We start from the raw sequence: 249,305 nt of genomic DNA on the forward strand, positions 1-249,305 counted from the left end.
CTACCCAAGCATGAGAGGGAGAAAGAGAATTCGGCGAGTATTGTAAGGGTGCGTGTGACTGCCTGTGTCTGGGGGGCACCAATCGATGGGGGAAGAGAAGACCAGGGCATAGCTGCCAAGTTTTCCATTTTCTCACGAGGAAGCCTATTCAGCATAAGGGAAAATCCCTGTAAAAAAGGGATAACTTGGCAGCTATGGACCAGGGAGGTGCCCACATGAGCGCAGACCTGGAATTGGGAGCAGCTGACTGACTCTGCGAGGCTATTGTGGCAAAGGACCTGGGGAAAGCCAGCGAGAGAAAGGCGGGCCTTTCCCTTCAGCAGCACTGTTGAGGCTGCTGTCATTGTATGCCGATGGCCGCACCTGATCCGGAAGGGCGGGGTGAGCGCCTGGAGCCGAGCCCCCTGTCCCAGCGGAGGCTCGCCCAGCAAAGGGAGAGGAGCGGCGCGTCCTGCTGGAAGGGCGCTAAGACCCTGTATTTGACGCGGAGGAAGCGGCGGGGAGGGACTGCGCGATCTGCGGGAGCCGGTTTAAAGGTTGACGTTTGTGTGCCGGAGGAGCCGGGCGCATCCATCTGGCTGGTCCGCGCCTGAGCCGAGCGCGCTCGCCAGGGGGGCGCAGAGCGAGCGTCTTCTCCGCGGAGCGAAACGGGCGCCACGAGAACAGCCGCCTCTCCTTCGCCCATTAATGTCCTGGACCATGGACAGGCTCAGCGGTAAGCAGAACGCCGGGCCAGCGCCCAGGTGGCGGCTGCCTGTATCGATCCGGTCGTTTGGATCTGGAGTGGGGCTGGTATGCTGTGGGGGGACGTCTGATCGGATTGTCGGGGAACGGGGCCCGCTTGCTCCGGATGGGGCGAACACTTGTTGCCGCGTAATTGGGAAGCTGGCGAGAGCAGGGCCCTCGGGGGATCCCCTGGCGGGGCGAGATCTTCGGTTTATTTAGCCCCGTAGCGTCAGCTGCTCCTGATTGCCCTTTCCTAGGGGAGATCTCCTCATGCCAATAATAAGACCTGTTTGCACCCGCTCAGTTCTCTAGAAAGCCTCGCTCGATTGAGCGTGCCATATTTATTCATGCTATCCGTCGCGGCTCGCGCGCTGCTGATTTGTGCCTCGGTCGATATTCTGATCAGAAGATGAAGCGTGCCACGCCCACGCGTGCTCACATTCACGGCACGTTCCGCGTGGGGATGTACCATTGTGTGCTTCAACGTGGGGTGGGGCGGAGAGAGGTTAGAAATCGGTAGGGCGGGGGACGTGATCGCAGTTTTGTTTCCATGGAGTAGTATTTGGAAAACGTGGGTGGTCAAATGGGATTCTGATCTATATATTTTAAAGTAATCGTGTGAGAATAATCGTAGGACAGCTTTAGAAAAGCGCTTTTGCGTGAGATAGACATTTAAAAATATAACAACACAAGCTAGATGTACGCGCCCAAAATGGTTAGTAAATGGCATTGTCTTAATGGGGCTTTGTGTAACTCGGGCGCTTGGGGGTGGGCGCGCGCGGTTGCCAAATTGCGCTGGAAGAATCTGCTTGGCTCCCTCCAGACTTCATTATTTCTTCACTGTTACTCCACCAATAGAGAGGATGACCTAAGACCTAATGTAAGAATGATCTCGGCCAGGAGGGATTGTTGTGTTTACTCCCCATGTGCAAGACACCACCGTGAGCTGTTTAATTGTGAACTGTACACACACATCAGCATGCTCTTGGGCCCCATCCTGTGCATGTCTCATTGGAAGCAAATCCTATGAGTTCAGGGAGACTTACTTCCAAGTCAGCATGCCCTGGGTTGTAGCCTTCTCTGTTATTAGGCAGAATTCTGTTGAGAGAAGCCTCTTCTGTTCGATGTGGTGGGGAGAGGGAAAGCTGATAAATCACTTTAAATAGACTGTATCAGGACATATGTGCTTTTCAAATCTCTGTGCTGTTTTGGAAAGGAGAGGCATTACTCAATTACTCACCTTATAGTGGCTTAGTGGCTAAATTGCTGGACCAGGAGCAAGTTGACACAGGTTCAAATACTTGGCCATGAAGCTCACTGGGTGACTCTGGGTCAGTCTCCCCAGTCTCTCCCTTCTCTCAGCCTAGCCTGCTTGTGAGGATAAAATGGGAGCGGAATACCCTTGCAAGCCACCTTGAGCTTCTAGGAGGAATTATCAAAGTAAAAATGGAATAAATAAAAAGTCAGCAAGTAACTGTTGGGTGCACAAGGGTCTTGTTGGAGATTAGCTTGGTTTTGGTAGCACCAAAAATCACAAGAATCCACTCTTAATTGATCTGTCTAGACTCGATCACGTGGTGGTCACCACACCATGTCAGTTGAGGATGCACAAGATTTGACTTTTGACATGTGTCTCCCGGCTTCAAGCTACTCTCTGAAGATTGGATACGAGACTCTCTTAAGAATACAGTATTAGGAGGGGGAGCAGGGAAAGGACAACACCATGTGAAAAATGAACAACATAGTTTAGCTGCAGTTCATTCATTTTCAGCTTTGTATTCTTGTTATAAAAAAGCATGCCTAGACATTCCGTTGTTTTAAGGTGCCATTTAGCTCCTAGCTTTCATATCTCAGTTTCTAACACTGGCCAGAGTCCCTCTCTCTTCCTCTCTGTCTCTGGGCTGGTTTTTCAATGCTACCTTTGTGGTAGTTGAATAAGGATTGGCATTCGAGCTCTTGGTGCTAAGCAGAGAGGCACTTGTGTGAAGGCCGGTGTGGGAAGAACTCAGCGAGAGTTGACTTCTAAAGCACAGCTCTTGACTTGGAGTGGCTCTTGGAGGGCTCACGGTGTGGCTTTCTAGAAGTCTGTGCTCGTGCCTCCCGTTAGCTTCCACCCAGTGAATACTGCGGCTGTGGTGCTTGCAGTGGCTACTGTCCTGAACGTGCAGATCTTCCCATCTCATGGCCCTTCCTTATTCCTGTGCAGTTCTTGATCTGTTTTCAGTACATGCAGCGAAAGATAAGCAGAGGAAAAAAGCAGGAAAGGAGTCGTGGCAGGAGACACAACACACTCGCTCATGACGAAACTTATTTGCAGGTGCGCTTGCTTTGCAAGCGCTAATGTGTTGTGGCCTGGTTTCCCTTGGAGGAAAAGCTAAAGGTGTCTTGCTTCTGTCCACAGTCAGCAGAATGAAGTGAACTATAACTTTTGCTTTGAAAACTTGGGGGACAGGACAATAATGATAGCAATACGTTTTCTGTGCTGTGTCACAAGTGTGTTGATCTTGGCCCCTCTTTTGGAGAGCATCTGCGGCAATGGCTCTCTGCTTCTCACCTCTCTCTCTCTCACAATGAAGTGGGACACTTATGTAGAGTAGAATCTAAACTGTTTGTGTCTGGAAATGCTATGTATATCTCCTCTATATACAGCGAACACATTCCAGCAGCAGTCTGGGCAGCTGGGGCAGTCTCAGTAAGGTTTTTTTTGCTATGATTTGTGGCTATAAATAAACCCTCTTCTGCACTTGCCCACCATAGGCTTTTGCTGAGGGCTGCAATTTTTTTAGGGTGGAGAAGCCTCGCTAGACAGGAGGGAGAATGCCAGTACCATCCTGCCTGCAGGGCAGGGGGTGGCGCAGAATGGATGGGGAAGCAAGGAGAGTGAACTCCCCATTTCCAGATCTGCCCTACAAAAGAAGTGACATATTGGGACCTGCGATGTTTTAAAGAGTAGTGGAAACTCATCAGCCCATTGCAGATCCTCTGAAGGTCAAGAGTTCTCCTTTTTCCTCCATGTAAGAGGATGGGTGATGCTTCCTCTATGGAAACGAAGTGGTCTCCTCCTCCCCACTTGTAAGTGATTGAGCATTTGGAGGCCAACCCATGCTCTGCTTGGGGCCTGCATCCTGTTACTCAGCCAGCTCTTGAGGCTGGGCAAAAGGCTTGGCACTGCTTCATTCTCGCATCCCTCCTGAAGCAGGAAGCATTTCTGCTGACTGTTGATAAGGGAATGCCTCTTGCAATGTTTTTCTTGGGAATTCTGACTGCCTTGCTTCCCCAGTGGGGGAACTTGTTGAGTGCTGAAAGCCACTTCTGAAATATCGTGAGCCAAGTCTGCAGATAATCATGTGCATACTTTGCTTAGAGGCAACGAGCCTGATGTGCATATATTGTTCATTTTTCAATTTAAAAAAAGGCCTGCTGTTGAAACGCAGCTAAGACATGGTACACTTAGTGCCCTTGCGGAGCGAGTCCCTTCAAGCATGAAGAAAGTGGAGCTAGCCCTCGGAGAAAAATCTTAATCTTGAAATGCATGATCCACTTCATGAAATCTAAACGCCGAAGAACATAAATAGTGGCCTAGGTTTGGTGCTTTCATCTGTAAAATGGGACTGAATATGCCCTTCATAATGGTGAGATGCAGGAGCAATGTTGGGGACTTAAGAGATTTGAGGCATGGGCCCATAGACATAAATTTGCACGTGCTAATTTCTTTTGTTTTTAAACAAAATTTATGTAACACTTGATCCTAAGAAAACTTGTAAGCAGTTTAGGAGAAATACTAAATTTATCAGCAAAAACAGCTTAAAACAAGTTATAAAAGCACTTAAAAGATAATTGAAATTACAGCAGACTAGGGCGGCGCTGTGGGTTAAACCACAGAGCCTAGGGCTTGCTGATCAGAAGGCTGGTGATTCGAATCCCTGTGACGGGGTGAACTCCCTTTGCTTGGTCCCTGCTCCTGCCAACCTAGCAGTTCGAAAGCACGAAGTGCAAGTAGATAAATAGGTACCGCTCCAGCGGAAAGGTAAACGGCGTTTCTGTGTGCTGCTCTGGTTCACCAGAAGCGACTTTGTCATGCTGGCCACATGACCTGGAAGCTATACGCCGGCTCCCTCGGCCAGTAAAGCGAGATGAGTGCCACAACTCCAGAGTCGTCCACGACTGGACCTAATGGTCAGGGGTCCCTTTACCTTTAAGAAGAGATTAAAGCATGTCAATATTCACGTGTCTGGATAGGCTTGCTTAAGCAAAAATGTTTTAAGCAGGCACTGAAAGGAAAACAGTGAAGATGCTTACCTGATGTCAATAGACAGGGAGTTCCAAAGTTTAGGGGCTACCCCACTAAAAGACCCATATCTTACAAGTGTGCAGCAAGTATGTTGGGGCACCTAGAACAGTTCCAGTTCCGGGGGGGGGAGCAGTTGAATGGGCACATGTGGAGTAAAATAAACTGCTCCCAAGCAAACCGTTACCAATTGTAGCACCTTAAACTTGGTGCAATAACAAATCAGCAACCAGTTCAGATCTTTTGATCAGAAGTGTTATATGCTGACAGGGTCTCACAATCCTGGAGCTAGGAGAATGACTAAGGAGTGCAGCTGAGCATTCTCGATTTCTTAATGATTCTCCGAAAGAAAGAAGGGAAAGAAAAGGCTCCAGGACTGTGTTCTTCAGAGTGAGCAGGAAGACTCTCATCCTGCTTCCCTACACTTGCATACACACCACCTTAACCTCCCAAGTGATGGTTGTTAACAGAAGCACAGGGGGTGGGTGGGGGGAGAGGATTGGCTGAGTTTCTTGCCAGTAGCCCAAATGTGATAATTTCGGCCAAAATGCCCTTATTGTCTCCTAGACCAGGCATCCCCAAACTCAGCCCTCCAGCTGTTTTGGGACTACAGCTCCCATCATCCCTAGCTAACAGGACCAGTGGTCAGGGATGATGGGAATTGTAGTCCCAAAACAGCTGGAGGGCCGAGTTTGAATTCCAGAGTGCAGACATGTAGCCTGTGATGCGGTTTATAGCCCCTTAAAATCTATTGTCTTAATACTTTTCAGACTATGCTGTCCCATCTTGTCTGACAGCTATTTAAATATTTACAGGACAGGAAAAAGAGATTCCATACTCTTACCAGAAGAACCCACAAATCTATTGTTCAAAATGGCTGGGGGTGGGAGGGGTAGCTGTGAATTCAAATTCAGATTCATTTATTTTTGGGTCATTATCCCGTCAGTCCTGAGAGATATTCCCCTCCCTCTAAAATATCACAGCTTTTGCTGTCTGTGTACTTAATTGTATCTCCATTTCCATAGAAGCCAGTTGGCATCACTGTGGATGAATGAGCTAAGGATTTGAAACAGGCAGACCTCGCCTTTGAAAGTCATGCATTAAGAAGAAGAGACTGTGGCATCTTTTAATAGTACACCCTGAGGATAAGTCACTGTGGGTGGTTATTCAACTAAGTTTAATTCAGAGTAGATCTGTTAAAATTAATGGACCTCTCTTGGCCAGGCCATTATCATTAGTTTCTGCAGAATGCTGTTGGGTCCCTCTAGACTGGTGGGGATTTGTGTGTATTCTGCAACATGTTGTTGATGCGATGATAGTGGATTTATACTGAGCCATTCCACTTTATTAGTTGTTTTCCAGTGAAGGTTAGCACATTGTCATCCACAGAAGCACTCTTTGCTATAGCACAACAAAAATGGAACAAAAGCAACAACACTCCTGGAACATTTGTGGTATAAAAAGCTACAGGATTTTAGCATGAAACTACCAGTATGGGGAATGCTCCAATTAGAAGCAAATTGTTTGACCTGAAACATTTGCAGGCACACACAGTATTGAAAGCACAATTATGCATAACTGTCCAGGTACCATCATGAGCACAAAACATCATAAATGCACAATAAAAAGTACAACTAGAGCAGCCCATTGTCTTTTACTTGCCTTCAAACAGCCCAAGGTTCCACCACCCCCTAAAAACCCTTCTGTGCCCAGACTTTCATATATATTTTTATTTGATGTTGACAAAGAAGTCGGGGCCCACATATTTTGGGTGGCCTTGGCATCTGGCAAACATGTTGTGGTCACCATTAATCTTGTCCCTCCCTTGAGTCCTCTGGTGTGCACAGAGGATGTGGGGGAAAGGGAGAGTCATGTCTGTGATGCCTCCAAACTGCAGAACAGAATTAAGTTGGTGATGAGACGCTTTCTGTTGCCTAAGCTGCAGGCATGGCATGAGAAGCGAAGTTCCATCTGGGGAGCTATGGTGGGAGTGGGCTATTTCCATCATGCCGTGCTTGTGGGCTTCTAAAGAGGCATGTGGCTGGCCACTGGGGAGCAGAATGCAGGACTAGATGGACCTTGGATTTGATCCTGCTGGATTTCTCTTGTGGGTTTACCTGTCCATTGATCTTTTTAGAAGTTCTGAGTGCATCCAAAGTGCAACAGAAAGTCAGAGGTGAGGGAAGGGATGCTTGTTGAATGGTGGCTATAGTGGATGTGTTTGCAGATCCTTCCTGAGAATGATTGGACATGAATATTGATCCGTCCATTACAGTCCTGGTTCTGCTAGCCAGCTGTCACTCACTTCCTGAGCATACTTATAGATTGTAGCAGAGTGGAGACAACTACCCGCTCCAGTTTGTATGAGTTGAAAGATCGGCCCAGGGGTATAGCTAGCTACTCCGGCACCCGGAGCGGCGGGGGCAGAGCAATCTGTGCACAGGGGCGCCACAATGGTCCAAGCCTCACATTGCCGTTTCGGGCAGTGCAGGGCCCCGAGCCACAGTGTCACTCCCAGGAGAGAGATGTAGCCCGGGTGCACTGCAGGCCAGGCCCCGCGGTAAGTGCCGACCCCCACGGTGTGCCATTTTGTCACCCCCCTCAAGGATGACACCCGGGGTGGACCGCACCCCCTGAACCCCCTTCCTACACCCCTGGGTCAGCCCCAAGCATGTGACTAACAAGACCATAGGTTATGGGAAATCTTCTCTGGTGCAATGGTGCATTTGAACTCCTTGGGTGCTTAAACACCCAACATGTTAGGAAAGAGAGTGACCTGTTTAACATCAAAGCCAGGGCTAGTGTGCTACTCTGGCCAACATTATTCCCAGACTCCCTGCAGGTGCTTGCGATGCTGATTCCAAAGCTTGGCAACCTGTCACTTTAGTTTTGGTACGCAGCCCTTGTGTGAGAGATGTTGTCTAAGGGCCAAAGGGATGAGATCCATGACTAGCCATCTTGATGCAGAGAGTGAAGAGATAACTCGCCCTCCTTCACCACTATTTCCTCAACCTAATTTATCCCTCAAGGTGCTGTGAGTTCCAGTAGAGAACACTCTCTGTGTTAGCAGTGTACCCTCTGGTTCCCCTGGGTGCACGTGATGGAACCCCGACAGTGTGGTGAAGTGCTGTACAACAACAGACTTGTAAAAGTTGTATTCCTGTTCACAGCACCCTTTGCTTGTACAGTCAGACTCTTTAGTATTTCAGTTGCTTTAAAAAATATGTTACATACAAATTTTCTTCCTGTTGCAAAGTCCCGTGTGTGTGTGTTTTAACCCAAGAGCGTAACACAGGGAACCCTTCAGTTCCTTGTGTGTGATCACTTCAGACCAGTATGCAGCCTTGCCACAGAGAAAGGGTGACATTGGATTGGGTGGGCGGAATCCTGAATCATTCTTGATCTTCTGCCTAAAATCCACTTTGGGAATTCCACCCTCTCCTAAAACGCAGCCAAATTCAAGGGTGTGTGTTGTGAAAGAGGGTTGGGGATAGGATCACCGCACCCCCAGCTGCTACGGAGAGCAGCCCTCCCCTACATTGTTGCAATTCTGTCTCTTGGCAACTGAGTCACTGCAATGGAAGGAGAATCAATGCAAGGCCAGCTCTTTATAATACGTGGCAAAGAAGGAGAAGGCAGCCATGCTTCTGAATGTCAGCTGCTGGAAACCGCAGGAGGGGAGACTACACTTGTGCTTGGGCCCTCCTTGCATCAGGCTGGCCACTATAAGAACAGGATTCTGGGATTCTAGACTGGCCTGATCCAGTCTGTTTGGGGTTTTGAGTCAAGGTGCTCACCCAGGTCCTGTAGAGGAAGGTGAGCATTAAATGGAGACCAGATTCATCAAAGTGTTTGCTTCCCTCCTGCCTTGCATCCTCATGGATGGGCTACCCCTTTCCTCCAAGGAGTTCAGAGTGGTGGACTCTTAATCTCCCCATTTCATTCTCACAACAAACCTGTGGGGCAGGTTGGGTTGAGAGAAGGTGTCTGGCCCAAGGTCATCCAGTAAGCTTCTTCTTCTTTTTTAATTTATTTTTTATTCACTTTTCTTTTTCTATCATTACATACATCTCATAACAATAACATTTATATTAAATCACCTCTTCCCTCCCCTCCCCTCCTGCGCTTCCCCCAACTTCCACTGGTTTGTTTCCCCCTTATTACATACTGCTGTTTCCTAAAGGGTTCACTATATTTTTTCTTTATCATTTTAAATGTTCTTTTTTAATAAAGATGTGAGTGTATTTAAATCCTGCCATCAAGTCAATATTCTTCCTTTGTTTCTGCAGGTATATTATAAATGGTTCCCATTCTTTTTCAAAGTCACTGTTGACTTTTTCTCGAAGTTAGTTGGCATTTCTTCAGTCTTCCACTTTTGTGCTATCAAAATTTTTGCCACCGTAGTAGCATACATGAATAGTGACCTCTTCCCTTTCGGCAGATCTTGACCTAAAATGCCTAACAGGAAGGCCTCTGGTTGTTTAACAAATGTTATTTTCAACATTTTCTTCAATTCATTATATATCATTTCCCAATACAATTTTACATTTTTACAATCCCACCACATATGATAAAAAGTACCTTCAACCTCACACCTCCAACACTCTTTTCATTTTTATACATTTTTGCCAATTTGACTGGTGATACGTACCATCTATACATCATCTTCATGTAATTCTCTCTCAACAATATACAATCCGTAAATTTCAAATTTACTTTCCACAATGTTATCCAATCTTCAAATTGTATATTGTGACCTATATCTTGTGCCCATTTAATCATTACCGATTTTACTTCTTCATCTTTAGTTTCCCACTCCAAAAGGATATTATATGCCTTTTTTTAATAGTTTTGAATTCTCTTCTATCATTTCCTTTTAGAATTTGGAAACCGAATATGAAAAACCTTTCTTATTGTCCTCTTTGAAGATATCCTTTAACTGTCAATGGTGCGACTAACTTTGAAGATGTTCCTTTATTTCTTCATATTCTTTCAATTTTAGGTTTCCCTCTTGTTCTACCAATAAGTCTCTGTATGTTGGCAATTCTTTCTTTTTTTCCAATGTTTTAAGTGACAATGCCTCAATAGGTGATAACCACCAAGGTGTCTTAGGTTCTAATAAGTCTTTATATTTTTCCCACACTTTGAACAGTGACTCCTTGTTATATGATTGTGAAACCCTTTGTGTATTTTTGCTTTTCCATACCATAAATAAGCATGCCATCCAAACCTGTTGTCATGTCCTTCCAATTCTGTTATTTCCTCCCTATCTAACTTGATCCAATCCCAGATCCATATTAGGGATGCAGCTTCATAATACAATTCTAAGTCTGGAAATGAGAATCCGCCTCTTTCCTTCACATCTGTTAATATCTTATTTTTTATCCTTGGCTTTTTCCCATTCCAGACAAATATTGAAATCTCTCTTTGCCATTCTTTGAAGCATGCATTCCCCGTTATTACTGGAATAGTTTGGAAGAGAAATAACATTCTTGGAAGTACATTCATTTTTATAGTTGAAATTCTTCCCATTAGAGAGAGATTCATCCTATTCCATGTTTCCAAATTTCTTGATTTCATGCAAAAAAAATTCATAATTATCTTTTAAAATATTTATATTTTTTTGCTGTTATCCATACACCCAAATATTTTAATTTTTTATGTACTTCTATCCCTGTCATTTCTGTCATTTCTTTCCTTTCAGATTCTTTAAGATTTTTTAATAACAATTTACTTTTACTTTTATTTTATTTAAATCCTGCCACTTGACCAAACTCGTATTATATTCATTACTTTTGGGAGATAATTTTTTGGATTTTCCATGGTTATTACCAAATCACCTGCAAATGCTTTCAGCTTGGGCTCATTTTTCTTTACTTTTATTCCTGACACTTCTCTATCTACCCCAGGCATCCCCAGACTTCGGCCCTCCAGATGTTTTGGACTACAATTCCCATCTTCCCCAACCACTGGTCCTGTTAGCTAGGGATCATGGGAGTTGTAGGCCAAAACATCTGGAGGGCCGCAGTTTGGGGGTGTCTGATCTATCCAGTAAGCTTCATGGCTGAGTGGGGATTTGAACTCTTATCTCCCAGGCCCTACCTAGTCCAACCACTGCAGCACACGACATCTCTACTGCCTAGACCAAGCCTGGGGTTTTTGTGGCCCTCTAGTTGTTGCTGTTCCCATCGCCCCTGATCATTGGCTATGCTGGCAGGGTCTGATGGGGATTGTAGTCCAGCAACATGTGGATGGTCACAGGTTCCTCAAGTTTGGCACAGACCCTAGATTTTGTGACGCCCTTCCTTAAAGACCTGCCAGAGAATTCCCATTCAGCTTTTGCCTCTGATACTGTGCCTGCAGACTTCAGGGTATCCAAACTTTCATCACCACTGTGCAGATGACATCACCACGATTCTGCCCCTCCTCTGCCTTTTGCATTCTTCCACCAACGCTTGAGCACAGGGCGTGCATAGTGCAAATTATAGTCATTTATACATGAGAGCAATTTATCTTTGTGATCAGCTGTGCTTAGATAGGAACAAAGGAAATATGGAAATAAGCCCAGACATAATTGAAAATCCAATGTCAAGATATAGGCAGAGGAGGGAGAGAACTTGTGGGCTGCTCAAGCATTGCTTTCTGATTATTGTTGTAGCTGCTCCCTTGTCAAACAGACCAGCCGCCGCTTGAGCTTCCAGTAGCCTAACTTTTTAGCAGTGGAAATCACTAAATTGAAACCAGTCAGCAAAGCTCCAGTCAGGGCCCCCTTTCCATTTCCACACTCAGGCCATTAGTGACTGATTCATTCTCCCTCAGGATGCTGCACAATCTAGTAGGGGGAAAATGGATTTGATCTCTAGAGGTTGTGTAACTTGGAAATAACAGTTTCCAGAGGGAACATGTGGCTTGATGGCAGGGTGCCAGGTGCGTTTTGCACCTAAAGATTCTCAATTTGCAAGCATTTCATTTTTAAAAATATAATTTTTATTAAATTTTCTGTTTTACAATTTAGAACATTCAGCTTTTGAACCTTCTTCTCTTTCCATGGTTCAATTTGCATAACATAAATCCCTGCATATGGTACCAATATTTTTATTATAAACACCAAATTAAACATGTATCAACAGTTTCTGATAAAAATGTGATATTGACAATGTCTTTTATGTGAATTGTGTATTAGTTCATGGACTTGACTGTTGCCCATCTGCAGTAGGTGATGGGGCAGAATTTCTTGTTCATCTCCTGATAACACAGATAAAACAGGATAGCTCAGCTGGATAGAGCATGGTGCTGATAGCACCAAGGCTGTAGGCTCGATCCCCATATGGAACAGCTGCATATTCGTACATTGTAGAGGGGCCGGACTAGATGATCCTCAGGATCCATTCCAGCTCTACAGTTCTATAATTGGCTTACTGAACAGCTGCAATAGGCCATTTTTGGCAACCAAAAATGTCTATTGAATGGGCTTCTTGCATGTTGTGTTCAGTGATGAGTGCCAGGCATAAAACTCCAAGGAAATATGCTGAATGACAATGTGCCAGGAATATCTAGATTGCTGCAGCTGACTTCCCAGGTGTGTTTTGCTCTTCACTTTAATAGATCTGGGACTTATCCTATGAACTGTTGCATGTGCACTGTTGACCTGGAGCAAAAATGGCATGGTTGCCAACCACGCCTTTGGGCTAGCGCTGGGACTCAACCCTTTCTGGATGATACTGCAATATTCGTATGTGGTCTTGTATCATCAGAAGCACCATGATTGAGGAACCGTACAGATTGCATCCCTCTTAAGGCTCAGCTAGCTAGCCTGCCTGCCCACCACCACTGAGCTCCTGCTTTAGAGGAGAAAGTGGGCAAGAAGTTGGTCCATAATGGGATATGCAGGGTAGGTCCTCAACCAGGGTCACTGTTTCTAGGGAACTAGATTTCCATCCAGGGAAAATTCCTATAACCTTGTTCAACAGAGCTGCACACAAGTTTCCAGTGTTACTGCTTGTGGAGAGGTTAGAAGCTAATCTCCCTAGCAAAGGACGGGCTGTATTGACAGGAAGTGCCGTCACAACCCGTGGCCTTGGTGCTGCACCTGAATATCCAGCAGTGGGTGGAAATGGGAGGGCTGGACTTGGCTTAAGATAGAGAGACTGTGTGTGTGCTCTTGTCCTGTTCTCACTCAGCTGAGCCTGGAATTATCAAACGGAGTACAACTGAGGGACTGGAGCACTCCTTCTTTCTGCATACTCCACCACCATATGGTGAGACAGGGGGAAGTCTCTAGTTACTACACAGCTGTTGCAGCCAGCCAGGCTTCTGTGTGGAGAGCCTCTATTAACAGATCACATTACAATGAGCCAGCAGAGCCAGGGGGTAACCATAAGGCAGCTCACACCCTCTTTCCAAGTTGCTATGACAAAAGGACTATGTGGAACGTGTGGTCTCTGTGTGGGATGCCTTGTGTTGCTCAGTCATATACTGTATAGCAGAAAAGAGAGATAAGGAGGTTTCGGACTCCTGGTAGTAATCTGTGCAATGGAAAAGGCAAGGATCAAAATACATTTCCAAAATTACTCCTTCTGGGATTTGGGGGAAATGGAGATTTTGGAGGCAGAGAATGAACTGAAGTCACTTCTGACTTCAGAAAGTTTGTGAGTGTGTTTTAATGGGGGCAAGTGGAAAGAGTAACCCTCAGGCAGATGCTCCCTAAAGCTATGGAATAAAGGATGTGTTTTGAACAGGGGTTCTTGAATTTTGGCTGGCCTGGGTATCCAGCCACTATTTGAGGTTGGAGACTGCCTTGTCCTGAGTCTTCTGTCACACGCAGAAGGGACTTAGGAAGCTACCTTATATTGAGCCAGACCATGAGCTAAAAGAGGCATTGATGCCTTTCACCGACAGAAATCTTAATACCCACCCCACAACTCTTGACATTGCCCAGATACCTTCAAACCCATTTTCACAGCATGAGAACTAGAAACCAACTTTTTTAAAAAGAAGAAAAGAAAGATGGGATACTATTACAGTACTACATCCCGTGAGTCTCCTATGCGGTTATGCTCAGATTCCGGGTATTTGTGTATACATTGCTTCCTACCCCAACAAAAGCATTTAGTTTCTGCTGAGCACTTCATTTCAGTTTTTCCACTATCTCACTATCTTCTGTATGGTCTTCTTATCAGCCTGTGTTGCCACAAAAGAGTTCTGTTTTCTTTAACCTTTTGAAACCTAAGCAATCTCCCCACATTCCTTGGGCTTCATTTACTTGGGGTGGGGATGGGGCTATAATCTAAATGTAAACATGATTCAACTCTGCATGCTTTTTGATCATAGACTCTTCCTACAGCGGTTTGAACCATGCGGTTAAAGTGGTCAGTTTCCAAAGTTAGGCATGTACTTGACTCTTGTCCAGCTGAAATCATTTGAACTTTCAGTGGAATCCTATGCGTGCCCAATCAGAAGTGGGCCCGAATAAATTCAGCGGGAGTTTCTCCCAAATAAGTGAGTACAGTGGTACCTTGGTCCTTGAAAACCAAGATGCAGCTTCCAATTGGCTGCAGGAGCTTCCTGCACTCAAGCGGAAGCTGCGTTGAGCTTCTGAAAAACGTTTGCAAACTGGAAAACTTAGTTCCAGGTTTGCGGTGTTTGGGAGTCGATTTGTTTGAGAAGTAAGCCATTTGAGATACAAGGTACCACTGTATGTATATGTTTGCAGCCCATACTATAGCAGTACTGGAGAGTCAAAGGATAAGACTGCTAGAATGCAGCAAGTCTGTATAATTAGCCAAAGACCGCACAAGTCAAACCTCTAATCCAGGTTTCTGGTGGTACTGGATAACATTTAAGATACCAATTTGGCAACAGCATTTGGGGGGTGGGGTGGGGAGGGGAGGGAGCAGGCTGAACTAAAGTAATCCTGATGAGTTGGGTGGAGCTCTTGTTTTAGATGCTCTGAGGAAGCATCAGCCGGAGCAGGATTTCCTGGTATTGCATCCAGGTTCTTGCAGTTCCTGTAGCGGAAAGATGTTTCACTCATGTCTTGGGAGCTGTTGGGGGGCTTTCTAGCTCTTGCTAACTCTGGGAAGCCGTGGCTCTTTTGCTCTTGCTGTGCCCTTCTCTTTGAAGAGGGCAGCAATGCTTCAAAGCTGGAGGGCTACTGAAAGGGCCAGGCAATACATGGCACCAACTACATCATGTGCTCTTTGTGTGCAGGATTTTTTTCTGGCAGAAATACCTAGCATTTGGGATCCAGAGAGTAGGACTTTAGCTGTTGTTCCCTCCCCCCACCCTTGTTGAGGTCCCAATCTGGATTCCCTCCCCACCCAGTGTCTACAATTTCCATGGATTAAAACAACTCCTATGGGAGATTCTCTCTTCTTGCCCCTTGCATTGCAAATTGCAGATGCAGGGGGCTCAGCTGGGACCACAAGAGGAAGCAAAGGGTTCAAGTCCCTGCCACTTCCTTTCTTCCCATGTCGGGGTCCCACTCTTCACCAGGACATTTCATCGCCTTCTGGTGAGGGTGCTGCAAAAAGTCCCAGTCCCTCCTCTCTAGCTTGGTGCTCTGGAGGGAGCAGGGATCATCCCGTGCTGAGCTTCAGCGATGTGCAAAATGCCTTGCCCTTTTTCCAGCTGTGAGGTAGAGCAGAAGGTTAGGGCTGGCCATTTTGGTGCTGGGACACGGATGTGCTTGGAGCATCTTAGATGATTGACATTAAAACAAGTCCCTGATCCCCTTCCCCAGCTTCCGAATTATGGTACTATGGAGAGGAGCAGAGGATTGTGGTGGAAGTCCTGCAGAGACAATTAGCTAGAAGGACCGTTGCAGAGAATGGCTCTTATTTCAGAATAAACATGCATATCAGTTGCACAGAAGGAGAGAGGCCAGGTTCCCATGATCAAGACCTGCCAAAAATCTGTGGCTACTGGCCACAATAACAGCTATGTTCTATCAACCTCCATTGTCAGAGGCATCATGCTGCCAAATACCAGTTGCTGGAAAACGCAGGAGAGGGTTCTTGTGCTCAGGTCCTGCTTTTCAGGCTTCCGGTGGGCATCTGGTTGGTCATTATGAGCACAGGATGCTGGGTTAGATGGGCCACTGGCCTGATCCTGCAGGTTCCTCTTATGTTCTATGGTCCCCTGTTCCTTGGTATCTCACCTAGGATTCTGCATCATCTGCAGACCTGGATCATGGCTCCCAGGCCCAGAGTCCTTGGCTCTACCTCAGCTGGTGGAAAAAATAATAGAAGAACATATAAAATGATGTACTCACCAGCCAAACAACCCCATTTTGGGAGGCATAAAATATTACCCATACTGAAGGCTGCCTCAGTTTCTCTTTTTCGCTTGGAGGGGGAATCATGATCCTTCCCAGAAAGGGTCTCAAAACTGTCTCCTCCTTCTGTCTTTTTTTTGGGGGTGGGATTGCATCTTCATTTGACCATTCCTGTTTAGCTTGTCTGTCGATATAAATGCCTCTCCTGTCTGATGGCCACAGTTTCCCGGAGGCTCTCCAAAGGCCCTTTCCCCCCTTGTCTGTGGGTTTTATTCATAAGCTATTTACACTGTCCCATTTCCCAAAACCAATCTCAGTTTGGGAAAGAGAGAGTGCCCAAGAGCAGGAAATGCCATTCCCTTGGGCTTGTGAGGGGAACTTCAGCTGGGGGAGCTGGAAAACAACACCACAGAGGGGGAGATTGCATTCTCCCCTTCCATCAGGGGTCTGCCCTTCCGCCTTGGCCCACTGAGCAGCTCTGAGCTTTGCTCTCCAACCTCCCCTGGGCACTCCTGTCTTTGTGTCTCAGTCTCCTGTATCTCTGGGCAGGGCAGGGTGCCAAAGCCCTGCAAAACCTGCTGCTTTTCTCTACTCCACAGTGATTGTTTTGAAGAGGCCCGCACCAGAGCTTGGCTTTGAAAAGCAAGTTTATTCTAGATTGTGAGTAATATTAACATTCTCTCCTTTGGTCTTAAAAGTTTGTTTTCATACATTACTCAGCAGGTCTGGCAGTTTCTTTAAAAGGACATGCCGGCCCTCTCTTCTGCAAGCCCCTTGATGCTCCCTTTGTTATGCAGAAAGTCATGGCATGCGCCAGAAAAGAGCCGTAATATACTCCTAGATTCCTATCTAAATCACCCAGGTTCTGGGTTCTGCTAACATCGAGCATACGCTGCTGGTGTGGCTTGATAACATTTGATCTCAAAGCAGCTGTAGACCCTCCCTCCTTCCCCACCCCCACATATACCTTCAATACAGGGCCATCCCACCTCTGTGACCAAGTGGGCTGCAAGATTACTTTGACCCAGAACCCAGAGGCCACACACCGAATTAAATTTCCATATCACCTGTGTGTACATATGTACATAGTGTGTGTATTACTAAAGCAGCCTGCATTCTGTCTGTATAGAATCTAGATAGCGATCCTTGCTGTCCCCTGGAAAACTCCCTCCTACCCCGCCCCCTCAGAGCACAGACTGTTGAAGGGTGTAATTTAGGAAGCCCCAGGTATCTATGCGCCATCTCTCATTTCCAAATTTATCTTCCTGGTGGTCACAGCTAATAATTCATAAGCCCACCCAACATTCCATTCCTCTCTTCTGTGCCTTGGCTGGCTGTGTGTTGAAGGCAGGGCAGGATATGGCTCCTTCTGAGTTAACTGTGTAAAAATACTGGCTAACCCAGAACAAAGGGAGTCAGGAAAATACAATTGGTTACCCACCTCTCCCAAGTGCTACAGTGAGTTGAAATGGGCTGTGCGGCAGACTCTAGCAAAAGAAGGCTAGCAAAGTATTCGGCAATTCTTCTGTGGCAAAGGGTAGTGAACTCAACCCTAAATTCTGTGTTTTTAGGAATGCATAGCCATTACTTCATATTATCAATGATGATATTTGGAACACAGAAGCAATGCTAGTCCTTGCCTGGAGAGTTTACATGGACGTGAATTCGATGAAGCATATTGAGCCTTCCCTACTGAATGCTCAACCTGTAATAATCGTGGTGGGAGATGATGGTTTAGAGAGGACATTACAGGCTTTGAGGAAAGGATAGAAGGTGGAATAAGGGAATAGGGGTGGTGGTGGGCTGTTCAGGTGTAACATGACAGGCAAATGCAGTGAAAACAAAGGGAAACAGATGAGCTTCTGGACCCTTTTATGATGCTGAGACCTCAACCAGGAGATGATTGGCCTGATTAAATTGCTTAATCTCTCAACCTTTCACACAGCCCATTATTAGTAAAGATACACAACAGGCATCTTACATAGTGCGGCATGTTTTAATCCCCCCCCAATACCTAGTTCAAAAGCCCTGGGGCTGTTAGTATGCTAAACAGCTGGAAAGCTTTCAGTTCTATTTGCTCCTTCTTTCTGGTTAGCCGACCACAAAAATGTTTTCAGAGATTCTTTTAAGGAACCCAATAATATTTTCTTTCCCTGTTGCTTCCTCATTATTGCAGTTCAAGGCTTCTTTCAGCACTGAAGCAACAATTAAAACCATTAAAACAGTCAATGATAAGTGGTTGCCACTGATATCCAGCTGTGTGGCTCGGTGGTGTGAATCTAACTTATTTTGTATACATCTCACTGCTGGGGGTAGGGCTGTGTCCTCCTGGGTAAATGTTTTGTTTAAATAACCAGATGGATCCCTTGTGTCGGATTTTCTGAACACTCTTTTATGTGGCATCCATTGCACATTAGGATAATTATATGTAGAAGGTTACAGACTGATCCCCAGTTGCCCATTTCCAGGCAGGCCCATCTTAGCCATAGAGGCTAGTGGCGCGGGGCGCCAAGTTCTGGAGGGCACCAGGTGACAATCCAGGGAACACCAAACGAGCGCGCTGAGTGAGCGAGGGTGCATGTGTCGCTCCCGCCGAGCGCCGGCTCGGTTTTTTCCTTTTAGCCTGCAGGCACCGAATTCTGTGGGGCGCCAGAAGGCTAAAAGGGGAAAAACCAAGCCGATGCTCAGTGGGAGAGGCACACGCACCCTCACCCGCAGCACGAAGCGCCCAGTTGAGTCGGGAGGCGCAGCGCCCAGCCTCCGCCTCTTCCCCACCTCCAGTCGCTGCCCACCTCCTCCAGCCCTAAAAAAAGGTCGGCAACTCTGGGAAAAGGGGGGCGCCGGAGGGATCTTTGCACCACAGTGCCAGATATGCTTAATAAAAAAATTCCTTCAGTAGCACCTTAAAGGCCAACTAAGTTTATATTTTGGTATGAGCTTTCGTGTGCATGCACACTTCTTCAGATACGAAGAAGTATTCTTCAGGTATCTGAAGAAGTGTGCATGCACACGAAAGCTCATACCAAAATATAAACTTAGTTGGTCTTTAAGGTGCTACTGAAGGAATTTTTTTATTTTGCTTCGACTCAGACCAACACAGCTACCTACCTGTAACTAGAACTATGGAAGGCACCACATTGAGCCGCATGAAATGGAAGTCCATCAACAGGTATCTGAAGAAGTGTGCATGCACACGAAAGCTCATACCAAAATATAAACTTAGTTGGTCTTTAAGGTGCTACTGAAGGAATTTTTTTATTTTGCTTAGACTCAGACCAACACGGCTACCTACCTGTAACTAGATATGCTTAAGACGGCCCTGTTTCCAGGTGTGTTGATTGTTGCTGAATTCATACAGTGTTGTTGTTTTTTAAACTGCTTTTCAAAGCACATTAGAACTTGTCTAATTAAAAACATGATTTACTAAGAATATACAGTTGCCATTTGTTTACTTTCAGCTCCGGTCCTTGCCTTTGTTTGCATCTTCGCATTATCAAAGCTTAGATTATAAGCTTTTCTCTCATTCATTCATTCATTCATTCTTGTGTCACTCAGTAAAGCACCACTGATGACATCAATATGTAGTGCAGGGGTGGTGAACCTGTGACCCTTCAGATATTGTTGAGACATCATATTATGAATATGGTAAACATATTTATATCATGACTTACAGTATGGATCAATCTTTCTGCATAATGATGATCTTCTTCTTCTTCGATCACTCATAGCCAAGTAAGATTGGCTTCCATGAACACAGTGGAGATATAGGTTTCCGGGTGGGAGTTGATCACAGTGAGGGTTTGCCAAATGTGTCTTCCTCTGAGCTCTTCAAAGTCCATGACACCTTTGGTAAAGGGTGTTCTCCTATTGGAGCACTCTCAGGCCAGTGTTTCCCAATTGTCAGTGTTTATATTACATTATTTTTAGGTTTGCCTTGAGATTTGCCTTTAAACCGCTTTTGTTGACCACCAGCATTATGCTTTCCATTTTTAAGTTCGGAATAGAGTAGTTGCTTTGGAAGATGATAATCAAGCATCCCAACAACATGGTCGGCCAGTCCAACGAAACTGATGCTGAAGAATCCTTGCTTTGATTGACACTGGTGATCTTTGCTTCTTCCAGTACACTGACATTAGTTCGCTTGTCTTCCCAAGTGATATGTAATAATTTTCGGGGACATTGTTGATGAAATCTTTCGAGGAGTTGGAAATGGCGTTTATAAGTGGTCCATGTTTCACATGCATACAGTAAGATTGGTAATACAATGGCTTTGTAAACAAGCATTTTGGTTTCCCTGCAAATGTCCTGGTCCTCAAACATTCTGCATTTTTATCAGGAGAAAGCTGCATTTGCAGAGCTCAGGTGATGCTGGATTTTGGCATCAATGTCAGCCCTTATGGAAAGATAACTGCCCAGATAGGAAAAGTGAACATTTCCCAATGTTATACCAAGAACTTCCAAGAAGTCCTCAATGGCAGAACAGGCGGAAGATAATAAGCGGTATGTTACAATGGCTGTGAAGGTGGATGAAGGCTGCAGCAGATAAGAAACTACCAGTCGTTGTGATAATCATGCCATCAGAATAGAGCCTTACTGCTAGGACTGTGCGTTGGTCAGCGTGCACTGATATCCACACATAAAACAAATTCACACACGGGCATCTTCCAAAAACCCATCCCAAACCCACATAATGATATGGGGCATAGTTGATAATGGATAATCTTCAGTGGCGACTTTAGCAGCTCTTTTCTAACTTGGAAGGGGTAAAATCAATAAAAAAGGGAAAAATAATAAGCTACATCTGTTTTGATGTTTCAAAACATGTTTTTCACCCTTCAACAGAACTAACTTTTATTATCCCAGAATGCTGTAAGCATTGCAACACAGTCTTCAAAAGAAGCTATTATCTTGATGTTGCAGTTTATACACAGGAACTGAAGCAGGGTTTACAAATTTTTGCTATAAATCTATGCTGTCTACTTGGGCTCTGCTACATGCTTTCATACTCACCAATTATCCCTAGCTTCACAGATGGCCCTTGTTTTAAGATGCCACAGTGTTCCTGTTCCATCTTTTGCTGAGATTTTTCTTGGTGGGGGGGGGGAGTATCTTGCTAGAGTGTATTCCCTATTCATGCATTTAGTATCTGTAGATACTGAATGCCCAGCCTAGACTCATTCATTCGAGTGAAGCCAACACAAATGCGCAATAGTCTTCTTTCAGATGGATGCCAATGTGAGAGCAGGTGTATATGTGTAAGGCTCCCTCCATGGGAATGGGAACTCCCCGCCATCAAGGAGAGTCCCAGCTGTGCACATAAGGTTCCCTTCCGACTGATGCAGATCACCTGCTACCAGGGGTGCGTGATCAGTATCTGGGGATGGGGCTAGCCTGCACATTCTGGAGACCCCCTTTGCCCCTTCAGGACCCATGGGTACTGAATGCATGCCTGTGCACTCGGGTTCAGTGCCATGCTGTTGGGGCCTTTAGAATTATCTCTGAGTAGGGGAGATGCATCTCTGCTGCAGCACACATGTGTGTGAATGTACACAACAATGCACATGGACACAAAAATGCCGGCAACCTACTTCTCTTCCTTCCATCCACCCACCCACCCCCTGAACTTCCTATCCCTGCAGTAAATGTTGCAAAATACGTTTGAGTGGTGGCTATTATCTAATAAATCCAGCCAGGTCCACTGTGCTATTAAACAGTTTTAATGTGTGTGTCAAAGAGATAAGGTTATGGTCAGTTTACTACTAACACACCCTTCTCCGGAATCTGCTGCTGGACCGACTTCCTTATGAAATCAGCGAATGTTATCTTGTGAAGTAAGTAAATGTTATGTGCAGTGAGCAGAAATGACTAGTGGCTGGGCCGGTAATGGAGGTGCTGGGGAGTTAGGAGAACAATCCTTGGTGTGAGAATAGGGGTGTTACAAGCCTTCAGGTCCCCCCTTCCATTTGTCATCTGTGAATGCTTTGGGAATGGGGTGCAAAGAAGAGCAACTTACGGACCAAGATGAGTGTGTATGTGTAGGATATATATTTCCATGCATATTCCACCGTTCTCCATATGGCACATGCCTTACAACAGTAGTAAAAAGTGCAATGCATATAATAATAATAAAAACCACAAACATGTGACCGCAGTTTTTGCCTTCCCCACCTTGCATCCATGTACATGGTCTGCTTTTAAGACTTGTTCTCCTTCCCTATCTTTAAAGAAGCCAGGGATGGTGAACCCGTGGGTCTCCAAATGTTGTTGGGCTCTGACTCCCATCAGCATGTCCAGCATGGCCAATCTTCAGGGATGATGAGATTTGGAGTCCACCAGCCTCTAGAGGGCCACAGGTTCCCCACCCCTGGGGAATAAACATCACCCTAGCCACAGGCAGCTGTTTATCCATGAGCAGCTTCTAAAGAGCTGGTCAACCAACCATGAGCACTTATCGCTCAGTTTCTGGCCATGGGCATGTGTGGAGCTGTAGCTCAGTGGCAAAGCATCTGCTTTTCAGGCAGAAGGCCCTTGGTTGAATCCCCAGCATCCCCAGGTAGGGCTGGGTAGGTTCCCTGCTTGAAACTCTGGAGAGCTACTGACAGTCCATGTCGACAGTACTGAGCTAGTTGGACTAATGATCTGAACTCACTGAAGGGCAGATTCTTATATTTCCATGACATCCTATGGTAGCATTTAAAGGACCCATATTCTGTTTGGTAGAGCTGTACGCCCACCCTCCCGCGTTTAGGGCTGATCACACTTCTATTAGGTTTTAAATCTACCGGCTTTGTTTTTGTGTTGAGCAGTTGGGCCCAACATGCTGCTAAGCATTTGGTTCCTTGATTGAGCTTTCCTGTGCAATGTTGTTGGCAATTAAATGCTACTTTTATCTAGCAATCGCAGTTCATGCATGCCCCGCAGCCAGACCTCAGTTCCTTTCCAAGCTTATTTATCTAAGCCTTGCAAAATCCGAACTGGTAGACCAAATCGGAGCTCCTTGCACCTTCGCCAGTAAGAAATGTGTAGAATGGAATTTACCAACGGAACAGAATAACAAAGACTTAAAACGGGCTCATGTTTTACCGCAGAACACTTGGAAATGTGATATCCAAGAATGCAAATAGAAGCACATCTAGTCTGGTTTTCTTGGCTTTGTTTTTATCATCCTCATGGATATGGGGACGTCACAAAAATGAACTTCATTTTTTTTTCTTCTTCTAAATTTTGGCAGGGACGCCATTTAAATTTCCCTGGGAGACAAGTTTGTGTACATAGGACATCAGTGTCCTATATTCCAGTGGGTGTGCAGCAGAACATTGAATAATATCCAGCAAAGCTTACTTCCAGTGTTCACTGCTCTGATCAATACAATACCTTTAAAGCATCGGACACAAACCCAAAAGAATCCTGTGAACTTCAGTTTATCCCCTCACAGTTATAATCCCAAGCACCTTTAACAAACCACAGTTTCCATGATTCTTGGGTGGGGCATCATGTGCTTTAAACGTATGGTATGTGTGCTGTTTAACTCTTCCTTTCCAAAGCAGCTATTTATGCACTTTAAAAACAATCATAATCAGTCACACTTGCTGAAAGCTAGGGTTCTACAGACTGATCAGAGCAGCAAACACTAGAGGCAACCTTTACTGGATATTATCCAAAGTTCTGCAACACTCTGTATACTTTAAATATATGGTGTGCATGCAGCCTTACCGTCTGACCTCTTAGCCAGTGAGTGGAGCTGTAGCTCAGTGGTAAAGTGCATACTTTGCATGCCAAAATCCCAGGTTCAGCCTCCATCATTACCAGGTGGGTCTGAGAAAGAAGTCTCTTTGCTGGAATCTTAGAGAGTTGCCGACAGTGTAGTGACAAAACTGAGCGGTGTGGCCCAGTATATTGATCTGAGGTAGCTTCCTGTGTTTTAGTTCATTGGTGCTTCTTTATGGTTTGCATATATTTCCCATATTCAGACAATGTGGTGTGTAATAGTGGAGTTAGCACCAGTAGGACCCTTCCCTATCTTAAAAACAAGATAGTTGCTTCTCCAGGGGAATTTCCTGTTGTAAACTTTAAAGTGTTCTAGGGAGTTACATAATCCTGCTATTTTCCTCTTCCCCTCCCCAGAGCACACAATTCCTCCATTTTTTCTAAAATTTGCATTGAATTTAGCTCTGTGCTAAAGCATAAATAATAATTTAAAAAGGCAGATAAATATATGCTTAACATTGAGAAGTACACCAAATGTTTTATTGGTCACAGTGAGTTGGAGCCAAGTAGACAGTATCAGCCTATGCTTAGGTATTGACTCAATGCAGTTACAGTGGAACCTCAGTTTATGAACACCTCGGTTTACGAATTTTCAGTTTACGAACGCCGCGGACCCATCTGGAACGGATTAATTCACTTTCCATTACTTTCAATGGGAAAGTTCGCTTCAGTTTATGAATGCTTCAGTTTATGAACAGACTTCTGGAACCAATTGTGTTCATAAACCGAGGTACCACTGTAGTCTCAATAATGCTTTGTAGTGCATAAGACATACAATATGTTTCCTTCAAATCTTTGCACAGGCTCTTGCCTAATTCTTTGAGGAAATTCAAAGAACTGGCGTTTTCCTTGTATACTTGAGAATATGTTCATTCAGAAGTTTGTTTCTAGTTTCAACTCCCTCCCCACCCCCCAACAACTTTTAAAACAACCTGTTATTGTATCCTCAAAATGTGCACAGAATATGAAACGTCAAATTAGGCGCATCTACAAAGTAGCCAGAGAGCAAACAAACAAAGATCAGAAATAGCAATGTCTGTAAAAACACTCTGTCTCTGTTTATATGATTTGGTAGCACTGTCATTGTATGCAGGAGGCAATTAGGGAGAAGCTGGCCCCTCCCTTCTCTTGGCCTTCAGCCTTAAACGAGGAAAATTAAGACCCATGTTGGGGTTCTTCCCCGATGTCTTCAGCATTGGGGAAAGCATGATTTGCCCCTAGGCTGCTGTAGGCAGGAAAGATAGACCTAAAGCCTCCATTCTTTATAATAAACTGACTGCATCATGCTAGTGCTGTCTCTGTATAATAGGAATGGCCACTTCATAGGACTGAAAGGCAAAACTCCTGTGAATCGATATATGAACATTAGAGTCAGGCCATTGGTTCCTCTAGTTCAGTATCATTGACAAGGACTGGGAGTTGCCCCCCCCCCTCCAGACCACCTGTCGAAGGAGCACAAAGAAGGGCGTCAGGTGATGATCGCAGATTTGGTGCATATGGGGAGAGGCAGACCTTCTGGTATTGCAATCCTGAACCCATTCAAAAATCTTCACTGCAAATGCTGGCAAATTGGGAATTGCATGCAGTGTGTCACGTGCAGAGTTTATTTAAATGGAATAGAAGAGAGGCTAGTGTTGAGGCATGTAGAAGATGAATGAGATAAGGTGGTTCCTTTGTCTTAATAAGGACACTCCTTCCTAGATGGGAATGTGTGGGGTGTTGCAGGCGGCTTCAGGGACGCCCAAAGGAGCTGATCATACTTCTGGTTGTCATATTTGACAGCCATGCTACAGTACGGAATTTGAGTACGGAATTTGAATTCTCAACCTTCGGTCTCTCCATGGTCCTATGCATAGCTGCCAAGTTATCCCTTTTTTAAAGGGATTTTCCCTTATGCTGAATAGGCTTCCTCGTGAGAAAAGGGAAAACTTGGCAGCTATGGTCCTATGCATTTGGCCGAGGAATGATTCCCTTGGATGGAGACATTTTAAATGTAGGCAGGCATGAGATGCCATTCTGTCACATGAGATCACGTTGATGATGCTGTAGAAGTTATGCTGGCCTGACGGGCTGATAGATGGTTTAGGACAAACACCAGCTTTAATATTTATCATTTGGTGGTGCTGGAACAAATTGTTCTTAGTACACACACATGTTCTTTATTTCTTCAGTTGATGCCGAATGCTCATCTTGAGCTGTGGAAATTGGAGAGACTTCTGAACTTCAGAGAGCCACACCAGAATAATTTCATGTAAGCAAGGAGGACTGCGAGGCTTTATTGCCCCAAACTGGGTTGAGGGTGTGTCAAAAGACAACACCACTTTTATAGGAAGAGCATCCTAAAGCAACTCCTGCTTTGAGGGATTTTTTTGTTTCTTGTTTCCTCCCCCTTTTAAGTTAAGCCTTTTCCACTTAGGGGTCTGGCCAAGAACAGTGTCAGAATAATAAGCTGGGGATCAAACAGTTAGTAGGTGTTCTGCTTTCTAAAGGAATGTTTACTTTCTTTGTGATAGTAGGCCGTCTTATGAGCTGTTCCCACTCCATTCCTTGGTCTTTTGCATTCTTGAAACCACTTCAGATGATTGCTTTTGCTGCACAGAAGAAAGCCTGGTCAGTGGTCTTACCTTTCCCCTGCATAGCAGGGCTGGGGGACTCAAATTTGGCCCTTCAAGTCACTTTCTGATCTGGCTCCCAGGTCTCTCTGTAGGCTGCCACGTCCTCCCCAACACCTCCTGCTTTTCCCTGCTTTGAGTGTTTTTCGCTTTGCTGCAATGTGTCCTTGAACTCTGGCAATGCTCCCCTGGATGGAGGGACAGGGAGTGCTGTGTGAGCATGCATCAAAACTAGCAAAATGTACAAACTTCAAATTCACATATATTGATTGCTCTGGCCCCACCTACCACTTGTAGGTGGCCCCCAGAAGGGAATGTGGCCCTTGGGATGGAGAAGATCCCCGTCCTTCCCTTGCTGGTCGTCTCATTTTTCTTCCCCCTCCCTCATTTCACCAGCAGCCAAGCTGTCACCCTCAGTCCATTACCTATAACAAGGGTAGCCCATGCGGTGCACTACAGAGCATATACACCAATGCCCACCAACCCCAACCAGCATAGCATCCCTATCCTATGGAAAACACTTCCTGGACTGTGGCTAACATAAGAAGTCTGGCTTTTTGTTTTTACTCTACAGGTTATCCAGATTTATTTTAAGAAACTGTAAATGAAACCAGCCAGCTAGACAATGGAAACACAAGACCATCACCACCATCCCCAGCTGCATTTTAATTCCATTCTTTGAAATTACTGGATTTTATGTTCATCTTTCAAGGCTGATTTTGTAGGGTTATCAGATAGAGAACATTAATCATCCCGATCTTATAGTGATAAAAGCCCCAGGAGGCATAGATCTTTTCTTGTTTTACAGTGAGTTCACCATGATGGGAATTCTTTCCTCTCTTCTGCTAATCTGGACTGAAAAATGAGGCGTGCTGGTCTTTGATCTCTGAGATTGATGCATGGATGGAGCAGGTTAATGCTTCCTTGTGGTAATACTAAGGGGTCAGCAGGTCTGGTTAATTTGTTATGAACTCTTAGTTGGTTTTGTGTGTGTTTGTTAAAGGAGTGGAGCACTTATGTGGCTGGGTTGTGGAGTGGAACTGCCATGCCTATCAGGACAAAGGGTTTGTAAGCCCATTGTGAACTCTTACCAGCATCTATCGCTCTTAATAATTCTCATCTGATGGCACAACTGCTATGGGAGTATAGGTGTTCAACTGAGTTATACTCAATGGAATTAATGGACATTATTACATGGGGCGGCTTTTCCTATGAAGGAAACAAGTGTGTAGCTTGAGAGCATTCGTTGATTCAAAGTTCTCATTGGAGGCTCACCTGCCTTCAGTGGAAAGGAGTGCTTGTGCTAAGCTACGGTGAGTGCCAGCAGTGGCCATTCCTAGACTGGCATATCCTGGCCTCAGTCCATGCTTCAATAACCACTTTATGTGCTGTACATGGGGCTACCCTTGAAGATGGTCTGATAGCTGCTGCTAGTGCCAGGCTATAACTTGTGATAGTTACACCCACTGGCAGAGGAAGATGGGGTGGGGGGAACACATTGCCCCTGGCACCATGATCCTGGTGGGGTGCCATTGTGCCCCCCTGCGCCCCCTTCCACGCCCCCACAGGCGGTGCGCCATACATACCCCAGGACGCGCGCCATGCCCCCAGGATGCATGCCACACCCCCAGGATGCGCGCCAGCCACGCCCCTGCCTGCTCTCCACCCCCGGTGCCAGAGCATGAAGCTCCGCCACTGGTTACACCAAACCTTAAAACTTTGTAAAGCCTGCCTGTTAACCACTGGACCAAATTCAATACCCTCCAACATGATGCAGCCCAAAATCTGGGACACCATCTTCCAGGTCTGAAATCCTGCACAAGCCATGTGACCCATGTGAGATCGTGGACCTGGAGAAAGTGCTTTTATCTGGAACAGCACCTGGAAACGCATGTTTTGGGGCACTGCACAAGATTGTGGACCAAAAAAAAAAATGCTGCCCAAAAGCACCTGACATCAAGGTGCCAAAAATGACTGCCGTGCTCTCATGGGGGAGAGGGGAGAGGATGTCCCAGTTTCTCCAGGGCAGTTGTTGGGTATGGTGTTGGTGTACAAAGCCCAGTATGACGAGGCCCACGTACTTAAGAGGACATACCTTCCCCAATACCTGCAGGCAGGTATGTTTTACCTATGAAAAATAGTGCTGAGCATCTTGGTCATTGCTTTCTTGCTTTTGCTTTCTAGATGGTTAAGCCTATTTTTCCTGTGGTGACCAGTATGTGGGCAACTCAAGAAGATGCATGAATTAAGAACAATCACGCACTTACAATTTCTATAGAGCTTTCAGTGTATGTTACGAGACAATGAACCGGTAGACGGGGGTGTAGAGAGGGAGGTATATCTCTAGCTGGAATTCCTGTCAACCTGAAAACTGCAGGCACAAAGGAACAATTATGAGAGAGTTGTGTTTCCCCTCAGAAATGATGGCCTAGACTTCAGACTCCTCACTTCCATTGAAAATAAGTTATGAATGGAACTTGTAAAAAGCTTTTTGGTACAGTTGCAGTGGTGTTGAAAAGGGACAATGAATGCCTGTGGTCCTTGAACTCTGGCTTGTAAGAGAGAAAACTGGTCAGCATCCATAGGAGTTACCAAGGCCGAAGCACTGAGTGGCCAGGAAAGTAGCTGAGATGCTGGCATAAGATGATGGCAAAGTTAAGGTGTAAGAGATCATTTTGAAAGGAAGGAAATGGAAGACTGACCACCTCCTGCTATCCTATGTTTAGATTGTTGAGTCCTTAGCATGCTTGTAAAAATTAGGGTAAGTCGATGCATGCATTGCATGCATAAAATTGCCGGATCCTGGTGTCTCCAGAGGGAAGGAATGAGATAGCAGGTAGAGGGACCAGGTGAAAAAGAGGACAAGGGCTCCTGCAAGTTTGGTAGGTGGGTAGAAGAGGAAATTTGGCCCATATTTTAACTTGCTCTAAGGTAGCGGGTGGTGCTGTGGGTTAAACCACAGATCCTAGGGCTTGCCGATCAGAAGGTCAGCGGTTCGAATCCCCGCAATGGGGTGAGCTCCCGTTGCTCAGTCCCAGCTCCTGCAAGTCAAAGTGCAAGTAGATAAATAGGTAGCGCTCCAGTGGGAAGGTAAACGGCGTTTCCGTGTGCTGCTCTGGTTCGCCAGAAGCGGCTTAGTCATGCTGGCCACATGACCCAGAAGCTGTATGCTAGCTCCCTCGGCCAGTAAAGCGAGATGAGCGCCGCAACCCCAGACTCAGTCACGACTGGACCTAATGGTCAGGTGTCCCTTTACCTTTAAGGTAGCTTCACATGCTGTGTAGAATAGATAGGCACTGTTTTCTCCATACATATGGCCGATTTTGACATCTTGTAAGGTTGTGTATCTTTCTACATCCTTCATTCTAATAATCTGCCAGGAAAACAGTAGGTGTTGAATTGGTTGTGCTGTAGCCAGTGCATACAAATCTCCTGGAGTACATTTTGTACCTTCAGCATACTATCCCTTAATCAAGTCCTCTCAAGATTCACTTCCTTTTCTGTTTTTGGATATGTCCATCTATTTATGAGTTTCAAGATGGGGTAGGGAAAAGTGCTCTCTGAAGGGTTGCTTTGTTTACTTCCTCAATAAGTCCTCTACTTTCAGGCAGCTGATTGTCTTGGGGTCTGAGCAACAGGAAGTGCTTTGTATTAAGCTACAAACAATGGTTATTCTCTGCCCCCCACCGCCTTTTGGCCTTCACCTGGAACTGGAAGGAAATGCTTGTAATGAGGAAGGAAGACAGGGCGTCAGAGGCTCCCACACTTGCAAGTTTCTATATCCAGAAGCCTGCAAATAGAGATGCTAGCTAGATGAAGGCACTATGGATACATGGTTGGGGATGATTACGTACAGTACTAGGCCTTTTCCAAACTAATCTTCTGTACTTCCTTCCTCAGATCTGAATTTAGATATGAGAGATCCAAGCCCTCATTATTTTAGGAAATAAAGAATTTAGGCTGCAATCCTCTATTCACTTACCTGGGACAAAGCCCCATTAAATGTTACGGAGTACCGTACTTCTTAGTAGACATGTACATAGGGATGCACAGTTCCTCAGCAGATTTTCCTGTGCCATGTTTAACAACTTGAAGGGAAGGTTGGTATCTGGTCAGCCAGGTGCCGTCCAGATGTTTTGGACTACAACTCTCACCAGACTCAGTTAGCTCATTTGTGCTGACTAGGGTTGACTGGAGTTGTCGTCCAAAACATCTGGAGGGCACCAGGCTAGCAAAGTCTGGCTGCTCTAGATAAGATTCCATGCTCAAGCACTGAAACAAGTCCTGTAAAAGCAAAGTGACAAAACTTCTTGTACCTCTGTGTTTTCCTTGGGTCTTGTGTTATTTGTTGGGTTTTGGACAGGATAGCATTTGAGCATGGAACAAGAAGCATGCTGCATCTGACTTCTGGGCAAACTACAGCAGGGTCTGCTTTCTGATCTCAAAGTAGGCAAGAGGTAAAGGAGGTACACGCCATTTAACTGGGTACTAAGTGTAGATTTTCAGTACCATGGGCTAGAACTGTTTCCCGAATGTTTGTCATCTCTGCAGAGTTCAAGATAAAAATGGCCCTAATACTTCCTGTACCCAAACATTAAAAAATACTCACAAATTTAGAGAAATGATAAGCTAAAAGGCTAGCATTAGAAAACCAAACGTCCCTTACGGTTAGGCTATGCCTCGTGTGTGAACGCTTAAAAATAAACACCATATGGCAACCCTAGCAAGTGAGAAATGGTCACTAATACTATAAGTACAGTATATTCCTGCGTATAAGACTACTTTTTAACCCAGGAAAATCTTTTCAAAAGTCAGGAGTCGTCTTATACGCCGGGTCGTTTTATTAATACGGCAAGTATATCCCAAACTCTCTATTTTAGCTGGAAAAGTTGTGGGTCGTCTTATACGCCCAGTCGTCTTATAGGCCGGAATATACGGTAGGTGAGGGAGTCCACATAACCTGCTCAGTGAACTAAGAAGCTGGGAGGGGGGTCCTTGCATTCACCTGTTCAGACTCCCCCATCTCCTCAATCCACTTTGATGTGGATTTTTCACTTCCTCTAAAAGAATACATCAAAGATGCCTTTTGATGTTTGTTTGCTTTCCCCTTTTGAGGGTTTTGTGGCTTCACAGCCACAGCTGATTAAGCTGCTATGGCTAATATTGTTTATTGACATACAATCTTCTTGCATCCTTCACGGAGAGCTTGAGCTGGCTGGGTTCCTGGAACCTTAACTCTTCCTCCGACATAGGACCATGGGGTGATCCCTTTAACATTACTTCCCTACCCTCCAGCCAATGCTCTTTCAGTTCTTCAGCCTAAGGGGGCGGGAGAGAAATCCTCAAAGAGAAGCTTAAGGCGTTACTCATTAGGGAAGTACAGTGGTACCTCGGGTTACAAACGCTTCAGGTTACAGACTCCGCTAACCCAGAAAGAGTACCTTGGGTTAAGAACTTTGCTTCAGGGTGAGAACAGAAATCGTGCACTGGCGACGCGGCAGCAGCAGGAGGCCCCATTAGCTAAAGTGTTGTCTCAGGTTAAGAACAGTTTCAGGTTAAGAAAAGACCTCCAGAACGAATTAAGTTCTTAACCAGAGGTACCACTGTATAGTCTAAGGGCCACTGTACACAAAATTACTTAGTACACAGACATGCCAAGTATGTAAGAAAGTTGTGGGAAAATAGAATTCAGCTAAGACACATTAGAGGCTGTTTCCCTTTCACTCTTAGTTCTTTGAATCCCACCTGACGTACCTATTCAGGTGTACAAAATAGTTCCACTGAGTCTGCTTTTCAGGAATACCATGGGTTTGTTTTTGTTTAGAAGAATTTATGAACTATTTAATTAAGGAATCAGTGATGTACATAGAATAGTTTAAAGCAAATTATCAATATACAAATAAATTAGCCAAGTTTATATGTAACTTGTTCACATATATATAACTTGGTGTTTATATATTTTTATTCTGCTTATTTATTAAATTTGTATACTACCCTTCATTTGTAGATCTCAGCCAAAGTTCAAAACATCAGTGCACATTCATTTGTCTCAGTAATCCTCACAACTACTAAGTAAAGTAGGTCAGTATTATCATCCCCGCATTGTGAGTTGGGGTACCCTTGGAGAAAGCTATGATATCTGTTGAATTCTTGATAAATGTGAGATTTGAACTAAGCACTTCATAGTTCATAGCTCAGAATCTAAGGCAGTTCACAGACACAAGCATGGAGACTGTGCTTAAAGTGGGCCACGGTCAAGGTGCTGCTGTTGATAGTTATTCAGTGTGCCCAAGATGGAGACAGGATTCCTCATTTTCTTTCTTTCCTTCCTTGGGCTTATCCACATTGCTTCTTGTCTCACTGCTTTCCCCCAAGGAAAACCACTCTCTGGTGCTCAATAGGAGCAAAGGGCAATTCAGTCTTTCTTTGGATTCACATTCGCTCCAATTTACCCCTAAAGATTGGGTTTTCCCTGGGAAAGGAGCGGGGCAAGCAGAAAATTGCTCAAACCAATATTTTCTAGGCATAGGGCAAGCAGAAGTATAGATGAGCCCTTCCTTCCTTCCTTCCTTCCTTCCTTCCTTCCTTCCTTCCTTCCTTCCTTCCTTCCTTCCTTCTATCCAAAAGACCTCTGGACACTAGGTAGGAGGGGAGCAATCATTATGCACAACAGATGCATTATCAGTGCAACAGATGTTAGGAAATGATGTTTCTGCCAAAGAGACAAGACCAGCATGGGGGCCCCCACCCCACACTTCAGTGATAGAGGGACAAGAGGGGAATGGTGTTCCAGTCTAATAAGCCAAAAAGTTGGAGGAAGGATGTTCCAGTTGACACATTGCCCAAAGAAACAGCATGTGTTACCATATTTGGGCATATCATTGGCAGCAATTATTTAAGTGTGTGTATTTGCAGTAAGCTAGCACAAGTGACATTCAATATCCCTGGTGTAGCTGACATTGTGTATATTGCCTTAAGTTGCAGTTGTCATGAGCTGCACCCTAATGGCATAATGGAATTGCTTCAAAATATATAGTTGGGAAACCGTTTCTGAATTTCACCCTTCTTTTGAAAGGGGTTGAAACAGGAATAAACCACACAACTGTTTGTCAGTGTGGTTTTCAGCTAGATGGATTTACATTATACATATTTCACTTTAGAAAACGCCTTGGAGATTGATGGGTTGGAAAGACCCGCTGCTATTAGCGATGGGTGTTTCTCAATGGGATCGTATAGTTATACCCCTTAGAGGTCTAGGAGAGACCAGACCATGTCGCTTCCATCCCAGTACCACACCTCTTGCTGCATGACCCAGCTGACCTAGGCAGGATACAAATTCAGATATGTTTAGGAGCCTCAGCAGTGAAGAAACGTTTGGGGAACCTAAGATGCTGGAAGAAAGGGGCCTTAAGGTACCTAGTTAGCTTGCTCCTTGAAGCTGACACATTGGGACTGAAAGCTGAACGAGTTCAAACATTAAGACTTCCCTGTTCTCCTCTCTCTTGGGTGGCCTCTACTCAGCAACCGGGTGCCCCATGTCGGATCACAGGCCTCTTTGATTAGTGGTTCTTTCTGCTCTTTAATTTTTGCATATGCATTTAATGAGGCAGACAGAAAGGAGGAAGGTAAAACAAAGGCGCTTTTAGACTGTTGATACCCTAGCTGCTCGCATCCCAACTCTCAGAGCTCTCCATCGATACGGCACTGCATGAGCTCACCGGCTTGCAATTTTTGGTCACAACAAGCCGGCCTTATCAGCCCAAAGACTGGCAGACTGTTTGGGGATATTTTTGTCTCTTTGCCCACTCTGTTGCCTGCTTTATGGCCATCACTTGATGAGCTTGCAGATGACTCTTCCCAGTCTGCTGGGACTCTGAAGCTGATGAGCAAATCTGCCCCATTAAGATGCTTGGTAATCTGCGTATTCAGGAATGAGAATATCTCACATGCCTGGGTCTCTGTGCATCTACAAACTGGGCATTGTGCGGTGCTTGATCCAAAACATTTGTTTCCGACACCTAGGGATTTAAAGAGCTACCGTAGCTAAGAATAGCACTTCTAGTTTTTAGCACTTCTAGTTTAGCATCATGTTGTGGCTAAGAAGAGACTGGCACATGAACCAGATCTCTGATTCAAATGTCCCCTCTGGTATGAACTCTTTACGTGGCATTGGTGAAGCCATTATTATGTACCCCCCTACTCAGCCACAACTGCCAATATGGAGATGATTTACATTGCAAAATTGATGCAGCTGTAATAAACCATAGTTTAGCATTACAGAAAAGAGCATGTTTGAGCCTTGGGTGCAAGCACTTTCCTCCTCTCCTTCTGACATGGCTGTGAAGAGATTGGAAGCATCTGTTTCCTCGTTTAAACTAACCACTGCTACGCTCAAACCAGGCCAACATATGGTTAGTTTAAAGTATGGGCTGCTGAAACAAGGTAAGATCAAATTGTGGTTTCTGACCCTGGCCTACATTCAGTAAACAGGCTGAAGTTCCCAGTTTGGAAGTAGCAACGCTTACAACCTTTTTCTCATGGCTTCACCAGAGTACTGTGTCCAAGACTGAAGCAGGCCCATTCCTGGTGAGCTACAACGGTAGCCAACATTGCGCTCTTCCTTGTCATGGGCAGCATACAGAATGGGAATGGATGATGGGAACTGTCATCCAACAATCTTTGGAGGGCACCTTGTTGGCTGTGCCAGGTGTAGCATTGCATTCAGTCTGGGCCAGAAAGTTGTAAGCATAGCTGCCAAGTACCCCGTATTTCCCGGGAAACCCCTGTTTTTACTTACTGTTTCCCGGAGGTCTCCCGTTCCAGCTCCTCTCCCGTTAATTTCCTTTTCTTTTTTCCTGTCGGCGGCCATTTTTCTGGTGCCGCTTTGCCCATCTATGGGCACCAGAAAATGGCGGCGCCGGAAGTCACGTCTACGCATGTCCAGAAGTGCGTAGACACAACTTCCGGTGTTGCTTTGCCCATCTATGGGCACCAAAGATGGCCGATGCTGACACCGGAAGTTGCGTCTACGCACTTCCGGACATGTGTAGACACGACTTCCGGCTCCAGCGCTGGCCATTTTCAGTGCCCATAGACAGGCAAAGCGACACCGGAAGTTGCTGCCAATCCCAGATTTCTCCGCCGGGTACTTGGCAGCTATGGTTGTAAGGAATATTGAGGGCGAGGATGTTCATCTTCACAGCAGGATGGCTGTTTCAAAAGTGACCTCCCTGCATTCAGTCCAAACACAGCTTTCTTCTCCAGGATCTCTTTTCTGGGGAGAAAAGTGTTCTGCAAGTATGCAGCACAAACCAGGTGTGTGTGTGTGTGTGTGTGTGTGTGTGTGTGTGTGTGTGTGTGTGTACTGGCTGCCTGACTGGCCACCCATGATGTCACACTGAAACCTTCCCCCAATTAAATACCAAGGAAGCAGAAAAGACTACAGCTGTGCAGATGTTATTGGCCCAGAGATGGAAAGAAGATACCAGAGAAGAATGGCAGACCAAGTTGATGGATTATGCCGAAATGGCTAAAATGACCGGAAGAATCAGAAATCAGGAAGACCAAATTTTTTAATAAGGAATGGGGAAATTTTATAACTTATCTTAAAAACCATTGTAAATAGTTTTATATATACAGTTAGTAGGATTGGAATATCGCTTGTAGATTAATGGTGAATTTTGGGCACAATGGAGAGGTAAAAGATTTGGATTATCATAAAAGATGCAGGAGGAAATGATTAACAATAGAACCCACAAAGTGGAGGATGGAAGTCCAAGAGATTCCTTCGAACCTGGTTTTTGTGTTGTATGTTGGATACGGGACTGTAAAATTTTAATCTGAAAAACCAAATAAATATATTTTTAAAAAAGCAACCTTCCCCCAATTCCCAGGTGAGTTTTTCCATTTCATTCCCCCCCCCTTTTTACAGTAAGTAGGAGGCAAATGAATGAATGAATATACATGTAGCTATTTAAAAAAAAAAAGACCAGGCAACTTGCTTAGAAGCATGAGGTGAGGGGCAAGGCGAATGGCTGAAACATTGTTCAGTTTGTTGGTATGTACAGCTGTCATATCAGTTGCAAAGTCAGGAGGAAGCTCTGCTCACATTACGGCCCAGGGAACCACTGTAATAATAATAATAATAATAATAATAATTTATTATTTATACCCCGCCCATCTGGCCGGGTTCCCCCAGCCACTCTGGGCGGCTTCCAACAAAACAGAAATTCTAAAATACAGAGATCCATCAAACATTAAAATTCAGAAATCCATCAAACATTAAAAGCTTCCCTAAACAGGGCTGCCTTGAGATGCCTTCTAAAGGTCTGGTAATTGTTGTTCTCTTTGACCTCTAGTGGGAGGGCATTCCACAGGGTGGGTGCCACTACCGAGAAGGCCCTCTGCCTGGTTCCCTGTAACTTGGCTTCTCGTAGTGAGGGAACCGCCAGAAGGCCCTCGGAGCTGGACCTCAGTGTCCGGGCAGAACGATGGGGGTGGAGACGCTCCTTCAGGTATACCGGACCGAGGCCGTTTAGGGCTTTAAAGGTCAACACCAACACTTTGAATTGTGCTCGGAAACGTACTGGGAGCCAATGTAGGTCTTTCAGGACCGGTGTTATGTGGTCTCGGCGGCCGCTCCCAGTCACCAGTCTAGCTGCCGCATTCTGGATTAGTTGTAGTTTCCGGGTCACCTTCAAAGGTAGCCCCACGTAGAGCGCATTGCAGTAGTCCAAGCGAGAGATAACTAGAGCATGCACCACTCTGGAGAGACAGTCAGTGGGCAGGTAGGGACTCAGCCTGCGTACCAGATGGAGCTGATAAACAGCTGTCTTGGACACAGAGTTGACCTGTGCCTCCATGGACAGCTGTGAGTCTAAGATGACTCCCAGGCTGCGCACCTGGTCTTTCAGGGGCACAGTTACCCCATTCAGGACCAGGGAGTCCTCCACACCCGCCCGCCTCCTGTCCCCCACAAACAGTACTTCTGTCTTGTCAGGATTCAATCTCAATCTGTTAGCCGCCATCCATCCTCCAACCGCCTCCAAGCACTCACACAGGACCTTCACTGCCTTCACTGGTTCTGATTTAAAAGAGAGGTAGAGCTGGGTATCATCAGCATACTGATGGACACCCAGCCCAAACCCCCTGATGATCTCTCCCAGCGGCTGCATATAGATGTTAAAAAGCATGGGGGAGAGGACAGAACCCTGAGGCACCCCACAAGTGAGAGCCCAGGGGTCTGAACACTCATCCCCCACCACCACTTTCTGAACACGGCCCAGGAGGAAGGAGCGGAACCACTGCATGACAGTGCCCCCAGCTCCCAAACCCTCTAGACGATCCAGAAGGATGTTATGGTCGATGGTGTCAAAAGCCGCTGAGAGATCCAGCAGAACAAGGAAACAGCTCTTACCTTTGTCCCTAGCCCGCCGGAGATCATCGACCAGTGCGACCAAGGCAGTTTCAGTCCCATGATGAGGCCTGAATCCTGACTGGAAGGGATCCAAATGGTCCGCTTCTTCCAGGCGTGCCTGAAGTTGTTCAGCAACCACTCGCTCAACCACCTTGCCCAAGAATGGAAGATTTGAGACTGGGCGATAGTTGGCCATATTGGCCGGATCTAAAGATGGTTTTTTAAGAAGCGGTTTAATAACCGCCTCTTTCAGCGGGTCTGGGAAGGCTCCTTCATGGAGAGAGCATTTACCAACCCGCGAAGCCCATCGCCCAGCCCTTCCTGGCTAGCTTTTATAAGCCAGGATGGGCAAGGATCAAGGAGACAGGCGGTTGGTTTCACTCGTCGAAGCAGCCTGTCCACATCCTCGGAGGTAACAGATTGAAATTGATCCCACAAAACTTGACTAGACAGGACTCTAGCACTCCCCTGCCCCGGCCCTGCCCCCACGGTGGAGTCTACCTCTTTCCGAATCTGAGCGACTTTATCTGCAAAAAACTTTGCAAAATCATTGCAGGAGATCATGTGGCCCGTACTGGGCCCGGATGGAGCAGGTGGTTCCGCTAAATTGCGAACCACCTGGAAGAGTCTCCTGCTGCTGTTTTCTGCAGATGCGATGGAGACGGTGAAGAAGGTCCTCTTCGCCGTCGCCATTGCCACTTGGTAGGCTCGAAGTTGAGCTCTAGCCCGTGTCCGGTCTGATTCAAAATGAGTTTTCCGCCACCGGCGCTCTAGCCGTCTCAACGACTGTTTCATCGCCCTCAGCGCCGGGGAAAACCACGGGGCTGTCCGGGCTCCATGCAATCTGAGAGGGCGCTTCGGAGCCAGACAGTCAATAGCGCTGGTTAACTCCGCATTCCAGCGGGCCACCAGGGAATCAGCTGAAAGGCCATCGACATGGGATAAAACATCCCCTACCACTCTCTGGAAGCCAATTGGATCCATTAAGTAGCGGGGGCGGACCATCCGAATCGGTCCCACCTCCCTGCAGAGGGGAAGGGTTGCGGAGAAGTCCAGTTGCACCAGAAAGTGATCTGACCATGGCACTTCTTTTGTTTCGCTTTTACTTAATGTCAGATCACCAACATCCATAGAGGTGAACACCAAGTCCAAGGCATGTCCGCGGCTATGAGTTGGGCCAGACTTATTCAGGGACAGCCCCATGGTGGCCATGCTTTCCACGAAGTCCCGAGCGGCTCCTTGTAAGGTCGTGTCGGCATGGATGTTAAAATCCCCTAAGACAACCAAGCTAGGTGTCTCCAGGAGCACATCCGACACGACCTGAAGCAGCTCGGGCAGGGAATCCTTGGTGCAGCGGGGAGGTCGGTACACCAAAAGGAATCCTGTACTGCCCCTATTGCCCAACTTCCAGAACATGCACTCAGAAAACTCCGTCTTACCAATAGGACGCCTGGTGCAAACTAATGACTTCCTAAAAATCACTGCAACCCCCCCTCCCCGCCCAGATGGCCTGGGTTGCTGTGCATAAGAGAAACCTGGTGGACAAGCAGCGCCAAGAACGGGCCCATCGGCTTCATCCAACCAGGTCTCTGTCACACATGCCAGGTCAAATCTTCCATCCACAATCAGGTCGTGAATGGCAGTGGTCTTATTCATCATCGACCTGGCATTGCACAGCAGCACCTTCAGGTCATGTGGGTATCCCTTGCTGATTCCAATATCCGTCCGGTCAGGACCAGACCCGGAGGCAGGGATAGTCCTCAGACAACGACTAAGTCTGCCTCCTCGGTAATGACATGGTCTGGTCTTAGCGTAACTCCTCCTCCTACCCGTGACCACTGAGATCGGTTGTCCCAGTGCATCACCCCCTGTGGAATCTGCCCCAGCCATTTTGCTTGCTGGGACCCCCTCCCGAGCAGCCCTGACCCCTCCCCTTAAAAACAAAATAAAACCTCTGTAAAAACAGCAAAGAACAGAACAAAAGAAAAACACAAAAAACACAATAAAACAATAAAACCAAAAACAATAAAAATTACAAATACACTAAAATTTAACAGATTCCCACACCCGACTAAAAATCCCTCGCTAAAACCTATGTAAATCAAAAAATACAGTAAAACAATACAAAGACAGAAAATTACAAACTAAAATTGACCCCTCCCCTTAAAATCAAATTTAAAACCAATACAGAAAACAAACTAATGCAATAAAACAATACAAACAAAGACAGAAAATTACAAACTAAAATTAACCCCTCCCCTTAAAATCGAATTTAAAACCAATACAGAAAACAAACTAACAGACTAAACGATAAACAAAAACCAAAAACAATAAAAGTTACAAACACATCAGAATTACAAGAAAAGCAGCAGCGGCACTGTTTCAGGCCTCCTAGGAGCCTTAAAGCTGTGGTAGAGTATGGGTCCCGCCCCCGGGCCCAAGGTGGAAGTGGGCCTCAGGGGGAGCAGTCCTTCCAGTACTCACAGCAGCACTGATGTTCCAGGCCTCCCAGGAGCCTTAAAAGCTGTGGTGGAGTGGGGGACCCGCCCCAAGCCCCAGGTGGAAGTGGGCTTCAGGGGGAGCAGTCCTCCCAAACACTCCCTGGCAGAGCAGCAGCAGCAGCAATGTTCCAGGCCTCCCAGGAGCCTTAAAAGCTGTGGTGGAGTGGGGGACCCGCCCCAAGCCCCAGGTGGAAGTGGGCTTCAGGGGGAGCAGTCCTCCCAAACACTCCCTGGCAGAGCAGCAGCAGCAGCAATGTTCCCGGCCTCCCAGGAGCCTTAAAAGCTGTGGTGGAGTGGGGGACCCGCCCCAAGCCCAAGGTGGAAGTGGGCTTCAGGGGGAGCAGTCCTTCCAGTACTCACAGCAGCACTGATGTTCCAGGCCTCCCAGGAGCCTTAAAAGCTGTGGTGGAGTGGGGGACCCGCCCCAAGCCCCAGGTGGAAGTGGGATTCAGGGGGAGCAGTCCTCCCAAACACTCCCTGGCAGAGCAGCAGCAGCAGCAATGTTCCAGGCCTCCCAGGAGCCTTAAAAGCTGTGGTGGAGTGGGGGACCCGCCCCAAGCCCCAGGTGGAAGTGGGCTTCAGGGGGAGCAGTCCTCCCAAACACTCCCTGGCAGAGCAGCAGCAGCAGCAATGTTCCAGGCCTCCCAGGAGCCTTAAAAGCTGTGGTGGAGTGGGGGACCCGCCCCAAGCCCCAGGTGGAAGTGGGCTTCAGGGGGAGCAGTCCTCCCAAACACTCCCTGGCAGAGCAGCAGCAGCAGCAATGTTCCCGGCCTCCCAGGAGCCTTAAAAGCTGTGGTGGAGTGGGGGACCCGCCCCAAGCCCAAGGTGGAAGTGGGCTTCAGGGGGAGCAGTCCTTCCAGTACTCACAGCAGCACTGATGTTCCAGGCCTCCCAGGAGCCTTAAAAGCTGTGGTGGAGTGGGGGACCCGCCCCAAGCCCCAGGTGGAAGTGGGATTCAGGGGGAGCAGTCCTCCCAAACACTCCCTGGCAGAGCAGCAGCAGCAGCAATGTTCCAGGCCTCCCAGGAGCCTTAAAAGCTGTGGTGGAGTGGGGGACCCGCCCCAAGCCCCAGGTGGAAGTGGGCTTCAGGGGGAGCAGTCCTCCCAAACACTCCCTGGCAGAGCAGCAGCAGCAGCAATGTTCCAGGCCTCCCAGGAGCCTTAAAAGCTGTGGTGGAGTGGGGGACCCGCCCCAAGCCCCAGGTGGAAGTGGGCTTCAGGGGGAGCAGTCCTCCCAAACACTCCCTGGCAGAGCATATACTGTATATATACAGTATATTCCATCTGACTTCCTCTGAATATAGGGCCAGAGTTGTGGCCCTATGTTGAGGGTGAGTCAGTTAAATCACAGCCCACCATTATAAACAAGAAATCGGCCTCAGGTTTCTGAACTTCCATGGGTGCTGGCTTCAATGAGAACTTCTTTGGTGTTCCCGCACACTTTGGCACTCGTCACAGTGTCCCATTGCGTCAGAAGTTTAGTCATGCTGGCCACATGACCCAGAAAGCTGTCTGTGGACAAATGCCGGCTCCCTCAGCCTGAAGCAAGATGAGCGCCGCAACCCCATAGTTGCCTTTGACTGGACTTTACCGTCCAGGGGTCCTTTACCTTTACCTTTCTTTAGCCCAGAAATGGAAGACACTACTGGACTTAAATTTCTCATTGCAATACAAGAATATGTGGACTCTACCTATTGCAGAGAAAATAATTCATCTTGTGGGATTTAATTCCTTATATGTCAAATTCGGATATACCACTCTTTCCCCCATCAAATTGTGAAATTTGGCTTTCATGATGTGCTTTTCTTTTTCTACATTATCTGCTCGCTATTTATTTGAAAAATACAACACCTGTACTGCTCCTGTGTTTTGTAACTTTGATTATTTATTGTTTGTTCGTTCGTATTTTTTATTTTATGTTAATGAAGAATAACAAAAAATGTTATCTTGGGCAGAAAAAGGGTTTGGTGGGTGGAGGAGGGAGTGCAGTACGTTTTGTGGATTACTGTATAGTTAGAAAAAGGTTTAACAAATTGATTTGAAACTTGGCAGTGTAGGAGAGATATGTTTGAGGATGGTTCATATCGAATATGGGTTAGATAGAATAAGAAATGGCTTATTTTGAATGAGTTAAATGCTTGCTTGACAAGTGACTCTTGGAAATTAACAAGTAGTGTTCCATTTTTTCTTCCATTGGCTTTACCGGGTTGATATTTGAAGGAAAATTGCTGTGCTTGTACTGCCTTTTGGGGGAAAATTTGTTGTGTTAGGTCAAGTGGAACACCTAGTAAGTGACATGACCTATGAACTGTTTAAAATGTTTCATTTTTATGAACGGTATTTTTGTAGGCAGTGTTAGGGAATGTGCCCAACACATGCTCATTGTGAACCTGTTCTGAAAAGTCTGAGCAAAAGCGACACATAGAGTGTTGTGAAGTGACATTTTGTGGCACTGTAAGGGGCCAGAAAATAAATTGGGAAGAGGGGGGAGAAGTTTACAGAGGCATAAAAGTTTATTTTACTCCATTTATATCCCTGTTTTCTTCTAAGGATCTCAAGGGTAGCATACATGATTTTCTCCCTCCTTATTTTATCCTCACAACAACCATGTGAGGCAGATTAGACTGAGAGGCGGTGACTGGCTCTTGATCACCCAGTGAGCTTCACAGCTGTGTGACTATTTGAGAGGGTTGCCGCATGACCCAGTTGGGTGTGTTTAAGTATCTAGCATTTACAGAAGCAAATCACTCTGCTCACAACCGCCATCCAGCTGCAGTGTAGTGGTGAACACATTCATATTGCCTAAATAAAATGTCTGTTAAGGGTGACACTGCAATTTATTAGCATTTTGGAACTTCAGTAAACATGGAAAGCCCTTAAAAACATTATTTTTTGTGTTAATTGATATAATGTGTATGAAGTTCTTTGAACATTCTAAAGGCAGGTAAAGGTAAAGGGACCCCTGACAGTTAGGTCCAGTCGCGGACGACTCTGGGGTTGCGGCGCTCATCTTGCTTTACTGGCCGAGGGAGCCGGCGTACAGCTTCCGGGTCATGTGACCAGCATGACAAAGTCGCTTCTGGTGAACCAGAGCGGCACACAGAAACACCATTTACCTTCCTGCCGGAGTGGTGCCTATTTATCTACTTGCATTTTGACGTGCTTTCGAACTGCTGGGTGGGCAGGAGCTGGGACCGAACAACGGGAGCTCACCCCACTGCGGGGATTCGAACCGCCAACCTTCTGATCTGCAAGCCCTAGGCTCTGTGGTTTAACCCACAGCACCACCTGCCAAAGGTGCTAATAATATTGCTGCAGTTAAAGCACATAATTTCTAACCCAGATCAAGGTTGAATAGTTTATGTTGGTGGTTACTTGCAACAACATGGTTGGGAGATGAAAAGGATTAATAAATGATGTCAGCCTTTACTGTGGGTTTATAGTATATGTGTTGAATAGACCTTTGTTCTTATAGACCCTTCAGAAGGAACTATGCATGTGTATGTGCAGGTCACTCTGATGTACAGCTTGTGCTGATCTCATGCACTGATGGTACTGCTTGACAATGAGAGCTTATAGCCATGCACATTACGTGTACTTTTTCTGTTAACCCTGCACCCTGGCCAGCCAGATTCTGGTGTTCTCCACTCATACCCCTTTCCTTCTCCCCACCTGCTACTCATTCCAATATTCCTGAAACCCAGGGTTGGTGACACTAGGTGAAACCCCACACTGGAGCTGCCCAGATCCCTTTGCCTTGTATCCACCTAAGCTGAAAATCTCATATTTAGATTGGCCCCACCGAGGGAGGAGGAAACAGAAGGCTTGTGAAGATAAAAGCGCATCAGCGGAGGTGGCAGGAAAAGGCTTATGATGGTTGCATCCTGAACATGCTGTGAACTGGGATTAGGAACCTGTTCCCAGCAACGGGAGACCTAGAATTTGTGGATACAAATTGTGAGCTGGGGGGCAAGACGAAAGCTGAGGGGTACCTGGATATATACTCAGTTTTCCTATGAGTATAAAGTACTGAGCTGTGGTGCTTCGTCCTTTAAATAACCTTCTAGCTTAGGCCCTCTTCATGCACATGTGCGCATACACATGCACACACAGAGAAAGAGCTACTTCCACACGGTAGAGTCCCATGCTCAAAGGGAGCACATGAGAATGTGGACAGGGCCACTCATGTGGGAAAGGTCATTCAGATGTGCATATGAAGCCAGTGGGGGTTTAGATATAGCCTAGCATAGAGGTAGGGGGGTGGGAATACTGAGTAATAATAAAGGATTCCTTTTAGCATGTAGGGTGAACGTTCCATCAGCACAGGGATTTCTCTTTGCACAATGGAACAGTCTCCTTCTGTCCTCCCCTCCCCCATGTGCCTCCTAAATCTGTTCGAGGGGTTCTCCTATTCCTCTGGAGCACCTTTGGGGAGGGTGCAGGGTGAGGAAGGGGGAACAGTCCCATTGTGGAAGCAGAAATTGTTGCACTGACAGAACTCATTAGTAGAATACCACCCCTAGCATTTAGCAGTTTGCAACCCCCAAATTCCATCAAGGCTTTCTGTTTTAGACCTTGCTCAGGAATGAGATGGGAAAGGCTCTTGACTATTTGGGATTACACAAAAATATGTGCTAAAAATAACGAAGAGGGAGGCAGACCAAAAGAGAGGGAGGTACGTGCATTGTCCTTGAACAAAATGAGTCCACCTGTTTCATAGGGGTTGCTGTTCCCCCAAATGTTTTCCAGGGTCTGTTTTTACCTCCCAAGACAGTCCACACTCTGGGAAATGTTGTTGTTGTTTAGTCGTTTAGTCGTGTCCGACTCTTCGTGACCCCATGGACCATAGCACACTAGGCACTCCTGTCTTTCACTGCCTCCCGCAGTTTGGTCAAACTCATGTTCGTAGCTTCGAGAACACTGTCCAACCATCTCGTCCTCTGTCGTCCCCTTCTCCTATCGTGAGCTCCATTATGAAAAGGCCTGTGTTGTGCCCTCCTTGAGGATAATGGAAAGCTATGCAGCGCAACATGAGTGAATAGTTTTGCAGGGTGTGGGTTCACTTGCAGCTGACAAGACATATATTCACAAGAGGACTGAAGTTCTTTTGTTCTCCTGATGTTTGTATGGAAATGTGCACTGTGTGTCTGAACAACCCACCTTACTCGCCATCCTCATCAGTCAGCACTTTGGAATTCACCTTGCGGCCAGTGCTGCTGATAGCTTGCTCCCTGTGGCAAGAATTTGCCTTATAAAAACCTGGAGCTTTGCGGTGAAGCTACCTGAGTCAGATTGTGACTCACAGCAAAGCTTATGTGGCTCATGCTTGTTACTGATGCAGAATCTCTGCATGCTAACTATAGCGCTGAAATGAAGCACCTCTTCCTCGGCAGATGGCTGCCAGGGTATGGAGTCAACCTCTGTTCAGCTTCTAGCTGCAAACTGACTGGCCACATACCCATTGCAAAAAAAGAGGAAATAAACAAAATCCACCATCCAAAAATTAGGACAAAGGAGGACTCTGATTTGCACAAAAATTGCATTTGCTAACTTATTTCTATAGATGCAAGTGTAGAAATAAATTACTATAACTTAAATAGAAATACAATACATTTCTCCATTGAGGGGAAGGCAGTGACTCATTTGGCTGCTCAATCAGCTGGCCAGCTGCTAACTGTTGATGGCCAACTTCATGGCCCCCCCGATCTCCCTTCTTATAGTTCTTTGTCTTCAAACTGAACTTCAGCAAAGGAATTCAATTAGAGGACTGTCATTTGTGCTACTTACCAAATTCTCACTTGGACGGTCTTGCACATAGGAGCAGTGGTGCATTGCTTAGACCTAAATGACTGGATATCTGGGTAAGGCCAAGGCTTTACATGACAAGCAAAGTTTCCTCATGAAACTGGCTTCTGTATTGCAAAGTGCCCTCAAGTATAAAGAGGGGACTTGTGTATCCAGACAGTTTTTGGGATGTGCCAGGGAGTTCTGTGGCAACTGCTTATCCCTGACTTGTGGCCACAATGTATCCCAGAGTGTTTGGAGATGCTCTCCATCCCATAATACATACTAACCCTGTCCCCCTCCCCCATGGTAGAACAATGGCTTCTGTTGTTCCCTGGGACACTCAGTAGGCCCTTGGTTGCAATTAGGACCGCATCACATCCTCTCTTTATGGCAAATGCATCTTATAAATTATGAATCTTGGCTTACAGGAAGCCTTGGGGCTGTGCACTTCCAGTATCCTCATAATGACACCGAAGAAAGAGATAAAGATAGATTATCAGGATATATCCAACTCCAAAGGGCGTGCTCTGAGCTTAGTGGGCCTTGAGGCTGGAAGATTTTAGAGAAACCTGAGTGAGTGATCTTGCCTAATGGCTTGGTGCCGTTCTCTCTCGTTCTTCTTTTTAACTAAATCCAAGCACCAGGAATGGCTATTGTGAGGGACAAGGGATACAGGGAAGTCCCTCCCATCTTAAGTTCCAGCCCATCCCCAAGCGCTGGAGAGAGTAAGGAGAGCTCTGCCTCCAGCGGAGAGTCAGGAAGTGGTGTCCGAGGCTCAGGCAAGGTTGTGGAGCCCATGCCTCAGGTGGGGCAGGAAGTTGGGCGCACGGGGGGAAGGCCAATCCCCCCAACTCCCGAATTGCGATGCAAACGTAGGGGGAAGAGGTTGGGTCTCCCAAAGCTTTTGTGCTGGAAGAAAACGCGCCAATCGCCATTCGGAGGTTCTGACACCTCACCTTAAGCATGTATATAGATCGTTCTGACCACTGTAAATAATCAGCACTTAATAAAAGCCTAAAAAGACTATGCTGGAGTCGTTACTCTAGAGTAGCCACATCAGGCCCTCTGACAGCAACCTCCGAATCTTTTTTTGGCTACTTTGGAGTGCCGCGATGAGCGCGCAAGAGGCTGAGCATTGGAGGCTGGAGGCCGAAGCGGTGAAGCAGGAGATACGGAACCTGACAGCGCAGGCCCAGCAGCAATTGCATGCCGCTCAGGAGGAAGCGCGCGGGGCGCAGGAGGAGCTGAACAGGCTGGCACTGCCGGAGGACATGAGGGTGCACCCAGTGTTTCATAGATCGCTGCTGTCGCCGTACAGAGAAAGTACCAGGTTCAGGGACAGCGATCAGCCTCCAGAGGGAGGAGGGGAAAGGGGAGAGACCCAGCAACTCAATGAGGCAACTGAGATTTTAGATTCAAGGAGAGGGGTGAGAGGGCTGGAGTACCTCATGGCATGGGAGGACACTCCGCCGTCCCACAATGAGTGGATACCGGCCACGGAAGTACAAGAGGAATTTTTAGTGGAAGAGTTCCATGCCCTTTTCCCCCACAGGCCCAAGCCCTGGCACATGGAAAGGGAGGGAGAGGGGGAGGAAGGGAGGAAGGGATCGCAGGCAGCAGCTCTCCATGGAGATGGGAAGCGGAATTTGAGGATACGGAAGAAGAGGTGTGGGTTTCACCGAGGTCGACTACGTCAGAGGCAGGAGAGGACTGGCAGAACATTTTTACTCCCACCAGTTCTGACGCCACAGACTTTTTGGGATTCCCGTCTTCTCAGGGGGAGGGGGAAAGATCGCAGGATTGGGGAAAATTTTTTACACCCACAGGCTCTGATGCCACAGACTTCTTGGGGTTTCACTCGTCCCCAGCAAGCAGAGAGCCCCTAGGGAGGGGGGGAGAGGAGCCTGGGAGGGGGGTGGATGTGAGGGACAAGGGATACAGGGAAGTCCCTCCCATCTTAAGTTCCAGCCCATCCCCAAGCGCTGGAGAGAGTAAGGAGAGCTCTGCCTCCAGCGGAGAGTCAGGAAGTGGTGTCCGAGGCTCAGGCAAGGTTGTGGAGCCCATGCCTCAGGTGGGGCAGGAAGTTGGGCGCACGGGGGGAAGGCCAATCCCCCCAACTCCCGAATTGCGACGCAAATGTAGGGGGAAGAGGTTGGGTCTCCCAAAGCTTTTGTGCTGGAAGAAAACGCGCCAATCGCCATTCGGAGGTTCTGACACCTCACCTTAAGCATGTATATAGATCGTTCTGACCACTGTAAATAATCAGCACTTAATAAAAGCCTAAAAAGACTATGCTGGAGTCGTTACTCTAGAGTAGCCACATCAGGCCCTCTGACAGCTATCCTGTGCTGGATAGAAATAAAGGTTCGATAGAGTGGTCCAGGGATGAGGAAGGCACAAGAAAGTGTAATGCTCCCACTTCCACTCAGCCTAAATCAAGCACTTCTAAGTCCCATTAAACTCCCCCCATGTTAAGTATGTTTGTGGTTCTCCCATGTTGAAATCAATGGGACTTGAAAGGGTGAAGCGCTTCATTTTCGCTCAATGAGGCCCCAACTTTGTAACAATTCTTGCTTCATAAAATGCATGTCACAATCCCATTAGGTGGGATACGTACCCTGTCTTCTTTTCCTTTTTGTAAAAGCAGTTGCCTGCTTGCGGATCTCTGGTGTGGAATAGTGTGTGATGCTTGAATCTTAAGGCTGCATCAGCCCACCTGTTCTAAGAATACTGAATGTATTATTGCCTTAATGCTTTGGGCAACAAGAACAAAAGAGAGTAGAATTGGGGAAATAAGGCATCTCTTGGGGCCTGTCCACACTTCTGCTTGTGCTGTGCCTAGAATGCGGTTTTCCACTTGCCCTGCTCCTTTCCAAGGGAAAACCCACTCTTTAGCGATAGATCGGAGCAAATGGCAATTGCCCTTGCTCCAAATGAGCACCAAAGACCGGTTTTCCTAGGAGGGAAGCAGCTGGACAAGAGGAAGTGTGGATAAACCATTGATGAAGATGTCTGTGAGAGCATCTTTTTTTTAAATGAAGGTTTTATTTAAGCAGAGAAGGGTCAGCATAACAGCCATGGATTGCTTTTTAAATTAAAATGGCAAAAAGGGATATCAAGATTAGCATCTATTTTCTGCATTAAGAAAATAACAATGGGATGGAATGTGCAAGCTGGAAGTGTGTTACCGTATACATGAGAACAGCTTGCATAAACACAGGCCAGTGTTTGACTGCTGTAAGACTCTCTCCCCTTAGAATAATATAAGAAGTGTCTCTGAAACCAGTACTGTACTGTATCCCTGAGAAATTATGCTGCCTCTCCTGACTCTGGAATTTCTTCCCTTCTGGACTCATTTCGCTTCGTACTTGTCTTCAGCGAGTTTGCTAGGAATCTATTTACCGTAGCTAATTTGTGAAGCATTTGGTATAACAAGCATCTGGACAGTGCATGGTGCTGTTCAAATAATCTCAAAGAAACAGATGAGTATCTTGCTGCCGAGCTATTCAAATATTCAGAAGTGGAGGGCCTCATAATGCATCAAGTTCATTAGGCAATGAGCCAGCTGCTTAGTAGATTGCATTGCAGTAGATAATATATGTAATACCATCCGTCTGAATAGTATTGGGGAAGTGAGGAGACAAAAGCCACTGAGAAGAGCGCCATGTTGGCATGAGGGATTGTGCTCTGGAGAAATTACCCAGCTCCTTCCTCGGTAGCTTCTTCCCTGGGGTAGTGATGCAATGCAGTGGTAAATAGACTTAGCTATGAATCAGGAACTCCCAGGTTTGAATCTCTGCTCTGCACTCACAAGCAAGCAACTTGATCTCAGCTTACTTCCTCACCCCAGCCTTCTGCAACAAGGAATAATAACTTACCTTTCAGGGTTCGTGTAAGGATTACAAATAAATGTTGCAAATGAAGGGTTTCGGTGCTATCCAAATGTCTGTTACCATCTGCTTGCATTCCATGTAGCATTTGGAGCCTTGAGGAGTCGCATATAGGAACCTGCAATGGAAAGGAGAACCCACAATCCTGTTACCGTATTACTCAGTGAATGTGGAATGTGCTCCTGGTGGCAGAGTTCAGCATCCTGGGAATCTTTGTTTTGTTCTTATGTTTAAGTTTATGGCCCTTTGGAATTGCAAAGTTAGGCTTGAGATGCCAAGATTTCCACTGACAAGGGCTTTAGTGGCCTGCAACCCCTTGATTCTTTACGATTGGCAGAAGCAAATAGTCTGCTTCATTGGTACATTTTATGCAAGCCATTGGTTTTCTTGACTCAGGCAGAGTACACTGTACAGTGGAACCTCGGTTTATGAACACCTTGGTTTACGAATTTTCGGTTTACAAATGCCGCAGACCCATCTGGAACGGATTAATTCACTTTCCATTACTTTCAATGGGAAAGTTCGCTTCAGTTTATGAACGCTTCAGTTTATGAACAGACTTCCGGAACCAATTACACCTATGCTTTGGGTTAAGTACGCTTCAGTTTAAGTACTCCACGGACCGTCTGGAACAGATTGATCCACTTTCCATTACTTTCAATGGGAAAGTTCGCTTCAGTTTATGAACGCTTCAGTTTAAGTACTCCACGGACCGTCTGGAACAGATTAATCCACTTTCCATTACTTTCAATGGGAAAGTTTGCTTCAGTTTATGAACACTTCAGTTTATGAACAGACTTCCGGAACCAATTGTGTTCATAAACCGAGGTACCACTGTATACAAAACCCTCCTTTTCATAGCAGTTGCTGTCTGTATTGCAGATGGCGACCGTTTTCTCTTTTGGAATGTTCTTGCCTGAATTCATCAGCAACCTTTCCAAACAAGCCGATTCCCCATCAAAAGGCTGACTTTTAAAAGTGGAAAGGTATTTCTTAACTATGTCGGGAGAGATGCACTTTATACCACTTTCTGAGGGTGAGGTGAATTCTCTTAAACAACACCCTCGTGTGCAGCTGGGTGTCAAGTTAAAACAAGCTGATCTGTTTAAGAAATTTAATTGTAGCCTCGTTTTATTCTTTGTCTGAAACTGCTTCCCTCCCCCGCCACTGCAAAACATTTATAAAACGGTGCTGTTTAATTTTGGGTTAACTATGTTGTGTGCTGTAGTTTGCATGTTGTTCCCATGGGATGTTCTAAAGAGCAAGTGAGCCCTGGCTGAGTGCATAGTCAGTCATCATTGAGCCATGGAACAATATTTGGAAGAGCCTTTTAAAAGGAACACGATAATTAAAGGATGCAAGTTGTCAGAGCAGTGAAGAGGGCAGCACAAGAAAATGTGCCACTGTATGGAGCTTGGCAGTCTTGCAGAATTATCTTTGGGAGATTGCTTCCCCATGTAAATGCGTTCCTCGAGGAGAGCTAGTTTGTACAAAGCATGCAAAAGCAGTGCTCTCAGGCTGTGGTGACTGCTCTGGTGAGGCATTTTACCTCAGTGTGTATGGGAGTGACCCTTCCATGAAAATAGGGAGACCTGAGGCACCTCTTCATATGCCCCTATCTTGAGGTGATAGCCCCATAATTCATCAGAATAAAACTATATCGCTGCCTCACCAAATGGAAGCGTCTTGTGTTGAGATTAAAGTGAGTGTTTACCTCTTTAAAGCACCCTCCACCAGCACAGCAAATACCTTGTGTTGTCGTTGGGAGGTGTTTTGCCCCTAGCATTCCACATCCCAAACAGAATCATTACTACATTAATGGTACTAATGGTAGTAACGGTACTAATACTTGTGGTCACCTAACACAGGCCAGAGTGTTGCCTTACGCTAATATTGGGTGGAGGACCTCTGAAAATCCGGAGAGTTGGAGATCTCTATCAGACCAGTCTTTTGAAACATTTAACTGCTGTGTATGTTCAGTTGCTAATTTTTTTTAAGTCCATTTCTGATCTTGTTTCCCCCGCCCACCATTGTTTATATTTGATATAAGATCATTTTCTGGAGATAGTACCCATATTTTGATACGAGCGGAGTAAGGCTGCAATGGCTGCACCCCATGCTCTGTTCATCCAGCAACCCAGCTACCACTTCCCTGCCTGCCATAGGGCAAAATCAGAATAAGGTTGACTGAAGCAGGTGGAAGAAGATGTGGAAATGCAGTAGGAAGTGCTTTGGTTGTAGCCTCCCTCAGTGTGCTAAAGGGTATAAGCAGGCACCTTCTGCAGGTGAGGAGGCCATGAGGAAATGGCAATTCTCTTCCCAAGTATCATGGAATTTGTCGCTTCTCCCTCTCCCTGCTCGCCTTGGCACACTTGATCTGGTCCATCTTTTATATTCCATACAGTGCTGATGGAAACGACAGGAATCTAACTTGGAGTTCACCAATCCTTGGGGCCATTGGGCACCTTTGGAATTTTGAGAGTGTGCTGCGGTTACTAGTCACAAAATGGTAGCATAACACAAAATGACTGCCATGTCTAAGGGAGCAGAAAAAGAAACAGGAACACAAAACCATGTGAGTGTGCTCTCTGTCAGACCCCCATCAATGGAAAATGAACTTCTACACTACCACACTCACAGAGAGAAGCTTTTTGCCACTGCTCCTCTGTTCATAACAGAAGGGAGGGGAGGGTTGTCCAATTGAATTGTGGGCATGTTTAAGGAGCCATGTTCAGTGTGGGAGAGGCCAAGGCAGTGCAAACAGGAAGAGCAAACTGCCTCTTGTGCTCGGTGGATTTTTTTAGTCGATAATTCCTGAGATCTTTCCCAGGTGCCATAGGTGGAACTGGTGGGCATGCTGGGGCCCATGGGTGCTGAGCTGGTGACCCCTACCCTAATTCGATTTTCTCCTTTTCTGCCCACAGTTTTGGATCAGCTCCTCCCTGAGCTTAACGTACTGCTCAAGCTCTTGGACCATGAATACTTGAGCTCCACTACAATGGAGAAGAAAACAGCCGTCTCAAATATCTTGCAGAAGCTGCAGCCCCCTGCAGGTCAGAAAGCCCTTGCTGCCATCTCTCACCCCTGCCCACCAGGCTGACCCCTTTTCTTCCTTTATTTGTTCTTTGTGTGATTCCTCAGGCTGAGGCAACCTTAAGGTACATTACATGTCTCCGCCTGCTATATTGTGGCACATCCCTGGCTCCTGACATGCCTGTACATGCTTTTGTTTGTGCAGGGCTCCACAAGGGTGGACCACAAAAATTGTCCCGGTTGATTTGACTCCAGTAGCGACAGCCGCAAGTTGTATAGCCAGCAGGGCCTGTTTCTTGCCCTTAAAAAAATGTCCCTGCCATCATGATCTGAAGGGCTTCTAAAGAGGCAAAAAAATTAAGTTAAGGCTGTGTCATCTCGTACTTATTGATGAAAAATGACTTGAAGATTTCCTCTTAGCATGGAAGGAGATGTTGGTTTAGGGTCGATTAAGATCTTCCCCAGCTGCTACTGGACAGCAGTTGCAATAAATACAAAACAAAAGAGCATGTGTGTGTTTTTCCTCATGAAGTAAATAGCAGCGTTGGAGGAATGAGCAGTCTAACTCCAGGGAATCAGCATTGGGATGGGGCAGGAGTCGATTAAACCCTATTCCCCCAGTGCCACAGTTCTGATCCAAATTGCCTCTGCCCACATCAATGAGTAGTTTTTAAAAATAATAACAACAGCCTTTTCATTGATCTCTCACAACTCATTTGGTTTGGCTCTATAACGTGAGCTGAGGATGTGCCAAATGTAGACTCTGCATTTTCACAGGTGGAACCCACATGCCATTGTGCCTCCTTCATATAAACCTGGAGTGGGGATTCTCTGGTCCTCTGGATGTTGTTGGGCTATCACTCCCATCTTCCCTGACCATTGGCCAGTTGGGCTGGGGCTGAGTCCAGTGATACCTGGAGAGCCACAGGTTCCCCACACCTGATATAAGCAAGCAAAGAGAGAAAGAAACTACACTCCCCCATCTCCAAACCAAAGCAGTTTTTCTTTTCTTTTCCCTGCACTTTACTCTTGTTTCATGCTTCCTGCACCTGCTGTCCTCCACAGCAGCTCCTGGGTCACCCGCCTCACGTCTGCTGTGTGTCCCATAGTCATTCTTCATAACGCTGCTGTACTTTGTCCTTTTATTGCTAGAGGTACGTGACTCCCTCTGGTGGAGCATTCCATTGAGAAGGAGTCCTCCAGCTGACCTTGAGGAGCAGAGAAAAATAGGCATTAAACAATAGCTGGCAAGAGCTGACCATCGTGTTCTTTGATTTATTTGAGCCCTATGGATTCACCAGAACTTTCTCAATATTTGTGATAGCAAATAAGGCAGGTGAAATGGCAGGCTTCTGAAGATTGAATTGTCCCCACCTCGACTTTTTAGTGTTCCATATCTTCTAAGGCAGCTGTAGCACATTTGCCTTTAAGGAAGCCACTGAATAAATTCCATAAAACGAATCCCCAGGAGATGGGGTGGGGGTACCTAACAAGTGCCACATGGAGTGGGTGTATGTATGTCAGAGCAGCAGGCACCTGTAGCTCTTAAGCCTGCAGGCAATGTGAATAGTGATATTTGGCCACGCTGTAGCTGGACAGGAATTGCCCTGTGTTTCCTGTGGAAATGTGTGTTTCCAGTAGCCTTCCTGCTGGCTGATTTCTGCTGAGAGATGAGATTTCCATGGGAAGAGCCCAAAGGCTTGTATTCTCTCCTCGGGAAGCCTCTCTATTATCCCCTCTGCAAGACCCAGAACACAATGATTCTGTGGGGTGGTCAGCTCTGAAAGAAGAGGCTAGCTTCTCCATTTTGCCTCTTGGACAACAGTTATTTCCTCTTTTGTTTCTGAATCTTCATGAGCGGGTGGGGAATAATCCCCACCCCTCTTCTCTCTCTCTCTCTCCCTCTCTCTCTCTCTCTCTATATATATAAGCACTACCAATTTAGGTTGGCTAAAGTTCAGGATGTTAATAGCTGCTTTGAGGGGGAGCCAATCACTTTCATTGAGCTGGGAAAAGAAGTGCAAAATTCATGTGGAATTAGATAGTGCTACAGGGTGTGTAAGATGTGGTTGGTAAATTCAGTCGATAAAACCTCTATTTTTTGTTCTCGTGAATTTGGCGTTGAACTAGGGCTGGGTACATACAATGCTTTTTAAAGCATATCTTAATAACATTTTTCTCCTCAAAGAATTCTGGGCACAGTTAAGGGTGGTTGACAATTGTAGCTCTTTGAGGGGTAAACTACAGTGCCCAGAATTCTTTGAGGGAAAGTATGTGCTTTAAAGGTATAGTATGAATGCAGCCCAAAACTACTTTTGTTTTTCATGAGTCAGACCCAGCTTAACAGGAAGGGGTTGAAAACCTGCATTTCTGCATCATTGGCATTTCGCCTCTAAGCCCAGAGCAGTGGTTTTCAAACTGTTCTGGAGTAACTTGGCGTTCCTTGGAAGCTTACTGGGCTTCCTCCATGAGAAGATCTCTACTGAGATGAGAGCTTTCCTAGAAGGTTTCAATCTTGCTGCTTCTGATTGTCTCCCTAAAAAGGTACAGCTGTGAAAGAATGTTGATATGTGCAAAGATCTTTCCAGTTTCATGCAGATCAACGGTGAGACCCAATAGGCACCTTGCATGAACCGAATGTGCCTTAGAACACTTCCCAGAATCCTCTGTGACATGCAAAAATTCCATGCCAAACGTGCTGATCTAGAAACGATTCCTCGAAGCAGGAGATCTCACTGGTTTAGCTCATAGTCTGATGCAATCATTCCTGTTGATGGCAATATCCTTTCTGACTTTGCAGGGAAGGAAATGAGCTACATGTATGTGAATACAGCGACCTTGCATAATGGCACTAGCTTTGTGGAGTCACTCTTTGAAGGCTTCGGTACGTACAGTGAGCTGTTCCAACCTAATGCTGCTTGCCCAGAGCTTCCCTGCCTTTTATGCCTGTTTGGTCCTCATCTGTCTGGATTAGCTGGTTACAAGTCCAGGCCCGGCGCAACAAGTCTGTGGCCCTTGGCAGTGTTCTGTTATTTGCATGATTCCCTAAACTTAAGGTGCTTCCCTCCACCTTTCCTCCTAACAATCCTTGCAGGAGAAATCCATAAAGAACAGAGAAGGACCCATGAGTAAAAAGCTGAACCTTTGCAGTGGAATGGGGCCTACCATCCCTCTCTGGTTATCAGCTGTTCTTGAATTCAAAGATACCTGTGATTCAGTATTACCCTAGTATTCAGCAGCCTGAGGGTTTGTGCAGACGAATTTTGCAATATGTCTATTAAGAAGATATCTGTGAAAATTTCACAAAATATATATAGTGGTTGGCATTAAATCCATCCTTACATTTAACATGCACTTTTTAAAAAAGGGATAGCAGCCATGGGGTGGGTGGGGTCATTTGCAGCAGGCAGGGAATAGTTTTAACCCTTCATAAAATCAATCGCTCATTGGAAGCTAATAATTCCATTGGAAGGAAATCCTCCATTGGCAGCTAGTTTTAGCTCAGTAGGTCTCATCCATTCTAGGACCCTTAAATTATAATTCCCCAAAATGCCTAGATAGACAGAGCATCAGGGTAGAGGGGTCAACTGCACAATTGTATAAACCTCATCCCAGAATGTGGCTGTTCTTCCTGACTTAACACTTTCTCCTTGACTTTGTCCCCTCTTTGGGTCCCTCCCCAAACCTTCTCATTTCCCCCATACCCCATATGGTACAGGAGCAAGGGGCTAAACAATTCCACGGCCCTGTACCACTGTGGGCACAGATGTTAGCAACTGTAATTCCTTCGGGCAGTGGGAGGGAGGGATGTCCATAGGGGCTCTGTAATGCAACAGAGAGATTACATGTGAAGTTTGATGGTGGCATTGCTCAGTGACTGTCTTCCAACTTTCCTACCAGACTGTAACCTGGGCAATCTTCAGGACATGCAAGAGGATGATGGGGAGGTGAAAGAAGGCGTTAACTTAGAACTTTCAAAGAGCCAGCCTGCTAAAACGGTAAGTCCTTGCTGAACCTAGGAAGCTGTCTTATACAGAGTCAGACCATTTGTCCATCTTGTTCAATATATCTGTGGCCCTAACAGGCTGAAGTTCTCTAGGGTCTCAGGTCAGGGAAACTTTTCCAGCCCTGCCTGTAGGTGCTGGAGAGTGAATTTGAAATATTTTGAATGCAAATCATATGCTCTACCGCTAACCTATTCCACTTTAGGCTCTAATGATTCTGTAACTGGTTATGACGGAGCACTTGACATCTGGAGGGAAATTACAAAGAACACCTTGCTAAGGTTCTGCAAAGTACAGCTTTCCATGGAGGAAAGCTGTGTTGACATTCATTTCAGTTTTCTTAATGTTGTTTCCAGTGCTGCGGTTAGCAGGAACAGATCAGTAAGGAAGGGAGACTTACATATTTGTGCCATCTTCTCCTCCCATATGCATTCCATGGATAAAAACCCTAGCTGTGCATTTGATCTTTGCCCATCCCCTTTCAGAAATGCACCTGATCTACATTGAGACCTGGGTGCAGTCACTGGAGGACACAAGGTGAGGCTGGAGACCAACAAGAAGTTTTCTTCTTGTTTTTCTGGAGAGCTGAAGGCATTGCTACTTCATCCCACTCTTGCCTCTGAGGAACAGATTCGTCAGCATCTTGTATTGTTTTAAACAAACCTGTTTGGCCAGAAGCGATAGTGGGGGAAAACAAGTGTGTCTGTGCAACAACTGCACCATGAGAAGGGCAGCCTCTCTCAAACCACTTCTAACTTTTTTAAAAAGGGAATTGTCTGTCTCCAGTCTAAGAGAAGGCTTGGTGGCAATTTTCCATGTCTGGGAGAGAGGAGGTGACGGAAAAACACAGAAGTTGCCCATCCGTTGTCCGAATGGGAGTGGTTCTCTGAAAGCAAGCCATGCAGGAGGGTTGTTTCCAACAAAGTGCTACTTGGAGTAAACCCATTGAAACCAGTGGATTTAGCCATGTCTAGTAATTTCAGTGGGCCTATTACAAATATGTCTAATGTTGGATACAATCCATAATTATATTCCTGTGCTCCCAGTTCAGTGTTCTTAAGTCAGGAATAGGCAGGTGGTAGCACCAGAAACGCCAGGTGATTTTTATTTTACTTATTTATTAAATTTGTATACCTCCCTTCATCTGATGATCTCATGGTGATTCACAAAATAATAACACAAAATATATAATTTCCAATAGATCAGCAAGGATTTCTGGCTTTCAGTTGTTTAACAACAAAAATGACTCCCATTCCCTCAAATTGACTGCTGAAATGAAGTAAGCTCAGGGTAACTGGGAATGGGTGTTTGCGTAGAAGCATGTTGTGCTCAGCTCAGTTTTAATACTAAAAAGAGACACACACACCCCTTCTCAGCAGCTGCTCATTCTAAATCTACATGTCTTCTTTGGCACCTGGCTCAAGTGGGTAGATCTTGGGATTCCAGTAAAATGCAAAGCAGATCGTGCAAGCCTGTCCCTGCTTTGAGTCACAGACAGACCCATCACAATGAGCCACAGTGAAGGCTGTGCTTTTTTGGGGGGGGGAGAAGGCTGTGTTCCACCTTCGCTGTTAGAGGCAGTGTGCCTCGCAAATGCCAGCTGCTAGGAATCACAAAAGAGGAGAGCGCTGCAGCACTTGGGTTCTGCTCATGGGATTCCCTTAGGCATATCCGATTTGTCCGTGTGAGAACAGAATACTGGACTGCATGGGCATACCCAGTTGCCAGATTTATAACAGGGAGCCCAGAAAGAAACAACAGCACAGAACTCTCCAGCTCATCCATGCTACCTCTTCCCTCTCACAGGTATCTGGGGAGCCACCTCCACCATTGCCCACCACTCCTCCTCCGGAAGATTATTATGAGGAAGCCCTGCCACTGGACCCAGGCAAAGCTCCCGAGTACATCACATCCCACAGTAAGTCTAATTGGGAGCTGGAGAGAGAGAGAGAGATAAAGCCAGCCAGCTGTCTGGGTCTTGACATGGCTTTTTGTGCTGGCACTCCCGTATCGACCTAGGAAAACAAAGGCTCCTCCCAGGTGTCTGACAAGTGACAGGCTTATAATTTATAGGCCCCAGGGAGGGAAATGGCACTGGGGAGGGGGGCTGGGCTGTCACACTCCCTTTTCCTGCTTCCCTGCCCTCTCCACCCCCAGACTCTCAGATGTCACAAGCAGTTGTTTGCTCAGACTTGCCTGGAAATGTGTCGCTAAACCCTGAGTGGCAGGAATGTGAAGGGCCTGAGCAATCTCTCTCTCTCTGCCTGATAGGTTAGAGAAAAGCAGAGAAATCAGCTTAGCACCTGCTCTTGTTTCCCTTGCCTCTGATAGAAGACTGAGCCAGAGGCAGATTGACTATGAAACTAATGAAGCTTCAGGATTTCTCATCCTGGAGGGCCCCCAGAAGCGACTTTAGTCCACCTTACTGAAAAGCTTTGGGTCTAGTAGACCCAATTTTTGAGTTGCATGACTCAAATGAATTAATTTTTTGCTGTACTGTATATATTTCAGCAATCCCACTTATGTTGTAAAGGTGTGGAGATCTGTGGTGGAACAACCCCATTAAAGAAGATAGCAGTGGTTGCCCAGACCACTGGTTGCAAAGGAGCCCCCATAACAGTTCAAGCTTCAGGGCCCCCAAAATGTAGACCTGCCACTGCACTGGGCCCTGAATTATGCTCCCAAGGCATGGATAGAAAATTGGGGAGATTTCTTGTGTGCCTCATGGCATCAAAGCCACCAGCGATGTCAGGAATGAGTGAGGCCCCAGGGAGGGAGAGAAAAATCACCCCTGGCAAAGTCCAGAAGAAAACAAGAAGGAGATGTTCTGGAGGGGAGGGGAGGGAAGGGAAGTTCTTTCTTTAGAAGTGTTTTGTGCCCTGGTGGAATGTAAGAAAAACCAGACTGAAGGGACTAGAACTGAATTCTCATTCGCCCTGTGTGTGGATGAGGGATATGTGTTGGAGGGAGTGTCAGGAAGCAGAGCACTTTTTCCAAGCAGAAGCCATTAAATGTATCATTCAGCACCCCGTACATGATGCCCCTTCTTCTGTGGGTGGGGTTCTGGTGTCTGGTGGCCATTTGGGAAATTGCGAAGGAGAGCCATGGACATGGCTTCCAGTTTTCCCTGTCAGAATCCTGTTGCCCCCTAATCCCATTGTCTGCCTTTTTCCTATCTTCATTAGAGGTAAAGGCTGTCCTGTGTAACCTTCTTGAAGTTGATCAGCTTATTTCAGCACTGCCTTCCACAGAGGGAACAGACACAGTGGATGCCCTGTTTCTACGAAAATAAGACATAGCCATAAAATAAGCCATACTGATAGACAGTTTAACCTTGTAGGTTAAACTGTACCATACTTAATAATAACAAAAAGACATCCCCTGAAAATAAGCCATAGTGGGTTTTTTTGAGGAAAAATAAATATAAGTGTCTTGTTTTTGGAGAAACACGGTACCTCTCGGGCTCATCCACACTTGCATTTGTCCCATGATTTCGAGCCACAGGTCGAAGAAGTATTTCTTTTATCCCACCACTTCCCCCATGAAAACCTGCTGTTTAGCACTGAGTCGGAACAAACATCCATCGGGTTTTCTGATTCAGCAGTCAACAGCGGGTTTTCCCAGGGAAAGTGGTGGGAGAAAATAAAACTCTCTTGGACATGTGTCTAGAAATCACAGGGCAAACAGAACAGAATAAAGCACCGGACAAACAGACGTGTGGATGAGCTGTGTGTGTGTGTGTTCATGCAATGGTCTAACGTATCATCTGCTTCTTCTACAGATAGCTCCAGTCCACCCAACTCCATAGAGGATGGGTATTATGAAGATGCAGATAGCAACTATCCCCTCACCAGAATAAATGGAGAACAGAAAAACTCTTGTAAGTAGTGCTGCAAAGATATGTGTTGTATAGCCACAGGTGGATTGGGACACTTGACCTAAGCCCTTGAACCTCTGACTTCAATGTGGGTCCACTCACTTTAGCCTCTGGCCCTGTCCACCATGGGTGTGTGGTCCCCAAAAGGTTGCCCATGAGAGAATGTGGCCCCCGGGATGAAAAAGATCACACTGACCCATGGTATACTACTACTACTATAGACAGTGTTGCAGGTTATATGCATAGGTTTGGTGCATACAACTTTCAATACGGTAAGCCTACAACTTGCGCTTGCTTTACTTACATGATCACAACCTTACATAGATGGGAGGGTGGGGGAGATATGGTAAATAAATTGAGAGCTGGGAAAACTCACCATTCTCCACTCTCCATTTATTGACCCCCCCCCCGTGCACCCAGCAGATTTCCCTTGCTTACTGAGCTATGGGAGAGCCCCAGAGCCCTTCACCACCTTCCCAAAGCCAGGTAAGTAAGGCTTTGGGAAGGAGGCGCAAGGGCTCTGGGATGCTGTTGGAGCCCTCTCACTGCCTTCCCAAAGCTCAGTAAGCATGGCAGCACTGCCTCCTCACTCACTGGGTGCTGTGAAGGTTGCAGGAGGACCCTGGGAAGATTTATGGGACCCCCTGCAACCTTCCCACGTCCTGGTAAGCAGCCCTCTGCCTTGCAGGGGATAATTCGGAGGCTTCCTGACTGTACAATTTTGCCGTTGCACGTGGATCCTGAAACCAAACCTTTGCATAAGTGGTAGGCACACACTATTCCTGTTTAGGAACTGTTGCCTGCAACCTTGTGGTGCAGAAACTTGCTCTTTAAATATTACTGCTGGGATTAGGGTGCCTCAGGGACCATGCTGGACCAATGGATCTCATATTTGCAGCACTTACACTTAAGAGCCTTTGTGAAAAAGCATACCCAATTTTTTAAAAGGTGCTGCTCTCAATGAAGCTCCACCTCACAGAGAGTTTTGGGATTTTCTAGAGTCTGCATAATAGTGAAAGCCTTTCCCACAGCCCGCTAAAATTGCCTCAGTCAGAGTTTATCTTAATTTGCAGGAAATGTAAAGAACAGCTATCACTGCATTGAGCTTTAGATTACAGAAATAATATGAACTGGTATATTTACTGTGACCTGAAACACAATGCATTTATAAGTACCTTCCCCACCACCACCAAAAACAAAGTAGCTTGGAAAATGCAGTGGAAAGCCCAATGTTTAGTAAATTCAGAACATAGCTTGTAAGGAGAGAGAAAATAAACTTCAGAGTATTTGAGGCATGATAGCAAGCATGTGCCTATGTAGTTCATGGGAAACTGGCTCCCGTGGAGGTAGAACATAGGTCTACAAACTGCATATTTGCAATTTAACATGCCTTTTAAGAACTCAGCATAGCTGCCAAGTTCTCCCTTTTTTAAAGGGAAATTCCCTTATGCTGAATAGGCTTCCTCGCGAGAAAAGGGAAAACTTGGCAGCTATGGAACTCAGCAGTGATATGGTTGCCTTGTCGAGATCCATAAATGCTAGCTTGGGAGTTTGAAGAACCTGTCAGTGTCATAGGCAGGCTTGGAAAGAAGCCAAAGGAAATGCAGAACCGTATGTGTTCCAGAAAGCTTCCAACTGAAGGAGCAATGGCATTCACATATAGGATGTTGATGGTGTTGGCAGTGGTACCTTGGGTGATTAAGGGCTCTCTGCTTCCTTGTAGACAATGACTCTGATGCCATGAGCAGCTCCTATGAGTCCTACGATGAGGAGGAAGAGGATGGGAAAGGTCAGAGACTGACACACCAATGGCCGTCTGAGGAAGCTTCCATGAACCTGGTGAAGGACTGCAGGATATGTGCTTTCTTGTTGCGCAAGAAGCGCTTTGGGCAATGGGCCAAGCAGCTGACGGTCATCAAGGACAACAAACTCCTGGTGAGTTGGTGGCTTGTGGAGCACCTGACCACATGTAGGAAAGCAGGGAAAGTTTGGGGGAGAAAAGTTGGAGAGTCCTGCTAATGAGCCAAAGACGCCTGGCAAATCAGTTGACTTTGCATGCACTAGCATGGCTGGGGAAGGCCCATTCTCCTTGGGATCTGGCACTGACTTATAGAGTTGGCAACTTTGATGAAAAAGGAAGGACGAGTCAACAGATCCACATAGCTGCTTAGTTCCCTTTGCTGGCCGAGTCAAAGATATTGTGCACTGTGTATGTCACAGTTTTTGGTTTTTTACACATCCTTTGTCCTTGCAAATAACTGGTCTGTAACTAACAGTATTTGTAAATTTGTCACAGATTTATATGCCAAGCGCAGTGTGGCCCTTCTTTAAGGTGGTGGTGAAACACTCAGGCATGATGCTCCAATTGGTGTTCATTCTCTGAAAGTTTTATTGGGAATTTGAAAAGCACCAGGAGGAAGGGTGCTTTTCAACCCTTTCTTCAGCTGACATTTTCAAATGATTATGTGGCGTGGGGAAAGGGTTAAGCACCCCCATCCCCTGCTGCTGCTCTGATTCCTATCAAACCTTTGAAAAAGGTTTTCCTGATTCCCAGCTCCCTTTAACCCATTAGGGCAACAGGACACATATCTGTATGTAATGACCCAAAATTAAGTGGGGTGGGGGACTGTTTCTTTGAGACCGGAAAGATTTCAGCACTTCTGTTTTTTGTTCCGGTTGTAAAAAAATCTACGATTCTAAGGTATTTGGTTAAGCAATGGGAGTTCCCAAGCATTTCTCTTCTTTCCTCTTGTGCACCTCCTCCTCCCCACAGGAGCTTCCCACTGCTTCTTATCTGTGCTGAGAGGAGCCACGAAAAGTACAAGAAAATGACCCGACTTGGAAAGAGTGGTGAACATTGTGCTTTTTCTTCTTTTTTTTAACATTAGTGTTACAAAAGCTCCAAGCACCGGCAGCCACACCTCGAAGTGGCACTAAGTGTTTGCAACGTTGTCTACGTGCCGAAGGACGGGCGTCGCAAGAAGCACGAGCTGCGCTTCTCCCTGCCGGGCGCTGAGGCCCTGGTGCTGGCCGTGCAGAGCAAAGAGCAGGCCGAGGAGTGGCTGAAGGTACTTCCCTCAACAGCAGGAGAGCTCAATTCCACACACACCCAATTAAAAGAGAAACCCTCTCTGTGGTCCATTGTTGTAAAAAATCAAAACACTAATGCCAACTAATGCCCTTCCATGTGAACAGCCCTCCTGCCCTGACCACTGTAGATCTGGGCAAGTGTGATCAGGATCTGTGGGAAAAGCACTTGTTATCTCTCCGGTGGGGAGGAGGGGGCTTTCTTACTCAGCCTCTTATCACCCCCAGCCTGGCTGCAGGAGAGAAATAGCCAGCCAGCAGGGCAGACCCTGACACCCCCTTCCTATAATCTGGAATTGCAGGGCTGCAGGAAAGGGGCTGTTTTGATTCACACATGCCTACCCACCCCCACTCTTTCCTGCCTTTGTTCTGAAGCACTGCAGATTCGGTAGGAAGCTCTGCGAGATGAAATCACCAATTCTCCCTGACGGCAGGGTCTGAAAAAGGTGGCGTTTTCAGTGCTTCTTGATCAGGCATAGACAATCTCGGCCCTCCAGATGTTTTGGAACTACAACTCCCATGATCCCTAACTAACAGGACTAGTGGTCAGGGATGATGGGAATTGTAGTCTCAAGACATCTGAAGGGCCGAGATTGCCTATGCCTGTTCTTGATGGTAGTTTCTCAGAGAAGCCACTATTCCTGCCTATCCAAAACACAGGGCTTGTGCGTGTGTGGGGGTGCATGCTCATGTATGCTGCATCACTGATACTTGGCTTTCTCAGTTGCTCTCTTCCCTCCCCTTGCCGCCCACCCCCCGCAAACCTGTGGCCTTCCAGTTGACTACAACTCCCATCATCCCTGTCCACTGGCCAGGCTGGCTGGAGCTGATGGGAGCTGGAGTCCATTGACATCTGGACGCAGTGTGGTGGCAATTTCTAGCTAACAGATGCTAGTGGTTTAAAACTACATCACGATAGCCCCATGCTTGTTCATTCTAATGGCTGTCGGCCATGGATACCAGCAGGTGATCTCCATGAAAGACACATAGATTTAACCCCTCCAGCTCAGCTTTGTGGCACAAATGGCGACGCTTTCAATTTGACACGCATCCCTGCCGCCCGCACTTTTCCAGGCTCTCTTTTTGGGATTGAGGCTTGGATTTTGGAGGTTAAACCGAAGGAAGCACAATGCAACACTCAGGCTAGGTAGTTTATTATAATGGCCTTCTGAGTCCAGGGATTGAAAAGGTCTTGTGCATTTTGTGGTTCAATTTATTTTCTGTCTTGGCAGAGCAAGTGTACTTTGGCATGAGTACTGTCAGGAACCTCAGCATTTATTAAAAACCGTCTATTCCTCCCTGTACTGGTTGTTTTTAGAACTTCTCCGTCTTTGCCCTTGCTCCATATCACTCACTGGCTCAAAGCACTTCCACCCCGCTGGCCTGGGATGCGACTCTTCGGGTCCTCCTCCCTTCCTCAGAAATGTGAATACTCTGTTGGCACTGATCCAATAGGCACTCTGGTGTGATGGCTAAACCCCACTTGCAGCTGAGAAACTGCCATCTCTGAAATAAGAATACCTGAGCAGATGGATTTAATTCACCCAGACCTGCTCTGAAGCCTGAAGACAACCTATTGCTGAAGGTGGCAGGGTGGGAAGTGGGTCTGTTGGAAGAAATAAAAGAGAGTCTGCCTACCTGTACCCCCAGTCCTCACTTGGGTTTCCTTGGGGAATCTTGTGTCAACATCCATGGCTGAAATGTTACAGAAACCAGAGATAGGAAGAGCAAAAGTCATTGTGAATTGTCTTGGAAGCTAATGGGCCTGGAGTTAAATTAGGACAAAATACAAAAACTGGCTATATTTAGGTTAGGGATAATAACCTGCTTCTTTATTCTCAGAGGCCACTATATTGCATTAAAAAATCCCAAAGAGAGATGAATAGTTAAGGTTGGCATATAACTCTTCTCTCTCCCAGATTGGACATATTTTCTATCCATTTCCTTATAAGAAGGGCTTTTTTCCAGCCAGAACTCACCAGAACTCAGTTTTGGCACCTTTTTCCCCTAGAAAAATAGCACTGCTTACAAGACACACAATAGGCAAACATTTTCCCATACCCTTGGGCCCAATAGAATAGTTTGCTGGAGTCCAGTTTGGCCCTTTGACTGCTAGTTTTCAGTACTGAAATCTACTGTTTCCCTTCTGCCAGGTAATTGAGACTCGGTGGCACATTTGCTGCTGAGAAGCCATCGCTGGATGTTTTGCAACAAAGTGAGCTTTCAGTTGCAGCCGATGGGCTACCAGTGTTTCCGTTGTTTTGACACCCAACCCTCTCCTCCTGCAGGTGATAAAGGAAGTGAGCAGTCCCAGTGGAGGAGGACTGAGTGGAACAGAAGTTATTACATCTCCTCTGCTTACGTGCAAGGTGGACCACGACAAGGTAGCTTGTCGCTCAGAGCCGAAGTAGCGGTGATGTTAATGAATGAATACAATCCGTGTGCATAGTTCTTCTTTTAGCTGTTATAGGGGGTCTGAGCAGCCAAGGGATTGTGAGTTTAACCCTTTCTCCCCTGCTATGCTCACAACAAAAATCTCCTTTGCCCAGAGGTCATCTCAGGACAAACAGACATCTGACTCGGACAGTGTGGCAACCGCAGAAAACTGCTCTTCCGTGGCTCGGAGAGAGGCCCATGAGCAAGGTGAGTCCCTGGTTACTTTCCCCTTCCCCTAAGAGCCAGGTGTTGCTTTTGGTTGAGGCAGCAACACCTTGGACTAGAGCTCCTGAGAGACCTGGGTTTAAATCCCTGCTCGACCACAATGCACACAGGTCTCTGTATCTCAGCCCAACCTACCTCACAGGGTTGTTGTGAAGTGGGAAAGACCTTAAATGCTGCCATCAGCTCCTTGGAAAACAGGTGGGAGATAAGTGTAATAAATAGATCCTGGGCTTAAAAACAAAAACAAAACCCAGGTTCCATCTTGTGTAACAATAACCCCTTTTGCTGTTCCCATTGGAAGCAGAGTTACCATTGTGCCAGAATTGCCAGATCGGTCACCCTGCACTTTTCTTTGGGACTAGTGAATCATGTTGCACATGGTAGTTCTGTAAAAATTGTATCATGAAGGTTAAAGCACTCTGTTTTTGAATTTGCTCTGTGTTGCCGCTATGGTCAGTCGGCTCTTAATACCCATAAGGGAATATTCTAGCCTGTAGGTTCTAGCTGTATTTCAGACCAGTTAGTGTTTTTCATATTTACCCCTTCACCTGACCTCCCTTATCCTCTTCATGACATTTTACAATCTGTTATGATGTGTGTGTGTGTGTGTGTGTTCTGGAGGTATGAGGTGGGGGAGAACAGACCTTTAGTTATCTCACAGTTTCTTTGTTTTGGTCAGATACACCATGTCTTGTTTTAAGCTCTGCTTCTTCTCCCTGTAGGGAAAGGCAAAAAAAGTGGCTTGGCGGACTTAAAAGGCTCTGTAAGTCGAGCAGCCGGGAGGAAAATCACCAGAATAATCAGCTTCTCCAAGAAGAAGCCATCCCCTGAGGACACCCAGACATCCTCTACGGAGGAAGACATCCCATGCTGTGGTTGGTACTGGATCAGGAGGGCAGTTGAAATGCAAACCGTTCATTAGCTGGTGCCTTAAGAGGGGTCCAGTTGGGCTCCCTTGTCCCAGTTTCCGATTGCACTGTGTCATGTCATACAATACCGCACTGCAGGGGATGCAACAACAGTACTGCAGAATGGAGCGTGAGAGGTGGGGGGTGCCGAATTTTAGCATCGTATAGGGTGGCTCTGAAATTAGAGAGCACAAAGTCCACCACTGCAATTATGTTTCCCAACCCCATATCCGATAGTTAAATCTTAAGTATTTGATCGTACAGCTGTCTTTTCTTACTTACAGGAGTGAATCAGCTACTTTATGGCAAAGACAAGAGCACTAACATTCATAATCTATTTTATGCAAAACAAAAAACAAAACATTCCACTTTTATTTACAGACCTGTAAATAAAACGTTTTAAGTGTGTTTTAAGTACAATATACAATGTGACACTAGATGGAGGTGGTGAGCTTTATGGAAAAATCAATATGTTTTTAAAATCACTTTTTTAAAAAAAGGATTTTCAGAGCGTGTGTCTAGATTTTTTGTGTGTCTAGATTCCACCCAAGTGACTTGGCTGATACTCATTCAGGCAAACATCTCATTGAGCTAAAGTAATGTTTGGCTCTTGGAACTGATCTTCTGATTTGAAATCTGTCATGCCTAAGCTCAGCATTTTCTTGTTTCCTAGGAGACAAGATTTAGGCTCTTATTTATCCCATAAAGGTCACTGCATTGCTGATCAAATGTCTTTGTGCATCTCCTGGCAGGCTACTTGAATGTTCTGGTTAACCAGTGCTGGAAGGAGCGCTGGTGTCGTTTGAAAGGCAACACCCTCTATTTCCACAAGGACCGGACAGACTTAAGGACCCACGTGAATGCCGTCGTCCTCAGGGGCTGTGAGGTGGCACCAGGACTGGGCCCCAAGCACCCATTTGCGTTCCGCATCCTTCGCAACGGCCAAGAAGTCTCTGCCTTGGAGGTGAGCAAGGATTCACTCTGGATGGCTCTGCTGAGGAAGCTGCAGTCCCTTTGGCAGGGCCTTGATTTGGCCGATGACTGGGGTTTAGGGAGACAAGGCTGGGCACCTGGGCATCCTGCAAAACATAGCATTTAAGAGCAATGCCTTGAATGCTGGAAGAACTATTTAGAGCCCTTCATGTGCGGTACAAAGATACATGAAATTCAGTCTGCGGCAAAGGCATTTGTTAAAGCAGTATGGATTGTACACAGTCATACCTTGGATCTTGAACACCTTGGCTCCCAATCAAATTGGCTCCTGAATGATCGAAAGGCAGAAGTTAGTGTTCCGGTTTTTGAATGTTCTTTTGGAAGCCAAACATCCGATGGGGCTTCTGCGGCTTCCGATTGGCTGCAGGAGCTTCCTGCAGCCAATCAGAAACAGCACTTTGGTTTCTGAAAGTTTTGGAAGTTGAACGGGCTTCCAGAATGGATTCCATTCGACTTTCAAGGTACAACTGTATCTCACAGCAGCAGAAAATAATTTCTCTTATTTATTTATTTTATAATTATTTTTATTAAATATTTTCTTGGGTTACAAAGGTAGTACAATGTCTCACCCCCCCATGTATCATTTTTACACATCAATTTTACTTGTTGAGACATTATGAGGGAGGGGGGAAAGAGGTGGGTGGGATGGGGAGTTGGGTGTGGTGTATTGCCGATGTTTCTGTTTTTCTTAACAGAATTAACCTACTTCATGCTGCTTGTTTCATAAAGTATGATGAAAGCTTAAATGTGCCTCAGTTTCACTTAATATGCTATAACTTCACTTGGACCTCATGGGATCTAAGCAGATATTTGGACATCTGAATACATATAAAGATCATATTGAAAACATACATAAAACATGATCTCTAAGCAGACCAAGAGAGAGATTGAGAGCATGCAGTGAAGCAATGGTCTTCTTTGGCCACGTGCCCATCTTGATTTATTCATTTCAAATGTGGGCCAAGGTTCTGTCACGCTTTTGCAAAGGCTTCCCCTTGTAGTGCTATGATAAAAACATCAACCTGTATTGAAGGGGAAGGTGGGAAGATGTATGTGATGCAACAGTAGCCTGGCTATGGCTGCAATCCTAGGTACATTGACTTGGGACTAAGTCCCACTCAATGCAACAGAGCTTATTTCTGAGTAGACATGCCTAGGATTGCAATGTACTCCCCCTCTTTCACCCCCCCCAACTCTGCCTATGCACTGTCAACCCAAATCATAACAACCCATGTGTGACAGCCCCGAACAGCCAGATATTCTGGTGGAATATTGATAATAATAGAAAGCTTCCTTATTCAGAGTCAGACCACTGGTCTCTCTAGCACAGTGATGTCCACACTAACTGGAAGTGGCTCACCAGGATGTTTCCTATCCCTCCTGGAGATGCAGAGGATTAGACCAAGGACCTTTTGTACGCAGAGCAAATGCTCTGTGACTGAGCTGTGGCCCTTTCCAATAATACGCACAATATATTCAGAATTCATGTTCTCCCCAGCTTCTTTAGAGACCTTTCACTTACATAGCAGTGTGAGCCTTGCACACACAGGATGCCTTGCAAATATCTCTATGGTGAACGGCACAGCTGTAAATTTGGGAAATGGGGGCACCTGGTGTAAAGGAACAATGCGCTCTGGAAAGACATGTCCTTGACCATGTTTCCCTGTGGGAAGAGTGTGGCCTTGGCTGTTGCCCAGAGCAATATGTGTTGTGTTTCCTTTCACTTTAAACTATTGTCTTACTCCTCAGGCGAGCAGCTATGAAGACCTGGGGCGCTGGCTTGGGCTCCTGCTGGTTGAAACTGGCTCCCAGACAGCCCCAGAAGCCTTGCATTATGACTATGTGGACGTGGAGAAAATCGCCAACATCATCAATGCTGTGAGACACTCTTACATGTAAGCGTTTCTTCCGCCCCAGCCGGGTGTGGAAACCACCTTGTCCCCATCTGCAGGCGAGAGAGCCTGCCTTATGTTCTCCCTGCCCCCAACAGAGCCTCTGAGGATAAAAACTTTCTGTTAAGACCACCTACGCCAGCAAGAAATCTGCCAAGACAGATTTTTTTGGTGTCTCTAAACCGTGATCCAAATCAAGGTGACAACCTGCTAAATTCATACCTGAAAGGCTAGAACAGAGTAGGCCATTTAGGCTACTATGAATGTGAGGCTGAAACAAGCAAGCCTGCATTTGTGTTTTCTGGTTTATATCATGGGTGTGAATGTGGTGCAAGCCCTAGTTCCACTTTCCAAGATAGGAACCATAGTGAAGAAAACCTCGAACTCTGCACTTCAGGCTTAAATGGCCCTTTTGTGTATCAAGAAAAGATGAGCCCAAACTGAAACACTCTTATGTATGGAGCAGATATATTTAAATATCCGAGCTGTGAGTTTAAAAGTTTGATATGGAGCAAACATTCCTGATTTATATGCTATTATCTTCACAGCACTAAGGAACATTTCACACACCATGCAATGGCATATCCATATTTATCAGGGAGTATATATTTGGCAAGCAACTCTGGCAATCTTGCTTCCTGGATAACTGCAGTCACTCTTAACTTCTTAGATGCACACTTCACCTTTTGACTTGATTTGGTTTAATATATGTGTTCCACATTTACATTTTTCAGGTTTGTACGCAACATGCTATGTGTGAGGCATCTCCACTCCTGTGTTGCCCAAAATACAGGGCTTGGCAGAAGTTTTATGATGCAATAGCATCTACCAACCCAACGTAGGAGGGCCTGTGTTTGGATTCATTTTGTTAGTGCAGAGGGTGGCAGGAAGAGCCCAATCATTCTTTCTTGTGTCAGATTTTGCAATCAGTACTAGAGATGTAGAGCATGTTTTGTCTGTTTCTCTGCCTCTTCAGGTGGGCCAGCTCCTCCCTTGAGAACCAAACAGATGCTTCCCGTGTATTATACGATGAAGTCCCCTATGAGAAGGTGGAGGTATTTGAAAAAAGAAAAGCAGAAATGCCGTAACCCTCTTCTCTCCACTGCTTCCTTTCCCTAACACCATTCTTCTCCCTGCCTGCATGTGCTTCCAAGTGCTTGGCAACTGACAAACCGTTTTGCCCAAGCAGAGGCACTTGGATAAGCCTGCTTCTCAAGCAGCTATGCTGCACGGGAAGAACTGGACTTATTGCTCACACCCATCATTCACTCATTCATTCATTCACTTTTATTTGCATGCCACTTTTCCACACACAAAAAATGCTCAAAGTGGCTTAAAAACAAAGAAATTGGGATGCATCCCAAACAAACACTACAAACACTATTTTCTCATAACATAACAAAAACATAGCTACAATTTCATAGCGTAGCGATACAACAATAACAATTTCTTAATAACATATTAATAATATAACATACCAAAGAAAACCCACATTCCAATACTATAAATATAACACAAGAACTTGAACAACACACAGCATCCAAGAGCAAAAATCATGTTTCACCTTAATCCCAGATATACCCTTCCCATGATGTTGGCCATCATTGTTGGTCCTCCTTGACACCCTCTGAAATGATGGCTTCTTTGTGCTTTTCTGTGTGCAGCTGGAAAAGTCAGGGCGGCCGTCGGGGTCCCAGGTGAAGCGCCACGGCTCCTCTTGCAGCGAGAAATCGCGTCGTGTGGATCCACAAGTGAAAGTCAAGCGCCATGCATCAAGTAGGTTTGGCTCCTGATGTGTGTGTGTGGTGGCTCTCTTATCAGCCAGTTGGAATGGGGAGGGGAAAGACTCAGAGCTGACAATCCCTAAAGAGCCATTTCCAATAGTATAAGCTTATACAACACTCAGTTGCTGCTTGATGGCTCCACTTCTGCCTCAGTTTTTGCTTTCTCATTATTTGTGTCCTGTTTCCTAATGGGACAAGGATTGATAATTTGCAGGCCAGGCCGAAGTCTGGATGGGTTTAATGCACAGTACTACCTAACCGCCTTTACAACTTCTCTCTTAGCTGAGGTTCAGGCATGAAATGGGGAGAACATGGCTGACAGAGGAAGAGCCTCTGTTTGTTGGTAGGATCTGTGCTTTGAATGCAGTAGGTCTCGAGCTCGGTCGAGCTTTGTGTCAAAATAAGGCTTCTCCTTTTGGAGCTGCGTCAAAACTGATTCTGTGATCTCCATCCCTGTTCCCCTTCGCAGGTCAAAATTGTTGTTAACGGGAACTGATCGGAGCTTTACCAGATAGCAATGGCCCTGAACATGTACAATCAGCACTGTGTTACACACACACACACACACACACACACACACACACACACTGCTGGTCTTTCCCAATGCTGCTCAGAGGTTGCTAATAGCCTTGCAAGAACTACCAGCCAAATGGGTGAGGGAAACTGCTTCACACATTTCATCAGCTTTTTGTACTTCTTGGGAGTCCAGGCCCCTGTTTTGGCATGCTGTTCTGACAACCCAAAACAGCTAAGGGAAATAAAACTGTGGGCTTTTGAGTACAGCTGTAGTTGGACCCTTTGCCTCTCCAAGTTGGGTCTGAGGGAAAATAAATCCCTGTCTGAAACCCTGGAGAGCTGCTGTCACACTAGGCAATACTGAGTTAGATGGACCCAATGGCCTGACTCGGTAAACGGCAGCTTTTAAGTCCTAACCTGCCCACATTTCTTAGTGAGAAGGGGGAAATTGCAATAGAAAATTTGGTGTACAGTCATAGCTTGGTTCTCGAACATAATCCGTTCTGAAAGTCAGTTCGACTCCCAAAACCATTCGAAAACCAAGGCACTGCTTCTGATTGGCTGCAGGAGTTCCCTGCACTTAAGCGGAAGCCATGTCAGACATTCGGGTTCTAAAGAACATTTAAAAACTTGCTTCCGGGCTTTTGGCACTTGGGAGCCAAAACATACGAGTACCAAGGCGTTCGAGAACCAAGGTACGACTGTACTGGCAGTGCTTCCCATTTGTAACTGCTGCTTCTGAATACAGTACACGTGTTTAGGATTGCAGAGGTGGGTCTCCTTCCTTCTGTGAAAACTGTTCTCTGCACAGAGCAGGGTTGGGGAACCTCTGGCCCAGGAAGCCAAACTCTAGGCCTCTCTCTCTCTCTCTCACCCCCAGGCCTCTCCTCAGGCCACATCCTTCACTGGCTCTGCATTGTACCCTTTGTGAGTGTTTTTTGTATAGCTGGAGCGTGACCTTGAATTCTTATAGTGATTCTTGTTTTCCTGGATAGTGGATAAAGGTGTTTGTGTGTGTAAAAACTAACATGATGTACAAAGACAACATCCACATTTGTTGTTCTACCCACTTTGCGTCTGCCCCCACCCCACCCCTTGAAGGTTATCCAAAAGGGAACATGGCCCTCAGGCTGAAAAAGGTTCCTTAACCTTGGCAGAGAATCCCAAGTTTCTTTTTAGAATCTCCTATGATGCTCCAGGAACGTTGATCTGAATCCATCTTGGATTCCTTTATGAAAAGTGAGGTTATAAAGAACCAGGCAGAGGGCCTTCTCGGTAGTGGCACCTGCCATCTGGAATGTCCTATCGTCAGATGTCAAAGGGATAAATAATTATATGACCTCCCATAGACATCTGAAAGCAGCCCTGTTTTGGGAAGCTTTTGATGCGTGATGCTCTGTTGTATTTTTGTGTATTCTGTTGGAAGCCACCCAGAGTGGCTGGGGCAATCGAATCAGATGGGCAGGGAACAAATTATTATTATTATTATTATTATTATTATTATTATTATTATTATTATTATTATTATCTCCCTCTGAAGTTTGAGCTACAAGAACACTATGTTCCACTTAATTGTTTTGCACAGGCAGCTCTTCAGTGGCTATAAATTGTAACTGTATCAATACAGTTTAAATCAATTTTACAAGAATGCCAAGCTTTGCTGGAAGTCTTAGCAGCTCTAGTTCATAATTGGATGTGCGCTTGTGCTCCCATAAGCCGCTTCTCCTGTGCCAGCAATATTAATAATCAGCAATCTCTGGGCAGCACTGCAGAGGCTGTGTTGGGAAAGCAAGTGTCTTGGTTCTTGACTGTTGGTTCAGTTTCATTTCAGACTACAATCTGGTGTTGTGCATCTTTGAGCTTGTTCAGCCCTGAGTTTGCATTTAAAATTATCTGCTGCCACGGCAGAGCTAAACAAAAAACCCTCTCACTTCAGCTGCCTAACAGAGGGTCGTGTCTCTTAACTCATCCCCTTCCCCTTGCAGATGCCAATAACTACAAGTATGGCAAGAACCGTGCTGAGGAAGATGCCAGGAGGTTCCTGACTGAGAAGGACAAACTGGAGAAAGAGAAAGCTTCTATCCGGAATGAACTGATGGGCCTGCGGAAGGAAAAGCGGGAGCTCCGAGAGGCTATGAAGGGCAGCTCAGGTATATGCCCCTGCTGGAGAAGAAATTCTCCTGCTGCCCCATCCCTCACCCCTGGCCATTTTGCACAAAAACCTCTCTCCCGAGTTGCATTTACCTCCCACATACAGTCCAGTATACATGGCCAGATTAAGACCTTTAGAGACCCTAAGCACTTAAAATATTTCAGTGCCCCCATATATATCTAATTCGAAATAAAAACAACAATAAACTGTAAAATGAAATTTTTTTTTTGAAATGAACGAAACCTAAAGATGGAAAATAATGTTTATTTTTGCATGCTTCCACTTTGTTGATATTTGAAAATTTTGCCAACTTCTGTTCATTGAATTTGTGGGTAGGGAGGCACCCTCTTGTCCTCCTCCTCCTCCTCCTCCTCCTCCTCCTCCTTCTCCTCCTCAGATGGCAAAATGTGTTGGGCCAGTAGAACGCTGAGCCCACGGTGGCCTTGGCTAAAGCACCTGCCCCTTCATCCTAGGACTTCTTGCAGTTAGGAACAAAAGGTCTCTGTTATTCCTGATGAAAGAGGGTGGCTGCTGATAAAGAAGGCCAACATAGGAGGCATTTGTTGCAAAATATTTGCCTCAATGGCAACATCAAACCGGCTGTGTAGTTTTGCATCTTAACTTCTCAGCCCCCCTGATATTGGGTACTTACAAAACCCGTTTATTTCTGCTCAGCACTGCCAGCTTAGCCATAGCTTCAAATTAGCCACAGAAACAGTTGCAGCTCCTTCCGCAGAGGAAAGCCCAGGCGCGCCATCTACTGGAATAATAATTCTTGTAATGGAAATTGCACAGAGCTACCGTAATTGCCTGAAAGCTGGCAGAATCCAGGTCTTTTCGTCCTTATTGCTTTTGATGCGTTGAAGATAATGTGAAGAACGTGAGCTTCCTTGCCTCTCGTGGACACGTTAAGAAAGAGGCGTCAGCTGCCGAGAACATTGACCTAGTTCCTGTTTCCCATGTCTCCTCGGCGGTGGGATTGGGTGGGGGCAAAATTCCCTTTGCCATTGCCCACCCTCACACTTTCTCTAAGCTCCCTGGCATGTGTCCCCTTCTCCAAGCCTGGAGCCACAGGCTGACCTTGCTCCCATGTGTCTGTTAAACAGGGAAAGACCTGAAAGAGCTGGAGCATCGTGTTGCGGCCCTGGAGGATCAGTGCAAAGCCAACGAGGCCAGGCGTGTGGACCTTGAGCTCAAGCTCACAGAGGTGAAAGACAGGCTGAAGCAGTCGCTGGCGGGAGGGCCGGCTCTGGGACTGACTGTGACCAGCAAAGCTGAAAACAAGGTGAGGAGACAGCTGCTCCCTTTTCGCCTTAGACGGTTAGGGCTGCTTCAGTCGATGATAGTTTCCTACATAAGCGCAGAACAAAAGTGGGTGCACACAGAAGCCTAGGGAGCAAGGATTATTGGAACACAGGAAGCTGTCTTCTGCTGAGTCAGACGACCAGTCTTACTTGGAGATGCCAGGGATTGAACCAAGGATCCTCTGAATGCAAAGGAGCTTGCCCTACCCTTCTCAGTAATTGCTGAATCTAACCTTGATGCCCAGGGGATCATAGAATTGTAGAGCTGGAAGGGATCCTGAGGGTCATCTAGCCCAACCCCCTCAGCCTTGCTCCAAGCCCCAGAGAAAGGGGGTACAATGCATACTTATTTAAGGCATGCATTTGCCACTCCTCCCAGGATGACTCCCAGAATGATAATAAACAATGGGGAAACAAGTGGAGCAGCAGAGCAAAGCGCAATCCGTTTGCAGCAGCGGTAGCCAGTGTGGTGTTCTCCCAATGATGCTGGGCTGCAAATCAGTTCTAGCCAGCATGGACCAGGGTTATGGATGATGGGACTTGCAGTCCAACAACATCTGGAGGGGGCAGACAGTCTTGTGTAAAAAGAAATCCAACAGCTGAAAAGCGCCTCCCCTTCCTTGCTTGCTTTCCACTGAGCCTCGGAAGACTGGGGCCAGCTCCACAAGAGCCTCTAAAGATTGTCTTCATCAACAGGTAGATTGCTGTGAGAGAAGGCAACCCATCCTACTAAGCTTTCCACTCGTTTTCTCTTTCACAGAGACCATTAATGCAGGACAAAATACATTTTAGTGATAGCCACCTGGTTTCTCTAGTCGCCCCCCCCCCCCCGCTTGAATCTCTGAACAGCGTCTCAGTTTCTTGTTACGTTTCTTTGCAGGAGCCTGCACCCCCCCAGTCAAGTGGAAGCCCCCCTGAACACTTGGTCCCCGTTAACTGCGCAGCGGAAATGAGGAAGCGAAGCCCCTCCCTCCTTCCTGCCCACAAGGGGAATGTGCTGCAGAAGGCCAAGGTACAGCAGGCTCGGCTCGGCTCCCCTAGCTGGGCGCCAGCAGTACACCCCCTCCTCCTCACTTGCTCCCAAAATCTTCAGGACTCACACAGGGCAGGGGGCCAAAAGCAGCCCTCTCTTGAGACCCTTCCCAGGCCACACTTGCTTTGCACAGGCTACACCTCTCATAAGCCTTGCTCCTCACTGATCTTGGGTATTTTTCCCTGGCTGGGATGTGTCTCCAAACACTGATCATGCCTCTGGCTTACCTGGATGGAAGGTGAAGAGGCATGTTTGAACAATTTACTGTGCAAAGGTAAAATTCACTTGCACTGCTCTGTCCATTTTTGCCTCTGGCCCGACCCACCACCAGCATATGGCCCCAGAAGGGGATGTGGCCCCCAGTCTGATCCTAGTGGAAGCTAAATTCTTTGACGAGGGTGTTGTGACATATATACTATGTTAGTGTGTACTACAGAGTGTAAACTGTAGTTGGGTGTTGTTGCCCTTGAGCGTAGAATCTTCCTTTCACAATTTCCCAGCACAGAGGCCTGATCCTGGATGGGGGCCTTGGTGGGGGGGGGAATCCTAACCCTTTGCTCACTGCTGCAGTCCTGATCCAGATATTCCCCCTCTCCTGGTCTGCTCCAGCTATTTGTAAAAGTAAAATCCTGCAATTAATGGCCAACCACAAGACTCATTGGAACTGGGCCCCAAATCTCCAGAAATCCCACTTGGGATCCAGAGCTCAGAAGTCTCTTTCTAGCCTTCATATCTCCTTTGCAACCCAGGACTCATCAGCTCCGCTATTTCTCCCTCTTTCTAGGAATGGGAAATGAAGAAATCATAAAAGGGTCACTGGGCCTCCATCTCCGGGAAGAACCCCTCTCGAGCATTGGGACATATTTGGGAAAGGCTAGAGCAGTGCAAGAGCCTCTCATCCCTCAAGGAAACTGCGGAAGGATGCTGGCGGACTTAGTTCTTCAGCAGGGAGAGTACCCACCCTCCCGCAAATGAAGGATTACCAAGCAAAACTGATGTGGGTAAAAGGGGAGGGAAGGGGGAGTTTGGGAAGCAGGGTGGGTAAGGGAAATCCTCTCAAGGATGTTGGGTTTTTTAAGTGTGTCCTCAGAATTCTCCTCTTTGAGTGGCCTGTGAGGAGCATCTCAAATAGATCTGGCATGCAGCTGTCTAGATTTTGCTCTTGGTTAATGAAATTAACGAAGAGCCATTAAACAATTGGAACGTAGATACTTTGGTCTGGTGGGGAGAGATGATGATGAGATGGTTCGGAGATCCTCACTCATTCAAGTCAGCCAAAGACCTTGGGCAAGTCACTTCTTAACTTTTCTTGCTGCAGCTCCTCTCTTGCGTTGGAAACCAGGTGAGCATTCCTCACCACAAGGAAACGAGGCATGACACACAGAAGTGCCTTGCAATCGATTCTGTCGAAAGATGCTATTTGCAGCCCTTGACACTGTCAGCCTGCTTCCCTATCCTGCTCTCTGCCAAACCAGATCAAGGCAACTACTGTTGACTTAGGCCCAGAGGCAAGGGCCCAACAGGGAGAAGACATTGTCCACATGGTGGTTCAATTTAAATCTCAGGGCTTTTCATATTGACCTGTGCCACTCCTGTCAACTTCTGTAGTCTCGCTCAGGCTGCCATTTAAGCTTGGATAAGATCAATAGCTTCAGGAGGGCAAGGAATAATATCTGCCAGCCCCCCCCCCCCCCCCGGACAGACTCTAAAAGTGCCCAAGTGTTGTAACAAATCCATTTGCCCACTCCCTGCCTCCCCCCCCCGCCTTTGCTGCAGCATAGCAGAGCTAGACTTCCACTTGCAAGTGAGAAAGGGGAGTGAATAAATGGACTGTGGATAGAGAAATGGCTTCTGCAACAACAAAAAATCCCTGTTGCAGGACTATTTTTTAAGGGTGCTGTCTCTGGTCAGCAGAACAGTGGCTGAATACTTTTTCCCTTTCTGTGAGTCAGCCACTAGAAGATAGTATGTGCATGGACTAACAGACATTACGCTGCCATTTCTAAAAAGCTGTCTCTCCGATCACGGGTGGGATGGGTGGGAGAGTGTTTTGGGTGGGTCTTGTTTCTGCAGTGTGGGGAGTCCAGCTGCCTTCATGTGTATAAGGAGTCTGGCCAGTTTCAGGCCTGCTTCATTCATTGAATAAAAAAATCTCAAACTTGAGACCTTCAGAAGAGGCCCCAAGGTGAACCCTACAGCAAATGCAGTGATCCTCTTTGCTGTGTCATTCCAACAGACAAGAAGCTGTAGTGACCTACTTTTCTTTTATAGGGGGAGGTGGGTAGGATGCTTATCTCTTTGTGGGTGCATATTGTGGCATACATTTTTACTATTTAAGATTTGTCTGCACTTTAAGATCTGGATCCCCTCCGTCTGCTGTCCCCCCCCCCCAAATAAAATACAATCTTTGTACAGAGCTGTATGTGTTCATTTTTTTCTTCTAAATTTCAAGGCAGTTTTGGGTTGTAAACATAGAAGTTGCAGCAACATGCCTGTTACTTATGGTTCACATAGAAATGTGTATGCATGCATTATCTATCTCCTCGGTTTTGGTAGGAGAGTGGCTGTAATACTTCACAACAACTTTGGCTCCAGCTTGATGCTTCCAAAATGGCGCAAGCTTAAGACAGAATCATGACCTTTTCTGGTTTACAGGGGGATGTTACTATCTATAACTAGAATAGACAAAGTAGAAACTATACCATCTGTATGGGAAGTCTACCCCTTAATCATAAGCACATTGATTTCAACAGAGCAAGGAACCAGGTATAACGCCAGACCCTCCAAGGGTCCCTATTTTCCAAGGATGTCCCTGATTTAGAGAAAGCATCCCAGTCTCTGATTTGATCCCAGAATGTCCCACTTTTCCTTAGGATGTCCCTACAGTGGTACCTCGGGTTACAGATGCTTCAGGTTACAGACGCTTCAGGTTACAGACTCCGCTAACTCAGAAATAGTACCTCTGGTTAAGAACTTTGCTTCAGGATGAGAACAGAAATCCCGCGGCGGCAGCGGGAGGCCCCATTAGCTAAAGTGTTATCTCAGCTTAAGAACAGTTTCAGGCTAAGAATGGACCTCCAGAATGAATTAAGTTCTTTACCCAAGGTACCACTGTATTTTCATTGGAAAAATGCTGGAGGGTATGGAGGTATTTGACTCCCGAGCTGTCTAAAGGCAATTTTGTAAAGTTAGGCCAGGGCATGTGGGGGAGTAAATGAGATGGGTGAGGAAAGAGTAGGAAAGTGACTAAATCAGGACTGAAGTCCTAAAGATTGCAATGTAAGCAGTGTACACATTGCATTTTTTTTCCAGGCTCCCATGTTCTCCCACTGCTGGTGTTGGAAGCAGAGTATAGGCTACCTGCCATTTGCCACATTAGCCACCTGTGTCCTGTAGTTTCTTGAGAAGTAATGCTGTTTGGTGTGCTTTCCCTCAAGCCAGCTTTTCTCTGATTTGGAAACATGAGCCCATGGTTAAACGTGTGAGCATTTGAGACAGCCATCGCACATGCACAGATGAGTTTTTTTGGGGGGAAATGCATGCACAGGAAAACAAATTGGGCAATGCCCACCACGTGAAGACATATCCTATTTAATAATATGCAAGTGTCTCTGCATCCAGATTCCCTGTGTCCCGTTTTCCGCGCTACTGAGCATGTGCCCCAGGGACACAGGGATTGGACGCAGAGACTGCACACACACACACACACACACACACACACACACACTCCCCACCCCTCTGCCCTGCACTGGTTCAATAAGCAGTTAAAACAGAGGCCACCAGGTGGAAGGCAGGAGCAGGCAGCAAGGCTCCTAAGCAGGGCAGGCCCTCTCTCTTTTTTTTTTTAAATATATTTTTATTAATTTTCCAATTAAAACCAATTATATCACATTCATTATTTCAAATTATACACATATATATATCAATCAAACCGAATGTTATGCCAAATCATCTAGAGAATTTTTTTTTTTTGGGTTCCCATGCTTCAAGAAATTGGGGATTCCTCGCAACCGTCCACTGCCGTCTTTTTTCTAAAGTTCAAATCGTCTCTCCAAGTTCATAATAATCCAGATCTTCCCCTTACAGTCACATAGATGTTTTCCACTTTCAACCGATTGTTTCCCAGCTGCTGAGATAAATATCAAACAAGGTTTCACAGATGTTCTTTCTCCTGTGTGGGTTAATCAGTCCAGCCTCCCCATAAATCTTCTTAGTCTGGAGCTCCCTGTTGCGTCGAAGCAGCGCCATCTTAAAAAGCTCAAATCACTTTCGTTTTCTCTCATAGCCATGTAGATTAACGATCTTTATAAAATTTACAGCTTTTCCAGGCAGAAGACCCAAACATCAAACCATAAACTCTTGGTAAATTAATGGATCTCCTTGCCCTATAGCTGAACTTAGCTTCAGGTCGCTGCTCCAATTCAAAGTGCGTCACAGCTCATAAATCCTCCGAACGCGTCTAGGCACTCCTTCCGTCCGACTAGGGGGGGAGGCTTTTCTCATCGGCAACTCCACATCTTTAAAAAATATGCTCAGTAACAACAGTTTATAAAGTTCAACTCACACAGTCTTTTGCTTCTCTTTCACTCCAAACAAGCCAGGACATCGCGTCTGGGAAGGTACGAAGTAACTCATATGAAGAAAAATAAAAAAAACTCACTTCCCTTATCGCTCCGTCCCCATCAATCCTTCTTCCAGATGAAATACAGCCTTTGACTCCTCTCCCTCAGCAGCATAAATTTCTCAGCAGTAAACAGCGCTTCTTCCCCTCCTTCTGAAGTATGTCCATAGATTTAAGCCTAATTATCTTCTTTAACCATGGAAATCCCCGCCATGCAGATTAGCGTCCGGGAGTCCTGGCCCTCGTAAGTGCTTTTCAGCCCAAGCTCCCCCCACTCCATAAACAGTTGGAGTGGGTCTGGGGGCATCGCGGGCCAGCGGCCCCTCTCCGTAACCCCCGGAGAGGGTAGGGGGTTGCCATTTACTCCCCTAGCAACCGCCAAATTCCTTACGAAGGTCAGAGGGATGGAAAACAGGTCCGCCATTCCTGCCGGCAGAAACCGGAACCTCCAGGGCAGGCCCTCTCTCAACGTGCCCAAGGGCCTGAGGAGGAAGCCGGGACGACCAAAAAATCGAGGCCCCGGCTTCTCCTCACTAACAGGCCCGAAATTGAGGCCCAAACAGCACAAGCAACCGGGAGACCCCTGCTGGGCCGGAACGGCCAGTAAAGGCGCGGGGAGGCCACCGAATGCTCAGCGCCAACCGCGGGACCCTCAAAAAGTGCCGGGGCGGGCGCAAGCCCCCTGGACAGCAAAGCTCCCTCCCAGACGCAACAGGTGACTGAAAAACAGCCGCGGAGGCCAACAAAAGTAGCGGGAGCCACCCCCACCCCCCAAAAAACTGGGTGTACACCCTGGAGCAGCCGCCTGGGCCGTCCAGGAGCCAGAATTCGGCCACTGGGCCCTGGCAGCAGCAGCGCTATTGACGGGGGGAAATTAGGAACCAAACGGCAGGCGCAAAAAGTGCGCGAAAACAGGGTGGGGAGGGATCCGCACTCCAAACACAAGCTTCGGAGGGGGTAAAGGAAGAAATACCCCCCCCCGCACCCCCAGCCAAGCCCGGGCTGTAAAGGTAAAAAGGGGGGGGGACTTTGGCTTGGGGTTTGGGAATGGGGGGGAGAAAATTAGGGATAAATTAAAGATCAAAGGGAGGGGGAAGGAACAATCAATTAGACAAGGAATAAAAGCCCCCCACGCGCCGCTGCCACCGAAAAAGGCCGAATGTTCTAGCGCCCGTTTATTAAACGGGCTGAATGGCACTAGTCACAACATAACAATGCAACTTAAAAGGCAGCGAGTGGAAACTACCTTGCTGTGTTTTAGGCTGTTAATGTGTACATAGCCTTAGTTGCCCTTTCTCTTGTTCAAATAACTCCAAAAATCTCTTCTGACTGTGCTTATCTGGAGTTTCACAGGTATACTGTGTGTGGTTCTTGTTAGTAACAGATTTAAGTTGCTAAATGTTGACCTGTTAAAAATAATAATTACGAGTTCAAATATTATCTAATATATTTAATATCTTAGAAAAAATAGGTTACTTCTGTATTTGAGTTCAACAGCATTATTTCATGCATGTATATATAGAAATCTCCCTGCCTTCAATAAGGCTTTATCCCAGTTCCAGGATCTCAAGAAAGGACCATGTCCATCTGTAATTACAGTGGCTAGCAAGAGTTCTCATATAATGTCCTCTCAGTTACATTTTGATCCATATAGTCAATGTAACATGGGGTCATAAAGATTTGAAAATGAGAGGCAGTCTTCTTATGGAAGAAGTGGGTTCTAGTGTGTAATTCTAGTGTGATCTACACATTAGATCACTTAACAAGACCAGATGGAGGATTTTTGCTGTTTTCAATTTTGTAGTCTAAATATTGGTAGTGTTAAATGGCACTATTGCATTGTCAACTACAGCAGTTTTAGAGTCTATTTTGGATCATTAGTTCTGACTGACTCTGCATCTCCTATAGTGCTGGAGGAAATAAATGGATCTTTAATGTTATAAAGTGAATGTCCAGGATGTTAAAGATGAATGGAATATTCAAGTGTGTTCCCGTCAGCTCAATCAATGAAAAGTTGCTTTAGTGTTTATATATAGTCTTTCTTTAGATTTTAAATTGAGACTGAGTAAACAATCCCCCCCAGCCCCCGGGTATATTGGACTCCACAGAGCCTTTATAGGAAGGAACTGGCTAATTCAGTTGTTGATGTAACACAGAAAACACTTCTGTGAGGGATATGATATGGGCATTTGTGAATGATGCTTTCTGGCCAGAAATGATTGGTCATATTAACCTTGCCTTAGATAAATCCTTGATATTTGTGGATATTCACACACACTCAAATTATATGGTGTGGGGGACTGAGGACAAATTCTGCAAGCCCTCATTATGTTTGAGAGACTTATGCTTCAAGACTAGAAGGACGAACACCCACCATCTACTACTCAGTGGTCTGGGAAGAACTTCCAGCCCTTTCTACACCAGTCTTGTTTCAATTCCCATTTGGACAGCCTAGATTAATATACACATCTCAGTGAAGAGTAACAGAATATTCTTATTAATGTCAGCTGCCAGTGCTTTTTTTTAAAAAAAAACATTCAAGAAGGTCTAAGCAGCATATGAATTTGGTTAAGTAAATTCTTTCCTTTTGCTAATTTGAAAATAAAAGTTTTTAAAAATAAAAATATAACGAATTGCAGCCTGGAGAATTGGAAGATGCTCATCTAGATTTGAAACACAGGTACAGAAATAAATAAATCTCCAGGCTGGGAGATGCATGCACACGAAAGCTTATACCCAAAACAAACTTAGTTGGTCTCTAAGCTAAGGTGCTACTGACAGTATCGACTGCGTCAGACCAACACGGCTACCTACCGGAATCTGAAATTTCGCTTGTCACAGCAGAGAAGGCGCCTTGCGCGTGGAGATGCTACAGCCAAGCGCCCTTCTAATACAGGTGTGACCCCGGCAACTCCACTCGCTCACTGGTTCCGTGGGCAAGATTCCTGCATGGCAGAGGGTTGGGCTAGATGACCCTCGAGATCCCTCCCCTGATGATTCTTTGATTCTATGGTTCTGAAAGGCGGGGCCCTTTTTTCGCCGCAAGGAGGGCGGGCGGGAGTGGGAGGTCGCGGTGACTGACGGGAGTTGTAGTCGCCGCCGCCGCCGCCCTTGTCTCCTCCCACCGGCGGCGCCTGGCGGTCCAGCGTTGGCCACGCTTCGTCCGTTGGGACGGCTATGGCAGCAGCAGTCAGGTCGGCGCGGGTGGCGGGGCGCTGCTTCAGCCCCCTGCTCCAGTTTAGCCACCACCACTTGCGCTACGACAGGTACAGGGGGCGGATGGGGGGCTGGCTGAAATGGGCTCTTTCCAATCCTCCTCCTCCTCCACCTTCCCCAGTGCAGCCGTCGCCCTCTTTCCCCCGTAGGTGGCGGACAATGGCGAGCCCCTGCGCAGGCCGCCGGGGTTTGGATGCTCTCCTTTTTCTGGCTCTTCCCCCACTTGCACCTCCGCCGCTGCCGTGTAGTTTTCCCGGGGCGGCGCTCTTTTTTGGCGGGGCTGGGGAGGTTCTGCTTCATTTTGCTTTAAGATCAGTAGTTCCCAACCTTTTTTGGGCCATGCCCCGCCTAAGCATCTCTAAAATCCTGGTGCCACCCCCCCCCATGTGACATACATAGCTGCCAAGTTCTCCCTTTCTTTAAGGGAAATTCCCTTATGCTGAATAGGCTTCCTCGCGAGAAAAGGGAAAACTTGGCAGCTATGGTGACATATAATTCTTATTGTTCAAAAAGTGAACTCCTATTTACGTGGAGGAAGCCTAAAAGGCCATTAACTGTTAACTCATTCTCGAATTTCCCCCCTTAAAAATCAAATTCCCCCTCTGTGGGGCGTGTGCCCCATGTTGGGAACCAAGGCTTAGATCAGTGATGGGCAACCTTTTGAGCTTGGTGTGTCACAATTTGTCAAAAAACTGAGCATAACTTGCGTGGTGTGTCACTTCGAGGAAAAAAAACCAGTTTTGTGATATTTATAGTTTAAATAACAAAAATGTATCATTGTAATATATAACTGTATTTAATATACCAAAAACTAATTATTTAACCAAACCAAACCAAAAAACCCTTATTTATCACAAAGTGCCCAGAGTTGTTGAGCTTTTGGCGGGGAGCTGCTGAGGTTTTTGAAGGTTTTTGGGTGGGGTGCAAACGTTGCTTTGCTTTTGGGGTGGGGGATGCCCCAAAGCTGCTGCGCTTTGGGAAGGGGGAAAGAGAACAGAAATAAATGATGAATAATACCTTCGCTGGAACTAACACGCAGCATCGACATAGTCTGCCAAAGCGCCAGAAAAAACAGCACAGAAAGGGTTAAAAACCAATCTCTGGCTACCAACAACAACAACAACAACAAAAGGATCCGGGTTTTAACAGTGGAGACAAGCTGTAGTGTGAGGAGCGGGAGAACAAATGGGGGGGGGGGACAATAACAACAGCGTGAATGGGCCGCGTGCCAGCAGTGAGGGCTCTGCGTGTCATGTCTGACACGTGTGTCATAGGTTCGCCATCACTGGCTTAGATCCTCTCCCCTTTTTGCCGCCCGCTTCATGCAGCTCTTGGGAATTTGCAAGGTCTCTCCCAGATTCCCTCCCTGGAGGTGTTTTTTCCTCACCTGGAGGTGTGTTAGCACTCAGAAGGTGCCACAGCACCCAGGCGCTCGAAATGGGCTCTCCTGGTGCTTTTTATGTAGTATTTTAGATCAGTGTGTCTCTGAGGATTGCACCCAATTTTGTGCCTTTTTCTCTGGGTGTCTCTTCTTTCTTCTCCACTGAAGGGAGGATGAAGGCATCCTGGTGAAATTTCCTTTCTGTGCAGCTGATAAGAGAGATACTGAGATACTCTCTGTTTCTGAGATGATAAGAAAGCCCTGTGAGGTCGGGTCAAAGGTCCATTTAGTTCAGTGTCCTGTTTCAAACAGGGGTTTCCAAACTGTGGCTTGCGAACCACTTCATTCAGGTGGTCTGCGGCTCGTCTGTGAAAATACAGTAAGAAGTCATACAGCACCTAGCACATTACAATTGCTATAACAGGTGGAGGAATTGTAAAGTGGGCCTCCAAGCCCCTTCCTTAGCCATTTTCAAGTGATCTTTGGGGGTAAAGGTTTAGGAGCCACTGAACTAGATATTTCCAGGATGCCACAAGAAAAAAGTCATCAGACTTTTTCCTTTTGACCCTAAGCAACTGGCTTGTTTGCCTTGCAGTCCTCTTTTAAAGGTGCTGGAGTCTGGCTGTCTGGCAATTATATTGGCAGACTGGCACCTGCATTTTGAATATTTTATTAACGCTTTGATTTTTATTGTTTGTTTTAATATTGTATAGAAGTTTGGAATGTCTATGTATGTTGCCTTGGAATCCCTTGGATGAAGATATGGGTTAGTTAGACATTTTCAAAGGTCATAGTTTGCAGTGGGGATAAGGGGGCGTGGAGTGTACCAGTGTATCAAATCAGAATTTGTGGTTAACACCACAAAACACAGCACTGTTGGATCATCTCCAAATGTAGACATCAGCCCTCTTTTCACATGTACTTCAGATAGTAAAGCGTTAGGGCAACTTTTAAGGAAGCAATTTCTTCTGATTCCGTTTTGTTAACTAAACTGAGTGCTTCAGGACACAATAAATGTTAATGTAAAAGTGTTCTTCTCCATTAGGAACTGAGCAGCAAGTTTCATTCAGAGCTTGGCAACATATTAAAAATTCTGGCAAAGCATTGAGCCCTGTTCACCTAAAGAGAAAAAAGTAGAGTTTTGTTTATACCGTAATAGAAGCATGGGACCTGCGGCCATTCAGACTACTCCAACTCCCATAATCCTTGCTGGCTGGGGCTGATGGGAGCCCAGCTAGATCCCTCTTTTATGATTTAAAGCACCCATATAGTTTGCATATTAGCAACAGCACAGCTCTGAGTTGGCAAAAACAGCTTGCATGTCTACAAAACTGCCCCAGATGCTTTTCAGGTGAGTGTATTCAGATCAGCTGAACAATAGTGTACACAGTCTGTTATGATATGTGGCATGTTGCCAACAACCTGAATGAGGTGATTTCAAAGAGTCTTTGTCCTGCAGAACAGTCTTACATTCTTGCTATAACTAGCATTGATACATAAAACTGACCTGGGTTCCCATGCTGTTGAGCACAAAGTGTAGCAAATGGCTGGTTCACCAAGCTCCCTCTGTAATCATAATCACACACATGCTGTAAATGCTAAAGGGATGTGCACAATATAAGTTCTCTTCTTACTGGCCAACCAGCATTTAATGTCACAGAGAAGTTGCTTTAAAAGGGGGGTGGGGAGCAAGTAGTTTCGCTAGTCAACGACACCCGGATCAAGTTTTCCAACCTACGTGCACAAGGCTGTTGCTTTTCAGTCTTTCTCCTTCACAGGATTGGGAGAGAGATTAATCTTTATCTGCTGGAAGGAGGTGGGAATAAAAATTCCCACCCAATAGCACAAGACTGAGGCCTGTGTTCCCTTGACCTGGACAACTGCTGCCTCCACCCAAGTCCAGTGGGAAAACACAAGGCTGGAGCTAGCTGATTCTTCACTTTTTTAAACAGACACCTTTGAAAGTGCCCTTGCTTCTCTCATTGTTTGCCACTGTATTGTTTCAGAGGCTTGTCCTTTGCCTTCAGCACTGCTGCGCAGCAGAGGAGCACGGGCGATGACTGTGGTCCGGAAGACCCTCCTGATGAGCCTAGACATCTGACCGAGAACAGTTTAGAGCTCAAAGCCACCAAATTGGAAGAACAAGTCCGTGTCTTAACAGTATGTATCGTCCTTAACTTGGCTGTTTTCCCTAACACATTTTTTTAAGGTTTCGGCTTTTGTGTGTCTTAAATACCCAGTCCCAAAGTCTACAGCATGCAGTAGTCAAAAGATCAGATTAGTAGAATTAGATAGCATCCCCTGCTGCCACTCTCTCCCTGGAACCCCCGCAGAATAACTCCTGCCACTGTTGCCAGCCTCCTCCTCCTCCAGGCAGGCTAGCTGGTGGTGAGAGCGGATCAGAACAAGTGTCTGTTTGTTTGGGTCCCTTCCGGCTGATAGAGGAAAAAAGAGGATGGTGACAAAGATATACCAGCAAGATGTCAGTTCCAGGGGGCCCTGCCAGGGTGTGCAGGCCCCAGCATTTGCCTGACCATGCTGAGAGCTGACACTAGGCCTGGTGTACAGCATTGCAGCCGTCATCGTTACGTGCACTGAATTTACTCTTAAGCATTTTATACCCAGGCTATTTATTGTTACTTTTCCAAACGTAGAGCTGTCCTCACAGGATAATAGTCGAAACATTCCAGAACAGCAGATACCCAGCTGGTGACATCTCTAGTGACCATCACTGCTGCCTGCCTGGGCTCTTTAAAGAGGGGCCAGGCAAAAGGAACAACTCTGAACTGTTGTTTTCCACACAGGGGGAAAGCACCGTTCTGTGTAGCAGTGCCTGTCCTTCCTGTCATCCACTAAACGCTCACTGTGATGGGATGCGTTTGTGCACTCGCAGTCCATCAGTATTCAGTAAGCCAGGGGGAAGTCTACATGTATACTCTCTGGATAGCATGAGCAACAGTGTCTAGAGAACGTCACTAGACTTTGTCCCGTGCTCAGCATAAGGAGGGACAATGGCAGCAGACCATTTTGGCTTAGGCAAGCCTATCCAGACAAGCAGATTGTTGATATGTGTGTTTAATCTGGTTCTCAGCTGATTTTAGTTATTAGTATTTTTAAAAAATGTTTTAAGTAGTTGCTTTTAACTGTGCTTTTAACAAAAATCTTAGGGTTTTTGTCTTTTTGTACAATGCTTTGAGGTTTTATTACCCTCAAGCTGTATATACATTTTGCGAAATAAATGTAATAAACAAGGCATTGTTTATGTTAGGAGATGCTGTTTTCACATTTTCCCAATGTCTTTCTGCTACATAAGTATGTATGCATGTACATCTGCTGTAGCTATTTCTTGCCATTGTTTGTTAGTAGAAGAGGGTAGTGAAGTGGGGCAGGGAGATCTTTTTAGGTCTTTTTCAATATGGCCCATTCATTTCAGCAGGAAGCCACACAGGCAATGTGTTTTATCTAAGAGCAGCAACTGAAGGCTGTGTCTGTCAAGCAAAGCTGTGCTCCACCCTCTTGGTCCAGGCTTGCAGCATTCTAGATGGCTCAATTGCCCTGTTGCTTTGGGGGATGTTCTTGTCTGACTCTGCTTCTTACTGTGTGTGCAGGAACGGTACCAAAGAGCCCTGACAGATTCTGAAAATGTTAGGCGGAGGACGCAGAAGTTTGTCGAGGATGCTAAGAAATTTGGTGAGTAAAAAGGGTGCTGGTATTGTGCAGAGCTTGCAACAAGCTCTACCTACCACCCCATGTGCTCTGCTTTATTTGTTTATTTAAGGCATTTATATACAACCCTTCAAAATGTTTATCTCAGGGTCTTTTATGTTGCAAATATAATCAATGAGCAAATAACACAAACGTTAATTAAAACAGCAGTCCATCTATCAGGGATTTTTGTTTTGTTTTTTAAAAAAAGGTTTGACTGCCAGTATCTGCTGGACCTTGATTCTTCTTTTATACAGAGAATGTTATAAGGACTGAGGCATCCGCAAACTTCGGCCCTCCCATCATCCCCGACCACTGGTCCTGTTAGCTAGGGATCATGGGAGTTGTAGGCCAAAACATCTGGAGGGCCGCAGTTTGGGGGTGCCTGCTCTAATGCATTGTGTCTGCCCTTTGAACAGTCACCCTTACCTTTCTGATCTATGCATCTACAGGCATCCAGAGTTTCTGTAGAGACCTGGTAGAAGTAGCCGATATCTTGGAGAAGACCACCAAGAGTACCACAGGTGGCGAACACGACGACCCAACTCTGACTCTCAAGAAGATATGCGAAGGCTTGTCTCTCATAGAGTCCAAACTGCAAAGCATATTTGTGAAGCACGGCCTGCAGAAAATGAACCCCATGGGTGGCAAATATGACCCCTACGATCACGAAATAGTCTGTCATGTGCCAGCAGAGGAACTGCAGCCAGGCACCGTGGCATTAGTGACTCTGGATGGTTATAAACTTCACGGCCGCACTATTAGACATGCACATGTGGGTGTGGCAGTAGAATCACAGGAATGAAGTGGACACGTTTTATTAATACTTGAGACCTTAATGGACTGATTTCTCTGTCCACATGACTGTTGCTGCTATAGCATGGATTTTTTATTTATTAAGCCAAATTTGTTACCTCTGCTGGCCTCTCAGGATGGGGTGCAATGGCCTGATCTTCACTTCCAAGATGTACAGCTAATTTAATATGACTTGCTCTGTGTCATAAATAGTGTTTCTCCCCCCCCCTCTCCCCGGCAGCTGTTTCTCAGTCAGAGGTAGTGCTGTGACTTTTCTGGTTTTGGTTTTCCATTAAATTCTGTTGTGGGTTTTGAAGGGAAGGAGGACTCCTAATAATTCCTAATTAGGAATTATTATAATTCCAAGAAGGGAAGGGAACTAGCTCAGTTGTAGACCAATGTTGTATGCAGAAGGTACCATTTTGCTCCCTGGCATCTCAAGGCAGAATTCAAATATCTGAGACCAGTCAGGGGAGACAAAGGGATAGTCCTCCAGGATGCTGTGGAATACAGCTCCCATCAGCCCCAGTCAACATGAGTAATTATCAGGGATGATGGGAGCTGTAGTTAGGGTTGCCAGACTCAATAGAGGACAGGACTTCTGTGCCTTTAATTGCCCTGCTCTCTTTTGAGTCTGGAAACCTTAAAGAGAAACCAGCAGACCCTTTGCTTGGAAATTAAACAAAGGGTCTGCTGGTTTCTCTTTAAGGTTTCCAGACTCAAAAGAGAGCAGGGCAATTAAAGGCACAGAAGTCCTGTCCTCTATTGAGTCTGGCAACCCTAGCTGTAGTCCAGAATGTAGACTACCCATGGTGTAGATAATACTGACCAGTGGTCTGACTTGGTTTAAGAAGTGATTAAATTAGAACTTCCTGTGTTCTTACAAATGCACTCTGCTTTCCTTGAATTTTGGTTCAGCTGCTGCGACCTCTACTTTTCTATATGTAAAGTGGGAATATGATACTTGCCTACCTCCCAGAAATGATACAATTATTTATCAGCTGAAAAGCATTTTGAAAAGGAGTGCTGAGTAGTGTGAAGGGGCTTTGATACCCAACAGAAGTGTGTCTGGAGTTGTTAATTTGTAAATTCTTTCTGCAGTTGGAGATCTTCCTCATGCTACTTGGCTATTTCAACCCTGTGAAATCCCCACTGTGGTATGTATAAGGATGTGGATGAGTCCTTTCTAATTGCCATTTAAAATACTGGACAAAATGGGCCAGTAGCTCAACAGTTTAAGGGAACGAAATAGACTTTTTGTGAAGATTCAGGTTTATTGGCCTGAAATTCTCCCTTAAATTATGTACCACAGTTTTCAAGCACAATTTGCTATGTTATCGATGCTGGAAGAGATGGAATAGTTTTGTACTCCAAAAGGGAATTGTAGTCTTTCGAGTTTGAGCTCACAAGTAATTGCTATGCAAATTGCACTGTGAAAAATCTGGATTCAGAGACTACTAGATATCAAAATATATGATTTGTTTTTTATTTAGTTTTTTTAAATATATATTTATATATGAAAGTGTCTAAACGAAGTGTACTTCAGCTAATTTCAGTAAAAATAGCAGGGAAATTATCAGATCAGAGTTTCAGCCGAAGTTATGAGGCGACTTCCAGCTAGAGAATAAATTGGTATCATTTGGTAAACAAGTGGGTGCTCGGTTCTGATCAGTTTTGCTTGGTTCTGATCAGTTTTTGTGTGACAGATAAGCTAAACATGCAAGCGTGAAAAATCCTAACTCTATTTAAGAGATGATTGAGGTGACCCAACATGTTGGCTTCATTCTGAATCCTAGGTGAAAGTTCAGAGAAATGAATCTCAGTGGGGGTGGCCTCATTTTAGACTCACACCCACTTTCTTTTTCAGAGGAATTTTGACCTGCCTTGCTATCTTGTCTAGGTTTGGTTAGAATTCATTAGCTGAAAGTTCCAGACTCTGCTGGCTCCCGTGTTATTTGTGTTAGCTTTGTCTGTACTGTCCAGAGAGAGATCTCTTGACTCTGGAATTACAAAAATGAAAGATTCAAGTCGGTATTTATTTCCAGGATTTCCTCCCTACCATATACATTCTTCTCTTGTTAGTTAGTCAGAAAGAAGTGGTGTTTCATATGAGCATATTCAGCAGTGGGCTTTGGGCTCTTAGATTTCAGCAGCAACACTAAAATTCAGTGCCCCCTCCCAGTCCTTGCTGTTCATTCTACAGCATTGGTGTGATGCCCCCTGCAGGGCGGCACCCAATGCAGCCAAACCAGGCACGCTACCCTAAAACCATCTCTGGCATATTCTCAGGCAGATGTACATCAGGCACGTCCAACAGGTAGATCGTGATCTACCAGTAGATCACCGGACATCTGTGGTAGATCACTGGGGGCCCCCAAGAAGCTCAACAAGTTTGGCTCCCCCCAAAAAAGCTCAACATTTTTGCCCTGGACCCCTAAAAAACGTGGCTTTCCCCTCCCTAAAAAAAGTTCAACAATTTCAACCTGAACCCCCCAAAATTGGGCCTTCTTCCTAAAAAAAGCTAATCAACCTTGACCTGAACCCCCCAAAAGGGGGTAGATCACTGGCAGTTTTTAACTCGGTGAGTAGATCGCTGTCTCTTGGAAGTTGGCCACCCCTGATGTACATGAACTGAATTAATCCCCAAAGGGTTATCTGCAGCACCAAATTGGGGGGGGGGGCAACTTTGGGCTACAAGTGAATGATCCTTAGAGTAATATAAGAGATTGTTAGAGCACATTTCTAATTTAAAATAGATTTAAGATTTGTTTTTGTTTTTTCCCCCAAGGCAAAAGAACAAAAAAAATTCCAGCACAGTCATGCATGTTTGCTCAGAAGTTCCATAGGAAATAAGATTTAAATTGCATCTTGAACTGCAATCTTGTGAACGATTACCCTGAGCAAGACCTGCTGAGTACAATTGGCTTATTTCCAAGAAAACACACAGATTACAGTGTTTGTCTTCCAGTTGTTGAATTGCTCAAAAAAGTGGTGCACTATTTATGTGTATAATACAAATCTGTACAGTTGAATGCTGCATTTATTAAACCAACAGTTTTGGCTTTTTCTGGGTGAGGAAGAAAACTCAAGTTGTTCAGAACATAACAATGTCTTGAAATCACTCTGCACCATATTCTTACAAATAAAAGTTAGCTTTACGAGACTGAAACGTGGTACTGACTTTAAATGCCTCCTAAAGAGGACATGCCCAGTCAAAAATTTAGAAATGCTTGATTTCTTGCCATTTTGAAATCAGCCAGAATCTTGGGGGGAAACGTGATTTAATTGTGCGTGCTTTGATTTAGCACACATGCTAGAAGGGTTATATTCCGCGGGCACCATGACAACAGTCACTATCCAATGTTTAATTTCTTCAGTAGTAAATAAAAGAGCACACTAGCCTAAAATGCACTCTGGCTGAATGCTTTGAATTATTTTTAGCTTTTTGCATGTGAAAGATCATGCTATGAGGAGTCCCATTTGTTGCTGATATAATCCCTTATCTGGTTACTGCTGTGGATACATGACCTGAATGACTGCCTCCAGGCACTGTGGTCGTCCTCAAGGGATTCCCACAGGGCGAGGTTGATGTTGCCAGCATTCATGTCACATTTTTAGACACCTTTGTAACACAGAGTTGGTCTGCCGAAGGTCCAGGTGCCTGGAGCCAGCTCTCGCTGCTTCGCCATCAGGTGTAACTGCACCAGCAGCATGTGCTGAACTTGGCAGGGCTGTGCTTTTTACACTTGCAAACCGAATGTCGAAATCCTATATTTATTCAGTGATGCCTGCATGCGGAGCTTCAAAGTGTGTGAAAAGCAAACCAACCCTTCCAAGTTACACCCAAGACAGGGCTGGCAAAAATGGCACCTCGAGGGCCCACTCCTCTTAATGCTGCAGGAGATGCAAAGATGGAGACGGACAGCAGAGTGGGGCCCTTTCCCCTTGCATGCTGAGTTCAAAAGAAGAACCAGCGTCTTTCTAGGAAAGACGCGGATCCACGGCCGACCACAAAAGAAGGCAAGAACTCGTGCTGCGGCTGTACCGTTCCCCGTTTTAAGCTTCGAAAAACAGCAAATGATGAATGGCGAGGGGACTCAGAGCAAGGACTCAGAGCTAAAAGCATCGGGTTTATGCATTTGCGCGAAGCCTAACGCGTGAGCCCGCGAGGCAATTGCGCGCTGCAAGCAAAGGGAACCCGCAGGCTGCCCTCCAGGCTGCCTTCAACTCCCGTCAGCCCTTGCACTTCATGACCGACGGTGGGGGATGACGGGAGTTGTAGTTCGAAAGCCTGCCGGGCCGCGGGTTCCCTGTTGGAGGTTGCATCCTCGGCTCAGAAGGGGCGTCTCTTGAAGGAGGCCGCCTCTCGCCCCTTGCTCTCCGCGAAGAAGGCGGCGCTGCGAGAGGCGCAGCCAATGCAGAAGCCAAGCCCTTGCTCCCTCCTCGCTCCTTCGGGAAGCGCTGCTTGCGAGTGGACGGAGGCGAGAGGCTCCCCCGCCAGCCCCGCAGCCGAGAAGCCGTCGGGCAGGCGAGCGAGCCGGAGCTCGGCTGCGCGGAGATGTAAACTGCGCACGTCGCGCTTTGCGTTTCCGCCTCCCGCCAACATGACGGCAGCCTCGCATCGGCTGCTTTTGTTTCTCACCGTGGTAGCTGTAGGGGTGATGCGGAGGGATCCCCCCATCGCTGCGGCAGGGGATGCCCCGCCCGGCAAAATAGGTAGGCGCTGCTGTCGAAATCACAGGCGCGTAAGCACGGGGTTTTTACGCGTCTAAGCGAGGCCTCCTGGCGGGATCGGAGCGCTTCTGCCGCCCGTCCGGGGTGAGGTTGTCGACGGGGGTGTGAGGGAAGAGAAGTGTTTAAGATACGAAACAAATAGTCACGAGGATGAGGCTGCACGGACCTGTCAGGGCATGCAGGAGGCTAGGGCTGAATAATTGGCATTAAGGATGCTTCTTGTAGTGGCGAAATAGGAAGCTGCCTTCTGCTGAACCAGACTGTTGGTCCATTTAGCTCAGGATTGTCTGCACTGACTGGCAGCAGCTCTTCAGGCTTCCAGACAAGGACACCTCCCAGCCCTACTGGATATGCACAGACCGTGCTTGCCTGCTAGTCACACATTCTCCAGTATGACATTTGTCCCAGGATTCGTCATTAATGCAGTTGTTCATAATAATAGCAACCACCATAACAAAGGCACACAAAGCCTTTGTTGACAAGAATAAGATGGCAAGTTGCTCAAGGGTAGCCAGAGGATGTTGGACTTCAATAGGCATGTGGGGCTGATTTACACAGTAGTTCTTTCTATAGCCACTCATCACCCCTGACTTCTGAACTTGAGTGAGTTTAGATAATGGGAAAGGGGGCTTCAGCTAAATATTAGGAAGGCTCTCCTGGTGGTAGGGGCTGTTTGCCAGTGGAACAGAGCAGAACAGGAAGCCTTGGAAAGTGGTGGCATCTCCTTCAGTAGACGTTTTTAAGCAAATGCTGGCTGCCCATGTATGAGGAATGCTGTGGCAGCAGGTTTCCTGCATGGACCAGGGCTTGGACAAGATGGTTTATCGCTTTATTATTTTAAATAGTATTCTGTTGGGAGCCAGAGTGGCTGGGGAAACCCAGCCAGATGGGCGAGGTATAAATTGTTGTTGTTTTTGTTTTGTTTTGTTGTTGTTATTCCCCTGAGGTGCCTTAACTCTGCAGCTAGGAAATGTGTACCTGACCAATTTGATGAAGATTTCCTGTACTTAATGAGTGCAAGATCATGAGAGCATTGGTTGGTCTTTAAGATGCCACATGACTCGGGTGACTTTGCTAGATGCTTCCATAGCTACCATTTTGGAACCAATCAAAATCTCAAAATCATTCATGGTGGGGTTTTTCTTGCTCTGTAGGGTTTTTTTTATTAAAAGAAAATACTACTACGTTTTTTGAGCATATGAAGACAGCAGCAACTTGCCATGCAAAGTAATTAATGTGAGTGATATTTGGCATAAAGCTACAGCTTGGTACACACACGTCTCTCTCACTCACACACACACACACACACAGAGAGAGAGAGAGAGAGAGGTAACCATGTTGAGAGATTCAGATGAAAGCTTCCAATGGCCTTTTGCAGAACTTTCCATTGCTTCATAGAACAGTTTTCATTTGGCAAAGAACATGGGTAAAATATCAGGCCAAATGACTGGGTTGGAAAACCTTCCTCTTCATCTGCATGACAAGGGATTGTTTCAGGGGCTGTGTGTAAGATGAGCAAGCTGCTGGTCCTCTGGGGAGTGGGACGGGTGGTCGGAGGTGGGCGTGCATCTGCTGTGCCTTACCCTCACCCCTCTGCTTTTGCCTTGGCAGCTGTAGTGGGAGCTGGGATTGGCGGTTCTTCGGTGGCTCACTTTCTGCAGCAGTACTTTGGGCCACAGGTGCAACTGGACGTGTACGAAAAGGACACTGTTGGGGGCCGCCTGGCTACAGTCACTGTCAACAAACAGCAGTATGAAATCGGTGGTGCCTCCATTCACTCCCTCAACCTACACATGCAGGACTTTGTTAAGCTGCTGGGTGAGTGTGGGTACAATCATCACACTGGAAACGATTGCATTCGGGCCAGGTTTTGTAGCCCGTACAGAATCTGCAAAACAGTACTATAAAAGCAGAAGGCTGCATTGCCTGCGCTCCCTGGCTCATGAAGGATAGAAAGTAGACTTACTCTTCTACCTCATTGTCCCCTTATCCTAGGGCTGAAGCACCGTCGAGAATTGGCCGGAAAGAGTGCCATCTTTAGCGGGGAGCAGTTTGCCCTAGAGGAGACAGACTGGTACCTGCTGAACCTCTTCCGACTCTGGTGGCACTATGGCATGAGCTTCCTGCGCCTACAGATGTGGGTGGAGGAGGTTATGGAGAAGTTCATGAGGTATGTGACAGAGGTGGTGGGTATTCAATAACCATGCCACAGTGGGAAAATTTGTGGAAGAATAATTGGAAATTTACAAATTGTTATATTCTAAAAAAAAAAAATTCCTAAAAATGCAACACCGATGATATCTAACACCTTGGAAACTGTCAAAGATGTACAAAAATGTCCTAAGTATTTGCTGGAGGAGATAAATCAGGCACTTTCTACCACATGTGGTGGCTAAGCAATAAAATTCAGGCATTCTGGGAGAGTATCCACTTAGAAATACAAAAAATAATAAAGAGTTCCTTCAAGAGAAAACCAGAAGCTTACCTCCTGGGGATCACAGATCTGGACATCCCACAAGAAATGAAGAGTATGTTTTTATATGCCACGGTGGCAGCAAGAATTCTTATCTCTACAAAGTGGAAGAATGATGAAATCCCTTCTATTCATGAATGGATCCAAAAGTTAACAGATTATGCAGAGTTAGATAGTTTACTAGAAAAAATAAAGAAGAAACCAAAACAGGAATTCATTTCAAAATGGGAAGTCTTTAAAGTTTATTTGAAAAACAATTACAGTAGTTTAAACTCTGTCGCAGCGTTTGAATAACTTTAGTAGTAGATTTAAGAAAGATCTGAAACCTTAGATAAATCAATAATTAGTTAATTAGTTAATTTAAGACAAAAATGTGTATTGGCAACAAATCATAGATAATTGAAATAAGGAATAGATGGGAGGTCTGGTCTATAGTTCAAGGACCGCTTTTTGTTTTATTGATTTGTAATTAATAATGTCCATATTATGGTTTGGTTTGTATTACTTGTCTTGTTTTTTTCTTTTTCTTTTTTGATGTATCAATAAAAAGGCAATGCAAATAATAACAACAACAACAACAACAACAACAATAATAATAATAATAATAAAGACAGAGGTGGTGGGACCCCTGGAGAGGAAAAGAGGGTGGTCTTCCTTCTCCTTTAAACCCAGAAAGTGTTCAGCGAGGCTGAAGAGATGCACTAAACTTTCTTCAGATCTCCTGGCATAAGGATCCAGCTGCTCCAGAATTGTCTCCCTTTCTTTTGTGCCCTGCAGGATCTACAAATACCAGGCCCATGGCTATGCGTTTTCTCGCCTTGAGGAGCTCCTGCATTCGCTGGGTGGGGACACGTTTGTCAACATGACACAGCGCTCTGTGGCAGAGTCCCTGCTGGAGGTGGGCATCACACAGCGCTTCATTGATGAGGTCATTGTGGCCATTCTCCGTGCCAGCTATGGCCAGTCAGTACAGGTGCCTGCGTTTGCAGGTGAGTGCCACCTTTTGCTATCTTGCTGCAGACCGACCAAGCAAGGCCAAAGGTGTCTCTTTCCAGTGGAGCACTGACTGATCTCGATAGACCGGGGCATGTTGCCGGAGGGAGTGGTGTCTTCATTACTTTATTATTATTATGACACATAATTTCTATCTTCAGGGGCAATGTCCCTAGCAGGGGCACAGGGCAACATGTGGTCTGTGGAAGGTGGCAACAACCTGGTGTGTTCAGGCTTGCTGAAGCTGACGAAAGCCAACATAATTGAAGCCACTGTGACAGCCATTTCTCTGCATAACTCAGGTAAGCTGCCCAGAGCTGAAACAGAACCAAGAGATCTCGGGTAACAGGACTGGGCACTACCTTTGCTTGAATCCTTCAAATTAGCTAGATGACGGGTCACCAACCTGGTGCCCTCCAGATGTTGCTGGAGCATAACTCCCATCATCACTGACCATTGGCCATGCTGGCTGGGCAAAGACAGGGTTTGGCAAACAGTGACGAGAAGGAGACCAGCTCAGATCTCCTAAGGAACTAAGACAGGGATCAGCAAACCTTTTCAGCAGGGGGCCGGTCCACTGTCCCTCAGACCTTATGGGGGGCCGGACTATATTTGGGGGGGGGGATGAACGAATTCCTATGCCCCACAAATAACCCAGAGATGCATTTTAAATAAAAGGGCACATTCTACTCATGTAAAAACATGCTGATTCCCGGACTGTCCGCGGGCCGGATTTAGAAGGCGATTGGGCCGAATCCAGCCCCCAGGCCTTAGTTTGCCTACCCATGAACTAAAACTTTCCAATTCAGTTGTACTTCTCTTAAAGGTAAAGGTAAAGGGACCCCTGACCATTAGGTCCAGTCATGACCGACTCTGGGGTTGCGCGCTCATCTCGCATTATTGGCCGAGGGAGCCGCCATATAGCTTCCAGGTCATGTGGCCAGCATGACAAAGCCGCTTCTGGCAAACCAGAGCAGCACATGGAAATGCCGTTTAGCTTCCCGCTGTAGCGGTTCCTATTTATCTACTTGCACTTTGACGTGCTTTCGAATTGCTAGGTTGGCAGGAGCTGGGACCAAGCAATGGGAGCTCACCGCATCGCGGGGATTCGAACCGCCGACCTTCTGATTGGCAAGCCCTAGGCTCAGTGGTTTAACCCACAGCGCCACCTGGGAGACCTTATTATGGACAGCAGCTGGTATACCACCAATGTGCCTTGCATGCCAGGGGCGAAGTTGAGGGATCACTTTAACTTTACATTTCCCAACTTGTGTCTTGAAAATGCTTGCAAAGAAGGAGCCAGAACATGCCTGCAGACAAAGATCTGCAGGAAGTGAGTCTTGGGACCTTCTTTGCTGTTCACTTGTCTCAGTGCCTTTCCAGATGATCAGTTGGTTGCACAAGAAATTATAAACAAGGCATATTTACTGCACAGACTCTGCATTTCTCCGCTGTTCTATTGCAGGGTCGTCATGTTTTCTGAGCACTAAAAAAGTACATTATTTTATACTCGGGAAAATCCAGTGTTCTCTCTCGGTTGTGCGTTCAGTGCCGTTGTGATTGCGTTATGTAGATGTGGCCAGGCAGGTGTGACAAGTTGAATTATTTTGTGATGCAGTCAGTGAGGAGCAACAAAATTCTCCCCTTATGTACCTCGATCATTTAGTACTGGATCATTTTTAAAAAAAAATAAATGAAAAAATTCTTAAGAGACAATGTTTTCTTCACAGTAGGAATCTTTATGAAAATATATTTCTCTTTAAGCACTTACAATCGGCTAACTCCCACCCTTTTCATCTTGTCTACATCCCTTCCTATATTTCATTATTATTTTTAAATTACGGCATATAGGCAGTAGGTAATATCCAGCATTAGCCATACTCAGAGAATATCCATTGACATCAGTGGACAAGTTGTTTAAATCCATTGACATCAGTGGGTATACTCTTGAGTGTGACTTAGTTGGCCTTAGCCCAGTAGAGCTTCCTGAAACACATCATTGTTATATTTATTTTATTTATTAAATTTGAATGCCGCCGTATATCCATAGATCTCAGGATAGTTCGCAACATAACATTACAGTATAAAAAACACAATTGTTCTACTGCTGCTGCATTCACATGCTTTCATTTTCTGCCACTGTGAACCTTACAGTCTCATGCTTGCTATCTCCCAAGCTATTGTGTACCTCCAAATGCTGCTTGACTACAAACTCCCATGATCCTTGACCATTGGCCATGCTGGCTGGGGCTGATGGGAATTGGAGTCCTACAACACCTGAAGAGCTACCACCTTGGCCACTGCTTCCTGCAGCTTATCAGCCAGATCTGGTGTACCTCATAGTTAACAGTGCTCCTTTGGATGGTGTATCCAAGGCTGAGACATCCATAGACATCGCTTTCATATGCTCCAATATTTTGGCTTTGCCTAGTATCACTTGCATCTGTGCACACAGAAGGTGAGAAGATTACTCACCTGCTTACTAGTGGACAGTCAGAAATACAGTCACTCTTATATCTGTCACTTGTGCAAAATGTATATCGTCTCTATGTGTCTGGTCTAGCTCACCAGGCAGGGTCTGGAAGCTTAAGCCAGCAACAACAAGAGAATAATAAGAAACAGAGGGGAGGGGGTTAACTAAGGAACATGGAGAACCACAGAGCCTTAGCAGTTTGTTGGAGAAGCTTTCCAACTTCTAGGTCTTACCCCATTCAGCTCCTTAAAATCTTCAGCAGGATGTGAGGGTAGTTGTTGTGTATTTGAGTTGCTGTTTCGAGCTCTCTCTCTCTCTACTCTTTCCAGAAGGAAAAACCTTCTACCAGGTGCACTATGAGGACGAGGAAGGCCAAGGCTCTAGCTTCTATGACATTGTGGTCATTGCTACTCCACTGCATAATAGCAAGAGCAACATCAGCTTCCAGAACTTCGACCCTCCCATTGCTGAGTCCCCAGGGACCTTCCACACCACGGTCACTTCCGTCATCCATGGCTACCTCAACTCCTCTTATTTTGGCTTCCCAGATCCAAAGCTCTTCCCTTTTGCCAGCATCCTCACCACAGATGCTCCTGTCCTCTTCTTCAGTTCCATGGACAACATTTCCCCCGTCAACATATCCAGTACCTTCAGGCGGAAGCAGCCCCAAGAGGCAGCCATATGGCGAGTCCACTCCCAGCACCCCTTGGGGAAGCAAGAGCTGAAGACTCTGTTCCGTTCCTACTACTCTGTCCAGGTGACGGAATGGCAGGCCTATCCTGACTATGGGTCTTCCAAGAGCCTCCCGCCCATTGTCCTCCACGATAACCTCTACTACCTCAACAGCATGGAGTGGGCAGCCAGCTCAATGGAAATGGCTGCTGTGGCGGCCAAAAACGTGGCCCTCTTAGCCTACAACTTCTGGAATCGTGACCTAGAGAAAATAGACCAGAAGGACTTGATGCACAAAGTGAAGACTGAGCTGTGACTTTATAGCAGTTGCTGCTAGAGAAGACTTTCCAAGACACTTTCCTTTAGTGCATGCAGGGTGGGAATTGGGGTAGGGGTGGGGGGTATTGAAGGATTACACTGGAGGTTTAGCAAGGAGAGAAACAGAAGACTTGGCATACATCCCCATGCGTCTATTGTCTACAATAAGTGTATCCCCCTTCCTGCTATGTTTTGGAGAGTTTGTGAGCCAATATCTACAATTGCCCAGCTAGTAAGGCTTCCTCTTGAGATAACCTTGGAAGGGACCTGAGCTGGTTAATGGGCAGTATCATATACTGATTCCAGCCTCAATGGGCTGGCTTTCTGCTTCAGGCTAAGTGCTCCTTACCTGCTGTCCCAGTCCATGCACTGCCACTGTCCTTGACTGTTCAGGACAAAACTAAACCCTGCCCTAGAATGGATGGGTCGCCTCCTAAGCCACTGCAGTCCTGCCTCCCAAGTTTATTTGTGTTGGCCTTTCTCTTTACGCGTAGGCCTCTATACTCAAGGGAACGGGCAGAGCGCTGCCTCTGATGTGACTCCTTTTTGTGTCTTTGTGTGTGTCTGGTTTGCCATCCAAAACAATGTTGTTCCTTTTACTTTGTTGCCAAGCTTCATGAACTTGCCTCTAATTGTAGTCAGCTAGAGAGCCCTGAGATGGGTCTCCTGGTATTGGCTAACGCTCAGGTTCTAACACCCTTTTGACTCTGACTTCCTGTACATATGTGAAACTGCATAAACCACTGCCCTGATCACCTCAAATCCTTGCAGCTAATGGCTGGTGTTGCCTTGCCCTGCGTTTGATGGGGGGTGGGGGGAGACGGGTATAATCCCCCTAATTGCAAAAAAAAAGATGGTTTCCATTGTTTCCAAACCAGAAGAAATTGCTGTATAAACACCTGGAACCTTTCCTGATTTGGTACTGTATGCTGTTTCCTCGAGCTGATTCTGTAGCTCCCAAAATGGTGGCTAATGTACTCCTTGCCGTGCTGCTGATTTAGAGCCCTGCTCATCCCATATTCCTTTCTACGGCCAAGGGATAACTTGCTGAGTTGTCAAGAGCAAAGCATCCTCTTGAGCAAAATTACAAGTCAGTGAGTTCTGCCATTTCCCAGAAAGGGCAAGGATACTAGGAGCTGATATCATTCTCTAATCAAGTTCTGCAGAGCTGAGCGCCTGCATGCGGCTGCTCTGTGAAATGCTGGGAAACTGAAGCGAACTGAAAGGAAAGCTGCCTGTTTTTTTTCTCCCCGGTGCTGTGGCATTCTGGCACAAAGGCAACCCCGCTCCTAGATTCAGGAGTGGCCTTCAGGTGTTGCTGGACTCACACTCCCATCAGCCCCAGCCAGAAGAGCCGGTGTTCAGGGAGGATGGGAGTTGTAGTCCACCAACCTCTGGAGGGCTGCAGGTTGACCACCCCTGCCTTAGCATGTGGCTCCCTCTCTCTTGCACTGTTTTGCTTAAAGGTCTTGCCTTCCACAAGCCAGAACTGTCTCCACTGCCTCCCTTCCTAATCCTGGACTTCTTAGCCTGTGATGCTGCCTTGCACGAAGGCAGACTACTGGCCCATCAAAACCAGCCTTGTCTGTGTTCACTGACTACACTTTCCCCAAAGTCTTGGACAGGGATCTTTCTGCAGCTCTGCTGCCTGGGAACCATTTTAACGGAGCTGCCTGTGGTTGAACCTGGCACCTTTGAGCATACAAAAAATAATAATGCTGGGTTCTTGTCAGCGAGCTGTGGCTCTGCGCCAAGGGATGCTGCTTCTGATATGTGCAGAAGGGTTGCGGGTTCCCAAAACGGCCATGGTCCTTGTCTCGGGGGTGTCACAAATAAGTTGCCTGAGGATCTCTTGCTGCCTCCTGAGTCTATTCAATCTTTGGCACACGTGCCAAAGCCCAGTGCTTGTTCCTTGGCCAAGCATTTTGCTGATACCTAGGCCCTGTGAACTGGGCTGCCAGCACAGGACTCTTAGAACTGCTTGGTATTCAGATAAGAATCTCCTTGTTAGTTTTGTGTGAGGTGTACAAGAGCCTGCCAAGTAGCCTTGGACTGAAGGCCTCTCCTTCTCCACCAAGCACAGCAAGTACAGACTCTCCTGCTCCCACACAGAAGGCAGCAGGGCACTGTCAAAAGAGCCATGGCCTAGCTTTGGGCCTTCAGTTGACACAGAAGATGTGTCCTATCAAAGCCTCCATTTTGGTAGTGCAACCCAGTAGGAAGGAGGACATGGAAGGGCCTCTCTGCATGGTGACGTCATCCTGACCTAAGCCCTGAGCAACTCCAACAGATGGGCTACAGAGTCAGCTTGCAAACTGAGCAGCCGTCAAGCCAGTGCTAAAGGGCTTTGAGCCCCAGATGGAGGGCAAGATGATTGAAGCCGCTGCACCTTCGTTGGATCTCCTTCCTCCGCAGCAGCAGCAGCAGCCACACAGCAGCTTCCCTTTCTGCTGAACATCTGATTGAGCAGGTGTGCCTGGCAAAGAGTAAAAACTGGCACCAGTGACTGTAGATTCAGAGCTATTAGGGTGAAATGAAGCAATTTGCTCTGGATCTGGGTTGGATACAGTTAATTACCGTTTGTGCGACACAGAAAGCACTCAAGGTTGTGGGTTTGATCCCCAAACGGGTCAGCTGCATATTCCTGCATCGCAGAGAGTTGAACCAGATGGTCCTCGGGGTCCGTTCCAGCTCTACAATTCTACCATTCTAATTTCTTGCTGTGTGCAAGTGGTGCTGTCAACCTCTCTGCGGGTTATGGGAGAGGAGGAGTCCAAAGAAAGCAGCTTTGGCCCCTGGAAGCGCATGGGTCTTCCCTCATCTTGTCAGGAGAAAGAGCACGTTCTGGGAGAACGGAAGAGGGAGATGAGGCTAGGAAGACAAGAGCACAAACAACCCTTAGGGAACCCGAAGCAGGAATAGCAACTCTGCTCTCAGAAGATGCAAGTGCAGCCCACAGCAATGGTCTCCATCACGGTCTTGTACTCCTTGCGGCACCCCCTCTTCTTCCGGCTGGGGTTGCTTGGCTCACACAGCAGTCGGCGCACTGGGATTTTGCTGTGGATGGGGATGCTGACCATGGTGCGGTCTTCCTGCATGGTGAAGGGATTGATGCACCCAGCACACAGGCAGTGTGCCTCTGGGATGTTGGGGGGGATTCGTGCTGCGTCGTGGTTGATCCTGGAGAGGAAACGTGCCGACATCAGAACAAGCGCATTCATTTGGGAGGCAGAGGGGGTGGGGCTACTCAGGATAGGAAGGCAGGTCACATAAGGTACATACCTAGAGGTGCCCCAGAATTTGGGGGTAACAGCAACCATCTACCGTAGCACCTTCCAGTGCATGTGTCAGTTAACTCAGTCAACTGGAAGGTGCAACAGGAGGTGACTTGCTGAATCCTCCCAGAGAGGCCCATCAAATGTAGGAGGACCTACTCGATAGAAGACCTTGGCATCAAGCACCATGGTGCATGCTCACGCTCCAGTTTCTAATGGTCATACAATGGTAGGCATTCATGCCACGACAATAGCAAGAAAGGAATGGTGACTGCGGAGCTAAACATCTGTGAACAGAGAGAAATGGAGGGGGTGTCCTTGCGCCGTATGAGGGGGAAAGTTCAATGCGACACCCACCTTTGAAGTGATGTTTGCAGGCAGGTCCTGAGGAACATTGTGGCCATAGGCTTGCCAAAGACCATTGAGTGCAGCCTCAGAAATAATCAGAATGCCGTGCCCCAGGGATAGATTTCTTGAACTGCCTCTGCTGTGTTGTTTGAGCCAAGCCCCACTCTGCATAGCTTGGAAATGAGGTAGTAGAATCTGTTTCCCACCCAAAAATATACAGAGACAGATGCGATCCTAACTCTGTAATGCATGCTACTGTTTTTAAAGTCCCTGTGCCAGAGGCATAGTCAGAAGAATTTGGAAGTCTTTACTGCTTCAAATGGTTCTGTCTGAATGCAGGCCTCAGACTGGTGCTACCCATTGACACAACATAGCTTTATTCAAGAAAACTGCTCAGTCACTCCATGCAGAGGGCAGTTCATTGAGCTGGTGAAACCAAGTGTCGTCATCGAAACAACAGTGGCTTCATGTGCCAAAGGTCCCAGGTAACCTGATGTGGTAAACTGCATCGGTCCAACTTGTTCCTTCTGTCATGATCAAACTACAGCCACAAGGCCCAAAAAGGAATTGATTTTATGCAGTGCTGAATCCATCAGAGTTATGTGGCCTCTGGTTCTTAAAAAGGTGGGTGAAATGTCTCAGTTGAGCCCTTCAGAAAAGCGACACATGCGTGCACTTTCAAGAGCACCACAAGGCGGGGATAGAGTGCCACAAAATCGGGCCAATGCTACCAAGACTTTCTGCTACCTCACTAGCATTTTCTTGGCTGAGTCTTAGGCTAGGGCAGTATTAAATATGGGAATTAATTAGCATATGCTAATGAGTGACATATGGGAATGCCACAACCCTTGGAAAGGCCACAATAGGGTGGGAAACGGCTGATTAGATAACGTAATTGTTTTTAAACCAATTACAAATAAATCCTAGCATGCTAGTGGAGCTCCTTGATAGGAGGTCCAAGGTGCCTCTTGACCATGTGTGATGGCATCACAAGTGTTGAAGCAGGTTGTCGCCTGCATGGGACGGGTGGGGGGGCACTTGTTGCCAACCCACTTCCTTCTGTCTCCAGCAGAAGGGTCTGAGTTCAAAAGAAGCAAATATACCGCCCCCCCCCCCACAACACCACACAGACTAATAGCATAGAGACCAGTTATCATGCTGTTGCCTCTATGCCAGTAGTTCCCAATTAAGTTTTCAAAAGCCAAGCCATGGACCCCCCTACGTTTGACAATTCTGATATCTCTGTGGTAGTTCTTGTTATATGAATGGTGCCATGGAGGGGGTCCATGGACCACCTACAGCAGGCATCCCCAAACTGCGGCCCTCCAGATGTTTTTGCCTACAACTCCCATGATCCCTCGCTATGAGGACCAGTAGTCAGGGATGATGGGAATTGTAGTCCAAAACATCTGGAGGGCCAAAGTTTGGGGATGCCTGACCTACAGTATTGGGAACCACTGCTCTAGGCTACAGATTGGTGAATACCACATACAGTAGAAAACAAAATGCAGCCAGGACCACCATTTTTTGTCTTGTACAGATAGGCTTGCAAGAAGACCTGTGTGGGACAAGCCCAGTGCCTTGAGACCTGCTGCTCTATCTCACCTGTAGGCCCACGGAGACAGACTCCTCTTGTTGGACATCCAGAGCCTCAGGTTGACTTGGCATTTGCTCTCCAGGGGCTCAGAGCTGTTCCGCAGCTGGCTAACCATCTCATGGATGCTGCGCTCGTAATCCTCCACGAGGGTGTAGTCTGTGGAAGCCTCTGGGTTTACTCTCAGCACCGGGTCAGGTGAGGATTCCTGAGCCTTCAGGTGATGGACCTTGGCTTTTGCTGATCCTCTCTTCTTTCCTTTAGCTCCCTTGCTTTGCTCTTTTATTTCTCTGGAGGCATCAAGTGTGAAGGAAAGGCAGATAGCACAGAAAACCATCTGGAGAGGAAGAAAAGAAAGCACACTGGGTACTTTCGATCATACAACTCAGGGGCACCTTTGGCTCTCCAGAGGTTACTGAACCGCAACTCCCATCATCCCTAGACATTGGCCATGTTTGCTAAGACTTATGGGAGCTGTAGTTTAGCAACATCTGGAAGGGACAAAGGTTCACTATACACTCCTTGTATAGCTAGTCACCAGCACTTGTCCCCTTTCAAGTAATTTAGTCAAAGCTGGGAGAGAGAGGGAGCCCCTAGGCTGTCAGTATTTTGCAGGAGGGATGAAATTGCCTATGAGGAAATTTAGGTTGGCATAGCTAAAGTAGATTAGCACACTCTGTCACTCTAGCGCAGCTGCAATTATTTTGCTATTAGGAAACATTGAAAAGTGATGCATAAATGCCCATCAGCAAATCCGGATGAATGCTTGTTGTCATATAACCTCCCTGGCAACAAATCAGAATGAATGCTCAATGAAGACCAGAGTGGAAGAGCCCAGGGAGAGGATGCTCCCCCATCAAGGTGCAAATTTCTCCTCATAGACACATTTTAATATGCGATCTTGCCTAATAGACATTTTGCAAAGCAATTCCTCCTCCTTCTATTCTATTTCCAAAAAATATGCATTCCTATGGGTGTGTTACCCTATGTAAGCAGCTTTGTGCACATTACTTGCCTGGAGAACTGCACTGCAAAATTCAGAGAAGTCCAAATTTTGTAGGATGGCTGTGTTTCGGTTTGCATATTGTCTTGGGATGTGTGGATTCAGTCGGTTCACCTTTTAACATGCAGTGAACTGAATTTCTCCCCCATGCCTTGCCATAAGCAGAAGAACTTTATATGCCACAAGTCAACCATTCCCACGAAATTCTTAACTGATCTCCATTTTGTCCCCATCTGTGCTTCCTTCTATGGGATCCTTTCTTTCTCCCCCTCTCTCTGTCTGGGAGGTCATTTTTGTCTCCTCAGTGCCAGGCCCTGAAAGCAATAGTTCACCCAGGCAAAGTTTACACTTCCCAAAGCAAACAAGCCCGACAGACCGTTAATAAATAGAAAGTAAAAAAGAAGAAGCACAAAGAAAGCCAAGCACCTACCAGTTTTGAAGCCCACTCCATAGCAGTGTGGGTGGTTGAGCGAGGACTCTGCAGATGACCTCCCTCTGCGTTGAATGAAGGGAGCGAGTTGGGCTGGGTGCTTTTAAAAGAGAAGCAACAGCCCCTAATTGCTTCATCGCCAGGGAGGTGGGCCTGTCTGGCATCAAGAAACTTCCTCAGGGTGCCAGCTAGGTTGTTGACAGCCAGGAGGGACAGCCCTCAACGCTGCCTGCTACTTCCCAGCAGGCATGTAGGTTTCCCCCAGGGACAGCGCAAACCGTGGCCACAGGCTGGCTGGCTTCAAGCACCTGCTTAGAGGACTCCAGGGTGGGTAGCAAAAAGGAGCTTTCTGAAGGCTGGGGGTAGCCCGGTATTACAGTGGTACCTTGGGTTACAGATGCTTCAGGTTACAGATGCTTCAGGTTACAGACTCTGTTAACCCAGAAATAGTACCTCAGGTTAAGAACTTTGCTTCAGGATGAGAGCAGAAATCGCGTGGCGGCGGCGGCGGCGGCAGCAAGAGGCCCCATTAGCTAAAGTGGTACCTCAGGTTAAGAACGGTTTCAGGTTAAGAACGGACCTCCAGAACGAATTAAGTTCTTAACCCGAGGTACCACTGTATTCCATTGTAAAGACTTCCAAATTTCTCAGGCAAGAGGAATGACCATTGAATGTTGATCTTGGAAAGTGGTGAAGAGCGTTTCTCCAGGCTGAGGGAATGAGAGCAGGGCCTTCTGTGCTACCTGGGAGGCCTGGCTTTGAGTGGGTGGGTTGTTGAATGCAGGGCTTGTCCAAGGGCTGGAAGGTATAGATCCCACCCCATCCCCCAAAGTCAAGCAATTAGCATAGCCAGCGTCCCAGAAGGGACTTTGGGGGCAGCGCAAAGGCCACTTAGGGACAAGGACAAAATGGAAAGGTTGCACTCCAGTTTAGAAATGCAGGAGCATGTGGTGTGGTGAAGGAGCAGGAACAGAAAGTCAGGGAAGTCTCCTTTTGCTTGCTTATTTATATACTGTGCACCTAGGATAATGGTTTTCCAGAGGGGCAGCTGTGTTAGTCTGCAATGAAAACTGCAGAGAGTGCTGTGGCACCCCCAAAGGCTAGCAAATTTATTATGGCATAAACTTTCGTGGACTACAGTCTATCTCATCGGATGTGTGAAGTGTTACCCTGAGTTGCAAGTAAAAATGGTGAGTGGTAGGGGATTGTAAACAGTGATATCAGAAAGAAATGAAATGTAGAAAAATTTCACTACTTGCATTTTTTTTGCACTTCATTTCTTTCTGACATCACTGTTTACTATTCTCTCTCTCTCTCTCTCTCTCTCTCTCTCTCTCTGTGTGTGTGTGTGTGAGAGAGAGAGAGAGTGAGTGTGTGTGAGAGTGAGTGTGTGTGTGTGTGTGTGTGTGTGTGTGTGTGTGTAACACCCGTAATGCAGGATAAGACTTCATGCATCTGATGAAGTGCATTGTAATCCATTAAAGATTAAAGTTTATGCCATAATAAATTGACTTGCTGTTGTTTTTCTATAATTAAGTCTCCCTTTTGCTTGCTTATTTATGAATGGAGCACCCAAGTATATAGAATTGTTGGGGGGGGGCAGAATAAATAGAGAAATATGTGTAAGTCTGGGCATTGGATGGACCAAGATAGAAACAAGAAATGACCAGGTTTATAGGACCCATTGCTTGACCTTGAATACAGATCTCCTTTCTTTCTTTCTCCTGCTTATCAAATATTTCTCTGAGGGAGAATCACCATCCCATGAAGCCAGGCTTTAATTTATATTGCGTGGAGTACATATACACTGTCTCCATCCTCAGTCTTTGCTAGTAAATGTCTAATGATTTGATTCTGCACACAAAAAGGCAACAGCAACAAAAGCCAAATGAATGCTAACAATGCCACACCTTTTTTTCACAACAGATTGCATTCAGGCTCTGCTGAATACTTATGCCTTGGTTTCATCAGTTAGTGTATTAGGTTATGAAGTGTGTAATCAAGCAATGTATTAAGCAAGAAAAGCCTCTTGATTAAATACAAGACCCCTCCTCCTTAAATAACTAAAATTTGTGCCTTTTTAAAAAATGCCCAAGTAAGACATTGGGATGGGTTGTGTGTATGACCACATTCCCCAGTGCTGCAGTCTGCATACCAAAAACTCCACAGGTCCCAGAGCCACAAGACACACACAGTCAAATGAAAACAAGTCATAATCTTTCACAAATGTGTTTGCTTTTTTATATAAAATAGCGAGTTATATTTGCCTACACTCACTCTCTTTTCTCTGGAGTGCAGACACAGAGTTCTTCTATCTCTCACACAAGCTAGGCAGCCTTACAGCAACCTGACCAAAAAGTTTGTTTGCTTTCTAAGCTCAGCTTAAATTATACCTAAGGGACGGATTTAACATTTGAATGCTGTAGAATAACTTGAAATGATCCAACGGTGGCTTGCAATTCTTGTTCTTCTCCTTTTTGCCTCTATTTCTGGTTTGACATCAGTGGAAGGAAAAAAACCCAGTTTAACTGTTTATATATGGTGGATGAGTTAGCTCAAGCTTCACCAGCCTGGAGCCATCCAGGTGTTTTAGACTACAATCCCCAGCATAGACTCTCTAGGGCTGATGGGAGTTGTAGTCCAAAACATCTGGAGGGCACCGTTGGCAAAGGCTGAGATAGTTGATGGTCATCTGACCCACTAGCTTTTATTAATAAAGGTGGTGTACTAATGCATTGCACATCAATAAATCAGTGGCTCAGCACATGCAGCCTGGCTAACTAGGAAAGTGATTGGGAATCAGACACATCAGCTGTTGTTGAACTATAGCTCTTCTCTAGTTGCTACTCTCTAATTGTGCTGTATTCTCTGAAGTCTTGTCAACTGTAGGCCTGGTCATTGTTAGCATTTAGAATTGCTGGTGCTTTTAGTAATTTGGTTAAAGAATGAAAGAATAATTTCCTGGATGCCTAGATGCAGGTTTGGGGTAAGTTCTCTTTGGTGAGTGAGACCTAGCAGAGGATTGAACTTTACAGTGCCACCTGCTGTCTAAGTGTTATAATAACACATTTCAAATTATTTTTTGGACTAATGTATCTGAGTCCTAATATTGGAGCATCCAATATAGATGTCCTTATTGGGTTGAGTTCACATGGTGGAAAGTGGGAGAAGTTTGATAGCCCTTCCTTCCAAGGTGAGTGGGTGTGACCTAGCTAAGCCTGGCAGGACAGCTTACTCTATGATATTAACCCCTCCATGCATTAGAGTTAAGCCGGCTATATCCCACAAGAAGTGTGCCTCAAAACAGACCAGTAAGCAGTGGTTGTTGTAGCATAGGAGTCACATGCATCCCATAACCAGCTGCAGTTGATATTCTGGCTGTGGCGTTCTGGACCAGCTGGTTTGAATAGATCCTGACCCTGTATCATGTGATGAACTGCCTGTACCTTATTCATGTAATCATCCTAGCTAATACTTCTGTAGCTGCTATTCCAGGGGGCATTGAAAAATAGCAGGTCTTTTCACATATAAGATTAGAGCCTTGTCAGCTTTTGCTGTTGCTTAAAATGGTTGATAATCTGAACATTAAACCTACATTGGTCACGAAATGTGTCTTAATTTCTGAAGCCTGCTTTCAATTCTACATTAAAAACAACCACACATTCATACAAATAGTACACCCTAGAGGTTCAAAGGTGATTTAAGTCTTGTCTGAAAACATTCTAAATCTGCAACTCTGTGTGATTTTTGGCTTAGCTTGGCCTGACTGGGGTGGGACTGGATCAGTCACACCTGCCTTTCCAGAAAGCTGCCACAGGGTGGTGCTAGAGTAAAGGCAAATGACTGTCACCATTGTGACCCCCACCCCACCCCCTCACACAACACCACCATGGATGGTCCTGGTATTTCAGTCTTCTCAAGCTCTAGAAACTCATTGCAAAACATGTCGTCATTTAAAACTGTTTTAAATCACGACTAGTCAGGCATGGCAGAAAACAAAGGAATGCGTCCAGAAATGCCTCGCCAGGGATAGCAAACACTGTTCTTAAAAGCAGAGGCTCCAGTACTTAACCTTAAAAATTCCTTTCCCGTTCCCTGGGCGGATGAGAGATGAGGCAGCCACCTATAGGAGAGCTTGGAAGGAATGGTTCACAGCACAGCAGCCAACCTTGGCAGGGAAGCCTCAGCTGAGGAGGAAGGAAGACTTGACAAGCTAATTGGCTTACAGAGATAAGCATAAAGCAGATGAGTATGAAATTGCCCCATTCTCTTTCGGCCTGGTCTCATCCATTGCAAAAATGACCATCAGATTGATTGCATATTCTCCAGTCATTCCTATTTTCTGGGAAATCACCGTAGTGACTGTACTGTCCCTAGTTTTTCCTTTTGAGAATGCATTCGTAACATCTCGTTAGTCTTGCTTCCTGGAGTTCGGAGTTCTTACGTCCTTCACTCTCAGGGTCTCTAAAAAGTAACTCTTTGAATGGGATGGAAGTAGATCTCCCTGATCTCTAATATACATCTATATAAATGCAAAGGCATGTAAAAGGCAAAAAGGTAAAGGTAAAGGACCCCTGGGTGGTTAAGTCCAGTCAAAGGCGACTATGGGGTTGTGGCGCTCATCTCGCTTCTGGGCTGAGGGAGCCAGTGTTTGTCCACAGACAGCTTTCCAGGTCATGTGGCCAGCATGACTAAACTGCTTCTGGCACAACAGGACACCGTGGGGGAAACCAGAGTGCATGGAAACGCCGTTTCCCACCACAACAGTACCTATTTATCTACTTGCACTGGTGTGCTTTCGAACTGTTAGGCTGGCAGGAGTTGGGACAGAGCAACAGGAGCTCACCCCATGGTGAGGATTCGAACCACCAGCCTTCTGATCAGCAAGCCCAAGAGGCTTAGTGGTTTAGACCACAGCGCCACCCACATCCCTGTACATTTATATACATTTATACATGTACAGTATATAAATGCACATGCATGTATATGAGGGTACTGTGTGTAGATGCTGCCATTTCACTTGCTGGTGAGGCACATTTTGAACTGTTGGTAACAGATTGTAGAACCTGTGTTTGTGTGTGTTTTCCCCTAGCATATTGTTTAATTAAAAGAACAAATGCCTTCTCGTGTTCTTCAACCTAGTGGAAGTTCACATTGTTCCCCTTTCCCTGAACAGGCATAATCTTGCCTCCCCTCCTCCACTCAACAGGCTCTGGGACATTGGTCCAGTTTGTCCTAGTCTGTATTATAGAAATGTATGGGATTCTCCACAGCAGCCTTTGTTTTGCCAACAGTTGAAAATGTTGTTTACACTTGACTTGAGTCTTCAGCTCTGCTTGAACCTTGGAGTTTTGCTCTTTCGGGGAGAGAGAAATGTGAAATACCTCTTTCATCACAGGTAAATTCTCTGTGCTCAGGACCAGCTTTCTTGAAAGACAGAAATAATGTTCTCATCCATAAACATCAACTTTAGGGAAGGACGTGCAGTTCAGCGAGCAAGTCTGCCTACATACTTGCACGATAGGATCTATTCTGTTTAAAAAACGGATCGCCTTATGGAGTGGCATACAAAGATACAATTTACACCAGGGTCACAATTCCTTGTAATTTGGCTAGAATCTGCAAAAAGTCTCACCAGCCTTTCTGGTGCTTAAAATTTGACTGTAGAAAAACAAAGAAGTTCAGTATTTCCATAGAGAGAAGTTCATCGAGTACTGAATTGTAAGAGCAGAAGTTTTTGCCGATATTTTTGTCAATGTTAAAAAGCACCTCCCTTTCAGCAAATTTCACTGGCTGCTTCAAAGGGGGCAGGGAAACATCACTTGTCCAGGAAGCTTTGCTCTCACTCTGAATGGGCTTTGTTCAGCTTCAGTGGCAACAGCATGCCATATGGAGAAATTGGATTGGCTATGTAGCCAAGGGTGTAGCGTGGGGTGTGTGCCAGAGGGGCCGTGGCCCTGGGCATGGATTTTTAAAGGAGGAACCGATGCTCATGGAGAGGAGCACTGGGCCAGGCCGTGCTGGGGTGCCTGCTTCACTCTCACCAAGTGCTGTGTTGGCTGGCCAGGCTCCCTCCTGGTTGGGTGGGAGGGAAGGCAGCGCAGTGCAGCCCTGCTTGGCTCCGGGGAGGAGGTCATTCCAGGGGTGTGAGCAGCAAGGGCTGTGGTGTTGTGTCTGGCTCCTTCACCCTCTGCACCCCACACCAGCGTGCACACCTGCCCTCTGCTGGCACACGCACCCCCCATGCGCGGCTGCCTGTCATGGGTGCTGGGAACTCACTCTACACCAGTGTATGTAGCCTAGAGATGCACTATGTGATCTCTGTTGGATTAGGGTCCTTTTTAGGAAGGAGGAATAATGGTGTGGGGGCATTTAAGTATTGCATGCTGCGACAGTGTCTGTTTGCTTTATACTGCTTTAACTATCATGGCTTCCCCCCAAAGAACCGTGGGAAGGAACTGTAGTTTGGTGAGGGAGTTGGCAATTCTCAACATGAATGGAGTTGTTTGCCTCATTGAAGATAATAAAGCAGATATAGCTTGAAGCTCAGATCCAGATTTGGAGAGGCACCTAATTTATGCCTGCAGTTCCAGGTTCATCCAAGTGATGTGCCCTTGGATTTCCTTCATTGGATTGGAAGACGTGTCTTTTCCCTGCCCTCATCATAAAGCAGGCTGCTGCTCTCTGTGCCTTCTTAAACTTCTTAACAATCTAATTAAACCAGCTCCATCCATTATGAATTGCAGTAGTTAATTCTTGGGGTTGCAAGAGCACGCACAGAAATTCAGAAAAAATAAAGAGCAAATAGGCAGCTTCATTTCCTCTCAGCCTGGTCCACTTTTGTCCTTATTTGTACCCAGCTCCTTGGAGCAAGACCCCCTGCACACCTGGTTTCAATGCTGTAGAAGCCACCCACCTCCCATGTTTTTGAGGCAAGGAATACTCTCCTCAGGCAAGGTACCAGCATGGATAACTCTTGCTAGTGATGAAAGGAATTCTTTACTTAGCTGTATGGCTATAGCTATATGGCTCTTGCAACCTCAAGAATGTACTACTGCCTACCCTAACTGGCAGTGGTTCTCAGGGGGGGAAGTCTCTCCCAGCCCTACCTGCAGATGCTGGGGATTCTGCCTGGGACCTTCTGCATGTCAGGCAGATTATTGCTAAACTACGGCCCTTCCCTTGGCCTCGTCATTCCCATCCTCTTCAGGTACCTGGCTGGGCTCTACAAGAGAGAGGAAGGAAAGAAACTGGGATCCAGAAAGGGTGACAGCAGGAAGCTTTTCCCAAGCCTAGCATGGCTAGGGCTACCCTTTCTCTTACGACACTTTGTAGCCCATGTGCCTCTAGCCACCAACATTCCCCCCAGGGCTGGCTCCAGACTTCAAGAGACCTTTGGCACAGTGCTGACTATGGGCCCTTCCAACACCCACCCAATCAGAGTGGGACTCATCACTGTTTGTGACAGTGGTGGCTGCCGCATGCTTTCTTCGCTGCCACTGCTGCTTTGATGGCAGTGGCACTATCCCCATCCTCCACTTGGCCCCCAAAACCACTTCAGTGGTGGACGAGCGGTGGTGTTTTTGAATGGGAGCTAAGCTCAGTTGCAGTATGTGGCTGCCACCCACCATTCCAGAATGCAATTCCCCAGCCCCATAGATCTATGAAATCAATACACAATGGAACCTTGGGCATTTCATTTTGGGTAATTTAAAATGGTGGGTGGCCACCATGGATGGGAGCTGAGGTTGCCTCTCGTTCAACAGCGTCACCACTGCCTGCTGCTGAAAAGCATCCAGATTCCTAGCAGAGAGAGTTCTGAATGGTGTGGGGCCAGGCAAGTGAGAAGCCCTTTGAAGCCTTAGCCATTGCCCAACCTGGCTGACTGTTGGAACCAGGACTGATTTTCAACATCATACCAATGTACAAATTAATCTTATGTGGTTCTTCAGGATCGGTCTCAAGAAAAGAAAGGGCGGGGGAGACACTGCCCTGTCCCAGTTATACAGCGGCTAACATACTGTATTCTCGGTACAATTTGACAGTTTTTACTGGGAAATATTACAGTGGTTACAGCTATGGGCCCAACCACTCCTTTTGGGAGGAAATTGCTTGTTAATAGTACAGAATGCCTGGCTGATGGAGAGCTGAGTGGTAGGAGATGATCTTCTGGAACTGGAGATCTCTCTCTCGTGTTTAGAAAAATACAGTCATAACAGCTTGAGGATGATGGCATCCCACCTCAAACTAAAGGAAGGGAATGGTGTGTGTGTGAGAGAGAGGGGGGGAGAGGGAGGGAGAGGGAGGTCTCTGAAGATCTGATGCATGATGGGTAATGGATTTGCTGCCATGTAGGGCAGCCTGCTGTTTGTTCTACTTGAATGATCATAAATCAAACAAATATTACAAATAACACACCTCAATCCATTTCCAAAGGAAACCAAACCCAAGTAGGGCTTACCCTGAATCCTCTCATTATTTGGACTGTGTGGGGAGCCTGCAGCCACATATTTACAAATGAGCTTACAGCCCACTCCTACCGAATTTGGGCACTTTGCTTTTTGTGCATTGTTTCAGTAACTTTCGTAGGAGTGCGAGCCCACCCAGCCTGCTCTATCAGTTGGCCCGCCACCAGCCAGCTTATGCTCTCAACATGCTCCAGCTGTCTTGGTAATTCCATCTAGGGAAAGAAAGTTTAAGCAAACTCTAACCGCATAGTGCACAACTGCACATGGCAACCGCCGAGTGTGTTCAATCGACCAATAGCGGCAAATCCTCAAAAGTGTATAAGACTGGAAAGGACTGTGAAGGATGTCATATGGGGGTTTGGGGGGCAGGGTAGGGGTTGTGATTTTAAGATAATTGCCTCAGAGTGGAAAAGAAGAGGCTTGTTTTCATGGCCGGGGGGGCCGGGGATCCCTTTCCCAGTGTTTAATCACATGCGCATGTACATGTAGCAGTCTTAATCACTCCACATGAAAACATTTGTAAATCTATTTGATTCAGTGAAGAGGATTAGAGACTTGATCGGTATGCCAATAGCCAGCTAAATAAATGGACCACTTTGAAGTCAGCTGCACACGCCCCATCCATTGAGCACACATTTAAATACCAATGGCCCCTTTGTTTTCTTTCCGCTCTGTTTTGCCACCATCCATTCACGTAGCCTTCCCCAACCAGCTGCCCTCCAGACTCCAGTCCCTACTGGTCTGACTTGATCTCTGGCCATACTGGCTTAAAAGGTAAAGGGACCCCTGACCATTAGGTCCAGTCGTGTCCGACTCTGGGGTTGCGGCACTCATCTAGTGTTATTGGCTGAGGGAGCTGGCGTACAGCTTCCAGGTCATGTGGCCAGCATGACAAAGCCGCTTCTGGCGAACCAGAGCAGCACACGGAAACGCCGTTTACCTTCCCACCTGGAGCGGTACCTATTTATCTACTTGCACTTTGATGTGCTTTCGAACTGCTAGGTTGGCAGGAGCTGGGACCAAGCAACGGGAGCTCACCCCGTCACAGGGATTCGAACCGCCGACCTCTGATCAGCAAGCCCTAGGCTCTGTGGTTTAAGCCACAGCGCCACCTGTGTGGGTTGGGCTGGTGCAAATTGAAGGGCATCCATAGGGCAACAGCTTGGGAGAGGCCAAACAACTCCTGTCTCTGAGATAGCAATTGATTCACATGAGATGTTACAGTCCAAATTAGAAGACCGTGCCTGTGCTTGTGAATGTTTGTGCATGGATATGTGTGTCTGAGTTCCCCAACTGTGGAGGTATAACATGTGCACCTATGCCCTGCCCTTTCACCATAGGAATGGAGTTTATGAAGCTGCAGTGCCAGTGTAGCCCCATGTTCAATATGCAAGTTCCCATGCACTAAATCCAATTACATTTCATCACACACACACCCCGTGTCCGCTGGAACAAAGCTCTTGCTGTTTAGAGAATGGCCATATGGGGGCATGAAGATCGCAAGCTTTCCTGCTGCCCCTCCCTTCAACTTCCTGGCCTCCCCCCCATTCCTCCTCCTCCCTGCCCCCCAACCAGTAAATAGCCTTCTTATTGTGTCATAGGCACTCTCTGCACAAGTCCATATTTGCACAATGCTAGCAACTCACAGGCCACTGCAGCCTAAAGGGCTTATTTTAAGCTTGTTGGAAAAGAACATTGTTTGGTGGGAATTAAACTCTTGGTTCTCAAAAAAGGGCAAAATGAAAAGGAGCTAATTCTACTGACTCCTTGGGTTGCATAAACATGGAGACGAGTCCCATCTGGAGAGAGGGCAGGGGAGAATTCCTTGCTGGCACCCAGCAGAGGTCAATGTCCTCTGGACATTCATCAGGAGTGTCAGTAGGACAGGAAGGGAGGCCAGTTCCCAATCCCTAGATGGCTTCTCCCATGTGATTTCCAATGGGATTTAGAATTTCTCTGCCTCTTTAATGCATAAAATAATGAATGCGGACAGAACTGTAAACATTCTTTCATTGTAACATGGAACCTGCACATCTGTTCTTTCCCTGTGTAAGCAGCCCAGCAACTAGTGTCCACCAGTCCTCCTTTTCCAGTCTCTTGCTCTGTGGCCGGACACAGCACTCATCTGAGAGGTGTCTTGGGTGGTGGGCGGCGGAGAAAGGTTTTTCTGCCTCTCTCATAATACTAGAACTTGGGGACATCCAATGAAGCTGGAAATTGGAAGATTTGGGAGAGAAAGTACTTCTTCACCCAGCATGTAGTTAAACTATGGAACTGACTCCTAAAAGTTGTAGTGATGGTGGCCCCCAGCTTGGATGTTCTTAAAAGAGGATTAGACCATTCTTGGCTACTAGCTAGGATGTCTATGCTCTACCTCCAATGATGGAGGCAGGATGCCTCTAAATACCAGTTGCTGGGAACTTGAGAGAGTGTTGTTCTGCTTGTGGACATCCCATAGACATCTTGTTGGCCACTGTGAGAACAGGATGCTGAACTGGAGGAACTTTTGCCTGATCTAGCAGGACTCTTCTTATGTGTGGTGGTAGGGACATAGGGGAGGTTGCCCCAGGTGCAAAATTGTTAGGGGCACAAAATTTCAACACCCAATGTTGCCTCAATTCATCTGTGCACTTCCATTGCTGGGCTCTGTTGAAAACAGCTTCCCCGTGAGAGCCAGGAAGTGACTTCTTCAGGCAACAGAATGACTATTCTTTTCTTATTTCTGCGGCTGCAATCTCCTGGGTGATGCAGATGTCATTAGGCAGTTGAATGTGGATGCGTACTCCATCCATTTTTCTCCCTCCCACACAACCCTAGGCACTGGCAACCCACGCTATGCCAATGGTCTTTGCAGAATTTCCACATGTTTCTCACTACTTCACCACTATTGCAGGACTCCTTGTCCTGTGAAGTACAGACACACACTCACACACACCCCAAAGGTGCTTTGCTAATTGGTAAAAACGTTTTTTTTCTGACAGCTTTTGCCAGATAAGTATGGGGTGTATTTAAGGCCATGTTTTATCTGTGGCCTCAGTCTTTGTTGTATTTTTAATGCTGCATTTCTGATGCAGTTTTATGGTGTAATGGGTTTTTAGGACACAGAGGATTTTAAATTGCTGTCAGCTGCCTTGAGTAGCGCACGGTGATTGATATAAATCAATAAATAAGCCTGGCATGCTAACCACTGGACCAAAAGGCTGTGGACAATACCAAGAGGCGTGCAGTTGCCTTATGAGGCAATCTCAGTCTCTCTGCTCTGTTGTGCATCCCCAGCTGTCCCTGGTCTTCTTGACATGACCCATTCCTCCTCACACCTGGCAATGTGTTAAGAACACACAAATCTGCGTATGAAGCTCTTGGAAGAAATATGATGTTCCTTGTCAATAAACAGTGTATTAGCGAAGTGGGGATTGGGGGAGAGCAATGGTGAATAATCCAGGCGTCGTGTGTATCCTGCTGCTGTGGCCTGAGCACATTTATCACTGCTGTTTACATCACCTCTCCCCTTACATGTTCCAGATGCACAGGTTTCTTGCTAACAGCCATTTTGTTCTTCCTTTCTGTGTGTCTTTGTTTCTAGTTCCTTGATCCCAAACACCTGGTGGGAAATTAGCCAGTGTGAATGATTGCACACAGAAACTTCCGTCCTGCTTCCTGCATCTCCTGGCCTCCTGTCCCCAACCACACCCCATGTTACTCACAGCTGCCAAGGAAAACTGCGATACAATGCTTGCTTGTTGGAAGCATAAGATGTGCATAAGCGAGCACCAATAATGTGGGCGCCTTGCACTCAACCCATGTCTAAAATCATCAGATGCTGCCTCATACCTGGTGAAACCATCTACACCTGTATTGTTTACTCGGTAGCCAACGCAGTGTCCGTCAGGTTTTCATGGGCTCCAGTTTCCATTAGCCCCAGCTTTCTTAGCCAATGGTTAGAGATGCTAGGAGTTGTAGTCCAGCAACATCTGGAGGGCACCACATTGGGTACCTCTGGTCTACTCTGTGTCTGGCAGCAGCTCTCCAGAGGTTCAGGCAGGGATCATTCAATGCCCCATCAAGTCATGCTTTGTGGAATCAGTTTCAGTTTTTGCCATTTTTGCAGATGGTGCTGTGCCTGTGAGCATGCATCCAATGATTTCTCCTCTTGACCCTTGCCCTTCATGACTGATGAAAACTAGCTGGGTTGGGAGCATGCCTGGGTGGATTCAGGGTGTGGTTAATGCATCTTTCCATGAAGAGGTGGTGCTGGCTGCCTTGAAGGAGATGATAGTGGGGAAACCCTCCCTGGATCCAATAGTATATAACAGCTGCTACTCCTTTGCAGATATTCCCTTTTGGGGCAAAGGTACTGCAGAGTGTCATGGCCATGCAGCTGCAGCATTCCCGGGGGACACTGGGCTGAATTCAACCATCTCAGCTAACCCTTCCAGAGCATCCTTTCCATGCCAGTGCTCCCTGTGTGGTCTAACATTTGTTTCCAAAGGAAGATAGGCACCACCTACATCACTCAGCTATAAAATAAAATTAAAAGAGATATGTGTGACATCCTGAAATCCAGCTGCCACAGGAATCAGAGTTGGCTAGGCCCTGATGTTCAGACAGCTAGAAGATTTCAAAATTCTTTGCCAACCTCCATAATGTTCCTGAAACAAATTAGGCTGGCAAGCAATATTGTGAAACCTAGTCGATAGGGAAATGGTCCAGACTTTTCTCCCTTCTCCTTTTGAAGTTGAAGTTTGATTTGTTCAGAAATAATGGCTTGGAAGCCTGTGAATTATCACTGTCACTGCAGAAATACAGGATGGGGGTTGGACTTCCTTTGATGATCTTTATCAAAGATCAAATAGACGAGGACACAAGCAAGCATGCACAGCTGTAGACTTGTCTACAAAGTACAGTTCAGGCGGTAGCATAATTTTGTGACAGTAAAGACTGGACGGACAAGCTAACGTGCAAGTTGAGGGAAGACAAATTGGATCAGATGGATGGACAAGTTATTGAGATGCATGATAGTCAAGCTAGATCTGCCCTTTGCAGATCTGTGCACAGTAGTGCTGTGCTTGAGAGTGCTGTGATGTGCATCAGACACATGGTCCTAGAGTGTGCCAGATACTAGCCATGGCCGTGCTTAGGGTCTGGAGCACTCAGCTGCAATGTTGGTCTGTCCTTGTCATACATTTACCAGCCTTCTCATTTAGATACTACCCATTTGTCACACCAACAGTTTCCTCTCCTTAAGTCAAGGATGGGAAACTTCAGGCCAAATCAACAGGACTTGGCAGGTTGTACTAACTTCATATAGTCATGGTTCCCATTTATCATGATGGCTCAACCCACCTCAGAGCCTTCCTTTTGGACTGTCTGCCATGTCCCAGGCACACCACCAGCGATGCCATCTGACCTTCCAAGGACTTGGCAATCCCTATGTCTTTGTTCAAAAGAAATGAGTAAGACAGGAAAATTATGAAGACAAGTTGTTGTTGTTGTTGGTTTGTTTGTATTTAAATCTGTATACTACCCTTTATCCAAAGACCCAGGGTGGTTCACAACAGAAAAATACCATCCCTTTCTCATGGGACACCTTTGGCTTGATGGGTCAACTCACAAGTTACACATGTTTCTTGTAGGCCTTGTGGGCATTTTGAGCTTTGCTTTCAAACCAGTCTAAACAAAGCCCTCAGATCCTTCCCTAATTGGTCCTGTCTGCCCAGTGGAGCTTGGCCACATCCTGAGCAAGGCCAGCCAAGACTCTGACTGCAGAAAGATTTTACGGCTCCCCAAACCCTAACATTTACTTCTATGCCTGTACCTGGCACTCACTTCAAACCATTAAGTTGTCACCCAGGGATTTCTGAGATGGATTGTTAAGCTCCCCTCTTAGTCATCTTCTGCCAAAACAAATCACACTGTCTCTTGGGGAACAGGTTGCAGCTAATGGACCTAGACACACTCTGCACCCAACTTGCCCAGCCATTTCAAAGAACTAGAGGGCAATGTTTGACAACTGCCCTATTAGGCAAACCCATCAAGGAATCTTCCTCCGGAGCAGTCCTATTGACTGGTGGTCTCAACACTAGCACAAGAAACTCTTTCTGTGCATGGCTGTGACTATGCATATGAGGAGGATCATATTGGCTCAAACCAGCAATGCCTTTCCGAGAAGGATAAACTGAGTAGCCTCATTACTAAGGTGAGCCTTGCTATCCTGTCCAGCAGTTGGGCTGGCAAACTTGTCTTCTCCTACTTCAGAGGGTAGGACCAAACCAATGAATTCAAGAAACGAAAAAGGAGATTCCGACTAAACATCTGGAGGAACTTTCTGACAGTAAGAGCTGTTTGATAGTGGAAGGGACTTCCTCAGAAGCTAGTGGACTCTTTTTCATTGGAGGTTTTTAAGCAGAGTTCGGACGGCCGTCTGTCATGGATGTTTTAGTTGAGATTCCCGCATTGCAGAGGGTTGGACTAGATGACCCTGGAGGTCCCTTCCAACTCTACAGTTCTGTGATTCTATGGTATTTAAGGCTCGTAGTCAATAACAGTGGTGTGAAAGACCTATAGGAAATTGACAAGGGCAAACCTCATCCATCACCCATGTTTGTGCTGCAATAAAAGATTATCAGATAGGAATACTTTTTAAACCGACTTAACACTCCAGTTGTGTGTGTGCGTGCAGATTCAATTTAATATAAAACTCAGCCACAGCCATGTTCTGAATGTGACCTTGCAAGGGTGTGTTGACCTTGCTGCACTCATTAATCATGCCACTCGCCACTCATTTAATCTTGACAGTTCATGCAATTATTATTATTGCTATTATTTTAAAAGGGAAGCCAGATTCTTGTTTCAGCTGCTTCAGGTAATATATGGGCCAAGAAACTCCAGCTTATCGCTAAACAATCCACCCGCAGCTGGTGTTACGTGGCTGATTCAGGCGCTGCAAGTGTAATGTGTTTGTACAATGACTCGGAGTTACAAGAGGGAGGCTTTCCTTATCAGGGCCTGTGGTTTCTGTCTGGGTTCACAGGACCGATGTGCGTGCACAGACACAGACGTATCCTGTGCTTGGTTCTCCTCTCTCAGAAGCTTGCCCTGGTACATTGAAAACAAGCCTACTGCCTATGTCTGCTCATACACTAAAACATGTTGGGGAAGCAATAACATTTCACATTTTGTAGCTGCTGTTGAATATAGTATTCTGGGGGGAAATTCTGAACCAGCAGCTCTGGAGACAGATGTACATTAAATTAAATAGCAAGGCGGGCACAATAAGAATAAATTGCCTTGTGTTCAGTGACCTGTCCAAAATAAGATAACTGTGTTTCAGTCTTTATAAAGCAGCATTGGCTATATTTCCTTATTAGGCCTGTGTGTGTAAACTTAAGTGAATGGAAGCACTTTCTCCAGTAGAATCTTCTCTAAGTGCAAGTTGTATGATCTACCTGGAACAGGGATGAGGAACTTGTGGCTCTCCAGATGTTATTGGACTGACCATTGGCCATGCTGCTTGGGGTTGGTGGGAGTTGGAGCAAAACAAACTTTCCACCCTCAATCATATTAAAATAATGCCATGACATTTTAAGTTTGGAATAATTAAGTATGCTGTCAAGGTGGTAGATGAAAGGACAGGTGTTAACTGGCAGAGCTATGTCATGAAGGCCGATGGCCAGGCACCTTCACAGTTTCTGATTGGCCCTGTCCTAACGCACTGAAGCATGTTCAGTCATCACTAGCTGAGAAGGTCAGAATCAGATGCATAGGGCTCTCCAGTACTGGGCAGGAGCAACTAGCAGGCTTTTTGCATTACAGCTCCTGAGCCAACTCACAGCAAGAGCAGACTGTCTGAGCATGAGAGCTTGACATTCCAGCAGCAGTAGCAGCGCCCTTCAAGATACACAACCATTCGGGAAGCTTATCGTTAGGAGCAATGCTTCACTTTGACAGGACTGGAGAGGAAGGCCAAAGGAGACTGACTTAAACCAGATCCATAAAGAGCAAACATGGTCCACCTTGGTCTTATCTAGATGGCAGCTTCTTGTCTTCCTGGTACAGAAATGGAAGGCATCACCAGGAAACACAGACACATTTCCCTCCAGATCTCTCCCCTCCATGGGAAGCCTAGTAAACCAGCTGTGCAGACTTAGGGACTGAACAGGTCACAAAGCTCCTCGCCAGCCATGCTGAATGATGGAGACCATCATGGTGAATGGTGAGAACCAACAGAAAGCCAGGGGCTTCACAGACCCCAAGCTCTACACTGCCATTCCACCTTTCTGAAGGCAAGGTATATTCTGCAACTATGCTATTGACACAATAATAGTGCATCAGTGGTGGATTTACTCTGCTTCCTTGGTTGTTCTGTGATATTTTCCCAATGCTACCACACCATTGTTGTCTGGAGGGGCTAGAGTGCAACAAAAGTGGGACACGCATAAACACACAACCCTGGACATTTGTGGTATGAAAGTTACAGGACCACAGCAGGATGTTATAGGATATACACTGACTGGAAATGAAGCAATATGACAGCCACAAAACTTTTGCAGGTACAAACAGTATTGAAAGTGGAATCATATATGACTGTCCTGATAATATCATGAGCACCAAAAATCATGAATGCACAATAAAAAGGGATGTCTTCAGAGGCCCCCAACTCTTAGAAATGGCTGTACAATCATCTCCATTGCCCAAAATGGTCAAAAATTGAGGACCCATCTCTCCCTGTTCCAAAGCCTGCGTCCACATCAATTGCTGCAAGACTCCTTTGGTTGAAAGAACCAAACAGCTTCTTATGGGATCCAGGAACTGGGAGTGATAAAACATGCCTGAATTTCAAACTGAAAGCTGTTCATAGGCAACCACAATCAAGTCAGGAAGATTAATGGTTATGGAGGCAGGAAGAGAGGCAATCACAGTTGATGGAGACACCAAGCCCAGAAGGATTACAATGGAGTTTTGTTCTGGTACATTTGTGTAGAAACATAATTTTAAAAAAATGAACTCTGTTGAAATTCTTCTTCACTCAGAATGTTTTGTTTTATTTTACACAGTTGCAATAAGACAAGGGCTGTAAAGATAGTAACATCCTAAACATTACCTTATTAAGTCTTCTTGGAAACAGAGGGCATGGCCCTGTCGGGTCATGGAACAAGATTTTAGCATCTAGTGAGCAAACAAGAGGGAACACTACATTTTTCACTTCATTTTAGAAATCAAGTTACTAATTATAGAGGGTATTTAATGGCAGAGTATATTTGTGTTTCTGCTAGCACCAGCCCATCACTGTAAGAAGTGGTCTGACTGGGTGACTTGAGTAGGTGAAACAGGGCAGACACAAGAACGAGATGGGAACAGAAACCTCCTCTGCAGAGAAGCATGTTGTAAAGAACAGAAAAGAGCTGCTTTGAGATTTTAAAGACTCTGGCTGAAACTGGCTGTAGCTCAAGTCGCAGAGCCTCAGCCTTGCAGGAAGAAGGTCCCAGGTTCAACTGCTGGCATCTCTCGGTAGGGCTGGGAATGTCCCAATGTCTGGAACCTTAGAGAAGTGGCTGTCCATATCGAGCTAGATGGATGAATGCTCTGACTCAGTACAAAGCAGCTTTCTGCGTTCCTCCATTTGCCACCCACTTATGTGATGACAGCAGGCCAAGGCTCTTGGAAGGCTTTACCTCCCTGAGACTGACATCTCCTACATTGTAACAACCATGATAGCATAAATTGTGAAGTTTTTGAGCAGAATGGGCACGGCTGAAGCAAAAGTAAAGAGAGTGTTCAGTTGTTGCTTGGATTCGCCATCTAGGTTCATTGCACTTCTTTGCTGACTCTGTGCTCTTGTCACACACTTTCCTCTGTTCCTTTTGCTCGGCTGCTTTCATTTATGCCCCTCATCCATTAGGTATTGATTGAGGGCTTATCCAGACTTCATTTTGCACTGCACTCTCCAGACACAGGCCCGTGGTTTAAAACTCTGTGTCTGAGCGGAGCAAATGGCAATCTGCAGGAAACCTAATTGCCATTTGCTCTGATTCAGCAGTATAATGGTCGGACAGGGCCAGAGATGCGCCTCGAAAAATAGCACAAAAGTCTGGAAGAGCCCTGAGACAAATGTCTGAACCAAACCCCAAAGAAGCAAGATGTCTGACTCCTGCAAAACCTTGTCTGACCACAGAGCCTAGGGCTTGCCGATCAGAAGGTCGGCGGTTCGAATCCCTGTGACGGGGTGAGCTCCCGTTGCTCAGTCCCTGCGCCTGCCAACCTAGCAGTTTGAAAGCACCCCAAAAGTGCAAGTAGATAAATAGGTACCACTACAGCGGGAAGGTAAATGGCGTTTCTGTGTGCTGCTCTGGTTTGCCAGAAACGGCTTTGTCATGCTGGCCACATGACCTGGAAGCTGTACACTGGCTCCCTTGGCCAATAACGCGAGATGAACGCCGCAACCCCAGAGTCGGTCACAACTGGACCTAATGGTCAGGGGTCCCTTTACCTTTTTATGCCACATGCAGGTGTGTGTGTGTGTGTGTGTGTGTGTGAGAGAGAGAGAGAGAGAGAGAGAGAGAGAGAGAGAGAGAGAGAGAGAGAGAGAGAGAGAGAGAGAGAGAGAGAGAGAGAGAGAGAACGCACAAGGGGAATTGTGACTTGGAGCCAGCAATTTCTCTGGCAGTTGTAGATATACTTTTTCCAGGACAATGACAAATTATTAGACAAATTTGGTCTTATAATGGGCTGCTTGGTACTTTCAACCAAAACAGCACAGCAGCAATTGATGTGGTTGCAGATTTTGGAGCAGAGAGGGGGCAATTCATCAATCCTTGACTACTTGGGGCAATATTTTACAGTTATTTTCAAGAGCTAGCATGAATGGTAGAGTAGAGCATTGGATCTATGAACCCCCCTGACATTCTAGAAAAACTGATAGTGGGGCCTATACCAGGAAATTCAGGTTTGAGCAATTAAAGTGGATTAAAGTGCTCTGACACCCTTGCACAACAAGTCACCTTTAAAAAAGAAACAGACTTTTTGCAGTTAGGAAAGTGAAGGTGAAATCATAGAATTGTAGAGTGGCAAGGGACGCTGAGGATCATCTAGTTAACCCCCTGCAATACAAGAATACGCAGCCATCTCGTACAGGGATTGAACCTACAACCTTGACATTATCATGCATTGAAACATGTGGGATGAACGTAGAAACACTCTGCAAATTAATCAGAGTAAATACTCGGCAAAGCCTGGATATAATTTAAAATCCTTGTAAACTTTGTGCAAACCAATCAGGAAAAATGCTCAGCAAATAAGTCATCTAAGAGAAGCCCTTGAGGGTTTTTCTGGACTCCATAATGCCCTGGGAAGTATGTTAAGGATTCCTGAAGGTATTGGGAAGGGTGTAAACAAGCCAGTTTTTTTGGAACAGGCTGCCTTCTCCCTTGGACTGGTGGGATTTCTCTAAAGGATATTGGCTGTTTTAAAAGGCCTGTATTTCCAAGAAAAATGTAGCCCTGGCCATAATAATCCATCCCTAATTCCTGAGATTCCACTGTGTGAAATAGTCTCATGCCTTCAAAGGAGCTGCAGACTGTTCCAGTATCAGTGCTACGAACTCATGGCAAGGAACAGAGATCCTTATGGATCTCAGCGGATTAACTGCCCTGCCCTGCACGCATCATGCTAGGCTATCACACACCATGCGTGCTCCTAATATCAGGCTTAGGATTTGCAAATCAAGCACATTATTTTCCCCAGCTACCTTTGCATTGCAGTTGAGGAGCAAAGCCCCTCATCTCTAGGTACAGAATTGCTAAGGTTCTCTTGAATGTGAAAATGTGCTTTTGGAATGGCTGTGCAAAAGGCATCAACTCAAGACATCAGATATTTTGTTCTAGACCCCTAAGGTTGCTGTCTTGGGGAAGGGGGCTATATGATGCTCCCCATCTGGCAAGCCAATGCCATACAAGGTGTGTGGAGGGCAGGTCAATAATCACACCTATTTTTAGCAACACATCTCTGGAAAATGCATCAGCTACCTGGAGAGCGGTAACTAAAAACAGATGATTAACCCCTTGACATATGTGTCTCATTACCTGCTAGGGAGCAGCAGGAAGACAAAAATAAGCCCAGCGCTGCAGTGCAAAGGCAACCCAGATCAACGCATAACTTAGACAAGTTATAAAACAGAGGTGGAAAATCTGTGCCCTGAACTATACTAGAAATCATTTCTTCTGCTCTTTGTCTTATTCCTCATGCAAAAGCCGTGCTCTTCCATTATTATGCACTGTGAGTGCTTTGAGGAAAGGAAGGCAACAGCACCAGGGGGAGCATCCGATTCCTATATGTGGGATTTTCACAGACATTCCTGTGATCAGAAGGACAAGGTGAACGAAAGCACAAGGAACTGCTGATCCAGAGTTCCTATAACCTTAATGCCTTTCATGGATTTTCAGTTGGCTGGTAATTAAATCATCCTGAGTGCAAACCCTACCATACATGGGCTCATGTTTCCCATCCGTACATGATTGAGTTTCGTGTTTCTCTCCTCAAATGCAACAGGGGCAGGCGACCAGAAACCATATCTGCTGTACTGGCTTCTTTGCTAGCAGGAGGAACTGTCAGGGCTGACCTTTGCCTATTAACCTCCTGAGCAGAAAGAGCTAAGTTGCCAGCTTCTATCCCATCATCCCTGATTACATCCCTGGTCAACATCCACCTCCTCTGAAGGTGCAGGGGAACATAGGAAGCTGCCCTTCTCCTGAGTTTGACCATTGGTCCATCTAGTGCAATACTGCCAGCACTGATTGGCAGCTCTGAACGTACATAGGTAGGAACATAGGAAGTTGCCAAACCCCTGGTCCATCTAGCGCCATATTACCTACACTGACTGGCAGAAACTTTCAAGGGTTTCAGTTCATAGCCCTAACTGGAGATGCTGGGGATTAAACCTGGGACCTTCAGCATGCAGAGCAAGATGCTCTACCACTGAGCTATGGCCCTGCCCCTAGTACGGTCATATGACCTTTAATGGCACTCAAAGATGCTACCAGAGGCAGCTGTATCACCTTGTCTAATGACATCCAAGGTCAGAACCTGTGCAGGTAGGGAGGACGAGAGAACCACCACAACAAAGATTACCCCACTGCAGTACTTGCAAGTCTCTCAGCAGGAGGATTCTAGGCTTAATAGAGTGGCATGAGGGCACCCATTAGCCTCATGACTAAGTTCTCAAAGGAGAACTTTTTCCAGTGACCCAGTGCATCCACACCATACCTTTAAAGTACATGGCTTCCCCCAAGGAATCCTGCGAACTGTAGCATGTTAAGAGTGCTGGGAATTATGGCTCTGTAGGGGATAAACTACCTGCTCACAGGATTCTTTGGGCCAATACATGTATTCTAAACATATGGTATGGGTGCCAGTCTCTCTGTCTTATTTCTCCAGACCAGGGCCAATTCACAAACACTGGTGTGTCCTTTGTCTCCAAGAATGGTGTCCATGAAGACACAGGTGCAAAGCTAATGCAGTTTTTTTAGCTTGGCCCTGAGTAGGCACAAAGGTCTCCTGGCCTCAAGCTTCCCCCACTATATTGAGTGGCATTGTATTTCTAATTCCTTCTAAATGTGCATCAGCATATGCAAATTGTGTCCCTTTTTGGGTGGTGTAGTGGTTAAGAGTGGTAGACTAGTAATCTGGGGGACCGGGTTCGCGTCTCTGCTCCTCCACATGCAGCTGCTGGGTGACCTTGGGCTAGTCACACTTCTCTGAAGTCTCTCAGCCCCACCCACCTCACAGGGTGTCTGTTGTGGGGGAGGAAGGGAAAGGAGATTGTTAGCCGCTTTGAGACTCCTTCAGGTAGTGATAAAGCGGGAAATCAAATCCAAACTCCTCCTACTCCTACTCCTCCTCTTTTTCTTCTTCTTTTTCTTCTTCTTCTTCTTCTTCTTCTTCTTCTTCTTCTTCTTCTTCTTCTTCTTCTTCTTCTTCTTCTCTTATTAGGAAATATGTATGTGGCAACAGGTTGTAGAAAGGAACACGAGGATGCTATTTGACATGTGCCATTAAACATTTCAGGGAAGACAGGATGAACACACAGGAAGGGTGTGTGGCTTCTACCTGTGACTTGATGACTGCTCAAACAAAAGTCTCCCTCTGGCCTGCGCAACCAGGAGTCTGATCATGGAGGTGGATGTGACAAGGCTGTCAACAGATAAAAGTTACAGGTAGGTAGCCGTGTTGGTCTGCCAGTCAAAACAAAAGAAAAAGAAAGAAAGAAAAATTCCTTTCAGTAGCACCTTAGAGACCAACTAAGTTTGTCATTGGTATGAGCTATTCATATCTGAAGAAGTGTGCATGCACACGAAAGGTCATACCAATGACAAACTTAGTTGGTCTCTAAGGTGCTACTGGAAGGAATTTTTCTAATTTATTTTTATAACAGATAAAAGTATAGCCGTGGCTGTGGGGGAGCAAAACTAACCTCAGATTGTTTGGTTGCAAAGTCAGCCATAAAAAATACCTTCCATTTAATTTACTATACTCATGGCCCCCAGCCAAAGTGGAAGATAACCAGAGGTTACATAGAAAAACATGGTGTTCCTGGAAAGAGCTTTTCTATAGAAGGAAAAGACCCAGGTCTTGGATATATGAAAGAAAGATTTCCAATACTCTCATTCTCTATCCTTAAAAGGCTCCATCCAACCTGGTTGAACATGGCGCCTGGTCATATCAAAAGCAGGCAATTCACCATACTGTATTTCTCTGTGTGTCATATACAGAAACACAGAGAGGGAGCGATAGTCTGGGTGGATTCATCTGCCCAGACACCCTTTTCAGCCTGGTCAGATGAAGCTTTTCAAAAAAATGAAAATCACAAGATAGATTAAGCCAGGCCAGGGAACATCTCTAGATCTCTTCCAACTTCCCACTCACCCCATCTCAAGGAATCCTCAGTACTGTACATCCTGGGCTGCAATTACTCATGATGAATAATAAACATTCTACTGTATTCCACATGTTCTAGATTCACTGATCCAGAATGCTACTGCCTGGCTACATAAGCAGAATCACCAGCATAAGACAAAAGGCTCATCTGCCCTGTACATTTAAAGCAGGATCATGCCACTTTAAAGACTCCATGGCTTCAGCCCAAAGAACCCAGGGACTGTATTTTAAGGGTGCTGTGAGTTACTAAGTAGTTAACCGTATTCCCTGGCACAGAGCTACAATTCCTAGAACTCCCTGAGAAGAGGGATTGATGGTTAAACTACTGTAGGCCCATGAGGTGAATAGGGGACTCCTAACAACTGCCAGCACCCTTAACAAACTACATTCTTTGGTGGGGAACCATAAGACATAAGAAAGGCTGCTGGATCAGGCCATTGGCCCAGATAGTCCAGCATCCTGTTCTCACAGTGGCCACCCAGATGCCTATGGAAAACCAGGGAGCAGAACACAAGCACAAGAGCATTCTCCCCTTCCGTGATTTCCAGCAACTAGTATTTGGAAGCATCGCTGCCTCCAGCTCTGGAGATAGAGCATAGCCATTGTGGCTCGTAGCCATTGACAGACCTCTCCTCCACCAATCTGTCTAATTCTCTGTTTAAGCCATCCAAGCTGGTGGCCATCACTGCCTCCAGGGGAAGCGAGTTCCATATTCTGACTATGCGCTGTGCGAAGTACTTTCTTTTATCCATCGCTAATCTCCCAACACTCAGCTTCATTGGGTGCCCCTGAGTTCCAGTGTCAGGAGAGAAGGAGAAAAAACTTTTCTTTATCCACTTTCTCCCTGCTATGCATAATTTCAGAAATTTCTATCATGCCACCTCTTCACTCACCCTTTCGTTAAACTAAAATGCCTTGAACTCTGCAACCTTTCCTCATAGGGGAGTCCATCCTTTGAGTTGCCCCTTTGTGAACCATTTCCAACCGCACAATATTCTTTTTTTCCTTTTCTTTTTTGAGCTGAGGGGACCAGAACTGTACGCCGTGTTCCAAATGTTTCCATGGTGACTGCTTAAAGCGGTACGATACTTCTTTAGATGTATAGCACAAACAGAGCCAGCATCGCTAACATATAAAGAAAGAATGCTGGGGGGGGGTCCATCTTGTTTGTATAAGGTGGCAATTAAAGGGAGGGGGGTTAATCAGTAAATGATGTGCATTAATTGATCTTGCCCTTAGTTATTCTCATCTCCTGCAGTTTGCAAGCAGAGGGTATTCGGCGTTTGTCATTGGCAAAATGGGATCCATTCCTTCCAAGCATGTGGTTCTCAGCGCTTCTCTGCTTTCCCAAATGGGGCAGGAAAAACTGGAGAGGAAGTAAATTATTACAAACAACTTTCTCTGAGTGAGTTCATTTACGTTCCCAGGCATGTAGCTGGCAACAGCCTCAGACCTCCCTCCCTCCTTTGCCCCACCTCCCAAAGCTTTCCCTGCCACCCCTCCTCCTTTCCTCCACTGCCCCCCTCCTTACTGGCTGCCTCTCTCCCTCCCTCCTTCTTTCCCTCGCAGTCTTAATGACTTCCACATGGGCTTCTGGCATTCTGAGCATTGTCTGAAATCTCCAAATTTAGAAGAAATATGAAAATTGTCAAGCACGCCTTCCTTAGGGGGTAAAACCAACATTCGCTTGAACTGTCGCAGGTCAAGGCAGCGGGACCACGTGACCAGGCCCCAGCCAATGGCTGCCCTCAGGACCACTGACAGATGAGGCCGTCCGCCGTGGAGCATCGTCTTTCAGCTCATATAAGGTAAAAGTAAAAGGTTTTCCAGATTCTGAGCAGTGAGGGAAAAGTTTTCACCCAGGACCCCTTGTGCCAGCGGCTTAAAAAAGGAGTGTCAACACCGCTCTCCCAGTGTGGCCCTCTGTGTTTCGAAGAGAGGAGATGGCGCCCACCTTCCCCATCCTCACCAAGGGCCTAGTGCATGACAGGTGTGGGCAAGCACAGGTACGTTCCTACCTACTGTTTGTGGATGCATAGGTGTGAGTGGATATTTGCATGTTTGTGGCAAATGTGTTCTACAGGTACATGGGTCTGTGTGTTGAACGTCTAACATCAAATTGTATAATACCCATATAAAAGCAATGTAAGTTGGTGACTCTAATGCTTCCCTATTCTTAGATGTTGTGCTAATTGGTGTGCCCCATATGCAGTGACTTTGCTTCTAACTTTTGCACGGTGGTAGAATTATTTTTGCATCAGAACTGGTTCTTGTTCTGGGATGGGAAAAGAAGGAAGGAAGGATGATGGAGACAAATGGACAGGCGAAACAAAAAGGTCAAGAATCTCCACCCTCAAAGAGTTTCGGAGTTCCATTTGTAGAAAGCACTTTAACTGGTCTCCCCTCAAAATACACCCCTCAAACATTTGAGAGTTGATGTGGTGTACAATGGCTGGAAATGGGGAGCAGAAGATCTAGCTAAGCAGTCAGTTTTTTAGATATATATATATATAAATAATAATCTCCTTTTCAGCAGAATCATGACATCTCTGTCTGCTGCTGTTTGCCCTGCAACCCCTTTCATCTCTGCATCCTGCTGTCTTTTTCTAGATGGTTATCATAAGCGCTGCAGAGCGATGGATGTTGAGAACTGCTGTAGCAGAGCACAGGAAAAGAAAACGCCAATCTTCAATAAAACAGCATTTTGTGGGAAGCTTAACTAGAACCTACTTAGGAAACTTATGACACCTCTTTCCCCTGAGAGTCGTTCCCCCCCCCACCGCCGGCCCAAGTTCCCCAGGGCTAGCTCTGAGAAAGTTACACTGACAAATAAATGGTGCTTCATCCTACCCTGTATAAGGCAAAAGGGGCTGCTTCTCCCAGAATCACCAGACAGCACTACAAAGGCTGGCTGCTTGGCTCTAGGATGCAGATGTCTCTGGGAGCTGCTGGCGTTTGTTTGTTCCAAAGCACGTTCCAAGTTGGAAAAAATAAAAAGCAGAATAATTTCCAATCTAGACTGCCCTCCCTGCCTCCCACCCTGAAGTGGAAAATGGCAAATGGGTCATTCTGCCCTCCCAGGGGTGGTCCCGGGGCAGATGTTGGATTGCTGAATTTAGCGTGCCAGCATGTATTGATCTGGGGGCGGGGGACGCCTGGGCATTTCAGGCACTTCTGGTAGTGTGTGGCAATGCCCAACTAGAACTGCAGTCAGGGGCTGTCCAGTGGAAAAAGCTGGCACCCACCAGCCAAAGGCGCAGCAACCAAATATGTCACAGGTATCCTAAGCGTTGCTGGGAGGCAAGGAATTATCTACACTGGGGTAGCCAACATTCTGGGTTACTCCTCCCATCAGCCCCGGCCAACATGGTCAAGGATGCTCAGAGTTGTAGTCCACAGCATCTGGAGCGCACCATGTTAGCCACCCCAGTATCATATCTTGGAACCTCTGGGGGTAAGAAAGTACTCTGGGCAATAAGCCAATTTACTGCCCTGGAGCCCAGGCAGTTTCCTATATGCACAAGTCTAGCCTTCCAACAGGTCAGATTGACAACTGAGCAGTCTCATGACATTTAAGAGTGACTGGTGGGCAGGGCAGTTGCTGATTTTTCAGCCACTTAGAGCATTTCTGGCACCCAGTTCCAAAGCGCTATGGGCATAGAGGACCGACCACTTTAGTGCCTTCCAGCTGGTAGGTAAGGAGTTCTTTTCCAGAACATGCATGTGCAGATTTCCCAAAGCAATTATCGGTAGGAAATTAGGGGGAAGCTTTGTCTAGACAGGCTGCATCTCAGAATTGCTCCTGGACAGAGCAGTGTTTCCTTTGCCACTTGCAAAAAAAAAAAGTTGTCTGGAGATGATTTAAGTTTCTTCCTTTAAAAAAAAACAAAAAACCTACAGCTTGCAAAATACGTTTGCAGCTTCAGAACTAAAAGGCTTGGAAAATTGGTTCTGTCCAAGAAAAGAAAAAGGGAAAAGGGAAAAACCGCCCTCTGCCCTCCCCTTTTCCTTCAACGTTTCCACACCAGCACTTTCTTTTATTCCTCTTCAGAAGCACTGTGTTTAAAACGGCATAGAAAGAATTTGTATGTGTTGCCGGTGAGTCACTGCGGTAATTTGTTAGGTCCTCTTTGCTCATTCCTTTTTCTTTCTATTTTTTTGTACTTTATGGATTAAAGCTGAAGCAGTCAGGAAAGGGTCGAAAATGTGCACCTCTGAAACGGTAGACAGGTCAAACGTGACTTTGAGGTACATGAATGCTGGAAAAAGGCAGGAATTATTCGAAGAATGGATTCAAAAACACTTGCAGGTTTTGTGTCCTGTGTAACAGCCTTTAATGTAGAAGAAAATGAAAACGCAGGTTTTACCGTCCCATTCAAAAACCCAGCAGCACTTAGCTTCTTGTGCAAACATGCTGCAAGGTTATGTTATCTAAGTTTATTTATTTATTTTTAATATGTGAGGAGGGAAACTAAAGACTGGAAGCGGCCACCAGCTTGTTACAGAATAGCCCTCTTCACACGTTATGGTAATCAAATGGAAAAAGCAGTCCATGTGCCAATTGCACATGGACAAAAGCACTTCCAGTGCCAATTGGGGTAGCCAATGTGGTGACCTCCAGATGTTTCAGACTACAACTCTCATCAGTCCTGACAAGCAGAGCCAGTGGTCAGGGATGACAGGAGCTGCAGTCCACATTGGGAGGTTACCAGATTGGTTACCCTGAGCCCAGATTCATGGCTTGTGAAAGAGCCTACACATGGAACTCATCAGGCAAGGCAGGGTTCCCAAATGCATGTACAGTTGTACACACACAGGCTCTTCACAAGTTACACTGAGTGTGTGTTAGGCAGCAAGTCTGATCCCATTCTCCCATTGCCTACAGAGTTGTTGCGCATCACCCCAATCTCTGAACACTGCAAGATACCAGGGGTTCCAGGCGCTTACTAGGGGTTCATGTTTCCTTTGGAATTAGGGACAGTGGAGATTGTGGTATCTTTATGATATATGGTTTATTTACACATATATTCAACCTAAGCCTACAATAGAGGGGTACACAGCATCAACACCCCAAGAGGGTCTTACTTCACTCATAACCACAGCCTTGGATTCAAGCAGAAATCAAGCATGTCTCTCTCTCTCTCTGGTTTCTACCTACTTTTTTCCAGCTCCTATCTCACATCACTCAACTCTCCACTCTCAACTCTGCTTTTGTCCTTCTAGCCACCTGCAAGTTGAAGTTTGCCTTCTCACACAAAGCCTCTTTCTTTGTTCCCCTTAATGCCCCATCACCCAGGCTATCATCTCACCAGGAAGCTAGCTTGGCTATTCCAAGAATTAGAAGGGGGCCCAGGCACCCAGTCTACCCAGCCCCAAATTGATAACCCAGTGTTAATGTGCTTCAATGTGTGTTAATCAGAAAGTACCAGGCAGTGTTAATGAATGAATGTATGTATGCTGTGTGCCATATGCCTGCAGTGTGCACATGTGTTTCCGGCAGACAATGCAACTTTGTTTTACTGCATGCAAACACATATCTACTTTCCATAGCTTTTCATGGCTATATGGAAATATTTGATCACATCCACACCATTCAGCACTTCGTTCCTCTTTGACTGAAATGGCTTCCATCAAAAAATCCTGGGAACTGTAGATTAAGTGTGATGAGTGTCAAAGTGGCTTCAGAGTATTTTAAATGGATGGTGTTGACACTGTGTGATATTTTAGATACTGGCATTGTCCAAAGTAAGTGGGGACCATAATAGTGGACTCAGAAATGTTGCCCTGTCATATTATTCTCCACAGCCATTCTATTGTCTGTCTGTCTGTCTGTCTGTCTGTCACCTTTCCGATTATTTTTCCACATTAGGCTTATAGTGTTTTCGTTACACATTTTGCCTGAATTGCTTCATAATGTGAATCAAAAAACTATATAAAAATACTCGTTCAAATTACAAGTCTCTCTGCCCTGCTTTTCATTCTCAAATTCATATAACTCAGAGGGCTCAACCATGGTTTAAACCTCATGTGTAAATGTGGGAGAAGGGGAGAAGGAGGGTGGATCATTTTAGGAGCCTCTTTGGAGCAGCAGACCTGTTAAATGTCCAGTGTCACACTGACAGATTTAATTGTAAGAAAATGTACTGAAGTAATGCTGGAGAACAGGATAATTTCTATGGGAGAAATTCAAGACTTTATAAGTCTTCAGAACATAAGAGCTTTGCTGGATCAGGCAAAGGGCCAATCCACTCCGTTCTCACAGTGGCCAACCAGTTGCCAATACTTCCATACTTCCACACAAGCCTTTCGTACTTTGGAGGCGAGGAGAATGAGAGAGAACCTCCTTGGAATCACACTGCTGTTTTCAAGGGATGAGACGCAGGCAAGCTCCTGCAACTGCCCATCGCCAGGTTGCTTTGCAGTTTTTGTCCATATGAATTTTTGCCATGGATGCTATTACAGCAGACCCTTTGGGTTTTGATTTAATGCTGTGGGATCAAGTCAATTCTGATAGCATTGGCATGGTCTTCTCTTGAAGCAAGGTATGGTGCGGCCCTCTATGCAGTCTGCTCTGCTGTCTAGGGATCTTAGCAGAACACAGCCCTGGGCGGTTAAAGGATTCTTATAGACAATGAGAAATAGCCTGCATTTCTAGTAATTCACCTACTGAAATCCCATAAAGCTATTGTCCTTTATAAGAGAATTTCACTCTCATAAAACTGCACAGAACAAGCAGCATATCATATGAGCCATCACTAACATTTTGCTCCAGCAACTCCACTCTGAGATATCCATTTTCATTCCGTCATCTATTTATGGTCATTATGGGAGGGGGCTGTCCTTCACTTCTCTACCTCTTCCCATATTTAACAGTGTCAGCAGAGCAGAGAGGCAGAATGGGTGAGCCAGCACTCAGCAAAGCTCAGTTTTGCTTTGCCTAGTGCCCATTAAAGGAAGTGTTTTGATTATCAGAATTATACATTTCCTCTTCTCCCATTCCTCCTCTTTTTCTGCCTCCCCCTTCCCCTGTCTTCTGAGCACAAAGCGACAGTGATGAGAGGAAAGAGCATTCTGGGGCAGCAGTGGAGTGTGTATGTAGGGAACATGCCTCCATCAGTGGCGTGTTCATTTTTTAAAAAGGAATAGATTCCATTCAAACCAAATTAGAACTTTTTGCTGTAGTCATGTCCGAATACACAGGCCTCTTTTGAGCACAGCTAATTCTGGAGTGGGAACTTGAAGTAGAAGCAAAACAACAACAACAACAACAACAAAGTAGTCAAAAGTCAAACAAGTTGATCCAATGCATTTCTGGACCCTCCTGGTCCTCCTTCTGGGAACTCTCAGATTGGTTTTGTAATTTAAAATATTTTAAAATTTGATTTGATTTTAGCTTTCCCTAAAGTAGGACCTGTAAGGTCCAAAAAGCATTAGATCAATAAATATATATTTTAACTATCCCACTGGATCTTTTTGCTTCTACTTCCAGTTCGTTTTCGGGATTCTCATTTCTGTTGCATTTTAGCTCCTACTGGAGAGGCCAAGCTAAAGGGGGGTTATAATAGTAGGCAAATAATCAATCCCATACCTCCAACTACTCCAGTTTCTGAACCTTCCCCCTGGTAAAACACCACCTCCCATTTCAGTCTTGTGGGGATATGTAAGAGAATGCCTTTTTCTTGACAATGTATACACATGTGCATGGTGGTTTTGGGGGTTCAACCCCCTACCCAAGTCCCCTAGATATTGAATCTCTAAAGGAAGAGGGCAGGTATTTCTTGACTCTAGTGCACATGCATGTAACTTGCAGGCACATAGTGTCAGCGCACTGCTCCAACCTCTTTCATTCCCTTGCCTTAATTGCCTATCCACTTGCTGCTGAATTTGTCCATATTGCAGCTCTTCTGTGATGAGTATAACGAGATCCATTCTGAGATTAAATGTTCAACTAGACATTGTATAAGGAAACAACTAATAGTCAATTTACCTCCACAGCAGGTAGAGGGAAAGTGATGCGTAGGGGCTGCGAAGAGATGGCAGCTCAGGCAGCGATCTTGGTATGAGAATAGGAGCATGATTCCAAGTATTTTCACTTGTGAAATGTTGGAGGGTATATGCAGGAAGGGCCATAGAATGGTAGTAGAGGAGATGCTTTGTACACAAAAGGTCCCAAGCTCAATCCTTGGCATCTGTAGATAGGGCTGGGGAGGCTTCCCTGTCTGAAACCCTGGAGACCTACTGCCGGTCAACGTGAACCATTCAACTGGCAGGTTGGAACCCACTGACAGGTTACAGCCAAGTTACAAGAGCACCACTACAATACAAATATACAGTACAGTGGTACCTCGCAAGACGAATGCCCTGCAAGACGAATTTTTCGTAAGACGAATGCGTTTTGCGATCTGATGGTGATTCACAAGACGAATTCATTTTGTGAAAAATTCGTCTTGCGAATTGCGGTTTCCCATAGGAATGCATTGAAATTTAATTAACGCATTCCTATGGGCAAAAAAAGAAATTTCAATGCATTCCTATGGGAAACCGCAATTCGCAAGATGAATTTTTCGCAAAATGAATTGACTCGTGGAACGAATTACATTCGTCCTGCGAGGCACCACTGTATATATTTAAAAACATGAAATACATATTTGGGTTAATGGTGGGCCCTGGGTCTGGAAAAATTGGACACCACTGGTGTAGACAATACTGAGTTAGATGCATGTTGTGTGTACGCGGGTTCTGTTCACAGAGATTACTAATAACCGAGATTACCAAGACAGGTTTACAAAGACCTGAACAACTTGGGTCCAGGGTACTTTAGGGAGCACCTAAATCTTTATCTCAGCTCGATCACTGAGATAATCCACAGGAGTGTTTCTGGTTGTCCCCTGAGTTGGTGAGGCTCATTGGACGTCATCATGAAACAGAGCCTTTGGTGTGATTAGCCCCATCCTGAGGAATACTCTGCCAACAGAGATTCAGCAGGTGCCTTCTGTTTCAACCTTTAAACGTCTGTTGAAAGCTTTTCTACGCTGCCAGGCTTATGCAGGCCAATTAAGAAAACACCTTTCTCTATTAGTTAGTTGGTGGCTAATTTTTTTTTTTACATGTTTTTATTATAAAAATGTTCAGGGTCTATTCATGCAGCTCCCCCCGGAGGATTTCTAGTGCCGCAATATTGGATTTGTATGAAGTCATGGTGAGGGAGTGGAGCAAAAGAGAAGGCTGGTTTTGAAATGGTGGCTTTAAAATGCTGGGGCAGGCAAGACTGGCAAGCAATGTGAGCAGTGGCAGCAGCCCCTAGTATAAGTATTATTATAAACTGCTTTGAATTTTTAAAATGGATAATCGGGTTGCCATATTTTGAAGAGCAAAAAAGAAGGCACATTTGTCAAATTCTACTTTTAACTATGGATCGCTATGATGACTCTACCCATGAAAAAGAGGACCTCTCAATAAATAAACGTGGAGGTTCTGAGCAGAGGCAGTGGGTACAATCTTGTGCCTACTTCATATGCTTCAATTTACACAATTGTCAGACATATAAAAAGAAGTGGGGAAGTATTTGATGGAGAGCTGCCCTGCCCTATAGTGGAGAGTGCTGGTGGTCTCCTTTTATATCAAGGCTTGCAACATATAATCTTTCCATATGCAGGAAACAAAGAGTCGTGGACTTTTATCACCCTTTCAGATGTCACTCCAGGGACCTCCCCTTTGCATTCCCTTCTCTTTTCCTCAAATGCTTCGCAACAGATGGATGTCGCCAGTAAAAAAAGAGAGCAGTCTCCTCTAACAGGCCTAGTGACGTGACTGTGTCTCCCTTGGGAAGGAATCCTGCAGACCATTTCCTCTGTCCTAGGAATGTAATGTGTAAACAGATCAAGAGGTGTCACTCCCAGGCCTACCAGTTCACATGCCCCGGAAGTGACACTCTTTCTGCTATTGCAGTCTTGTTCGGCTTTTGGATTTACTTACTTACTTACTGACTGAGTTGCATAGCAATTACGTCCCAGCAAACACTGGGTGCAGTGTGTGGAACACAGGGCCAGCCCTACCATTAGGCAGAGTGAGGTGGCCACCTCAGGCAGCTTATTAAAGGACAGGACATTGCTCATTATTGAACATTTTATGCATTGTTGCTGTTAGTAAGGGGTGGGGATGAGAGTTTGTACTCAGGTGCCAAAGTAAAATAGCTAATAGTACTCCAACACCCATCATCCCTGACCTTTGGCCATGCTGGCTGGGGCTGATAGCAGTTGGGAGTCCAACAAGAGGTAGAGGTCACCAGGTTCCCCATCCCTACAATACGTTCAAAACTAGCTCATTTATTTATTTTTTGTCTTAAAGCAGCAATTCCTAGAAAACAGCCTTTTTTATCAGCATCTTCTGCCCACTGGGCTGAAACAGTTAATAAAAGATTAAGAGCATTGGGGTATTTCTGAAAGTATGGAAAGGGAGAACGAGCAGCAAACTGGGAAGCTGAAAGATGTGGTGTAAAGCTGGTTGGGAAAGACTGAGAAGGAGGGGGTAAAATTTATGTGGGATGGGGAGACTTTAGAATATGGAAAAGGTTGAGATGAGACAAAGGCCTGGGAAGACGATGCAGGAAGGAGCTGTCTTTGTCACGGAGAGCACATTTTGTTCTGAACTGCGCTATCTGCTGGAAATCTATATTGCTCTCGGGAACAAACTTCATTGCTCGTGGGGGTGGGGTGGGGGCCTTGGCTTTTCCAGAACCAGCATCTAATCCTCTCCTGTGCTGCCCCCATTTGCATTGCAGAATGCAACTAAGGGCAGTTTCAGAGAAGCACAAACAGGATTTTCTAAGGGCTGAAACTACATGTTACCAACAAAGGTGTGCACTTAAACCCGACTGCAGCTCCTTGTAGGGAAGTCCAGGAGGGGATGATTTGCAACATAAACACATCAGGAGATGGGAGGTACTTGACCATTTCCCCACCAGCTGCTTTCCTGATGCTGCAACCGTCACACCAGCACCCAGCCCATTCTTCATTCCCATGGCTTCCAGGTGGCTCGCAAACATGAGCCTTGAATTCTATGTGGGACTAAGCAGCTTGTGGGGTAGGAGCTGCAATGGGGGATGGGGAAAGCACCTCCTCTCCCTTTGACTTCTCCACTCCTAAACACCTGCTCCTGACATTTCTAACAAAAGTGGTCATCAGGGTTTCCTTACACAAATTTGCATGCAATTTTCAATTTCACATTATGAGAAAAGAGTTGCCCTCCCACATGAATGAGACCAACATTGTGCTATGTCGTTGTTTTTTTTGTCCTTTTTACCAGGAGCTCTATGTTACCTTCTTGAGTAGCCCAGTTGCCCTGACCCAGCTGAAATGTACTACCTTGAACCAGACCCCTTGCATTTCCTCTAGCCCTGTGAAGAACAATAGGCATGGACAATGAGCTCATAAATAAGGGTACATGACCCAACACGCAGAGCCATTGTCTATAAGCTCTGTAGGTCAGATGAACACAAAATCTGGGGCATATATCCAGTAGACAGGATTCCAATTGCTCTTTCGCCACTACGTGCCCATTTTCCTTTTGAATGCTTCCAAGTAGGTGTTTTATTGTGGGATCAACGGTCCACATGCATGCCTTTTTCCTCCGTGTCCACATAATTATGTCGGCCCATATGTTATCCTCATTTAATCAAGATTTATTTATTCATATTTACAAAAGTATTTACATACCACCTTATCATAAAACTCAGAATAGTGTCCATCGATACAACACATTTTAAAAAGAAATGCAAACATTTCCCCAATACAGTTTTTAAGGTTTTTTTTTAAAAAAAACAAACTGTTGCCAATTTCCCTGGGTGGTGTTTTTTTTAAAAGATATCTGAACTGCCTGTTTGTAATATTAAACCCCTGCCTGGAAGCATCCTTTAATCTGCTTCTGAAAGCAAGAGGAAGAAGAGCAGCTGTGACTCAGCACTGACTCTGTTCCAAGCATAAGCATTCTGGAGGTTTGTGCAATGTTGTTCTGGAATGAAATGGACAGCGTCTGGGCCCAAGCCTCCTGGCAGCTCAAGGCCACATCACACTTTATGGCCCAGATGTGTTTCAGTGGGTTCACTCTGTGTTATCTAATGGATGCCAAAAGTCTGAAGGGGAGGCATGTGACCATAAGCATGCTGAGCCATGCACTGGAGAGCACCAAGTAACTGCATCTCGTAAAATAAACTGATTTATATTGCCATCCCTCTGGGCAAAGAACTTTAGTGTTCTGTGCAGGTCTTGCCCAAAGTTGATACCATCCCATACCCTCCAACACTTCTCCGATGAATTATTATTATTATTATTATTATTATTATTATTATTATTATTATACCCCACCAATTTGACTGGGTTTCCCTAGACCTTCTGGGCAGCTTCTAACATATATTAAAACATAAATAAACATTAAACAATTTTTTTTTAAAAAAACTTCCCTATATAGGATGGCTCAGGGTCGGATAACTCCATACTGTCCAAAATAGGGAGGTCCTACCATAACCTGCAATATTTCTCCAATGAAAATAGAGACATCCTAAGGAGAAGCGGGGCATTCCAGGATCAAATCAGAAACTGGGACGACTTTTGTAAATCTTTTGTCCCTGGAAAATAGCAACACTTGGAGGGTCTGCCATCCCAGTACCAAGCAACAATCCTGACTCATGCTGTTATTCCTATTGCACTCACACAGTTTTCAGAAATGTGTAGAAATATGCACAGTCATGAAAGCCACTTGGTTTATGCCACATTTGCATACCAGTTTATATATATGTGTAAGCAGAGGCGCCATCTTCTCAAGTTGATTGAGGGGGTCTGATGCGATTTCCTGGTGTTATGCGTGTGACGTTACAATGAGCCAGGGGGCAGAGCCAAACACCCTCTGAACATTGAGGACGCTGGCCCCCTCAAAAACAAACAACAACATAAAAGCCACTAGGGGCCAAAACTGCCTTGGCTCCTAGGAGCTGGCATGTGTCTATGTAGTCATCATAGAAACTGATACTGGTATAGTATTGGACTTCTGTATATGCTGATGTATTTAACCAATTTAAATTAGAAAGCTTATACAGTAGTTGAATGCCAACGCTCCATTACAGGGGGTGGGTTAACGCTTAACGGCTGTCACCAAGATTTCATCTCTTCCTCACCCTTTATATACATGCTAAACAATGGACGCCATCCTCTAAAATGGAAAATAGAGACATGAAAGTTTAATGATTAGATTTTGCATTTTGTAGTTTAAATCCACGCCTGCAACTTGAAAATCGGGATGTGGATTTCTCTCAGGGTTTTCGTCTTAAAGCACACATACAATACATGTTTGAATGCCATGTGTGCAAAGATTACCAAATGCATTAAGACTCTTCTTAAAAAAAATAAATCACACTTGCAAATGTCCCTTTTGTTCGTTATGGGATGCCTTTTTTGTATCATTGCTATATAAATGAAAATTTCTTAAAGAGCATTAAAAGAAACCCACGCATAAGAACTATATGCATTTTAAATAACCATGAACATAACTGCACAATCACAAACCTGAATCATTCATTGTGCGCCTTGTTGTATCCTTGATATATTTACACATGTTCAGTACTCCATGAACATCATGTACAAATTCACTTTATTTGGCCCTGATTTGGCCATATAGTCCAAAAACGGCCTTTGATCCTTTACTGGGAGAATCCAGCTTTCAAGCATGGAGCCAGAACAAAATGTCTGGTCCCTGAAGGAGAGAGGGAACATGAGAGAGGGGAGGAAGACAGCACCATTACGTTTCCTAACCACGGCTTCCAAAACGCCTGAACTCCACCAACCCCCTTCTCTAAGGCCCTGAAAACCTGCGCTTTGTTCTTGGCATTATGATTTATCCCAGCCAAGAACATGCTGAGGAGAAGCAGCAGCAGCATCTTGTGAGACCCAGCGCTGCATCCCCCCCCCCTGAGCCCCTTGGCTGAGCCCCAACATGGGAGATCTGGACTGCTCAGCTCTAGGAATCTTCCATTTTGACCATAAAAGGGCAGGCATTTTACAGCCCCTGCCGGGAGGATGAGAAAGGAAAAGGCAAAGCTATTTATAGGCAAAGTGGGGGCCTGGGCTTGAACTCAGGGTTAATCAGCCTGCGACTGTGGGACTAGATTGGGATCTCGCTTTGTTTTCTCATAAGTGTTTGATTTGAAAAACCAATGCCTTGGGGTAAAGGAGGAGCACTGATAAACAGTGCTCTCTGCCCTTCTATTTCCCTCTACTCCCAAACCCCCACGCCACACTTTGTAGGGTGGCTTCACATGGTACGTTTTGTACTCACGCGGACCATTGTGTGAAATCCAGCAAGTGGGCCCTTTAAAAGATTTAGATGTGGGGTCCCATTACTTTCCTGGTTCTTGCTCCTGAGTCTTTCACGTTTTAATAATAATTTTCCATTCACACGCCTCTCGTACTTGGCGGGATACACGCCTCATTATTTTGTGCTCATGGGTCTGTGCCCAAGTAGAAAAATGTAATAATGTGTGAAGCCAGCCCCAAGCCCTACAGAGCAGAGGTCTGAAGGATGCTCATTGAGTATAGTTGAGCACAAAACAATGTACAATCTCCAGGCAATGGAACTCGCTTCCACAAGAGGCAATGAAGGCTGCCATTCAGATGGTGTGGCAAATATTCCCTCTTCTGCACTCATTTCTGCTGCTTCAAGAGACATTGGTACAGGCCTTATAGCTGATTTTCCTTACCCCGATGCAGCACAATTAAATTTGTTACAATGGGAATAAAGAGCATCTTTCTGTTTTTGCAACAAGCCAGACTTGCATTTTAGACTGGTATATCACTAGTCCTCATTCCTCACCTTGAACCAATATCTCCTGTTATAAAAAGAAAGCCTTAAATTGGCGTAACTTAATTCATCTTTATAAAGGGATGTGGGTGGCACTGTGGTCTAAACCACTGAGCCTAGGGCTTGCCAATCAGAAGGTCGGCAGTTCGAATACCTGCGACAGGGTGAGCTCCCATTGCTCGGTCCCTGCTCCTGTGAACCTAGCAGTTCGAAAGCACGTCAAAGTGCAAGTAGATAAATAGGTACCACTCCGGTGGGAAGGTAAACGGAGTTTACGTGCGCTGCTCTGGTTCGCCAGAAGCAGCTTAGTCATGCTGGCCACATGACCCGAAAGCTATCTGCGGACAAACGCCGGCTCCCTCGGCCAGTAAAGCGAGATGAGCGCCGCAACCCCAGAGTTGTCCGTGACTGGACTTAACGGTCAGGGGTCCCTTTACCTTTACCTTTAATTCATCTTTATAGATTAGTTAAACCAGTTGTATTCACAGTGAATGCCATTTTTAACACTGATACTTTTAGTATGCTCGGATGTGGACCAGACACATTATTGTATAAGTCAGATATGTTTCTGTGTAACTTCTATCCAGATAGACTTTTTTTTAAATAGCTATTTTTTTGTATTTGATGTAGTTTTACTAGATGTTGCTAAAACTATTTTGCTTTGATGGTAGTAGTCTATGTTTAGTCAAAAATATTGCAGAAGTCGCAATGGATGTATTTCAGTATTTGATCTGTCATATCCTTTTATGTAGTTGGATACTTTGTGGAATGTAGTCTTGTTTTTCTTTGATAATTGAGAAAGTTTAGGGGGGGGAATCTTATTCAAAGGGGAAATTGGGTATAAATGTCCCTTCCTTGAAGCATCTCTCACTCTGTCTTTGGGGAGGTGTGTATCAACTTTTGCTTGTTGATTCTGGTAATTATGGTTTAATTAGGGGTGGTTTTTTAAGCTCTTCATTAATAATCAATATTTTAGATTTGTAATCTTAACTTGCCTTTTATAATGTTGTTAACCTTGTCCATACTCTTTTCTGCAATGCTTAAGTTCTACTAAGTAAAGGGAAAGTATTGGCTATGTGCCTAAAGACTCATCCTTGGAGCCTAAATTTTCTATGTGCTGATATGAAGGGTGACCAATTCTCCCATGTAACGTGGCAACTGAGATGGAAAAAAAACTTACCGTAACTGTCAGGCTCTGTGCCTGCTACATAGAAACCAGGCTTGGATTTCCCATCCAAACAGAGCAAAAATGGCCACGGTGGCTATATAAGAGGATGACACAAATTCATGGAGAAGTCTATCAGTGGCTGCTAACTCTTATGGTTATGTTCTGCCTCCGCTGTTGGAGACGGTAGCCTTTGAATACCAGTTGCTGGAAACTGTGAGAGTGGAGAGTGCTGCTGCCCTTTGGTCCTGCATTTGGGCTTCCCAAAGGTCTCTGGATGACCACTGGAAGAAGAACTAGATGAGACACTGGCCTGATCCAGTAGCTTCTTCTTACGTTACCACCAGCTGCCTTTGGCATCAGCTGTAGACCCACAAAAGCTATGTTTGCATGTCACAGTAAGCCACAGGTTACCATATATGAGCAGATTGCATCTGCTTCATTCCACCCTGCCAAAGCTGGGAAGAAACAAACCATGCTCCTTAGCTTAGCATTATATCTGGACCAGGGATCGTGGTTTGGCTCGCTCCCAAGATAAGCCTGTTTCTGTACCTTTCAAAATAGCTCTCTCTCTCTTCACTGGGCAGGCTGCTGTTGTAGCAGAAACTCTGCATGCTCACCAGGCAGGCAGGCTTTTACCCAGACCCAAGGCTCTTTTGTGCAGGCACCACTAACAGGAAAAAGCAGGAGGGAGCCACAGAAACAATTCCAGACTGTGTACTCTCTTCAGTCTTCTCATAGCATCCTGGGATAGCTGAAAGGTTAGACACACTGACTTGCCTAGAGGGATCTCACTCATTTTCCCATCCAGCATGAGGGGTTGGGATTATTTCCCAGAGGATGCTCCCCCTCTCGCCCCCTACGCACTGCAGGCTGCTCAGCTGGTCGGCATTCCGTGAGAGTTCCTGCACAACCCATCCCCGGCTTCAGCCTCCCAAGGGGCAGAAGCAGTAGCTGAGAACTTGACTTGGGCCTGGGAGAGAGCGAGAGAATGTGGAGCTGTTTTTCCAGAGAGGCTCATGGGTCACGTTCATGGCTGGGTTTGTGGGTTAGGCAGGACAGGATGCAATAGGATCTGGGCCAGCTCTAAGGGAAGGCTGGGTGGCGCCGGGCCGCCGGGTGGGGGGCGCCCACTAGCCGCGGCGAGAAATGGGGGGCGCCGGAGCGATCTCCGCACCATGGCACCCGGGCGCCCAACATGCTTAAGATGGCGCTGAATAGGATCAGGGCCCAAGCATCACTTATCTGGGCCCAGCACAACCTTGTGTCACAGACTGCCTTCCTCCCATCCCACACATAAACATCTACTTTGAACAAAATGGGATGATGGATTGGTGTCCTTTAGCTTCTTTAGCTCCCTTTGGTCCTTACATTTCCGGCCACCTGATTTGTATTTATAGCCAGATGTGGCACCAGGCTGTGAGTATTCATTACACATAAACAACAAACACCATTTCAATACTGCTCCCAATCCTTGGGACTAGTTGTTCTCTGAACTTGCATACATTCTGTGCTCTCTAAATCCTATTTGCAGCCATGGCTCCTTCTGTTCCTGGGAGCTCGATGTCCCGGAATGTTATGGTGCTTGTCCTTCCTCTCTGCCAAGAATACTTTTAGGAGCCTTAGTAAACAATAGCAGCCACCGCCACAGCCGCCACAGTGGCTCTCACTTTCTCTAGAATCAAAGGTCCCTCATGATTATGGCATTTGTTGCTCTTTCTGCTGCAAGTCTCCTTCTGCTCCTGGTTGGCTCTTTCTTCCTCCATATAGGTCCTGCATCTGCTTCTCAACCCACTTTTCCTTTTGGTGCCATCCACCACGGGCACATTGACCCCAGACGGTTGTCCGTGAGGGAATGAGAACCTCGGACTGACACTCCTACTCTGCACAGGGAACTCTGCCACTTGTAGTTCTATGTTATAGGAAATGCCAACAGGAACTATAGACTTCTGGGAGTTGTAGTTACTGCGTGAGTGGGTCTCTTACTAAGGAAGGCAAAAGGTAAAGGTAAAGGGACCCCTGACCATTAGGTCCAGTCGCGGACAACTCTGGGGTTGCGCCGCTCATCTTGCTTTACTGGCCGAGGGAGCCGGCATACAGCGAAATGTAATTGTTCATATACATGGAAGATGTGCATGCATAGTATTGACACACGATAATGGAAAATCCTGTGGACTTTACTACATTGTATGTTAAAGAGGTGGCTGATTCTGCACCTATTGGATGCAGTAGAGGCTATTATAACTGTATCATAGCTGGAAAGCAGGTCTATCGGCCATCACAGCTAGATGCTACCTCCATATTCAGAGACAATATATGACTTTATACCAGATACTGGGGCAAACAACAAGAAACGTTGCTCAGCCTCTGAGCTTCACAGGGACATCGGGTTCAGCTTTGTGGGAGGCAAAGGGTGTGCTAAACCAGATGGACTCTTGAGCTACATTTGTATCTTCTAACGAGTTTTCTGCAGATGGTCCAAGGCTAGTTTCGTACACTATAGCACACAGTAGGGAGAGAATGGCAGCATCTTGTCCTGAGCATGAATTAGTTCTGCTCTCCCACTTATGAGGCAAGTGTGGGTTTGGGTTGGAGCTGTTCGTCTCCAACTACCATGGGTGGCTAATGTGGTGCAGTGGTTAGAGTGTCGGACGAGGAGGTAGGGGGTCACTCATCCAGGAAGCTGGCTGGGTGACCTTGGGTCAGTCACCTTCCCTCAGTTTGGCCTACCTCAGAGGGTTGTTGAGAGGATAAAATGGGGAAGTGCAGAAAAGATGGGATATGAATATTTTAAAAATGAATCTTAAGAGATAGGTTTGGTTTTGTGTGGTTCATCATGTTCAGCTCCTTTATACGATGAAAGTAGCAGGGTCTTATGATAAGAGGTGAACGGTGTTGTGAATGGACGAAGTCAAGCACTTATCACAGAAGTGAGATTGTCATTTTCTGCGTGAGATTGTTGAGGCTTCCCATTGCTGTACCTTGCATGAAAAATACTTGCTTCTCCCACGGCGGGGAATTAGTTCCATGCTATGACCAGTAGGTTACATCCAGACGAGGGAATTCAAACAGAGTTGGATAAGCCTTTGGCTCTTTTGATGTAGCTCTTGGGATCACTGGCTGATACCTGTTCTTTTCTGCATTTCTTACAGGATTGGCTACTGGGGGGAGCAGTCACACGTCTGAGGATTGGAAGCCTTGCAAAGGACAATGGACAGCCAATCTTGAGGAAGAGTCGCAGATGGCAAGCTAGCTCAGGACGCTAGTCCATAGCAAGACTGTGACTGGTGTCAGTCCATCAAAACCTAGTTTCAGCCAACTTTGCTTCTCTTTTAAAATGAGCGTGAGGTCACAGTATCATTGTGAATGTACAGTAGGTAATGATGGTATTGGTTCAATATGTTACATTACCCAACCTTGCCGTAAACAATCTGCGGAATTGTAGCTTGCTGATGACCGGTTCCTGGCTATGTTGGGTTTCTCACCGACAGAACTATAGTTCCTACAGCTCCCTGGGGAGGTGGACTTGCCTCTGAGCCAGTTGAGTGTAAATACACACTGGCTACAGTCCAACACAGAACTATAGCATGCTTAAGCCCATTCTAATCAATTATCTAAAGTATGCTTAACCTAGCTTTGGTTTATGGCTGGCATGGGTTAGGGTGGAGGCATGGTTCAAAGGTTAGGAAGATGAAAAGAAACACTAGATGTCACCTTCCACAAATGACTGTGGTTTTTTTGCTTTTCATTTTTCATTTTATGTTTGCAGGGATTTGTCTTTTTTGGAAACTATTTGGGCAATGACGTCTTGTCCTTTCGTTCTCCCTGTCCCTTTGACTCATTGTGGCTCATTCCCAAACTTGGCTAAAACTTTTCGTTCCCAACCCAAATCTATTCTGTCTGGATATAATGTTGTGTTTGGCAGGGTTTCTGAAACACAGATTTTACAGATCTGGGGGTTTGGGGTGAGTTTTTCAGATGATCTCAAGACTTGGTAAGCCAGTCTCTCCTACCTTTCCTCCAGCTATGGAATCAGAGCTACAAAAGAAAGAAAGAAAAATGCTCAGATCCTTTTCAGAAGCCAAGCAAAGATGCAGATGTGGCGCATATTGAATGCACAGCTGTCAAAAAAAATGGTCACCGGTAATTTCAGAGAAGGTCAATGCATCAGCATATACAGGAGTGTGAAATTCAGGCATCCAGAAAGCTCATAGGACCCCTGATGAAAGCTGTTTTGCTTGCATGTTATACAGCAGTGTCTTCCAGCATCTGGCAAATGCTGCGGAAACCAATTGTGTCATTGGTTGCTGTTTTCTTCTCCTACTGAGTAGAAACCTGGATTATTTATTTATTTATTTATTTATTTATGCATGCATGCCCGTTTTGAGATGATTGGAAGCATGAGGAAATGAGTGCCTTGCTTCTCAAAGGGTGATTAGGGCCCTGCTCTCCCTCTCTCTGCTGGAGTTAGTGACAGAACCTTCCTTTCTCTATCACACAGCACACACCTCTCCCTGTACTGTGTCTGCCTGGTGAAGGAGGAGGAGAAGGGGGGTGGAGATCATTTCTGAGGGCTGTGCTTAGAGCCGAGGGGAAGGAGAGGCTGCCAAGGAGCCGGATGGAGCTGCAGCCCCTGGAGCTGCCATCTGCTTCTTGTCAGGTTGTTGTGAAGTGCTTGTTCCTGGCTGCCTGGGTGACAGAGGCTGCTGGACTGCAGCAAAAGGATGCGGTTATGACAGATGCTCTGTTTACCATACTTTGTGCCTAGTCAGGATCACACAGGATGTTTGCTTTTGCCTGGGAAAGTCACCGTTTGGTGTCTTGCTCACCTCCTTCCCCAGCGTGTGCTTTCCAAAGGGTCATCTCCGTTGGGAGGTATGGAGACCGCACTCCATCTGTCTTCCTTCGCTCATGGGAGAAGACTCCCCTTGGTGGGAATCCCTGTGCTTCCTCGAGGTGTGACGCAGCTGGGGACCCATTTTCCCCTTTACAACAGGGGTGGGCGGTCTGTGGCGCAATCAGGTGTTGTCTGACTCCAACTCCAGGCAGAATGGCCAATAATCGGATACTAGAGTTGGAGTCCAACAACATCGTGGGGAGGGGGCGGCACAGGTTCCCCATCCCTGCTCTACAGCAAGGCATGTCACTGCTCCTCTAGTGATGCATAAAGGTTCTTTCAATGTCCATTAATTCCTTGCCACTTGAGTCCTTCTTAGACTGCATCAGTAGCAGGTGGCTTAGTGGGGTGAGGGGCTGTTGCTTACCTGGCTGCCCAATGTGGAGGTTGCTGCTGGTAGCCAAGAGGCAGTGGGGAAGTCAGCACACTGCAAGCACAGTGGTAGAGCCATCCTTATGCTTCATCCACACCAACCTCTTTTCTGCCTCCCCACTCCCCCTAAACCCTTTGGTTACGAGCAGTGACCTCCATGTTGGGATGCCAGGTAAGCAATGCCACTCCACTCCACCAGCTGCTAGTGATGCTACTGGATTGCATGTGGTTCAGCTCCATGAAAGGAATGTTGGGGAAGGTGTTGCAGTGGTTGACAAAGCCTTAGGAGCAATCCAGGTCCTTCCCCTGGAGTCTCCTGCTTCCTGCTGGCACTACAGCCAGATGGATCGCTGCAGGAGAATGCCAGAGCTTTCCCATAGACAAAAATGCAAAGGCTTTCAACACTGTCTCTGCTAAATCTTAGCTCATCCTGTAGTCAGTCAGAAATCAGAATGAGCAGGTTAATTTTAGAATGTAATGATTTTACCAAGGTTATCTCACATCTGATCTCCTGTTACTCCGTTCTTGGGCAAAGCGGATCATAGCCCCCTAAGGATCCTTCTACAAACAAGAATGAAAGACAGAATTATCTCTTTTGGATCAAAGGCTGATTACAGAGACTGATTTATCTTATGGGAAAAAGTGAAGCTAAGTATAATGGAACTGTAATGAAATTGGAATGAATAAATATGTAATGTTTTTAAAGTGACAGATATATCTTAATGTAACAAATGAGTACCTCAGGAATTAGCAAACAGGAGTTTGGAAGACAATTTACTTAATAAAACAGAGGTTCCCTATTTAAATGAAAAGACTGAAGAAATATTTTGACTATGTCAAAGTTATGACAGAGTAGAATTACTAGGTCTAGTAGACAGTGAACTCTTCATTTGGTTACCCTTTTATGGGACAAACCACACAATTAAACTGCAGAATATGCCTCAAACAAGCCCAATTTGGCCTCAGTTCTTTGCCCACCTCACAGCTGGGCACAAGACCCTCACAAATTTGCCCCGAAGGTGGAAAGGTCTTAATATTAGCTTGGTGTCACTAGCTCCTAACTGCACCCTGGATTTTATCAGTTCCCAGGCTTGCATCTGGTCCTTGAATGGTCGGAGGTCAAGCATAGCTTCTAAATGCATCATTGGAGAATCTATGAAAGCTTACGTAAACCAGATTTGTGTTCTTAGGGTAACTTATTCATTTCTAAGAAGACAGCTATCCAGCTGGTTATCTCACATCTGACTTCCTATCCCATTGTAGGGCAAAGCCAAGCATAGCTGTTCTAAGTATCCCCAAGGTGGCTGAAATGTCAGCTTGACACTGTACCATAAATTATCTAGCTTGTTAGCATCAATGTCAAACTATACCTACCAAATGCAAGCCTAATTCATGCCAGCTGTGAATGCATTGTGTAGAAAATGCACTGCATTATCCTTGGCTAAAAATTTGGCATTTTTGTAACTCCAATGAAGGTAGATTCTTGCAACAAAAGCTCCATCCTAAGAGAAAGCAAGTGGATTGTCCGTTACCACTGGAAAACAAATGCACATGCACAAAAAGCCGATTGTGCAAAAATCACTGTAATTGCCTTGGCAAAATCTCCACTGAGCTCAGTTTTCATGCCTGAAACATTCACAGTGCCAACAGTAATCTGCTTTTGTTCTGAGCAGCAACAGCTCCTGGCCAAATGTCCCATTATTGTCTTGGGTGTTAGTTCCCTGATAGGCCCATAATACAGCAATGGATATAAGAATGGCCTCCCAGCACTCCTCCCAGCCTAGTAGGTTGAGTTCCATGCAGACATTTTATTTATTACATTTTTTAAAAATCCCGTCTTTCTTTCAAAGAGCTCAGGATAACAATTACAGTTACCCCTTTTAACCCTCACAACATCCCTCAGAGATGTTGTTGTTGTTTAGTCGTTTAGTCGTGTCCGACTCTTCGTGACCCCATGGACCATAGCACGCCAGGCACTCCTGTCTTCCACTGCCTCCCGCAGTTTGGTCAAACTCATGTTGGTAGCTTCGAGAACACTGTCCAACCATCTCGTCCTCTGACGTCCCCTTCTCCTAGTGCCCTCAATCTTTCCCAACATCAGGGTCTTTTCCAAGGATTCTTCTCTTCTCATGAGGTGGCCAAAGTATTGGAGCCTCAGCTTCACGATCTGTCCTTCCAGGGAGCACTCAGGGCTGATTTCCTTAAGAATGGATAGGTTTGATCTTCTTGCAGTCCATGGGACTCTCAAGAGTCTCCTCCAGCACCATAATTCAAAAGCATCAATTCTTCGGCGATCAGCCTTCTTTATGGTCCAACTCTCACTTCCATACATCACTACTGGGAAAACCATAGCTTTAACTATACGGACCTTTGTCGGCAAGGTGATGTCTCTGCTTTTTAAGATGCTGTCTAGGTTTGTCATTGCTTTTCTCCCAAGAAGCAGGCGTCTTTTAATTTCGTGACTGCTGTCACCATCTGCAGTGATCAAGGAGCCCAAGAAGGTAAAATCTCTCACTGCCTCCATTTCTTCCCCTTCTATTTGCCAGGAGGTGATGGGACCAGTGGCCATGATCTTGGTTTTTTTGATGTTGAGCTTCAGACCATATTTTGCGCTCTCCTCTTTCACCCTCATTAAAAGGTTCTTTAATTCCTCCTCGCTTTCTGCCATCAAGGTTGTGTCATCTGCATATCTGAGGTTGTTGATATTTCTTCCGGCAATCTTAATTCCGGCTTGGGATTCATCTAGTCCAGCCTTTCGCATGATGAATTCTGCATATAAGTTAAATAAGCAGGGAGACAATATACAACCTTGTCGTACTCCTTTCCCAATTTTGAACCACTCAGTTGTTCCATATCCAGTTCTAACTGTAGCTTCTTGTCCCACATAGAGATTTCTCAGGAGACAGATGAGGTGATCAGGCACTCCCATTTCTTTAAGAACTTGCCATAGTTTGCTGTGGTCGACACAGTCAAAGGCTTTTGCATAGTCAATGAAGCAGAAGTAGACGTTTTTCTGGAACTCTCTAGCTTTCTCCATAATCCAGCGCATGTTTGCTATTTGGTCTCTGGTTCCTCTGCCCTTTCGAAATCCAGCTTGCACTTCTGGGAGTTCTCGGTCCACATACTGCCTAAGCCTGCCTCAGAGATGGGTGAGGCTAAAAGAAGGCATATGGGCCAAGTTCACCGCATAAGATCTTTCCAGCTGGTAGATTTTTTTTTAACTGGGGCTCCTTGATCAGTATGCAATGTGCTAGCCCCAACACCATGGGACACGGGTGGCGCTGTGGTCTAAACCACAGAGCCTAGGGCTTGCCAATCAGAATGTTGGCGGTTCGAATCCCCACGACGGGGTGAGCTCCCGTTGTTTGGTCTCAGCTCCTGCTCACCTAGCAGTTCGAAAGCACATCAAGTGGAAGTAGATAAATAGGTACCGCTCCGGCAGGAAGGTAAACAGCGCTTCCATGCGCCACTCTGGTTCGTCAGAAGCGGCTTAGTCATGCTGGCCACATGACCCAGAAGCTGTCTGCGGACAAATGTCTGCTCCCTCAGCCTATAGAGTGAGATGAGTGTGCAACCCCAGAGTCGTCTGTGACTGGACCTAATGGTTAGGGGTACCTTTACCCTTTTTTTTTAGCCCCAACACCAGCTCCCTAAAAAAAATTACCTTGAGATGAACTTCTCGGTAAACATACCTGAATTGTGTTTGAGCATCTAGATAGATATGGCCTTGATCAGGCATAGGCAAACTCGGCCCTCCAGATATTTTGGGACTACAACTCCCATCATCCCTAGCTAACAGCACCAGCGGTCAGGGATGATGGGAGTTGTGGTCCCAAAACATCTGGAGGGCCAAGTCTGCCTATGCCTGGCCTTGATCCACTGAGAATTTTCCACATAGCTCTACGTCATCTAGATCCCTATAAGATGCCCTGCAGCATGAGTGCTAGAATACCAGAAGCCCTGCCTATTTGCCAACTGGAGCTGATAAGAGCCCTACACACCATCTAAAGGGCCAAAGGTTCCCCACCACCATCTGACAGGACGTCCAGGTTCCACCATCTCTCTGCAGCCTTGCTTCAAGTAAGGGCTTATCCACACTTACCTTTTGACCCACTCCGTGTCTGAGTGCTTTTTTTTTTTTTTTTGCCCCAGAGCTTTCTCCACAAAAACCTGCTCTCTGAAGCTGATTCACAGCAAACAACTATCTGTGGAAAAACCAAATTGTCATTTAAAGAGCAGGTTTTCACAGGGCATAGTTCTAGGACAAAAAAAAGAGAATGCTTAGACACTAAAGTTTCCCGGGAAAACTGGGACATCCCATTTTTTATCACGAGAGAACAGTGGCCATTTTGGTTGTCATGGTTTCACATGATTTCATAGTGTGATTTCTCCCCCTGAAAAAGTGCTTTTGGAGAGACTGCAATCTCACCTCCACCTCCCCCCAAATGTGTGTTTTTGGGTTCTGTACCTGAAAAAAGCACTTTGGGGGGATGAAACTGCCCTGCAAAGTCATGCAGTATCACAGCAGCCCAAATGGCCTCTGTGATCTTGCATTAAAAAAATGGGAAGATGGTGTCTGAGAAGGTGGCACCCCAGATTTTGGCTTTAAGTTGTTGGAGGACATGTAAGTGTGGATAAGTCCTCACGCAAGGCCCATAAAATCTCCCTGTATCAGCTTTGACTCCAAGAGAGAGTTTGATCAGGCCTAGGCTAACACCCTGCATGAACCGAAGGAACACCCTAGAACAGTGGTCCTCAACCTTGGGCCTCCAGATGTTTTTGGCCTACAACTCCCATGATCCCTAGCTAGCAGGACCAGTGGTCAGGGATGATGGGAATTGTAGTCTCAAAACATCTGGAGGCCCAAGGTTGAGGACCACTGCCCTAGAATATGCCCCCAGAATCCTTTGGGTGCTCTAAGGTTCCCTCAGAAGGGGACTTGATATGGGAAAGGTTGCTTGGTGGTAGAGAAAGGTGGCAAACCAACAGCCTACCCAAATCCTGTTTTTCTTCTTCTCTGCACCTGTCTTCCTTCCCTCATGATAGCTCTTGTGAGAGAAGGTTGCCTGACAGATGGATGAAAACAAGAAGACCTTTTATGTCTCCCAGCCCAAGGTGCAGTGCTGCATCTCTGGTCAGTTGTGAGTCTGAGATGAAGCACTGTAGCTCGGGAAGGGAGGAACGATGCAACGGCAGGGAAACTTACCGTACCTCTCCTCGGTTGAGCTGCGTGGAGCCAGAGAGCCCCAGCAGGTATTTCTACTGAATTGATCCAGGGGGCAGAAGAATTCAACTGGACTGTGGCTGCAAGGGCTGAAGGCTAAGCATGAAGAGCACTCTGGAGACAACAACTGCTTATAGGAAATATTATAAGCAGAGAGGGGGCTCTTGGTTGCTGCCCAGAAAGTGGTGGTCTGCAGAATAATATCCCTTTGGGGAGCATTTGTGTTGTAGTGCGCACCTTATATGTTCATATCTGCATACAGAGAATGTGCTTTTTATAACAAATCCCCACCACCGCTGCTGCTGTCTTTTACCAAGAGAGATGTGTGATGTGTTTTTTCTTGGAGTGCTCATGCTTTGGGAAACAGAATGCAACTCCAGCCCAGTGCTTTCTCAGAGCCACCACCAAGTGGCAATACTGAGCATTGAGCCTAAGCAAAACAGCTCTTCCATTCAAGGCCCCTTAGCAGCATCACATAAGAAAAGCTCGACCTGCAGCAGGATGGGAAGGAACAAACAAGGCTATCCTTGCTGTCAGCCCAACCCACACTGTGTCCTCGGGGTCCAGTTTTCCCAGGAATCCCTTAGATGATAAGAGGGGGATTCCTGGAAATACTGTTCTTGGGGTCACAGCTCAGCAGCTGGAGATGCCGTCTTCCATTTTTCTCACCCCAGAGAAGCCATTCGAGAGCACATGGGAAATGGAGACAACTTCAAGGAATTGGCTGCAGTCATTCAGCTCCCAAAACACCAGCAGACCGGAGTCACTCCTGCTATGTGACCTCATGGCAGGCGGTTCCAAATCACATCAGGCTTCCAGGAGTGAAGAAAAGTAAACACACAGCAAAGAGAAAAAGATTTGTTCACTAGGCAGTGTTCACTGTTTGCTTGGTTAGGGGCTAACTGGAAAATGGGGAGGAATCATGGCCCTTGTGTCGCAGACCAGCAAGCCCCAAAACTTTGGGAACATGTACCTTCTGCCATTCTGGCAGAATAAGCTAATAGAATATGTGGAGCTAGCAATGTTGACTGCAAAGATAAGACATCAATATGAGTCAGATATAAGAGAAGAGCAAGAATACTTTGGCAAATATTAAAAAATATATAACAATCAGATGAGCTTCCAGGTGGAGTTAGATATATGAGCAGTAGTTAAAATAAGTAAAAGAGGGGTGATAAGGAGATGCAGCTTAACAAGGACTAAATAGGACTCCACGGAGGGATGTGTGTGGAAGTCAAAGAGTGCAAGATAAACTATGACAACTGTATAACTGATGTATTAAGATATGTAAAATGCATAAATAAATTTTTTTAAAAGGAAACCTGTCTCTTCACAGGTAGGTAGCCGTGTTGGTCTGGATCGAAGTAAAATAAAAAAATTCCTTCAGTAGCACCTTAAAGACCAACTAAGTTTTTATTTTGGTATGAGCTTTCGTGTGCATGCACACTTCTTCAGATACACTGATCCCTGTCTCTTCACAACACTGATCCCTGGAGGAGCTTCCTGTATTGCACCATCTAGGAAAGGGCATTTGGGCTTCTATCCCACTCAGCTCTGCACTGGTTGGGGTGTAAAGAAAGAACATCATTGCTCCTTAAATGTGCTGAATGAAAGTGTTATCCCATCATGATCCTCCACATACCGGTACTTAAAGGCTGCCTTCCTAAAACCAGGCAAGTGAAAAGTTTCTGCTGCCCTGATGGATTGCAAAACACTTTGTGAATTAAAAGTTCCTTCTGGATGAGCTTGGTACAGTAGCACTCTGCCCTGAGCAATACTGCTCTAGCTCCAAGATCCTACCCAGGAAATGCCACCACATAACAACTGTAAACAAGGCATGGTTTAATCCCTGAGTGGTACCCCTTCTGTGCAACCTGGGTGCTGCTGCATCTATGCAGTGGGGATTTGATTCAGGTTGCATTGAAAGGCAATCATGCCTAATTCTAATTCACACTTTCTGAAATAATATGCAGACTGAAACACAGCCACCCTTAGAAATAAGCACTTCCCCAAAGTTTGCAATGCAGTTCTCCAGCCAAGTAGTGTGTACAAAACATGCATGCTGTGGTGAAGTGTGCCTAAAATTCCTGTAACAGTGAAAATAACACAAAAACATGTTTTATATTAGGGGAAATTGCCTTGCCAAGATTAGGCAAACTTTCATATCAACGTGTGAATATTCGGAGCAATTTGCACTAAAGTGCTGGGTTTTCATGGAAACTCTTTAAGATGCAGAAATATGTTGAACTGAGTTTAAGACTGGAAAAATGAGAAATTGAGATAAACTGAACATGACTGATTCAACCATCTCTCTGTCAATAAATCTCGGAGCTTGTGCAGCTTCTGCGAGTTTCTTGTGTTAGTTTTATGTGGAGTCAGGCACCCTCACTTCAGAACAGCAGCAAAATGAACAGGCTGCAAATAGAAACCTGATCCGACTGAAGTCAAGGGAGACTAATATAGCAACATGCACATGACACAGCAGATTGAGTCTTTTGTTTTAAAAGGCACTTTGTGGGCCACTGCAAAAGCCAAGATAGACAATACCAGCCTCTCTCTCTCTCTCCCTGCTGAGTAAGCAGCCCCTTGATCCCAATGGCAGACTCATCCCTGGCCTAATGATGAGTTAGGGGAAAGAGCACACATTCCTCATTTGAAGCAGGAAGTGCTTCCCTTCATACTACGGGCAATTGTGCATCTCGGTTGGACGGTGGTTAATCCTCATTCACTTCACTAACATCCAAACGCTTTTACAAACTATGCAGAGTTAAATGAGTGAGCTTATATGATCAATTCACAGCACATCAGAGAGCTGCATGCACCGGAAAACCAAAAGCAAGACTCACTGTGTCTTTTGGAGGAGATGGAGGGACAGACTATGTAGGATTCCTGGCGGCATGGACAAGCCTACATGCAGAGTTTGCATTCACACAGTGTCTATTCACAAGTTCCATCAAACACACATCAGGCTGGGGAAGTGGATGCAATCTTGACCCTCTTCCACACGTTCCTTGAGCATGGCATGTTCTGTGAACAGAGAGAGCTACGGATGCCAACTACACGTGCAATACTAAACCCATCTGGCAAATGGAAGAGAAGCCCTGGAGGCTACAAATTACTTCCAATAGAAAACCTCACTGAGGCCCTCCAGGTTTCTTTAATAAAAACTTCAGATGGTACAGTAAATCAGAAGGAGCTAAGGTCCTAAGCTACGTGACCTTCATTTCCCATAGCCTTCAGCTGAGGACAAAGCTGGTAGTAGAGAAGAGTGAGCATCTTGAATATCTAAAAAAATCAGAATGTCCTGTCTACCTCACTCCTCAATGAAGCAGGCAGGTTCACGTGACCCAACAAAAGAATAGACCTTGCCAATTTGAGTGAGGAAAGTTGATTAGATCTCAATAAAAAAAACCCGGGGGGGAATCATCAATCTATAGAGCAGCATCACACTACTTGGGGATCACAGCACATCCAACTGTTTCCTCAGCTATAAGGCATATTATAGGGATTGTTTTAAAATCATCCCTGCAGAAGAGGTTTTAAATGGAAAACCAGTGGCACTCAGTGGCTTCAGGGGGGATTGCAGGAATCTTTGAAATCCCGGCACCACTGGTTGTTATAAAAAGATGCCATTAAAACAGTATACACCAGCTGTGCTATCCCCACATGACAGAAGGGGGCAGGGGTTGCCTTGCTATAGAAAATTGTCAATGCTTGCAGCATTTGCTAGAAAAGGAGTGTGTATTCTAGCAATGGAGAAGAAGTGCACAGAGTCTCCTTAGAACGAGGCAATGTCACCTGAGAGAATGAAGAAGACAGAAGTGGTGAGCGGGACTGGGAAGCTTTATTCCATGTAAACAGTACATTAGGGATTATTCGCTGCTTCCAAGCTTTTCTTCCAGAAGCGTTGATATGCATCACGGTCCCACAATAACCCTAACAGGTCTGTTAGGATGGCAAACAGTGACCTGCCTAAGGTCACCCAAATGAGCTTCATAGGAAAGTAAGGATCTGGATTGCGGCTTTCCATACCTAACCCAATTCAAGCCACTCCAGCATTTTGGCTAGTTCAGGTCATATTAATACCAAAGTGCCATTGTTATGTAAAGGTGGAGATGGGGTAGAGTAGGAGAGATGATGGGGAGGAGAAAAAGGGATGGCAAAGGAATCTCCTTACATACATGCACGCCCTATGGTACAAGCACACATATCTGTAGCATATGTGTGAATACTGAAATAATGGGAAACATCTAAGCATCTAAGCCAGCTCCTGAACTCCCCTCCCCATGTGAGCCACTTTGACAGTAGAGGCGGGGGTTAGGAAAGCCCACTTGTCCATCACATGATGCCTTTAACTTAACTTCCAGTGAAAGGATTGGGAACCCAAATTTAAGAGCATGCTGCCATTTCTTTGTTTTCTTCCTTTGCAAGTGCGACTTGAATCGAGCCTCAGCTGCAAAGGGATATCCTTTGCATCCTGTGTATGGATTCCAATAAGGGATGTAAAGGAAGTATGCAAGCCCAGCTTGCAGTAGAGATTGGCTCCACTAAGGAGCCAATTCCAGCATGATTTGCATCGTTAGGCACTGAAGGCAAGCCCTGCTTGCAGAGGAGCAATTGGGACTTCTCTCTAGCACTCCTGATAGTTCCTTTCCCGCTGCAGCTTTACCTGCTCGAAACCTGATGTCGGATGTGGGAAGGTTGGTGTGGATGAGTATGGGGAATAGCCTCATGGGTCAAGTAAGGCCCCTGGCAGCCCTAATTTGCCCCAAAGGACTGGGATTCCCCATGCTGCTTCAGAACTGACACCTTGCTACAGAGACTGCGCCATGTTTCTTCAGTTACACATTATTGCAGCTAAGCCTCGATAACAGCCTTTAGGCGTGTGAGCCCCTGTTTATAAATTCACCGACTTATTTGGGAAAGCCAAGGAGAAATGTACATAATCATTTCTAGTCTCGGAGTTAAAAAGAAGACAGCAAGAAAAAGAAAATCTGGATGAAACTGGAGAGCAGAAGTATAGATCAAGAAAAGGGAGTGGGGGAATTAACAAAAGGGAAGAAAAGAGGGCAGGAATTAAAACCCAAAGGGTGGGGGTGGGGTGGAGAGAACAGCTCACAGGGAGCACACTGTTCTGGGGAATCTCTGTAAAGGAGAAGAGGATCAGCATCCAAAGCAAAGTGCAGCAAATGAGGCAAAAAGGAGCAGTGTGCAAGAGAATGAAACAGACATGTATTCATAATGGGAAGAATACACAGCGTAATTATTCCAGGGAACTGCAGCTTGAGTCCTCGTGTTACATAGCCTCTGCATAATAATTTAATAATAATTTATTATTTATACCCCGCCCATCTGGTTGGGTTTCCCTAGCCACGTCAATGATGAGAGGGGTATCTAGCTATTTCGTCCTCTGCAGAGGCATCGCATGAACACCAGGTGACGTTGCCGGCCTGCCCTGAACCAAAACGTGGGCAGATTCCTGTGCTTGGGACCAGAGCAATGCAGGCTGGCACTGAAAGGGCAGTAGATCTCTAGAGACACTCTCATGCCAGGGAGATTGCTTCTAAACCTTGTGTGTTCATTTGCCATGCACAGTTCACAGACCACATATGTTTTGGCCAGTTTGTGAGAGGAAGAATGCATGATGCCTCAGGAAGTGTCGCAGGCGCCTATTATGTGTGATTTGTGACGGAAATTCTGACAAAGAGCAACATTAACTCCACCCCTGCACTTAACTGCCTGTTGCTCAAACACACCGTGACACTTTGCAAATCCTGTTTCTTCAGTTGCTTGTGGCTTCCGTGTACTCCCACCTCCTGCTTCCATAGTATTCAGAAGTATAGTATACCTGAGCCCTCGAGTGCATGTGTTACAGGAATATTCCTTTCACTCTGGCAGGATTTATTTATTTTTTCGTGTGGGTGAATGTTCCTACATGTGAGTCCCAACCACAGCAGAAGGCTCCTGGTTCAATCCCTGACAATTCCAGGTAGGGCTGGGGGGGGGGGGACTCCCTACCTGAAATCTGAGTGAGGCACTATAAGGCAACTTTCTCTCTTGCTTCGTGGTACAGGCCAGACACAGGTTTACTCACTGAGGTTACTCGGAGGCTTATTGTAATATTAACCATTGCAGGCAGCACAAAAATCATGTCAAGCTTGAAAGCTTGTGTACTCCTTTGTGATTTTCAGTTTGATCCTATTAAAGGCATTATGCCTGGACCTTTCACTTGATCATGGGAAACCACCAGGAGTGGGGCTTTAAGAATTGGCTCCTTGTGACTCATTCCCAGGAAACACTGAGACATTGGCATTACCAGCTGTGCTGGTTCCCCAAGTCACCTGAGCAGAAATGCCCTCGCCAGGTTATGTCCATTTTGGGAAGGGCAAGAGAGCCTTGGGACACAGCCCTTCATGGCCACATATACATCTCCCTATGTATGTATCTATCTAGCCAGCCAGCCTTCCCCAACCTGGTGTCCTCCAGATTTTTGGGGCTACAACTCCCATAAATCACATCAACCCTCCACTCTGATTTGATTGTGGTTGGAACAGGCTCACATTGAGGGCCATAGGTCAGTTCGGCAAAGTCCCTGCTTTGCATCCAAAAGGTCCCAAGTTCAATCTCTAACATCTAGCCAACTCTGAGCTTGGTAGACCAGTGATCTGACTCGGTATAAGGCAGCTTGTCATGTCCTGGATTCCCATGTGACTAGATCAGGCTCACATTTGAAGGCACAGGTCTGCCACTCTTGTGTGTTACTTAGAAGCCTTCTGAGGCTGACCAGGAATATCCCCATCCACTCTCCCTCCATCCACAACAGAGAGTTGTTTTTTTTGGGGGGGGGTGACTAGAACCTTAACAAAAAGCCAGCATCCCAGGGGTTAATGGATATCAGCATTCCAGTGGCAGCTGCTGACTCAACTTTGTACAGTGCAAGTGGGACACACCCAGGTGAGGTGTCTGCAGGGCTGGTGAATGAATGCAACACACCGCAGGTGAAAAGAACAAAGCTAGGCAAGCCTGGGAGAGCTAGTTCTGGTTGGCCCCGCCCCACGTCCTCCTGCCTGCCTGCCTGCCTCCCAACCCTCCAGTTAGTCTCCAGCATTTCCCCAGCTCATGAATATATAGTCTCTCTTTACAGCCAGTGTAGCCCCAGTTCATTGGAGCTGCAAATCCTCCACTGTGCAGAAAAAGAACATACAATTATTTCCCCTCCTTTAGGAACCAGAATGCTCCAGGCGTGTTCCCTGAACTGGTTGTTCCCAGGGCTGGTTGAATGGGGCTCGGCTAGGATACGAACCCTGTCACCCAAAACAACATCTGGGCACATCACCAAAGCCCCCAGAGCCACAGATTATACCAGAGATGAGATTTAATACCAACTGTTTTCATGGTCTTATATATTCCTCTGCTGCCAAGCTCCACAGGGATTTAGATTAAGCAAAATACAGAAGCTTTGTATATATAATATCAGAGTGTTCATAAATAGAGCAAGAGGCAGGCTTCATAGCCTCCGTTGCCATTTCAGTGTTCGGCCAGAAGGACAGAGGAGGAGCCAAATTAGTCTGCAGCAGCAAAATTAGCAAAAGAATCCTGTGGTGCCAAAAGTGCTAGGGACATATTTCTTTATTTATTGTATTTATTATATATGTATTCAGAGTTCTTTTCAGCCAGAACTCGCCAGAGAAGACTCCCTGGAAAAGACCCTGATGTTGGGAAAGATTGAGGGCACTAGGAGAAGGGGACGACAGAGGATGAGATGGTTGGACAGTGTTCTCGAAGCTACCAACATGAGTTTGACCAAACTGTGGGAGGCAGTGCGAGACAGGAGTGCCTGGCATGCTCTGGTCCATGGGGTCACAAAGAGTCAGACACGACTAAACAACAACAACAAAGTTGGCAGCTGGGTGGTCATGGTATACCTTGGGTTAATGTCTTATATTTCCTGAGCTGCCGAATGCTGTTGCCTGTATTCTGTATGCACATGAAGATTTATCTCAGACTTCCTTCAACAAGGAAAATAAAATCTTGTGTACAAAACCCCCGCAATTGATTCATTTTCTCTGACGGCCATTTGCCTGACAGTAATCCAGGCATTAAAGGGCCCGTGCCATCAGCAGAGAGCAGAGGCCTGCTTACTATTGTATCCAGCCCTGCCTCTCTCCCCCCCCCCCGGGCACCTGGTTCTGCCTCCTTCCACATGGTGAGGAGTGAAGGTCTGCAGCAGAGAGTGTGCTGTCTGCTTGTGCCCCCCCCCCACACATGGTTTAGAAATCTGATTGTGCCTAGTCCTGAATTGCACAGCGAGGCTCCCCACTACAGACTTTCTCCTCCAATAGATGAAAGCTGGCAGCAGGGCTGAGTGACATGGATGTGACAGAGCGGGCAGGGCAAACTATCCCTCACATGTTTCCCATTATATACTCATTCACAACTTAAGACCAACAAGCAAAGCCATGCCACACATCCCATCTTGTAGGCAGGTCTTTTGGGAATGTGCAGTGGTAGAGCTCCTCCACTCTTCCCATTGGTGGAGCCACCCTATGCTTAAGGGAGCACCTGTTAGTCTTTTTGTCAATGAAATATTTTTTTCTGTCAATCTATGGGTGCTTCCAGGTGTGGGTTTATTGTACGATAACTGTTCCATGCGCATGCAGGGGCTTGGCAGTGTCCACATGTGACATCATCGTCAACAAAATACACGCACACACACACACACCTATTTAATCTCAGGCAATGTAAAAGCTCCTCTCGAATTATTTAATTGGAAGAGGCACAGGGCACAAAAGAAATAGGACCAATGAGCAGACCTAGGCTTCAGGACTGCTGGGGTGAGGTCAAGCATTATTCCAGTGACAGGTAGGCCCTTGAATTATAGTGCTGGTTTGTTCTCAGCCACACCACCCTAAACACACACACACACACACACACCATTTTGTTAAAGAAAAATGCTTAGGGCTGGCGGAAAATTAAGCATCAGCAAGGCAGGGCGGAAAAAGTAGCTTCCAAAATGCAAACAAAGCTCATTTCCTAAGTCCTTCAGTTCCAACCATCTCTGCTTCATTCTGCCTCCCTCCCACTTCATTTCAAACAGGCTGCCAAGCTCCTTGATTTGTTTCATATTCAAACTGGATCCCAAGCAGTTTGTGCTGGCCTCGGGCACACCCACACAGCATTTTTCTTGCAGGTTTTCTGCTGCTGACGTCCGTCTGTTTTGTGCAGCGTCCGCACAGTGCCCATCTCATCAAAGCGCCTTCCCACATTTCCCCTCCATTTAATCTGGATTTGCTGCTTCCCATGTTGCATTTTGGCCTTCTATTTAGCAGGTTTCCCATGGAAATGGTAAATCTGGATTAAGGGGGGTGGGAAGTGAGATGGGATAGCATTTTGATTGAGGATGGCATCATGCAGACACAATGTTCCCAGCACGAAGTCCAAAAGAAACTGTGGGGTAGAGGAAACACTCATCTCCCTCCAGTGCCCCATTAGAGCCTGAATGTTTCCATCTGGATTGGTTGTCACTGGGAGGGACCTGTGGCTTCTCCAGAAATCTCCCAGCAATCTGTAGGCCTCACAATGAGCACAATAATCTCCTCTCAGTCATCATTGACACATATGTCTATCTTGTGTCAAAAGCTGTGATAAGAGTCCTTTGCCCCTTAGCAGTCCCCCGTGAGATTCATCCCAGAACTGTGTACAGAGAGGAACTGGCTCAAAAGGTTAAGGTACAGCAAAGTACAGGTTGCCTGTGGCCATGTTTTGACTCCTTACATTTCCTGTACCATTCTTCAGGCCACTTGTGATGTTGCTTCATACCATAGTCATATGGCCTTTTCCCAACGATCCACTGAAGAGCCATTGAAACAGGCCTACATTCCTATCTGTGACTCCAACAGCCTTACAGCATTTCCTGTCACTTCAGTTTTGATGAAATGAAGGCCATGCCTTCTTTCTCTGTTCAAACATTCCTCTTATTGGGGAGAAGAACCAGGATCAAGCAGGGTTTTTCTTACGTTCTAAAGTCAAGAAAAGGGCTCAGCATTTCTAGCGACTGATGAATATAGCCCAGAGCTCTCTCCATAGCTGCATAGCTATTTGCTTGGGAGCACTGATGGTGAACCGGTGGCATGTAGGATCTTGCTCGACTCCATTAGACCCCGACAACATGGCCAATGGTCAAGGATGATGGGAGTGTAGGCCAGCAATGTCTGGACAGCCGTATGTTTCCTACCACTGTCCTAGAACAAAGGGGACTCAACATGGTGCCCTCCAGATATTGTTGGACCACAGCTTTTATTATCCCTGACCATTGGTCATGCTGTCTGGGTCTGGTGGAATTCAACAACATCTGGAGGGCATCAAGTTGACTACCCTCACCCTAGAGCACAAGGAAAGGTGCATGTGGGGGTTGGGAAGTTCAAAAACCAAGGTGTGGCTTCCAATTGGCGCAGGCGCCCCGGAAACAATAGCTGACAGCTGCATCGGACGTTTGGCTTCTGAAAACTGAAACACTTACTTCTGGGTTTTCAGCATTCAGGAGCCGATTTTTGAGTACCAAGGCATTCGAGAACCAAGGTACCACTGTAAATATATTTTAACAATGCTACCAGTGACCTGTTTGTGGTATTAAGCCTCTGTCTGGGAGAATCCAAAGGGAACATTGGTGAAGTGTGACTAGAGGCAATGGTCAAGCAGGCCTTATAAGGTGAGGCATATTTTATGGACAGTGCTAGGGCAAAAACAGGCAGCCACATGCATGGAGTGAAAAGCTGCATTCTCCTTCTAGCTCGCCAAGCTAGTCAGTCAAGTTGATCTGGCTGCTTACAGTATTATGAATGGGGGTGCTCACCACCCGACTCCTCTAAGAGGACAACGGCTGTCAGGTGACACATGAAGGCGTGTGCAGTATTTTAATAAAGTAGCAGGTTGCCACTTCGAATTCATATCCCATCAAGCTATTAGACCATAGTGGTTAGGGATTGGACTAGGACCTGGGAGACCAGAGTTCAAAACCCCACTCAGCCATGAAGCTCACTGGGTGACTTTGAGCTAGCCACCATCTTTCAGCCTAACCCAACTGCACAAGATAAAACGGGGAAGGGAATAAGTTTGTACACTACCTTGAGCTCCTTGGAGGAATGGTGGAGTATTAGAGATAGGTAGGTAGGTAGGTAAGTAAGTAGATATAATGGAACACAGTTGTGCTTGTTCCCATAACCAAATCCCAAGACAGTCCTTCTTTCAAAACATTAGTCACCAGTGTGAAGCTCCTCATTCTGGAAGCCTGGATTACATTTGAGAACCGAGGTACCACTGTATTGGGTTTTCAGTGCAAAGGGTGAATTTGGATTACATTGGGGGGGGGAAGGAATAAGGACTGGCCAACAAAATGCCATGTGGACACTGCAAAAAGAAAAAGTGGCATGCGTGAGCAGCACCAATCCCACAATGCACCCTTGCCTGGAAGCCCGTGAAGGCATTCCTACCCACTCCCTGCGTCACTGACTGTGACTGTCTCCAAAGTGACAGTCCCTGAGGGTGGGGCAAGTAGAGCAGAAACTAAGCCAGTGTGTGGGAGGGCAGGAGAAGGAGAGGCACCTGTGGGAAAGGGTGAGTCAGGCCCACAGGAATTTCCAGGATCCGCATATATTCACCAGGGCAAGATCTCTCTAAAACAAAATCAGGCTCAACAAGGCCTCACTCCAAGCTGCTTCCCCTTCTTCTTCCTCCTATACAGATTGTAGAGTTGCACCTGTTTCATCCAGGTTCCAGTGGGTGGGCCTCTGTGCATCTTCACAGAAATATGTGTGTGTGTGTGTGTGTGTGTGTGTGTGTGTGTGTGTGTGTGTGTGTCTGCAAGATGGAGCAGAAGCCGTGAAATGGGCTTCTGGGAATTATTATTATTATTATTATTATTATTATTATTATTATTATATATGTGCCCCATCACTCTAAGGTCCCAGGGCAGGTTACAATTAAAACCCAATAATGGATATCCCACTAACTCTTTTGCCTCCTACTCCAATTAAACATAGCCCACCCCTACACAAGAGGAAAGCAAAATGCATTAGTCAGTCCAAATAAAAAAATCCTGCAGGTCATGCCAGATTGGGTTTCCTGGCCAGAAGGTAGTCAAATGTAGGTGGGAAAGTGCACTCTATGTGGGGCTACCTTTGAAGGTGACTCGGAAACTACAACTAATCCAGAATGCGGCAGCTAGACTGATGACGGGGAGTGGCTGCCAGGACCAGGGCTGTCTTTACCCTATCCTGCGCCATGGTTCAAGGAGCCCTCCGGCACCCCACCCCACCTCCCTGTTCCCATAGTTGCTGGGGCTGGAGGAGCGGGCTGCTTCCCCCTCTTTATTGGGGTGCGTGCGTGCGCGGAATAGATCGGACCCAGGAGTCCCGGCTCGGCTCCCCGCACCCTCCGCCTCCTCTCTGCTCTGGGCCCTTCCCTCCGGCTTGGCTTCGCTGCCGCGAAGGAGGAGCCACCAGGTGTGCGCACAACGAAAGGGGGAGGAGGAGGGCAGGAAGGGACGGAGGGAGCTTGCGGCCTGTCTCTCCTTCCTCTTCCTCTGTGCGGCACCAGGTTCGCCGACTGGGACCAGTGCTCGCCTCTCCATCCCGGCTGGGCTGGAGGGTGATGCCTCTGGTGGGGAAGAGGCGGAGGCTCCGGGCGCGGCGCTGCTTCGGCGCAGCGGGTGAGGGCGCCGCGTCCAGCTTACACCTCTTCCCTGGTGCCAGGGAAGCCCTGCCCAGCAACGGCAGGAAAGTGAAAGTAGTGAAAGTTGCTGAGAGGAGGGAGGGGCAGGGTCCCTGTTGGGACCCACAGTCAGGGCGTGTGCAGATCGGGTCACTGCCAAGCTCTCCTCCCCATATGGTTGACGGGGCGCTGCTGGCGGGCGTGCAGAAGGCCGTGCAGCTCCCCCACTTGCTGGGGCGCCCCTCAGCACCCCTCAGCACCCAGCGCCCTGGCGCAATGCGCCAGTAAAACCAATGGGAAGAACGGCTCTGACCAGGACCATATAACACTGGTCCTGAAAGACCTACATTGGCTCCCAGTACAATTAAAAGTGTTGGTGCTGACCTTTGAAGCCCTAAACGGCTTCGGCCAGTATACCTGAAGGAGTATCTCCACCCCCGTCATTCAGCCCGGACACCGAGGTCCAGCTTCGAGGGCTTTCTGGCAGTTTCCTCACTGTGGGAAGTGAGGCATAGCTGCCAAGTCTCCCGTTTTCCACGTGAAACCCCCGGATTTTAATCCGTTTCCCATTGTTATCCCGAATAGAAAAAGAAAAATCCCGGAAATCCCCCGGATTTCCTACCTGCCAGGGAGGCTCCATTTCGGGTGCCGCTCTGCCCATGTCTGGGCACTGGAAATCGGGCAGAGTGGCATCGGAAGTTGCTTCTTCGAATGTCCGGACATGCGTAGAAGCGACTTCCGGTGCCGTTCTGCCCATGTCTGGGCACCAGAAATCGGGCGGCACCGGAAGTTGCTTCTATGCATGTCCAGACATGCATAGAAGCGACTTCCGGTGCTGCGCTGCTGCTGATCCCGCATTTTTTCGCAGGAGACTTGGCAGCTATGAGTGAGGTTACAGGGAACCAGGCAGAGGGCCTTCTCGGTAGTGGCGCCTTCCCATCAGATGCCAAAGAGATAAACAACAACATGGCTTTCAGAAGACATCTGAAGGCAGCCCTGTATCAGGAAGTTTTTAACATTTGATGTTTTGCTGTGTTTTTAATATGTTGGAAGCTGCCCAGAGTGGCTGCAGCAACCCAGTCAGATGGGCGGGGTATAAGTAATAAATTACAATGTTGATGGGTGGGTGGGGAGGGGGTGGCTGCTGTACTCTCTCTCTCTCTGTGTGCTTTAAAGCTTTTCAGGGGGCAGATATGGCTGCTACCCTTCTTTGCTAGCGCTGGCCAGGCTGAAGTTTGATTTCTGGGGCAGAGGCAGACTGCCTGTTTACTGCCCCTCCCCACCCAGTCAATCAGCACAGCCTTCCCTCCTAGGCCCCAGAGCTTATTTCCCACTTCTGCCCACCACTCCTGCTGATGCTGAGACACCAAAGAAATAATAACTGCTCCTTGTTGGCCTGGAATCCTTCCAGGGCCATTATTGCTGTGTTGCAGTCAGGTAGCTGCTAATAGCTAGCTAATAACTGGAATGGAGGTTTAATCATCTCCTTTGAAAGGATCAGCAAGCCAGGCGAGGAACTGCTGCACAGGGAGGGTTAATAATGCCCTTTCATGTCGGCAGATGGTATGTTTCAACTAGAAACGCCCAGCAACGCTTCCCTTTCACACACCTCAAACCGAGCTCTACTTACAGTGCCAGGTGTTTGTGTTTCCTTGGAGGACGGATATTTGGTTTCTCAGGCAGTGCAATCAAATCTGACGGACTGCAGGAAATGGTGGCACTCCTTCTGTGCTTAACACAGCCTCGTGGCCCTGGAAAATACCACAAGCCTAGCCCAGTGGGAGGTGGGGAATTTCTACTATCGCTTGCATTTTGGGATCTGGTTCAGATTTTAGGGACCGTGGTGTTAACTGCAAGCGGAGCTCAGTGGGAGGTGGGAAATAGCATACAATATGGATCTCCTTTAGGACAGGGGGTAAGGTTAGGGAGGGAAAGCACACTTCCTGAAACACTATGCAAACTGAAATGCACCTATCGTTCGAAATTTGGCCGTTTAAGGCTTTTGCAATGCAGATTTCTAATGAAAAATGGTGTGCAAAAATGCTTATATCCAGGGAAAGCGTGTAACATCTAAAATGGCTCATGTTAGGAAAAATTGCTTGCCAAAATGTGTATAAAATAGGGGAAGTTGCAGGCAAAAATGTGTCTATTAGCAGAAATGTACACTAAAATGCTGATCATTTTTTTTAAAGAACCTTGCAAACAGATGCTGAAATGTGGCCGCCTGAATTTAAGATTAGAAAAATAACAAACTCAGAGGAATGGACACTGACTGATCTGACCATCCCTAGCCAGGGGTGAACAGAAGGTAGATTGCGATCTACCAGTAGATCATGGGATGATTTGCAACAGATTAGCAAAGCTAACTCACTCCCACTTTTTAAACAATAGCAACAGCAAAAAAGCATCTCTTTCTATGTGTCTCTCAATTAGGTTGCTTAAAATCCTGATCTGTGTTAAGGTAGATATAGATTTGTTCTTCTACATGCATACAAGTATATATAACTGAGTGCTTGGTGACAGCTGTGATTATTACACGAGAATCAATGAGTTGCAGAAACTTACACCATAATAAATATTTAAGGTGTTGCAAGACTTTGTTGATTTTCCTACAATAGACCAGCATAGCTACCCTTCTGGAAATCCCAGCATATATGGCTCATTATGAGGTACAGTAGGGAATTAGCCACATTTCCTGTGCCACCATTTTGCATCTGGCTCTACCCACCAAAGCCACAGTTTTGTAACCTGCTCTAGCCAGCCTACCTTGGGGCGGGGTAGGGAGTAGGCAGGGGTGAGGTGTATTTGTAAACCACCCAGAAATTGATACTGAAGGGTGATATACTGTAGAAATCAATCAACCACTTTAATTCAATATTTAAATCAAATCCTTATGCTTAAAAGTTGATGCTGCAGCCCTGAAGTCTACCCATCATCCTTTAGGTCTAATAAATAATAAAATCATTATTATTATTATTATTATTATTATTATTATTAATTCATACCCCGTCCATCTGGTTGGGTTTCCCCAGCCACTCTGGACGGCTCTCAACAGAATATTAAACAGAATAAAACATCAAACATTAAAAACTTCCTCCCGTCCTTCCCCAGCCACCCATACCTTACCCTATAAGTGCCCACTCAACCTCTTCAATCCGCAGAACTGGAATGGTGAACAGGTGCCACACAATTTTCATTCCACACTTGTAAGAAAACATTCGTTTAGTGTGGTGGCAGCACCTACACTTTGAAACTCCCTACCTACTGACATTGAGCAGCAGGCTTCACTGTATTTTTGGGGCATCTGGATTTGTTTTGTCAGGACATGTATATGTCGATGTATTCGAATTTCTTTTTCAGCCTGCTGTTGATCTTAATTATCTTAAAGCATTTTAAATTGCTGGTTTTTAACTGTTCTTATTGATATTTCTAATATTTCTTGCAGACGCTTTGCTACAATCAAGGAGTACATAAATTTTGTTAAATGAAATGAAATGGTGGGACTGCCTGAGGTGGAGAAGTTTTGGTGGCTGTACCCAGTGCTGCTTTTTTTTCTGGGGGTACGCAGGGGTACGCATACTCCTAAACATTTTGTGAATCTAAGTTTGGCCTCATTGAGGGGCAGTATTTCAATATGAGTAGGAAAATGAGAGTACCTCTAAACATTTTTATAGGGGGGGGGAGCACTGGCTGTAAGGCTTCCCCAGATACTGGAAACCCTGTTGCTGGCAGGACCAAAGCTGGAGGGAGCCACTTGCCATGAGGGTCGCAAAACAAGAGCTTCTGCAAAACAAGAGCTTCTGCAGAGTTGTGAAATTTGAGCCCTCAGCAAGGTGGGCAGCGTTTCACAACAGCATCGAACATATTTGTTTCCTGGAACAGGTAAAACTGACCAGCATTCCAGTGAGCACTAGAAACCCAGAAAAGATCTTCCCACAAAGGAATAAACAGGCTTGAAAGAGTCTCTCCCCTTGTGGATGCATCTGATTACATGTTTGCATCAGCTGGTATGGAGGCAGCAGAGGCGCGGGAAATGCCATACTATAATCTGCCACCCACACTTGGCTCATCCCCTAATCCTCAATAGCTAGAATTTGGCTTTAGCCCTGGGAGATGGGGCTTATGTACCCTGTTAGATTTGTTAGATGCAGACAAATACCCTTGGTTTGGGAGAGCAGTTCACACATACAAGTGTGTGAACAGTTTCTTTCCATCGGGGGCTGCTGTGTGGGACAGAAAGTTTGGAGAACATTGGCTTCATTTGTCACAGTTTCCTTACAAACGGAAAACACTTGTTTGTTTCTTTGGTTTTGTATGCATGCACCCCAGAAATTCGTGTGATCTCTGAGTTTGCCATATATGTTCAGCCTCTAAATACTGTAATGCTTAGTTCCACCACAGATCAGAAACAATGGTAGGAAATGTTTCGATTCTAGGCCCAAATTTGGGAACCGACCACGGGAAGCAAAGCATTGCATCTATTATACGATGATACAAGCTTGTGTCCTTTCTTGCCCCCCTGCTAAAATAGCCAGTCAAGGCTTAAAATCCATGTATTTACCCTTTGTCCATTTTTGCTGATCCCGGCCATACCCTCAGGCTATATATGATGTGCTCGTGCTCTGTCAAGAAAAGGCGTGGGGTTTTTGAATAGGCTTTCGCCCCGGTTTCTTTTAATATCCTGTTAGTTTACGATCTGCTTCCTCAATCTTCTCATTATCCCAAATCAATATGCTTTCATTGTGCTGCCCTCTCTGTGGCTCAGACGGAAACCCTCCCTAGCTTCTCAGCCATCTCTTCTATCTAGGAGAGAAGGTCTCCACGTTGCCTCTGGCTCTGCAAATCGCTCTCTTTCACTCTGCTGGACCTGCCCTGCTCTTTCATGTTCCTTCTCCCCTCTTTGTTCCTTGACACATGGATGCTCCGAAATGCTGAGGCTGCAGAAGCACACCACACACAAACAGAACGGAGAAGCAGGGGATGGGGGGAACCCTGCATGAGGAAGCAGGTTTGCAATGCGCCATTCAGTGTCCTTCCTGCCACGCTGTGGCTGTGATCCCACCGGGAGTGCGCACACCCCCTTCTCCAAATGTGCCACCTGGCAAGGGGCATTCACATTCGTCACCCTTTGCCAGTTCGGCAAGATGAATCATGCCCAAGATTGCAGATGGAGGCCACACCTGCCAACCCCAAGCCATCCTGCTGGTTCTTTTAGAGATGAAACTGAATCACTGCCGAGGTAGCAGGTCTGCCAAGAAAGGAAGAATGAGAAGCTGCATTCGTTTGGGAAGCAGAAGCCACCGATCTGGGCAGTGCTTGCTTAAAGAGAGGCCTCTGTGATCCATTTTTATTTTGCAGGCAAGAGTAGGGATCTGTGAGATAAACCAGGGAGGGCAGAGGTCTTGGGGTGGGATGGTCAACAAAGGCATTGATAAGCTCAGTGTTAGGCAGCAAAAGCAGGAGGTGGGGAGTCCGCTGGGGTGATGACCAACGAAAATGACCTATGAGGCTGAGCATCGGCAGGGCCTGGTTATTAGAAAGCAGCTCTTCCTGGGGTGGGAGTTTAAAAAATGTAATGCTGCCAAGGGCAGGACTTTGAAGCAGCTTCCGTTGCTTCACACCCACTGTTAACAGTCCCAAATTCAGCAGTGCAAGAGCAGCCACACCTCTTGGCATCCATTCCTCCTCCCTCTCCTCTAGATCACATGGGCAACTCTGTGAAGCAGGAGCAGCCAGATGTTGCTGGACTACAACTCCTATCATCCCTGGCTATTGGCCGTGCTGGCTGAGGCTGATGGGAGTTGTAGCCCAACAGCATCTGAGGGGCACCAAGTTGGGGAAGACTGGATTACAGCAAGCAACACCTGGAGGTAGAATTTCATCCAAGGACAAGTGGATGAGGCTCCATCTTGAGCAAGCAGTGGCATTAGATGTTGAGGGGGTTGTAGCTAAATATTTCAAAATTTTATGGTTCTGCCGTAAAAAAAAAAAACAGAACAAAATATACCTGGGCGTGTGGATGTGGACCTGCACTTCAAAGAATCAGAACTTGGCAGAGGGTAGGAAGCAGGGAAGAAGAGGAGGTGAACCTGAGGGAGCCTGGCTGGATCCCATCATGTTCCACTGGTGTGGAAAGAGGGTATGTTATATGAAATATATTATAAGAAAGAAAAGGAATGTGCTGCCTATTTAATTATTGCTATATATATTTGTCTCAAAGCAACTTACAATTTCTGAAAGAAAAACCAATACCCAATTAAAATACATCAAAAGATTCAAAGACAATACTAACCAAAATCTCTCAACTGGCAATAGTGTAAAAGCAAAAACTTTTGCCAGCAGGGAACAGTGTGCTGCTCCCCCTATTTATTTATTTTTAACATTCAGCAGCAAATGGGAAAAGCAGTGACCGGTGGCCACTAGGAGGGCCCTACTTGGAAGCGATCTTTATCTTGCTGAGCCTGCATTTACAAAAACAACATCTGCTTCCTCCTCTCTTTTATTGGTTTTCACTGCAACCGAATAATAGGGCCATCAGCCTGTAGTTCGTTTCCATGGAAGTAGAAGAAATTAATTCTAATAATGATTTTTTTAAAAAGGAAAGAAAGAAAGAAAAACCCAAGTGAAAGATGGACAAGGAAAGGCTGTTGCTCAGAAGCAGAGCACATGGAAGGCAATGGGTTTAATCCCTTGGTATTTCCAGGTAGGGAAAACCCTGGAGTGCCACTGCCAGTCAGTGTCGACAATATTGAGCTATATAGATCCAATGGAAAGAAGCAGCTTCCTGTGTTCTTATGAGAAAGAAATGACAGCACAATGCATTCAAAGGGAAGGTTACCGGGCCCGATCATATGGCTTTGGAACGCCTCCCTTTATGAAGTCAATAGCAGTGGGAACAGCTTTGCCAACCATGTTTTAGTCACAAAAATGTACTACTTCACCTTCTAGGGTCTCAACACCAGGGACTGTGCTTCCTGCACCGCTCAAAGCAAAGCAAAGCAAAGCAAAGCAAAGCAAAGCAAAGCAAAGCAAAGCAAAGCAAAGCAAAGCAAAGCAAAGCAAAGCAAAGCAAAGCAAAGCAAAGCAAAACAAGCTGCAGAGCAATGGCCCCAGGCTTAGCTTCCACTGTTTTTGAGGGTCTCTGCACTTTTAAGTCTTTGTGATTTCATCATAGTTTGTGTCCTTGACTTGTGAAGGGGGACATATGTGTGTTGCATTGGGCAGGGCCAAAAGACTCCTTGGCAGGAAGGCTGAGGCAGAAGAGCCTGGTTGATGGAAGCATTCATTTCTAGCTCTTGTCAATTCTCACATCTCTGATCTGACACTGACGTATCTAATCCCACCTTCAGCTCTCTAGTAAGGCCTGGTGTCATGTGACTTGGCCGGCAGCTGGGAGCGATGATGGTCAAACAATCTCCTCAGCATTTCCCTAACTGGCTGCAGCAATCAGCTTACCATTAATCTCCGCTCGTCCCCCTTTGGCCTCTTGGGCCTGAGAGAGAGGCTGCTCAGCGGAGCAAGCAAAGCGCAAGGAATCTGCCTGGGAACGAGGCAGTGGGACACCGACCAAGGGCAGAATCTGACAGGGGGGTGGGGGATGGGGGATGGGCAAGGGGGAAAGTGAAAGGAAGAGCAGGCCACGACTAGGCTCAGAAACTGAGTCGCCCCAGTGAGTCAAGCCTTCATCAGCTGCCAGGAGGGAGAGGAATGAGTCAGTGCCAGAAAGAGTGTATATTTGCTGACTGCACCGCTTGAGGTTCTTGCTGGGGCAGTAGGATGATTCTGTGAGCTCTCAATTAGAAGTGCACCAACCATCTCTGTCTCTTGTTCTTTCTTTGTCTGTCAGAGGCACACGTCATCGCTGCTCAGTCTGGCTCTTTTGTCTGCAAGGATATGATGATGCTGAGGAAGAGGCCAGTCCAAGTGAAGCATTGGATACATGCCTCTCTAGTCACCAGGCATTGCTACCCCACCACCACCACTTCATCCAGATGCAAGGCTCTGTCATTAGGGATGGTTCAAAAACAGCTGCATTAGTCACACAGGCCCCTGATCAGCAAATGGGGGTACACTGCCGTCAGCTGGTACTAAAATGGAACCCAAACTCCACCTGAAATCCATCCCTCTGGGCAGCTAAATTTGGGTTCCAATTGGGTACGAGCATGAAAAATATCCGGAATGACCCTTCAAGTGTGATATTTGATTCTGCTCCGTGTCATAGCTCCCCCAAAGAGGCCACAACCTTCCAGTGACATCCTGGCATCTACATGGCTCCGAAGGCTATGCACTCAGCACAGAAGGAATTGCACCCGTGGTTATCAGAGTAAACAGGCGCAAAAACAGACACAGGCCTTCGCCCTCTGCAGCCTCCTAGGACTAGCTCCACTTCCTGGCGTTCCTTCCAGACAGTTTTCTGCCTCACACAATCTGATGTATAGGCCAGTGCTCAGCACTTCGGCAAGGCTTACTTCCTGCATCTGGAACTCTCGTTTTTCTATTTGGTAGAGATACTAAGAGCATGTGGTCATGCTGGCCACATGATGTGGAAGCTGTACGCTGGCTCCCTCGGCCCATAACGTGAGATGAGCGCCGCAACCCCAGAGTCGGTCACGACTGGACCTAATGGTCAGGGGTCCCTTTACCTTTACTTTTACTTAGAGCAACAGTTGTAGCTGCAGAAGCGCTGAGACGGCTGGTGTGGTCCTTCTTGGCAACACACAGGCCTTGCACACTTAGCATTCATAGTGGCATAGTTGCTGTTTGAGCCAACGTTTTTAAGAGTGAATCTGAGTGCACCACTGCTCACATTGTTGCTATAAGAGAGTAAGGTCTTCCTTTCCACATTAATGGTGGGTTGTGAGTGAGAAAAGTTATGTGGTTGTCATCACATTCTTAGCATGCCCTTGTGGCAGCAAATACCAAAGTTATGAGCCCCTTTGTTGCTTTTTTGGGGGGGGGATATATAATGCCTAATATTCTGAATTCCTAATCTAGTGGGAGAATAGATTACAAGAGGTACTACATGTCTGCCTGAGATGTGGCTAACCTGGTTACTGAGGTGGGATTTTGTCTGCAGCTAAACTTTGTTCTCATGGGCAATACTTGACTCAGTGCCATAGCTCTCTCTGAACTCAGCTCACACACCAGCAGCTCACACCAGGCAGAGGGAAGTGATGCAAAACAAGCATCTTCCAAGCGACCCCCTCCACACAAAAGGCAGGATGATTCAGGATGACACATGCCACCCAAATGAAAACATTGCACAGAGAAGGCAGCCAAGTATGGCTGCAATAGCAGCTTCAAACAATGGAGCATGGCCCCCATATGCAGGTGTCAAGGAAAGAACCATAGCCAACATTACTGTGGAGAGTCTTCTGCGGAGGATACACATTAATTCAGTGGCATCTGCTGCCCATTGGGCCTGGTAGGGCAGGGAGGACAACAGGAGGTGGAGCCAGCGCAGATGACAGGTGGAGCTTAGCACTTTCTTCCTCCCTGCTGAGTTCTATAAGGGCAAAACAGCCTAAGGAGGAGGAGGAGGTGGGCAGCCAGGATCACCCCGTGGAAAGGCTGTAAGTAAGAAGTCATGGAGGTGGGGACTGGCTGAATGGAGACTGAGTTTGGTGGCGCAGTGACCCATCTGTTATGTATTAAGTTAACTGCAGTACTCCTTCTGGTCACCGTGGCTGCAGTTCTTACCCTGCCCATTGTGGCTGCAGTTCTCACTCAGGTCCACAACATGCAAATGAAGGATTGAGAGTGCTGTTAACGGATTGGGTAGCTAGGGGAAGTTTGTTACTGTTGCAAGTTACTGAGTACTACAGTGGAACCTCGGTTTATGAACACCTCGGTTTATGAATTTTCGGTTTATGAACGCCGTGGACCCATCTGGAACGGATTAATTCATTTTCCATTACTTTCAATGGGAAAGTTCGCTTCAGTTTATGAACGCTTCAGTTTATGAACAGACTTTCGGACCCAATTACACCCATGCTTCAGTTTATGAACGCTTCAGTTTAAGTACTCCGCGGACCGTCTGGAACAGATTAATCCACTTTCCATTACTTTCAATGGGAAAGTTCGCTTCAGTTTATGAACGCTTCAGTTTATGAACAGACTTCCGGAACCAATTGTGTTCATAAACCGAGGTACCACTGTATATAGGCCAGTTGGCTAAGCTACTGTTCAGTCTGGACTCAGAGCTAGAATAAAGAGCTGGTTGTTTTGAGAGCAGTGTCTTCTTCCTTCTTACCCACTATTCTACACCATCCACTCCAAAGGACCAACGTTCATTGCATAAATCCACTTTATGCATGGTCAACCTCATGAAATGGGGGGAAAGACATGCAAGAAGCTGCCATTACATCGTCAGCACTTATCAAGAGGAGAAATGCTTGCCGCAATACACAAAGGTCACTCTCTGCAGCAATGTGTACCAGTGTCCAATGGGAAGTTAACATGGTGCAATTGTGCTAGAGGTCTTTGCCGCTACTAATTGTAAATGCTAATGGACAAAGGGCACATTGTGGTAATTAGCCTTGGTTGAGATCTCTCTCATGTCCCCATTTCCTGCAGCAAGTGCAGGAATGCTGCAACTCCCAACCCCCCAAATGATTATCAGGGAATGTTTGGATGTTGCAAAGAAGGATGTCTGCTTTCTTCAAGATGTGTACATGCATGGAACCTGCCATTGCACACAGATTTGCTTTCTTTTGAAATGCTTAAGATTTTTTTTTGTTAATTGTGATATGTATTCTGTAGTTGACCTCCTTTGTAATGTTTTATTTTGATATCTTTAAGATAATATTTTAGTTTCTGTTAATTGTGTTGCTTTGTCTGTATACTTTATATTTGACTTTCTTCAGTAATATTTTATTCTGGATTGCTTTATTGATGTTTTAATGTGCTGTGAAGCACTTTGAGATTTTTCTTAAAAATATAAAGCAGTATAGAAATGGAAATAAATAAACAACAACAACAACTCCATGTACAAAGAGGAAAAAACTTTTTCCACAAAATCATGGGAGAAGATCCTTCTCCCATGATTTTGTGGAAAAAGTTTTTTCCTCTTTGTACATGGAGTGGGTTTAGACTGGTGATATTCCTCATTGTAAGACAGATTCAGGGTCAGTTATAGCGATTTTAAGATAATCAAAACCACCACCACCAGAAACAGATTTCTCTCAATCCAGAGAAAGATCATTATCCTTAAACACCAACTGAAATCAATGAGATGAGTTAGCTGAAATGAATAGGATGCTAATGTAACTAAAGCTACAGTCCTCTGCACATTTACATGGGGGATGGATGCCTTTGAACACTGAGGAATATATTTCTGATAGAATCACTCTTGCTCAATCAGAGCCAGAATCTTTAAGTGCTACCCATACTAAATTTTAACCCAGATCTGCTGCCATTAGCACAATACCCCATCTCCACAAAATGGGTGAGTCAGAAAGCAGCTTGGCAAAACTGGTCCATCATATCTGTGAAGGTAGGGATAGGCATGCTCATGCTAACCAAGAAACAAGAACTTTACACTATGTGAGCACATCAGTGTATGCATGATACAGCTGAGGGTTGTGTGGCCTCCAAGCAGTTCTTTAAAAATAAGCAAAGCCAGTGATGGTACAGGCGCAGTCCAATAGGTGCTTGCAATACTTGTTCAGTCACATTCCCTGCAGCACTCCCAATTGTAACTGATTGGGGAAGGGTGGATGGGAAATAGTATTTTCCCAGCAGCAAAATATTCTGGTTCGGAGTGTTTTGAAAATGTGATGTTCAGCAACATAAATGCTGCCCTAAGACAAAATGTCTGGATACTCTGAGCACTCCCAAACTACATCATAGCTGCCAAGTTCTCCCTTTTTTAAGGGAAATTCCCTTATGCTGAATAGGCTTCCTCGTGAGAAAAGGGCAAACTTGGCAGCTATGCACTACATGATATTGAGCATCCACCCTGCCTTATTTGCAGAGGAGCAGATGAAGCTAACTGCTTGTCATTCATTCTAGAGATTAGAGGGCATTGCATTTCTAATGCACTTCTCTGCCACTTTCTTTATTGCAAGAAGTCTGATCTTTTGGGGGAAGGAGGGTCGTTTGTGCAAGACCTCCCAACCAACTAGAATTGCACTGCCTTAATTTGTTGGTATGTGACCAAGCCCCGCCTCAAAATAGCAACAGCGCCCTTTGCAACACAAATGAGAACTGCACATTTGTGATGCTACCTACTGTCTGCAGGTGGCCAATGTGATCTCAAACCTGACTTCGGTTAAATTTAAGCAGCAAACCATCTTAGAGGCAACGTCGAGGGGTGGTCAGGGGACGAATAATGCAACAAGCTGTTCTTGATTAGGAAGGACATGCCTGTGGAGCTGGTATGTATGTTGCATGCCCTGCCCCTCCGCACGAGAGGCGAGCATTTGCCCTGGAGAGGTTCATCTGCCTGCCCTTCACCCATCGCAGCACAAAGACAAAGCAGAGGAATGACGATCCAGCAGAATGGCATGTTTCTCACCACCTTTCCCCCCCCTTTCCTCCACATGGGCTGAATCAGCATTTCAGGGAAACCATGCAAATGCTGAATCGCCACAAGCTTATTTTGCCAGGCCTGCCTTGTGCGCATGAATGAGAATGCATGCTGCCAGATGGGGCTTAGGAGCAAGAAGCAGAGCACAGGGGGGAGACATTTGCAAACAGGGGACACAGAAAGGGGCAGGGTGCAATGCCGCTTTCCCCCACCCTGACTAAGCTGATGTTGGAGAATCTCTCCCAAAATATATAAAAAAAACACTCCATAGAATCTAAAATTAAAAAATGGAAATAAAGACTAGTCCTCTTCCTTTTACTATATTAACCTGCTCTATCGTTTTCAATGTATTCCAGCCTTCCTCAAACTCTTTCTGTCCTGGAGTTTTGGACTACAAATCTCATCAGCCTCAGCCAGCATGGGTTGGGGAAGGGTGGTGTGTCCCATAATACCTCACTTCATTCTGGCACCGCTCCAAGCAAAAAGTCTACAGTCTTATCTCCTAGCCATCTTTCCCCCCTCCCTCTGTTTGTCTGTCTGTATAAATGTATAAATGAAATGGCTTTAAAAAAAATCAGATGATTACCTTTAAGAATAAAATGGATAAAGGATTTTATTTTATTTTTTAAAAAATGCATTTTGTGTTCTGAGCATTTAGGTCACTTGCTTTTAATCCCACTTTTAATCCTTTTTCTCTGCATCTGTGAGAACCAAAAGCATTTTTAAAATGGAATCTGAAGCTCTTAATTTCAGTATCACATGGAACTTCAGGTTTCTACAAGCCCACAAAATGATGAAAATCAAGATTAAGGCGTATGAGCTGGCAGTACAGGGCACCACCTTTTGCATATTGGCAAACTCATTCCTCTGAACTTGTTCCTCCTTCACAGCAGAAGGCATAAAAAGCAGGGTGTTTCCCCGATTCCTCTCCTGCCTGGCAGGGCTTTCTATCAGCAGGGCACACCTATGCCAGCCAGGGTAGCAGGAGATGGGAGACAGGCAAGCTAAAAAGCTGCACCCTGGGGAGCAAGGCATTGCCCAAGCACGCCTGGCACAGTCAACAGCACGGCAGCAGGCTCTATTACCAGCAACCTCCTTGCACAACAGAAATGGAGGTTGGGTCAAAGTATGGACCCTTTGCAAATCAGCTGGGTATTCTTCATCCACCCTTTGAGACGAAGGTATCTTGGGGTGGGTCACTCCAACATTTGTGGCATTTTGCATTTTGCCCATAGGGATGGATGATTCTGCCCATTTCATTTTCTCCCAGTTACTCTCGAGTTCAGTTCTGCACACGTTAACATTAGTTTGCAATTATTGTTATTTTAAACCCTCTTTTGAATTTTAGTGCAAATTTCTCATAACGTACACATTTTTGTATATTTTACCCAATACACTTTGTTTGCAAAGCAATTTTCTCTAATGTAATACATTTTTCATGTTTTTTTATTGATTTATGTACTTTATAGTCATACTTTACCCTAGTACGTTCATTTTGTAAACACTAGTTGCCTGCAAAATTCGCAAGTGAATTTTGACAGGTGGCTGTGTTTTGGTTCGCCTGCTGTTTTGGAATGTGCATTTGAAATGATTTTATCCCTCATCCCTACCTCCCAGTAGTTTGGGAGTTGAGGACAGACAAATGGGTCCTAAACCCTCATCATGGTGGGGGTGGGGGAACGGGCAGCAGATCCTTTCCCTGCTTTCCTTACCCCTTACAAAACTTAAGAAGCACATTTCTCCACAAAGGGCAATTGAGAAGGAGCACAATTCTCTGTGTTTGCCTTAGGTAGGACCCCAGGGTTTCTTCCTCCATTCTGCAATGACAGCAGTTTCCACAGAATCTGCCAGATGCTACAGAAGATAGTAGTGGCTGAACATTGTCAATCACGAGGTCTCCGGGGCAAGAAGGGAGGGATGGAGGCCTGTTCGCTGTTGCATCAGGTTACTCTGAGTGGGTTGGATGCAGGCAGGACTCGAACATACAGCTGAGGCCAAAAGCCTTTCCCCCTACAGACTATATACATCAATCACGCTTCCAGGAAGCTAAATGTCCCTGGCCTTTTAGAGCTTGCCCTGCAATTGATCCCACAGGGGGAGGGAGTGCTTCCCCTACCTCTTACCGAAGTCTGCCACATAGCTGCTTCTTCTTTTTACCTTTTGCATGCAATGCTGAACTTTGCTCCTTTAACTAGCTATGAAATGTTAGGAGACTGGAGGAGGGAAAACACACACATACTGAGAGTCAAGCACTTGCAACAATAAAACCAACCAACCCTGGAGTAAATAATTTGGCAAGTGGAGTCGAGTTCAGTTTGTAGGAAGTGGCGGGGGGGGGGAGGTGGGTCAGAGGGATTATTGTGTGTTTGGGCAAAGGCAAGCTCCTTTCTAAACGCTCAGCTTGGCTCCCTCAGCTGCTCTCGCCTCCCTCCTCCCACCTTACAGTGGAAAAGCGCAAGACATACAATTAAGCAGAGAATTATAGCCTAATTGCCCTTTCTCCCATCCATCTGCTTGGAGTGTATTGGAAACAGTCTCTAGGGCTGTTGCTACAAGCTTTTAGCCAAATGTACACCATAGACCTCTGGGGCACTCCACTCTCCCTTTGTGCGCCAGGCAAGCTCAGAGAGCCACAGGAGCCAGCAGGCCGCCCTCCAACAGCGTACATTCATGCAGCCTTTGCAAAAAAAAGGAGGGTGAAATGTTTACCCCACCTCCTCTTCTGTAGCACCTTTCTTCCAATGCAGCCTTGCCCACTTCCTCATTCTGTTCTTGGGCCTCCAGCACGGGGTGCCAGCTTATGATTTCAAAGATCTTGGCATGTAGGTAGTGGAGTCAGGGGGTGATTCCCTCAAACAGAGTCAGCGGGGGAGCCCAGAGGTGGATTCACAGGACGGTCTTCCATTCAACGTTTTCCGTATGCTTAGTATGAAACCTGAATAGCAGTCCACCTGACCTTAGAAGGCTCCAGCTGTGAATACACGCCACAGCCTCTGCTGCCAGGCTCCCCCAGGGACCACAGTTCTCTTCCAATTGGAAAATGGTATAAGTGGTTGTGCAGCAAGTAAGTCTACACACAGGGGAGTCTTGAGTCACGACACATCTACAGGGGCAAGAATGGACTCTCTGGGAAGGATTCACCCAATGCGTCCCATCAACAGAAGCCCTGTGTAAGGACATCTGCTAGCACAGTGGGGCTTCCCCCCCCTCCCCTCTCCCTCCTGAAATAGGGATGGGAGAACTCCCAGAACAGCACATGGGGGAGGGGAATTGTCCCATCAGGCAAGCTTGTGATTTTACCTGGCCAGAATGTGCCCTTGAATCTGTGGCGATCCCTCACTTGCCTAGAGGATGGATAGTTTGTGTGTGTGTGAAAACACACTTGCTTTGGCCACACCCACCACTGGTACACAGCCCTGGAAGGTGGCCCATGAGGTAATGCTGAGAAAAGGTTCTCCACTTCTCCTCTGAACATTCACGGAATAGGAACAGTCTGCTGAAGAATAATGGTTAACATTCCAGCTTTTGAGTAGCAAATGTACACGACAATTTATTCTGCAACCTCCAATTAGAAAATGTTTTTAGCCTCAAGAAATCAGGAAGTCTAGGATTCCTCACACATTATGTATCTCTAGACACATGTCTAGAATATCATGTGCAAATGGAACGAGCATGTCATTGTAGGCTGTGCCCTACAGGACTGACATTGGTTCCAATTGGATGCCTCACTTGCTGGGTAATCCTATGTTTGCTGCTGTGTAATGTGTACACAACACAATCCTGGGGACCCTGTATTGGCAGGGCACAGACCAGTGAGGAGGGCTCAGACTCGGACTGGCAGCCTAGCATAGCTTGCTTGGCTGTTCTGTGTTCATGTTCACAGCAAAGTTCTTAAAATGCTTCATCCCTGCATGTCACTAAAGCTTAGTTATGCTAAGTTAATGAAGTAGGCCACCCCTCGTGCACATGCATGGAGACACAGATGCCATCTTACGCCAAAGATTGTGGGTGCCCGCAATGAAGGCTGCAACTTTGCTCATTGACTTTGTGGGGGCCCAGCTCCACAAGTATATTATTGTGGGTGTCGAAGCAGCCATGCCCCCCCTGGAGTTGGCACTAGTGCATGGAGAAAATAGGGGTGGAGGAAACCCATTTTTGTCTCCTTTAAAAGTATTGCACAGGCATACAGGCCAGATTTCCCATTGGCACCTGTACATCTACTCCAACACTCCACATGATCCTTGGACCCTCATTTTGACACTTAGCTGGTTTATTCTATTTGCAGAGCAAACAGTCCCTTTGCTGTCAGATAAGGCTATACAGTACCGGATCTCTGGCTAGGCAGCTGGAAGCTGGCAGAAAACAGGGCTTGGCCCTTCTGGTGCCTCCCTGCCTGCTTTCACTTCCCCAGGTGGTTTTCCATTTAGATATCCAGCTTTGAGTCTTCTGCATTGTGATGAACAGCACCCAGTTGCACAAATGCAGGATTGCCCCTCATTCACCTGATCAGCTCAAAGCATTCTTATATGTCACGTAGGATGAGTCTCTAAGGCCGCCTAGCTAATGGCCAAAGCTTCTCCTTTGCTTCTCTGAAAAGATATTTTGCTTGGGCTTGCAACCAAGGCCAGCTCAGTCACTTGGTGGGCTAGAGAAAACAAAGGGCTGCCCAGCTCCTTGTGTAAGATTCAACTTACTTACAAGGGGGGATAGACGCTACTATCTGCTCTTTGGATATTTTTTCAGGAATCTCTCCTAACGGGTAAGAGCTTGAGAGCCCTGCTGGATGAGATCCAGTGTCTTGTTCTCACAGTAGCCAACAAGGTACCTCTGTGAAGGCCATGAACAGGACATGTGTGCAGCAGCAGCACTTGTGTCCCCCAGCAACTGATATTCAGAGACAGACCACCTTTGATACAGGAGGCTGCACATAGCCATTGGGACTAGAAGCCATTGGCAGCCTGATCGTGTGAGTTTGTTAGGAGACCAAGATGATCAAGGGTTTGGGGATGCTTAGCCTGGAGAAGAGAAGACAGAGAGGAGATATGATAGCCATCTTCATCCATCCATAATATGCTCCTGCCAAGAATGTGCTGTCTCTCCAAGTCACACCCTGACGTCTTGCATTCTCATACCATACCCTAAATGGACTACAGTTAAAAGCTGGCAAATACAACCTTGAAATATCAACTAGGAATGCAACAGTGCGAGGCCCAAACCAAAAGAGGGTGCCCTTCCACCGAACTACCATAATTCCATCACGATAACCTAGTTCTCAAAGTTTCCTTCACACACTCATTGGACTTAAAGAGAAATAAATGACTTGGCCAAAGAGTGTGGGCTGGTCCTGCATCATAAGCAGCTCCTATGAAAGGACCTCATGTGCCTGTGAATGAACTGGGTCATACGGGTGTAGAGGGAGGCACACGTGGGTGGGTGTGCTGGCGATTAGTGGCAGAGGCCTGCTCTGCATGCAGAAGGTCCAGGTTCCATCCCTGGGATCTCTAGGCAGGGCAAGGAGAGCCACAGCTGGCACTGAGCGAGATGGGCAAGTGGTCTGACTTGGTAGCTTCTTCTATGCAGTGTAGCCTGCCTAGGTAGACAAATCCACTGAGAGTAAGGCCATCAATGGCTACTAGCCATAATGACTGGGCTCTGCCTCCACAGAGGCAGGAATGCTTCTGAATTCCAAATGCTGGAAGTTGCAGGAGAGGGCTCTTGTGCTCTTGTCCTGCTTGCAGGTTTCCCATAGGCATCTGGTTAGCCACTGACAGATCAGGAGGCTGGACTAGATGGGCTATTGGTCTGATCCAGCAGCTCCCTTTTCTGCACTTACAGAACCAGCAAAGCAGGTGTTCTGTCCAAACTTAGGTTTACGGCACCACCATGGATTAATTGCTTAAAAACAAAAACCTGAAGCAGCTTGTAACTGGCAAGTCCAGCAAATGCAGAGCCAAGCAGAAATAATTGGCTACATTCCTGGTGTTGCAATGTTGCTAAAAGCAGCAGCACTTGTTTACAAGGAAAACAGGAAGCGGACAGATTGCATTAGGAACTGGTCAAGGGACATTGAGGTGCAGGAATGGGGTAAGATTTTGGCACTGCCATGGGAAAGACAGGGAAGTCATCTATAGAGTAGGCTGTGGCCATTTGTATTACCCTTTATAAAGATAATAAGTTTTTATCTGGGCTTGCTTGCTCATCTATATCAACAAATGGCAGCTGCCCAGAAGAACAGGTCTGATCAGATGCAGAACAGCTAATCCTCTCCTTTTCCTGAAGAGGGGTCAGCAGTGCCTACAGCCAAGTAGGAAGCAACAATCTGAAGCACAAGGAGGCTTTATGGCTGAGCTGAAGATGATTGTCACAGAAGATGACAAGGGCACACACCCCCCACCCTCTCCTGCAAACACCTGGTATACCTAGGTGGACAACTGAACAGACACAGAGAAATATGAAATTAGCATTTGTGTCACACTTCCAATGTTCAAACTATTTCACATACATCAAAGTAATCCTAAAAGCCAACATTATCCCCAATAGGAGACAGATAGTGACAAAGGCATTATAAATATCCAGTACAAATGTTTATTCGTGTTGCATCCAGTTTATGAAACAATACATCCTATCAAAGACTCAAGACTAATCTTTGCTTAATTCTATACAGTCAAACCTCGGTTTACGCCTACCTCGGCAAGCAACCGCTTCGGCAAGTGACCGCCGTGGACCCGGAAGTGTTTACATCCGGGTTTCGCGGCATCAAATGCGCAGAAGCGATCTGCGCAGAAGCGTGCCTTCGGCGAGCAACCGCTTTGGCGAGCGACTGCCTCCGCGGAACGGATTGCGGTCGTTCAAGTTCTATCCAAATCCTAGCCACATTTTATTGGGAAGTTAAGTTCTGCAGGATTCAGTGGAATTTACTCCTGAGTAAATAGTTCAAGCAAGCATGTGATAGGATTTATTGCGGAGTATCATTTTAGCTATCAGTGCAGTACCACCACATTTCACCTGCAGATAGAAGACCAGCCCCTCCCCCCCCAAGTTATCCTTGACAGCATCATAAAGCTTTGTCTGGCCTGCCCTTCTAAACACAATGCTCCTGACCAGCTCATGTTATTTTGCTGCCTAAGTCAATGCCCCACAAGTCAATGTACATGGTGCGCAAGGCCAGTTATTTTGGCACTAGAGGCAGAAAAATCCCACAAATGCATCTTGCCAATCATTTGCTAGTCTTTCATGGCATCCAAAGCCAGCTGCCCAAAGAAGACATCTCACTTTGCCTAATAGTAAGGCTAGCTCTGCTCTTGTTCTTAGTAACAAAAAACCTGGAATACAGGGAAGAAAATTGCATGTTAATAAATAGTTTAAATCCTTTCCAAAACCTGAGATGAATGTATACAGAGATTTAATACATTATTAAAAGCAAAAACCTCTTACTGTGCAGTTTTCGTATTTAACCATCCCTTTTCATATGGAACATTATGAAAAGCAGTGAGCTTTCAAATGAAGTAGCTACAAGTTTTTCCTGTAGAATTGGGGCCATAGGCTCAAGCCTATGGTAAACTGACTGTTTGCTTTTGGAACACCCACCCCACAGGAGACTTTGGGAAAGTAAAAATATCACTTTTTGGTCAGGAGTTATGAAAGCGTATCTTGTCCCAGAATGTATCCATGGGATCGCATCGCCCATGATAACTGTACAGTAGTTCCATGGACCTTAACGTGGCTCCAGGCATGGGGATGAAGCAGCCTTTCCTATTTGGGCTTCCTGTCTGTGTTTGCCCATCAACAACCAAAATACGCCTATCTCTTCCGGAGGAAGTTGCACAAGCTGTCCCCACATTAGGATCTTGTGCGACTCTTGGGTGAGAGGAAATGCGGAAGCTCTATCATGGATGGGACTGAGAAGTACAGAAAGCAAGCAGCACAAAGCAGCTGCCATTCTCTTTGTGATGCCTGAAGCCTTCTTTGGCTATCTCTGCCCCCAAATAGTTTGTGTGTGATGAATCACGGATAATCATCTCAAAACTGATAGTGTCTGTCCAGCGTCCTGTCCTCAATTAGCATGCTATTTCCTGTTTCTAGGTACTAGCCATCACATAGCATCCCTAGCTTGTTAGGGCAAGCTGACCAATCCCACATCATACCCCCTTTTCCAAGCCACTCCATAGCCATAGTCCAAGGACAGGAAACATCTGGCCCTCCAGATGTGGTTGGAACTCCCATCATCCTTGACTACTATCTTTGCTATCTGGGGCTGTTGGGAGCCCACGGTATTTGGAGGGTTCCAAGTTTCCCCACCCTTGTACTAGACCTTTAACAAAAATAGTTGCATGGCTGAATTTATGCACCTCCACTCATTCAGTATATGAACACCTGACTTGATTTCTTCTGGGTGGGGGAGGTGAGGTGTTTCCAAACTTGCACAACTCCAACTTCACGGTCCCATGGAGACATCTCAGGGTGTGGCCCCCCTTTTCTGCATATCACATCACAATCAACTGGAGTGTATATGGGTGGCAACATGTATTCAGCATTCTTACAAAGGAAATCTGAACCCACACCCTGAGAGGAATGCTTAGGAAAGGGAAAGCACACAGGAACACATTTGGAAAGCTGAAACAAAGAAGAAATGTGGGAATGGAAGGTGAAGGAAACATTTTGAGAGCACAAACATTTCCTGCATAGATACCTCAAACTTTAAGGCTGGATCCAGACTTAGCCATAAGTATACTGATTGAAATCGATAGGTCTTTAGCTAAGCATGTGTTATAAAATCATATTGGGGGGGGGGGGTAACACATGACTTAACTTTTAAGTCATATTGGTACTTACTCCAAGTATGGCTAAGTCAGGATCCAATCCAAGGTTTCGTTGGGAGCTAGATTGGAAACACCAGAAAAGGGAAAAAACATTTTTTCTAGCATTGAGTTTTCCAGCTGGAATTTCCAAACAACTCTGAATATTGGAAAAAAGCAACTTTAGCCAAATGTCAACATGCCATGTGCACTAGGAAGTCTTCTACTGAGCAGCAAGGAACTCCATCACTGAAAACAAAGCAACACGTATCTCTCTTAGATATGATACAACTATTTCCCTGGAACATCAGGCTTCTCCCTTGATTTGCTAGGAAACAAAGCATACAAAGCAAGCCAAAACTGCTGACTCAGCTCTGCTGTGAGAACAGAGATTGCTTCCGCCACCTCTAACTGGCAACAGTTGGCATCGTGAATCTTAGTCTAGGGACAGTTCCTTCTTGGAAGGAGCTGGTGAAGGTCAGAAGGTTTCTTCCCGATAACCCTCCGTTGCCCTTTCCAAGTGCTTTGCATTCTTTGCTGGGGAAAAGGGTCCTCACCACCTGGCGGGTGTCATTTATAAATCTAAAAACAAGCTGTGCAAAATCACTCCCTAAATTGCAGCAAGAACAGGGGAAGTCATCGTTTCCTCGCTCCCGTTCCATAAGATGGTGCCAAGAGGATGGCTGCCAGCTTCTAACAGAAGAGAAAAAGCCTCCAGTCCAACATGAGAGACAGACCAACCAACTGGGCCCAAAGGGATGAGGGCAGGAGAAACAGTAACTCCACCGGTGTTCTCTTTCTGACACACACACACACACACACACACACACACACACACACACACACACACACATCATCATCATTCCCTTGTTGTCTTTGGAATCAAACCGCACCCCTCTTCATTCCAAAATCCTACAGCTAGCATTTATAGCCCTGCTAAAAACCCCGTACGGCAGCATACACTTAAGGGAGAGCGGCACTTCAGAGAAAGGGCTCAGAAAAGTGTCAGTGGAATTTCAAATAATCAAGAGAATGCCAGCAACGAGTCAGGTCTGATTGTTTCTTTTTTTTATGTATCTCTGCAATCTGCCTGCTTCCATGTTGCTTAACAGACGAACCTGGAATTCTCTTCCTGTGCCCTTGCTGAATGCAGACAGGGATTGCGGTTGAGCGTCAAACAAAACACCCAGACACTGATGGTGGGAAGACGCATGTCCAGTGACCTCTTCCCTCCCTCCCTCAGCTTCCCAAAGCAATTAAGAATGAATCTATGATGCTGAAGCAGCTGGGCACCAACTGCGGGGAAAGTGCAACACAATCTCCCTGCCCCTAAGAGTTATTCCTTGCTATGTTGACCAGTTCCCCAGCAACCACAAGGATAGCGTGCTCCATTTTTACAAGTTGCCCGGTTGCTGAACCCCTTTCCCCTCTTGGAGGATGAAACGGCAAGAATATCTAGGAGCCAGCTATTTCAGTTCTGGAATCGAACCCATTGCACAACAAAAATAAATAAATGGAAGAGCACCACCAATGCTACTTACTGGCAGCCAGTGCCTTACTTTAAAATACAATCAATGTTAATAGCTGACCACTCCCCGCCACAAACCAGCTTGGTCTTACTATTGCTGAGGCTTTTACGGTAGTACAGATGAACAGCTCCACCTGCACTATGCATTCAAAGCTTCGCCCGCAAATAATCTTGGGAGCTGTAGTTTGTTAAGGGTGCTGAGAATTGCTGAGGTACAATTCCCAGCACTCCCAAAGAAGAGGAATTGATTGGGATAATTCTCAGGGTGGATTCACACTGAAGTATTTCCTGCAGAGCAAACATACTGTGCATTGAAGCATGCAAATTTTGGAACAATGCATGACGACATGGAATAAAATGTTTCTGTGGAATCGGGCAGCCCAGGTGGGAAAGGTTCCTCGCTGAAATAATTTATCTCAATAAAAGGCTTCTGGCACCTGCTTACAGCTATCACCTTAGTGCAGAGGTTCTCAAAATTTCATTGCCTCACAAACCAATTGAAAATGGTGAGGGATCTCAGTGGACTGCTTAAGCAAGTTATTTTTGTTTTACATATCAAAGCACATATATCTCGTATTTTAATAACATTTTCCTTCAGCTCCAGCACTGTCATCAAAACCCAGTCCAGTGAAGAGAATTGGCCAAGCCACTGAGGAATTTTAAATGGGAAAATTGATAAGACTGCACCAGCATTGTGCCATGAAATCAAAGACTTAAGCCAGAGCCTTGTTAGCCTGTCTTATAAAATTTACTGTTGCCTTTCCGCAAACCATCCAAACAGACCATTAGTAGATCCACTGACCAGTTTGTAAAATAAAAACACTAAATCAGAAGTTTTCAGGGTAGAAGTAAAGAATTTCCAGTGAAAATCAAACCCTAAACAAAGGGTGTGGAACATATTGTGTGTCAAGGCTGCCATTCTCTCAGGCCAATAGTGGGTGAGGCTGGAGCCAGCAATAGGAAGTGTCAATGCTAAAAGCTGGCCCATCACCCCTTTCTCCTGGACTTACAGCTCCCCCTTTCTCCCCCTACCTTCCTGCCAACCACCCAGTGCAGATGGGAACTTGCCACATTAGAGGATTTACATTGCAGCCAGCAACACAGCATTAACCCTCTCCTCCCCAGCTGCCCTCCCAAAGATCACCCTGTTCCACATAATAGGGTAAGAAAAATGGACCCATTCACACAGGGTTGTGGTTTTTTTTTTGGCAGGGGTTAAGCCTAATTGCTGTGTCAGAGTGCAGAGCCGAGACAGCCACAGGTCAGACTGATGCTCCACATGCTACTCTTGGCATGTTCTGCCTTAAATGATTTGAGACCATAATATCATGCAGACTGTTTCCTTCCATATGGACCTTCCCATGTTTCGAAATCAAATTAGCAGTTATGCTTTGTTCCACTACCAAATGTTTGGCAAGTAAGTACAAAAGACCTACCTTTTCTGCAGCGGTGGCCAAACCAGATTGCCTTCTCACCTCAACCCAATTGTTGGCTGCCTTTCACAGAGCTGTTAAGATTTGCCCATTTCATTACTGCAGGTCACTGTTGCATGTTACGACCTGATACTCTACATAAAAAGGAGTGAACTGTTTTGTGTGTCTTTTTAATTTGGCTTCTATTGTCTTGTAAGCCACTTTATCACCAACAGAAAAGTATCCACAAAAAGAAAAGTTGCTTGCACCCCTCTGTCAAACAAACATGTCTTTAGAAAATCTTAAGAGCCAATTTTTATGAAGCATCTGATATAGCTTTTCTGGAGGTGGATGACCTCACTAGTGAATGATCGGGGCAAAGGTATCCCATAAAAAGCATGCTAGGAGGCAGTTTTAGCCTTCTAGTTTTCAGAAAAGGACAATAGTTCAATGGAAGTGTCAATGTTTTGCATATAACCGAGGTTCAATCGCTGGCAGCTCCAGGTAAGGCTAGCAAACCTTGAAACCCTGGAAAACTGTTGCCAGTTAATGTACACAATACTGAGCTAGACTAACTACTGGTTTGACTTTGTTTAAAATTTCTTCCCATATGAAAGTCATACAAGCCATAGCCACCACACATTTTGAAGTGGTACAATCCAGGAAACATGTGAATCAGCCATTATTAGCCACTTTGGGATCTAGGTATGGCTTCCAGTTCATCCTCCTAGAGCTCAGAATAGCTCAGGCATCCCCAAACTGCGGCCCTCCAGATGTTTTGGCCTACAACTCCCATGATCCCTAGCTAACAGGACCATTGGTCAGGGAAGATGGGAATTGTAGTCCAAAACATCTGGAGGGCCGAAGTTTGGGGATGCCTAGCCTAGGCCAACCACCAGGTATACTGTGCATGAAGGGAAGTGCTCTTTTCTTTAAAAAGAAAAAAAAAAGAAAACAGGCTTTTAGGAATTAGAATTTCTGATCAATAATTTATAAATTTGTAGGCCTTAAATGAAAACCAGATTGGCACTTTGCATTAAGTGGCAAGCAAAGTGCACTTCCACAATGAATTTTTTAATGTTTTCAGCTTCCTGAAGCTTTCTAAGCACCTTCAAGAGAAATCCCTGGCTTTGCACAGTCCCTAAATGCCAATGATTTGCCATTTAAGCAAAAGCGAATTAAGGTAACAGGACAATGAATTTTAAAGCAAGCCTTTCAAAATATGAACAAGGAAGCCCATCCAATTCTAGCACACAATAAGCGCTTCAAGACAGACGTCTTAACACAGGGGTGTCAAACTCAAATTCATCGGGGGCCGCATCAGCAGTTTGGTCACCCTCAAAGGGCCGGTTGTGTCTGTAGGACTATGTGTCCACTCTTTATTATCATAAATTATTGTCACTGCATTCAATTATTACTGTTTTTTGTAATAATGTAAGCTCATTCCCGCCCCCACGCGGATCACATTCCTGCGTCATGGCGCGTGTGTGGGAGGGGATGTAAACGAGGGAAATTTGAACAAAAGGTGGGGATCGACGGCTTCGGGGGGGGGGGCTCAACTAAACCTTCGGCAGGAAGGAGAAAGCCACTGCTGGGATTAAAAACCTGCAGATGGAAAGAGGGCTTCCCTCTCCCGCCCTGCGCACACCCAAACCCCGCTAGGCAGGATGCCACACGCTGCAACCCACCCCATGCTTTGGAGAGGGGCAGGAACATGTGGTGCAGCGCCAACTCCCTGCTTTGCTTTTGCATCCTCCCTCCTCAGCGCCAGAGTCCCTTCCCCTCGCGCTGAGGGAGGGCAGCGGATTTCCCGAGGAGGAAGGCGGCGGCAGCCCCAGCGGACATGCATCTTCGCCTCAGAGCTGCTCTTCCCCCCACCCGCGCTGTTGTCGTCTTCGCCGCCGCCTCTCCCTACCGGGACTGCAGGCAGAGGAGGCTTGAAAACCTCCCCCCCCCCCCAAAAATTCCCCTCCCACCTACTCAAACCGCGAGGCGACTCCATCTGGAGCCCTACATCACGAGGGGCTGAGAGGAGGCAGCGGCAGAGCAGGAAGAGCAGGAACCCGTGCCGTCGCCGCCGCCTCCCTCCCGGCTGCCCCCCGGGGAGCAGCTCCGCCGGAACTGAGAAGCCAAAGGGCGGCTCGGGGGTGGGGGGCAGAGCAAAAGCCAGGTACCCTCCCGATTGTCTATGAGGAGAAAACTGTGGAATTCACTATCCAGCGCCCCGGCCTCCGCCTGCAGCCCCGCCCCCGTTTTTGACCCTCGGCCAATCGCAGGCTCCAGAACTACTGTCAGTGGTTAATGTCGGCGGCGGCTACGCGGGCCACATGACGAGGTCTGGCGGGCCGGATTAGGCCCCCGGGCCTTGTGTTTGACACCCGTGTCTTAACAAATTGTTTCACTTTGGTCAAGAACTTGTCTCCCACACCTTTCCTGTTCTAAGATGATGCTTCTGCTGTTTAAGAAACAAATGGGCAAATTGAATAAGCCCATTTCAGGCTCCTAGATATTCCTACTAGCTGGCAAACAAAACAGAACATTGCATATTGAAGTTTTTAAAAAGGACTTCTACATATTGCACCACATCTCTAGGTCTTTTTTGTGTTTCATAACAGAACAGCACTCATTTTAATGAAATAGTATCCTGGAGTATTTGTGTATATTCCCCCACCCCCACCAGCAAATACAGTTATTTTGTTTTCTCTTAGGTGCTACACTTCAACCTTCTACAGCTAACCCTTAAAAATAACAGAGCACAGTCATCCTATGTAACTCTGGGACATCTCCTTGACAGAGACAGACCATAATCATTCTAAAAAACTAGATATTAGCAATGGCCACAGCAAACAAGCTCATTAGGGACATTTTCAAAAGACCTATAATTTTTACATTAATTCAGTTTAGGCCATTGCTTGGACCAAAGCTTATGCACCGGTGATAATTTTACACAGCAACAATGCATAGCAGCCTTTTTAAAAGCTTGGGTTGTTTCTCCCACATCGAAAGCACAATGAAATTGTTCCTCCTTCAGTGGGAGCTTCATCTTACCCGTCTTCAGACACTCACTTCCAGGGGCTTGTGGGAAAATGCAGGGCTATCTCTATTCCAATGATGCCACACAAGTGAGCTACACAGTTAAGCTGAAGACCAATAGGCTGAATCTGAAGGGGACCACCTTCATTGCACATAGAATTTCCAACCTATGGATGGCCACTCTGATCACATGACATCAAGGTTTAGCTGGCTTATGATCTCTCAGGTTCCTCCATGAAGTTAACACCTGAAGATGGCTATTTCCAACATATTTTGAATGCCCTTCCTTGGAGGTGAAAAATAATTAAGAATACCCCCATATTTTCCGACGAAGACCAAAACTAGCTTTGAAGTTCATCAGAAATGGTTCAACATTTATTTCTCAGCTCATGTTCTGCAAATTAAGACAGCAGATACTTGTCTTAGACAGTGCAAATTTCACTCACCAGAAGCAAGTGCTGCTTCTAAGCAGTTAAGATGCAAGATAACTGAACAACAGTGGAATGCAGACTCAGCACAATAGGACAGGGTTTGAAGCTACCCATTTAAAATACCACTAAGCACCACAACTGACAGAGAAACAAAACTCCTAGGATGTCAAGGTGTTGTTGCTTTTTCCTTTAAAGAGTAGCATATTTTTAAAGGATGATTTAATTTAGAAGAGAGAACTTGTTTATTATATATTGGAAAAAACAAAAATATTTCTATATTTCCAAAAGGTTTGATTAACCAAGTCAAGAATTCTAACACTCTGCTCCTGCCCTTTTACTGGCGAAACAGTGCATCTCAGGGCAAATTGAACTTCAACTGCTTTAACATGCTGTGCCCCATTCTGAGGCACTTGTAAATTCTTGCAAAGACTCTCCTCTATTTAGTATTTTTTTAATATTAAAAAAAATATCCTAAAGGGCTGATGAATCTGCTCAAATGCAGACCTAGGTTGCAAGAGTAGACCCATTAAACAAATAGAAAAAAGCTCCTGCACAGCAGTATAAAATGAAGAGAATTAATGGCAAATTAAGAAGAGGACGCACACACAAAAAATGGAAGAAGACTTGGCCTTGCGTGCTTATGGAGGCATCTGAACAACCAGAGCAATGCACCTTCGCTTTCAGGATTATTTCCTCAAAGACAGGCATGTGAAAACTTCTTGCTGCAAGAGCTCCAAGTCACTTCAGAACATATACAACATACACATTTAGGGAAGTTTAAACAGTGTTTACTTAAAAACAGGATGACATGGAGAGTATAGAACCTCTGAACAATACTACCGGTACTTCAGTACAAAGCAAGTTTAATACCCAGCAGTTGAACCACTCCTAGAATAAAGTTAGCTGACGGGTTTTCAGCATACTTACTATCTAGCAATCTCTAATTCACTTAGTAGCCCAGAAACATTTGAAAGAAAAGTTGAACTCAACTCAAATTCCTGAAGACTCCAACAGAATCTCATTATCAATGCTAAGAAAAGCCCGGTTCCACCGAACTACAATTCTGACCACTGCAGACACAAAGGCTGTAAAGAAAAGGTGATTGATAACTACATGGTCTTGATGTGAATTGTTAAGGAATTATTTTGTAATGATTAATATTTTCTTAGTACGTATCAAGAGCAGCTTCTGGCATACTTTTAATATTTTATTGTAAGGCAAGTGCTTGGGGAACCTCTAGCCTTGCTGCTCTATCTGTGTTAAAAGGTAGCTTGAAAAGACCTTTATATGTTTGTTGCATATGTTTGTTAAAAATAAATAAGTAAATGGAGGAGGGGAAGCTTGAAAAGACCTGCCATGCTGCTAAATAATTTCTCATTGCCAGTGGATTCCTGTAACAAATGTGGCAACACAACCAGTTAAAAATTCATAGCCTAGATTTTTAAAGTTTAATTCAACATTCCCCACTTCTTGGCCTTTATTACAGATAGCAATTAAGGCACCAGCATTAGCTTAGTGAACAGTTTTATCTGCACACTTCATTGTTCAGAATTCTTGGTTCATAGCAGGGTTGCAACATTTAGCCAACTGACCTAAAAGATGCCCACAATTGGCCATTTTATGTAAACTTTTTCTCTCAGTGTTGACAAAAGGTGCCATCTTAAAAGATGCATTCATCCTTTTGACACAAAGATTATGATTACGAGAGGTGCCTGTTTGAACAAGAATAGTTTTAGAAGAGGCATCTTTTTAAAAAGTTGTTCCTTTTGAAAAAGGACTGCTCTGGTAGAAAGCTAGTCTGGCAGAGGCTCGCCGGGATTTTAGGGTCAGTTTCAGTTGTTGTGGCCCGAGGGCAAGGTGCTGATAGGTGTCCAAGCCTACCCTTGTCCACCATAGCAAATAAAAGCTAGCTGGGAGGGCCTTATTGAGTGGAGTCCAGGAAGCTGTTAATGCTTCACTTAGGAAGGCCATACTCAGTGGTGAGGCTTCTTCTCAAGAGACCCTCCTTGGAGCTGGAGGCATTGGATAACTGCAAATAAAATTTTTATTATCAAATAAAACATTTTTAATATGTATTTTAATTAATTGATGTGTTTTTTATGCTTACTGTGTTGTTTTTATGATGTTAGCCCCTCTGAGCCTGGCCTCGGCTGGGATACAAATAAATTATTATTATAATAATTTAGCCACAAATGTCTTTTCGGGGCAAGTGACTGAGAGGGTGGTGACTGGCCAGCTTCTGACCCATTTCAGTCTGGTTTGAGAAATTATTTCAGCTCTGAAATGGCCTTGGTCATCTCACATGACCTTTATCAGAAAAGGAGCATTCCTGCTGGTTCCCTTTTTCTCCATGGCCTTTGATACCATTAACCATAGCATGCTCCTGAATAAGCTCTGTGGGTTGTGTGTCAGAGGTACCATATTACAGTGCTTAACTGCAGAAATAATATTAGAGTAGCAGCACTGGGAGACTCTTGTTCTGTCCCCTGGCAGTTATGCTGTGGAATCTGACAGGGCACAAGTCTGTCCCCATCCTCCTTACTATCTCTTGGAAGCTGTTATCTGGAAATTTGGAAGTAAAATGGCATTAGCATGCCAATGGCACACCACCTTTTCTCTCCACTTCATCTGAATCAGAAGAGGCTGATTCAGGTGCTGGACAGATGCCTGGAGGCAATGGGCTGCATGAAGGCCAATAAACTGAAGCTAAACCCTGGCAAGACTGTTTGGGAAGTGGGGAAGATTGCCTGTTCTGGATGGAGTTGCAATCCTTGCTTAGAGATGGGTCTTGGGGTCAGTGTCATAGCTGCCAAGTTATCCCTTTTTTACAGGGATTTTCCCTTATGCTGAATAGGCTTCCTCGCGAGAAAAGGGAAAACTTGGCAGCTATGGTCAGTGTTACCTTGAGGCCCAGGTGGCATGACTGTCAAGGAACACCTATGTCTAGCTACAGTTCTTTTTAGCTACAGTAAGTACTACATGCATGCTCTCAAACACACTACTATGGTGTTCTCTGTGTGGTGCTGCCCTTGAAAATAGTCCAGAAACTGCAGCGAAACAGGATTCTGTAGCAGTTTTTCCTTAAAGATCAGCATGGTCTGCCTGTTTGCTACCAGCCCAATTTAAGGTGCTGACTTTGGTTTAGGGCACAAGTACTATTAAAGTACTGGATGGCAGGAAGGATCTGCAGGAGAGGCCCTGCAGGGTCTTCTCTGTTGTGGCACTCCAGTTGTGAACTGCCTCACCAGAGATATGGCACTGTCCCCTATTTTAGGCATTAATGGTCAGGGGTCCCTTTACCTTTAAGACATTTATTTGCCCTGACTTGTGGATTTGGATTACTGCTTGATTGTCAGAATTTCTATTTCTTGATATTTTGTTTTCATGTCTGTTCTATGGTTCTTGTACTGGATTGTGAATTTTAATATATTGCTATGCACCCCTTTGCAAATCTTCAGATTGAAGGCTGAATGTAAACTTAAAAAATGATGATGTTTATGCTACTTATATACAAATTTGTTCCAATTTATTCAGTGGAAGTTATGCAAACAGACTAAGATTTCTTCAATCAGGTGATGGCTGCAGCTAAACAAGTCAACTGGCTTCAAGTTGAACTTTTATCTGCTATTCTACCTATCTTTCCCTAGAGACTGAAAAATGCATCACAACAGCTAGACGTACCATACATTACCCATGGTCTCTGCAGTATAACCCATTACAATCATTTCCCAATTCTTGAGCAATTAAGGAGCTTTTGTTCAGTCAGCATTTTTTTAAAGCAAAGATAAAATGCCCAACACACTTATCTGAGCTAACCTGCATGTAACATACCTGTACATAACATTCCACAAATTGTTCTTAAAGTAGACTATGCATCTTGAAAATGTTCTTGTTCACATGATCATAAAATACCTGAAAATTCAATCTGTGGAAAAACGACTGTTCAAGAGCTTCAGTGTCCTGCATAATATGCACTGCAACCCAAAGACGTAAGAGGCCCAAAAGTCATAAAAACCATGTACACAATAGGCATCTTGCAGAATTTTCAGACAACTTTTAAAATTTATTCTGACATGCTATAAAGGAATAAGTTACACTGTTAGACGAATCACCAGCAGTAAGAGTATCTTTTAGCTGGATTAGAGTGAGGATAGCCTAAGGCAGTAACCCATGTGAACACTGCACACCGAGATGCTGCCTGAGAAAAAGAGTAAATCTGGTCATATCCACTTCACAAGAACTTGAAAAGAAAATTCCTCCTTTTAAAATCCTCCACGCACTTCCATTTTAAATCTTCAAAGCTACTTTTGCAAATTAGTCCAGCCAATGCAAGACAACGGCAAGGCTTGTGAGCTGCTGTGATGGGTCTGAAAAGATGCCTTTATTTTTATCCAGTCTCTTGTTACAGTGGGCTGGGTATCGATGCAACAGATTATAAAAATGCAAGAGCGCCCCTCCCCATCAAGAAAAAAAATACAAAATTTATTGAAAAACAAAAGTGAGGAAGAGTTACAACACTAGATCTAAAATGATTAAGAAATAGGACTTTTGCTTTAACAAATGGCCTTGTAGTTGCCCATTTTAAAATAGGGTGGTGTCTAATTTAGATTGCAAATTATCAAGGCAAATTTAAAAAAACCTCATTTCCTTACAGAAACAGTTTAGTTTTTTAATGAACTTGTAAACAAAAAAGCTCCCGTTTCCAAAATAAAAACAAAATTCGTTCATATAGATGTTTACAGTGATTACATTTATCTAAACAACTTACATACAAGTTTCAGTTGTAAGATGTTAACTAAATTTGTGACAAATATGCTGTTTCTCCTTTTATACCAAGAACATTATAGAGTTAATGCAGAGTCCTAAAGATAATCTAGTAGTCGCTAAGTTTCTCTTAAGTCTTCACTTTAGATGCTGTTACTTCTAGCACAGGTAAGCAGGCAGAGTCTTTCATATGCTTAAAAACTGGAATCTTTGGTTACTACCATTGTCAGCTGGCTTATGTCACTCAAGACACCAGCAATTTTAAGAATGTTTTAAGTGTACAGCTTTCAAAACCAGGGAGGAATACCCAGAAAGAGTGCACAATTGTGAGCATTTACAATTTACCACAACTGTTCCTGAAGACTTGTTCATGCCATTCTTCCAAAACAATGAGATCTCATAAGCGGTGTAGTTCAAAGTAAAAAGGTTACAAAAATTGGCATATGCACAATTCTTTCCATCACTTGTGTGTCAACCATTCAGTTAAACTTTTCCACTTGAAAAAATGCAATAGAAAACTGGACACCATGTTTCACTATCTCAGTAATATTCACAATTATAGCTGCTACAACTCAAAGCTGCAGCATCAACGGCGCTGCCCAGAGCCAGTTTATACTGAAATTAAGTTCTTTACATCAAGTAGATGGTTGCCCACAACCACTGGCAAGTGTGTTTATGAACTAAAATTCCTAGGATTTGGGGAGTGATAGATCCTGCTCCATTCTGCTCTGCTTCATCTGTTCTGTTCTTCATGCTCAAAAACCTGGAAAGCAAACAGAACACTTTGATATTTTGAAGCTTCAAACAAACATTATGGCCTTCGAAGGAAAATGCTACTCAATTCAAAATTACAGACTTAAATCCGTTTTTTGAATTTGTTTGATAGCAGCCTTGCCCCATGTAAAAAGAGTCCTACATGTACACCAAGGCATGCAATAATTCACATTTTCCTTAAGGCAATGCTACTATTGGCCACCAGTCTTAGCAACGCATCATCGCTATTCGTAATCCAACCACCATTAGTGAAGTATGATATTTCTTGATACATTCATGCTAGGGCTGCTTACAATTAAGTTTTAGCTCATTAACCACTTTTCTTTTAGCCAATTATATTTAAATAGATTTGCATTTTTAGGATACTGGAAACTGGTTTGTTAGAAAGGCCACTTCTGTGACCTTCTCTCATACTCTACAGTAACAAAAAGCGGCCCTTGAAATAACTAGCATATTCTTAACTCAAGTCCAACTGATTCAAGTTGCTGTCTATCCACTGAATGAAGCTTGCAGCCCTGATTCATGAATGTGCAAGGGAATAGACTGTAGAATTAAGAGCAGCAGTTACATGGTTTATGATGTAATCCTATGCATGTCAACTCAAAAGCAAGTCCCACTGAGTTCAATAGGGCTTACTCACAGGGAAGCGGGTACAAAAGCTGGAAACTTACAAGTACTTGCTCTCTACATAAGAAAAACATTGTCACTTGGGATAATTGTTTGATCTGTGCTTGAAACCGTGGATATATAGATTTTGCTGTGCACCACTACAAATAATCCAAAATGTGGGCCTAAGAAAGTGACTCAAAGGATGGTTGCTACCTGCAACCAGGATTGAGAGACTTGCTTAAACACCCAACATCTACAATAAAACATAACCAGTACAGATTACTGTAAAATCAAACCTGGTATGTGCCTGCAGCAAAACAAAAGTGAACAATGCTTTTGCTTTTCTACCATTCATATACACATTTATCCAGCAATTTCCAGCAGCATCCATTCTTTCAGAAGGAATGTACAGTCTGGTCCTTGCCAATGAGCTGAGTCAGAGAGATATCTTTTCTGAATGAAAGGGAAGGTATGTTGCATCAAAGTACTCGACAAACGTTTTAAATACTGTAAAAAAAAATTAGTCTGGCCACAAGCAACCCATTTAAGAGTTTTATTTAATAGTGATTTCCCATCTAATGTAACTTTGTGGTTTCTCAAATTTTAAGAAACACTACTGGGATTACCAGCACAGAATGGCAGTTGCAGACTAGACTGCTGATGAACATTTAGCAGCATTACGTTCGGCTTAATAGTCCTTACAATTAAGTTGCAATACTGTTAAATGATACAAAGTTTTGTTTGACTGCAGCTGTTCAAGTTGGGATGTTATGAAACTTAATTCTGCGTATAAACCCAGTAATGTTGGCTGAATCACATTTATTCTAAATCCAAATTGTTTACATCTATTTAAATGCCCTGTACAGTTTCCATAAGAAATCTACCCAATCCAAATATATGAAGGAAGCCATCAAGAGTAGACAAACTAATATCAGACTAGGGAAGGAATTTTATGAAAACATTGATGCTAAGCTTATGCTTGATGATAAATGAGTTACTTTTTTATCAGTTCCACTAAAATATGAACAATTCTCATATATTATACGCATTATTATACACATACATGCTCAAGGTTTCCTAAAGTAACCAACACCCATACATACAACAATGCATATAGCTGTATAATACATGTGTTAATAAATAAAATTATGCTGCAGAAATATGGTACCACATAGGTCATGTGTGCATTGCAAGTACAATATATGTTTTTGCGTGTATAATTCTGCGTATAATTAGGCTTTAAAAATAACTGTTAATGGATAAGTGGCTCAGACATAGGCAGGCGTTCAATACCTGAGACTATCTGATACAGGCTAAGCTCAATTAGGTTGGAACAAATAATTTCCACGCATAAATCCATTTAAAACCAAATTCTCCTCCATCTCTATTTCTATCTCCATTGACATTGAGGCAGTAATCATTTTATAAAAATAAGCTATATACACTGTTGCCCTTCATTCGCAAGCTCCCTTCATAACCACTGTTTGTACTGCTGGCATGCCAGAGAATGATGGGACTCAAACACAAAACACTGACAACACCTTTCCTTTTCCAGAGAAAGGGATGGGGTGGTACTGCAAAAGCAGGGTGAATTATGAGACCAATCAGCAGTAGTAAATCATAGAAAAATTCCTCTAGAAAGCAAGAGGAAGTTGGGCGGTTGGGGGCAGAGACGTCTCACACAGGGTCTAGGCACAGCAAACTCTGTCACTGAAAAACAAAGGTTTCGGGAAGGACTTTATCTCACATTCATTTGAAACATATACTGTATATATAAAAATGAGGGTAGTTAATATATCCATCCCTGGACAAATATCCAGTAGCACACAAATAGGCCTTGAAAGTTTTTTGGTGAGCCCTTTTCTATTTGGAATGAGGTGGATTTGTGTTCCACCTAGAGACTTCTTTCAAGCTATTCCTGAATTACATTTTAGCAGTCAGTAACCTCTACATTTTCTCTCCCCCATTCCTTATTGGGACTGAATGGGAGGCCTCTACTCCCTTTGGCTATTATTTTCTCCCTGGGTTTGGAGAACCGGTCATCCCCATGCTAGCTGCTTTCCTGGGGAAGAGAATTTTCCCACTTTTGAACGCAATGTTGTGTCCTGTTGCTATAGAGCTTCAGTATCAGCAAAACAGAACCGCTTGCTTTGGTGACCCACCATTAGCACACCATAGCATCTTGCTTCATAGGCTGAGAAGCAGTTGTCAAAGAAACTCCCATTAGTCTGCATAACCAGGCAAGGACATGATCAGGACAAGTGCAGAAAAGGACCATCCAGAAAAATACAACTGACTGGAAATTGCTGGTAAGGTTTTTTTCTCACAGCTGGAAATTTGTTCTCCCAACTTCCATTACAGATCTTGAGTAATATATGAAGATTGTAAACCACTCAGAAATAGATTTTCAAACTACAACTACACAGGTGGATTCAGTGGCAATTTTCAAAGTTTCAAAGTTAAGGACACGAACCAGTTTGATTTTAATCTCCAATAATTCCTCATTTTAGTATGCAGCCACAAAGGTTACATGAGGGAAGAGCTTCTTAAAAGACTTTTTAGTTCAGTATTTCCTAGATAGTCTGGAATTCAGCATGTTAATTTTAAAATGTGCAACTATAACCTTCTCTTTTATTCAGGTAGTACTCTAGCAGAACACATTTTACCAGTAAATTCACAACTTAAAAATTACTAAAATCCATTTTAAGTTGTCTTAATGTAAACCATAGTTAACTACCCCATCCCCAACATCTTCAGTGTTGGCTGTTTTTCTATTCTATTCATTCATTAAACTTATAGCTTCTTTAATCATAAGCATGTCATGGGCTCCTCCTCACAGCTTCTGAGAAACTTTTCTATATTCAGGAGATGATCCACTGTGCTAATAATTCTTTGGGGAGCTGCAACCCAGTAGAAAAATCATTAATAGCCATGTGTGGGTGGAAAGATCTCCTGACTGTTTGTGGAGATCTTTGGAACCAGCTTTTAATATATTCTATTCCCTTCAGTAATGTTTGGATTGTGCAACAATTAAGGTAAGACTAATGACACACTAGAATTCCTTTCACCTCTGCAGAAAGTAAATATTCTTATAATCTAGGTCAGAAGATTTGGGGCAATTGTTTGATGGCTTTCAAGACTACCACCTACAAAACTTTAGTCTGAGTAGAGATTGGAAGTTTTCAAGTTTTCTATCATTTGCCCTCTCCACTCTTCTACACATTTGCATTTTGCACACCTAAAATCACTATTAATCAGAAAGTTGGCAGGAACACGGGAAGTTTTGAAATGGAAAATGAGGAGCAATATCTAAAGTTGTGAGATTCAATTTCCTCACCCCCCCCCCACACAACTGTATCTGCTCCAGGGGGCTCTGAACTCTCTAAAGCAGATTTGGTAGCCATGCATGGGGCTGCAAGGAGGCGGAGAAGCATGGAAAATCCAACTGTATGAGTGGAAGTCCATTCTACTAGCAGATGGGCACAAATGGGCATCACCTAATATTTCTACTAATGATTGCTTTAGACCAGGCATGGCCAAACTTGGCCCTCCAGGTGTTTGGGGACTACAATTCCCATCATCCCTGACCACTGGTCCTGTTAGCGAGGGATGATGGGAGTTGTAGTCCCAAAGCAGCTGTAGGGCAAAGTTTGGCCATGCCTGCTTTAGGCTGTACAACTGGCACGGGAGTGTTTTTAAAAAACTACTTGCTTCAGGATGCATAACAAATATAGCTGGTGTGCATTTTAAAATAGGCAGCCAGTTCATAGGCCTTAGCATTAGGGGTCAGGTGTAATACAAGGGATATGGGATGCCTAGGTGTTATTAGCAGTACTGATAGAAGTCTTCCCTCAGAAATAAGATGGTTTCAATTTACAATTTTAATCTTCCGGGTTTAACTCCGCTCTTCAGAATTAAGTTTGACAGAATCTGCTGGAGGAACCATCACCAATACAGTTACACAGGTATGACATTTGTTTTTTGAGAATGTGCTTTCTGTTGTTCAGAAATTAGCACAACTAAAGTAACTCAAGACTTGACAAACTGCATTAAAAACAAAAAATCTACTTAAGTGTATGAAAACATTTCAAAATTGTTTTATTAATGAAATTACCTTAAATGTGTTGATTATACGTAAGACAAAACTTGAACTCTGCGCTAATCTGAAACCAAAAATAATAATTAAGGCAAAAGCTATTCTGAACAAAAGCATCTATATGTACTAACATTAGGAGAAAAGCATTTACTCCACAGTAAAAGCTTTGAAGTAATATTTCTATGCTTCTTGAAATCAGTTAGCAGAACTCCTGTGGATAGTAGAGGGTATAGGACAAGAGTCAGTGTCACTTGTACGACTCACTGTTCTGCAATAACCCATGCTTGGCTTGACATTATGCAGTTAGAGACTATAGACCACTAGCTCCAGGCACATTGGCATTTAATATATACAGTAGTTTGCCATCTTCAGTCAGTGAGGAAAAACTGCAGAGGCACAAGCCCAGTGGTATCAAAGAAAAAAAGAAAAAAGCTTTATTTAGTTCAGGTGACAATCTTCCAGTTTTCAATTACAAGTTTAAATTAATAGTATAATGCTGACCAAAACTTAGCAATTGGCCCACTGGGTTTCTATTTTGAAATTAAGGAGGCAACCTCTTGACTGTACTATAATTAAGGTTACTGAAAGGAAAGAAAAAAACCTCTACTGAAATGAAAATATACAGAAGGAGTGACCTAAATTCATCATTACCACTCACTGGGCCTGGCCTTGAATACTATGGAATTAGCAGTATATGTATACTGCAGACACAGACATTTAATAAGTTAAATATGGTAGAAAACACCATACGTTAGATCTTTTAAGCATCAGAGTCTGGTAGTGGTTTAGTACATAGAAGCCTTCATTTAAAGGTTTTGCCTTTTCCAGAAAGTTGTCCCCCACCCCCAAGTTTCAGACTTTCAACAATATTGCAACATAAGAACTAGTGTTCCAACTGCTCCTTGCCCAAGAGCATTGCCACTGCCTTTCCCATTACTGTGCTACCAATGTGAAAAACAAAGGGAAGCCTACTAAGTAATCACCAAAGTAGCAGGTAGCACAATATTTATGTCCAAATTAAGGTTCTCAGTGGTATGCACATCACTGGCTTACAGTGGCGGATGATACCCAGCTCTACCTCTCTTTCACATCAGAACCAGTGAAGGCGGTGAAGGTCCTATGAGTGCCTGGAGGCGGTTGGAGGCTGGTTGGCGGCTAACAGATTGAGATTGAATCCTGACAAGACAGAAGTACTGTTTGTGGGGGACAGGAGGCGGGCAGGTACAGAGGACTCTGGTCCTGAATGGGGTAACTGTGCCCCTGAAGGACCAGGTGCGCAGCCTGGGAGTCATTCTGGACTCACAGCTGTCCATGGAGGCGCAGGTCAACTCTGTGTCCAGGGCAGCTGTTTATCAGCTCCATCTGGTACGCAGGCTGAGACCCTACCTGCCCGTGGACTGTCTCGCCAGAGTGGTGCATGCTCTAGTTATCTCCCGCTTGGACTACCGTAATGCGCTCTACGTGGGGCTACCTTTGAAGGTGACCCGGAAACTACAACTAATCCAGAATGCGGCAGCTAGACTGGTGACTGGGAGCAGCCGCCGAGACCACATAACACCGGTCCTGAAAGACCTACATTGGCTCCCAGTACGTTTCCGAGCACAATTCAAAGTGTTGGTGCTGACCTTTAAAGCCCTAAATGGCCTCAATCAAGTATACCTGAAGGAGCGTCTCCACCCCCATCGTTCTGCCCGGACACTGAGGCCAAGTTACAGGGAACCAGGCAGAGGGCCTTCTCGGTAGTGGCACCCACCCTGTGGAATGCCCTCCCACCAGAGGTCAAAGAGAATAACAATTACCAGACCTTTAGAGGGCATCTTAAGGCAGCCCTGTTTAGGGAAGCTTTTAATGTCTGATGGATTTCTGTATTTTAGTGTTTTGTTGGAAGCCGCCCAGAGTGGCTGGGGGAACCCGGCCAGATGGGCGGGGTATAAATAATAATTATTATTACAGCTAACTGTGAACACCTGTCCTTTGAAGAGCATGGTCTGAGGTGAAATTAGAAAACTTGCAATTTCTATAACTGCACACATGCATGCCATCATGAGATGTTGCAGTTAAAGTGATGTCACCCTTCAATACCCCTCCCCGTACTGTTCACACTCAGAATCCCCCCTTTCTCACCCACAAAAAGAAAACTGTCTAGAAAGGTAATATTGAGAGAAGAGTTTGTTATTGTGTTGTTAGATGCAACAATTCTATTAGCTTTCTTACTCTGATAGCTCTTAACACATTACTTCAGCATAGCCTTTAATTTGCTCCTGCTGCACTTAGCTTTTCCTCAAGGAGCAGTGCACACCTGAGTTTCCCTTCTCAACTGAGCAATACTTTAAAGTAAGTTTCCTTAGTTCTACCTAGAGAAAGCTTCCCTGCACTTCAACTGGTTGCTTAAATATACTTGGTGGTGCATATTCACACACAATATACAGTAGTCATACCTCGGATTGAGAACACTCCGGTTTGAGTACTTTCAGTCTAAGTACTCCGCGGTCCCGGAAGTGTTTACTTCTGGGTTCCGCAGCGCGCACATGCGCAGAAACGATCTGCGCGGTTCACGCATGCGCAGAAGCACTCTATCGGCGCTTGGTTTAAGTACTTTTAGGGGAGCGAATGGCACCCCAGAACCAATTGAGTACTTAAACTGACGTACCACTGTACTGACTCACTTTCTAGTCTGAACTGAACTTGTGAGACATACTCCAGTTATAGTGTATAACCTTTATTAAACCATACAACTTTCTTGGAGGTTAACCAGCTACTTTCAAATCACATCGGAGTGGCTATTGTACAGGACCTAAAAGGGGTTAAACACAAACACCGTATCTAAGATTTTGTATCTAGGATACTGATGTCCCCATAGACAAAAAGGTTTTTTGTTTAGCAAACCAGGCTTCCTATGTTTCCATGACCATCTTTGTCTGGCTACATTCATATTGTTCTACAGGAGGGTACTGAGCCAAACTAAATAGTAGCAAAATCAGAAGTGAAACTAAATACTCCTCCAAAGGTGCATACATTTTGTTACATTAAGGGGATTCAGCTCCAGTGTGCAGTGGCATTTTAGAGATGGAAGTTTACCAGTCGAAACAATTACTAGTCAAGAAACAAAGCAAAACAAGATTAAAAAATACTGTCAAAGCCATGGCCACAGAAGTGTCTAGGTGTTTTAGGAGTTGGGTTGGATAGAAATTTCATCTGAATACACAATGCGAAGTTGAACACAAGCATAAAACTACTTCTTGCACTGTCTTTCTATGTACCTGAATGAAGGTAAACTGACAATTGTGACAATTCCACTATCTAAATATATTAATGGAATCCTTTCATTCTTAAATTACAGTTAATCACAAGCCTGTGGCTCTGATGAACTTAGCAATATTGAACTAAATAGAACCTTCAAAACTTATATACTGTAGGTAGATATGAAGCTTTCCATATTATACTTTTTAATATGTGGCTTTTGGTACATTGCTTTTTTAATAGATTAACTCTTTGCTTACAATGTTTATATATAACATAAAAAACCAAGACTATTTTTTATTAAAATACAAACTCAAATAGTGTATAATTTCCTATTTACAATGTCCTTCAAATAAAAACCATCAACTCATTTATAGACTGGAACAAAGAAAAAATTGCCTTTTCATTTCCTAGTTCATTTTTTATCTTTGACTGAAGAATTTCAAATGCAGCCAATAGCACTCTTACTACGGTCTACCTGCTGTGGCGGCTTTACCGTGAAAAGCTGGTTTAGTTATTGGGGAGGGGGGACCTTTGTCTCCAGATGCTTTCACCAGTTCACTGGGGTGGTCTTCTTTAAAAAAAGTTAAGGAACAGATATGTATACCTTGAATAGCCAACCTCTAGCACTGAAGTTACAGGTGAGTTTACTGAAGAAAGCTTATGTCACAATGTCTTATTCATCAGTCAGGCATCTAACCTGCATTCAGGGTTAAAATATAGGCAAGGAAGTTTAAGTTAATTTAATGCTTGATTTATATTGCAACTGAATTCTGTTGGCATTTTTCTTCAAGATCGTGGTCTTCTTTCCAAATTTTTGACAGCATCAGTAATGCTTGTGTAACACAAGTGATGAATTAGATTTCAAGATTCCAAGCAGTCTACCTTTTCTCCTTCAGGAAATGATGAAAAGTTGCTAATTTCATCTGTGTGGTAATTGTTTTCTTCAAAATGTTCATTAGAATAGGCCAGTTCATAAAAAAACCCTGTGCAACAGGTCAGAACAGTTATCTGACATCAGCTGTATCTTGGGGAAGAATTAGTTTAAATCCACCTGCTCTCTTCATTAAAGTCAAAGCAAGTTGGCTGTAGAAGTATTTTGAAATTTCAGTGTTTTCTTCATCTGAGAGACACTCTTCGCTTTCATCAGCAGCCTGAACCTATGCATATTTGCTCAGAAGCCCTACTGTATTCAATGTGGCTTATTTCCAGTAGCCTAAAAGATCCATTAAATAAAACCTGTGCCATTTCATGTTTCCTCCATCATGCAGATCTTATGCACTGTACATTTGCAGCATTGCTTCTGGCTGCTGCAAACTCTAAGTTTTCACCTCTACCTCACCCAAGTTTAGTTCCTAACATCAGATATTCTGAAAAATAAATCCAACATCTGCTTTCAGCTAAAGAGCTTTTTGCTGAATCATTATGTTGCTCCACCCAGTAAGACAAGCTAGCAAGTTTCCAATCTTGGTTTGTTTGTTTTTCCATACTACTCACACTCATAGTCAGTAACTTTTCAGCAATGGCTATTTTGACTCATGAAATAAAAAGCCTGGTCATAATTACTGACCTGTGCCAATAAAGATTTTATTCTGATCACCCACAAAAGGGTTAGTTGAACTAACAAACAGAGCATTTTTCATCAACTACTATTATGAAATTATCCATGGTTCCAATTGGATGAAGAGATCTTGTTTGAAGCATGCAGTTTATTGTCCAGTATGTATTTAAGTTGCAGCACTGCTAGTTTTGGTGGCACCAGCAGATGACTATGAAGCTGTAGATGTTGCAAACGGATAGTTATAACCTCTTATATGGACCCTGAAACAAAAACAATGAAAAGTCAACTTCTGTAATTGAGTACACTTGCTTTAATTGTAAAATTTGCCAGACCCATTCTTTAAAACACACAAACACACACACACACACACCCATAGAGCTGGGATATGCTTAAAGCGGAGCTGTTGTGCTCTAAAACAAGGAATGTTTGCTATGAATAAGGGATGTGACCATCCTTTAGGACAACAATGTTTGCATTCATAAATTCTTATTCAGAGGCTTGGTCTGCTGTAGATGTCACTTCAAAATATTTACAATGGAAAAGCCAAATAAAAGCTCATATTTAACAATGTGCCAGCCCTCCCAAAAGCAAATTAAATAGTGATTTCCCCCCCACTATGGCATAACAAGTGTTGCACCATCTTCAACCAGAATATTTGCTTATGCCGAACAATCAATAATATCAGAAGTCCTACAGCAGCAGCTACAGTGCAATTAACATTTTCCCATAAATTCAGTAATTAATTGTACATTGAAACTCCAAAATAATCCACCCCAATATGCTCTGCTTATATTAGCACAGCAATATATGGGTACAATAAATAAGAAAAGTGCAAAAATGTTTACTAACCAGTTGATCCAGAGTGTTCACATAGGTCCACATCATTTGAAGTCATTTCTTCTTGAGAAGCATTTCTTACATTTCATTCTGAAAACCAGGCCTTGCTTCTTTGTCCCACTGTTTCCATTTAATGCCTCCTCTCCCCCCCCCCCCTGCTTATTTTGTTTAACACTGGAAGAATTTATTTTCCAGTAAGAGCCTTCTATTTGCCAGAAAGTCATGTAACAGCTAATTGTGACCAACCCTAGATGCTAAGAAGAGCAAACAAAGCTGTCCTTTCCCTACCTGCCTTGAGTTTCTTCTCTGTGTTGCATCCACTCCTCTGCCCCACCTCAGAATAACAAAATAGCCAGCAATCTCAAGTTTTGTTCAACTCACATTCCTCTGGCCCTATAGAATTATTTGTACTTGGTGGAGAAATGCGAAATTAGTGCTTTCTGTTGTCTGTCTCCCTCTCCTCATGTAAAGGCACTGATCAAGATTATCTACTTTAAGATTAAGCAGACTTTTCAGAAGCATTGGCTTATTACTGGACAGATTATTTTTTCCATTTTATGAAAAATAGTAATTCAAGTTCAGCTGGTGAGAATAATAATGTTTACCATTTGTGAATTGAGCAAATTGCAGTATTCAAGGACCTGAGACTACAAAATAGGACTTACAAGGCAACTCAAGTGAACTCAGTGGATGAATATGGTAAAACATAGGTTATTTGTCTGCTAAAGCCAAGCACTGGATGCTAAAATCTGTGAAGACTTATAGTCTCTTTGGCCCAGACCTCTTTGTTCCACTCTATTAATCTTTTGACCATGTCTGCCCCACGGATACCAGGATGCAAACCAATTTCAGCAGGTAAGTTCACTTTATTCCACGTTAAGTACAGGTAGGTACAGTCATCAGTCTTGTCCCAAATTGCTTCACTGAAGGGTTCTCTTCTCTTCAGACACCCCAGTTTCTGGCATTTTTGGAGACTCTGCTTCTCAAGAAGAGTGAAGTCTTCACTAACTCATAGACCTTCATTGCCCCCCTTCCCCCTTTAACACCTTATTCAAAAGACAAGTAGTGAATGGCTACGCTTCAAATGTGTACAGCGCGCAATAAAATTTGAGAGATTTTCTACTACAGTATTTCCTTCAGCACATTGTGAGCTCCACCTCATTCTTTCTTTTCTGGAATAGGTGTATCCCACCCCCCACTAGGATTGTTTTTCAGACTCTTCATTCAAGGACTGGCATGATGGTCCCCATGACAGGTATAACCCTATCCATTCCCATCACAGGTTGGCAGCAGGCTCAGCTCCTAGCTATCTTACGGTCCATCTTCCTGCTGTAAAATGGGTTCCATTTAAACCTGAATTACTGCAGATGTGGCATCCACCATTTGCTATTCTGTAGACGTCACCTCATGAAGCTGCCTCAGCTCTTCCCCATCCTGTGCATCCCCTGAGAGATACTGGAACCCCCATTCTGGGAAGGAGCAGAGTGAGCTCCTTTGTGGGTAACAAGCCAACCTGATAGAGGACGTGGCTCACCTATAGCCACAAAAGCCCGGGATATACAGTACTGGGCTGTATTTATTAAGCTTAGGACAGAATTTCTCCCATGGTTTGGTCTTCATAGAAAACCGGTTTAAGAGGTGTGTTGAAAACATATTAAATTCCATTTTCATTTGAATCCACATTTCAATAAAAGCAAAAACTTAATGTAATGGACAGTTAAAATTAAATTTAAATTAAAGAGTCCCCTTATTAGTTCACCCCACAGGATAATCCAAGTCTGGATTTGTAATTGAAGATGGAAAATTAACACTATCTATGTTGAGGAATAAAAATCCATCACACAAGTGCTTTAGGCAGAACTCCAAGTGAGATCATGCCTAGTTTTTCCATCTTCATTTTGGATGCAAGAATAAAGGTACCCATACCCAAGCTTCTAAATGCTGACGCAATAGAAAAAGTAAACAGAAGGTTTTCCTCTTTAAAAGTGTTAGGTCTAGGATTTTGGATCATACTGTTTGTCATGTTCCCAACACCAAGCCAGTTTTGAAGAGGGGTTAATGCGGGAGCAGAAGATGCAGTGGTTAAAATGACCCAACATCCCCAAAGAAATGATATGAAAAACAAGGACACTTGGTTTAAAGTTAGTAGTCAAATTTTCCAAGGACGTCCGTTTTCTTTAATACTAAATAGCCAAATGTATGTTTTTAATGGCCTCCTTGATCTAACACTTAACTCCACCGACATCCAAATTAGTGTTTATTATTTTTGGACTGTAACGTCACTTGGTTCTTGGCTACTAACCTTTCATGTTACTCTTGGATTTGTCAGTTTGCTTGCCTGTGGGGGTTTGGGCTTGCTGCCCCTGCCCACTGGAAGAGGCTGCCTGCTGTGCTGCTTTCTGCTTTAACATTGTCCAGTCAAATGTGTAGTCATATTGGTGATTCAGAGTCCTAGTGAGAAGAAAAAGAAAGCAGAATATTCACTGCAATGCAATACCTACATTGCTGTTATATAGCAGACAAATTTTACTGAAGCTTAAAATTAATAATGCTTTGTAAAACACTTGAAGATTGAGTAGTGTGGTGGATTAATAATTAAAAATCTGTTCGCAGCAAGCTTGAAAGCCACTTAACAGTCATTTACCGTTACAAAGTATTGGCCAAGATCCAAAGAGCCCCATACATGAAGTGTAAAGCACTTTACATGCTAGTGTGGGATGAAATAATTGATCTCTGCACCCAGTTCCCTTCCTCCCTCTGGCTACCTATCCGTGCTCTGAGGCAACCACCCGAAGCTTTTTGGAGTACTAGAAAAAATTGCATGAGTGTGCAGACCATTACATGTAACACTTGGGATCTTGGTCATTTTCTATTATAATAGTTTGCATTAAAGCTGTAATCAATTTTGAGCAATTCAACATTTACAAACAGTAAGGACAGCTTACATTGTAATTAATGTACAACTTACACATACAAACCAGCTTGAACCTTGGGTAGCAACATGAAATTTCAGATACAAAACCATTTTAGTATACAATGACTATTCCCCTTCCCAATAGGTCCATATTCTTTCTAAAACACAAGGCCTACGTTCATCTAACCAGCTTGTAAATTTGCTTACAACCCCATTGCCCTGGGAAATGTGACATCATGAACTGTGTTTTATTGCAGCCATATATCTTTAAATGTTGCTTGGCTTTCCACTCGACAAATCAAGTGGCCAATGAAATAAAGGTAGTGGCCAATGAAATAAAGGTAGTTTCTTCTGCTGAAATACTAGATTGGATCTTTTATAGATAATTCATGCATTTACTCAATTTAAAAAACAAAACAAAAACTGACTGATCTGGGTGAGAGTTTGGAGATAATGCATGTTATATTTGTTTTCAGTGCTGCTGGTGACAGGCTAATCCTCAACCAGATGAAGAGATTAAGGCTATCCTGGTGAGGGCTACTGTAATTCACAAGAACACAGGTTTCTGCTGAAGCTGATAAAAAGTCAGCAGAACCTTTATTCTAGTTCTAAGCACTTGCTAGTTTATTACTGTTATGCTCAAACGTTTTGTGGTACCCTCAGCCCCACTGACCTGAAAAGGATACGGAATAACTGCCTCAGATACATGTAGTCAGGAGCCTCTTCAAAGCGCAAGCCACGACAGTAGTTCAGATACATTGCAAATTCTGCAGGAAAACCCTGCAAACAGAATTAGTCAAACAGTGACTTTCAGAAAAGATTCTCGTAGGTCTTAAATGCAAGACATCAGCTCTGGAGTATTGCAAGCTTTGTTTTTTAAGAGCGGGAACACAAAGAAAAGAATTTATAAAGAAAAGAATTTATATTGTTTCTAAGAATTCTTGGCTGCTTTACTAATGGAGATAGCTCCTTGCCAAAGCAGTTTACATTCTTAAAAGCAGCTTTTCTCTCACCTTACACAAAACTTCAACAGGAGTAGACATCTTCTTTTCACTAATCTTTTCATATTTCTGTTTCTTTGTTGCAGCCTGTGGGACACATGGAAAAATATATGTGACACAAGGACAGCTGCAAATATCAGATGGACAGAACCTTGATGGCCAAGGCTTTATATGAAATCTCCAAGTACCACAATACATTGCAAAGGAAATGAATGTCAATCTGTTATTAAGTTTTGAATGTAGCTGAATGCCATTTATGGCAGTCTAATTGCCTACATCATATGGTTATTGTGGTGGCTGCATTTGGTACTTTTACCCATTAAGCATACTGTATACGTTTTATTCAAGATACATGGAGAAAACATTTGACACCATGAAGGTATGAGGACTTTTAAACAATTTAGCCAATTATACAGTACTATGTGTAGTAGTGTTCTCTGCTACACTGGTGGGAGAATATAAAGCTCAAGTAAAATTTCATAACATACCTTTAGTCCTTGCCATGGCAGGCTGGTTCTGTTAAAGTACATCAATACATATCCTAGTGACTCCATATCATCGCGACGACTGTGGAGAAAGAGGCAGGTGTTTTTTATTTATTTTATGCTTTAAAAGTATAAAAGCACTTGCCATCTGAGGACTTAGCACGGTTTGAAAGCAAGATGGTGGTCAATAAAACTGCCAACATACCAATACATATCCTGAGTTATAAAACAGGTTAAAACAAACTTCTTTGTAGAAGAATTTTGAACTTATGTAGTCATTACAACTTCAAAATTTACCTTTTTTGGAACAGATTTGCCCATACAAGGTTTGCAACTATGTCACAGCACAGAATATCATAAACAGCATAACAGATTCCATTTTTCACCAACTAAAACACAAACTCAAGAGTCTGCAATACAAATTTAGTTGTTTGGGTTCAACGAGATTCTACAACCAAAATAGTGTTAAACATAGTAAGAGCAAGTTCTCCCCATTCAAAACAAATGGCATACATATAAAACCCAAACACTAGCAGTATAATACTATACCAAAACTACTGAACAGAATCTGGATTTGTGGAATTTTACAGTGTGTCATCCAGATGGAAAGAAATTGATTGCTTTATTTGTACAACAGGCTTTGACAGACCCTAGTTTACTGAAATTGTTGTGAGGGAATCATTTTAACAAGAAGATATTAAACTGCTGAGAACATTTAATCCACCTTCATTTCTTAGCTAATTTCTTTAGCTAGAAATTAAAATTCATTCAGGTTGTGTCCATTAAAGATCCCAAATATTTACAGCTTCTAGCATCATTACAGAAATTGCTTGGACCTTACCTCTGTTCAATGCCGAGATGTGCATTGATGCTGGCGTATCTGGCTGTGCCAGTGAGATTTTTGTCTTCTCTGTATGGTATATGTTGCCTTGTCCTGTTGTCCCGGTACTTTTTGGCCAACCCAAAGTCAATAAGGAATAACTTTAAAAAAAAGAAAGAATGAAATGGATTTAATGGATTCCAGACAGTGCTTGCAAACTATACCCATGTCTTTGAAATGCATTTGTTAGAGACGTTGGATCTAACAAAATCAAGTTTAGCCGTAATTGAGCCTAAGAGGAGCACTGTCGTATGTATCATAACCAATCCAAACAAGAACACTCATATTCCTAAATTGGCTAAGGAAAAACTGAATACTATACAGAGTGAGAATTAGGCTGCAGATTCTACACATATTTTACCTAGCAGCAAGCCCCATTGAACTGAATGGTGCTTGCTTCTGAGTAGACCGGTATATGATTGAGTCATTGGTCTCAAACTTAGATATTAGGTAAAAAAAATTATGAACTAGGAAAAAGAAAGGCACAATTTTATTCAATTGTGTTCTGGCTTTAGTTTCTCAAATAAATTTGCTTTTCTACCATTTACTTATTAGCTCACAGCTAATCTACTCAAATTTTTCAATTTGCTTCCCTGATGTTTTTGTTATTATTTTCTCAGTCAGTCACTAAAAATTATAGTTTACAACTTGAACCTAAGTTTGTTTGTTTGTTTCTTCTACTCTTTCCTTTTGTTTTGTCTTTTTAGGCTGTAAGCTTGAGGGCAGAAACTACCGTGTTTCTCATATTTTAAGACGTGCCTATAAAATAAGACATGGCACGATTTTCTGGAGGCAATAAAATATAAGGCATCCCCCAAAAATAAGACATGCTGGGGTACCATAGTGTTAGTGGTGGGAGCAGGCCTGCATGGCGCTTCTGCAGCGCGCACCTCGCCGAGCACTGCTGTCTCTCCCGGGTCCCGCTCAGTCGGGACTCCGCGCAGTGCACGCTGCTGTCTTTGCCGGGTCCCGCTGAGTCGGGGCTTGGCGCAGCGCGCGCTGCTGTCTTTGCCGGGTCCAGCGGGAGGCCCCGCCATCCCCACGCGGCGCGGCGTCCCTGCGGGTGCTGCCTCAGGAGCAGTGAAGCCACAGCGACCCTCCCGCCCTGCAGGCACCCCGACGCTCCCAGCGCAGCCATGGCGCGGCGACCCGGAACTGGTCCCGCAAGCACTTCCGGGTCGCCGCGCCTCGGGTTTCTACGGTAAGGAAACGCAACCCGGAAGCGGAGTTTGACCAATCCGCTCTAGGCTCCGATGGGGCAGCAGCCTCTATGCTTGTGCCATAGAGAGAGCGCCGGCTTGAAGCTCTGGTGCTGGTTTTTTGGCTCTGCTTTTGAGTTCGCCCCCACCCAGCACTGCGGAGCTTGGTTTGCGTGCAAAAAGCAACAGCGCCGAAGGAGATGCGAAGGTAGGAGCCTGGGAGGGGGAGAAAGCCACCCCGAGATAGGCACCCCATTCTGGTTTAGCGCTGCCCTGTGAGTTTTAAAAGTAGTGGCTGGGCAAAGCCCCTCCAGCTGCTGCTATTTTTAATGTCTTGAGTGGGCCACGTGTATGGAGATCCCGGGCTGCCCAGGTGACAGTACCGCCCTCGCGGCCTTGCTGATGTCACAGCGCCGAGTCCCGACCCAGCGGGAGCCGACAAGGGCAGCAGCGCGCGCCGCACCGAGCCCGACCCAGCAAAACTCTCTGAAAGCTTAATACCGGTAAAAAATTAAAAAGCTTAACAAAAAAATAAGACATCCCCTCGGGGTGTTTTTTTGGAGAAAAAATAAATATAAGACATGTCTTAAAATGTGAGAAACACGGTATGTTCTTTTTAAAGTCATTTATAAGCTGGGTACCTTTATTGCTGAAGAGTGGAATTTATTTTTAAAAAACCACTACCATATTTCACCGTGTAATGGTCGCCACTGCATAATAGTTGCACCACCCTTTTGGGTACCTTAAAATTTGTTCCAAAAGTATTCACCGCATAATAGTATCAGGGTATAAGTCTGATGCAAACCAAGGGTCGGTACAGCGAGCACCTGAGAGGCTTGCCAGCTGGAGGAGGCAAGGCAAAGCCAGGCCCGGGCTGCTGCTGCCACCGACTTGAGCTTGTGCCCCAGGGGCCACCCCAGCCAACAAGTGAAAGCAGCGGACGAGCAACCACCTCCACCGCCTATCTGTGACTCCTCCCTCCGCCTCTGCACGAGCGAATAGCATTGAAAGGAAATGAGAAACCCAGGAAGAAATAACTCTAATCGACAACTGAAGCACCTCCTCTTTTGACAGAACCTTCGCACAGGGAGAAGGAAAGATCTCGAATGAAAAGGACAATGTCTGTGCCGTTTGCTTTGTATTGCACCATTGCTGCTTCTTACTATTATTTCACCGCATAAAGGTCGCCACCGTGCAATAGTTGCACCCTTTTTTTTAAAAAAAAATTTCGGCATAAAAATATGGCCATTATGTGGGGAAATACGGTAGTTAAATACATCCATGGTAGAATTCAACATTTGACTACCACAGGATAAATCTCTTACCAACTTTTCTATACCAAAGGAAGATGCAATTCCTGAACTTCAATTCATCTCATCACAGACATCTCGACTCGTATGTAGGAAAGGCCCTTTATCTACAGGCCTTTTCTGGGGTGTATCCCCACTTGGAGAATGATTTCCCCAGGGAGGCTCAATATCTAGGCACCAGGCAAAAACATTCCTGTTGTCCCAGGCCCTAGGCCAATTAAATAATCTAAAAGGTAAAAGTAAAGGTAAAGGACCCCAGATGGTTAAATCCAGCCAAAGGCGACTGTGCGGCGCTCATCTTGCTTAAGGCTGAGGGAGTTTGTCCACAAACAGCTTTCCGGGTCATGTGGCCAGCATAACTAAACCACTTTTAGAGCAAAGGAACACTGTGACGGAAGCCAGAGCGCACGGAAACGCAGTTTAACTTCCCATTGCAGTGGTACCTATTTATCTACTTGCACTGGTGTGCTTTCGAACTGCTAGGTTGGCAGAAGCTGGGACAAAGCAATGGGAGCTCACCCCATTGCATGTATTCGAACCACTAGCCTTCCTATCAGGAAGACCCAGCGGCTCAGTGGTTATGATCACAGCACCACCTGCTCCCTTTTTTAAACAATCAATAGCCTTCTAAACCGGGTGTGTGTGGTGTTTTTTTTTTTTACTATGGCATTTAATTTTTGTCTTTGTATTTTGTAAACCGCCCTGCGATCTTCAGATGAAGGCAGGTGGAGAAATTTAATAAATAATAATAATAATAATAATAATAATAATAATAATAATAATGATAATAATAAATGGCTCTATGGAGAACAAGTTAGAAAAAACCTATACAGCTGCATCAATATATGTTTAACCATACTTAACTTTTAAAGTGTGCAAATACCATGTTTTTAAGTCAGACTTCTCTACCAAGTAAGCAGCAGTTTATAGGGGAGAAATAATTCTCCTAAAAACTCTCCAGAAGAGAACACCTGATAGAAAACTAAGTTCTAATATGCAAGGTTGTGCTTTAAAAAAAACCCAAAAAACTAGTTCAAAGCAGTTGTCTTTTTCAGGTTGCCAATGCCTTTACGGATATACTTTGTAATTTATATTCCTTGGTTTCTACACTTATCACAGTTCAATTGAGTACAGAACCAAGAATAAGGACAGCACCATTTAAAAAGAATTAAGAATTGTTTCAAGCTATGAGTGGATGCAGACAAAAGTTCTCTAATCATCGATCACAAATGAATAACTGGAAGCAACTACATATAGAATGAACTACTGACCCAAATGAGTAATTGTCACAACTTGCAATTTCCACAGATATCATATACTACCCTGAATGCCCTCCTATCTACTAGCATAAATGACAGACTGTCACTAAAACTTGTTCAAATGTTGTGATATACAGGTACCAAGATAGGGTCTTCAGAGACGCATCTATGATGTAAATCAGGCACCCCCAAACTCGGCCCTCCACCTGTTTTGGGACTACAACTCCCATCATCCCTAGCTAACATCCCTAGCAGTGGTCAGGGGTGATGGGAATTGTAGCCCCAAAACAGCTGGAGGGCCGAGTTTGGGGGTGCCTGATGTAAATGATCAAAATCTTATTACTAAAACTTCTGGACAACACTTTTACTGATAAATGCAATGGGGAAAGAATGTTCTTCATCTAAATGAAGATGCCATTTCAGACCAGCAGTTTTGGGCTTCTAACAGTGTTTTGAAGCAATATACATTAGCAATTTGAATAATGTGAGGCACCCAATTCTGGAGATGAAAACATCCCCTCCCAACCATTTCTGAAAGAGTGGCAAAAGGCAAGTGAATGAAAAAAACATGGACTTGTTTTCCACACACCATCTTCCATGGCAATAAACCATCTGAAGCTCAAGTTTGCAAAGTTTGCCTCTGCTGAGGAGGGTGTTGAAAAGGGATGTTACCAGGCAAGGAATAAGGCTGTGGAAGCCAAGCTGCTTCAGTTCAAGTTGAGTACTATGGGCCAAATTAGACATGGCAATTTGTAATTGAATGAATAATGTAGGTTTTCATTGTTTTATATTTTGCAGAGGAAATAGCAGGCCGGGGGGGGGGCGCTCCCAATTAGAATAATTTTTGTCTACTTCTCTGGTCCCAGTCCAGACCAGGGACCCACATCACCTATCTGTAATGGAAGAAAAGTTCCCACCAGAGCTAACTTTTCCTGTCCAGCACCAGCATCCTGACACAAAAGCATCACTAGTCATAAGTAGTAATATTCGTGAGTAGCACCATACTTAAGGCCCAACTCCCCCATCCCTTTTCAACAACTAAAGTAACTTTAGAGCAAGTTAAGAAGTTAAAACTCCTAAATTGCACAACACCCAGGGTTTACAGTGTAGCTTTAGAAACTAAATAGCATCCATTTGAAGTAGATGTTAATGCTAGCCCAAGAAAAGGCATCATCAAAAGAAAAAGTATCCATTTTACTTATTGCATTTTCAAAACTTAGGTCTCTAAGGAAGTGGAATAAGGTTCAGCCTTAATAAGCAAATGAAAAAGCTGCTTAAGACACCTTGTGCCCATTTTCTGCGATATAGCAAAGCTTTAAAAAATACAAAACTACCAGTGATTTATGATCAAATAATTCTGTTTAAATGTACCACTGGCAACAAGATGATCCTTGTCACTTATTCTGCATTTGAATAAACCATCAGAGCTACTAATACACAAAGAAGAAGTATAGTTTGTCTTGAATGTTTCCAGACCCGAAATTCATTTTGTTCAAACAAACATCATGCTGTCAATGAACGGGATAAGAGGCCTCCTACATCCAGATCCAGACCATGTACACTTAGCAGGCATATGCGATTCCCACACAGCACATCCTCCTTGCTGCTGCATTTTAGAACACAGGGCTATTTCTCAAGAACAAGAACATTAGAGTAGTTAAGTGATACTTAACTTTGTTCACATTTTAACAGACAGCATAAGAACCTTATAATTTAAACAAGCGCCACAAGGAAAACGTCTTAGTAATGTTACATGTTTGCCAAGTATGTCTGAATAATATGCCAACAAAAGGTGCTTTTTGCAAGTCTACATGTTCTCCGAAACAAAACAAAAAAGCATATGAGTTTGGGATTGAGGTTGGAATAGGAGACAGTTTCAGACCTGGTTTAATCCTGAGAAAGATGGGTCCTGAGAAGTACTAACAGTCATGCTTCTTTTCCTCTTCCCCACTGGAGATTCTAAACACTGAACAAACAATAGAGGGTGGCAGTGCATCAAACAGTATTGCTTACATTGCAACAATGGCTGGCGCAGACAGGCAACACCGAGGCGTTAGAGAAAGAATAGGGTAGCCAAATGCCATCCTTCTTCCACCAAGCACTATAGTTTTCCAGAAGAGATAATGTTATAAGGAAAAATTTAGAAGATGTGGCAAGTTAAATTTTGAGCATGAGCCACTTCAAAATGACACTGCCTTGAATAAGGGATAGCAATGGCAACATTTGGCTTTTATAAGAAGGAAATTTGGATATCATGTACAAAAATATCCTTTGACTCCACAAACTGCCCTTCCCCCAAATGACATGTAGGAAATAAATCTTCAGTAAGGAAGAGGTAGAAGGCATTTAGTCACCTTAAGTTCACTATCATAAGCATGCAGGGCTTATTCTAGCACAGCTCAGATATGATCTTATGCTAGAAGTGAAATCACGCCTAAATATGTAATTAAGAACAAATTTGAGAAATGCAGCATTCCAATTTTAATCACTACATTTTAAATTCATTTATAATGAAAAAAAAATCTACTGGAACAAGATTACCATAACAAGCTATCCTACTGCAACTGGTGTGTTTTGAAAGAATTCATGAAAGACACAAAATGTTTACCTCCATTTTTGCTACAGAAAGAAAACTGCATACTATATCTAAAACCAAATTTACACAGACCTAAAGCAAAATTTAATTTAAATTCTGCTTAGATTAAACCAAGGGATTTAGACTCCTATGTCCAGCATTATTTGAAATGTTAAATAGTGGGCATCTGCTTTCCATTTAAGTATTTGGTACAGACTCCAAGTGCCTCCCTGGGAATGAGAAACAGGATACGGTTTACATCTTCCAATATGATCCTAACAAACTCACCTAATAAAAGCACAACATCATTTTCTAGGCTATTCTTTCACTTCAAAGAAAAACAAGGAGCTACTATGCCAGCCCACTACAACTATCAAGAGTGGGGAGAAAGGGACTCAAAAGAAGAAAAATTGCATTAACTGATTTAATTGTTCTTGCTATATTTCCAGTTCTTGCCAGAAAGTTAAAGAATTGGATTGCATTAGGGAAACAGAATGTTAAGAGTGTGAAATTTAGAGATAAATGAAATTTAACAGAAATAGGATTACAGGAAGGCATTTTACCTTAATTTTTTTTTTGAGTGCTGCAGTTTTTTCTCACCCCACCTCCCCAAAGTTCCTAACTGATGTACTGTAACTCCTTTAAAACAGAATTCAACAGTGATGGTGGTTGTTTTGTTTTTTGGTTCTAAAGTAATGGTCCCAAGTTGGCATCCATACAGGCAAACAAAGGTAACATTTTATAGCTACGGTAGTAGTATCTGAAGAGTCAACACTGAAGGCCTATGAAGAACCAGGTGGGTATCTTGCTCCCAAAAAAATAATCAATCACATACATTTGTCCTGCACTTAAGAATTTCTATCCAACAGCATGCTTAATGCACTGCCAATGCTGCCTGTCTGTCCAAGCTCAATGTAGTTTAATGAATTTTAATCCCACAGTCTAGTCAAGAAAAAATCCAACAAAAACATGCATCTCCAGCTAAATTAATACAATCAGCCCCTTCTAGTAAAAAAAAAGTTACAATACTTTAAGTCTGTGACTGTTATTCTATATCTACACTAACTGCACTTTGAACTTTCACAGGCTTGTGAAAGCAAAGGAAGCAGTTAAGTCAACAGACTTATGTTACTATTAGAAGTCAATGGTTTCTCTATAGATTGGTTACAGCCAATTTTAATATCTAGGTAGCTGGTAGTAAAGGCTTCACCATGCTGGCCTAAATGCAGTTGAGAAAAAGAAATAGCAGTTTATGGTAAGCGGTGCTATTGCAACTCATGGGTTCTGAATAATCAACAGTATCACTGAACAGAGTGAACTTGCATACTCAATTATGAGTCCATTAGACAACATATTGATTTGTATCCTTAAATTCCATAATTAAAATTTGGCCAAAGGTTGGGGCCATAGCTCACTTCTGCATTTAGCACTATGACTGAAATTCATATCTGTTGCCAAATAATTGACATGTTTAGCAATGACAAGCAATTAATTCAAGCTGCACAGCATTTCCATGAACTGCCATTTCAGCATCCTCCATTGTTTCATGCAAAAAAGTATTAGACTAACCTTATTACAGTGACGCCCGATACCCATTAGGAAGTTATCTGGTTTAATGTCTCTGTGTATAAAATTCTTTGTATGCACATATTCAATTCTACTGATCATCTGTGAACAAAAGAAAAATGACCAAGATTACAAAGCTTTTCAAGCAATAATATCTTAGGCATGAATCTAAGCATGTTTTCGCAATTACCTACATTGTTGCTAATCTTTATGAGCCCAAAGACTGCATGTTGGTGGCCAAGATCACACCACTCACTCTCTCTCTCATGCACACAAACACACACCCTACATAGTTTGTCCTCAGCTAATCCATACAAATCAGATGAACTTTTTTTGGGGGGGAGGGGTGTTATTGCCTCTTCCTGTTCATCAAACGATTAGGGGAAATTTAAAATGCACTGCCATCAAGAAACTGGGATGTGCAGAGGGGCTGAAACACCTATCCCAACACTTTGTTTTCTTTTTCTGCTGCCATAATTGTTGGAGGGTCCAGAAAAAAAACTGCTTGGGTAACAAGAGCAGGCCCATGGGCTTTGAGGGGGATAGTTATCCTGACCTACAACATACAAATCAAACCAGACAGTAAGACTACAGTGGTACCTCACAAGACGAATGCCCTGCAAGACTAATTTTTCTGATGGTGACTCGCAAGACGAATTCGTTTTGCGAAAATTTCATCTTGCGAATTGCGGTTTCCCATAGGAATGCATTGAAATTTAATTAATGTGTTCCTATGGGCAAAAAAAGAAATTTCAATGCATTCCTATGGGAAACCGCGATTCGCAAGAAATTTTTCGCAAAACAAATTGACTTGCGGAACGAATTAAATTCGTCTTGTGAGACACCACTGTACTGATGATCTGGAGTATTTGAGTGTTTCTTGTGTTAGTTCTGATATTAAATGGCTAGTGCTCACTGGCACTCCAGATGACCCAGTTCAAGCTATTCTAGAAATAAACTGCTATCCAATAGACATTTTACTCTAAATGTAAGAATCTATGCCTTTACAAATCTCTGCATTATATGCCCATGCTGCAGATCTGTTGATTCTAATGAATCTTATTGAAGTGTTCTGTGAATGTTGGCTTTACTATTTCCAATTTCGTTCAGCTTCTGTTTACCATCAATTAATTGAGAAATATGGCTACAATAGGCTCTTGGCCTGAGAAATGTGAACATTTTGGATGATCTTCCTAGCCAAAGATGCATGCATAACTTCAGTCTTATGCAATTAATATGAAGATTGCAAGTAAAGATATGAGGCAAAACTCTCAATATAGTTGCTTGTATGGTTCCATTAAACAGTTTCTATAATTCTAATGAGGGACCCAGGTGGCGCTGTGGTTAAACCACTGAGCCTAGGGCTTGCTGATCAGAAGGTCGGCGGTTCGAATCCCTGACAGGGTGAGCTCCCGTTGCTTGGTCCCAGCTCCTGCCAACCTAGCAGTTCGAAAGCACGTCAAAATGCAAGTTGATAAATAGGAACCGCTACAGCGGGAAGGTAAACGGCGTTTCCATGTGCTGCTCTGGTTTGCCAGAAGCGGCTTTGTCATGCTGGCCACATGACCTGGAAGCTATACGCCGGCTCCCTTGGCCAATAATGCGAGATGAGCGCGCAACCCCAGAGTCGGTCACGACTGGACCTAATGGTCAGGGGTCCCTTTACCTTTATAATTCTAATATTGTGTTATATACATTAAATAATCTGCAACTATCACTCTCCCATTTTTGTTTCTAAATTCATTCAAGTGAATGTAATAACAAGTCATACAGTCTGACCTACTTGAAAGAATATAACAAACAGCACTTTAAGGCACTGTAATATCCATTGTGTAATGTTTGCACATTTACATACCTGGTCTGCTAACATAAGTACTGTTTTCATTGTGAACCTTCGAGAACAAAAGTTGAAGAGATCCTCAAGGCTCGGTCCAAGAAGATCCATGACTAGAACATTATAATCTTTCTCTTGACCATACCACCTATAAAGAAGCAGAAATGGTTAGGATTGATTGAATGTAACCAAACATAATGTTCATAGTTTGTTTCAGAAAATACTTTGAATAAAATAACAATGGAAAAATATTGTTTTCTTAACATTTGATGAATCCCACTTTTGTAGATCTATTTCTCCATACAACATCAGTCAGTTATGGTTTAAAAAGCACACACGATTCCACATAACGCAGTCAAGGGTCAGCATTGCTGGGTTATTTGCCAATCCCTGGAGCCTCCTGGCCCTGGCCCTCCTCCTCACTGGCACAGAAGCAGCTAGACCATAAGGATTTATATGTTGGCTTTGGGAGCATTGACCTCGTAAGGCAGCAAATAACTCAAGGTGAACTATGATGTATGTAAAAGAATACAGATTCTTAAGTATCAGGTCTCAGTGGCATTAAAAACATTGTTAAAAAAGCCGGACTGGGTGAAATAAATCCTCAAGGTATGTTTGAAGGCCTGTACTGAAAGCTCCCTTTCCCATTCATAGGCAGCTCTGTTAACTGCAGGACAACAATCAAGAAGGCTTTATCCCTTGTGCCTACCATCTTAATGTCTGGGCACTCACAGAGGTATCCATAGTTGATCTTAAACAAGAATGATTGTTTAGGTGAAGGCAGTCCTTTAGATAAGGGATTTTAAAGGTTAAACCCAGCAAATACAGGACAATGAGAAGGAGCACTAGCTCTGAACACCCTGGCCTCCCTCTCCCACACACCCCTCTGGAAAATGGTGCTGATTAAGCCCAGAGAAGCAAGTTGAATGGGCAGCAACAACAGGAGTAAGGAGGACCCACTGCAAGCAAACATATGCACAGTGAAATCACTTTCAGGAAGCGCCCTAGATGCATATGTAACAATCTTCAGGCATTTTATCTTTCTCCAACACTCTCAGTTTACGAATTTTCGGTTTACGAACGCTGCGGACCCATCTGGAACGGATTAATTCACTTTCCATTACTTTCAATGGGAAAGTTCACTTCAGTTTATGAACGTTTCAGTTTATGAACAGACCTCCGGAACCAATTACACCCATGCTTCGGGTTAAGTACGCTTCAGGTTGAGTACTTCGTGGACCCGTCTGGAACAGATTAATCCACTTTCCATTACTTTCAATGGGAAAGTTCGCTGCAGTTTATGAACGTTTCAGTTTATGAACAGACTTCCGGAACCAATTGTGTTCATAAACCGAGGTACCACTGTAATTGAGAAACTACCACAACAGCAACATTTGGTATAACCATAGAGGTCACATTGTAGGGTCACTTAGAAATGGGGACAGACAATTGATAGTCTAAAAATCTGTGTACAAAATAGACTCCTCAGTTTAAAAAAAAGAAATTATTGAAACTAACTACTTGGAGAGTAAATTGCACACAATTGGGAACACACCACAGCAAAGACCACAATACAATACCAATCTGAAATGCAATACTGAATTCTATGAAAGAGTAAAATAGTGTCTGAACGCAGGGAGGTACACCAACGTAGACTTTATGGATGGGTAAAAAATAAAAGCAAGCTCAACATTTCTGAAATCACTATCTCCACTTGCCCTCTACAGACAGAAAGAGCAACAAATCAAGTTGGGCATAATAGAATTATTGGTACCAGCAGAAGACAACATATACTAAGGTCAGTTGAAGGAAAATATGTAAATGAAGGCTGTATGTTTGAAAACTGACAAGATACAGTCAGTCAACTGACTTTTAAGTTAGCCTTCACAAGCAGCTGGCACTTGAGGAACCAAGAGGCTCTCTGTCCTGTGGGAATGCAGATACTCAACCCTAGATGCTCCTTAATCTAGGGAAGCAGAGGGGGAAATTACCTTTGGGATTCATACAGGTATTACTTATAATTCCTTCTAGCAATGATTCGAAACTTCCTATACTACTTAGTATCATGCAAAACTGCATGAGGTATTAACATATTACATATACTACAGATATATATATATATATATACACACACACACACACACAGAGAGAGAGAGAGAGAGAAGGGGGGGGGGTACCTTGCAAGATGAAATTTGTTCCGCAAGTCGCTTCATATAGCGAAAATTTCCATTTACCCGGTTTACCCGGTCTACCCATTTAATTAATGCGTTTCTATTCGTCTTGTGAAGTGCGGCCATAGGAAACTTCATCTTGCGAGACGCCTCGCGCAACGCAAAACGCTTTCGTCTTGCGAGTTCTTCGTTGCACGAGGCATTCGTCTTGCGGGGTAATATAAAAATGTCCAGTAGCACTTTAGAGACAAACTAAGTTTGTTCTTGGTATGAGCTTTCATGTGCATGCACACTTCTTCAAATACTACAGATAGATATTGGTCTAAAATTTACAGATGCTCAGAAACTCTTCAGGAAAAAACCTTAAGAGGGGGAACTCCCCACTCCCACAGCTGCAAAAGCCCGCAATGGCACAAGATGTTAAGACAGAATTGGGGGAGGGGAGAACAGACAACTGGGTGGGAGGGGGAATGGAGTGACTGAAAAGAAAGGTGAGTGGTAGAGACTACAAAGGTTAGACAGACCATCACATTCTCTGGGTAGGTCACTTCTAGGTTAACAAGAATAAACTATTTAAGTGTCTTAAGAGATGGAATTGAGAGCTGTCTGTAGACATCAATTGATAAATCAGTTCTAGGACTGGGCATGAGTCCATCTTTCCACAAACAAAAAATTAAAATGGGATGGGCTGTGCCAGAACAGCCCAGTGGGGAATAAACAACAACAACAACAACAACAACAACAACTTATTATTTGTACCCCGTCCATCTGGCTGGGTTTCCTCAGCCACTCTGGGAGGCTTCCTACAAAAATTTAAAATGTCACACATTAAAAACTTCCCTGAATAGGGCTGCCCTCAGATGTCTTATAAATGTCAGGTAGTTGTTTTTCTCTTTGACATCTGATGTGAGGGTGTTCCACAGGGTGGGTGCCACTACAGAGAAGGCCCTCGGCGCTGGACCTCAGTGTCCGGGCAGAACGATGGGGGTGGAGACGCTCCTTCAGATATACTGGGCCAAGGGCAGTCAGTGGGCATGGAAGATCAACTCAGGATTCAAGGCAATGTTTAAAACATCTTAAAAGTTTACATTAGTGACATGTGTTATTAAGAGGATAGATTTCCCACTGTACATATCACAATATTTGAGTACTGTATATGGGACAAGGGGAATAATATGCAGAGAAAGTTTTAACTTACACACTAGGTAAAGGGGCCCCTGACCATCAGGTCCAGTTATGTCCGACTCTGGGGTTGCGGCGCTCATCTCGCTCTATAGGCCGAGGGAGCCGGTGTTTGTCCGCAGACAGCTTCCGGGTCATGTGGCCAGCATGACAAAGCTGCTTCTGGCGAACCAGAGCAGCGCACGGAAACGCCGTTTACCTTCCCGCCAGAGAGGTCCCTATTTATCTACTTGCACTTTGATGTGCTTTCGAACTGCTAGGTGGGCAGGAGCTGGGACTGAGCAACGGGAGCTCACCCCGTTGCAGGGATTCGAACTGCCGACCTTCTGATCAGCAAGCCCTAGACTCTGTGGTTTAACCCACAGTGCCACCTGGGTCCCATAACTTACACAATACTCACATCTTAAATGCATCTCTAGCAACTATCAGACAGGCAGAAAGTATGGCTGACAATAGCGATTTCACCATGGGTTTATATTTAGAAGGCATCAATTACATGTACCTCATGTTTACCTAAATAAAACACTGAAAGGGCTAGTTAAAGTAAAATGCATCCAACTGAGACGATAAATTAACACTGAATTTTATCCAGATTATCCAGATACAGTGGTACCTCTAGTTATGGACTCAATCCATTCCAGGGTGCCATTTGCACCCCGAAAAGTCCGTAACTGGAGCGCCGCTTCTGCACACGCATGTGGCACAATAGAACACTTCTGCGCATGTGTGAAGCGCACAGAATGCTTCTGTGCATGTGGCGAAACCTGGAAGTATACACTTCCGGGTTTGCTGCGTTCGCAAGCTGAAAAGATGCAACATGAACCTAACGCAACACGAGATATGACTGTACTGACTTAAAATATATATAATATTGAAAGCAGAAGAAAATGTGATGTTTACTTGTGTTCAAGTACTACTTCAAGCACTTTTTCTTATCCTTTTAACATAACACAAAGTCTAGACAGGTAAAGTCAGAGGTCAAGCACAAAACGCACCCAAACTTTAAGGTGTGACAACTATCCTTTGAAGGTAGTTGCACAATTAAACCACATATTTCAGCAATGCAAGCTCGTAAAGCCATACCTCATTTTGCTAAATTCTGCCTTGCAACTAGCCATCTAGCAATAGGCAATTGTGGGTCAGAATGCATGCACAATAAGGTATCAGTCATTGTCACTGTTGGAAAAAACACAGTAATAAACCAGAGCAGGCTACTGGCTCAATGCATCTACAGACTAGTTCACATGAAACTTCCCTATACATTCCATCAAATGGAGAACTGACTGAAATTCAGAGAAATAATATTAATTGTGGCTCTTTAACCCATAGTTTAACTTGGAAGGAAGGAGTGGTAAAAGGCAATGCATTTCCAACCTTTTCTCCCTCCAACACACTGAGCAGCTGCTCTCATTCTGTTAACAAAGGATTTAGCCTTACACAACAGAACTTCCCCCTCCCGCGCACACACACGGGGAGGGGGGGGAGGACTCCAGAACAAATTTAGGGGGGGAATGAGAGGGGGAAGTTCCACTATGCAAACAAAAATCCTTCCACTAATGCAATGACTGACTTAGCACCACTTTGGATGCAAGTCTAAGTGGGGGAAAGAGAGGGCATAGTGTGAACACTTGGTGAAACCTTCAGAAGCTAGGTTAATGCTTTGTCAAAGAAAACAGGCTTAGGTCTGATCAGCACCTGGATCCAAGACCTATACAGTATAACTTATACTACCTATGTAACCCTATGTGTATCTACTCCTGAAATTCATGATAGAGAAGAAGAGTTTGAATTTGATTTCACTACCCTAAGGAGTCTCAAAGTGGCTAACATTCTCCTTTCCCTTCCTCGCCCACAACAAACAATCTGTGAGGTGAATGAGGCTGAGAGACTTCAGAGAAGTGTGACTAGCCCAAGGTCACCCAGCAGCTGCATGTGGAGGAGCGGGGAATCAAACCCAGTTCACCAGATTACGAGTCCACTGCTCTTAACCACTACACCACACTGGCTCATCATATATTTAACAAAATAGTCTTCTTTTTACAAAGGGTAACTTGAGGAAGTTACACATGATTAATTTGTGAGCATGCTTCTATGCAAAGGTGAATCTGGAATAGCAAAAATGCAGTGTTCAAAACTCCCATTGTTCTAGGTACATTTTGCAACAGGGAATTTCATTAGCGCAAGCAGTTTCTGAGCTCTGGGCGCAGTACTGCACCTAAGATTTCAGATGGAGAAGAGAACCTCTTAAAAATATTGGGGGTAGGCAGGGGAAGGATTAGACAATGTGAAAAATGAACATAATATTTTAGCTGCAGTTCATTCATTTTCAGCTTTGTATGCTTGTTAGTAAATAGCATGCCTAAACATTCCGTTGTTGCACCAATAATCTACGTTTAAGGTGCCATTTAGCTCCCAGCTTTCATATCCCAGGTTCTAACACCGGAAATGCACTGTCTCCATCACCTGGGCTGTTTGGGCAATCTAATCTCCTTCACCTAAACAAGGCAATGCTCAGTTGGTTAGAGTGCTGATAACACCATAGTTGTGAGCTCAATCTCCATATGGGACAGCTGCATATTCCTGCATTGCAGGGGGCTGGACTAGATGATCCTCAGGACCCTTTCCAACTCTGATTTAATTATTCCCAGAGCCAATTATTTACTTCTGCAAATGGAGATGATGCACTTTTGACCCCTCAATTTATGCATTCCTATGTATTTCACATTTGTATGACCAGGAACAGAAAAACCTGGGGCACCTAGCAGTGTTTGAAATTAGCCAGGTACATTTTGTTAGTGGTGTTGTGACTACGTGGAGATTTCTGGGTGCCAGGTTGGTGACCAGAGTTTAAAAACCTTAGTCCATAGTTAATACCACTTCCATTTTCAGTGTGCGCATTTCTCCTTCTTGCATACTGGGACAAGTGAATTGTTGTACCGGTAAGAACAAGCTGCAGTCAAGCAATGTAGTTGAGATCATAGAATTGTAGTGCTGGAAGGGACCCCAAGGTTCATCTAGTAAAGGCAAGGTAAAGGACCCCTGGACAGTTAAGTCCAGTTGAATTCGACTATGAGGTGCAGCACTCACCACCACTTTCAGGCTGAGGGAGCCAGCATTTGTCCATGAAAATTTTTCCAGGTCATGTGGCCAGCATGACTAAACCGCTTCTGGAGCACGGAACACTGACGAGTGCCAGAGCGCATGGAAATGCTGCTTATCTTCCTGCTGCAACGCTACCTATTTATCTACTCGCACTGGTATGCTTTTGAACTGCTAGGTTGGCACGAGCTGAGACAAAGAAGCAGGAGCTCACCCCATCACGCAGATTTGAACCACCAAACTTATGATCGGCAAGCCCAAGAGACTCAGTGGTTTACACCACACCGTCACCCGGGGTCATCTAGTCCAACCCCCTGATGCAAAGGCATTCCGTTGTGATGAAAGTAACCTAGATCTAAGGTGCCAATGACACCTAGTCCTCACGTCACCTAAAAAATTGCCACTGGCACTTAAGAAACATTTAAGAACTAGTTCATGGTCAATTAATTTGAAACATTACATTCAAGTTGTCCTTATGAAAATTTTTCCAAAATTACCGTATATGGACATATGAGATTTAGAACCAATCCCACCATTGTTTTTTTTAACAAACCTATTTTAAGAGAAAAGACAACATTTGATAGCCTTCATTCAACTGCCATAAACAAAGGTACACAGAAAGTTATTGTAATGAAAATGCATCTTAACCCAAACCAATCAAAAGTTAGATGCTATGACTCCACCTTTTCAAAATTGTTTAATGCCTTCCCTCTGGTCCGTTTGAACTAGTTCTGTAGTTTTGTTTCTTATGATGAAGTGGTAGCAAATAGGGTAACCATAGAACAAGGCCCAAGATTCAAAGGTCAGCTTAAAAACACAAACAAAATCCCTAAAATGCAAATCCTTATGTTATGCAGAAGTCAGCTCCTAGAGTTTCCAAAGCAACTTATCAAACAGTGCTAGGAGCAGGTTTCAGAAAGGGATAGGGTGGGGTCATTTCAGAAATCTTTCATACCGGTACATACAAAGCATGTTGTGCAGCCTTTTTGACCATGGCCTGTAACAAGTCTGTATGTAGCAAGAAACTGCTGCCCTTGCTCCTAAGGACAGAACAAGGGGGACCTGCAAAAGAAGTGTTGCTGTATGGGGTGTTCTTGTTCAGGGTCATAGCCAGATATACCCTCTTCCACTATATTCACCTCCAATTGCCTCCCAAAGATGCTCTGTGGCCAGTGAGCATGCTTAGCCGTCACTGCACTGTTGGTACGTGTGTGTGTTGTCCCTCTGGTACTCCTTATGGATTGTTTGTACATCTGCAAACCCTGTGGCTTCCCTGATCATACTGATACCTCCCCACTTGGTTATCATGGGCCCTGCTTTTGCTAAAATCCTATCAATATTAACCAACTCAGTTTGCTTTTAGGAGAGGCAAATATTTCTAATAGCAAAGTTTAGTGTCTATAATCAAACTAACATGATTTTCATTCTGATATTAGTTCTCTACAGGCACTCTCTTATGTTACATAAACACATGAGGGGGGATGCAAGCACAAGTCTCTTGTTTGACAAGATTTTACTAGACTATGATTTAGACCTTTTAAATTTTTTGAAGTATTTATGATTACCTTTTCTGCCCACAAGTAGTTATAATTTGTAAAAACAGTACAAAGACATCAGTTAAAACTAAATAAAACTTAACCCCACAAAACCACAGAGCTGAATTTAAAATCCATCAAAAGCCAAACAAAGCAAAACTGTATTTAGGGTTTGCCTAAAGTTAGGAAAAGATGGTGCCAACCTGACCTCCAAGGAAGGCAAGTTTCACAATTGGGTGCTAGTACAGAAAAGGCCCTGTCCTGGGTATCCATCAGCCTAGCCTCCCTTTGTGGTGACACATACAATACAGTCACTGATAAAGACCGTTAATTTTGGACAGGAGGCCATCTTTCAAATATCAAGTATTGGTATTTCTGAAATTGTGTTGTGTTATATTGGGTTGAAACCAGTCTAAGTTAGTTGCATTAGGGTCCTACTGAAAACTGTATGAAAAGTTAGTTATGACTTGTCGCAGTTATTTCCACTGGGAACAAAGTGCAACTAAATTTTAATACAAGCTATCATTCATCAAACCAGTTAATCGTTTGCAAAAAACAATATAACAAAAACATACTGGAAAACCTGTTCAGTTTCTCCAACACAAACTATTTGCTGTTTTATTTCTCTATGCAATAATGGTGCATATGCTTTCTTGTGCTTCATGTATTTTACATGTGAGGAACAGTGCTGTCTTATTACTGATCTTCTAAGTCACTCTGGGAACTTTGGGCTAAAGAATGTAGTAAAAGTGTTTTGGATAATCAATAAAATAAACCAGAAATTACAAAGCAGAGCCATAATGTCAACCATATCAATGGAGGTAAAAATTAAAAAAATCACAAATTCATTCATCCAAGTGATATACTTCAATGTTTTTAAAGAAGTGGAATGGACCTCTAAGGCCATCTGGTCCAACCCTAGCTGATGAACACTATAGCATTCCATGTATTATAGCCTGTGGAAGGAGAGCCCACCACTTTCCAGGGCAGCCTGTTTCACTGTCAAACTGTGCTAACCACAGGTACAGAACTCAAACCATGATCTGAACATCTAGTTGCACATGCAGTTATTCCTGCTGAAATCACCTTTCATGTAATTCAAACCCTTTGGTTCGGGTCCTACTATCTGAAGCAACAGGAAACAGGCTCGATCCAATCATGTGACAACCCTTGGAAGTATTTGAAGAGATACCATATTGCCTCTTAATTGTCTCTTTTCCAGGCTAAATATACCCAACTCCATTAACCTTCACCATCCAGTCTGATTTCATTTTCTAATCTCTCAGAATCATACAGCTATAGTTTTAGCTTCATATTCACAGTGCAGCAGCCTCTGGAGGCACAGCAATGATAACTGTCAATTTAGACTTCACACCACATCCATTAGCACTAGCCATTTGGCCTGCTGGTCTGCCAACTGACTGAAATCATGCTTTTATCAATTCAGACAACATGCAAAATTACAGTCTTCCTTTAACCATAGTTTGAACCATCTTCAGCCATTAGCTACACACGGGGTGGATGACCTGTTCCCTTTCAATTGTTGTCAGGCTCCAACTTCCATTACCCACCATACCCAATGGTCAGGGATGATGTCCAGCAACATCTGGAGAGTCACAGATTAGCAAGCCGTGAATTATGCAATGATCACAAGTGCATGCCATGGTAATCAATGTTTGAAATTTGCCAGGTGCGTTTTGCACCTGGTTATCAGCAATTTGCAGCCAAGTGAAGATGCCCAGACACCAGGATGACACCCAACATCTCTACCAACTGGGGGTGCATGCCTGGGGATCCTTGGATCTTGACTCGTTTCACACAGGGTAGCAACACATCCAGCAGAATTATATTATATTTTATCTGCACAATCATAATGAATTTCAGGAACCAAATAGCTGTATTGAAAAATACAACTTTTGAGGCATCTAGCCCCAAAACTGCAACTAGGCATTCTGTTTTGGCAACTGTTACCCTGGTTTAAGGAGCCATTTGGTGCCAAGCAATATCCGAGTTTCTAACACTGATGGTAATCCAACAACTATCACAGTAAACCAGGAACATTTCTTGACCTATCATTGCAGTTTGCTTGGTGCCAATGAATCATAATCCGTGATTCAGATGTAACACAGGGGAATCATAGTTGGCTTCCACCCAACACACACATAATGGAGAAAATCAGGCACAATTGTCTTGTGCACAGGCAGCCATAGTTTATGGCTTACAATGATGTGAAAACACAAACAGCATGTGTAGTTAGCAACATGCATACAAAGAAAACAAAAATTTCAATGATTACTTCTGAGGTGAAAGAACACAGTTGCCTCAGCAAACATTCCATATTCTCATAATAATTTATTATCACTCAACCAAATCAATTTCATTTACTGAAAAAAGTCACCAATTATTTCATTATATACACTGATGGAATTGGGTGGCTAAAGTATATTCAGCATGTCCTAAAAATATACTGCCAGGTTTAATAAAGCAAAAAGTAAAATATGAACAATTAAACTAAAAGATAGCCTCACTAACCAACATGTATCTTCATACAATCCAGTGGTTTTTAAATGACATCTACAGTTCTTCACAACAAAATACTGGCTTTCAAAGCAAGATCATCCAATTTTCAACCTTAGCAGTAAAAATTTAAATATTATGCTCTGCATCTAAGCACAGGCCTGAATAGAATCTTGTCAAAAGTGAAAACTCCATCAACAGAATGCAGAACAGCCAAATCTATTATGTAATAAATGCAGCTTTATTCCTACAGTTGCACAATGTAATTAAATCTGGGGGGCAGTTGCTTCATACAAGTATGTCATTGAATAATTCTGTATCCATTCAGTAAAGGACTTATGCAGGTTACAACATGGCTTTGTAGTTTATGTAGTTCACAAACTTCTAGCAGCAGAAGCCTCTGATGACTTAAGGCATCAACATCTCCTACTCATTTACAATTGCAACCTAGTTTTTAGCTACTTAAGAACTGAATTGGAATATCTACAAGAAGTACCTTAACTAAGTTTATTTTCTGCTTACACATGGTTCACTTTGATTATGAGGTGCAAATGCCAGAAGTCACAGTACAACATACAGAAGTGAAATGTAAGAGTTCAGAATGTCCAACCATTTCAAAAAAGGTAAATAGAATAACCATCCTAAATTGAATCCATTTACTGTAATATCTCCACTTGCCAAACTTATTACTAACAATATTCATAAACAAAACCCAATCAGATTATTTTTTCAGATATACAAGGTATTTCACAGTACAGCCTGATGCTTTAGAGCACTAGCAAAGAGCTGCTAAGAGTCTTGACTCAGAATCTTTTCCTTTGTGCAAAGTTTTTAAAAGTGCTTTTTATGAGTTTCACAATAGAAAAGCAGACTGAGCTGCTACTTTATTTACTCTCCTGCTAGCTACTACCATAGTTCCCTCTATTACAAGACTGGGAACCTCTCAAGTAGATCTCACAATGAAATTCCATTTTCAAAGGAGAATAAAAGGAAGGAAGGTGATTTAAGCAGCAGTGCGTAATTAAGAGAGCTCAGTGACGCATATGTCGTCAGCAACTGTAAGGGGCTTTCTGCACTCTTCCTTCCCACCCCAGTCCTCAGAAGCCCCAATCTTTCAAGATACAATACTGATGGTAGAAGGGAATGGAAGCAAGGTGGGGGATTCAAGAAATATATTCCACTTCTCGGGAATGTTTAAGTACTGACATCCGCCATTTTCTGAGCAGAGGAGGAAGACATGTTGGAACAAAAACACAAAAGGGAGCAGCCATTTCCACTGTTCTATTCCAATCCTCAGAGTAACCAGTACTCCTGTTTCAACTACTGCCATATTCTCAAGGACTAGATAATTTTGTTGGTGCAGAGATGGGGAGGGGAAACAAGCAGCTGGCAGGGAAGGATCCTTCAAGATCTTTTTCTAGATGCAGCTTGTTACCACTCGTAATAAGGCTTATTTCAGGTAACATATATGTAGCACTTCCTCTACCAGTGAAAAACAAAATACACTCATCCTTTGGGGAGAAGAGATAATGACTACTTTATCTCCCAAGAGCTATAATTCTTACCGTATGTGAGGGATGCCAACTCCCCCTTGCAGAATCTTGTATAGTTTGCTTTCATATAGCAGCTGGGGATGTCTGGCCTTCTGAGACTCCAACTTCACAGCTACTTCCTGCAGTGAAGAGGGAATATGGGTCAGAGATCCTATTGGAGCAAGAGGACTGCATTTCTCCACTACAGCATATTTGAGGGCATGGGAAAGCCTTCCACAGGAATATCCTGGTAAGTGACAAGCTCCGCAAACATATTCCATACAGCGCCGACTTCTGTAATTATCCATCCTAGGGATACTAACACTAATCCATTATTCCCAGAAAGTGTTTAAACACTTAGATGAAGGTGCCTTCATTGCCTCCTGAACAAGGTAATTTTGAGTGCTAGAAATGAGCTTAGGTGGAGTTTCTCTATAGATCACATAAGGATCCCCCCCAAAAAAATACAAATGGCCTCTTTAGCCATCTATTACCAGGCAGCCTGGAGTTTTATATACTACAAACACTACTAAACAATTAAAGGGGGGGGGACATTTTCAAAACTGAACCAAGCATTGCAGACTCATCACTGTCAAGACAGGATAGAAACCCTATTAGAAAAATACAAATCTTATTATGATTTGTCACGATCGTGTCCTTCCCACCCCCCACCCCAAAAAAGAACCTAAGAAATAAGTTCCAAAATAAAACTCGATAAAGAAGAAGTCCGACGCTAATATCTATAAACGACTAAAGCGGAGAGAAGGCGAATAAGTCAGAAACGGCCCTCGACAAAAGGGGGAACTGGGGGCGGCCAGGCTTTGTGGCAAGAGAGTCCGGGGAGCTTCCACTCGCTCCCTGGCGCTTCCCCCCCCCCGAGTTGATGTTCCGCCAGGCCCGGGGGGGGGGAGAGGAGCGAGAAGCGACCCCTCTTCTCTGACGCGACGGGGACAGAGAGGGGGAGAGAGGCCCGGGCGCCCGCCGGCCCTTACCTCCCCGTTGGTGATATTGATGGCCAAGTATATGTCCCCGAAAGAGCCCGAGCCGATCTTCCGCACCAGCTTGTATTTGCCCCCGACGATGAACTCGGCCTTGGAGCCGCTGCTGCTCGCCATGGCGACCGAGGGAGAGAGCGAGCGGGGAGGGGGGCTTATTCACACGTCGAGCGCCCGACTGCCGAGTTTCTCCTCAAGGAGCTCCTGCTACGAAAAAGCCAGGATTTCGAGGGGTCTGTCGGTGGGAGGAGGAAGAAGAAGAAGAGGACGGGGGAAGTATGTAGGATGGGGGGAGGGAGGGAGGACTCCGGTCCCCGAGGCTCCGTTCGCAACCAGGCCCCTTTGAAGGAAGCGGACGTCCCCCTCCACACGCTTCCGCGGCTGTCAGCGCTCTCTCTGCCCTGTCAGGAAAGGTAGCCCTGAGGGCTGGGAAGGGAGGGAGAAGCTCGAGCGGATCCGGCTGCCGCCGCCGCCGCCTGGCGCTTCATTCGGCCGCCGCCGCCATCTTGTCTGTCTCTCTCTTGCTCTCGCTCTCTTTCTCTCTCTCTTTCGCTGCTGATATCCAGGACACAAAATGCCTCCAGCCCGCGACCGACGCTTCTTCACCGCGCAGAGCACTCTGGGAAACAGGGGAGGAGAAGCGCCTTCCTGCGCATGCGTTTCCCGGAGGGAGAACAAGCAGGAAGTGTGCGTGATCTTAACGGCTTGAAAGGGATCGGCTGGTTTGGCGCATGCGTAGAAAGGCGCGGTTGTGTCTCTCTCTCTCTCTCTCTCCCCCCCCCTTTTTTAAGAGTAGACCCGCCCGTTAAGTACCGTAGGCAACTCTTTGAATTACGCAGTTTTCATCACGCCACACACGGGGTGGGGAGGGGAGACAAGAAAGAAAAGTTCAATATAGCATATAGTCCAAGGGAGGCTTCTCGAAGTGACTGAAGCAACCGGTTCAAGCCCTTATAACTGGAATGTGCCAGGTGTGCGGGGCTTGATCGTTTGCTTCTTATCGCGTTCATTCTGCATGGAATTCGGGGTGGCGTACGTGACTCTTCCGCCTCATTTAATCCCCCACAACAACCCTGCGGGGTAGGTTAGTCTGAGCTTCATGGCTGGTTTGGGATTTAAACCCTGGTTTCCCAAGGCTCCTACACTCTTATCCACTACTTTCCATAGGGTCCACACTTCAAATTATGTTAGATGCCAAAGTGAATGGGCATACAGGAATACAAACCAGAAAACCTATAGAAAAAGCAGGAGGAAAATGCCCAAATTGTGAGGGTAAAATGCAGGTGGAGGGCATCTACACTCATCTGAGTTCCGGAGAAGAAAAGCGTGGCACAAATTATGTATTTATTGCATTGGTCTTCTGAGACACAGCGGTCTCTACACCAGGGGTCCCCAAACTAAGGCCCGGGGGCCGGATGCGGCCCAATAGCCTTCTAAATCCGGCCCCGTCCCTGAACGACCATGGCTTGCCGCCCCGCCCCCTAGTTTTGATCCTGGGTACGCCCCTGGTGGACCGGCCCCCTGCTGGAAAAGTTTGCTGACCCCTGATCTACACCGATGGTGGGACATCTATGGCACACAAGGAGTCCTAATTTTGGCCCCAAAAACGTTATACTTAGTCCATGTTCATCTATGCCGCATGGGGGGAGGGCATGTAAAGATGTGACTCCCAGCCTAAAGCAGAGTTTGAAGTTAGTGGTACCTTCCAACCCCTGGACCTTCAAACCAGTTTGGCAAAAGAATCTGGGTTCGCAGGCACTGGCAATCATCAACATCTGCAACCCTCAGAGCCGTTGCCTGCGGAGTTGGATTTCAAACCTCATGGACAAAGTAAAACATGTCACCACCTGAGAAAATGTTTCACCTATTGTCATTGTGACATCAGATGATTGCCAGGTAGATTCAAAATGGGCTGCATGGTTTCTGGAGAGTAGGATTATGTCCCCAGCTGGAAGCAGTTCCCCACCCTTGCTCTAAGGTCTAGGTGACCTACAATCAAGTTAAAAACTTGCATAATTGTTTAAAATGTACACCATAATGGAAAATCAATATACTGTATAAAACTCCAGGTTCCACAGGGGGGGGGGAATTATCAGCAACCAAGAGTGGCAGTAGCGTAAACCCTTCACTCAGCTCGATCAAACTGTATTTTGATGGTTGGAAGAAAAGAAAAATCTGAACTTGGCGCTGAAAATATTTTGGTGTCAGGGCCAAACAGATTCATGCTAAATAAGTACTGAGTTAGAAAGAGCAGGAATTCATATCTGTTTCTATTATGGGGTGCTCTTTTGAGGAATGAGGTGGAGTGGACACAATGAGGCCCAGTCCCAGCTATATTAAAATCTTTGATTTCTCACTTCCATTCCTGGGAATAGTTAAAAAATCCTTCTCAGTGTGAACCAAGAAATGACCTGTCCAGACAATGGTTCATTCTACCATACATATGCATGTCTGTCTGTCCTGTTCCAGCCACTCCTACCTGGATGCCAGGTATTTCAGCTCTCCACTTCTCAGCATTCCATACCATTGAACTATTATGGGCTCGCTTGGAGATATATGGAAATATTTACATATTTCAGAATTGTTGTGCATGCCTCAGGTTTACCTCAAGTCAGCCAGTGCTTCTCTCTTCTGCATGGCTGTCTTAAGCACAATACTCATGGGTATTACTATACAGATATTGGTGCATTTATTTTTCAATATATGTTGGCATTTGTCCTAATAGTTAGCTCAGTGAAACCGAACCGTCTCTGGTCATAATCACATAGCTTCCTTCTTACCCTAAGCAACTAACATCTCGTTTTCTCTCCTTTAATGTGGCTCTTGAGTAAGCAAAAACACCTGGCTTTCAAAGTTCTGTCTGCTTGCACTTCCGCTTTTTTTCTCTCATAAGCGTGAGAACACAGGAAACATCTGCCTAATCAAGCAATAGATGACTTTACTGTACAATGCACAGTAAACAATAAGTGCATACGGTATTTTGCATAAATATGTTAACAAGCAAAATCTTGAAACGAACAGTAGGCCTAGTACTTGAAGCCAAACTAAATGTCTTAATTTGATCTTGAGAGCTATGTACAGCACATAAGCTGTATTTAGCAAGTTTCCGGAGTTAGGTTTTTTTCTTTAGGAAAAAGCTGCAGTGGGGTGCAAATATAATCAGAGGAGCAATTGAGAGAAGAGTCTAAGTAACCTTTTTCCTGTTGGATTGCTTTCCCATCTGTTGCTGAAAGGATTAAGTCTAGGCCAAAATCCTTACCTCCCAGTTTCCTGAAAACATCCCTGCTGAAAATATGGACCAGCTTTCTACTCATTTCTTGGGACAGAAGTAGTTTCCCCCCATTTTGTTTTTGAGAGAGGAGCTGCCCTTATCTTTGTTAACCTCATGAGGAGTCCAAATGTTTTCCATGTTTCTTGCTTTTTAATATTGTCACAGGGCTCTCAGCACTTTATGCAATGCCTCTGGAGTGATGCAGCGTGACAATGCCATAGTACAGTTGGTTATGAAACTGACTAGAGGGGTGGCAGCCATAGACTTACCGGTAGTATTAAGTAATGCTCAGGACCTTCTGGAAGACGTAAGTAGAATCATAGAATTGTAGAGCTGGAAGGGATCGTGAGGGTCATCTAGTCCAACCCCCTGCAATTCAGGAATCTTTTTGCCCAACGTGGGGCTCAAACCTATGACCCTGAGTTTAAGAGTCTCATGTTCTACCAACTGACCTATCCGGTTGTTGAACTGATTGTAAACAGGGCCTATAATGTTAGCAAAATCAACATACAGTGGACGCTCGGGTTGCGAACGTGATCTGTGTGGGAGGCACGTTCGCAACCTGCAGCATGTCTGCGCATGCGCTTGTTGCGATTGAGCACTTCTGCGCATGTGCAAAGCGCAATTTAGCGCTTCTGTGCATGCACGAGCACTGGAACCCGGAAGTAACCCGTTCGGGTACTTCCGGGTTCGCACGGTGCACAACCCGAAAAAACGCAGCCTGAAGCATCTGTAACCCAAGGTATGACTGTATTTGTAAATGGACAGCTGCAAAGGAAGTCCTAACACATGCTGCTTCCAAACACCTGTTTATTGCACATTCATCCTGATGTTTACACAGCATTTGTGCAAAGGTTATATGATATCGGCTGCTTATTAAGCATTCATTCTGACTTGTTTGTGTGGAGACTGTACAACATCACATCAAACAATTGTTGATATCCATCACATTCTAGTCCTTTTGCATCTGTCTTTGCGACCAAAGATGAATGGCAAATGTCTGTTCCTGAACAAATGCTACAGAGAATGGAGTCTTCGGAACTGAGGCAAGTTCCAGTGACAAGAGACACATTTCTAGGTCTTATTGACAAATTAAAAGCTGACAAATCACCAGATGGCATCCACCGGAGAGCTCTAAAATAACTCAAATGTGAAATTGCTGATATTCTAACAAAAATATGTAACTTAAGATCAGGCTTCATACCCGAGGACTGAAAAATGGCGAAGGTAACACCAATTTTAAATTAGGAATCCTAGGGGAATTTTAAATATTACATGCCAGTTCACTTAACATCTGTTCTGATAAAACTGCTATTAAAGATAAAAATACTAAGAACATAGAATAATATGTCTTTCTGAAGCAGAACCAGTATGACTTTTGCAAGAGTTTCTCGCTATCTCTCTAACTTTGTACAGTTCTTTGGCAGTGTCAACAAGTATATAGATAAAGGTGACCCAGCGGACATTGTATACTTGTTCAAAAAAGCTTTTGATAAGAGTCCATTACCAAAAACTCCTGAGTATGTTTAGCTAACATAGAATAAGAGGAGAGGTCGTATTATGGACCAGTAACTGGTTAAGTAACAGAAAGCAGGAATAAATGTACAGTTCTCACAGTGGAGGGGTATAGAAAATAGAGTCCCCAAAGGAGTCGTATTGAGACCTGTGCTTTTTAACTTGTTCATAAATGATCTAGAGTTAGTTGTGAGCAGTGAAGTCAATGATACCAAATTGTTTAGGGTGGTTAAGCAAAAAGGGATGAAGAGGATCTTACCAAATTAGGTGAATGGGCAGTACAATGGTGAATGCAATTCAGCATAAGCAGGTGCAAAATGATGCAGACTGGCACAAATACCAGTATCTATAATCTATCTATAGCTATCTATCTATCATCTTCCTGATTTTCACAAGTAAGCTAATGAGGCCTGAACTGATGGTGATTGACCAAAAACAAGAACTTGGGGGTGTTGGGGAATAGCTCAAAGATGTTGATCCAGTGTGTAGCATATGTGAAAAAGATGAATTCCACTCAGGTCCTGCTTGTGAGCATGTGGTTGGCTAATAATAATAATATCACCTTTATTGTCATTGTACAACCTGTGTACAATGAAATTAAACAAGTCTACTGTAAGAACGGGACACGGGTGGCACTGTGGTCTAAACCACAGAGCCTAGGGCTTGCCAATCAGAAGGTTGGTAGTTCAAATTCCCGCGATGGGGTGAGCT

General features: G+C 45.1%; 5 protein-coding genes and 1 long non-coding RNA gene across 15 annotated transcripts; 4 read left to right on the forward strand and 2 right to left on the reverse strand.

The window, feature by feature from the left end:
- Nucleotides 1–357: 357 nt before the first annotated feature.
- AFAP1L1 (actin filament associated protein 1 like 1) lies at nt 358–79,915 on the forward strand. The gene is made up of 19 exons (XM_035105263.2): nt 358–715; nt 53,186–53,314; nt 56,095–56,178; nt 57,195–57,292; nt 59,105–59,216; nt 61,080–61,178; nt 62,899–63,110; nt 64,064–64,243; nt 66,551–66,646; nt 66,812–66,905; nt 67,646–67,798; nt 68,584–68,795; nt 70,574–70,719; nt 71,693–71,771; nt 72,381–72,492; nt 75,002–75,166; nt 76,275–76,453; nt 77,353–77,484; nt 78,290–79,915. The coding sequence occupies exons 1-19, from the start codon at nt 688–690 to the stop codon at nt 78,311–78,313; spliced, it is 2,334 nt and encodes a 777-aa protein (XP_034961154.1). The 5' UTR covers nt 358–687; the 3' UTR covers nt 78,314–79,915.
- A 5,352-nt stretch (nt 79,916–85,267) lies between these two features.
- Nucleotides 85,268–91,875, forward strand: GRPEL2 (GrpE like 2, mitochondrial). 2 transcript variants are annotated; one of them, XM_035105261.2, is made up of 4 exons: nt 85,268–85,392; nt 88,730–88,883; nt 90,332–90,413; nt 90,881–91,875. In XM_035105261.2, the coding sequence occupies exons 1-4, from the start codon at nt 85,304–85,306 to the stop codon at nt 91,231–91,233; spliced, it is 678 nt and encodes a 225-aa protein (XP_034961152.1). In that variant the 5' UTR covers nt 85,268–85,303; the 3' UTR covers nt 91,234–91,875. The 2 variants fall into 2 exon arrangements, with proteins under 2 accessions (XP_034961152.1, XP_034961153.1); XM_035105262.2 differs by having other exon boundaries at nt 88,751–88,883.
- Nucleotides 91,876–95,607: 3,732 nt separating this feature from the next.
- Nucleotides 95,608–103,648, forward strand: PCYOX1L (prenylcysteine oxidase 1 like). 2 transcript variants are annotated; one of them, XM_035105258.2, is made up of 6 exons: nt 95,608–95,939; nt 97,569–97,775; nt 97,953–98,127; nt 99,208–99,419; nt 99,585–99,725; nt 102,226–103,648. In XM_035105258.2, exons 1-6 carry the CDS (start codon nt 95,639–95,641, stop codon nt 102,882–102,884), a joined length of 1,695 nt encoding a protein of 564 aa, XP_034961149.1. In that variant the 5' UTR covers nt 95,608–95,638; the 3' UTR covers nt 102,885–103,648. The 2 variants fall into 2 exon arrangements, with proteins under 2 accessions (XP_034961149.1, XP_034961150.1); XM_035105259.2 differs by having other exon boundaries at nt 97,575–97,775.
- A 38-nt stretch (nt 103,649–103,686) lies between these two features.
- IL17B (interleukin 17B) lies at nt 103,687–109,685 on the reverse strand. Its single transcript, XM_035105260.2, has 3 exons — nt 109,537–109,685; nt 108,115–108,440; nt 103,687–106,066 (listed from the first exon to the last, which is right to left on the reverse strand). The coding sequence occupies exons 1-3, from the start codon at nt 109,555–109,557 to the stop codon at nt 105,820–105,822; spliced, it is 594 nt and encodes a 197-aa protein (XP_034961151.1). The 5' UTR covers nt 109,558–109,685; the 3' UTR covers nt 103,687–105,819.
- A 24,802-nt stretch (nt 109,686–134,487) lies between these two features.
- On the forward strand, nt 134,488–154,922 carry LOC118080282 (uncharacterized). Its single transcript, XR_004691955.2, has 2 exons — nt 134,488–134,938; nt 152,097–154,922. It is a non-coding gene; the product is annotated as an uncharacterized LOC118080282 (long non-coding RNA).
- A 49,412-nt stretch (nt 154,923–204,334) lies between these two features.
- Nucleotides 204,335–244,508, reverse strand: CSNK1A1 (casein kinase 1 alpha 1). Of its 8 annotated transcripts, none has more exons than XM_035105255.2 (12): nt 243,806–244,508; nt 242,847–242,953; nt 230,799–230,925; nt 228,947–229,045; nt 226,685–226,768; nt 220,996–221,135; nt 220,158–220,236; nt 219,682–219,756; nt 219,342–219,448; nt 218,093–218,205; nt 210,135–210,183; nt 204,335–205,400 (listed from the first exon to the last, which is right to left on the reverse strand). In XM_035105255.2, the coding sequence occupies exons 1-11, from the start codon at nt 243,926–243,928 to the stop codon at nt 210,179–210,181; spliced, it is 1,059 nt and encodes a 352-aa protein (XP_034961146.1). In that variant the 5' UTR covers nt 243,929–244,508; the 3' UTR covers nt 204,335–205,400; nt 210,135–210,178. The 8 variants fall into 8 exon arrangements, with proteins under 8 accessions (XP_034961146.1, XP_034961143.1, XP_034961141.1 ...); XM_035105252.2 differs by having other exon boundaries at nt 218,057–218,205; XM_035105250.2 differs by lacking the exon at nt 210,135–210,183 and having other exon boundaries at nt 218,057–218,205.
- Nucleotides 244,509–249,305: the final 4,797 nt, after the last annotated feature.

The sequence above is a fragment of the Zootoca vivipara genome, chromosome 2 (genome assembly GCF_963506605.1).
Source record: "Zootoca vivipara chromosome 2, rZooViv1.1, whole genome shotgun sequence".
NCBI classification, from domain to species: Eukaryota; Metazoa; Chordata; class Lepidosauria; order Squamata; family Lacertidae; genus Zootoca; species Zootoca vivipara.

Coding starts and splice junctions, on each gene's coding strand:
- AFAP1L1 (XM_035105263.2), top strand. CDS start 688: ATGTCCTGGACCATGGACAGGCTCAGCG. Junction 56,179..57,194: donor GTCACTCTTTGAAGGCTTCG/GTACGTACAGTG, acceptor CTTTCCTACCAG/ACTGTAACCTGGGCAATCTT. Junction 66,906..67,645: donor GAGAGAGGCCCATGAGCAAG/GTGAGTCCCTGG, acceptor TTCTCCCTGTAG/GGAAAGGCAAAAAAAGTGGC.
- GRPEL2 (XM_035105261.2), top strand. CDS start 85,304: ATGGCAGCAGCAGTCAGGTCGGCGCGGGTGGCGGGGCGCTGCTTCAGC. Junction 88,884..90,331: donor AACAAGTCCGTGTCTTAACA/GTATGTATCGTC, acceptor CTGTGTGTGCAG/GAACGGTACCAAAGAGCCCT. Junction 90,414..90,880: donor CGAGGATGCTAAGAAATTTG/GTGAGTAAAAAG, acceptor ATGCATCTACAG/GCATCCAGAGTTTCTGTAGA.
- PCYOX1L (XM_035105258.2), top strand. CDS start 95,639: ATGCAGAAGCCAAGCCCTTGCTCCCTCCTCGCTCCTTCGGGAAGCGCT. Junction 95,940..97,568: donor TGCCCCGCCCGGCAAAATAG/GTAGGCGCTGCT, acceptor TTGCCTTGGCAG/CTGTAGTGGGAGCTGGGATT. Junction 97,776..97,952: donor GGACTTTGTTAAGCTGCTGG/GTGAGTGTGGGT, acceptor CCCTTATCCTAG/GGCTGAAGCACCGTCGAGAA.
- IL17B (XM_035105260.2), bottom strand. CDS start 109,557: ATGGAGTGGGCTTCAAAACTG. Junction 108,441..109,536: donor TGGAGTGGGCTTCAAAACTG/GTAGGTGCTTGG, acceptor CTTCCTCTCCAG/ATGGTTTTCTGTGCTATCTG. Junction 106,067..108,114: donor CTGTCTCCGTGGGCCTACAG/GTGAGATAGAGC, acceptor TTTCCTCTCCAG/GATCAACCACGACGCAGCAC.
- CSNK1A1 (XM_035105249.2), bottom strand. CDS start 243,928: ATGGCGAGCAGCAGCGGCTCCAAGGCCGAGTTCATCGTCGGGGGCAAA. Junction 242,954..243,805: donor TCAATATCACCAACGGGGAG/GTAAGGGCCGGC, acceptor TCTTCACTGCAG/GAAGTAGCTGTGAAGTTGGA. Junction 218,206..219,341: donor TTATTCCGTATCCTTTTCAG/GTCAGTGGGGCT, acceptor TCTTCTCACTAG/GACTCTGAATCACCAATATG.